General features: G+C 41.2%; 3 protein-coding genes across 14 annotated transcripts; 2 read left to right on the top strand and 1 right to left on the bottom strand.

Moving 5' to 3' along the window:
* The first annotated feature begins 76,938 nt into the window (after nucleotides 1-76,938).
* Nucleotides 76,939-106,420, top strand: ddx52 (DEAD (Asp-Glu-Ala-Asp) box polypeptide 52). Of its 4 annotated transcripts, none has more exons than XM_048557101.2 (15): nucleotides 76,942-77,169; nucleotides 78,970-79,198; nucleotides 80,672-80,823; nucleotides 80,960-81,145; nucleotides 83,476-83,619; nucleotides 84,342-84,453; nucleotides 84,894-84,966; nucleotides 87,474-87,677; nucleotides 88,350-88,440; nucleotides 91,930-92,052; nucleotides 93,827-93,977; nucleotides 98,280-98,355; nucleotides 100,457-100,528; nucleotides 103,506-103,598; nucleotides 104,659-106,419. In XM_048557101.2, exons 1-15 carry the CDS (start codon nucleotides 77,083-77,085, stop codon nucleotides 104,753-104,755), a joined length of 1,890 nt encoding a protein of 629 aa, XP_048413058.2. In that variant the 5' UTR covers nucleotides 76,942-77,082; the 3' UTR covers nucleotides 104,756-106,419. The 4 variants fall into 4 exon arrangements, 3 of the variants coding, with proteins under 3 accessions (XP_048413058.2, XP_048413059.2, XP_048413056.2); XM_048557102.2 differs by having other exon boundaries at nucleotides 76,947-77,169; nucleotides 79,032-79,198; nucleotides 80,669-80,823; nucleotides 104,659-106,420; XM_048557099.2 differs by having other exon boundaries at nucleotides 76,947-77,169; nucleotides 80,669-80,823; nucleotides 104,659-106,418.
* Nucleotides 106,421-123,574: 17,154 nt separating this feature from the next.
* On the top strand, nucleotides 123,575-231,966 carry synrg (synergin, gamma). 7 transcript variants are annotated; one of them, XM_048557104.2, is made up of 23 exons: nucleotides 123,575-123,668; nucleotides 132,075-132,115; nucleotides 139,323-139,456; nucleotides 140,065-140,195; nucleotides 140,854-140,959; nucleotides 143,005-143,116; nucleotides 146,784-147,056; nucleotides 147,389-147,628; nucleotides 151,155-151,226; nucleotides 151,632-151,828; nucleotides 153,053-153,307; nucleotides 155,241-155,380; nucleotides 156,760-156,875; nucleotides 157,568-157,630; nucleotides 160,271-161,257; nucleotides 189,437-190,060; nucleotides 193,555-193,715; nucleotides 194,642-194,695; nucleotides 198,704-198,800; nucleotides 204,531-204,679; nucleotides 209,562-209,672; nucleotides 210,204-210,236; nucleotides 225,348-231,966. In XM_048557104.2, exons 1-23 carry the CDS (start codon nucleotides 123,601-123,603, stop codon nucleotides 225,477-225,479), a joined length of 4,296 nt encoding a protein of 1,431 aa, XP_048413061.2. In that variant the 5' UTR covers nucleotides 123,575-123,600; the 3' UTR covers nucleotides 225,480-231,966. The 7 variants fall into 7 exon arrangements, with proteins under 7 accessions (XP_048413061.2, XP_059511252.1, XP_048413063.2 ...); XM_059655269.1 differs by lacking the exon at nucleotides 147,389-147,628; XM_048557106.2 differs by lacking the exon at nucleotides 210,204-210,236.
* Nucleotides 207,284-285,249, bottom strand: dusp14 (dual specificity phosphatase 14). 3 transcript variants are annotated; one of them, XR_007250047.2, is made up of 3 exons: nucleotides 284,509-285,249; nucleotides 252,885-252,996; nucleotides 207,284-207,726 (listed from the first exon to the last, which is right to left on the bottom strand). XR_007250047.2 is itself a non-coding variant. In XM_048557111.2 (2 exons), the coding sequence occupies exon 2, from the start codon at nucleotides 256,103-256,105 to the stop codon at nucleotides 255,497-255,499; it is 609 nt and encodes a 202-aa protein (XP_048413068.1). In that variant the 5' UTR covers nucleotides 256,106-256,218; nucleotides 284,509-285,247; the 3' UTR covers nucleotides 254,247-255,496. The 3 variants fall into 3 exon arrangements, 2 of the variants coding, with proteins under 2 accessions (XP_048413068.1, XP_048413069.1); XM_048557111.2 differs by lacking the exons at nucleotides 207,284-207,726; nucleotides 252,885-252,996 and adding an exon at nucleotides 254,247-256,218 and having other exon boundaries at nucleotides 284,509-285,247; XM_048557112.2 differs by lacking the exons at nucleotides 207,284-207,726; nucleotides 252,885-252,996; nucleotides 284,509-285,249 and adding exons at nucleotides 254,247-256,218; nucleotides 272,094-272,166.
* Nucleotides 285,250-288,358: the final 3,109 nt, after the last annotated feature.

Genomic DNA, 288,358 nt, shown 5'->3' with positions numbered 1-288,358 from the left:
AATGCATCTTTGTTGGGGGAGCTTTTGTTCTATCACTCCATATTCATTTTAATTCCATGAATATGTCCTGCCTCCAGGATTTGGGATGTCACTGCAATGTCAGGAAGCTCAAAGCTGCTACGCTCCCACCCCCTCAGGCTGATGCGCAGGATGTCTGTGTGGAGCTGGAGGAGCACAGTAGGCCGAGCAGCATCAGAGGAGCAGGAAAGTTGACGTTTCGAGTCGAGACCCTTGGGCATTTCTGAAGAAGGGCCCCGACCAGAAATGTCAGTTTTCCTGCTCCTCTGATACTGCCTGGCTTGCTGTGTTCCTCCAACTCCACACTGTGTTATCTCTGATTCCAGCATCGGCAGTTCTTACTATCTCTACACAGGAATTCTGACTTGTTTACTCTTTGTTTGAAGCATGTTCCTAGCATACCGGGTCATTCGGGTATCCTGAACAAGTGGGCATAATAGACATATAATTCAGGACAATAAAAGCAGTTGAGCTTTTCATCTGGGCAGGACATGGAGGCATCGTGCTTATATTTGATGGTCTTCCAACACTGGTCCCAGGATGTTGATCGGGAGCAGATACGTTGGCTCGCTCTCTCCTTCCTAACCCGACCCACTCAAGCAAATTATAGTCACCACTCCAGCCCCTCAACTGGCATCAGCATTTGTCATAAATGTTTTATTTTCTCCAGCTCTCCCCACACCATGCACATCCTCCTTACAACCATCTCTCAGGAGGTTTTATGTTTTCTGATCAATCATTACAGTGTATCCTCGATTGTGTGACAACCAAACTCCCAGCAGCCCTTTGCCAAGCATTCTAATTGATTCTACTCATCTTCCTCACTCTTTCCTTGAGGAGAAGACATCCTACTTGTGCTCAGCAATTCTCACCAAGCCATAACCAGAATTTGGCAATTGGAGTGGTCACTGGAGATGCGCTGTACTTTGAAAACCACCAATGACTGGTTAATTATTGACACTGAGATCTGGATAAAAAGCATTTTCGTATTTAGAGAGATCCTCATTTGTCCTATGTGACAGAAATGTGGAAAGTTAACTTGCGAAATGGTCTGATGCACATGTACAATGACTAGTAAGCTGGAAGTTACAACTCAAACAGTGAGAATCATATAGTCCCTACAGGGCAAATAGAGGCCTTTCAGTCATCAAGACTGCACCAATCCTCCAAAGACCATCCCACCCACACTTAGCATGCCACACCATCCCTAGATGTGCAGGCTAGGTGGATCGGCGATGCTAAATTGCCCGTAGTGTTCATGGGTGTGTGGGTTATAGGGGAATGGGTCTGGTTGGGATGCTTCAAGGGGCAGTGTGGACTTGTTGGGCTGAAGGTCCTGTTTCCACACTGTAGGGAATCTAATTTAATCTAATCTAATCCCTGTAACTTGGCATTTCCCATAGCTAATCCACCTAACCTACACATCCATTGATACTATGGGACAATTTAGCATGGCCAATGCACCATAACCTGCACACCTTTGGACTGTGGGAGGAAACCAGAGCACCTAGCGCAAACCCACACAGATATGGAGAGAAGATGCAAGCTCCACAAAGACAGTCGCCCAAGGCTTGAATCAAACCCCTGTTAACCACTGAGCCACGAAATCAACTCCAGAGTGCAAGACTGGAGTCACACATAGGCACAGCAGGATTTCTTTGCTGAAGGAAGGATATGAGCAAAATTACCGTCTCAGAGTTTGCTGCATTGGAAAGTGAAGGCGTTGTCCTATCAGAGTGAGTCCTGGACTATAGTATGAGTGACTTTACCTTGACCTTATTTATCACATCAACTGAGAAATTCAGATTTTAGGTTGAAAACTAAAATGAATCATTAAATGAGTCTTCTGCTATGTAGCTCTCCTCTATGTTTCACAGCAATTGAAATAGATTCATACAGATAATCCAGTCTATTGAATTGTCTTTATTTGACGAAAGGAGAACCTTGTCCAGACCCTGGGGACACTGTAGTCCAGGATGGTCATGTTCGCCCTGCAGTTGGTGCAGTTTCACCCAGAACAATACCAGGTTCTACTCAGTTTTAATCCCTTGCGTTTTAAATGCTGAGGTGATCTGATTGAGCTGTTTAAGTTGCTAAAGTAAATGGATAGAGCAGTCGCAAAGAAATGATTTCCTCTGGTGGGAGAGGCATTAAATGAGAGTTGGAGTGAAATGAGGGAACACTTTTTGTGATAATGGCCATAATACAAAGACACAATGCTGGAAATTCTCACCTCTTATATATTCTGAACAATGTTAATCCACAATGATGTACATCACCAGCTACACTCCCATTACCTCCCTTGAGGTATGGACCAATCCATCTTGGCCTGCAGCCTCCATTAAATGGCTTCTAAGTCTAGCAATCAGGTTGATCTGTGACTATTCATTGCCCTCACACTGTGCAGCTACTGACCCCTGACCTCTAATTTCCCCAGCTGCCTGATACACCCAGATGAAGCAGCTAAATCACAATCCAGCCCATTGATCATAATATGTTCTCATCTCTGGTGAATGTGGGAAGATTGTCATAAAATAGTAGAGACAAATGAGTCATTTGAACTCAGAGAAGCTTTGATTTATAGACACATTATAAACATTCCTCATTGGGAAATTAATTTATGAAACATCAAAATATACTGAGCACTCTTGATTCACAATAAAAATCGTAGGAACAGTGTGAATAGGCTGTCTTAATTGTATTGATGGTGCAGCAGAACAGTACACTGCTGTCCATCTGGCTCAGGGAACAAAATCTGCCATCCTTTCCTGGGCTGGCCTACATGTTACTCCAGGCCCAAACCAATGGCATGTGAGCTGCCCTCTGAAATTGTCTATCCTCCACTCAGTTATATCGAGATAATAAAAAAAGAAATGAAACTGTATGGTAGACCTGGCACTGGAAATGACAATAGCAAGAACAGCCCTGTCAACTCTGCAAAGTCTTCCTTACATCCTAGCATCTGGGGGCTAGTGCCAGAATTGGGGGACCTGACTCACAGAGTAGCCATGGATAATGTAGAGCCTGACATCGTCATACTCACGGAATCATGCCTTAACAGGCAATGTCTCTGATCCCACCATCTCTATCTCTCGATGTGTCCTGACCCAATGGCAGGACAGACCCAGCAGAGAGGGCAGAACAGTCAGGAGGGAGTTCCCCTGCCCTCTCAACATCAACCGCGTAACCCATGAAATCTGTTGGTATCAGGGCAACTGGACAAGGAACTATCCGCCCTGTTCCCACCCTGTCCTCAACTGATGAATCAGTGCTTTTCCACATTGAACAGCTCTTGGGGGAAGTACTGAGGGTGGCAAAGATACAGAATGTAAGCTGTGTGGGGGATTTCGATGTCCACTACCAGACTGGCTTAGTGCCATAACTAGTGTTCAAGTCTTAAAGGATGTTGCTGATAGACTGGGTCTGCGGCACGTGGTAAGGGGACTAACAAGAAGGAAAAATATACTTGACCTCATCCTTATCAATCTGCCTGCTGCAGATGCCCATGATAGTATCAGTCAGAAGGATTATTGCACAATGTTTTTGGAGACAAAGTCCCATTTCCACATATCCTTCATTGTTTTGTTATGTGGTACGATCACCCTGCCAAATGGGACAGACTGAACAAATGTAGCAACTCAAGGTGTTGTGGGCCAACATCAGCTGCAGAATTTCACTCTAAGACAATCTGGTCCACCGTATGCCCCACTCTATCACTACCATCAAGCCAGGGGATCAATGATAATGGGAACTGCAGATGCTGGAGAATCCAAGATAATAAAATGTGAGGCTGGATGAACACAGCAGGCCAAGCAGCATCTCAGGAGCACAAAAGCTGATGTTTCGGGCCTAGACCCTTCATCAGAGAGTGGGATGGGGAGAGGGAACTGGAATAAATAGGGAGAGAGGGGGAGGCGGACTGAAGATGGAGAAAAGAAGATAGGTGGAGAGGAGAGTTTAGGTGGGGAGGTAGGGAGGAGATAGGTCAGTCCAGGGAAGACGGACAGGTCAAGGAGGCGGGATGAGGTAGTAGATAGGAAATGGAGGCGCGGCTTGAGGTGGGAGGAAGGGATGGGTGAGAGGAAGAACAGGTTAGGGAAGCGGAGACAGGCTGGGCTGGTTTTCGGATGCAGTGGGGGAGGGGAAGAACTAGGCTGGTTTTGGGATTGCCACAATGATGCCACCCGAAGGTTGCAGGAACAGCAACTCATATTCCGCTTGGGAACCCTGCAGCCCAATGGTATCTATGTGGACTTCACAAGCTTCAAAATCTCCCCTTCCCCCACTGCATCCCAAAACCAGCCCAGTTCTTCCCCCACTGTGTTCATCCAGCTTCACACTTTGTTAGCCAGGGGAATCAAGTCAGATTCAATACAGAGTTTAGGAGGGCATGCCAGGTACAACATGAGGCGTAGCTAAAAATGAAGTTTCAAAAAGGTAAAGCTTCGAAACAAGTCTATTTGCATAGCCACAAGTGATAAATAGAGCCAAGTCATTCCATAATCAATGGACCAGATCTAAGCTCTGAAATCCTATCACATTCAGTTGTGAATAGTGCTGGCCAATTAAACAACTCACTGGAAGTGAGTTGGCTCAGTGTTTACCACTGCTGCATCACATCGCCTGGAACCTTGGGCAATTGTCTGTGTGGAATTTGTATGTTGTCCCCTTGTCTGCATGGGTTTTCTCTGAGCGCTCCAGTTTCCTCCCATAGTCCAAAGATGTGCAGGCTAGGTAGAATGGCCATGCTAAATTGCCCATTATGTCCAGGGGTGTGCAGGCTGGATGGGTTAGCATGGGAAATGCTGGGTAACAGGGGTGGGCTGGTCTGGATGGGACGCTCTTCAGAAGGTCAGCTTGAACCTGATGGGCTGAATGGCCTGCTTCCACACTCTAGGCATTCTACGATTCTAACAGGAGGCTCTGCAAATATCCTCATCCTCAATGATGGGGGAGCCCAGCACATCATTGCAAATTTAAGGCCGAGGCTGAGTTTCTCCAGTACTCTCTGTCTTTATTGGAAACATATGATTGTTCCTTCCAAGTCATTGGGTCACAATCATGGAACTCCTTCCCTAACAACATTCTGGGTGCAACAACAATAAATGGACTGCAGGGGTTGAGGTAGGCAGTTCACCACCACCTTCTCAAGGGCAACTAGGGACGAGCAATAGGCATTTGTCAAGACAACAACATCCACATCCTGTGAAAGGGTGTAAGAAGAATGTACCAGTGAGGAAGCAACTGGCTTTTACAACTTGATTAAAGACAAGATACTGCAGATGCTGGGAATCTGAAACAAGTAGAGAGAATGCTGGAGAAACTCAGCAGATCTGGCAGCATCTGTGGAGAAAGAATAGGGTGAATGTTTCAATTCTGATATGGCTCTTCTTCAGATCTGGATTCTGTTCTGATGATGTGTCATACTGGACTCATCATGTAACTTTGTTTCTCTCTCCACAGCTGCTGACAGATCTGCTGAGTTTCTCCAGCATTCTTTGTATTCATTTTATCTTTAATTACTCGGCGAGGTAGACAAAGCATAACAACTCCCTTTGTGTTTCCTCACATATTCCTTGGCTAGATTGGGCCACTTTTCATTATTAAAAAAAACCTAGCTGATACCAAATGGAACAGAAACACCTCATTGATTTAATTAATTGAATTATACCCTGTTGGTCTGCTTTCCAAAATGGGCTCAGTGCTCTTCCATTTGCAAAGCTTGAATATTTTCTCTTCCTTTCTGATCTAGAAATGGGTTAGAAATTAGACACATGCAGCACAAGAGCATATTTCCAGCCCTGGGAGGCCCCACTATGTTAACACGAAGATCCAGTGGAATCTGGTCATAAGAGCTGTGTGAATATTCATTGCGGGTCCCAAAATACCATTTCACATCACTGAGTAAAACAAGTGGAGCATTGCCTGAAGGACATAGTACACATGCACTGATGCACAAACACTAAAATTCAGCCTTGACATTTTATTTTGCCTCCCACTTAATTTATGCACATTGTTCTCTCCTTAAAGCTGTGTCACTCTCTTCACAAAACCTGGTCCTCAGACACTTAACACTGTGACATTGGAGCACACAGCAATAAGGCCCAGTTATAAGTGCACTCTTTTAAAGTTGGCACAGAGGGTGGGAATTGATGGCACAGCAGGTGAGTAAACCAGCTTTCAACATAGCAACATCTGTCCATGCCCAGACCAGGCTGTTGGAAGAACGACATCTTCACTCTGTGCCTAACACATCTGGCATAAATCCAATCAGATCCACCACAAAATGGCAGCCCCCCCCCCACCCCCAACAATCTCCACCCTATCCCACTTGATTTCAAGTCAATGGACTGAGTTTCATTTATTCATCCGTTCACAGGATGTGGGCATCATTGGCTGGGCCATTCTTTATTGCCCATCCCTCTTTGCCATCAAGAAGTTGGTGGACAGCTGCACAGTTTGCAATGTTCTTAGTCAGTCCACCTACAGTACAGTTAGGAAAGGAATTTCAGGTCTCAGTAATACTGAAGGAATGGCAATATAGCTCCAAGTCAGGATGCCATGCATTTACAGTAGAGATTCTTTACAGTGCAGTATGTTTGAAATAGAGATTGGGAGATTGCTAAATACCAATGGCATAAATGGAGATCTGGATAATGTGGGGAAAAGTATTGAAGTTTATGATCTGTACTGATCTTATTGAATGGTAGAGCAAACTCGAAAGTTGAAGTAAGACAACAAAATGTGAGGCTGGATGAACACAGCAGGCCAAGCAGCATCTCAGGAGCACAAAAGCTGATGTTTCGGGCCTAGACCCTTCATCGAAAGTTGAAGTAGACTGCTCCAATGTTCCCTTACATGGGGCTTATAGAGTAATTTGTAATTGGTAATGCCCCATACATCTGTTGACTTCTAAAATGGTAGCATTCTGGAGGTTGGAAGATTCTGCCTAAGGACTCTTGGTGAGCTGCTGCAGCCCATACTGTAGTTGGGACACACTGCAGCTACCGTGCATGGGCGGTGGGAGGACAGAATGGATTGAAGGTAATGGATGGGATGCCCAGCAAGTGGGTTGCTTTGCCTTGGGTGGTGTCAACTTTCTCAAGTGTTGTTGGTACTCAGTCAGGCGAGTGAGAAGTGTCACATCACATTCCTGACTTGTGCCTTGTTTATGGTTAGCTATGGGGAGTCTGGAGGTGAGTAACTCGCAAAATTCCTTGCCTCTGATCTAGTTTTGTAGTCAAAGCACTCATGTATCGAGCTCAGTTCTGGTCAATCGTAACGTCCAGGACGCTGATAGTGGGGGTTTCTGTGTCGATAACACCATTAATTGTCAAGGAATGATAGGTAAATTTTCTCTTGTCGGAGCTGGTCATTACTTGGTACTTTTGTAATGCAAATATTACTTAGGGTACAAAACCAGTTGTCTCACCTGATCTCATAGCAAAGAAGATTAACATTACTCCCTAAAAATCAAATAAAAGTACTGGTTTGACAGCTGTAGCTGCAATTCATAAATTTATATCATAAAATTTACCCAAACTGCACCTTAATTGGTATCCTTACCCCAGAGTGGACAATGCTAAGTTACACTGCAAAAGTGGGGTTTGCTTTGGTGGTAATCTAAACAGAGTTATGGGAGTTGGTTAGCTCAGTATGTTGAAGTGTGGTACTGAATGATGCCAACAATAGGGGTTCAATCCCCTGTTCTGACTGGACTAGTGCACAGCAGCCTGCCTCTTAATTTGCCCACACTTGATGCAAATTTGTGGTTCTCAAGCCATGTATTGACTTGTGTCTCTGCCTCTCTAATGCAGAGAGACACCAAAGGTCCCTCGTAGACGAGGGCTATTTACAGATCTGATTTGTGATAAGGATTTCAAATCAAATGTGAGTTTTCCTCAGGAACTCCTCAATTTTTTTTGCAATGATGCCATTTGAGCTTTAAGGTCACTGAAGAAGCTAAAGACTCATTTTCATGTTTCATCTGAAAGCTGGCATCTCTGAATAAAACAGCTGAAGAAAAGTACCAATGTACTCAAAAATCTCTGTTCCTCTGTCCACAGATGCTGTCAGACCTGCTGAGTATTCCCAGTGTTCCATTTCATTGTTCCATTCCAGTGTTCATGTGGGCTGGCACATTGGATCAGTGGTTAGCATTGCTACCTCACAGATCCATGGACCCGGTTTGATTCTACTCTTTGGCAACTGTATGACATTGGCATGTTCTCTCCACGTCTGCATGGGCTATGGGTTTCCTCCAGGTGCTCCGGTTTCCTCCCACAGTCCAAAGATGTGCAAGTTATGCAGATTGGCCATGCTAATTGCCCATATTGTTCACGGGATGTGCAGACTTGGTGGATTAGCCATGAGAAATGCAGGGTTACAGGAATATGGTGGGGGAGTGGGATGCTCTTTGGAGGGTCAGGGTGGATGCAAGGGCCAAATAGCCTGCTTCCACAGTGTCGGGACTCTACAATTTTTCAAAAACCAACTCACCCCCGTTGTCTGCCTGTGTCAGACAGTTGAGAGCTCAAGTCCCAATCCAGTGTCTAACTTCAACATTTTTCTAGAATTATGTGAGAAAAATATACAAAATATTGTATCCAATATAAGTAATTGGAACTTTTACATGCATGTTGGAGGACATAAAATACAGGGCAAAGCAATTAAAGAATATTAATTGCCTTGATGGTTTTATGTTTAGGTATTGTCATCTGTCCATTGAAGATGGACTGGATGTTGCATGTTTAACAAATGGAGCCAATTAGAAAAGTAAACTCAACAAATAATGCCATGTGACAGAGATAATGGGAACTGCAGATGCTGGAGAATCCAAGATAATAAAATGTGAGGCTGGATGAACACAGCAGGCCAAGTAGCATCACAGGAGTACAAAAGCTAGCGTTTCGGGCCTAGACCCTTCATCAGCGAGGGGGATTGGGTGAGGGTTCTGGGATAAATAGGGAGAGAGGGGGAGGCGGACCGAAGATGGAGAGAAAAGAAGATAGGTGGAGAGGAGAGAATAGGTGGGGAGGTAGGGAGGGGATAGGTCAGTCCAGGGAAGACGGACAGGTCAAAGAGGTGGGATGAGGTTAGTAGGTAGGAGATGGGGGTGCGGCTTGGGGTGGGAGGAAGGGATGGGTGAGAGGAAGAACAGGTTAGGGAGGCAGAGACAGGTTGGACTGGTTTTGGGATGCAGTGGGTGGGGGGGGAAGAGCTGGGCTGGTTGTGTGGTGCAGTGGGGAGAGGGGACGAACTGGGCTGGTTTTGGGATGCGGTGGGGGAAGGGGAGATTTTGAAGCTGGTGAAGTCCACATTGATGCCATTAGGCTGCAGGGTTCCCAAGCGGAATATGAGTTGCTGTTCCTGCAACCTTCGGGTGGCATCATTGTGGCAATGCAGGAGGCCCATGATGGACATGTCATCTAAAGAATGGGAGGGGGAGTGGAAATGGTTTGCGACTGGGAGGTGTAGTTGTTTGTTGCGAACCGAGCGGAGGTGTTCTGCAAAGCGGTCCCCAAGCCTCCGCTTGGTTTCCCCAATGTAGAGGAAGCCACACCGGGTACAGTGGATGCAGTATACCACATTGGCAGATGTGCAGGTGAACCTCTGCTTAATGTGGAATGCCATCTTGGGGCCTGGGATGGGGGTGAGGGAGGAGGTGTGGGGACAAGTGTAGCATTTCCTGCGGTTGCAGGGGAAGGTGCCGGGTGTGGTGGGGTTGGAGGGCAGTGTGGAGCGAACAAGGGAGTCACGGAGAGAGTGGTCTCTCTGGAAAGCAGACAGGGGTGGGGATGGAAAAATGTCTTGGGTGGTGGGGTCGGATTGTAGATGGCGGAAGTGTCGGAGGATGATGCGTTGTATCCGGAGGTTGGTGGGGTGGTGTGTGAGAACGAGGGGGATCCTCTTTGGCCGGTTGTGGCGGGGGCGGGGTGTGAGGGATGTGCTGCGGGAAATGTGGGAGACGCGGTCAAGGGCGTTCTCGATCACTGTGGGGGGAAAGTTGCGGTCCTTGAAGAACTTGGACATCTGGGATGTGCGGGAGTGGATAGTCTTATCGTGGGAGCAGATGCGGCGGAGGCGGAGGAATTGGGAATAGGTGTCATGTTGCTTTTTAAAATTAATATTATTTATTGATTGATCTTTGCTACACAACAGTGATCAGATGGAGTGCTTGAAATATGACAGACTCTTGAAGTGCCATGCAGACGTTGTTTTGGTATTTCAGAAATAATTGTTCTATTTGTTACGCGATCATGACGAGAAGTAACTTAAATTGATGTGAAACCAAGTTGGTTTTGGGGCCAGAGAGAGACGGCTGACCAGAGCCTATCAGAGCTTTGATCAACCCTGATAATAGACTAAATGTTATTCAATCTTCTCAGGTTATGGGCAAGGAGGGTTCCAAGACAATGTTCATGATTTTCCAACTCTCGTCTGTGGAAAGTACTGACCTGCCTTACCTAATACAAGACAAAGACTTTATCCTCTGTTAAATCTTGTTTTGGAACCTTCCTTGACCTTTAAACCTTCCACACAAAGGCATCAATATGTTTATCATCCTTTCAATTGTGCAACTTTAATTCTTTCAGGCAGAAAAGGGTAGAATTTGACTTGGCACAATTGTGTAAAACAAGGGACATGGAGCTGGCAGCTCATTTTAAAAATCTCCCCAAGTTTTCCATGGTGCATGAAAATCAGCAAAAAATGTAAAATGGGCTGTCTATTTAGTATCTGTCATTTTACACTCATGCATAAAATCTACCCTTTGGAGAAAGAAAGAGAGAAACAAGATTTTTATGTACTTGGGTTTTAACAGACTGAAGTAAATGTATGGTTTGTCAGGCAATAATTGGGCTTACAGGTCATGTCTCCACCATTCTCTGACTTTGTTCCAATTCTTCCCTGTGAGATCTTTCTAAACTATTTGTCTCTAGCAGAGATATAGATTGAGAACTAATTTAAGCCTCCTTAAAATAAACATTACTGTCGTTCTGCCCACCCCAGTCTTTATTACAGATTTTTACTTGGCTAGTCATGGCTTTTATATTGCTTTAGTGCTGGAATTTTGCCATAACAGTTAAAGAGCTTGTCTCTCTCATTAATGCTACACAGCGTTCTCCAATATATTTTAGAAGCAGGGTCAGGGTTTTCTCTTATATTCTCACCAGTCCACTATTTTGCCCCATTCGTTTTAAGGGACAGCAAGTTCCCAAGCCAATTCATGTATGAATTAGAAAATCCAGGCTCAAGCATTACCAGATTCATTACAGTATAAATTTCTCCCAAATGTAAAGCCCGTGCAAGCCATTTGGGTGGGAAAGAAAACGCTTCCATATATCCATTTGGAAATACCACAAAGTGCTTCAGGTCCCCTTTAATAACTGAGCAGAATAGGGCAAGGCAGACTCAGTGATTCAGAAAGCTGACACCTCTGACAATGCAACATTCTGACAGTGCCTCTGCACCAGAGCTTGAATGCTGAAGATTCAAGAAAGGATTGAATCTCCAACCCTTGGTACTCACATGCTCACTGACTGAACCAAGCTGGGGAGTCTTGTGAGGACTGAAAATAAAAGATGAATAGCTGTTTACGTCCTTTGCCACCCACCCACACCCCAACCCCACCCCACTTCCCCATTGCTTGAAAGAGCCCTGAGTTACACTGGTTCCTCTCAACTGACCTGAGGAATAATTGCCAAACCTGTTCCCCTTCAGAAATCCAGGGCAAAATATAATTCATTCACCAACAACCAAGCTGATGCATGCGACAACTTGTTTGCTTCTTACATGTTGCTGCCTTTCCAGCAAAGCTCCCTCTCCTGTTTTGCTTGCTGTGCTTTTTTGCATTGCGCCATACATTCAAGCTTCACAGCAGGTTTGGTTGTGCACAGTCTGCATATGGCACTGTGCGGATTATTCTAGATTGCCTTGTTTCCCAGTTAATTGCACAGCAAGTTCCCATCAAAAGCGATCGGACTCCGACCAGTTAATCTGTTTGCGGGATGGTGACTATGGGATAAATACTGACCCGGATGCTCCTCGTTCTTAATGCCATGGGATCTCCTACATTCAGGGAGGAGGCAGAAGGGGCCTCAGTTTAGTTTAAAAAGCTCCAGCTCAGACAGTGCAGTACCATGTGGGAGCATCAGCCTGAATTGTAAGTTCAAGTTCTGGAGTCGAGCTTGAACACTGAACTCAAACCTTGTGGTTCAGAAATAAAACCATCAACATCATTCTCAAAATGTTCTTTCAGTGAGTCGATTCAGATCAGTCCTGTTCTGTACTACTTGTGTCTCAGGGTTTATTATACAGAAATTTATATAGAATTCTGGGACCGCATGAGCAGTGTGATACATTTTGTTTCACTAACTGAATAGGGCTTTGCAACCTGGACTGCTAGGAGGCAGAGCAAGAGAAATTCTGTACCTTTATCTGTGCCAGCAATATGTACAGAATGTGCAGTACACTCCTCCTTCCTGACTTGCATTTTATGGCATCTTCAATTCCTTGACCTTTACTAGTCACGCATATTGCAAGCAACCATGTTTAGTTTCCTGGGCCTTCTTCAGATGTACTTTCTGTATTTTGCAATGCAATGTCAGTCACAGAAGCAAAAGCTCCTTGTGCTCACCATGTTCTGATACCGTACTCTCCCGAGCAGACAATAAGCTTGAACATTAATTTTGAATCAATGTTATACCGGTTAAATAAGATCCAGGTTAGTTCAATGAGTTACTTTAAAACATCCCAGCTGTTTTATTACTTTGAACCTTCAATGTCACATGTCACTCTCAGCCAACACAGAGAACAGATGGCCTGTTCCACCATGTCTGCCAATTTCTATTTACTAAGTGTTTCTGGCAGATATGCAAGAACTGGGGTAAGCACATTGTCTTCATTTTTTTTCATTTCTCCTTTCCTGGGCTTTTATTTGCTCCTAGACTTGGTAATCCAGTAAAAATTGACATGATTTTTAAAAATTTATTAACAGACATCAGTGGCTAAGCCAGCAATTGCTATCTGTCTGTGAGATAATGGGAACTGCAGATGCTGGAGAATTCCAAGATAATAAAATGTGAGGCTGGATGAACACAGCAGGCCAAGCAGCATCTCAGGAGCACAAAAGCTCCTGAGATGCTGCTTGGCCTGCTGTGTTCATCCAGCCTCACATTTTATTATCTTGCTATCTGTCTGTAATTGCCTTTGAGAAGCTGATGGTGAGCTGTCCTATTGAGCTACTTTACTCCTTGGGATGTAGGTATCTTGTATGCAGCACAACACAGTGTAGAGATGGAGGAACACAGCAAGTAAGGTAGCATCAGAGGAGCAGGAGGGTCAACATTTCAGGTCGGGACACTTCATCAGTCCTGAATGTGTAGGGTCTCAGGTTAGCTCCCTCCTACTCTTTCTCGTGGATTGCATTATCTTTAATAAAACATACATACGCTTATATGATCTTGCTGTGGGTGACATGTCTGAAACTAACTAACTGTAATCAAGTGTTCTCCACAACTGTGTCATGTTGCTGTGCCTTCTGCGCTTCAATTTCAGCAAAATGTCCTCTTCATCTTACTCGAGCTGACTGTACACCTTATTTTGCAAAACAAATTCCTCTGGCTTCATGAAATGTGATGCAGCAAGTTGACATTATTACACTCAAGGGAAGAAAATGGCAATTGTAATACCCAGCCATGAACTGCACATCAAAGACTGATCAAGAATACTAAATGCTGCAGATAACATAAGGTGGTACAAACTGGGAGACCTTCAATTGTATCAAATGTTATACAAGGTGCCTCTGATCCTGCCAAGGAGCCTTGCTAGACAGCAGTGCAAGTCAGAGATAGGAGTCTATCATGATACGGCCAATTCTGCTGAGATTTTCTTCCGTTTGTGACGACATTGCCAACTGATCAAGCCTCAGGTCTTGCGGTTTATGATCTCAAAATAATCTTACGCTGTGTCAGAACCTGCATTACAAAGTATTTTTCATACTCCCTGTACTTCTTTTCTCTTCTCACGCCCAGTTGTTTGTGAGGCAGACAAAGCAAGTGCTCATGAAAAGCAAAAGGACTGCGGATACAGTAAATCAGGAACAAAAACAGAACTTGCTGGAAAAGCTCAGCAAATCTGGCAGTATCTGTGAAGATAAAAAAATCAGAGTTAATGCTTCGGGTTAACTGTTCTGAAGAAGGGTCACCGGACCTGAAAAGTTAATTCTGATTTTCTCTTCAAAGCACATGCTGTTCTGTTTCTGTAACCAGTTTTTCCTGGAGCAGGTCACCAGCCTGTCACCAGAGGCTGTAACTTGAGGGGTGCCACTCCACACTAGGTATGACTGACCAAGGATCTTCCGTCTTCATTGCCTGCCATTGGCTTATTGAAAGAATTTACAGGTTGATAATCAACCTGCTTGGCCGTGTTACAAAGGCATCCTCTCTGAGCAATGAATACTTAATTGGGCAGAAAATAATTAAGAGCAGCTATTGCAAAGAAAGGTCTGATCTGGGTGGCCTTTCTCAAGGGTACAACTCGTAAAGTCATGGAATAAAGAATGTAATAGATAGTCAGAGCCCCCTACATTCTCAAGCATTTGAACTGGGATAAAGAGTGAAGAAAAAAGAATCTATCAACCACAGTTCAGTTGGAAGCACAATTCCCTCCCTATCAGAGCACCATGAGTTCAAATCCAGACACAGAAGCATGTCATCAAGATGGATAGTTTGGTTTGACACTGACAGGACCCCACACCACCTAAGATGGCTTCTTTTAGATTTTTGCCTTTCCGGCTGAAGGTAGTCAGTGCTGTGGAAAAGTTTGAAGAGTAAGCAAGTTTTCTTTGGATTCCTGGCCAATGTTTATCTCTCAACCAACACTAAGGAAACAAATTATTTGCTCATTACTTTGCGATTTAAAATTGTGTTGCACAAATTGGCTGCCATGTTTCCTATGTCATAACAGTCAATCCATCGACTTCATTGGTTAATAATGATGTCCTAAAATGATGGGCGGGGGGATAATGGCAAGATGGTAATGTCATTGGATGGGTCACCCAGAGACACAGGGTTCTAGGAGCATGGGTCAAAGCCCACCATGGCAGATGGAAAAACTTGAGTTCAATAAAAATAAACTGAAATGAGGACCTAGTCTAACAGCGGCCTTGTGAACATTGTAAAGACTGACCTAATTCAACAATATCCTTTACGGGAGGAAAATGGTCATCCTTACCTTGTCTGGTCCCCATGTGAGTCCCACAGCAGTGTTGTTGTGTCTTAACTGCCATAGAATCCCTACAGTGTGGAAACAGGCCATGGGACCCGCACTAACCGATCCAGATCCACCCTTCTAGCCTATCCCTGTAACCCTGCATTTCCCATGGCTAATCCACTTAGTTTGCACATCCCCTGGACACTATGGCAATTTAACACAGCCAATCTACCTAACCTCACATGTTTAGAATGTGGAAGAAACCAGAGCACCCAGAGGAAACCCTTGCAGATAGGGGGAGAATGTGCATAGACGGTCGCCCGAGGGTTGTGTTGAACCTGGGTTCCTGACGCTGTGAGGCAGCAGTGTTAACCACTGAGCCACTGTGCCCTCTGAAATGGCTTAGCAAGCCACCCAGCTGTAACAATCATTCGAAAGTCTCAAGAAAGAAATTATACCAGACTGACCATGTGGCATCGACTAAGGATTGAAAATGACAACAACAAACACAGCCCTGTCAACACTTACAGACAATGTCCCAGACACCACCATCACCATCCCCGGATATGTCCTGTCCTACCCCCAGGACAAACCCAGCCAAGGTGGTAACCTAATGTTATGCTGCTGAAGGTGGTATTACCTTGACAGCCTTCAACATTGATTCTGGTTCGCATGAAGTCTTAAAGCAGCAGGTCAAGCATGGGCAAGGAAAGCTCCTGCTGATTACCATGTACCATCCTCCCTCAGCGGATGAATCAGCTCTCCTCTATGTTCAATAACACTTAGAGAAAGCACTGAGTTCAGCAAGGGCAGGGCAAGTACTCTGGGTGAGGGACTATAATGTCATCAGCAAATGTGGCTCAGTGGTGACTGAGTGCTGAAGGACATTGCTGCTAGACTGGGTCTGTGGTGAGAAACCAACAAGAGGGAAAAACATACTTGACCTCATTCTTACCAATCTGCTTACCATAGATACATCTATCCAGGGCAGTTTCTGTCAGAGTAACCACTGCACAGTGCTTGTGGAGACAAAGTTCTGCCTTCACATTGAGAATACCCTCTCCATTGTGTGGTGTAGCATGATCACTGTGCTAAATGAATGATTTTGAACAGATCTAGGAACTCAATGCCAGGAATCCACGAGACAGAGTGGGTCGTCAGCAGCTACAGAACTGCACTACGATACAATCAGCAACCTCGTGGCCTGGCAATATCCCCCAGTCAGCCATTACCATCCAGCCAGGGGATCAACCAAACCTACTTCAATGGAGAGTGCATGCCAGGAGCAACACCACCCATACCTGAAAACACGTGTCAACCTGGTGAAGCCACCAAACAGGTCTTCTCGCTCACCAAAGAGCACAAGCAGCAAGTGACAAACAGAGCTAAGTGATTCCACAACAGATGGATCAGACTTAAACTCCATAGTCCTGCCATATCCAGCTGTGAATAGAGATGGGCAATTAAACAATTATCTGGGGAGGAGGCTTCACAAATACTCCCATCTTCATTGATAAGGGGAGCGCAACACATCAGTGTAAGAGGTAAGGCTGAAGCATTCACAATAATTGACAGTCAGAAGTGCTGAGTGGATGATCAATCTCAGATTCTGCCAGTGGTCCCCAGCATCACAGATACCAATCTTCAGCCAAATTGATTCACACCATGTGATATCAATAAGCAGCTGGAGGTATTGGGTACTGAAAAGGTTATGGGCCTTGACAGCATTCCAGCAATAGTTCTGAAGACATCTGCTCAGACAGAATTTTTCATATTCCTGTTCCATTACAGCAATAACACTAGTGTCTACTATACAATGTGGTATATTGCCTGGGTATGCCCTGGACACAAAGAGACCCTCACATCCAACACAGTCAATTACTGCTCCGTCAGTCTACTCTCAATAATCAGTAAATTGATGGAGGATGTCATCAACAGAGCAGGCCAGCGGCATATCCCTAACTCTGAGATGGGAGGCCTGTTCCAGAGGTGTGTCATAACATCCCTGAACAGGTTGATTGGAAGACAACTGAACACAAAATGTGGGTTGTTCATAGACATTGTACTTGTACTGGAATGGTTTCAGAATGTGTTGGTTCCAGCTGAAAAAGGTTGGGGACAAACCAGAATTTCTTGAGGATAAGTTCCCGCCAGGTATTCCCCCAAATCCCAGAATGAAATGTAAACCAGTGTCTTTAATTTTTCTGTGATTTTTGTTTCGCGGCATTACCATTTGACATGAATTCTAATTCTAGACACTGAATGGAGGTAAACTGTAAGGCATCTCACTCCTTATTTAGGGAAGGACAGATGCCCCACAATGTGATGTTAAGCAGCTCACTGCTCTGTGGGAAGGCTGAGCAAGCCGCTCAGTTTGAGGACAATTGGGGGCAGTTGGGGGAGAACAATGAATACCGGCTGTACTCATGATGCCCACATCCAAAGAAAGAATAAGGAAAAGATAGGGTTTCCATTGTGACTGTTTCTCCAGTTAGCCCGTAACCCACCCAACCAGCTGATGCATGGGAGAGCAGCACATGCAGTTTTTTTGTTACCACAGGCATGATGCTGGCACTAGCACTCGACAAATGAGGGTAGTCTCATCGTACACCATTCTGTTACGGTGATAGTGGTGTTGCCGATCCTTACAGGAGGGCGGAGAGGAGACAAATTGCTCTGATCAGTCAATGTGAAGAACCGTTGTGTTCTTGACTCATTAGCTCAGTGCATCATTCATTCATTCCCCTGGCAGCTTTCACTCGCTAAGGACATGGTGCTTCTTCACACTGACTGAGCAAGATACACCCGGAAAATGTGCACAACAAGACATTGTATTTTCTGTGCTGTTTTACAGCCTGGAATGTACTTTGTAAACCATATTTAATCAGTGTGTCACAATGCACAAACCTCACATGTTTTATATCATTTATAGTTTGCTCAGTGTTTCTCTTTATTCAAAATACTTTATACAATTTTAAACTTTTGATTATTTCTTAATTTATCGTTCATTCTATCATACCTTTTCCTTAAGGTAGTGGCCCATGCTGGAGTAAAGCAGTCTTGCAGTACCAGTGTTAGTAGGAACTGCCAATGCTGAAGAATCTGCAGTAACAAGGTGGAGAGCTGGATGAAGGGTCGAGGTCCGAAGAATCAGCTTTCCTGCTCCTCTGATGCTGCTTGGCCTGTTGTGTTCATCCAGCTCTACACCTTGTTATCTGCAGTACCAGTACAAGGGTTGAGTTCAGACAGTAACGGGTGTGTGTGTGCGTGTATGTATGGTGTGTGTGTAAAGGTCTGTGGGAACATCTCCACTGCAACAGTCTCTGGTGTTTTGAGAAAGCAGATGACCATCATCTTCTACCGCCCAATTAGTGTTGGACAATAAACAATGGCCCACCCAGCAAAGCTGATATTCCATGAATAAAAATTAAACTCAACATCACCAGAGACTGTGATTTGAATCTGAAACCTACAGTTCTGAACGTATGTTATGCAATTGAGTCACCCACTGGAGCTCCTGACCTAGACTCCACTTTGAGCAACGAATAAAGGTCTGTATTCAGCTCAAAAGGTTCTTCCTGGTCCCTCATCCAGACTCACCTTATGTCAGAATGGAACGTTTAAGAACTCGGAGTTGGCCATTCAGTCCCTTGAGCCTGCTCTGCCATTCACGATGATCACGGCTGATCTCATCTCCACCTCCACTCCACTTTCCAGCTCACTCCCTAAACCCATTACTCAAAAATATCTGTCTATCTCTCCCTTAAATTTACTGAGTGTCTTTCATATACTGCACTCTATGATAGTGAATTCCACAGACCTTTGAGAGAAATAATTCCTCGTCTCTGTTATAAATCCACCATCTCTTATGTTAAAACTATGAGCTATATTGCCTCCCAAGGGGGCGTATCCTTTCTACGCCTACTTTGTCACTCGCCTTCAGCATTTGGTATCCCTCAATCACCCTCTCATTCTTCTAGAATCAAACCAGTACAGGCTAAAGCAACTCAATCTATTTTCGCATAATCTATTTCATCTCTGGAATTAATCAAGTGAACCTTCACAGAACTGAGTCCAGTGCAACTGAATAAGTAAAATACATCAAAACCATGAGTATTCACCTTGATTGTTCGATGATCTTGTCAATTTATTCCATCCCCTAACAATTTTAAACCCTGAGAAAAATACAATATCAAGAAAAGGTGGAAGGAACATCTGGTGAATTTTATGAAAGATTAGGGTAGGTTCATCCACAATATTTTTTATTCATCATCAGCTAGGCCTGTATTTCTTCCCTTTGAGAAGACCTACTTTGTTGAATAGCTGATGTCAATGTGGTGTTGGTTCATACACAATGCTGGTAGGGGGCCAGTTCCAAATTTTTGACTCACTGACAGTGAGGAGACGATGATGAAGTTTCAAGTCAGGATGGTGTTTGGCTTGGAGTGATATTCCAGTCTCCCTCACTGTATTGTCAAAGAGGACTTGTTGAGACACTGCAGCGAATTTTGTAGCTAGTATAGACTGCTACCACTGTGCATCATTAGCGATGAAGAAAGTGAATATTGAAAGTGGATAATGGGATGCCAATTAAGCAGGCTGCTCTCCCTGAATGGTGTCAAATTTCTTGAACGTTATTGGATATGCACTCCTCCAGGCTATTTTCCCTCAAATTCCTGACTTGTGCCACGATGGAAAGGCTTTGGGATGCAGGAAGTAGAGTACTTGCTGTAGAATTCCTGGCCTTTTTGTAGCCAGTGCATGGATACAACTGATCCAGTTCAGTTTCTGATCAATGATAGCCTTCAGGATGCTGGTAGTGAGTTTCTGAGTTTCTAAGGTAGCTGCAGGTTTGATTAATGTGTGGTAAATTGTTCTTATCCATCTCACCAAAAATATCCGTCAATGACACACTATTATAACCCAATGATGAGACAGTGTTATTGTAGCATTTGAATTTACACTGAAACATTGCATTTCCTGTATTAAGTTCTTAATTCATTGTGTATGCAGCAATATCGCTTTAATTGGATCCAAATAATCTTTTACTCTCTCCCCTTGCTTCATTCACCACGCTTATTAATTTCACAGAAATTATTGCTTTGTTTGTGAAATTTGGCAACTCTGCAGGGCAGTCACGGAGAAATCAGCAGATCACTCACCTTCCTGATCTCAGAGCTGAAGGAGGACTCTCAAAGCCAAACGCCTGTAGAGAGAAAAAAAAGAGGGAACATACAAATGAATTTTTCAAAAAAGTAAAACATCTACGCTTGGCCAAGATGAGAGACAGTTATTGGCCTGTTAAATTATTCTACTCTGTATCTACTTTTTACAAGTAGAGTCTTAAACTGGCTGCCATTGAAAATAATGGGGTTACACACAGGTCAATAAATATTTGGAATGAGGGACTTGGAATCTCATTTAACAGCCTCTCACACAGAGAAGCCACTTTGATCTGATCACCACAGTACTGTACAGTGTTACGCACCAATAGTGATGAGCAAAAATTGCTAAAATAACTCTAAAGGAGACAAGCTTAAAAAGAGACACAAAAAACATAACTTGTGGTCAGTCATATAAATGAGACTCATAAACATTTGTTTTAATGGCTACAATCTGACATCAAACGCCCCAGAAGGAACCAACCCATTATGGTCAATGAATATTGCACGGATTCCCAGCACAGTAAAAGGTTAATCAGCTCAAAAGGCCTATGTCAGAGTTAATTCTCTAGGCAAGGCTCCAATCTGCATCACATGTGTTGAAACTCTGGTTCCCTGAATCTTAGAAGGTTCAGAAATGGGTGCTGAAATCATCCCAGTAACATCAGGCAAGTTTATCGAGGGTTTCACTGGAGCTTTACTGTGGTCATTAGGACCAACATTTTCAGCACAGGAACACAGAAATAATTCTGATTGCACCCCGTTCTTTTACCAACCACTCATCCAAGATTGTACCAGTTTGAGCTGCATGTGTGAGCCTTGTGTAGAAAAGTGCCCAAAATCTTTCCCTTTTGGGATGAATTCATATTGTGAGACGGTTACATGACTTATAACAGAACAACATTGTGAATTTAGACCCTACGGGGTGGAAGCAGGCCATTTGGTCCATTGAAACCACATCGACCCTCCAAAGAGTATCTCATCCAGACCCACCTCCCTACCATATCCCTATCATCCTGTATTTCCAAGGCTAACCATCCTAGCCTGCTCATTCTTGGCCACTACGGGAAATTTAAGCATGGCCAATCCACCTGACCCGGACATCTTAGGATTGTAGGTTGAAACCAGAGCACCCAGAGGAACCCCATACTGACACAGGGAGAACATATAAACTCCACACAGACAGTCACCCGAAGGTGGAATCAAACCTGGATCTCTGGCTCTGTGAGGCAGCAGTGCTAATGACTGAGCCACCGCACTAAACCATCAATGGTGGCATCACACTAATTATTTTTGATCCTGTTCCCCCATCAGTAGACCGAGGAGACTTTCACGCTATCAGTCACTCTCCAGTTTGTCATCCTTCATTCTGAATGTGAAAGAATTGTCTTCTAAACACATTACCAAAGATGGTTGAAGAAAATTTGACAATTCATACAAAGGATATGTTATGCTGAAGTAACTTAAGGACTGGGTTAATATTTAACATTGAAAAGATGGAACTATGTAATTATTTTTCATTGAATGTTGATTTTACATATTATCTTCGCAGCTAGTTGCAGAGGAACTTTAAAGGAAGTTATTCTTTTTCTTTTCGAGAATGATTGCTGCCTCCACACAACAGGCCATTTTGAACAGAATGATCAGCTGAAGCTTGATTCATCCTTTTCAAATTGACTGGAGGTAGAGCATGGAGCAGGCAGAGGAATGAAGATACACTGTGTCCAGCCCTTGGTTGGATATGTCATACAACAGCAATTTCACTTACTGGAAGATAACCAGCTAGTACTTAGTTAGCTGTAAAGTGCTTCAGGCTATCCTAAGGCCATAAAAGGTGCTACATAACTGTAAGAGTCTTCGAATACACTGCAAGGAGCAGAGCATTTGCTCTTGGTTCAGCAAAAAAAATGGAGCTGTACTTGCATTATAACTGTGTTGAAGTTAGTCACACAGCAATGTAGAGGAAGACTGGACACAACTGTCTGGACTAGAGTTTCAGCTGTAATAAAACTGTTCACAAAACTCTATAACAATGTACAGATAAGATAGTGGAATGAATGTGCTTGCTAACTCATATGTTATCAACCATTGAAAATTCAAGTCTTTCCCCCACTTGACTTCTGTCCTAACAGAGAAAAATGTCTGCTGAAAGGTGATATGCCGTGATTACAACCTTGAAATCTTTAAGCCTTTGTTCTTCCAAAACAATCTGATTAAACAAATCCACTTGTTTACAGACATCTAAAAACAAGATACCTTATTGAACATGATTTTCACTGATGTTGCTGCACTCCCATTTGGAATGATGACAGTACTATAGATCAAATTATCGTGCATATCATACATCGTGGGATAGTGAAGGTAGACCCTGAGCACTGCTCTAAGCTAGATCAGCGCAGGGCAAGCAGACATGTGTAAAATTAATAAGCGGAAAATTTGGAACTGAGTTTAGAAAACAATTTTTGGAATGGATAAGGACATGGAGGCAAAAATCTTACATTATGAAAGAAACAGTTAGCCAATAGAAACATTGTCAGTTTCTGAGTAAGGATATGCTGGATTGATTAAAATTGCACTTCACAACATCATTGCTTTAAATGCTGAACCACACTGAACATAATCCTAAACTAAACTAGTTCACCTGCCTGCTCCTGGCCCATATTCCTCCAAACCTTTCCTAATTGAATATCCATCCCAATGTCTTTAATGTTGTAATTGCATCTGCATCGACCACTTCAAGAAGTTCATTCCTCATGTGAACCACTCTCCATGTAAAAAAAACTTGCCTCTTATGTGTATTTTATGTCTCTCTCCTCTCGCCGTGACTTGAAACTCCCCATCTTAGAGGAACAACAACGACCATCAAATGTATCTGTCCCTTTCATTATTTTATAAACTTCTATCAGGTCACCTCTCAACCTCATGCTCTCCAGTGGAAAAAGGTCCCAGCCTATCCAGCCTTATAACTGCTCCGTACCTGGCAACATCCTGGTAAATCTCTTCCCAATGGGAAAGACATTTACTGAAAAAAAAATCATACAAATGTAGACATTTGCCAAAACGAAACTGATTACAGCCATGCCAGCTGAACAAGAAGCTTTAGTAGACAATTTCCAGAAGGCATTTGATAAGGAGCTACATCAAAGGTAATAAAATATTGGCATGGAAAAAAGATTGGCTGGTTAACAGGAAGCAAAGATTGAAACTAATTTTTTTCAGGCTGGCAGGATGTCGGTAGCGATGTGCCACAGGAGCAGTGCTAGGGCCTCAATTCTTCACAATTTATATCAATGATTTAGATTTAGATTTAGGTTTTGTTATCACTTGTATTCAAGTGAAGGGCAGTAGAGCGCAGTGCAAAGTGTACAACGTCACCAAACACACCATCTCAGGTACAAAATCTTCATTACGGAAGTAGAAAAATAAAGATGAAAGTTAAAAAGTTCAGCACTGCAGTCTTCTGTGTATAATAGTGGAAAAGTAAAGAAACCAAGTTAAAAAAATCAAACATAACAATCCTTTCTTAAGCCATGGGTCTGCAGGTCCTCCAAGCTGGGTTCTCCCAAAGAGGGCTCACTCTCCCCTGTGCTGGGCACATTTTCACCCGCACTGGGCTAAGACCCACCCGCATTTGCTAGACATCTTTGCCGCTCACCGCTACTGCTGACCTCCATTAGGCATGCCAAGCTTTGCCAAGACTGCCACTGCCGCCATCTTTCACCACTTACCAGTGCCATCTCATCACTGATCGCCGCTGCTGCCGTCCAGGCCCGTGCTGGGCCCCAGCCACTGCCACGTTCCGTTGCCACATTAGCCACCATGCTGCAGTCCTGGTCTGGTATCACTCCGGACATTGATGAAGCCTCAATACCGCAGACCACAACCAGCCAATTCATGGCCAACCATCAAAGTCTCATAGCTGCTGCCATCGCCACCTCCACGACCGAGCTCGAAAGTCTAAGGGACTAAAAGAAGGAAAGAGAAAAATCCAGAGAAGAAGAAAGGAGTGAAAGAAAAGAAAGAGAAGCAGTTGGAGCTGTGAGCTCTGGAAAGGAGCCCTGCCTCCTGGCCAAACAGTTAGTGCTAAATCTGCTGATGACGCAAAGGTGGGTTGGAAAGCTGTTTGTGAAGAGGACACAAGGAGCCTACAAGGGATTACAGGTAGGCCAATGATTGGGCAAAGATCTGTCAAATGGAGGACAATGTGCGAAAGTGTGAACTTGTCCATTTTGGAAGAAAGATTAAAAAACAGTGACAGTGGAGTGAATGATTGCTATAACAGCAAGAGCACTGCTTCCGAAAACAAAAATGGTGTAAGATGACCAGTTGGAGGTAGTCTCCCTCAATCTGCCATCTCCGGACAGAAAATTGGTCCTGAGGTTTATGATAAATGCAGCATTAATCAAGCTAATTGTAATTAATGTGCTCTCTTCTTAAAGAGACAGCAAAAATATTTATCAAATCTATCTCCAACTATTCACAATGAAACATAACCCATGCCAATTGTTCCCAATTTCACCACAAGATGTTGTAGACTTTCACTTAGATCCCATTCAGAAGAAATTGTCAACTATCTGTTTTTAATTAATTAATTTGTCTTTAAAAGTTCTCCCTGACAATTTGAAAGGTTAGAAGAATTGAACAATAAGTAACCGCATATGCTCAAGTTTAAGTTCTGCTAGACTGTTAAGTCTAGCTATAGAAATTGATTTTGATACACCTTAATTTATATTGAAATGTTAAATGCACCTTATTTATGAGAATTATTTAGTTTACATGCACATGTAATTTTAAAGGAAAAAGTTAAAAGCAAGACATAACACATTGTATAATCTCTGGATATCCCAAAACAGTGAAGTATTTGGCACCTATAACTCTCCCTCAGAGGAAGAACCACTGGAGTGGTAGAGGTCCCTCATTTCCCTTTCACTTTGTCACTGATACTCAGCACCCATGACTAGAGTGATGAAGTATACATATATCCAGCAATTGCTGAGTCCCCTGGACTAGATACCCGATGCAGTGCATGCCAGAGCCAGCATGGTACTGATAATATTGATACACACCTCCATCCTTCAATCCAGCTTACCAAATGCCTCTGGCACACCTGCCTGCTGTTTATGTGACTGTCTGTGCATTTTGCCAATGTCCTCAATGGCTGAGACTATGGAAATGTTTACAGCCTGGATTTGACTAGGAACCTGGTCTCCAGCAGTGCCGGAGGCCAGGGCCATTTCTTCCTTCCTTGACCAGCTGTGAAAATGTTTTGTCATGTCACCCGATGGTAGCCCTGAGTCTAATCCAGCTCGCATACTCAGCCAGGTGAAAATCTGTGAGCCGGGGTTGAGGGGGATGCAGATGAAAGCCGTGTCAGTGCATCCTCTGAAGAGACAGAGTTTCCTCCCTGATGGTGGAGCCGGAGCTGAGGGTCTCTATCCCAGGTCTTGCTGGTGTTGCTAAAATCTGCATTAGACAAGAGAAGGAATTATTTGTGTCAGAGGCTTGTGCAATTTAAAATGAGTCAGCATCTGGTGATAATGTTAGAGCAGTTCAGCACAGCGCAATGAAGCTTATTGGGTTGTTTGGCCACCAAAGGTCCATCCATCCCCACATTAAATATTCCGAGAACACTGCCATTGTATCTCTGCTTTCTTATTTTTTAGATTCCCAGCTCACTTTAAATGGTTTTACTTTCATATCATTACTTGGGTTTAAAATGTCCATCTAGAACCTACATTTCTCCCCTTCTAACTGATCATGAAATTCACCCGTGTTATGATCACCATTACCTAGAGACTCGTTTACCATACGGTCATTGATTAACCCAGTCTCGTTGCTCATCAGTCAAGATTTTCTTCCCCACCCCAGTTGGCTGTAGTACATACCCGTGTAAAAACTTGTCCTGAATACACTTTATAATTTCACTTACCAGGCTACCTGATTGGTCCAATTTGCATGTAGTAAAGTCACCTTTATCATTCTTCAGCCATGTTTCTGTTATGGTAATGAACTCATGCATATTTATTTACATTTGTGCTCATTTTGTTATGCATGCTGCACTCATTAATGTACAGTAATAATAGTATTATACAGAGACTTTAACACTGTGGCTGTAACATTTTTACTATCTCTGGCCTTATGTGCTGCTGCACTCCTATATTTGTACTCTCTGTTCCTTCCTCCTCCACTCTGGTTATCTTTATCCAAATTGCTACCACCATCAAGTACCTCCTTGTTTCCCATTAATTTATTACATCTCCTCTCCCATGATCCTGTGTCCCATTATTTAGTAGCCCTCCCTACCACCTTAGCTGTATGACTAGCCAAGGCAGTGGGGACACCACAATTCTATCAGACAGTCTGATTGATCAGAAATAGAAATTTCCTGAAACAGCAATTCACGATAATCAATGAACGAAAATGATGAGACTCAGCACCGTACTGCATATTAAAATAGGTGAGATTCGTCAAAGATGAGAATCCCAGTGAAACACAAAGGTTTGCATTTCACATGAAAGATTCTGCCACCCTCCAAAACCAGTGACATTCCGTCAAGATTGTAAACTTATTGCCTTACCTAAACTAACACTTATAATGAAGTTGCAAAGGAAGTAAAATGTTACCGTATTGGTTACTCTGCCTCATCAGAAAATAGCTTAAGGGTCAGCTCTGAGGTCCCGAGGTCTGCAGTTTATGAAGCATTTGTGGCATTCAATATCCCACTAGCACCAAGATTGTAGCTGAATGAGCCCAGTCCTTTGGGAAGATAAAGCTGTATCCACACCATATTCAAATATTCAAACAGCTAAAGCTCTTTTTATTAGTGTCATTGTGTAGTATGTTGTCAGTCTTTCCAATGGTCTGGTTATAATGTTCAATCTTCTTTAATTTATGACATTATTTGCATTGGGACTGTTGACCTGACACTGTGTCAATAACAATCCCACCTTATTATTCAAAGTTGCTCCAATGTGAAAGACACCTCTGAGCAAATATGAGTCAATTTCGATCAATCCAACATGCTTTCTCATGTGAGCATCCTTTCAAAAGCGAGCACAGGTCTTATTTCCTGGTGTCCTAACCAACATTTATTCCCCCCCAGTCAACATCACTAAATCTGATTTTCTGGTCACTATCATATGGCAGTGTGTGGGAGCTTGCTGTGTAAAAATTAACAGCCATGTTTTCCTACATTACAGCAGTGGCTCAACTTTAACGATACAGGGGTCCACAATTTATGAATGTCCAATTTATGAATGTTCGTACCCTCAAACGTAATCCTATCCAGGGGTTTAATTCTGAAAATCTGTCATTCGAATGCTCATTGGCTGTAAAGTACAGAACGTGTGAAAAGTGCCAGATAAATACAAGCATTTATTTTCAACAGTATTAGCATGCTTCAACTTTTAATGATTATTTTGAACAGCTTGGCCTGGGGTGGGGGCAGCGGGGTGATGGCCTAATGGTATTATCACTGGACTGTTAATCTAGCGACCGGGTAATATTTGGGAGAACCTGGGCTTGAATCCCATCTGGCAGATAGTGGGATTTGAATCTAATTTATAAAAAATCCGGAATTAAGAATCTGATGATGAGCATTGATCCAGTGTCGATTGTCAAGAAAATACTATCTAGTTCACTAATACTGTTTAGGGAAGGAAACCACCATCCTTACCTGGACTGGCCCACATGTGATTCCAGACCCACAGCAATGTGGCTGACTCTTAACTGGCCACTGGGAAATAAATGCTGGCCTAGCCAGTGATTCCCACATCATGTGACTGAACAACAAATGATGAAAACACTGGACTTTTAAGACACTTAGATCTAAGAAAATACATATTCCTGAGCATCTTTCACTGTTTAGTGTGAAGTGTAGTCAACATTGGTGTGCGCAGTAAGATCCAATACTCAGCAACAAAAACAGAAATTGCTGGAAAAGCTCAGCAGGTCAGGCAGCATCTGTGGAGAGAAAGCAGTGCATGGCGTTTGTTTGGATGGGAATGCTGTTTGAGTGAGGAATATTCTCTTGTCTGCTGGTAGAACGCTTTGTAATGATTTGATATATATCAGAAAATCTTTTCTTTTCTGTCTGACCCCTTTACTGAAGTTAGGAAAGAAAGAGCTTGCAGTTGTATAGCATCACAAAGCTTTTCACAGCCAATGAACCCCTTTGAAAGTCACAATTACTGTTGCAATGTACAGAAATGTGGTGGACGACAGCAGTGAAACCAGCTAAGCCTTTGCCAATTCTCTTTTCTTAAATCACTGTCCTTTGGCTAGTGCTTTCTAGTCCCTTCATAATTTTGTTCTTTTACTCAAATGAGGCCAGAATCTTAATACAATGATTAATACTCACTTTAATGTGCCTGGAGTGAATGGAATAGGCATGGGGATTTATGAAGATACCAGGCTTCTTGTGGGATGAGGGGAGATCCACCTGATTTCTGTCACATTACTTCTTTAATAAGCTGAACTCACCTTGCAAACCCAGGTCTGCACTGTTCAGTCTTCCAACTGCTCTTTGGAATGTAAAGGATTTGCGAGAACGAGATCTGTGAAAAAATTGCAGTTCATCCCCCTAGAATCTAAGAATATTTAAAGAAGGCATTTGGCCCATTATACCCATGCCTGGAATTGGCAGGAATAACAAATCAGTCCTGTTTCCTTGCTATTCCTGCAAGCTTGCATTTTTTAAATCTACTGCGTGCATTGATCTGATTCCCTTTTGAAAGTCAATCTGGAATCTGCTGCCACTAATCCTTCAGGCCATTAATTCCCTTTCAGAGCAACTCACTGTGCAAAAATCATTCTCCTAATCTCCTTCCCTAAATTCTCTTCAATGCAAGCCCTCTGTTTACCACACAGTCCTTCAGCGGAAACTGTTGCTCCTTATCTACTCCATCAAAAGCCCTTCCTAATTTTGAATTCTTTTATTAAATCTTTCTAAGCACTTGTGTGTCAGTAGGTGAGCAGACATCCTTTAGCTACATCCTTTGAAACGCAACAATTTTTATATGTGAAGATCTTTTGAAGACATAGGTGAGCCAAGGTTAGTATTCCCCATATAACACCTTGAGGTTAAGTAAAACCACTTATATGTCTGGCATCTCTGCCGATCACTTCGTTGCAATCTAAGTTAAAGAACACGACATGCAAAAGCACTTTAACTGTAACTGTTCCTGGTTGTAAAGTCCTTTTATAGATTTCCTGGAAGATTGACAAAGACTAATGGATTAAGTTTTATAAAAACAAGGGAGAGTACCTGGTTTCCTCTGTAGTTAATGACTTGCCAGGAGGATCACATTCAGAACAGTTACTCATTTCAATCCTTGCTTTTCCCTTGTATTTGAACTGCTGATTGATCATTACAGAGAAAAATGAGAATGCTTTGTTAAAAGAAGAATTTCAGTTCTTGTTGGTAATACCTGTGGTGATATGTTTAATGCAAAGCTTCTCAATATCTTTAAAGTAGTGCACAGTGTTAACTGTGGCAAACTCCTTATCCAAAGGGTATTTTTTTTTGCGGAGGGCCACTTGTTGAAATTTGCAGGAGGTCTTGAATTCAAATGCTGGACAAGGTCTCGTTAAAGGATAATTTACTGCTCAGAGAAGTAGGGGACGAGGTACAGTGAGATAGTAGAGTGCTTGTCTATGCAAGGTTCCCAGGCTCAATCTCTGGCACCTTCACAGCTTTTGAATGGCCTTCTGTGCAGTAACTATTCTAAGATGCTATCAGAAGTGAAAAAAATTGTGAAGCTACAAGGAGTGGGGCCAGATGAGTTGTTACACGGAGCTGTTAAAATTGCGCTCAGAGCAAAACACTCAGTTCCTGCACGCCTCATCCAGGTGCATTTCAATTTACGAAAACAGAAATTGCTGGAAAAGCTCAGCAGGTCTGTTCAGGTGCTGCCAGACTTGCCGAGCTTTTCCAGCAGTTTCTGTTGTTGTTTCTGATTTCCAGCATCCGCAGTTCTTTCAGTTTCTACATTTCAATTTACCCAGCCTAAACAGAAACACATATTAATGCCTGGAGTCAGGACAGTTCCTTCATTCTGCCCGGAGCCTGAAAATGACACCATGTTATATCGTAGTGACTGCGAAAGGTGTCAGCCCTGGCTCAGAAGACTTGAAGCACTCCCATCTTTAAGCAGGAGCTTCCATGTTCTATCCCCACACCAGGATTTGAGCCTGCAAACCTACTGTGACAATTTTATTCCATATTGAAGGAGTTCTGTACTGTTGGAGATGTTTGTATCTTGGATGGGTCATTAAACATATTTAAGGCTGATTTTTAATCAAGAGTTATAAGGAAAAGGCAGGAAAGTGGAGTTGAGGATTGTCAGACCAACTGTGATTCATTGAATGGCACAGCAGACTCAATGGGCTGAATGGCCTATTTCAGCTGCTACATCTTAATGGATGAAATGTGAAACTGCAACCTGACTTACTCCTCGGGTTGTTGTGAATGATCTGTTGGCATATTTCAAAGTACAGCAGGGACGGGTGCTAGCTAATATTTATCCCTCAAATGAAATCATTGAAACAGCTCATTATCCCTTTGCTGTTTGTGGGAGCTTGCCATGCACATTTCCTTTATTACAACAGTCACTTAACTGGCTGTGAAGCATTTTGCGACACCCTGAGGTGGTGAAAGGGAAAAGAGTATTCTTTAACTTTATAAATTTGCATCAAGTTCCTACACCACTTGGGAAATTACTAACAAGGAATGTTGCAAACAGAGTCAGTTCTGAGCTTCGATTGTTGAAGCTGTTGGACTGTACACTTTACTCCACCTGGTGGTGTAGACTGGCATTGCTCTTTCTTTCCTCTTGGTGCGTCTATCTGTTATTTGCAGCCTCCTTAACTTGCACTGTTTGCGACACCGTGTAATAAATGTCATCGTGCATGCCATAGACCTGATTGCTGATCTGCAAAATGTTTGATGATCTGAACAAATTGTTGTTGGTAAACACTTGTCCGAATTAATTAAAGCTTCCATGACCTTGGCCTGCATAATGTTATAATCTCCACCAGCCCCACAATGCTCTGAAAACTCAACATGTTTCTCAATTTATTGGTCTTGTGCGATTCCCATTTCCTTGACCCTACCACCGCGAGCCGTGCCTTCAGCAAGCTAGGTCCTAAATTCAGGAATTCCCTCTCCACATTTTACAATGCGTTTACAACCTGCTTCTTTAACAAAGCATTGAATTGCCTAATGTCACCTTCCTCGGCTCCGCCTGTTTTTGTCTGATTATGCTCCTGCAATGTAGTATGTCAGGACATGTTACTATGTTAAAGATGCTGTATAAATAAGCATGTTGTTGCTTTATACATAAGTCAGTTCAGCCATTTGGAGACATTGTACGGATGGAAGTATTTTGTGTGCACTGGACACAATGTTATCATCATTCACTGCCTGGTTCGATTTATTATTCTTGTAATAAATATGGCCCTTTACAAAGGGGAAGGTCACCTAACTCAGGTAATGCTAGTGCATGAGTTGCTGACACTTCCTCATAACCAGCAGAAAGGGAGAGTTCCTTTATCCATAATCTTGGCATTTTCTTTTGGGCTGAGGAATGACAGCAAAGGATACTCACAGAGTAAGGATATCATGTTAGTCTAACTAATGCTCAAAAGAATAGTTGAGTCAATTAGTAAAATGATACACAAAGTTCTACCTGCCTAATTTATTGATTATGGTTCATCTTAAGTAAACATTATTGTATTTGAACGTTCAGTATCTAATAATCAATTGAATAAATCTAGATTATCTAGGAAGGCAGTAATATCACGTGACACTGTCTGGTTCAGCTGGAGTACAGTCATTAGGTGTTTATGATGACATATGAACGGGAAGGGAATAGATGGATATGGACCATTCGCAGACAGATGGGATTAGTTTAGAATGGCATCTCAGGTCAGCACAGACATGTTGGGCCGAAGGGCCTGCTCCTGTGCTGTACTGTTATTTGTGCTGAATTAACCTGCAGAGTCCGGGGTTCAGTCTGTGCCTAGCCTTGCTTGCATTGGCTTTTTGATTCTTCAAAGTCCCATCGTGATTATTCCAGCCCCAGCAGCAACAAAAGCAATTCCTTCAAACATGACAGTCGCATATTAACAATGGGAATGTGGAGGAATTCAGATACATCTGTCTGCATAGACACCCACCATTGGAGTGACAGCTCTTTAAGGCCAGGAAGGTGGATGCCCCAAAGCTGTTGGTACCATCCTGTCAGGATCCACTTACTGTCCTGACGCGGATCAAATGAATGCCATGTCTCAGGACGTGGTTTGAGAACAGGATGGTGATGGAAGGTCCCACCATTTTTTGTTATTCAATTGTGGAACTTGGGCATTGTTGGCTAGATTTATTGCCCATCCATGTTTTTCCAAGAGAGCTCCCAACAAAGATCCATTTGGTACAGCGGACCGCCGACTGGTCCACTGCTTTTATTTTATATCTTGAAAGGAATGTCAGGTGAAATGTTTGGCCCCAGTGCTACGCCAAGCCTCATGTAGGAAGACCTACCTCAGACAAACGTTCTACTGACAAGGCAAGAGATTTGGGCCAGGTCTGGCTGTTATTGGCTCAGAGTAAGGCCTTTTTGTTTTCCAACTTGTTCCCAAATGACAGCTGTGAGAAGGATGGATACCTCAGTAAAATACCTTGTTTGTTACAGGGAGCATGCATTGGGCTAGCAATGATGTAGTCAGTTGAAATCAATGTGTGGTTCAGCTCTGGGAGATGATCATTAATAAAACTGAACATAAGCTGGTTCTCGAGTGCATGACATTATCCAAAAGGGCTCGAGCGGGAAGAATATTGATATCTAACATTCAGAGTGGTTAAGCTTCCAGAAGTCATGATGTAAAAGAGAGTTCATACTGCCCTAGAAAGAAATTGATTCATTTAAAACCATTAGCTTGCAGTCGTAAGCAAGAGATCATGTCTGGAAATTTCAGAGTTGTTGAGGAAATAATGGGATTATGTAGATCAATAATATTATGACATATTATAATTTCCAAAGAATTTTGAGAAGGTCCCACAGTGCGCAAACATGCAAAAATGAGGTATATGGTAAATTGTAGAGAGAACTGTGTGTTTAGAAACACTTGTCATATATTAATGTGTAAAACTGGGAGGATAAGTTGATAAAATTGTAAGAAGCTAATATATGATCTAAATTTTTAGAAGAACTTCTAGTGTACAAAAGCTGACAGCCACAGGCTGGACTGTATTAGAACTTGCATCCAGATCTGTTTAATGATTCTTCACTAAGCCTTGTGGTACTCCCAATGATCATCAAGGGTGTATTTGCAATCACCCTACCCTTGATACTATCCTCTCCTTGTCACTAGGTCAGTAATATGGGAAAAGTAGTAAGTCGAAAGCAATATTTTAAGGCTCTCCAGGGGTAAATGGGCAGTCTCAGCCATGATCCCCTCATCCACACTCCTCCAACGGCTGATGTCAGATCCACACTAGCCCTAACATTCTGATCTTGTTTACTGGTTGAGAAACCCTCTCAGATTCCTGATTGCTTACTCCAGGAGATGATTGTCCTACCTTGAGACACTCCTCTCCATTCCTCACCAATCCTCTTGCCCAGTCGCTGCATAAAACCTTAAATAACAAGGTGTAGAGCTGGATGGACACAGCCGGCCAAGCAGCATCAGACAAGCAGGAAAGCTGAAGTTTCGGGCCTAGACGCTTTGCATAAAAACTGCCTTCTCTTCTCTTCACGTCTCCTAATCTAGCTCAGTTTCAAATTCTGCTTGACAACAGTGCAGAGATACACTTATTGGAATGTTTCACTACATTAGAGATGTTATATTAAATGACTGCTTGTGCCTTCTGAGTGAGTTGCTTATCAATGTTAATACTTTGTGTCCTCCTATGGAATTGAGGCTGTACACTGAAATTGACTTCGGTTCTTTTCAGTCCCTTGAGAATGTCGAATTCAGATCAGGGACGGTGTGCTCAGCACACTCAAATCGAGTGAATAACATCAATGTTGAATTGGAGGTAAGTAAGCCTAGCGAGTTTTGAAAAGATTTGTAGGTCAGGTTGAGGTTCTGGATGTGAGTTTGCTTGCTGAGCTGGAAGGTTAGTTTTCAGACGTTTCGTCGCCATTCTAGGTAACATCATCAGTCAGCCTACGACGAAGCGCTGGTGTTATGTCCCGCTTTCTATTTATCTGTTTAGATAAATAGAAAGTGGGATATAACACCAGCGCTTCATTGGAGGCTCACTAATGATGTTACCTAGAATGGTGACGAAATGTCTGAAAACTAACCTTCCAGCTCAGCGAGCAAACTCACATCCGTAAGTAAGCCTGTTTCAGCCTTCAGAGTCCACTTAGCAGAAAAGGTGTGTACTTTGTGCAAGGGACTTGTTGAGTGACACTTGGTGTTTGTCTAACATTGCTGTCACTTGTATCTGATGGTCAGGCCCATGAGAGAACAATGAGAAGAGCCTGTGACCTGCCTTTGACTCCTAGATGAAAGTGATGGTAATGTAACAGGTGCTAACTCATTGGCAGCCTGTTGACTGGATGCAGAGCAGGCATGTTTGCTTGGCCAGGGGCAGGACAGCCCTGAAGAGGTGCTGGCTGCGCTTAAATCGGACATAAAGACCTGTAGCTCAATTTACCTTCATGAGTTTCCCCACTGAGTTTCAGTTGCCTATATCAGGCCAGAGCTCGATAGTATTTATTCAGTCCAATCTTGTGACTGCTTTCGCTGTCATGCAACACTTTTGACCGGTTTACAGCAATAACCTGAGGTTGCAGGCACTTTCCTCCAGGAGGGACCCAATGAGAAGTGATCTGGCCGAGATTTAGCCTTGGGCAGGAAGACCTTTACCGTTACTAACATTTCCTTCAGCTGTTTGCTCAGCAAAGTTTCCCATTTTTACCCCATTGATGGGGCGGCAGTCACACCAGCACTTGTAAGCATTTCTAAAAAGATTTGCTCCTGAATCAAGGGTGAAGTTGTCGATTATTATAAAATAAATAATCATCACTCGAGGTTGAGAGCCAAGCCAGACTCCTGTGTCGGCCAGGGGGCGACAGGCTGTTTTTTATCAAGCGTTCTTGGGAACTTGTAGAGTTTCTCCAACCATTTCCATGTTCCTTTTCCCCTCTCTGAACCGATTTATTCAGTGCAGTGTCAGTGCTTGGCATGATGGGAGGTGAACTCAGCCCCTGCCTTTGATTTACTGGATCCCTTGTTGTTTGAATACGTTCCAGCTACAAACACTTCATGACAGTCTGTGAATCCTCTCACGACCAAGAGGTCCAACTGAAGAAAAGTCACACTGAGCTTGAAACATTTACTCTGTTTCTCCCTCCATAGATGCTGCCAGACTTGCTGAGTTTCTCCAGCATTTTCTGTTTTTGCTTTGGGTTTCCAACATCCACAGTATTTTGTTTTTAGCCTGTCTCTTTGTTGGAGAAAACGTCTCATCTATTTAAGGCAATTTGATGAAGTTTTTGTGGATTGTTTACATGATGCGTTTAACATCGGTGCAAGGTGGCCTCATTGTCACTTGTGTAATATAGTTAGCTGTAAATAGCCAAACCAATTCCAAAACGAAGTGATGTTAGACTCCATCCAGAATCTTCCTTTCTCTAAGAGATAATGGGAACTGCAGATGCTGGAGAATCCGAGATAACAAAGTGTGGAGCTGGATGAACGCAGCAGGCCAAGCAGCATCTCAGGAGCACAAAAGCTGACTTTTCGGGCCTAGACCCTTCATCAGAAAAAATCTTCTCTAATGTCAGTTGCCAGTGGTTTCAGGCTTGTTTGTTTGGTGCATGCAGTGTGATGCTGAACTAATTCACACTGTCATTACAATAATGACTTAGATACGCCCTGAAATAGTCCCAAACATCTCCTAATTAATCTCTCATAGAGGTTAACTGCTGCTTAATATGTTAATTAGCAAATAATTCTGATTGTTTATGACGTTTGAAGAGAGACAATTGCTGTCCCTGCTAAGTGCATAAATAGCAATAATTAAGTTTCAGAGATAGTAGGAACTGCAGATGCTGGAGAATCTGAGATGACAAGGTGTAGAGATGGATGAACACAGCAGGCCAAGCAGCATCAGAGGAGCAGGAAGGCTGACATTTCGGGCCTAGACCCTTCTTCAGAAATTGTTAATTAAGTCGTGAGAGGACTCACAGACCGTCATGAAGTATTTGTAGCTGGAACGTATTCAAACAACAAGGGATCCAGTAAATCAAAGGCAGGGGCTGGGTTCACCTCCAACCATGTCAAGCACTGACACTGCACTGAATAAGTGAGCTCAGAGAGGGGAAAAGGAACATGGAAATCATTAGAGAAACTCCACAAGTTTCCAAGAACGCTTGATAAGAAGCAGCCTGTCACCATTATGTACCACCCCCCCCCCCCCCCCCCCGCCGCCCACCAACCTTGGCTGACACAGGACTCTGGCTTGACTCTTAATTAAAAATAATTAAGTTAGCCTGGAATTACTTTGTCAAGCTTTTCACTCTTTATAGAATGTAGCAGAAATCCTGTAGTCACAGCTGAGCAAAAAAAAGTTGAACGTGACATAATTCCCAATGCAAGTTTGAGTCCTGTCTACTGTGCTTTAGAAGGCTGTCCTGGTACAGTAGTAATTCCCCTACATCTAGAGCAGGAGACCTGGGTTTAGGTCCCGCCTGCTTCAGATGCCTGTCTTACCATGTCTATGCAGGTTGATTAAAACGGTAGCTGGCAACATCCTGCTCCCAATTTCTGGGGACCCTGTGCAGAGGGGAGGAAGAAGATTGGAGGACCTCCTTGTGGGCCTGCTTCAGGGCCTGGCCAAAGAGGCCAGCACCAGGTCCAGGCAGCAGGCTATGGAGAGGGTATCAGTACCTGACTGTCTGCCCCTCTGCCCTGGTCAGGTCTGCACTCAGGGGTCCACGGAGAAGGAGAATGCAGAGTCTATCAGCACAACAGAAATCAGTGGTGGAGGCTCTAGGTGGTGGGTATATCATCACCTCGAAAATGATATTTACATTTCATTTTGATAAGTTTCCATTGAGATTTGTTACAGTATCCTACCAGGGGCTGCTTAATCTGGTTAACGTATGTTTGAAAAGAGTAGAATGCAACTGAGGGCTCTTGTGCTGCAGTGTCCATACCTCCGGGCCAGAGGTTCTGGCTTCAACTCCCATTACTGCAGGCATGTGTCGTAATATATCCAAACAGGTTGATACAAAATAAAGTACAATGGCATTTGACTGTGACCAGAGCTGATTCAGGCTGTGATGTGTTGTAACTAGCAAACCCTGATTACTCAATTCACCATGAGCCAAATTTCACCCCTTGACATTGACACTGCTGTTGAATGAACGTCTGTGCCAAATGTGAAAACAAAGGTCTGGAGTGGCCACTTCAATCCAAAAAATACTACAATGTGGATGAGTTTCAATTTCACTCTCTAAGTGACATTTGTATTACATTCCAATGATGGGTGGCACGGTGGCTCAGTGGTTAGCACTGCAGCCTCACTGCACCAGGGCCTGGGTTTGATTCCACCCTTGAGCGACTATCTGTGTGGAGTTTGCAGATTCTCCCTGTGTCTGCATGGGTTTCCTCCAGGTGCTTTGGTTTTCTCCCACAGTCCAAAGATGTGCAGGTTGAGTGGATTGGCCACGGGAAATGTTACAAGGATAAGGTAAGCAGTATGGGTCTGGATGGGCTGCTTTTCAGAGGGATGGTGTGGATTCCATGGGCAGAATGGCCTGCTTTCATGCTGTGGGGATACTGTGTGTTATACAAGTGCTGAAAGGGCTAACACTGAACAATCTCTAAGCTCCACCCACTAAATATAGAACAGCAGAGGATCTTGAAGGAGTGAGACCTAACATCCAGCTTCTACTCAACAGCTATGAAACAGTGTCAGTCACGTCAATGTAACCAATGTAACAGTTTCTTGCTTTCAATGAATAAGCTATATCTTCTAAAGGCAAGATATACTTGTAGGGAATTAGCTATCCCCTAATACACGAGATGAAGGCAATTTCCTGTAATTTCCTACATTTAAAGAGATGATGCATGAGCATAGTTCAGACGGTGTACAGAACCGACGTATCCTTCCACCAACTTGCTGATCATTACTTCATCTTAAGCAGTCTGTCAGGATCGAAGATGACTAGCTTCCCCTCCAGTTTGATGTGACCTGAGATGATTGTTCACACAATGCTTTACCTGCAGATTCTGCCACAAGTGGAGCAGTTGGGAAGTTGGACAGATGAATTGTTGGGAGATTTCTACACTCTGTCCGAAACCTCAGCTTTACCTCTGCATGTACCTGGTGAAGTCTTTTGATGCTTTTGGTGCCTTCTCAAATGAACCATCTCCATTTGTGGGTACAAGCCAGGGTACTCCAACGAATTCATACCTACTAAATTACAGCATCACTGGCTGCGAGAAGTCACAAATCTCTTCTTTGCAAGCATCACAAATGTATCTCATTCTATCTGGGAAGGAATGAGAGGAAGTGTCAGGACCCACATGTTGAATATTGCCAAACTTGACAAAGAAAGAGATGGGCTAAGTTAAGATCTAGTTTTTACATGAACCCCTGCTTGGATGGTAAACGCCTGTGAGGTTGCAAGGGGGTAGGAAGCTTTGGCCTTGAAACTTTTAACTGTGAACATGGTATGTCGCTCTTTTGTTATTTAAATGGATGAGCACCTGCATTAATATAATGGAAAAGGGAATTTGTTAAGCATTGCAAATGCTAATGTTCACACAGTGTGAGTGCAAGACCGGAGGGAGATGGAAGAGCTTCACCACATTATACAAAGGCCCTGTTTAAAGTCTTGCAAGCAAGTCTTTAGTGTCATTGAGGAGATACATCCACAAGGTCCCTAAGACACATCTTATGTTCAGTTCTTTTCAAAGTCAGACTGTAATGAGAATAGTGGAGCTGAAATCCATTCCAAAGGAGCAACAGACTATTATGATAGAAAAATATCCAAAGACACTTCATGGAGGCACGATTGAGAAGATGGGTCCCAGCATGAGGAGTTTCCTGACTGATGAACCTCCACTTATCTGTACATAGCTATTGACTTAAACAGAGGGTGACAAATATACCAGTGAAGGAGCCCCAAGTCAGGAATTCCCAAACTCTCTCTTTTTGAAGGATAACTTTTGGCTGATAGGTATTTTGCATATGAAGGGGAATACTAGTTACTTAAGGGATGGATGCAATCCCTCCAAATTTTCTGCATCACAAGATGTGGAGAAGTAGGGCGGAGTGGTATGGTGGTATATCACCGTTTTTTGGTATGACTTCTGTTTCTATTTGCTGCAGAAAAGAGCTGATTATATATTATATATAAACACCATATTTCCAGACACATAAGTGTCCAAACTAACATTAAGCTGTTAGGTTACAATGGAGGAGCAGGCTTCCTGTAGAGCTTCATGCTTCAAATGATCTGAGGTAAAATGGGAGTATGAGATCTTTCTATCCCCGGGTGCCATGATACGGTGATAATATCATGATCATTAAGGTATATTGACATACTGACCATGAGGTCCAACAGAAATGGTATAGTCCAGATATCAACAATAAAAAGCAGCAAGCTTTCAAGTAAGCTGCATGTAACATGTTAAATCTTTAATGCTGATATGTAAATCACACACGAATTAGATTCAAATGTTGCAAGAGTTATCTGGCTTTTCAGGTGAGACCTGTATCTTTCACATCATTGTTTTAATTCCCAGATTTCTCTGTCATTAAGAAGGTAATACCGAATGTTGAAGAGATGATATATGGAACACATTGTTCCACACAGCTGCTCAGAAACCCACTGGCATTTAATCACTGCTTTGAAACAATTCTGCACTCATACTCTGAGCGAAACAATCCATTGGGAAGGGAAACATTCTCGGCCATCCATCCTCAGCAACAAGCCGAATGATCCTGCAGTGGGGACGATCTGCTGGTTGAAATGAAGAAGTAAAGAATGCAGAAATATTGCAAGTTATGATTGGCCATCCATGATTGTAGACCTTCACTTTGTCCTTTTCCTTCCACAAATTGAACTGTAATCATTGTACACTGTCCAAGAATTCCTGTTTTGATTCATGAGGTGTAATCTACAGTAGAGTCTTAGCTAGTTTGGATGGCTGGTTTGCAATGCAAAGCGACAGCAGCAGCCGCAGGTCCAATTCCTACACTGGCTGAGATCAGCAACGATAGTACCTCCTATTCAACCTCGCTGCTTGCCTGAGGTGTGACCCTTAGGCTAAGCTCACCACCAAATGAGACAACGGGACTATGGCAACTTGACATTTTAATGTAAACAGATCTATTAATGTTCAAATGGGTTTCTAGTGTCAGATGTACACATGAGCAGTCCAAAACACAGCAGCACTGATATCAGCAACACTTATCATTTATAGAGTGAGCAGCAACTGGTTGGTTTTCAAATAGTAATGAACTATAATCTGGTAATTGGGTATGAGGGTGGTGGTGTGGAGACTGAAAATATATAAATGGATGAGCCAATGGGCCAGCACATTGCAGTCAAGTATTTCAAAGCTACTTTTTAATAGCATGGTACGATGACTGAAATAGCAAATTCAATGAAATAAGTAGTTAAAAATTTTGAAAAGTAGGAAGTATTTTCTTCATGTGTTTAATCCATTTGCAAACAATGTCACCCCCTTAGGCTCAGGACTGGTATTGGACCACTTTTACATCAGTCAGGTCAAACACCAAGGGCAGTCTGACAGAAAGTGCATTAGCTGTGTTCATTTATCCATAGCTGTTGGGAAGGTTAGTCTCTGAGTTACCAATCCTGAGGAAATCACCAGCTGCTGCAAATCCTTGCCCTGATGTGTTACTACCCCATGCTGCTGAGCTTTCGATTATTTGTTTTATTGCAAAGCTTAACACTCAGGGAGTCCTTGTGTTCCCAAAGGGTAGTGTCCCTACCCGCTGCTCCGAGTTCAAGTTAGGGGCAGCACAATGGTTCAGTGGTTAGCACTGCTACTTCACAGCACCCAGCCCCTGGATTCGTTTCTAACCTTGGGCGACTGTCCGTGTGGAGTCTGCACATTTTCCCTGGCTTGGGTTTCTTCCAGGTGTCCCAGTTTCCTCCCACAGTCCAAAGATGTGCAGGTTACATGAATTGGCCATGCTAGAATTGCCCACAATGTTCAGGGATGTGCGGGCTAGGGGATTAGCCATGGGAAATGCAAGGCTACAGGGATAGGGGAAGGGTTAGGTCTGGGTGAGATGCCCTTTGGAGGGTCAGTGTGGATTTGATGGGCCAAATAGCCTTCTTCCACTCAGTAGGGATTCTATGATTCTAAGTCCCACTACAGGACGTGATGGCTGTGGAAGATGCATTCATAATGTAGCCAAACATGGAGAGAATCAACCTGCAAATTCACCCAACATATGCCAATCGCAGGCTGTGAGAATAGGAGAGATTCCTGGTCAGCCATGGGATGGAATGAAAGTTGGAATCTCTACTATCACTAAGCATAACTCTGGATTATAACAAACACATAACAGTGTACTTTTTTTTGAAAAATATACATTATTCCAAAAAAACCTGATATAATACATGGTCACAAATGTAGGTCAGTTCTGTACAGTAACATATCAAGGCTACAAACAAACAAATGTTGGCATTTGGCTCTATCCAAACAAATCAAAGACATCCCTTACTTGAACCAGACTACACTTACATGCGTCAAGGCACCAGGGAGGATCCAATAATAGAACGGACCCCCATTGAACTTCAGCAGAAAGTCCTCAGATGGTGGTCTTTCCCCACTGTGCCTTGGCAGCAGCTGCCCCAAGCTTTAGTGTGTCCCTCAGCATGGAGTCCTGGCCCTTGGAATGTGCCAGTACAGTCTGCATGTAAAAATGTACGTTGCCCCACAACTCTGATTTCTTTAGGTTAGTCAGCTGGACTGGACCTGATTGTGCTGACAGTATGGGGTTTGATCACCATTCTGGATGGGGTGGGTTGGGGGTCTGCCCCTTGCTCTACTTGTGCTGGAGTTCATACCATTGGGGGTCTGCCCCTTGCTCTACTTGTGCTGGAGTTCATACCATTGGGGGTCTGCCCCTTGCTCTACTTGAGCTGGAGTTCATACCATTGGGGGTCATAGAGCTGAAGAAGAGAGCTTAATGTAACAAAAAATACAGATGCGTTTAAGAATGATTTCAGTTGTACGTCTAACAAATGCAATGCCTCCATTAAGTAGCTAACAAGTTGCTTATTTAATACAATGAAGGGGAGCTTAAAGGATTAATCAGCTCCCCAGCCCCAGCAATTTTAAAGATGCTCCTTTGCCAGTTACCAAAATACAAATGACAACTGGGCTGAAGATTCCTGAATAGGTGGTGTAGTTGGATTGGTGATGGAGGCTGATAAACACAGCAACATCATTGTTCATTTATGTAGCATCTGAATGCATCAAGACATTCCAAAGCACTTCACAGAAGCATTAACAAGCAACATTTGACACCAAACCACACAGAGCTTTAAAGGCAAGTGTAAAGCTTGGTATGAGAAGTAATCCTTTAAGGAGCATCTTCAAATAGGAGAAAGGATTTAGAGAGAGAATTCCAGAGTGTGGTGTTGGAGAGAGTGATGTAAATGGCTCTTTGAGTGAGTCTGTTGTCCTGTTCTTGCATTTTATATAAAACTGCAGAGATTACCAGGCTGTTGAACACTGTTTGGGAAAACAGTGCAGCCCAGTGAAGCTGTTCCCAGCATTGTGCTCGGGTATTGTATGGTAAACAGCCCAGGTGCCTCTAAGCCTGGGGAGCACGGCTGGGCAAGCTTTCAACAAAAAAAACCTTCTGATGAATTGGCTCAGAAGAGAAAGCATTGTTATCCAGACGGCTTCCAGTAAATATACTCAGGCATTGAAATCCATGTAGAGATTAGACAAAGCTGAAATCCTGACTAGGCTCGTACACAGAGGAGATAACAAAGGGTCTGCAGAAGCTGCTGAGGTTTACCAATTTACATTGTTCAGTGATTCCTTGAAGATAATGGATTCATTTCATGTAAAACCAGCTAAAGAATATGTCTTGAATTTGTTCTCATGAACCATCACTTTAAACAAGACATTCTCTCAAGGTTCAGTGGACCTGATGTGGCCTTCAAGGTCAGCAAACTGCAAGGTTTAAAGCCAAGTCTTCTGATCTGAAGAGGAGATAATAGCTCACCACAGAGCCTGCTGGACCTTTGGAGTTTCTCCAGCACATTCTGTTTTATTATGAGAGTTCTCTCAGTAGCCCACCCCAAGTTTATCAACATCCTAAAAAAGTGAGCTTACTGATTATTGATCTCATTCCCATTATAACATGCAGAGTAATGACTGCATTAACTTCCGTCAGGACAGGGATGACACTTCAGTAGCAATTAACTAACTATGAAGTGCTTTAGGATGTCTTGAGGTCATGGAAGGGATTCTTTGAATGCAATTTCATTCTTTTTGTTCCTCTATTGAAAAGGGTGCACCCCACAAGATTCCAATGTTCTGGTCAATCTCTGAATCTTATGAAGACCTGAATGAGGGGCTTATCTTCAGTAGAAACTACAGGTGAAGTGTATCACCTTTTGCCTGGAGATCTACACACTGGCTGGTCTGCTTGTGGCAGTAAAGGTTACGTCGACACTCAACTACTATGAAATAGACTCATTAACTGCGCAATATCGTGAAAATATTTTCTTGACATGTCTATATCATGCCAGCTAGCATTGCAGGCTGCTGCAGTTGGGAGAACTGCAGGACGTGCGGATGGATGTTCTGGCTGGTTAGATGTGGCATAATTCTGCAACATGTTGTGATGTGAGTGTCATATATATCGTGGAGGTTTGTTGTGGCCCTGTGTTGTGTTGCTGTTCAAAGAAAGGCCTGAACACAGAGATGCCTGGGGAAAGGTGGTCCCAACTGCAGTGACCATAGAGGAGCACGAAAAGGCCCAGGTCTCAGAAGTGTCTACAATAACAGCTATGAGGCATAACAGCACAAATAATTGATGTAATAGTGTACCCTTGCAAGTATACTTCTCACTTTGTCATCATGAAACTCGTCCATTGGCTTCAAGTCAAAATCTTCCCATATCTCAGAAACTCACCTTACCTCAAGTCCTTTCAGCTCCCGACAAAATGCTGCAATTTCAAACATGCTACGTAAATATTGCGCAAGAAACAAGCACATTTCCTTTTCTCCAGAACAAAGCTCGACAGTTGTCATCGTGTTGTTTATTCATGATGTCCTCCTGGGTGTATAAATATTCTTTTATTTTCCCTATCTTACTGCATCTCCTGGATGTGACATAGGATTGGGTAACAAAATTTTATCTGTCTGTTCTTGTCATCCCCTCAAAGGGCTGATGAGGTTGGGTTGTTAAGTACATTCAAAGCTGGGATTGACTGATTTTTAATCAGTGAGGGGATCGAGGGTGATGGGGAAAAGACAGGAAAGGAGATTTGAGGATCAGCAAATCTTCCATGACTAGCAGAGCAGACTCAATGGACAGAATGGCCTCATTTTGTTCCTTTATCTTGTGGTCTTATACTAACAGAGAAAAGACAGATGGTTTTCTGAGAAGGACCTATTGGTGTCTTGGTCTAGGTTGACTGGTCTAACATCCTACATGCTGCTTGTACAGTGATGTGTGGAGAGAGGCCATGTGTTTAGTGTGTGTGCTCAGAACTCTGAGGCCTGAAAGTGAAACTTGTGGCTCAAGACAGATTCAGATATTGGTATTACCCCTTCAGCTCGATTAGTTCAGGGCAAACATGAATTGGTGCAAATTATTCCCTTGTCTCCATTGATAATGACAAGTGCTAGCACCTTTATATTAAAGGCAAAAGTGACGGATCTGAATGGGGCTAGTCAGCTGCGGCCACCTTGGGGCACCACAGCAGCTCAGTGGTTAACACTGCAGCCTCACAGCACCAGGATCCCAGGTTCAAATCCACCCTTGGGTGACTGTCTGTGTGGAGTTTGCACATTCTCCCTGTTTCTGCATGGGTTTCTGCTGGGTGCTTCAGTTTCCTCCCACAGTCTAAAGATGTGCAGGTCAGGTGGATTAGCCATGCTAAATTGCGCATAGCATCTGCAGGTTAGATGGGTTAGCTGTGGGGAATGAAGGGCTCCAGGGATAGGGTAGAGGTCTGGGTGGCATCTCTTTGGAGGGTCAGTGTGGATTTGATGGGTTGAATGGCCTGTTTCCACATGGCAGGGATTCTACATTCCAAATATGTATTTAATCATGCAATTTTTTCGCAGTAATTTACTAGTGACTGATGAATTGCCTCGGCTACCTGTGCTATGTTATAACACTGTTTTGATGTCATGCACAGGCCAATTGCTACTCCTCTCTGGCTGTATTGCAAACCCCCTTGAGCAATCAATCACAGAAAAACCCATATTTCTCCCCACACCCTCATCCCGCCTTCACCTGCAAAGTGGCCCATTCTACCAGCAGGAGCTGGGTTGGGTGGTGACAGGAGGCTTAGAAACGTAGAAAAATGGACAAAAAAAATGGTAGTGCAGAGCTGCAGCAAGACACAGTGAAATAAACTGGCCTGCACCTGGTCTGTTCAGGGTTCACTTTACCGCTGGTTCCCTTTGTGCTCAGAATTGATACATTGATTTCGTTGATGGCCAGAACAATGAAATTACCTCATCCGACATAATCATTTTGTCACAAATCAACATCAACATTGTTCACTGCAGAACATAAACAGGCTAAAATATATCACGTCCCACGTGACATTGTAAGAATGTGGCTGTTTGCCTGTGGTAAAGATGGGATAGGGAAGCCTGCAGGCGCTAATTGTTTTCTATTTGTGATGGATTTAATTGTGTGTTATTGTAACATCTACAAAGCCAGCAATTAATTTTCTCATACTTGTCCTCACTTTCATGCCCCTTGCTGTTCTAGTGATCGTCGATTGGGATTTTACGGGGAAGCTATGGCTCCCTTCACCGACCAGAATTTTAAAGCTAAAATTGCCATGGTCCCGGTGCTCTACTCTCTCATTAGACAGAGATGGCCGGATGGTGAATTTAATCTGAGGGCCACCATACCTCAGGCGATGGGAGAGGTTGAGAGTGTGGGAGCTTGATGGTAACCTCAGCCAGTACAGAAATTTAGCCAGTGCTGTCAGTGTCACGCTGCATCGCAAACAAGCCATCCAGCTAACTGAGCTTACCGACTCTCTTACCTTAAAGGTAACCCTGCCTTATCTGGTCATAAACCCCATGCCCCCACGAGTGTGTTTAACGGGCTCAGTTGCTCAATGATGGGGTTTTGATGAACTCCCCCTCCAAAGTTGCCTGCCAAACAGGAAGCCAACAGCTTCTCAGGTGCAGCAGCGCCCCCAGGAATGGTGGCTGGAGCTAGGACTACAGCATGTCTACTGGAATTAAAATGAGTTTGTGGGGCTGTCAGGCAGGCCCAAGGGGAAAGGGGTAGTGCTCCCCAATGTGTGGCTGACGTTCAAACATACCGCACACAGCACATTGCTGTGCCAATGTGAATCACTGCACTGACTTTCAGTTCCAGCAGTTGATCATAAGGGCAGAGGAAGGCCTTTCTATAGAAATGGCCTTTGTGCTGGTTTTGGAATGTAGTAGTGGGGCCCACAGGGTGATAGATTGAGGGGGCCCTGCTTGCTATTGGAGATGATTTCTCTCTGCATCTTCTCTGTAGCTGTAACACAGCAGTCTGCATTCTGTTCTATTACCCTGCTGTACTTACGGAAGGAAAATACATAATAAAAACCAAAAGAACTGCAGATGCTGTAAATCAGGAACAAAAACAAAGTTGCTGGAAAAGCTCAGCAGATCTGGCAGTATCTGTGGAGGAGAAAACAGAGTTAATGTTTTGGGTCCGGTAACCCTTCCTCAAAAGGTCACCGGAGCCAAAACGTTAACTCTGTTTTTGCCTTCGCAGATGCTGCCAGACCTGCTGAGCTTTTCCAGCAACTTTGTTTTTGTACTTATGGAAGGCGTGATTTGTCTGGATAGTATGCAATATAACACTTTTCACTGTATTGCAGTACAAGTGACAGTAATAGATCAAATCAGACCAAATCACAAGCCAAGAAGGAGGCCACCATGGTAAACCTGTTGGTCTCTGTATGGCTAAGGCGGGAAAGTAGCCAATCAATGAAAAGAGCCCATAATTGGCTCGTAATGGGCTCATTGATGCCCTAAAGCAATCAACCACCAGGGAAGCAGTTCAGCACCTACCAGCACCTGGTATTGTCTTAGCAGTGCCAAGGAGGTGACTGGCACACCCGCTCATTGAACATAGAACATAGAACAGTACAACAACAACTCACCCAATTTTACAGTCTCCTGCATTCCAGCCCCTTTGTCATGGCCCCATAAAGTCCCAGCCGTTGGCTGGTCATGCAGTTGTTTGCATTAGGACACTATAGAGTTGAGAAAGAATCCCTTCAATGATTTGCCCATGAAACAGTGCTTTCTCAGAATCATGTCATTAGGAACTTGCCACCCCATCTTGCGATCTTCTGTCCTTAAACTCCTTGGCTCATGAAGTTCAGAAACAGAAAAAATCGAAAGAAGTCAAAACAAGTAATATTCTGCTGTCAGTAGGTGATACTTTATCCTTCATTGTAGCAATTCCAGATGGGCAAGTGATATCTTCACATGAATTCCACATCTACACCCCACATCCCCAATTACTGCACTATTTGATGTACGTGGTTGCTCACTTTGAAAAACCATGTGATGTTGTTAATGCAATGCCACCCCATCTTGGCACTCTCGGCTCTTAAAGAAGTGGCTGCAGAGATATTCAGTTTGCTTGCACTAGAGCGTCAAAGGCCAAGGAAGCAGCCTGAGGGAAGCACATAAAATTATGAGAGGTATGGCTAGGGTGGATAGTTAGTGACTTTTTCCCAGGGTGGAGATGTCAAATACTAGGGGGACAGGAGAGGGGAAATATTTTAAATAGACAGGTGAGGAACGTTTTTCACACAGAGAGTGGTGTGTGTCTGGAACATGCTGCCAGGGGAGGAGGTCGAAGCGGATACAACAATAACATTTAAGAGGCTTCTAGACAGACACTTGGACAGGCAGAGAACAGAGGGATTTGGCCCAGGTGGAGACAGATGGGATTAGTTTAGAAGGGCACAGACATGGTGGGCTGAAGGGTCTGTTCTTGTGCTTTACTGTTCTGTATTCTACGGCTGTAATGTTCCATAATTCCCTATATTCATTAAAGACCCCAGTAGACTGAAAAATCACAGATATAACACTTCCAATTAAAGAGACAGAAAGCAGGAAACTATAGACTAGTTGGCCTAACATCTATCACAGAGAGAAGTGTTAGAATCTATTCTTAAACAGATAACAGCAGGACATTTAGAAAATCATAGTACAGAATCTTCATGGTTTAGTGAAAGGGAAACCATGGTTGATTAACTTATTAGAGTTTGTTGAGGTGCATTTTTTGATGCCACCTTAGTGCAAGCTCACATTCAATTTGATGATTTCATCTTCCATTTGTAACAGATATAGAAATCATAAAACCCATGGCTTGCAGCTTAATGGTGCTACATACATTTAAAATCTGTTTTGTTGACAATACAGTGAAATTCCTGTTGTTGAACTCTGCCGTTTCCATTTTAAACATTATAACATTAAAAAATTAAAGGGTCTGACAACCTGTGTCCTGTTTGATTGTCAAATTAATGGTGCTCTCCTTCAATTTTCATAAACTGCTTCATTTGTATCACCATGAATTCAGCATTAGGCATGAACTCCACAGAATTCATGACATGATTGAGTGGGACATTTCATACACTGCATTAAAAGGGAAAGGGGGGTGATTAGAGCTGCCATCAGAGCACAGTGATTTACTCTGATTTTTAAGAATTATTAAGCCTTAATTTCTAAAATATAAGGTCCTCACTGAGAGATAGTCATTCTGGATTTGGTGCCCATATAATTAATGTTGCAATGTCCCTGCATCAGTCGACAACCAACAATGAATTGCATTTACATAGTGCCTTTTGTGTAGCAGTGAAAATTTACCAATAAAATTAATTTTGACACCATGTGACATTAGGTGGTGTTAGGATGGGTGAGCAATAGCTAGGTCAAAGATATGCATTTTAAACAGCACCTTAAAGAAGGAGGCGTGGGAGAAAAGGGAGTAATTTCAGAGGTCACTGTTTGGCAGCTAAAGGCTGGTGGAGCAATGCAAAACAGGGCTGAGCAGCAGGAATGGGAATGATCAGGTGAGAAAGTTTTGTTTTCAGTTCTCAGCCTTACCTGGCTTGGCCAGGATCCTATGGTTTGACTTCAGCCAGATGCAGTGTGAAAGAACATTCAACATTTCAAAACCATTCTGGCTACTCACTGAGATAATGGGAACTGCAGATGCTGGAGAATTCCAAGATAATAAAATGTGAGGCTGGATGAACACAGCAGGCCAAGCAGCATCTCAGGAGCACAAAAGCTGACGTTTTGGGCCTAGACCCTTCATTTCTGATGAAGGGTCTAGGCCCAAAACGTCAGCTTTTGTGCTCCTGAGATGCTGCTTGGCCTGCTGTGTTCATCCAGCCTCACATTTTATTATCTTGGCTACTCACTGACTTGGGACACACCCTTCAGAGCTACCATACAGAAAAATCACCCTGTCATTTCTCTTAGTTAGATTTAATGATGCTTTTATTTTCAAGCTTTCTGAAACAGTGCTGAGAGAATTAAGGAAGCTACAGCGAATAGTGAGGACACACTTCGAGTTGAAAGTTTTGTTGACACATCAAAGTTCAAGTAAAGACAATTGAGTACAATACCGCACACAGCCCATATTTTGGATTATTGCCAAGATATACAGAAAACTGTGTGATCTCTCAGTTGTGATATATTTAGCATGAGAGCCAGTCTACTCGAGGCCCAAGCTGTGTGGGATGATTAATAAGGGGGTTTTAAAAAATCTCTCCGCACATCAACACAGATCAAAGTAATCTAGAAAGTGCATATAAAAACATACTAAAGTTCTTATTGGGGAATTTTCAAGTATTCCTGTCACTGGCTATTGTATGAGCCACAGAGTCATAAAGCACAGAAGCAGACCCTTCGCTCCAACTCATCCATGAAACCAGGTTTTCGGAACTAAACTAGTCCCATTTGTCCGTGTTTGGCCCACATCCCCCTAAACCTTTCCTGTTCATGTACCTGTCCAAATGTCCTTTATATGTTGTAACTGTACCTGCATCTACCACTCCTATGACAATTCATTCCATATGCACATCTCCCTCTGAAAGAGGTGAACATTTCTTCCCTTTGCTTCTGTGATATTCATATCCAGTGGGATATAGAACAAGATTTAATTTTGCCAAAAGTCATTCACCCACTCGTCTGAATGCAATTAGCTCTTGATGGGATATCTTCACCCAGCAAGTTACCTTGGCTGTGGTAAATCTTTTTGTTAGTGGGACACAGCAAAGCCCTCATCCCATGAATGAATATAAAAAAAAGTTAGATTAGTGTCATCCCGGCCTGAGCCAGTGCCCCAACACACATATCTCCTGTGCAGTAAAGGGTTAAATCTACTTTTACTGAAACAGTAGCCACTAAACATGTACATAAGCAGCTATGTCATTATGGTGTCTGATGATGTTGACTTGCAATCCAATAACATAGGGAGCCAGAGACATCATCAACCAACTCCAGTAAATGATGTGTATAATTCAGGAGGGTGTTCACTCACATAGCTATACGTCTACGTTCTAAAAGCTACTGAACTAAATGTTTCTGTGCTTTCACTCACCATGATGTTTGTGCCCATCAAGGTGAAGGTTTCAGTGCTGTAAGTGAGTCTCTTCCTAAACATGGCACCCATTGTCAGCCTCAAGTACCCCCTAATCTGGTACCCAAAACCAGAAGGAGAGCAAAGTTTCCTCCATGAAAAATAAATTCCCCAGCTTTGACTTCAGAACATCGTCTCACTGGAGTCATCATGGTGCTTTCTTTCTTTTTCCTTTGTGGGAGGTTTTGGACAGTTTTGTTCTCCTAGGAACTAGAAAGAGTCAGCTCACCTCACATAGGAACCTTGCACCCTCTTAACTTTCAAGCAATCAGCCTGGATCATGTTTGAAACTAGGATTCCTCCATGTCGGGTTGTCTCTTTGTTGCCAAGCTAAAACTATTCGACGGGCTGGTCAAAAAACATTTGCATGAATAAACCATCATCGCAGCTGGAAGACATCCTGATGGCATGTTGACAGCTGAACCACTTCTGAAGTGCAGTTACTGGGGTATTTTTGGGTTGACATCCATTTCAGGGTATCAAGGCAATTGCACAGTGTGTGTCCAAAAAGAAAGACTTGAGGCTAGCCTTAATATGTTTAAAGTTATCAGGTGAGCTACCATTGTCTACCAATTCCCTCCAATTGAGGGAATATCCAGCAGCAGTGAGATCAGAGGAGGGGTTTGCTGCTGGCCAACGGATACAGGGGAGTTGATGGAGAATATTTTTAAGTCATTGGGTTTTACATTCACTCTTTTAATAGGGGATAAGACCTGGGGTAGTACTTGTAATTTCCTGGTCTGCAAAGTGGGGAGAGAACAGTGATGAGACTCAATCAGCAGCAGTTGGAGAATCTGGACTACAATTTAGAAATTTTCAGTTGCAACTGTAAAAACTGTGCCATGCAGTCAGAAAATGGTAATGGTCAGCAGTCCCAGTGATTGAAAGCTGAATATTTTTATCTTTCAATTATCATGATTAATGCCAAGGATGGAGGGTATTAGCGTTTTAGTCACAGTGCAATCTAAATAGTCACAAAATGCTATTAAGTATGTTTTTGAGATTATCATTACAATACAATATTAAAATTACAATACTAAAGGAAAGTTCAGCTTATTGTACAGAGAGTAAAGTTTCTTCATCATTTTTAACTGCATAAAAAGAACACCAGCAGCAGTCCTGGCCATGTGATTAAAGTAATTAACCCCAGTTCACTTGCCAGACCTTCTTTTATATCAATGACAAATGGTTATTGAGAGCTCTGAAGAATGTGAGGGAAACTGTTTAACAATGGACAATAAATCAAATTTACACTGAATATCACAATGGACCTGTCTTTGCTGCTTCTAGTGTATTACAACACATTATATCACTGGTTTGCTGGCATTTCCATGATCTTGCTTACACCAGCAAACAAGAGGCATTCCAATTGATTCGGGATCATTCAGCCATACATTGGGTTTTGAGGGTCTCCTCATCACAATACACCAAGCAAGATCTTGCTCATAGAAGGGATTGGTGCAACAGAACACCAGACTCTCCTTCGCAAAACCTGTGTATAACTTCTGATGCTCACCGTCATTCGAATTGAGCCTAGGTGACCCAACCTGTACTGACTTGTCCAATCAGAATGCTCCGTTTTGAGTAGAGCTGGAACTCAGCTAATTCTATCCTGTCCATCAATCTGGCAGCACCCTTTGAAGAAAAAGCAAAATTGACATTTTGAGTCCCGTGACTCTTCTTCAACTGAAGGGTCACTAGACTACCCAAATTTAATTGTTTCTCTCTCCATTGATACTGCCAGATCCACTGAGTTTCTCCAGCAATTTTTGTTTTTGTTTCAGATTTCCAGCATCTGCAGTTTGTTGGTCATCTATATTGCCCATCTCTTGTTAGTGAGTCAATATGGTGTTGAAAGGTGGAGGGGTCGTTCATAGTGATAGAACTGTTAACTAAAGGAGGCCTAACAGTGGATGACAGAGGTAGATTAAAGGAACAGGAAAAGGAGCATGGTGGAGTGGAAAAGCCCTGAGTTTCCCGTTTTGGAAGGGGAATGGCAGTTTATGCTCTGAAAGCACCAAGAAGGAAGGGGTTGGTACATATTAGTAGTTGCCTATAATGTTACTTCAAAACTGTTACTGCAAGGCCACACAACAGGACATTTGACAAAGAATGGATATGAGGATGAAGACAATGATCTTTTGGGGGAGATAGTAGGAACTGCAGATGCTGGAGAATCCAAGATAATAAGGTGTGGACCTGGATGAACACAGCAGGCCAAGCAGCATCATAGGAGCAGGAAAGCTGATGTTTCGGGAAGGGTCTAGGTCCGTCAGCTTGCCTGCTCCTACGATGCTGCTTGATCTTTTGGGGGAGACAGATCTATTCTGAAATAGTGGAATGCAAAGATACAAAAGCTATACAAAACCCTGGTTTGGCCACATCTAGAGTATTGTGTCCAGTTCTGGTCACCTCATTAGAGGAGAGATGTGGAAGCATTGGAAAAGGTGCAGAGGAGATTTACCAAGATGTTGCCTGGAACAGAGGGAAGGTCTTACAAGGGAAGGTTGAGTGAGCCAGGGCTTTTCTCTTTAGAATGACGAAGGGTGAGAGGTGACTTGATGGAAGTGTACAAAATGATCAGAGGTACAGATAGAGTGGACAGACAGAGATTTTTTCCTAGGGTGGAGGTAGCTTTTAAGAGGGGCCATAGTTTTAAAGTGAGTTGGGTAGATATAGGGGAGACATCAGAGGTAGGTTTTTTACTCAGACAGTGATAGAGGCGTGGAATATATTGCCAGAGAGGGTAGTGGAGTCGGCATCATTAGGGACATTTTATCAGTTATTAGATAGGCATATGGATGATAGTATAAGGTAGCGGTGGAGGTTAGATAGACCTTAGGTTTAGGGTAAGAGTTTGGCATGACATCGTGGGCCAAAGGGCCTGTACCGTATACTACTGTCCAATTCTATGTTCTATTATTATTTGAGCCAACCACAAACCAGTGATCCTTTCTCCAAATCATGGTTTTTATGATCCGTTCCATGTTATTACTTGGAGGCTGTGGCAATGTGAAAATTGGAGTCACAAATAATTGACTACAGTGAAAATTTCAGCAAAGTGTTATACCTGGTTTAAATGTTTGCTGCATTGTTGCAGCTGTTCATGCGCTTAGACAGCAAACTCCTGAAACGACTGCTCAATTCAGAACTCAGTCACACCAGGACTCTCCCAGGAGGACGGCAGAAACACTTTAGGGATATCACCAAAGGAGGCTGAACGTGCCCATCAATTCCCGGGAGTTCCTAGCTTTTGATCAACCAAAATGGAGAAGCCAATTTAGGGAAGCACTAAATACTTGTAGAGGCTTCATCTAGGACTCGCAAAGACAAAGTCGATGGTTGGGAGGGACCATACATCGTCTAAGAGATTGCATGGCCCACCCCTCAAGCACCATCTGCCCATATGTGACAGAGGCTGCAGATTATACATTGGAGACGTCAACCATCTCAGAACCCATTGAGCTGGATTGGCTGCAATCATCCCTGATCCCAAAGGACTGCCTAAAGAAGAAGGTGTTGTGTTTTTTGTTAATCAGGACTTAAATGTGCTTCATATTCATTCAACTAGCAGGCAAGACCTAAATTAGAGTTGCCACATTGAGGTATTTGTGTTTATTAGCGAACGATGAATAGAATCAACAGTGTATATGCATCATTGACCCTGTGAGAAACAAACTGCCTTGCATTATTTCTAACTGTTGCTAACTTCTAAGATTGTTAGGATGCAGGAACAGTTCTTATAGCTTTCTTGTGTGATTAATGCAGAGCAGGCCACAATGAAGTGGTAAAGGATCAAATCCATCAATCACTTGTGCTTCCATAGAAACCTGAGTTCCCTGTTACAGTAGCTCACTGCACCTTGAATGATTTCCATAGTTTTTGTCTGTACCATCCTAGAGATCATCCCAGCTGTTATGACTCACTGCCGATTGTTTGTGATTTGGACAATATTGCATGAACTGCTCATTCTGGCCCTTTCACATTTGCAGAGAAAGCACAAACATTTTCTACAATGAACAATTCAACATCAGCCACACTTCAGCTTAATAAGACTCTGTCTCATGTGAAGATGTTTTTCATGTTTCACATTGCTGGAGTGCAGATTCAGGTTGAATCCACACAGATAGATGAATGGAATCCTTCCATTTATTAAAATATAAAAATGGACTCTGTTTTTGCATAGATGAAGAACAAGCCACATAAAGGTCTAACCCTAACCCTAATCCTATTGCAGTCACCAAACACAAATGAATTGCTTCAAGATGTAAATAATTAAAAAAGGTTAAAATGATTTGTGTGAAATCTGAATCCAGGGCAAGGTTAAAATAACCATCTTTCTTGGACCAGCAGAGTCATGAGATAGAGAAGGGTAATGATTGCAGTGAGTGGGCAGAGCGTAGTGCGAGGTGATTAGTTGTTGGACACTCTGTCCTCTCTCAATCTCTCTCTCTCCCCCCCGCCCCGCCGCCTTTCTCTGTCTCTCTCTCACTCTCTCTCTCTCCAAGCACTCCTTAACCCTTCCTATCAAAATTTACTCACAAGGTATGGATTAGAGAAATTTGTTGACGTAGAATACAACTGAAGAGAGAAATACTTCTATAGGACCAAAACTGAAGTAAATTCAGATACGTACACAATGAGGAGTTTGGATGAGGTCAGAACCTGCACCCGAAAACGAGAAGAGATCAACAGTTTTAGTCAGTAGGAATCGAGTTTGGGAGGCCACAGCCCTCCAGCTAGGCCTCATGCAGTCATTGCATACCAGAGAATTTTCATGCTCAGTGTTTACAATGGAGGGAAAATCATTACCGTCCTTTCGAATTTTCATCCAGTCATCACCAGAGTCATTGCAGAATTTGACTTCTGGAATTTAAAAAGTTATGCTCGTATGCAGTTGATATGAAAAACATGCCTGATAAAGGGCAATGATGTGAAATTTGGATGGGAGCTCTTGTTTTCTGGATGCTATGAGTGAACGTAGAGTGAACATCTAAAATGGGCCCCACATTGCGGCATAGCTTACGCCAGATTCTATCTGAGTGACAATATTGACACTTATGAGAACCACGAAGAAATATGCCAGCTTGGCACATCAGGGAGGTGATGGCCTAGTGGTATTATCGCTGGACTGTAAATCCAGAGACCCACATAATGTTCTGGAGACGTGGGTTCAAATCCCACCATGTCAGATGGTGGAATTTGAATTCAATATAATACCTGGAATTAAGGATGTAACGATGACCACGAATTCATAGTCGATTGTTGGGGGAAAACCCATCTGGTTCACTAATATCCTTTAGGGAAGGAAACTGCCATCCTTACATGGTCTGGTCTACATGTGATTCCAGACCCACAGCACTGTGTGGTTGACTCTGAACTGCTCTCTGGGTAATAAATGCTACATAGCCAGCAATGCCTACAACTCATTAATGAATAAAGGAATTAAACAGTCATGACGTCAGTATACGTTTGATGTTGATTTGACTCCACACTGTCATTTCAGAGCTCAGCACTTCAGCCACCTGCCTCTTCTAACCTTGCACAGCTTCAACAGAAGGAAGAACCTCTCTCACTAACATTATTTTCAGTTTTGTTACTATTTCTTTTTTAAGAAACAAGTCTGCAATCTGAATCGCCGTGCAACCTGCACTTAAAAATTCAAATGTTGACTAAGAAATCAAATTAAAAATGAACAGCAATCATGCAGAAACAAAAGTGGATGTACAAATTCAGCAGGTAACACAGAAGTGGTGGACTGAGTTTGGCAGTTAAATGTCAGTTGTCAAATAACTGGTTTATTTTACATGGCAACACCTCTACGAATCAATGTCCACTTGTCAACCAATCAGCACATCTTTGTCATGCAGTAAGAACATTGTTTTCCCTTCACACTGGCATTTCTTGCTAAGTGGCCTTCTGATGCCAGGTGAAATGTTACAGCAAAATTTACGTTTTTTCAGAGATGCTTAATCTCCATGCTATCAAATAATTGTAAAATTATATTAAAATTATTAATCAATACACTATTCCTACATTACACATACTGCAGAACATACATTTGGTTTCTTGTACTGTTGCTATAATTCTACAAATATTTGGCTATTTCTAGAGTTCACCAATATTGCTAAAATCTGCATGGATTTGAGTGGCAGATACTAAAAGACTTAGACCTGACTTAAGGCCAGTGCTCCCATAGTGAGCTCCCAAATGTGGGTCCATTGTAGATAGTCCCCTTGGAATATAACATGACAGTAAGAATGAATGGCCAAAGATGCTGGAGCAGGACAAGCTATTATAAAGGGAGGAGGTGAGCTCTCGGCAGGAGGTTGTATCTGTCCTACGTGTTCCGGGATCAAATCCTCTACCAGACTTCAGTGACGAACAAAATATTAAATATCTGCACTTTGTTGAGGGCTTCCTCTCTGAAACCTGTTACAGCCACAAATGCAACCTCAGAGCTAAGCAAAGGGAACCCATCAGCAGTGGCTGTGACAGTGACTGTGCAATGGAGCTCGAATACACCAGGGATCACGAATGCTCTTTTCTCAAAGAGAACCAAATACATTTATTTCCATCTCAGCAGAGACTAGCAGGTATAGTGAGCTCATAGTTCTGTGAGGATTATAAATTTCCCCAGTGAGGAGGCTACAAATGACAATCTGCAACCAACTTTGTTTGAAACAGGAATCGTAGTTTTGACTATGAGCTCCTTGATTGGGGGTGGGGGAGTGTTAACCTGGGCCAATCAGGGAGCCCTGGCTGACAGATATAAACAGGAGGTTCACAGAGTCTCCTCATTCTAGGGACTGACTCGAAGCTGACTGGTCAAAGTCCATGTACTGTGCACATGTTAAATAAAGGGTGACCTGGTGATGGGATGCTGGCCTCTGTGCAGTTATTTCAGAGCCTGCAGTTGAATCAATCCGCAGGAAACGGGTTAATGTTTCCTCAAGCTATTGATTGTAAGGACAAGCTATATGAAATGAGTTTCAGTCTTGACATTTGGAGTGAGGCAGAACCGCCCCACAGAATGGTGGTTATGTTCAGAGAAACAACAGTTTGGCTTATTTGACCAAAAGAAATTTCACAAATCTTCATTGTGAAGATGCTCCTTCTGAGGTTTTGTGTAGGTCAAATTGTAGAGGTATGATGGGTGAAAGAGTTCTACCTAACAGATTTGCGATGCTTGGTTCTGGCTCTAGGGGACAAAAGTTGAAAAATCCTTCTATTTCTTCAAGTGCTGTTCCCTTACCAGGAACATGAAGAATTCATCTTGCATTCTGTCAGCAGCATGAAGACTTCACCAATCGGCATATTCCTGCTGAAGGCAAAACCTGACCAAAATCTCACCACAGAATCCAATAAAAATTACATCAATTGTTCAATGACCCAATGCCAGCAGAGAACCCATCTCCGCCAAAAGATAGAAAAACATTATGAAGATCACCAGAAAACAAAATCACCTCAGTGATGAAGAAAATTAGAAATATTTCTTGGCGTTACACGTGGTGTGGAAGTATACCATATGATCCATCCAGTCCTCCCCAATGTTTATATTCCTCCCTTCTTCTCTCACTTAAATCTGCCATCTAACTCTCTATTCCATACGTCTTTGCTGTGTTTGCATCTGCCAGTACCAACTAGAGAGCATTTAAAATCCTTCAGATGGTGAGGAAAGTTTTTAAGTCCACACCACCAGCTTCAAGCTATTTAGAGGGATTTGATAAGCCAATGTTGGCCATGACATTTTTTCCACAGGCCCCATTGATCTCACGGTGGCATGCCTTGCAACTCTGTGAATAGCAATGAATACCTATACAGAATGAGACTGAATCCTTCCAGTTTCATTTCTGCCTCCCAGCATCCCATTCTAGATCACTGTGGAGCAGAAGGGGTTTATACCCACAGTGCATCAGCGATGTCAAAAGACATCAGATCATGTGGAACTGGGATTGGTGGGAAGAAAGTTTTAATGGAGTCCTGTAAAATAGGTCTGTAAAAAAACGTGAACAGATGTTTCTGACTTTGCATAATGCTTCTGCGCCTCATCTGTTGAATGTATCCAGAACTCAGGTGTAATATTTATACACAGGACTCTATATACCTGGCCAAAAGCTTCCAATGAAATTAGGTACAGATGGCTATACTCATCACTCCATTAATGTAAGATCATTTTATTTAAACTTCTCCTGAGGATTCTCAGTTATCACTAGGTTTGAATGGATACGCTCCCTGGCAAGAGGGTTTTATATTATAGTTTTGGCTCCAAGTTACAACTGCAGCAGAAAACTAGGAATGTCTTGAGTCTGTGTGCTAAGATTAAAATGTATTAGCCCCTCTGAACCATCAAAAACCCCAGTACAGCTGTATTTTCCATCCCAGGTTTGACTATGACTTGCTGCCGGCTATGTGGTTAAGAACATTAAACAGAATTCTGTTTTGTTTAATTTGTTAATACCTATAAAATCCATCTCCAGCTGCCTGAAAATCAATTTATTTTTATGAGGTTGTGTAACCTGGAGCTTCGCCTGCCCCAACATGGAATGCCTTGAAAACAGAATCTCTTTGTTGACGTCTCTGTGGGAGTCCAAATCTCTGTTATTGGAGCTGCTGCCCACTTCAACCTTGCCTTTACTCCAACACATTTCAAAATAAAAACATGATTAGGAATGGGTGTTCTCCCATAATAAGCAAGGGGAAACCAAGTTGCTGTGAACTGCTCCTGTGCACCCCCTTTTGATCAGCAATGGAGTAGCAAGTGATAACAACACTCCCGCCCCGCTAGGCTTGGTATGACTCAATCTGTCGGAAAAGACCTGAAGAGGTTAAGATAAAAGGATAGACTTAGCCCACATCCCTGATTGCACAAAACAAAACAACGTTTTCTTGTAGCTGTTAGTTGGTAGGCAAAGGTGTCCATCTACTGGGTCAGAGATTGCAGTTCATTTACAGCATCCACAGCTCTTTCGGTTTTTATTTTGCACGTTCAATTGCTAGCCTGGGGATTTAAGCACAAAATCTAAGCTGAAATGATGCATTACTAAGGGAATGCAGCACTGTCATGTCCGTTGGGTGAGATATTAAACTGAGGCCCTGTATACCCTCCCGGTTGTCTCCAAAAGAACCTGTGAAGATTAATAGCAATTTCCCAGGTGTCCTGTCCTCAACCAATGCCACTAAAACCGATTGACTAGTCATGTCATTAATGTTGTTCACAGGATTTTGCTGTGCTTAAACTGACTGCTACATTGCCTGTATTATTCCAGTCACCTCACTTCAAAAGTCCTTATTTGGCTGTGCACTGCTTTCTGAGGTTGTAAGAGACACAATACAAATGCAAGTTCTTTCTTTCAGAGTTTTTAAATTTATGAGCATCGCCGATTGTATATCCCCCTCTTCTGAGATCTGGCAGCTTATGAAGAATCTCAGTCAAACGTCTGTCTTCGATATCTAGGCCTAAAATGTGAGCATTCTGAGATTATTCCAATGGTGAAAACCATCACAAATGGACCTGGTCCTGTTCTTTGAGTTGGCAGCAATATACTGAGCAGCAGGCATCATCACAGAGAAACTGGCAGTGGGAACCTCCCTCCCACACTTTAACCTTAATCCAGGAATGCTAGAACTGTCATAGCCCATCCCAGGCTGAAATAAGCCAACAGTACAGTCTAGGATTGAATTCAACATCTTCTAGTCTCTATGATTTGTTATACAAATATATTGCATGTAAACTCCCCCAACTGCCCAGTGACGTAGGCAACACACTGATCTTAATTTCTGAAGAAGGGTCCCAACCCAAAACGTCAGCTTTCCTGCTCCTCTGATGCTACCTGGCCTGCTGTGTTCATCCAGCTCCACACTGTGTTATCTCTGACTCCAGCACTGGCAGTTCTTACCATCTCACACTGATATATATATATATAAAACATTCAAGCCATGAAAATGACACTTAATCCACACAGCTAGTAGAAATGAATGAACCTGACACTTTCATGGACCTGGTGTAGTGTTTGGAACAAGCGAGATGGATGTCATGGAATATGAGTTCCCAGATTTGTGCTGTCAACCTGGTCCAATCAGGGAGTCCTGGCTGACAGATATAATGTTAGGGATTCTGTTCAATATAGGAGCCAGCTCTGAGCTACCTGGTCAGTGCCATGTCCTGTACATGTGTAAATAAAGGGTGACTTGCTGGCAGGATCCTGGTGTTTGAGGAGTTATTTCATCCAAAAGTACAGAAGGGGCACGTAATAACTGGTGATAACAAGTCCATAATCACTTTGTCACTATCTGTACAATACTGATTACAAACATACCTCCTTTTTGTGATGATACTTATACCAATTTGATGCCAGAACGTACAGGGTCTATTTGGTCTGATTGTCTTGTAAAATGTAGGGTCTCCAAACTGCATCTTCACCTGGGCCACCCAAAAGACAAGTCTTGTTCCTACCAGATTGATGGAAAAAAATATATTTAAGAAAGGAATACGTCCTTGGGAGAAGATATATATTCATCTCATACCTTGCCAACGCCTTTTTGTTTACTTCTATTACATTTTTTTGCCCATTTATTCCTTTTAACCAAATATGTATTTGCCAATATTTTGCCAAGGTTATTGTCCATAGTCTGGGCCAGAACTTGTAAACTAGTTCAGGAGTTTAGGCAATCCATTCAATATTTAAAACCTGTAAGAAAGTGCACAGCTGAAATGCAAGGCGGAGGTTTCTCCTGGGAATTCCTCCGGTATGGATCATGCTGTTTCCAGCAGGGAGTGCCCATGCCGGGAAGTATGTTTACGATAACCATGCAGGTTATACTGCCCCCTACATGTAGGCACGCACTGCTGTGAAGTGCAAATGTCTGTGAAAATGGAAGATTTCAATTTACATTGTGGTTCATATCTTGTTTCACAAATATCCCAAAAAGTAGTACAGCCTACAATGCCTTATCTTATCAGTGGGTACGGTAGCTTAATGCACATGGTACTAGACAAGTAACCTTGAGGTTGTGAGTTCACTCCCAGCTTAGCAAATTGTGATAATGGAATTCAATAAATTGGGTATCCGTGACCTGGCACCAGGGAAACGACCTACCACATTTTGTGTTCGTAGAAAAATAAATGGCTTACTAATGTACTTCGGGTTGAGCAAACCCACTAGCACCATGGGAACAAGGGGAAACTATTCTAAACAAACAAGATGTCTCAAACACAGAACAAAACAGTCATCTTCAAGGCCCTCTGTTTTTGACAGACCCCAAACTGATCAATAAGTCAGGGCCAGTGTGTGATGGCATACATAGTGGATTTGTTACAGCTTATGAGTACAGGAGATACAAAGCAAACGATACACAATTTCATGACTGATCAACAAGCCACACCCCCATCTACCTACTAACCTCATCCCACCTCCTTGACCTGTCCGTCTTCCCTGGACTGACCTATCCCCTCCCTACCTCCCCACCTATACTCTCTCCACCTATCTTCTTTACTCTCCATCTTCGGTCCGCCTCCCCCTCTCTCCCTATTTATTCCAGTTCCCTCTCCCCATCCCCCTCTCTGATGAAGGGTCCAGGCCCGAAACGTCAGCTTTTGTGGTCCTGAGATGCTGCTTGGCCTGCTGTGTTCATCCAGCCTCACGTTTTATTATCTTGGAATTCTCCAGCATCTGCAGTTCCCATTATCTCAGGTAGATAGAAGCTACTGTGTTTCTGTCTGTATCAAAATGTCATCACCACGGTGGCTCAGTGGTTAGCACTGCAGCCTCACTGCGCCAGGGGCCCAGGTTTGATTCCCACCTCAGGCGACTGTCTGTGTGGAGTTTGCACATTCTCCCTGTGTCTGCGTGGGTGTTCTCCAGGTGCTCCGGTTTCCTCCCAAAGTCCAAAGATGTGCAGGTTAGGTGGATTGGCCATGCTAAGTTGCCCATAGTGTTCAGGGGTGTGTGTGTTGTAGGGGGATGGGTCTGGGCAGGATGCTTCAAGGGGCAGTGTGGACTTGTTGGGCTGAAGTGCCTGTTTCCACACTGTAGGGAATCTAATTAATCTAAACCATTTCCAATGCTTTTCGTGCTTCCTTGAGATAGCTACAATGACAGAGCCAGTGACCAGCAGACAAATTCTGACAGCTGAACATAGGAGACAGATTATGGGGGGAAGGCGCAAATCCCAAAATGGACATCAGCAAATAATGTAGGTAATGTAATAGGCCATAATATATTTGTTGCCTATATATGTTAAAATTGAAACATTTCTCTCCTGTTTGAACAGGAACATTCTTCATGTTATCTTTACGTTTGTAATATTATATAATTCCTTCAAATTTCACATCTGGCAGAAAGATCTTTGAATGCCTGTGAGACAACTTTGGATATACCTGACATTCAGTGAGTGTCAGGCAGGGCTAAAGGCTCTAATTGTCAGATTAATTGTCAGACTCTGCTAAATCATCTGGTTCACCCAGGGATGCCACAATCCCACACCTCCTTTCTAGGTGTTGGTTGAGAGATAAATATTGGCCAGTACACCAGGAGGACCTCTTCAAACTAGTACAAAGGAATCTTTTCTGTCCCAAAGCTGGTACCTCTGCAAAAGCAGTGCTGCCCCTCAATACTATACTAAGAGTCAGCCGAGGTTTTATGTTCAAGTCCCTGGGGTGGTCCTAATAACCCATCCACACACAGGACTGCTTCTGAACTCTCGGCTAGACACAAATCAGGAGGAAAGAAAGGAATTAGCCTCAGAGGTAATAGGAACTGCAGATGCTGGAGAATCTGAGATAACAAGACGTGGAGCTGGATGAACACAGCAGGCCAAGCAGCATCTCAGGTGCAGGAAAGCTGACATTTCGGGCCTAGACCCTTCTTCAGAAATGCCTTCCTGCTTAAAACTTCATGATAGGACACTGTGTGGAAAATTTGCCAGCAATACATGTGTACCTGATTCAGGAGAGACATACACGCACGTATACACACACACACACACACACACACGCACGCACACACATACACATACACACACGCACGCGCGCACACGCACACACACGCACACACGCACGCGCACACACACACGCACGCACGCGCACACACACACACATACACGCACGCGCGCACACACACGCACACACACACGCACGCACGCGCGCGCACACACACACACATACACACGCACGCACACACACACACGCACACGCGCGTGCGCGCGCACACACACACACACACACACACACACACACACAGATTGCACCACTTGAAGCAGTTTTGCTGACTCAACTTTATGGGTAAAGAACAAAAGACACTTTCACTTGCAAAGTGAGCTAACAACACCCTCGGGAGGAGCAGGAGCATGAGGTCAAAAAGTTGTGACCAGGTTAGCAGTGCAGAGAACAGAAATCAGGGACAAAAGAACAGAATGTGGAAATGCAGGAGTGAATAACCGGGCATGTTTCTTTGCTGAAAGATAATAGAACTTACATCAGAGCCACACTGTGATCTGAGAGCAATTGTCCTGTTAAATGGATTTGGTGTCACAGCAGGGAAGAGGTCACAAGTCCACTTGTCAGGCTAATTGGCAATTATGTGCATATTAAGTATGATAGCCTAAGTGAGAATAATACCCTGAGAAGTGGTTGCTCCATTATTTTCCCTTTTACATGGTTCAAAGAGTGGATTGGGTATTAGAAATCTTGTGCTGACGGTGTGCAACATTTCTCCTGGAAAGAGTGAGACGCAGGGGTCAATGGGATTAATAGCCGAGGGGCTGAAGTAGCGCTGCCTTGGGAGCTGCACATAGTACTGTAAATCCCTATTGTAAATCTTACAAACAGGCAAGTGTTAAAAAAGCACAATAAATAGAGCTTTTAATTGTATGATTTGTTAATGCAAAATGGCCCAAGCATGATTCTAATGATGGGTAATTAAAGTACAAAAGACAAGTAAATAAAATTAATTTAAATTATGTGGCTACATATAAATGAGTCCTGGTAATTTACTTCAGCCTATTTTTTTGACAATCCAACAACCTTTATACCACAATCATTAATTCTGTTTGTGAACATCGCCTTAAATCAAATGACCATGAGTCACAGCAACAGAAGGGAGTTCAGGATAGATGAGAATCTCAGTTGTACGTGGAAGGGCATACAAGTCAGGACTGAATCATGACTTTGCATAGGTGGTCACATTAATTCTCAGAATCTGACTTACACAGTAATGTTCTACCACCTGTCTGCATGTCCGAATGGCCAATTCAGTGCCAAGTACACAATTAGAGTCACTTCTCTGGAAGCAAAAAACTGCAAATTTTTGCAGAAATATTAACTCTGTTTCCTCCTCCAGAGATGCTACATGACCTCTTGAGTCATATCAGAGAAATAGAATAACAAATCATACTAGAGTCAGGAACTAAATGAATAGCAGAACCAAAGAAGTAACTATGTTGTGGCAGAGATAATTAAGAACTACCAATGCTAGAGTCAGAGATAACACAGTGTGGAGCAGGAGGAACACAGCAGGCCAGGCAGCATCAGAGGAGCAGAAAACCTGACGTTTCGGGTCAGGAACCTTCTTCAGTTTTTCTGAAGCTTTCCTGCTCCTCTGATGCTGCCTGGCCTGCTGTGTTCATCCAGCTCCACACTATGTTGTGGCATACAGTTTTGTATCACTTGTACATGGAATGTGAGCATCGCTGGGTAGGACAGCGCTAATTACCCATCCCTAATTGCCCTTCAAAAGGTGGTGGCAAGCTGCTTTCCTGAACTGCTGTCTTCCTTTGGGTCAAAAACAGAAATAGCCGGAGAAACTCAGCATGTTTGACACATCTGTGCAGAGAAAGAAAAATCAATATTTTTGGGTCCAGTGACCCTTCAGAACAATTAATAACAAAATTAGCTGAGCTTTTATTTGTAGAAACCATGAATTAAATATACAATTGATACCACAAACAAAATAAGTTGAATTAAACAATTACTGTGACTAGAGTTAATTGAGCTGTATGAATAATACAAGGAATTATGAATTAAATAAAAAACGTGCAATTACTTTTGAGTGGCTGAGGACTGGAAAGGATAGAAGTGCAACAATAGAACCTGTGAAATTTACAGAACAGGAATAAGGCTATTTGGCTTTGGTGTATGTGGTCATAGTGCATAGTTCATAGAATCCCTGCCGTGTGGAAACAGGCCCTTTGGCCCAACAAGTCCACACTGACCCTCAGTGCTTCCTACATTGCCTGTGTTGGGATGGCATGGTGGCTCAATGGTTAGCACTGCTGCTGCACTGTACCAGGGACCTAAGCTTGATTCCACCCTCGGGCGATCGTGTGGAGTCTGCACATTCTCCCTGTGTCTGCGAGGGTTTCCTCCAGGTGCTCTGGTTTCCTCCCAAAGACCAAAGTTTGCAGGTTAGGTGGATTGGCCATGCTAAATTGTCCATAGTCCCTGGGGATGTGAGGGTTAGGCGGGCTCGCTGTGGGAAATGCAGGGTTACAGGGATGCTCTCAGATGTTCGATGGACCGATTGGCCTGCTTCCACACTGTAGGGATTCTATGATATTCCCAACACATTCTGTTTTTACTTCATTATCACACATGGCAGGGAATAGTTTTTCTGGGTGAAAAGTTGGACATTTGCAACATTGTCACAGCTTTTCTAAACAGAAAGCAATTACTTGTCATAGTGGGATTATGAACTCACAATCGCTAGGCGGCTGGCCTAGTACTTTATCCACAATACTATCATCTGCAGGCTAAAACTGACCATTGTGCTTCCGAGCTTTGGAAAGAAATCAACCAGCAGTGCCTCATTTGGGTGTTAGCTGGTGATTGCTGCTAGCCTTATGATGGAAGTTGGCGGGAAAACAGCATATTATACAAAAACATATTTACTTTAGGGTAAGTCAAATAGCAGCAATCAAATTAAAAGCTTCATTTTCACTTTTGAAGAATTTTCAACTGCTACCAATACAATTCCTGTGAAATCAACCACTCTCCATACCGACCTAGCAATTAACAATATGAACTCAGGTTTTTTAGGTTCAGAAGTGTAAAGAAGAATCAAGTTTGTTCATAACTTCTGTGAAACAGCTTAATCTTCAAGGATATAAAATAGATTCTGTGAAAAGATATTCATTGCGGCTGCTGCTAACCTATTCAGTGCATTTGAAATCTCAAAGTATCAACAGCATGCAGATACATTGCATCATTAAAAATTAATGGTGTAACCTGCTGGTCATGTCCACAAGACCATTTACATGGAAGCAGAAGTAGGCCATTTGGCCCATTGTGTCTGCTCTACCATTCATGGCTGATCTGATAATCCTCAACTCCACATAACTCTTGATTCCTTTACTGATTAAGAATCTGTCTATTTCAGCTTTGAATATACCTAACAACGCAGCCTCCAAAGCCCTCTACAGTAAACAATGCTACTGATTCTCTAACCTCTGAGAGAAGAGCTTCCACCTCAATGTTTTCTTAAATGTGCGATTCCTTAATCTGAGGTTATGCTCTCTGGTGCTAGACGCTTCCATAAGAGGAAACAACCTCTTCTCATCTATTCTGTCAGGTTCCCTAACAATTTTACACAGTTCAATAATGTCTCCTCTTATTCTTCTGGTCTCCAATGAGTACAAGTCCAACCAACTCAGTCTCCCTTCATAAAAAAGGTCCCCAGTACTCAGGATCAGCTTAGTGAACCATCTCTGGACTGCTACCAATGCCGGTGCATCTTTCCTTAGATAAGGCGACCAAAATTGTTCACAGCATTCTAGGTATGGTGTGAAGAGTGCCTTGAATAATTTCAGCAAGAATTCCCTATTTTTATATTCCAACTCTTTGAAATAAAGGCCATCTGTGTGTTTGCCTTCCTATTACCCACTGAACTTGTAGGTAGCTTTTCATGATTCATCCATGAGGAGACCTAAATCCCTCTGCGCTGCAGCTTTCTGCAATCTCTTTCTAGTCAAGTAACGTTCAGCTCTTCTACATCTCCTGTTCAACAAAGATGCATGCTCTTAGGTACTTTATACCTCTTGTACGCTGTTTTTAAGCTGAGCTTGGAAAAGACCTGTGGCAGGCATTCATTCCAGACCGTAGCAGTTGCTGTATTGCAGCTTGATGCCAAAAAGCCTTTAGCAATAGAAAGCAAAAAATATGGTCATTTGGTATCCAAGCAAATGAGAGAACACTGGTCAGAAAATTGCTGATTCCTCCTCAGTTTGCAAGTTGTCAATGCTACAGCGAACAGCTAACACAGACCAACCCACAGGAACAGAGTCACACTGCCACCATCAACCCATTTCAACTTGCGTTCACATTGAACATCTATACAGGTCTTTTATATTTTAAAACTAACTCTTGCCTACATAAATGGAGATTGCCATAACATCTTTCTCTCACACTAACAATCCTTATCAAGATGACACTCCTGCTCCTGAACTATAAACTGCATTTTCTTTGTATACTTGCATCACCCCTCCTTTGCTGGTAGATTTTATATCCAACAGAATAGGGTGAGATTGTGGCTGGCTAACCCTTCAAGAGAATTAAATCAGCTTCTGATTCTGAACAAACCTGTCTACACTTCACGCCTTCAAATACTCAGTTACATATACACCCTCACCAAAACGTGGTCAAATTGGTAGGTGTGTTTTTCTTTATTCATTCTCGGGATGAGGGGGTCGCTGGCCAGGCAGCATTTATTGCCCATCCCTAATTTCCCAGAGGGCATTTAAGAGTCAACCACATTGCTGTGGTTCTGGAGTCACATGTAGGCCAGACCAGGTAAGGATGGCAGATTTCCTTCCCTAAAGGACGTTAATGAATCGGATTGTAACTGACAGAAAGAGGCCAGCTTTCACCTTTGTATGCTGAATTACATTAACATTGGTTTTAGTCTGAGGTCTTTCTGTCAAAGTTAAATGGGGCCCCAAAATTGTTTCAGAGATAGGAGGAACTGCAGATGCTGGAGAATCTGAGACAACAAGGTGTAGAGCTGGATGAACACAGCAGGCCAAGCAGCATCAGAGGAGCCGGAAGGCTGACGTTTCAGGCCTAGACCCTTCTTCAGAAATTTCTGAAATGTCAGGTTTCCTACTCCTCTGATGCTGCTTGGCCTGCTGTGTTCATCCAGCTCTACACCTTGTTAGCTTAAATGGGGGCCCGTTCATTTATTGGACCATCCCGGTGCCTCAAATATATATAGATATAATCCTGCACAAGTAAGAAATGCCTTGGATTTGTTTGTTGGATAGAAGCAAACTCTGCTGTTTGGTTATTTTCTTCATGGGCTACAGTAGAGAACCCAACTGCTTTAGTGACTGTATGCATACATTTATAATGAATAAATATGAATTTATAATGAAATTTTAAAAATTAATGTTGGTGTTGCTGAAGGAGAACTGAGAGGGAAGGTGAATCAGTGGGCAGTCAGTGGCAGAAACAAGCACACAGGCAAAGCAAGAAGCAAGGATGAGGCTTTACTGACTGAAGGCCTCAGCCTTTCAACAATACTCTAGAGCCATCGCAGTAGATTTTTACTGCCCTCTTGTGACTAAAAGGTATGTGACCAATGAACGAATGAGTTGCTCACCAGCATTGTCGCTTTCTCTTTAATTTCTCTTCGTCCGTGTTCAGCATAAACTGAGTCAATGATTTCCATTATCTTTTGCAAGTGTTATAGCAAGCTGAGAGCAAGCTCTAAAAAGATGTTCGCTGTCTGTGCTTAGTTAGCTGATACGCCAACAATAGAGATGCTACAATTCACCTTGATCAGTGCCTTTGAGGCACGAAGGTGAAAACTGACAGTGTCCCCTGTTCCTGGTCACTATCCAATGATCACCGTCAGATGCTCATATCGTTAGGCAGTGGGGGACACAACTCTGATTAAAATGCCCTCTGATTCACAATCTCAGCCATAAATAAATGGGCATTTCAGCATTGTATCTAAAAGGCAAATAAGCTCTGAATATTATGTTTTTGCTAGGGGCAAGCCCTTGAGATGAATGGAGGTGGGGAGTGAGCAGAGGTTTCTGGGCAATGATGGTTACTAGGGGGAAGAAAGAGTTGTGATGCAAAAAAAGTTTGCTCATGAAAAAAATAGAGCAATGAGGGAGATGAGAACTTGTAACGGTTTTCTCAATAAGTATACATGCTAAAGTGTTCCCCAATAATGAATGTTTTGAAAAATCTGAACATGTATTGGCTGTGCTCCCAACTGGATTTCCTCATATTTGTTTGTTAAAGTGAACCATCACAGGTGGCTGAGGCTGTGCAGAACGATCATTGCTTCAATGAGCAGGTTGGAACACACTAGGTATGCAGCAAGGAATTTAAATTCATTACAAGTACATTAACAGCCCTACTACTTTGTTGGATCAGTGGATGTGTGGGACAAATTATTTTGAAGAAACAAGGATAGACACTCTTACAGGATCCTTCGAGACCTCTGTCACATTTTTCTTTTAATCATAAACATATCAATAGCTCACAATGATTGGTGAAACAATAATGTGGATTCTTTATTTGAAGTAAGATGATACACAGATAAATTTACTGACAGACCATGTTTAATACATTTTACTCCTGATACTGGAGCTTCAGACCACTGTCCTAACTCATTATATGCAGTTGGAGTGGGGGATGATTGACAATAGTTCAAGATGCATCACATTAAAGGCACATACATATCTCATCACAACAATCACCAGATATCTCAAAGTCCTCGATGGACCACTTTTAAAGTCCCTATACACCTGCATTCCACATACAGATGGCCTCAAGGCCCTCCGCTTCTTCCTGTCCCGCAGGCCCGACCAGTTCCCCTCCACCAACACCCTCATCCGCCTAGCCGAACTCGGCCGCACCCTCAACAACTTCTCTTTTGACTCCTCCCAGTTCCTACAGACTAAGGGGGTGGCCATGGGCACCCGCATGGGCCCCAGCTATGCCTGCCTCTTTGTAGGTTACATGGAACAGTCCCTCTTCCGCACCTACATAGGCCCCAAACCCCACCTCTTCCTCCGGTACATTGATGACTGTATCGGCGCCGCCTCTTGCTCCCCAGAGGAGCTCGAACAGTTCTTCCACTTCACCAACACCTTCCACCCCAACCTTCAGTTCACCTGGGCCATCTCCAGCACATCCCTCACCTTCCTGGATCTCTCAGTCTCCATCTCAGGCAACCAGCTTGTAACTGATGTCCATTTCAAGCCCACCTACTCCCACAGCTACCTAGAATGCACGTCCTCCCACCCACCCACCCTCCTGCAAAAATTCCATCCCCTATTCCCAATTCCTCCGCCTCCGCTGCATCTGCTCCCACGATGAGGCATTCCACTCCCGCACATCCCAGATGTCCAAGTTCTTCAAGGACCGCAACCTTCCCCCCACAGTGGTTGAGAACGCCCTTGACCGCGTCTCCCGCATTTGCTGCAACACATCCCTCACACCCCGCCCCCGCCACAACCGCCCAAAGAGGATCCCCCTCGTTCTCACACACCACCCCACCAACCTCCGGATACAATGCATCATCCTCTGACACTTCCGCCATCTACAATCCGACCCCACCACCCAAGACATTTTTCCATCCCCACCCCTGTCTGCTTTCCGGAGAGATCACTCTCTCCGTGACTCCCTTGTTCGCTCCACACTGCCCTCCAACCCCACCACACCAGGCACCTTCCCCTGCAACCGCAGGAAATGCTACACTTGCCCCCACACCTTCTCCCTCACCCCTATCCCAGGCCCCAAGATGACTTTCCACATTAAGCAGAGGTTCACCTGCACATCTGCCAATGTGGTATACTGCATCCACTGTACCCGGTGTGGCTTCCTCTACATAGGGGAAACCAAGCGGAGGCTTGGGGACTGCTTTGCAGAACACCTCCGCTCGGTTCGCAATAAACAACTGCACCTCCCAGTTGCAAACCATTTCCACTCCCCCTCTCATTCTTTAGATGACATGTCCATCATGGGCCTCCTGCAGCGCCACAATGATGCCACCCAAAGGTTGCAGGAACAGCAACTCATATTCCGCTTGGGAACCCTGCAGCCCAATGGTATCAATGTGGACTTCACCAGCTTCAAAATCTCCCCTTCCCCCACCGCATCCCAAAACCAGCCCAGTTCGTCCCCTCCCCCCACTGCACCACACAACCAGCCCAGCTCTTCCCCTCCACCCACTGCATCCCAAAACCAGTCCAACCTGTCTCTGCCTCCCTAACCTGTTCTTCCTCTCACCCTTCCCTTCCTCCCACCCCAAGCCGCACCTCCATCTCCTACCTACTAACCTCATCCCACCTCCTTGACCTGTCCGTCTTCCCTGGACTGACCTATCCCCTCCCTACCTCCCCACCTACACTCTCCTCTCCACCTATCTTCTTTTCTCTCCATCTTCGGTCCGCCTCCCCCTCTCTCCCTATTTATTGCAGAACCCTCACCCGATCCCCCTCTCTGATGAAGGGTCTAGGCCCGAAACGTCAGCTTTTGTGCTCCCGAGATGCTGCTTGGCCTGCTGTGTTCATCCAGCCTCACATTTTATTATCTTGGATTCTCCAGCATCTGCAGTTCCCATTATCACTTTTAAAGTGTAGTTGCTTTTGTCTGCTCCACCAATTACTTTTCTTTTCTTCTTTTTCTTTTCTCTCTCATTTTGTTTTCTTCTTCTGACTTTTCCTCTTCTGCCAGTGGCCTGGAGCAGGCTGGGAGCACCAGCAGAGCGGTGACAGCAGACAGCAGCATGGAGCAGAGCAGGTATAGGGGCCAATACATGAAGCAGATCGGGGACGGGGACCAACGGCGTGGAGCAGAGCGGGGATAGGGACCAACGGTGTGGAGCAGAGCAGGGACGGGGACCAATGGCGTGGAGCAGAGCAGGGACAGGGAAGAACGGCGTGGAGCAGAGTGAGGATGGGGACCAATGGTGTGGAGCAGAGCGGGGACAGGGAACAACGGCGTGGAGCAGAGCAGGAACGGGGGCCAATGGCATGGAGCAGAGCAGGGACTGGGACCAATGGCGTGGAGCAGAGCAGGGATAGGGGCCAATACATGAAGCAGATCGGGGACGGGGACCAACGGCGTGGAGCAGAGCGGGGATAGGGACCAACGGTGTGGAGCAGAGCAGGGACGGGGACCAATGGCGTGGAGCAGAGCAGGGACAGGGAAGAACGGTGTGGAGCAGAGCAGGGACGGGGACCAATGGTGTGGAGCAGAGCGGGGACAGGGAACAACGGCGTGGAGCAGAGCAGGAACGGGGGCCAATGGCATGGAGCAGAGCAGGGACTGGGACCAATGGCGTGGAGCAGAGCAGGGATAGGGACCAACGGTGTGGAGCAGAGCAGGGACGGGGACCAATGGCGTGGAGCAGAGCAGGGATGGGGACCAATGGCGTGGAGCAGAGCAGGGACGGGGACCAATGGCGTGGAGCAGCGTGGGCACAGGAACCAACAGCACGGAGCTGAGTGGGGACTGGGGCCAATGGTGTGAAGAAGTGCAGGGACAGGGACCGTTGGCACGGAGCAGCGCAGGGCCAGGAACACGGGGGCGGGAGGGGGTCCCAGAGCGAAGGTGGCTACTGGTGGGGAACTGGCAGAGCCAGGTCAGAACACAGGGAATCCCTTATAGAGAGACTGAATTATCTATCATTTTAGCTTTATTTTATATCTTCGTAACTTATACTATGTATATCTGTAATGTAGTGTAACATTCTTCCTTTAATTTTGGTATTTTTATACTTAAGATTTGTACATTGGTACTTTGTACCTAAGATAGTACAGTGTGTTCACAGACATTGTTCACTGTTCACTGTATTCTTTTGTAACTTGAGTACATGTGACAATAACTCTAATTCTAACTCTAATTCTAATTTTAAAAGCACACTGGAGCATCAGGGCAAGTTGTTTATGTTTGTGCCCTGAAGTGGGAGTTAAACCTGAAATCTAATGACTAACAGCATGAGATTGCTACCAGCTGAGCCAGTGATCTTTTATATAATTCCATTTCCCAGGCAGTCCATGCAGCCCTAACAGATGCAATAGCCACAATGATGCTTCAGGCATCCACACTTGCAAGAAGATAGACTGGTTAGAAATCAAGTTCCTGATTATTTTCATGGGAAATAATACACTATAAATGCAGTACAGATTATAGTTGGTTTGCTTCATGAGTTCATAATGAGATAATGTCAGCCGGGGGTATAATTTGTACGGTTTGAGAGCTCAGGAAATGGGAGAAAATACTCCAAAAATCTCAATAAAAACCGAAAGAACTGCAGATGCTGTAAATCAGGAACAAAAACAAAGTTGCTGGAGAAGATCATTAGGTCTGGCAGTATCTGTGAAGGAGAAAACAGAATTAATGTTTCGAATCCGGTGACCCTTCCTCAGAACTGTTCTGGATCTGAAACGTTAACTCTGTTTTTCCCTTCACAGATGCTGCCAGATCTGCTGGGTTTTTCCAGCAACTTTGTTTTTGTCCAAGATTCTCAAAAGCGATCTCTACTTAGTGTCACTTGTTGGGCATTCAATGTATTCAAGTCATACGAGAACAGATCTTGCTGTGATGCTTCCCATGGCGGAATAGCCTGTCAACAAACTGCATAAGCATATTGAGATGGAATGTCATCTTCATGAAACAGCTTTTTGAAGGTGGTCAGTTCCTTGAGATATTTAAAATATCAATTTATGCGGAATAAGGCTTTATATTCTGTTTAGAATTTTTAATACGCACCGTGTTTTGCCTTCAAGCATTAAGATTAATTTTTAAGGCAACAACTATTTTCCATTTTGCAATGATCAGAAAATAGATTATTTATTGTTTTTACGCGACTACCTCAATCTTAGTCGGTGGGAATGAGTTAATTTCATCAGGTGTAATGTTGCTTTAACTCCAGCCCAGGATGGAATGCAGTGTCACTTCAATTCCAGACGCCTGGGAGCACTTCCACGTTAATACCAACTCCCAATTCGAAAGCACACTGCCACTTTAATTCCAGCCTGTGAGGGAGATGCACTTGCTCTTTAATTAAAGGCACTCATGGGGGCTAATGCACTGTCTCTTTAATTCCAGCCCCGGGTGGAGGGTGCTCGGTCTCTTTAATTCCAGTCCCCGGGTGGAGGGCACTCTGTCTCTTTAATTCCAATCCCCAGGAGGAGGGTGCTCTGTCTCTTTAATTCCAGTCCCCGGGTGGCGGGTGCTCTGTATCTTTAATTCCAGTCCCGGGTGGAGGGTGCTCTGTGTCTTTAATTCCAGTCCCAGGTGGAGGGTGCTCTGTCCCTTTAATTCCAATCCCCAGGAGGAGGGTGCTCTGTCTCTTTAATTCCAGCCCCGGGTGGAGGGGGCGCTGTCCCTTTAATTCCAGTCCCGCTTGGAGGGTACTCTGTGTCTTTAATACCAGTCCCAGGTGGAGGGTGCTCTGTCTCTTTAATTCCAGTCCTGGATGGTGGGTGCTCTGTCTCTTTAATTCCAGTCCCGGGTGGAGGATGCTCTGTCTCTTTAATTCCAGTCCCGGGTGGCGGGTGCTCTGTGTCTTTAATTCCAATCCTCAGGAGGAGGGTGCTCTGTCTCTTTAATTCCAGTCCCGGGTGGAGGGGGCACTGTCCCTTTAATTCCAGTGATGCTTGGAGGGTACTCTGTGTCTTTAATTCCAGTCCCGCGTGGAGAGTGCTCTGTGTCTTTAATTCCAGTCCCGGGTGGAGGGTGCGCTGTCTCTTTAATTCCAGTCCCCGGTTGGAGGGTGCACTGTCTCTTTAATTCCAGTCCCGGTTGGAGGGTGCACTGTCCCTTTAATTCCAGTCCCGGTTGGAGGGTGCTCTGTCCCTTTAATTCCAGTTCCAGGTGGAGGGTGCTCTGTCTCTTTAATTCCAGTCCCGGTTGGAGGGTGCACTGTCTCTTTAATTCCAGTTCCAGGTGGAGGGTGCGCTGTCCCTTTAATTCCAGTCCCGGTTGGAGGGTGCTCTGTCTCTTTAATTCTAGTCCCGGTTGGAGGGTGCACTGTCTCTTTAATTCCAGTCCCGGTTGGAGGGTGCACTGTCCCTTTAATTCCAGTCCCGGTTGGAGGGTGCTCTGTCCCTTTAATTCCAGTTCCAGGTGGAGGGTGCTCTGTCTCTTTAATTCCAGTCCCGGTTGGAGGGTGCACTGTCTCTTTAATTCCAGTCCCAGGTGGAGGGTGCTCTGTGTCTTTAATTCCAGGCCCGGGTGGAGGGTGCTCTGTCTCTTTAATTCCAGGCCCCCGGGTGGAGGGTGCTCTGTCTCTTTAATTCCAGTTCCAGGTGGAGGGTGCGCTGTCCCTTTAATTCCAGTCCCGGTTGGAGGGTGCTCTGTCTCTTTAATTCCAGGCCCGGTTGGAGGGTGCTCTGTCTCTTTAATTCCAGGCCCGGGTGGAGGGTGCTCTGTGTCTTTAATTCCAGGCCCGGGTGGAGGGTGCTCTGTCTCTTTAATTCCAGGCCCGGTTGGAGGGTGCTCTGTCTCTTTAATTCCAGGCCCAGGAGGAGGGTGCTCTGTCTCTTTAATTCCAGTTCCAGGTGGAGGGTGCGCTGTCCCTTTAATTCCAGTCCCGGGTGGAGGGTGCTCTGTCTCTTTAATTCCAGGCCCGGTTGGAGGGTGCTCTGTCTCTTTAATTCCAGTTCCAGGTGGAGGGTGCGCTGTCTCTTTAATTCCAGTTCCAGGTGGAGGGTGCGCTGTCCCTTTAATTCCAGTCCCGGTTGAAGGGTGCTCTGTCTCTTTAATTCCAGGCCCGGGTGGAGAGTACCGATCGCTGAGAAGTCGCTCGATGTCTCAGGGCTATTTGCTGTGCCCTGTTGTCTGTGGTGATGGAGGCCGTGGATTTGTTCTGGGCGCTCGGCTCCGGAGCTCGCTTTGACTGGAAACGCTTCGGGAAGGATGCCAAGAGACTGCGGGTGAGGTCCCGCTCTTCCTCCCCCCGCACCCCCGGTACTGGGCCTGTGGGAGAGCCTGGGGCGGTAGGCCGCGGATTGGAGCTGGCGGCCGGTTACTGCCCTCATGTCCGCCTGAGGACATCAGGCGCTTTCCCCTTTCACTGAGACGCTCCGTGGAGGCTGGTTCTTTCTTCTGGATGCAAGTCTATGTGCTCCTGTTGCCCTGACCCCCACAGTGTGGTGTCGGAGTGACTTATTGCTGAGGGTCCTGCTGCCGGTGTGTCCCTCACACAAGTGCAACGCGTGGGTCACCTTCCGCACGGTGTTATATTAGTGTGAATGGGGCCTTGTGGTGCAGTGGTAGTGTTCGTGCTTTGGGGCCAGGAGGCCTGGGGTCAAGTCGCACGTCTTACAGTTGGAGGAGGGTACACTAACACTTCTGAACACCGTCGTTTAGAAAATGTCTAAGATCTTGGTTTTTAAGAAGGCTTGAGGATTTGGGCTCAAAAACTGAACTGTTTTGCCTGTGCTGCCAGGCCAGCCACAAGGTACTGAGGCCTCTGCCATCTGTAGTGTGCTCACAAGCCAGTCAGTTGCCACCACAGAATCTTCAGAGCTCACAGGCAAGGTGTTCAACTGTTGTGCCTAGACTTAGTCAGAGTCGTACAGCGCAGAAACCCTCCCTTTGGTCCCAGCATTCCATGCTGAATGTAAACTGCCTTAGGAGTTATGGGGTCACAGAGTCATACAGCATGAAAACAGACCCTTCAGCACAACTAGTCCACCCCAACCATGTTCCCAAACTGAGCTAGTCTCACCTGCCTGCTGTTGTCCCATATCTCTCCTATTTGTGTATTTATCCACATCCTCCACTTCATCCAGAAGTTCATTCCATGCATGAACCACCCTTCGTATAAAAAAAAATTCTTTTTGTGTCTTTTGTATTAAAAATTTCTTTAAAAGAATTGTCCAATTTAATCCCATGCTTTCACTTTACCTCACCAGCCTTGAAAGTTAGTCCTTGATTAAATTTCCATTTGCTGGTTGGAAGTTAAAATGAAATTTGATTCCATGCTCTTTTTCTGTTACTGTTCCCCAGATTTGCCCTTGCAGTGTGGTGGGGACAAATAGTCTAGCTTTTCTTTTGCCCATTACTTTCGAACTATAACTTCTAATCCAGTTGCCAGAGGCAACAGTTTGTTCTTATTTGCAGTATCAAAACCCCTTATCATTTTGAATATCTCTCTCATGGGTCATTCATTAAACATTTCTGCTCAAAAGAGAATAATTCTGCAATCTCCCTCATTCCAGTGAATTTCTGTAGCATCTCTCAAGGCCCTGCCATCCTTCCTACAGTGTGATGCCAAATTTGCAAACATTATTCCAGCTGTCAGAGATGTGTAAGGATTTTGTGTCGCTTTTTTTTTGTGCTTTCTGTTCATTGTCCCTATTTACACAAAGCCAAGCATCCCAGCATTTTTCTTGGGTTTCATAATAAATCTGACCCACCACATGAAACATTTTGTGACTATTACCCTCTACCCCTGCTCCCCAGCTGTCTCTACTTTGATGTCTGCCTCAAAAATAGTTCATCTCTATTGTTTCTCTCTGATTACAGAATTGCTGTCTGTTCCATCTCTTGCTGAGATGAGAATTCTGCTTAATATTTGCTCTTCTAAACTTTCCTTGAATGTTTTGGCTTGATTAATATTAAACGGATTATGGTTCAAGGTATAATACTATATACCTTTCAGTGATGCACTTCAACCCGCAATGTAAAATTATACGTGGCTTCTTAATACATTGTTCTTGTAATTCCAGGTGATGAATTCAAGTAGCACCATCTTAAGTGAAAACGTTCCTGATCTTGACTTTTTTAACAGTCAGCCTGCAAAAAACTGCAAACCAGTTGTCGGTACATTGAAAAACAAAGGGGAGGAAAAAGATTCTGCAGCAGACTACAAGGATGACACATGTATATTCCAAGGAAAAAGAAAATTGGACATGGGTAGTTCAGAAAAAAAGAAAAGGAACAAAAAGAGGATCAAAGGTAAATTGAGAAAAACACAACATTTTGAAATACTGAACAGATTAGGCAGTGTCTTCAGAGAGAGAAACTAATTCTAATTTACCCTCTCGATCTTTGCCGTTACTTTAAAACTATAATATCTAACCCATACGCCAGTAGAAGGTTTCAAAATTCTGATTTCCAAATATGCAAGGACTGTGTAATTAATGATTTCTTCCCATCAGAAGAGGAGATGGCATTACCATGCAGTGATGAGCATGTCCAACGTACCATTGATTATAATTATTTGCACAAAGAATTAATAGGAAGATGAGATGAATCAAAAGCTTACTCCTCCTCCTCCCTGATCCTACCTGAATTGTTTTCCTGTACCCATGACATAAGAACAAGAACTTAACCTCAGACATTGTTGCTCCACTTTTGAGGCAATACAAGCAAATCCTAACTACTTCATGTTCATGCAGACATCCTTTTTGATGGGTGGTGCTTGGTGATCTGGAATCTTGACCAATGTTTCTTTCACCTCCCCGTTTGAGGGAACTGAGCTGATTTAACTGTCAGCTAGTTCAATGCAGGTAATGACTTGTGCTTAGGACAGTAAGAGTTGCTGTTTCCTGCTGTGTCATGGGTAAACCTACATTATTAAAAACATCCATGCAAATTTAACAGGCAGCAGCTCATAGCTTTCTTTCCCTTTTAAAACCTTCTTCATACATGCATTTAATTCTTAACTTCAGTTTTTTTTAAACCAATTGTGCGTTCGGCTGTCCACTGTTTAAATTGATTTTACTTTTGCATGCCCTTGTTAGACATGAACTGGAGTGAGCAGTGAACCTGCTCCAAGGCTGTTGGTCATGCAGAAGCCTGGATGGTCTGGAGGTGGCATTCCTTCCACACTGTTTGAGGTTTTCCGACCTTCTAGTAATCTTAGTAACATTTAGGAATGCAGTGAAGTCAAAGATTAACCCTGTGTTCCACAACTCAGAGGTACTTGTACATACTTGAGCATAGTCTACATCCTTGGGAAATATTAAAAAAAAATTAGTGTCAAGATACCCACGTATGACTCAGAGGCAGACTGATTGTCAGCGAGCTCCTTTCTGAGCTCTTCGTTGTGTTCGTGTCACCAGATTTTGACACAAGCATTTCATCAGAAAAATCTGTTTCTAATTTTTAGAACCCTCATGTGTATCTCGGCTGATTTTATATTTAAAAATAGGGTTGAGGGTGATTTTTGGATTTTTTTTTCCAATAAACCTTCAACCACAGAAACAGCATAAAAGAATATATTAAATGTACAAGAAAACAGGCAGTGTCCCAATATGCTTGGGTGAGCAAGGGAAAAGTGAGGACTTCGGTTTTTATAACTTGTGAATGCCATTCATCTTTTTTTTTTGAAGCTTGATTTATATCCTGTACTTTGCACCCTCACTTGTATTTGTCAACAAAGGTTGCTAATGTCTGTTCTCTCTCCGCCGCCGCCACCATCAGCAGAAACCAACGCAATGTCTGACGTTTTTGCTGATACCAAGCATGATGATGGAATAATGTTGATGTCCTCACTGGGAACCAAGATCAAGAGTAATATTGACAGGACGGGCACAGAACCTAGTGCTGAGAAACTGGAACATCAACAACGAGAAAAGGTTTGTCTTTGGGCCAAGAACAAATCTTCTTTCTGTATACTCTTCAACGAGAAATCAACTTAAAAGCCTCACTATATAAAGTTTGTGATGGAATTTAAAATTTTCTCCTTTTTGTTTTTTGTCTCTTTTTGTCAAGATAAATAAAATCCGGCGTAAGCATCGGATTCATGTGGATGGAACAGATATTCCTGAACCCATTGTAACCTTTGAACAGCTCCATCAGGAGTATAACTTGCACCCAAAAATTATTCAGAACATTCAGGAAGCTGGTTTCCAAATGCCCACCCCCATACAGATGCAAGCCATTCCTGTCATGCTACATGTAAGTATTTTTCAGTTAAATTGTTAGGATAGATGTTAAATTTTGCTCTGAGGCATGTTAATAGTAAATCATGCAGGCATCTGTCTCTCATGGCTCACTTGCAAGCATGCTTGAGTCACCCGAATCCAGGTTCGATTCCCACTTCAGGAATTGAGCGCAAAAATAAATGTTCACATTGCAGTATGGTACTTGAGCGTTTCTCTGAGGTGCCGTCTTTCAAATGAGAAGTTGAAGTGAAGCCCTGTCTCTCTGCTTGGGTGGATGTAAAATTTCTCCGTACTATTTCAAAAAATCAGAGGAGTTCTGCCAATATTTACCCCTCAATCACCATTGTAAAAGCAGATTTTTATCTGATTTTTACACTGTGGCTGTTCCCTGAGCGCAAATTAGCTGCTATCTTTCAAACCTTAACAGCAGTGACTACAACTTTTAAATGTACTTCATCGGCTGGGAAGCGATTTTGAAATATCTGGTGGTCATGAAATATGTTCTGTAAATGTTAGGAAAGGTCTTTTTATTTACTTGGCTCGTCCCAAGCTTGTGCTAATATAGCTGATCTTGGCTAGGACAGGAAAACACTTGCATTTTCCCTAAGCCCTTACTTCTGACCAATATCAGTGTTCTACAGTGTGGTGAATTCAATTTCCTCATCAATTCAGAGATAGTAGGAACTGCCAATGTTGGAGTCGGAGATAACAAGGTGTGGAGCTGGATGAACATAGCCAGCAGCATTCGAGGAGCAGGAAAGCTGATGTTTCAGGTCTGGAGCCTTCAGAAAATTCTGAAGAAGGCTCCAGACCCGAACCGTCAGCTTTCCTGCTCCTGATCACTTCACCGTGTTAGAAATATACATTTAACAACATTGAGCACAGGAATGGAGCCTGATCATTATGGCTATAACTGTTTCAGTAGCATAAACTAAATAATGGATGCATGGACAAGCATCTCGAGGATTGTTGGCATTACATTTTGTTAAAGTAACTTCCCTTTGATTTATGATGTAGCTTTATACAACAGTAAAATCTTAGCACTGTTTTGCTTTTCTTTGAATGATACCCCATGATGTAGTGTACTGATTTACAATCAGGTTTTCCTGTTTGGGCTTCCATCCTACGTGCAATTTCTCAGCTGAGCTCAATAAAGAAAAGGCTTCATGAACTTGGAATATATTTGCATAAGCAGGGTGGGATGTTGCCACTGCTCTTTCTAAGTTGTGTAATAGCAATCTGGAAGATCCTATGTATAGATGTTAAGTGAAACAAAAGCAATTCAAAGGCATTTAACTGAATGGGCTGCCTCTTTTATACCATAATAAAACAATGGGGGCATTGGATGTTGCTGCCATTGAGTGTCTTTGTGACCAGCTCTAATGATATAGGCCAATGTTACTCTTGGTTTAGAAATCATTGTGCACGCTGATATCTGTATAATAGATAGGTCATAGGGCTGTACAGCATGGAAACAGAACCTGCAGCCCAACTCGTCCATGCCTACCAGAAATCCTAATTTAATCTAGCCCCATTTGCCAGCTTTTGTCCCATTTCCCCCTCAATCCTTCTTATTCAGAGAACCCATCCAGAAGCCTTTTAAATGTTGTAATTGTACCAGCCTCCTCCAATTCCTTTGGCAGCTCATTCCATGCACGCACCACCCTCTATAAAAAGGTTGCCTCTTAGGCCCCTTTTAAGTCTTTCCTGTCTCACCTCAACCTATGCCCTCTTGTTTTGGACAAAAACCGCAAGAACTGCGCATGCTGTAAATTAGGAACAAAAACAGAAATTGCTGGAAAAGCTCAGCAGGTCTGGCAGCATCTGTGAAGAGAAGAAAAATCAGAGTTAATGTTTCAGGTCCTGAACTGGACCTGAAACATTAACTCTGTTTTTTTTTATTTTCTTCACAGATGCAGCCAGACCTGCTGAGCTTTTCCAGCAATTTCCATTTTTTTTGTTCCTTTCTAGTTTTGGACTCCTCTATCCTGGGGAAAAGGACCTTGGCTGTTCGCTCCAACTATATCGCCCTCATGATTTTAAACTCTCTTACGGTCACCACTCGGCCTCCGACACTCTGGGGAAAATGGCCCCAGCCTATTCAGCCTCTCCCTGTAGATCAAACCCTACAACCCTGGCAACATCCTTGTAAATTTTTTCTGAACTCTTTCGCAACATCTTTCCTATATCAGGGATACCGACATCTAAATGCTGTAACTATTTTTTTAAAAAGTGGTCATAGAAGGCTTTTCTTAATGGTTATGATATCTTGATGACTTTTTCTTGAAATGACATAATGGTGTGTCAGAGTTAACTTTGAGCTGCTTTATGTACCTTTCACAGAATCGTGAAATCCTGGCCTGTGCCCCAACTGGATCAGGAAAGACCTTGGCCTTTTGCATTCCACTTTTGACTTGTCTGAAGCAACCAATGAACAAAGGTTTCAGGGTGCTGATACTATCTCCTACTCGTGAGCTGGCCAGCCAGGTATGTTTACGCCAGAGACCTATTTCACTGCAATTCTATTAATTGGCAAATGCTACTGATTTTTTTCTCTTTATAAACTAACCTGTACTTAGTTTTGAGTAGAGCAGCTTGCTTGAGGCAGTTGACAAAAAGGTGACATGAACAACATTGAGCTTATGCCAAGATCAGACTATATCAGTGTTTGAATGAATTGTGCTGTTCTTAAATGTCCTAGTCTTAATGTAGCAGAGCAGGAAAGCATCTGAGACACTGGAATTGATATTTTTTTTTAATGTTACCGCTTGTATTCTTCTGTTGGCATTGTACTGTCTTCACAAGTGCATGAGCTCAACTTTAGAAGTTGAGCATATACCTGTCTGTTTGCGATCCCAGTAACCAGAACAGCATAAGTGTTTTAAAAGATTTTTTTATTTTAGAAATAGTTGCCTCAAATTTAAAATTCTCAAACTGGTGTTCTTGCACCTGCACAGCCGCACTCCTTCCTTACTACTGTGACCTCCTGCAAGCCTCTGAACTCCCTGCATTCCTCAGATTCTGAGCTTGTGTGGTGCCCTGATTTCTAGTGCTGTATTATTGGCGGCTGCACCTTTTCAGTTGCCTCAGTCCTGACTTATTTAATTTCTTCAGAAGTCCCTCAGTTGCAGGAAGAACAGAATAAATGATGCAAACTGTCAAGTATTCTGACTGAGCCCGAGTTAGTCTGGTTGTTCCTGTATTTCCAGACTCATCGGGAGCTAGTAAAGCTCTCTGAAGGTATTGGATTCAGAATTCATATGATCAACAAAGCAGCTGAGGCTGCCAAGAAGTTTGGTCCCAAGACATCAAATAAGTTTGGTGAGTGAATTTCATATTGCTACCTTTTTTTTTCTAAAAACGTTAAATTTTAAATCTGACTCGGAAGAAATTTGGCCTCAAACAAGTACTGAGCTTTAGCCTCGGCCTTGACTGTTGATGGTAAGATTATAACTTAGTTGGGGAAATGCAGAGGACAAAAAAGTGCAGACTTATTCGAACTGTCTTAATCAGGTGGTGTTCGTAACTGTGTGAAGAAGTCTACAGGTTAAAGCAAGCCCTTCTCAACAGATAGAGCAAGAATGGTAGAGAGCAACAATGTGCATACCATAGTGAGCTGCAAGATGTGGATGTATTTTTTTTTAAAAACTGGAGCTGGTCTTGTTTCTAAGTGCCAGTATCAAGCACAAAAGGATTACTTTTCTCAATTATCTGACTTCCAACAACTATAGTCGTTGAAATGTTTTTCCTTTTATCTGCAGATGTTTTGGTGACTACTCCAAACAGATTGATTTATTTGTTAAAACAGGATCCTCCTGGTCTGGACCTCAGCAGGTATCAGTTTGTCCTGTTTTACAGAAAAATACATTCCATGGAAGCCATAGTTAAGGAAGTAATTTGACGACTGTCGGAGCCTTAAATTTGATCATTCAGTGGAATATAATTATATTTTAAAATAGGCTTTTAAATTCTGTGGATTGCACCTTTCTCTACAATAATTCTGTGAAATTGACTTGTGTACAATGCATCTACTAAGGGAAATACTTTAAATTTTAATCCCCAATATTTGTCAACTTGTGAGGACAATGTAATTAAATCATACAGTGCAGAAGAGTCGATTTTAATTGATGTTACTTACAATGTCATCAGTGACTCTTAATGAGAGGAAAGAAACACATTGTAATCTTCTGTGCCTGTGATTATTACCTACTGATACTTTCAGCAAAATGTTTTTGGATGCTGTGTGAAGATGTGATTGGACATGTTGCCTGTTCTGTGAGACTTGCCTTCTACACTAGCTCTTGAGAGACATAGGTGGTTGCTTGATACTGTAGTACCATATCGCAGCAGTCAGTCTTTTTCATGAGAACGTAACAGCAAGATGATTTCCTGAACAAGAGTGAAATGCTCGCACGAGAAAGCAAAATATTGCAGATGTTGGAAATTGGAAATCAAAAACAAAGCAAAATGCAGAAAGTACTCCCAACAGGTTTGACAGAATCTACTGTTCTATCTTCCACTTCAGCTAAATGCTTAGCAACCTCCCTGAAGCTATCCTCACATTCTAAAAATAAGCTTCACCAGAACAAAATTGCTTTATGTCTAGAATCACTTTGCAGTTATAAACTTTTAACAAAAAAATACACTTTTTTGAGCAAGGAAGTTTTTAACTAGAAAGATCCCTGTTTAAATCCAGTGAATTCAGAAATCCCATCAACGATGCTAATTTTTTTTCAGTGTGGAAACAGGCCCTTCGGCCCAACAAGTCCACACCGCCTCTTGGAGCATCCCACCCAGACCCATCCCCTGAGAACCCACACAACCCTCCAGCTGATCCCAGCTGATGTTAATGCTGGGCAGGTCAGATGCCAGACAGGAATTTGGCTTGATGGATCATATTTTTATTTTCTGATATCTCGCTGAAACATAAGCATGCAATGATGCAGATTTGTTTTAACAATAAAACAAGTTTTAGAACAAAAATAGTAAAAATTGCATAAACCAAACCATCTACTCAGTGCAAAATAAAAGATTTTTAAGCACGCATCAAAAATATACTCTCACTAATCCCAAAACACTTTATAAATTGAAAAGAAGCAACATTGCCTTTGCGTAGCACACAAAAAAAGTGGTACAGTACCCAAATTGCCAATTGCACAATATTTTCACCAGAGGTCCTATATCTAACACTTTTTGGTAGGCTTAAATCACGTGTCGCTTCCACTTTCAAACTGGAACTGCAAATAGCTTCTTCTCTGAGCTGTTATACACCTTAAATGTATTCAGCAATAAGCAATGTCTTCAAAGTTTTTTTATCCTAATCCTTCTGGTCTGGGACTAGCACTAACCCTCTGTATTCTGAGGTAGTCTAGTTCCTATATATCCTTCCCTCCCATAGAGCACCAGCCTGTAGGGCACCAAGGACTGCCCTTCTTGGCTATGGTTATTTTCTTTAAACATATTTACCTTGCTGTTTAGCATGATTATGTAAAGTTAACCCAATTTTGGTGCACAAAACCCATTTCTTCTAAAGCCAGGCCTGACAAACTGGTTTAATATGCACTACCTTGGCTATGGAAATGCTTATTAGGTAAATTTCTTTAACTTCAGGAAAACCACTAGTTGCGAACTCAAATCAGAAATCCAAATTTACATTAAATATTAAAGCTATATATGTTTATAAATCATACAGATTTGCATCACAGTCAACCAATCTCATGGGCAGAGGCTTTGTGTCGCTTTTGCACAAGATCTTCTGTCAAGGATTGGCAATTGTAATGCAATGTCTCCTCAATTTTATCAAGTAGTGATTTACAGTCTATCAGCAGAAACTCTATACGCTAGACAAATAAACATTTTGAAGGTTGCATTTTAGCTTTTACAGAATTATTAAATTTTAGCTCTACCGTTTTTTCACTGTTGTTCCTGGTTCTTACAGTTAGTGAGTCACGAAAACAGTTTAACTGAGAAAGTCAGTCATTTGAAATAATACTATTGTTTCAGAAGCAAAGTTGAGCACTGTTCCATAATTGACGTTGCAAGTTTGGTGTTCACGTTTTTAAAAAAGCATTCATTAAATGTAAGTGGCTATTATCGTGTATAGCGTTATGCACTGTGAATAGTCGGGACTGCATTGCAAAGAATCTGGAACACCACACATCCTATCTCTAGATCAGCCAAATGAGTAGACATTTGAGTCTTTCCTATCTTGATTAGAGAAAATCTTTCAAAGGTGCAAGAATATCCAGAAACCACAGCTCAAGTGGATCGAAACAATATTTGGGATGTACTATGACAAACTGATGTATTGATTTTTTTTTTGTTTCAAAATTTAATTTTAGGGTGGAGTGGCTGGTCGTTGATGAATCTGATAAGTTGTTTGAAGATGGTAAATCTGGATTCAGAGATCAGCTTGCCACTATCTTCTTAGCATGTACATCCCACAGTGTGCGGCGAGCTATGTTTAGTGCCACATTTGCATTTGATGTTGAGCAATGGTGTAAATTGAACTTGGACAATGTGGTATCTGTGTCGATTGGCACGAGGTGAGACAGAAGGAACACCATCTATGCTAACCTTGAAAATTAACCTAATTTTACTGTTGTGTGTTGAGATTTTTTGCACTACTTGTACATTACATAAAAGAAGGATTATAGACCGGTTTTCTTCAAATGCTAATTTGTAACTAAAGTTATAGCTTTGGAGCAAATTTTCAAGGCCCTTTATCCATGGATATGTCTAAACACTGACTGGGCTTATGAGTAAAGAAGATGGACATCAATAGATAAATGATTACAGCAGATTTTGTACACGTCCAATGCATTGAATCTGTATGATTCCATCGTATGTACTTTAACTTGAGTAGAATTCATAAATGATGCACAAAAATCGTAGCTCCATATTGAGATTATCAGAAATTACAAATCTGTTGTATAGGGTGAGATCAGGGCTTTGCAAATGATTGACTTGTCCATTTGACTTTTTTTAACAGAAGTACCTCATGTTGCATATACCATTGTATGAATTATGTTTTGATGTTTTAGTTTGCAAGTTAAATTATATGTGGAAATATGATACAAGTTTTATGCTATTAGACTTTTGTCAAGGAATTATGTATTTTGTTTGAGCTGTCTATACTGGTGTTAAATGTCTTCCGTTATTAGCAATGGTTAGATTAATCTGGTTCAAAGTGTATTAATTTTTTATATTCCTTCTAGGAATTCTGCTGTGGAGACAGTGGAGCAAGAGTTACTTTTTGTGGGTACTGAAACTGGGAAACTGGTAGCAATGAGAGATCTAGTTAAAAAGGTACAAAATGAGTTGCGTATTAGATGCATTAGACCAGCACTACTATTTAATTTGACTGTTCAAAAATGGTTTTAAAGTTGAATATATTCCTAATAGTCAAAAAAAACAGCCTGCAGGAGCCCTTATCAAGCTGGACCCACTTGAATGATGTATGCTTGGATGTAAGCTATGGTTTACTTGAACAAAGTTAGCAGCCTTTACATTTAGAAGTTGGACTGTTGTTCGTGGTGAACCTTTTATATGGCTGATGCCAAAATCAGGTTCACGGACTTTGATGATACCATTTTGGACAAGTAGTTCTGATCAAAAATGCTTATTCGCTCCTAATTGGAGGACAACTATTGAGTATTCCAAGAGACTTCCGAGTGTACGTGTGATTTTTATTCCTCTGCATTCCACTATATGGCACCAATCAATAATGTACAACACTACCACCTTTAAAAGACCTGGTAAATAACTAGCTATTTAGCTATGTACATATAATTATTTAGTAAATGAAAATCCCCAGAGTCGAGTAATAGTCATCTCATTGGCTGATTTTTTTTCTTTTTTAAAGTGATTAGCCTGCCACTCAGTCTGTAAAGTGAGCATTCATTGATAATGTGTGGTATTGTTTGTACAAGGTAGCAAAATGTAAAATACTATCTCAGCAGCACCAGTCTCCGTATTGAGCAAAGCTGTGGATTAATGCCAATAGGACATGCTCTGTGGATCTTAAACTTGATGTAGACAGCCTGTTGGCCATGAAGTGAAATCTCATTTGGATTTCCTTCACATAACATTCTATTGACAACATTTTGCTTTGAGACCCATATCAAAAACCAAAGAAGCAAACAGCTTTGACCTACTACGCTACTTCCTTTCTGCTAAAACATAATTATGTCTGATCTGATTTTGCTGATGCAGATGCCCTTTCATCACCCATGTTCTCTGATACAATTCAGGTTGGCAGCTTCCATATTGCAGAATGTGGACATGTCTCAAAATGCCAGGTGGGAGCAGCAAACTCTACCAGTACTGCCTTACCCAGCCAACCACGTAGGAGATTTCAACAGCTACCACCGGGTACTCAGTATCCAACAGTGATGGTGAACAGGTCTTTGAGTGGGACTCCAGAATCAACTTTCCCAGATAGGTAGCCCTAAAGATCTGCAGCACAGAAAAGGGCCCTTTTGGCCCATTGTGTCCATACTAGTCAAAAAGAACCACCTGACTATATTCTAGTCCTGAGCACAGGGAACATTTCTTTTCAGCCAGATGAAGCCAGAAGTGCATACCTGACCGATGCTGGATCAGTTCCCTTGATGGTAAATTACTTGATGTTTAATTTCCACCATTATCTATTTCATCCCAAGTTTCTCTCTATAGCCTTTTTTCTGGCAACTTCCTCATTTTTATGGCCCTGCACAAATTTCTGCTGAAAACACTCTGCAATTTTTGTTAACGTCTCTTCCCCATTCCTTCCATTTCTTCCCTCCTTGCCTCCAGAGTGTTATTTGATGTCAAAAAGTAACTTAACAAATCATAATTCCTGATGTAGCAGGATCAGTGGCCTACTTCGTGCTGCTGTCCTTACTTGGGTTTACTGTCGGCACGGCAAAGTATGTGAGTCTGTATCTTGAGCAGTAAATTTGTTGTGCAAACTGGGTGATGGCGTGCTATGCTTTAGCACAAAGGCCGGGTGGGGGGTGGGTGGGGAAACTGCACAGTGCACTAGTCAGACCACAGCTGGAATATTGTGAACAGTTTTGGCTGATAGTTGGTATGGAGAGACAGTCGTATGATAAAAGGTTGACTCGTTGGAATTTAAAGAATGAGAGGTGACTTTTTCTGAAACAAACAGTATTCTTAGGGTCTTGATCAGATTGATCTTGGGTGATTTCACGCTATAGAAATTTGCTGTATCTGTACAGCAGAAAGTTCATGTTATCCAAAGTGTCCATTATTCATCAATCGCATTACAGTGAATTTGCATTCATGAACTATAGCAGAACTACCTGTATTAGGTATTTGATTCAAAATGACTCTTGGTGCAAACCTGAATTTATAATGGGAAAGCCAGCTGATTGGATTAAATATTCAAAGTCAGTAGGTCTCATGATTTGTATGGACATCAATATGTAGCATTATAGGATGGGGATCATGTGAGCATTCTTTTGATTGCCGGAGCAATTTGAGGTTCTTGTAGTAGCATGACGTGTTTTATTTGCATCTGTATTTCATATGTTTGATAGATGAATATCCATTGATCAAATTAAGTAGCTAAATTCTTTCACGTTCGTGAGAAATTCGTTTTTAATCTATGGTTTAGCGCAAACATCAGTTTCCACCTCTTTTCCCCCCTCTCCATTTTTTTTTCACTGTCAAGAAGCCAACACCCTGCTGGGGAAGAATCTAGCTTTTTTTTTAAAAAGGAAATATTAACCTGCCCAGGCATGGTGCGACTCCTACCTGGGCAGGTGGGATTCGAAGCCAGGCCTTCAGGGCCAGAAGTAGTGACACTACCATTATACCACAAGGAGCCTAAGAAACCAGGTCCTCTTTTCTTTCTTTGTAATTTTAGCAATTTGTCACCAAACCACCTGAATAACTAATTGTTAAGTAGCAAATAACAAATGCTGCCTGCCTGCCAATGCAGTATGGACGAATCAACTCCATTTTATTTTTACATAGATATGCAATATATTCATTTACTGCTGTGAATACTGATCCTTTCCTGTCTTGTAGTTATTTTTAATCAACGTACTCGGGCATCTCCAGGCTGGTGGGGCTTGTACCCAGAGGTAGGGACATTATCACGGCACCACAAGAAACAGCTTTTTTTTTAGAAAGTGAACCCACTACCTAATTGTCAAACACCCTACTAATTAAATAACAAACACTGCCACCAGGAGCAGTGTGACTATAATATTTTAAAAATCCTTGTGTACAACTTTCATGGGTTATGGTATTATTTTAAAGGAGTGAATCTAGTTATTCTGTTCAGAAATGTTAATGTGTCTCTAGGGCAGATGGGACTTGAACACAGGCCTCCTTTCCCAGAGATAGTGACACTACCACTGTCCCATAAGTGCTCTCAAACCAGCTTTTTTGTTTTTCCCTCACACAGCATTTTTCCTCTTCCTGTTCCAAATTTAAAGCAAGAAGGAAGAAAAAGGATTTATTAATACCTGTATTTTTAATCAACTTGTTCAGATGTGTTATGACACAACTCCTGGAGCATATGGGACTTGAAACTGGGCCAGAAGCCCACTACCAAATCACCCATATCGCTGGCTAAAGTAGCAATTTGCAAGCACCGTCACATTGCAGCAATAGCAAAATAGGGGGAAGGTGAGAAGAGAGTGAGGAAACTAAATTAAAATGGATTGGAAAGGGAAATAATATATTCCAGCCCCACAGTGACATCTTGTTCTAAGGATGTTGAGGGAGTTAAAGCAGTTCTTACTCTGACACATCATGCTTTTATACCTTTTCTTCTCCCCTCAGGGGTTTTCACCTCCAGTGCTAGTTTTTGTTCAGTCTATTGAAAGAGCAAAGGAACTCTTTCATGAGTTGATCTACGAGGGCATTAATGTTGAGGTTATCCATGCAGAAAGAACTCAACAACAGGTATAGTCACTTTCCTTTTCTTTGGGGGAAACCACGCAGAACTAACCAAGTTAACATTTGGAATTAGAAAACTGACTGAGCAATTAATGATCGGTTAATTAGCTTTGCGCAACCTCTTTTGAAGAAAGAAGTATTAGAACTGCTCATTTGTATGCTGAAATAGTACTGATAATTATTCTGAAAACAGATTATTTAAAGCATTGGTTGAAAATCTAATTATACATTATTTGTGTAATAGGTTAACGTATTTCCGGTCCAGGTTTGACATGGTTAGCACAGCCAGACAAGTGCTGTCTTGTTTTCTCTAGGATGTTTTGGGAATGGGCCACTGCACAGCTTGACACCAGTGTTATGTGTGTTCTTAATTGTAATAAATGGACTAGCTCTATTTTGAAGAAACTTCTCATTGGTACTGGTTTTCAGATTTCACGTTTCTGATCCAGAGCCAAATAACCAGCAGATCTCTGACTATGGTCTGTTTAAGTTTCCATAGGTACCCATGTTTTTAAAAAAAATCATATTTTTGGCTTAAAAGATTATAATTTTTCATTGTATTCCATGTAAAGTTAACCTTAGTTTCTCATTGTGGCTAGGCGAAAGACAGGCCAGTAGTGAAGGCACCAACAAAATAGACTTTCACTTGTTAGAGGTGTGTTGTTTTTTTTTAATAGGGAGGAACTAAACACTTTTTTAAAAAGAAATTGTCCACCATATTTGCTATTGTTCTTAAGTGCACACTTGTTAGCCAGGTCACTGGGCTCTTCCACAGCCCAGCCAATCAACAATGGGTTTAAACTTGATTCCTGTTTCCTCAGTGAGGGGTTTAGCTTTGTCATTCAACACTAACCCCTAAATCACAAACCTTTTTCTCCTTGCTGGCCTTCCAGACCAAGCGAGCAGAGTCTTGTCAATGGACTGGTTCTTTCTTTTAATACGTTCCCACTGTACAGCCATTCTCAGACTTCCCTTTTGTTCTTGCCAGTTTTGGAAATGGTAGAGGCAGTTAGCCCATAGTTGGGGACAGTCTCTGGTTTGGGGGGGGCGGGGGTCATTGAATTTCAAGTTCATCTGGACTGCCTGCACCTTTTTTTGGATTTGAACCTGACCTCCATTACAACATTAAAATGGTAGTGTACACAGTAGTCTGTTTATACAAAATAACTCACAGCTTCTGTTAAGATTTTGTTTTGCTATTAGCTTCATGGTGAATGGGATCATTCCGTGTTTGTTAACCTGTCATTTAAGAGTCAACCCCTAAGTGTTTCTTAAAATACTTTTTTCAAAAATCTAATTTTTTAATGTAAGTATATATGGTACATGTGACTAGGGTGTCGGCTGAAACACTGGATTTAGCAAAAGTACACTCAGGCTGGGGCAGGGAAGAAAATCAGGCAGGCTTTATATCCCCTCTATTGGTTGGAAACTGATTTTGTGGATTAGACTAAGATTGCACATCCCACTGTGGCAGAATAGCCTCTTAGTACTAGGTATCAAAGCTCAAACACCAAACCTTGTTGATATGCTACATGACTTCCAAGTCTACAGTTGAACTTGATGCCTTATTTTCTAGCTTGACCCTTTTTTTTTGTATAATGTCTTCCTGATAGGTTTTTTATAAAAGAGCTAACAATCATTGCTTTTGCTGATCCAAATTGCAGTTGGGTATCCAATGGACCTAGAAAATGTAGCATTGAATTAAAGCTTGCTTCTCCTTTTGTGAATGTCTCTTTAGGCTTTACAGCAATTTGTTTCTATTTTCTCCCTCCTCACTCAGAGAGATAATGTAGTATGCAGCTTCAGAGCCGGAAAAATTTGGGTCCTCATTTGTACAGCTCTCATGGCTCGTGGTATTGATTTTAAAGGTGTAAATCTAGTCATCAACTACGACTTTCCAACTACTGCAATTGAGTACATTCATAGAATTGGTATGTATATTGTTATATCTCTACATTACATTAAGTGAAAATCAATTCTTTATAGAAAAGGAAATACTTTGGAAAGTGCTTGCTGAGTATTGTGAACATTGTGGAGCTGCATAGTGCTTTCTAGCCATTTGAACAAAATATCCAGGGAACAGCGTCTTTTTAAAACTCCAATTTTAATGCATAGCTTCATCTTAAATCCAACCATATTAGAAATAGATCGTGGAACAGAATAGAACAGAATCCCTACAGTGTGGAAACAGGTCATTCGGCCCAACAAGTCCACACTGCCCCTCTGAAGAGCACCCTGACCTGACTCATTCCCCTACCCCTGCATTTCCCCATGTCTAACCCACCTAAACACTATGGGCAATTTACCATGCCCAATCCATCTACCCTGCACATCTTTGGACTGTGGGAAGAAACCGGAGCACCTGGACAAAACCCATGCAGGGGCGAATGTGCAAATTCCACACACAAAGTCACCTGAGAGTGGAATTGAACCTGGGCCCCTGGCGCTGTGAGGCAGCAGTGCTAATCATTGAGCCACTGTGCAGATCCAGCATCTATCACCAATCTCTTCTCTATTCCCTCCCATCACCCGCTTCTGCCTCACCCAGCACATGCACCTCTTGTTCGTGGATTTAGGTAATGAAGAGCCAAGAGCATAAAAGTTTATTCAAACAATTGACACTGTGGACACTTCTTTTGCATGTTGGATTTATTTTGTCCAGTAATTGTGGTAAATATGGCCACCTTCTAACTGTAGGGGCAGGAGGGAAAAATTGGCTTGTTTTGAAAATTGACCTCCTTGAACCCTCGTTGCCTGAGGGAATAGGAGAGTAATTTAGGTCTTGGTATGCAGGGGCAATCAAGGGGAGCTCCATGTCTCATTGCCATCCCTCATTATCAAAATCTATTTCATGCTTCTACCTTTTGTTTAAATCTCTGCTTATTGGCATAATTGGAATTCCGATAAGCCCAACCCATACTTGGATTATTAGTTATGCAGCAAAGTGATACGTGCTACAGTGTTATTCTGTGTAAATTAGGCTTTATGCTTTTACGAGCACAACAGATCCTCGACCAATGTCGTCTTTAGTTCCATGAAAGCTATGTAAAAGATTAAAAGTAAAACATGAACATAAGCAAAATCATAATATTGACAGAAAATAAGTGACTTGTAAATTTTGCTACTATTAAAAAGTATAATAATTGGCTCCTATTGAGGGTTAGTGGTAGGGATTAGCTAGCAATGGCGGCCATTTAAAGCTGTGCAACTCAAAAGATCCTGGTTTATGTTGTTTCTCACTCCCTCGCACTTTGTGCTGTGTGTACTGCTGTTTGGCTGTGATGGCCTCTTTGACCCTGCCTCGGGAGTGGAAAAATCAACCAAGCTTCCAATTCCTGATTGGTGTCCAGTGACCTGGGTTGGAATTGCACGTGTGGACAGCATTAGCCTGAGCTGCTCGGTCAGCTCTTGTTGTTTAGCATCTAGAAAACTCATGATGCAAGCAAAATAGCAGAGAGCATCTGTGAAACTGTATCTTTGAAGGGAGAATATCAACCTTTAAAATGTGCTTTTTGTGCAACAGTCAGCAAATCCTGCACATCTTTTAGGGTCTGTCATCTTGTACTATGAATACCATCTCTCTTTATAGCAGGACCATTGCATCAGCTACGATAGATTTTTAATAAGCTAGTAACATTCACTGTGCAGGTACAATCTACAGATCTCTGAGAATTCTCCTAATGGACAGACACAAAGGTGATTGGTTTTTTTTAAAAAAGCTTTATTTCTATCGAGGTGAACCTTTTGAAACACTAATATGTGACATTTCTCACAACAGTGCTTGTATTTACATATTGTATTCAAACATTGTAAAAAATGTTTCACTCAGTTAATTACACTCAAAGCGCAGCGATATTTCGACAAATACATCAGCTATCTGCACCAAATAGCTTGCTAACAATGCTGATGAATGGTTTTTAAGCATATTGGCAGTGGGAGAATTGTTAACGAGAGTATCGGGAGAATGTCTTAGTTAATAGTGCGAGATAATTACTCAAGCTTTCTTGGATGCAACCCCTCTCACCAAAAGGCAAGAGCATCAAATGATGCCGCACCCACTAGATACTGAAGTACAACATCAGGTGAAATGATTATTTCTGATTAGGAGGTGAGAATACTGCCAACTAACCTTAAATGGGAGGAAAATGAGCACCTTCTCTGAGACCAGAACAGCAGGTTTATAATTCATTCTGCCTTTACATGCTTCAGTGGTTAGTTTTAAAATAGCATTGTGTAGCCTTTTGGAAGTACATCTCCTGATCAGAGTAGCATGAGTAGCTGAAAGGTGTAATTAAAGTGTTTTTTTTAAACTTGTCCTTTCTCTTTCTTTCCTTCCCCAACCTCATTGTGAATGTTATGAATCAAATCATTTATGAAACAGTGAATTTAGAGTTCCTTGCAAATCAAGTTTTGTAGTGAGATTACTGCAGTGACCTGATATTTGAGCACGGAATTAATGTGGAAAGGGAATGTCTATTGGCCCACTGGAGCAAATCCATTTAAAATAAACCTGTGGTCTCCCTATAGTGGCACTAACTAGTAAATTTATTCCAAGGATTTTTGCCCCCACAAACACTACAACGTAATATGTGACAAACATACTACTTTGGAAGTCAATGTCCTGTAACGGTTGTAGCAGTGTTCTGAATAGACCTTTCATCTGTTATATATTTGCTTTGAGACCACAGTCCGTCCGTCCTTACCTGTCAAGTTTGATACTTGTTACTCTTAACTCAGCCCTTTATACAACATGGCTGCTTTGTAGTCCTTTTGTGTTGTGATTTAGGACTTGATAATCTCCTGTCGTCAGTGACACATTAATTTCTAATTTCCACTCCAAATATATCTGTTAAGCTTTTGTTTATTTTTAAACTCTGCTTCAAATATACCATCACAGCATTTTTGAATTCTGATTTAAAAGTCATGTTGGATTCAACATTGACTCTTTCCTTCACCTTAGATGCCACCAGACCTCAATTTCTGCAGCCTTATGCTTTTATTTGTGAGACTTTTGCTTTTGCTATGACTTTGTTTTTGGTAAGGTCCCATGTAAAAGATTAGCATGTAAAATTAAAGCACACGGGATTGGGATTAGTGTACCAACATAGATAAACAACTGAATGGCACACAGGAAGCAAAGAATAGGACTAACTGGGTCTTTTTCCAAGTAGCAGGGAGTGACAGGTGTGGTACCACAGTGAGCAGTGCTTTGACCCCAGTTATTCATGATTTATGTTAATAGTTTTGAGGGAAATAAACGTAGTGTATCCAAGTTTGTAGACAATTCAAAGCTGGCTGGTAGGATGCCAGGATGTGAGGAAGATGCAGAAATGCATTGGTAAATTGGACAAATTTGAGTGAATGGGCAGCTGCATGGCAGATGAAATATAATGTGGACAAGTGTGAGGTTATCACTTTGGATGGAGAAATGGTGATAGACTGGTGGGGGTGGAGGAGGGCAGGGTCTATAACAAGTCCCCAGACACCAGTTGCAGAAAGTGAGCATACAAGTACAGGAGACAGTGAGGAAGGCAAATGTCATGTTGGTCTTCATAGTGAGAGAGGGTCAGGGATGTCTTCCTGCAGTTGTACCAGGCCTTGGTGAGTTTACACCTGGAGAATTGTGTGTAGTTTTGACCTTCTTTACCTGAGGCAATACGTTCTGGCAATGGAGAGAGTGCACCAAAGGTTTACCAGACTGATACCTGGGAAGACAGGACTGACTTATGAAGACAGACTGGATTTGGTAGGACTATATTCACTAAAGTTCAGAAGAATGATGAACATGTCATAGATACCTATAAAAGTCTAACTGGATTAGACAGGGTGAATGTAGAAAGAATTTTCCCAATAACTATGGAGTCCAGATCTAGGGTCATCGTTTGAGGATACAAGATAGGCCATTTAGGACTGACTTGAGAGGAATTTCTCAACTGAGTGTAGTGAACCTGTGGGATTCTCTGCTGCAGAAAGTGGTTGAGGCCAGAACATCAAAGCAATTAAGGAGAAACCGGGCACTGAGCTGGATGATCAGCCATGATCATACAAAATGGCAGAGTAGGCTTGAAGAGCAGAATGGCTTACTCCATACCCTGTTTTTATGCTACTCTTAGGTATTTTTCTCACTTTGCATAATATTGTGGAATAACTATACAGGGAATGAGAACTAATACACATTTATTATCTTCTATATGAAATAATAAATTATGCTGATGAGTGCACTTTTTATGTAGGACGGACTGGAAGAGCTGGTCATCGAGGAAAGGCTATTACATTTTTCACAGAAGATGATAAGCCACTTTTGCGGAGGTCAGTTTGAAAATGTGTGCAGTAAGCCAGAAGTTCTGTTTACTGGAGTAAAGCTACCCGTTGGGTACTTTTTTTTTATTGTTCATTCATGGGATGTGAATACATGGGCAATGCCAGTTTTCAGTGTCCATAACTGATAGTCTTTTGAGAAGGTGCTGCCACTGATGTAGATACTCCCACAGTGGTGTTAGGGAATATTTTGCGAGATTACACCCTTGCTTTCTTTTAATAGGGGTACATCTGAGGAAAAGGGGGGAGAAAAAGTGCTTATTGGAATCTGTTTTAAATGCATGTGCATTTCTTAAGGCAGAGTAGGAGTATTGTGAGAAGTATAATTGAGCTGTCTCTTACTGTGATTAAAATGTTCTTTTTGTATATTGTTAGTGCTCACTGGCTATTGAAATATTGCTTGCATTGTGTAAATGCTACATGTTCTAACAATCCACTGTATAACGAGAATACCAAGGCTGCTTGCTTTTTCTGGTTTGACATCTTAAAAAGTGACAACCAATATTAGAGAGAGGCAATGTCAGTTTTGCTCCAGTGAACTGTTTACCATTGAGGAAACAATACAGATCAGGCTTTTTGCAATAAATTTCTGTCAAAGCTTGGGCTCTTATCCCAAAAGTGCAGTGTTTTATGGTTTCAGAAGATTCCTTCTAAAACTAATAAGCCTATATAAAATGAAAGTAGTGAAAGAGCGCCACTGACTTTCTAAAGTTATGGCAAAAATCTTAAGAGTTGCCTTTATACTTGTGAGCTGTTTATATGTGCTGCAATCAGAAATACTGATTCATCGCTTAGCTTAGTGACTCAGTGAATCAGCATGAGTTTTAGATAGGTGCTGCAATACTGTAAACAAATTGTTCTATAATTCAACTCTCCTCAGAGTGGTTTAGTCCAAAGCCCTATTTTTTAATATTCAAGCAATTTAGAAAGAAAGTGCTGACCTGTGTATGTTAATTCAAGTTTATGTTCTCATGACTGTGTTTGTTTGTTTTTCTAAATTCCTCTGAGGAAGTATAATTGAATGATTTATTATTTTCACTTGCATTTTAGTGAATAATATAGTAAAATACAGTGAAAAGCCTTAACAGTTGCCGCAATCCAGCGACCTTTTGAATAGTTTAAGAATAAAAGGGATAAAATATGTAACTGAAAGAATACTGAGCCCTCCAGCTCGCCAATGACATCTGTGCCACCACCCCACCTCCATTGCCTCATCTATGCCACACCCACCAACGTAGGAGTTGCCGCTCTTCAGGCACCATCTTTCACTGCTGGGCCCACCTCGCCACCACTGCTGATGTCAGGTCCCCAGCTCTGCGTTCATGAAATTGTTTCATGAGCCTATGATTTTATATAAGTGTTGTGATGTACTGTCTCCTTTTGGACTCTAATTGGAGCATGCACCGTTATTTTACTGTAATATAAACTGTGCCCATGTGCCACTTACTTTTATTGGCTAGAATACAAAGTCAACCAGAACAACGAAGTTCTGCAGTGACAATGATAAATGATCACTGTAGGAATCTGTCAATTTAATTGTGTGCCATAATTAATATTAAAGATATTTTGCTTGCGTAAACTAGCATCTTGGGACGTATACTCACTTTTATGAATTTAGACAGATTATTTATCGCCATTCCAGTATTGAAATTGTTCATGCAACAGTGCTGACTGTCTAGATTTCTGAGCCTTAAGAATAGAACAGTGCAAAACATAAACTGTAGCTGTAATTTTTAATCTGAGTCAAAACTATATCTGGCATCATTGCGAACATCTTGTCACTTGGTTTACCGAGTTTTAATTTACAGAAACATTTGGCAGTCACTGATCAGCCCACATTCCTGTTCATAAAATTCAGAGCGAAAACCTATTAATTGTGTGAAAAACAAGTTCCTGACTTGTCTTATGTTCTTAGTTTAACAATCTTCTACTGTGATGGAATCAAGGAGTTGAATGAGCTCAGCGGTTCTTACTTGATACTTGAGCAAAATGAAACCTGTGCCGAAAATATCATGGCTCTTGGTAGTTGACATTAGACTGACTTAAAGTTTCCAGAAGTGCTCAGTTTTTTTTTTCTTTTCTGTTCAATTAGTGTAGCAAATGTTATCAGACAAGCTGGCTGCCCTGTACCAGACTATATGATGCAAATAAACAAACTGCAGAGGTAAGTGCCTTCAATTTAAAAAATGGTATACTTACAGATATTATTAAATGCTGTGCATGGCTGTTTGAGACTAGGGGATGATTTGGTCTTGGTGAGTGGACTGGGTCGCAATATCTGGCATACTGAGTTCTATCAGTTGGCTTGTAGAGCTGAATTGCTATGCTGAACATAGAACGTTACAGCACAGTACAGGCCCTTCAGCCCTCGATGGTATGGCAGGTCGGCACAACAATCTGAAGCTCATCTAACCTACACTATTCCATGTACATCCATATGCTTGTCCAATGATAACTTAAACGTACTTAAAGTTGGCGAATCTACCACCGTTGCAGGCAAAGCATTCCATACCTTACTACTGTCTGAGTAAAGAAACTACCTTTGACATCTGTCCTATATCTTTCACTCCTCAATTTAAAGCTATGGCCCCTCGTGCTCACCGTCACCATGCTTGTCTCTTCCAAATGAAAATCCAAAAGCTCTGTGGATGCTGGAAATCGGAAGCAAAAACAGAAATTGCTGAAAGACTCAGCAGGGCTGGCAGCATCAATGGAGAGAAATCAAACTTAACATTTCATGTCCTTTGACCCCTTAGAACGAATGATTTGGGGGATTTCAATCTGTACTCACTTAGGAATGTAGAAAGTTTGAACTTCTGGCTGTTTAATGTGCTTTGAGATTAATTATTTGACATGCACCTCCCCCTTATTGGTGTTAGCAATGACTATCTTTATTGCGATGAGTCAGCTGTTGTTCATATTGACTTTTGAGAATTAGCATTTTAAATGGCTGCATTGACAAATTTACCCTATTTTAAAAGGCTGTCCTTTAACACATGCATTAATTATAAAAAGGGGTTTTATCAGCACACTTTTTATTTACATTTTTTTTATCATCCCCCGCCCCCAACCCTGCCTCACTTTCCAATATTGATCAGTCTGCTCTACGCCCCAATCAATGCTGCTTCATCATGTGCCATGGAGAATCGTGGCTGGGAAATCTGAGGTTGAATCTTTCTCTCTGTGAAAATAGCTTGCTTCCCTTTTGAGGCTGAGATTGTAGACGGAAGACTTATCACGCATCTCCATGTTTTCCATTTCTTCCACCAATTTTGTTTTTAGATATAACATACCACTGCATTAGTTCAACATTTCACCCTTTGAAACATTGAAATTGATGCTTTAAACCCAATTATACAGAGGTGCAAGTTGTAAAATTGTAGAATTGACTGATTAATTTAAAATAGATCAGTGTTACTGATCTATTGTCATCAGATGATGTAGTCCAATATGTATTATCTCAAATGTGAAGGATAACAAATCACTGTACACATCAGAATTGATATTTGTCTTGACATCTGTGTTTTCTTGAGCACAGTGTTTGTTTGGCTTTTTATATCATTTGCTGTTGAAAGTACAGTGGGCTTTTAACCTAGTAATTAATGAGTAAAGCAGAGATGGTAAATCAAACCTCCCATAGCAGGTGTGATTTCCAAACTTGGTTGATTAAATCTGAGGCAAATAACTTGTACCAATAATGGTGATCAGAAAACTACAGGATTGTCATGAAAGTCTATTCATTTAACTTCAGGGAATGAAATCTGCTGTACTTCCCTGGTGTGGCCTACATGTGAATTCAGGCCCACAGCTAAGTAGTTGACTTTTAACTGCCTTCCCTGAAGTGGCCCAGCAAACCACTCTGTTGTAATCACAAATGGAGCTTGCCACTAATTACTCATGGACAACTAAGGTTGGGCAATAACTGCTGACTGCCAGTATCACTCCATGTCATGGATTATGAAGTAAAAGATGTAGTAATTTTGTTCTCTGGGTAGGTGTTACTGTTATTTCTTTCGTCTAGAAATATCATACCCTTAAAAGTTCTAAATATTAGCAATTGAAAGACCACAAGATGTTAGAGGAAGTCGGCTGTTGGGCCCCATTGAATCTCCTCTGCCATTCATCCTAAGCTGATAATTCTCAATGCTATTATTCTGCCACTTCCCTATAAACCCTTATTTCCTTACTGTAAAATTCTGTATATCTCAGTCTTGCAGATACGTAATGACCCAGCCTTTACAGCCCTCTGCAGCATCAAATTCCATTCCCCTTTGATAGACAAAGTTCCTCCGAATCCCCGTCCTAACTGGTGACCCTTTACTCAGAGATTGTCCTCTGTTTCTCCATGTGGGACAGTCTAGAACCAGTCTCTCGACAGCTACCATGTCATGCCCCAAGAGCCCTGTACATTTCAGTAAGGTTCTTCTAAATTCCGATTAGTAAAGTCCCAACTTAATCAACTGCTCCTCATACACAAAAAAAATTTCCTTCTGTACCTGAAATCAACCTTAGTGAATCTTCCCTAGACTACCTCCAGTGTCAGTATATCTTTCCTTAGATAGGGGAACCAAGACTTTTCACAGCATTTTTGGTGTCGTCTGTCTAGTGATTCCCACTCTGAATCAAACTCCCAGATATATTCACTTGGCTTTTGCCTTACTTGGGGAAAGTCTCCACACCCATTGATTCTGCTCCTTACTGACCATGATGTTCAGAAATCAAATGTTGTGGATGAGCTTCTGTTGGAAAAATATAGATAATTGATAAAAATATAGATTAAAAATGCCAACTATTACATTATCAAATGTTTCATGAGTATTTTTTCTCCAGCATAATCTATCTAAAATACTAAGACCAAGACTATTCTGTGAAATATGTAAATAGAAGAAAAGTAGCAGCTCAGTGTCTCAAACAGTCTCTGCAAAAACAGCATTGGTGTAGCAATCCCCAGAATGGGTTTGCACTTCATTCCTTCTGATGCTACAATTTTTAAAAATGCTTTGAATCTGAAACCAGATGTCATATAGTTAGCTCATTGTTAGTACAAATGTGCATTTCATAAAAACATTTATTTCACTTACTGCATTGATTGACACTGCCACTGATTTGTATTAATGGCTACCATCTCCACTTCATTACAGTAAACAAAAGAAAAGATTGATCAAAAATCCAATCAAACGAGCAGATATCAAGACCACACCAAACTACTTCATAGAAAGGACTGCCAGGAGGAAGTAAGATTTTATTTCAAGTTTTATATATTTACTTTTGGATCAAGCCATGTGAAATTAGGTAACAGTATTTAGAGTAATGCCTCCTTCCATTTATCTTTGTGTGGCCTATTCATTTCACCATGTACCTCTAAAAGGAACAATTTAAGAGTGCCTTTCAGCTTGCTAGCTATATAATTACATGCATGACTAACAAGTTTGTATTATTTCTGGTAAGTCTGAAATGGAAATAAATTAGTCAGTGTACCATCTCATTTTGAAGTGAGAATTTGCAGTTTGTTCTCCTGAGTGTTGTATCAGGTTGTAGGTTTGGAAGACTTCACAACGGTGAACATAAGTGTTCATGTGTTTTAAAATGCACTGTACACCATTCCTCCCCTGAAAATTCAAGTACAGAATTATGAGGAAGAGGTACTCTTCTACAAGTGGATGGGATGATTGAGAGTTTACAAGCTAGAATGTTGGTCAAAGTTATGTTTAATGTATTACTGAATTATTGCCTCTAGTGTGAAGATAAAATTACTAATATCAAGGATGCTTTTACCACGTTACAAATTTCAGAACGATGATGGGTGAAAGAGTTACATGGCGTACGAAAATGACCCACAGTAGTGGAGACAATGGGTGGCATGTAATCACTTTGATTCAGACGTTATGAGAGACTAACCATATCGACTTCTAAGAGTCTGCTTTAACATTGGAGAATTATGCAGTGGTAATTGTTTGAAATCAAATGGAAGAATTTAGTATGAAGTAGCATTAAAGTTTGCTTGAATGTGACAGCTTAGATTATCCATTGTCCAATTGGGATGCCAGCAATTTGTTAGAGTTGAATGTGTAATGAGGTGCTGAACTGACAGTGAGTTCAAATTATCATGATTACTATGATATAAATGTATCAGAATAGGGAGTATTTGTCTGAAGATAGTTATTGGAAAAATAATTTGAATTTTAATGTCTAAACGGAAATGTAGGAAGAAAATGTTCCTGTACAGGTGATTTGTGCTTTTTCTCAGTACACCAGCTTTGGTGAAATTTGATCTCTATACTGTTCTGTTCTTAGAAAAATGATACAGAAGAGCAAGAAGAAGAAAAAAGAAAATTCCTGTGCAAGTGTGTCAGCTACCAGAACTAAGCAGGTTGCCACTGACAGCCGATGAAGTGCTGCTGGAAGTGTTCAAGACTGCTTTCTACAGTTGAGAAGCAGAGCATCGGATAGCCACTTGTACATCACCACAGGAGCTGATGCTGAACATTACTATTGTTCACCCTCGCATTTTTTTTAAAAAGGCGCTTATCTAATTTTTTTTAAAACTAAGGTCTTTTCGAAGCCGAGTGTTTTGGGATGATACTGCAGCTGTGGTCACTTTTTACATTGTATGTTTGTGCCTTTAGAAATAATCTGGACCTGTTTACCATTGCAGCCTTGAGGGTGTGAGGATATGGTCTTCACACACACTGAAAATGTCATTTCTACCTGGAATACAGAATATTGGAGTTTGGGAGCACTAAATTATCTTTCTCAAACTGCTTTTGTATGGAAGTTACTGTGCAAACAAATAGTTACTGTTATGACAGTGGAAACAAATATCATTGGCATAATTTAAGACCTAGTTAAGTTGTGATTTAATCTTCAGTTTCAAAAAAGTCATGATTTGTTTAATTCTAAGAGTCTGCTGTTAATGTAAGGAGAGAAGTTTTATACCAAAACTGTGACCTTTATCTTTATCTCATTGTCTGAGATGCAGTGTTTCTAAAATTAAAAACGTTTCATTTAACATTTTTCTGGTTTTTCCAATGGATTATGTATTAAAGGGAGACTAGCAGAGTAAGACTAACAACGTGGAGTCAATTTCTGCACCGGCTGAGGTCGCAGTGAAGGTCCCAGCTTTTAAACCTCTTCCTACACCTGAGATACGGTGACCTCCAGTTAAACTCACTACCAGTAATCTCTCATTAGACAGATTATTTTAGAACACTAGACAGAATATTTATTGTCCATCCCTAATTGCCCAGTGGCCATGTTACAATGTTACAAATTTCAGAAGGATGGTGGGTGAAAGAGTTACGTGGTGTACGAAAATGACCCACAGTAGTGGAGACAATGGGTGGCATGTAATTGAGAGTCAAGCACAGTGCTGAGTGTCTGGAATCTCACACAGGCCAGACCAGGTAAGAGTGGCAGTTTCCTTGCCTAAAGGGCATTAGTGAACCAGAAGTTTTTCCAACTCATCGTCATCACTAGACTTTTAATGCCAGATTTTTATTGCATTCAAAATCCACCGTCTGCCCATTCTGGGGACCTGGGTTAGAACATTACCAGGGTCTCTGGAATAACACAAACAAAGTTGCTGGAAAACCTCAGCAGGTCTGGCAGCATCTGTGATGGAGAAAACAGTTAATGTTTCAGGTCAAGTGACCCTTCCTCAGCTGAGCTTTTTCAGCAACAAAAACAAAGTTGCTGGTTTACAGCATCCACAGTTCTTTTGGTTATTCTCTGGATTAACAGTCTGGTGATACTCCAAACTCCAATGGCTACAAGCCTAGCCTGAACAACCTTTCCTCATGGAGCATACACGAGTAAGGACAACTGGTTTAATTTACCACTTTGTTCTTATGTTCACCTTTGTTCCTGGCCTGCTGCAGGCTTCCATTGAGGGTCAATACAAATTTAAAGGACAGTATCTTATCCTAAATTTCAGCATTTTTAAGCTTTCTGGATTCAAAATTGAGATTAACAATTTCAGACACCAACTGTCCCACATCTGGATTCTAGATAATAAAATGTGAGGCTGGATGAACACAGCAGTTCCAGTGGCATCTCAGGAGCACAAAAGCTGACGTTTCGGGCCTAGACCCTTCAGAGAGGGGGAGGGGGTGAGGGTTCTGGAATAAATAGGGAGAGGGGGGAGGCGGACCAAAGATGGAGAGAAAAGAAGTTGGGTGGAGAGGGGAGTATAGGTGGGAAGGGGATAGGTCAGTCCAGGGAAGACGGACACGTCAAGGAGTTGGGATGAGGTTAGTAGGTAGGAGATGGAGGTGCGGCTTGGGGTGGGAGGAAGGGATGGGTGAGAGGAAGAACCGGTTAGGGAGGCAGAGACAGGTTGGACTGGTTTTGGGATGCAGTGGGTGGAGGGGAAGAGCTGGGCTGGTTGTGTGGTGCAGTGGGGGGAGGGGACGAACTGGGCTGGTTTTGGGATGCGGTGGGGGAAGGGGAGATTTTGAAGCTGGTGAAGTCCACATTGATACCATTAGGCTGCAGGGTTCCCAAGCGGAATGAGTTGCTGTTCCTGCAACCTTCAGGTGGCATCATTGTGGCACTGCAGGAGGCCCATGATGGACATGTCATCTAAAGAATGGAAGGGGGAGTGGAAATGGTTTGCGACTGGGAGGTGCAGTTGTTTATTGCGAACCAAGCGGAGGTGTTCTGCAAAGCGGTCCCCAAGCCTCCGCTCGGTTTCCCCAATGTAGAGTAGGCCACACCTGGTACAGTGGACGCAGTATACCACATTGGCAGATGTGCAGGTGAACCTCTGCTTAATGTGGCAAGTCATCTTGGGGCCTGGGATAGGGGTGAGGGAGGAGGTGTGGGGGCAAGTGTAGCATTTCCTGCGGTTGCAGGGGAAGGTGCCGGGTGTGGTGGGATTGGAGGGCAGTGTGGAGCGAACAAGGGAGTCAAGGAGAGAGTGGTCTCTCCAGAAAGCAGTCAAGGGTGGGGATGGAAAAATGTCTTGGGTGGTGGGGTCGGATTGTAGATGGCGGAAGTGTTGGAGGCTGATGCATTGTATCTGGAGGTTGATGGGGTGGTGTGTGAGAACGAGGGGGATCCTCTTTGGGCGGTTGTGGCGGGGGCGGGGTGTGAGGGATGTGTTGCGGGAGATGCGGTCAAAGGCGTTCTCGACCACTGTGAGGGGAAAGTTGCGGTCCTTGAAGAACTTGGACATCTGGGATGTGTGGGAGTGGAATGCCTCATCGTGGGAGCAGATGCGGCAGAGGCGGAGGAATTGGGAATAGGGGATGGAATTTTTTCAGGAGGTTGGGATTCTGGATTCTGCTTGTTTTCCAATGCGCCAGACTGTACATTGCTTTCATGTTCTGCTTTTGGGCAGAGTTGTTCAACCTTCTGTCATTCACCTTCAATCTGAACAATGAGAGATAACATAGCATGGAGCTGGAGGAACACAGCAGGCCAGGCAGTATCAGAGGGGAAGGAAAGTTGATGTTTTGGGTTGGGACTATTCTTCAGAAATGGTGAGGGAAAAGGGAACTGGCAATTAGAGGAGGGGTGGGGCGGAGAAAAGTAGGCGAGTGTAGGTCGGGTGTGGTGGGGTTTGGAGCCGCAGATAAATGGGAGAGAAGATGGACAGGTGGTGTCAGGTCAAGGAGGTGGGGATGAGAGGGAAGCTTGGATGTAAAATGAGGCTGGGGTTTTGGGAGATTTTGATTGGTAAAGTCCATATTGAGATAATCGGGCTATGGACTCCTGAGGTGTTGCTTCCCCCGATTTGTGTTTGGTGTCGATGTGACACTGGAGGCGGTCCAGTATGGACACGTCTCCCAGGGAGTGGGAGCAGGTGTTTAAAATGGATGGCGACTAGAAGCTGTTGTCGCTTGTCATGTTGTCTCTGCATCTCATGTCTCATTCTCTGCCACCTATAATCTGACCCCACAACCCAAGAGATATTTCCCTCCCCATCCCTATCTGCTTTCATAGGGACTGCCCTCTCTGCAATGTCCTTGACCAGTCCCCACTCCCCACTAACCCCACCACTGCTGGCACTTTTCCCTGCAATCACAGGAAGTGCTGTCTTATGGTCTTACACCTGCCCCTACGCCCCCCCCCCACCCCAAAATCCCATTCAAAGCACAAGAACCTTCCATATCAAACAGGGGTTCACCTGGACAGTCATCAACTTGGTCTACTGTTTCTGCTGCTCCCAATGTGGCCTCTTCTACATTGGTGAGACCAAGCATAGATTCTGAGACTGTTTTGTAGACATCTGCGCCACCATGACTAACCTTCCCTCTTATCCACCTCCTTGACCTGACACAACCTGTCCATCTTGCCCACCTATCCGCCCCTCCAATCCCCACCACACTCTACCTGCACTCACCTATCACCATCCCACCTACCTTACCCAGCCCCATCCCTCCTTTCTATCTATTTCTGAACTCCCTTCCACCTCCCCACTTCTGAAGAAGGGTCCTGACCCAAAATGTCAACTTTCCTGATCCTCCGCTGCTTGGTCTGCTGTGTGTTCCTCCAACTCCACACTGTATTGCCTCTGACTCCAGCATCTGCAATGCTTACTATCTCCTTCTGAACAATTGTTTTGTTTCTTTGCTGCAGTCATTATCGTTTCATTTTCCTGTTGCTCCTTGACATCTTTATCATATAATCTATTCCACCTTCCCTTTTGTTCTTCCAAACTGGTATCATTAAACAGAATAAAACTTATCAGGTTTCAAACAACCTTCAATTGTGAAGATGTTCTGTTAGCTTCAGCATGTTCATTCTGTTTGTCCCTTCATCGAAGCTGCCAGATCTGCTGAGTATTGCCAACTCTGTTTTTATTTTAGATTTGCAGCATTGCAGGTTTTCTCATTTTGTTTTTATTTAACAGCACAGTTACTTCCCACAACTGTTTAGATCCTTGCAACAATCCAGTAGCTTTGTGGTCACTTTTACTTGTATGGTTCCCGTATCATCCGTTGCCCATGTTTATCCCAGGCAGTGTCAATGGCCATCAGATTTAATAACAAATGCAGTCTATACTGGCTATTACAAACAATTCGATCACTTTTACACACCTCATTAAGATACTTTTGTTTATTGACTTGAGGAGTCTTTAGACTGAGTATACCTTGGTGTTGCAGTGCCTGTAATGCAAAGGAATGAACTATGTACAATTCCAAACAACAGTCGTATCAGGCTCAAAACATTAAGGGGTAGCACGGTGGCTCAGTGGTTAGCACTGCAGCCTCACAGCACTAGGGACGTGGGTTCAAATTCACCCTTGGGCAACTGTGCAGAGTTTGCACATTCTCCCTGTGTCTGCATGAGTTTCCTCCAGGTGCTCCAGTTTCCTCCCACAGTCCAAAGATGTGTGGGCTAAGTGGATTGGCCATGCTAAATTGCCTGTAGTGTTCAAGGGGTTGGGTCTGAGTGGGATGCTCCAAGGGTCAGTGTGGACTTGTTGGGCTGAAGAGCCTGTTTCCACACTGTAGGGATTCTATGATTAACTCTGTTTCTCTCCCCACAGATGCTGTCAGATCTGCTGAGTTTCTCCAACACTGTCTCTGTACAATTACTGTTTATAGGAAGAGTTTTCCATTGCATTCATTTGTTTTTGATCCCCAAGGACAGCAGGTTGAAGCTGCCCACAGTCTCAATTTTCCAATAGCTTCTCACAGATGTTAGCAGTCTGAACAATTGGTAGAGATTTTGAGTAGCTTCAATTCGCTGTTTGCCAAATGCAGACAATCTGTGTATTTCCAGTTAGATAATTCATGTTCTGAAACAGAACTGGGAATGAATAGATCTTTTTGCTAACAAACATACCAAAACCTTCACAAACCAACGTAATTTGCTCTTTTGTCCAGTAATGTTTTGGGATTAATTCTAACAATTTTTTGTTTTAACTAAAATTGAAGTGAGTCCCTGGTTCTATATGGACTGAATACTCAACAGTGAGATACACCAGCTTGCTAAATTCATACTTAAAAGGCAAAAACTGCATTTTAAGACAGTATGTATCAACATGTACATGTAAACTGGGATGCAACGTTAGGCTATGGGGATTTAGATTTTTGAGTTCCCATTCAAAGTACCAATCAGCCTCTCTTTCTCCACTTCTTCCTTGTGCCCCCATACCCCACCTTCCCCAATCCCTACACTTGGAAACTTCTCTTGTTGGGGGAAAAGCAGATGCCAAAGTCTCAAGTCTTTGGTCAATATTTGACCCACAGGCCTGTAAAGTGACTGGTAAAGATATAAACTTTTGCTCCTTTTGTCTTATCATAACAGTGTAGAAGGTCAAATACACACATCTGAATGGGATAGAGAGTTGAATTGGCTAATAAAAGTAGCTTGGAATCACACATCAACAGAACTGAACTATTTAGCAAAGTGGTCACCTCACCTGTAATTGACTTTTTAAAATACTTGTTATTTATTTGATTTTTATCATCTATCACTAATCACCCTTAAAGTTGGTGGTGAGCTGTCACCTTGAACTGCTACAAAACCTTGCAGTTTAGTGTCCAAATGTGGGGGACAGAAGCCTTTGGATCTCTGGAAGGGAAGGAACTGTTATGGCTCGGTGTTAAAGAAAATCTCAAGCCTCAAGACAGCCAGTTTATTTCCCCTCATGAGCTGCTGTAACCCGTGACTCGTAATCAAAAAGACCAAGTTCTTTTATAAATGTGAACTACTCATGCCTGTGCCCCCTGCAAACAATTAAAAGGACTTGGAAAAGAGAATTTGAGGAGTAATGTCCTGTTGAGCCAAAAAGATTGTCGTCACAAACCCTGTGAAAGAGGTTGATTGGACAGCCTTGCCAGTGTCTCCCTCCAACCATAGCACCCATGATTTTTATGTCCGGCTGTATGTTTATACATGTGTGTTAATGGGAAGAGGTGGGTGTTTTAACTAGTAGCGTTATATGTCAACAGGTCAGAGTTATTTGTCTGTGGTAAGAAGCTATTTACTTATGATAAGCAGTAATTCTTGATAAGAAACCTGGTGTGTGCTTTCTGTCAACCTGTGTATAAAGACTGGTAAATTGGGGAATTTTGTGTACTTTTTAAAATCTTTTAACTTTCATGATAACTCTGAATGTCAAGGCTGGATTTCCAGTGAGGCATGCTGTAAAATATATCTTTCGTGGAAAAAATTAACTTTATACTTTTGCAATAATGTTTCATAGTTTATAACTTGTTGCAGATCAATAAAAAGCAAAAATTTGGTTTGAACTTTTATAATACTGCATTCAATTCTGGTCTCCCTGACTATCGGAAAGATGTTAAACATGAAAGGGTTCAGAAAAGATTTACCAGGATGTTGCCGGGATTGGAGGCTGCAGGGAGAGGTTAAATAGGCTGGGGCTATTTTCCCCGGAGCGTCAGGGACCGTGAGGGGTGACCTTATAGAAGTTTATAAAATCATGAGGGGCATGGATAGTGTAAATAGCTAAGGTAATTTTTTTTCTCTCTGGGTTAGGGCAGTCAAAAACTAGAGGGTTAAAGGTGAGAGGAGAAAAATTTAAATGGGACGTGAGGGGTAACTTTGTCATGTCGCTTGTGGTGTATGTATGGAATGAGCTATGATGGTGAAGGTGGATACAATTACAACACTTAAAAGGTATCTAGATGGGTACATGAATAGGAAGGGTTTAGAGGGACATGGGCAAATGCTGACAAATAGGCCTAGATCAGTTTAGGATATCTGGTCGGTATGGTTAGACTGAAAGGTACATTTCTGTTCCATGTAACCCCATGTCTCTATGATGTTAATGATTTGGTCAGGGTAGGAGGAACTGTACGGTAAAGAATCTTGCCAATCCCACACGTCAACCAGTTCTGTTTTATAATTAGCCCTCAAGCTGTGCATGAACTGGAAGTATTTAAATATAATCCAGTCAGCAACTACTCTGGTGAATGTGCTGAAGCGGTATAGTAATGCTGTTAGACTACCCTGTTTATTCATAATGCATCAAAGGTTTCACTTTCAGTAAGCAATAGTGAATGAATAGCCTTATTTGATCAAATGTTTACTGCATACAGGTATCTAACTTTACCATTTAATTAAAATTCTTTTGTTAATTATTGAAGTTGATCAATGTGTAAAAAGTTGACTTTCACCAAGTGTAACCTTTGAATTCTACTTCCTTATTTGTGTTTTCTTTTTTCTAACTGAGTAAACTTTACTTTGTACGAATATTATGCATATTTTGTAGTTGCTTTTCATCACATTTTATCAAAAAATCTACTTTGTACAGTTCTAGCAGTTTTAGCAACATAAAAAATATGGAGAGTGGAAAGGAATTCACTAAATTTAAGAGCAATGATACAACGAGTACAAATGGAGAGACTAAACTGTCAAAGTGATGATTAAAGATGCCAAGTGCAGGAGTCTGTTTCTAATTTTCATTCACCTGGATATCTCCTTCGTTCGGTGTAATCCAGCCTTCCTGTAAGAGGACCTGATGTCCTTTGTGTGCCAGAGTATATTGTGTTGCCCAATATCAGTTTATATAATACTCTAACTGAGGGTTGTAATGTTTTTGACAGCTGATTTGAACCCGTCCAAAGTCACTTTCGTGTACACCCCACTAACATGTTTTCAAGGGAGACTGAGAGCTACATGCTAAGATAAGACCAGCAACAAAGAGCTAATTTGTTCTACTTCACAATAAAGGGCAATATGCAGTGCAATATCTATAAATATTTAATAGAATCAGTGTGTCTTCTCATAATAAAATAAAAATAATGCAGATAATCGGTCTATAGTTTCCGTGACAGTGAGCTATTTTCTTGAATTAGACAAAATAGCTTATTACTACCCTCCTGCGTTCTCTTGAGCCTGGTAAGTGTAGCCACATAGCTTTGTGTCTGAGGCCTGATTGTCTGCTTCTGCATCTCTGTTTTTTAATCTCCCATGTTTGTAACCGGAGAGGATGATCCACATCCAACAATCTATTTCTAGGATCAAGGATCTTCCAGCACAACTGGCGCAAAGTGTCTGTTTTCATTTGCAATCTGGGCAAATAACACAATGCATAGTCTTTTGGAATAATTTAATATTGTTTCATCTCGATGTCTTCTTAATTTGTGATGCTTACATGTCATACTTGAACATTCTTTCTGTGCACAGTTGGTCTAAAAGGTACTGAAACACCACTGTTTCCAATTAAAATACTCCCAATTTTATTGGTAAATGCTACAAATTAGTCTCTGAGAAGAAAGAAACATATTTAGTTATGAGGGAGGATGTAAAGGAGAGAGAAAATAAAATTGAGTATCCAGCTGGGAGTTGAGAATGATGGCAAATTAGGTACCTGGTCGTGTTGGTCTGGTGTTTGTTTGAGAAGAGTTAGAAACCTATATTCAGCATTTCAGCAGTCCTTCTGGCTCTGCTGGGTGCAGAATGTTTTCCTGTTGGAACTTAGCAATGTTTCATAAAATGAATTTGCTACCTATAATTTTCACGAAGGACAATACCATAATATTGTTAGGAAATCCAGAAAAACAACTGCTGTTTTGAAAATGTCATGAGGGTTTTCATCAGAACTTCAGCAGGGAATTGGAAACCACTGCGGTATGGTTCTTTAGGAGCAAATAAAGAGGCCACAATCTCCTTGGAAAAAGAAGGTATCTAAGTAGGGTAGACAATTGGAGGAATCAGAGGGTACAGATGAATTACTAAAGTGATACAAGTCAATAAGGCCATAAAAAAACCCATCATACCAGCGTACCCTCAAGGTGATCCATAAATTATTCCAAGCCAGGCCCCAACACCTCTAATTTTCAAATGTTTCAGTTTGCAAATAACCAGCAATAGAGCTCTTTGCATTAAACAAACTGTTAGTTTACAGTACACCTATTGCCGAATGTTATGTAAGTAAAAAGTGATAAAGTTGATTTGGTGAAATACAGACAGGTATTAAGTAATAAAATGTGAGGCTGGATGAACACAGCAGCATCTCAGGAGCACAAAAGCTGACGTTTCGGGCCTAGACCCTTCATCAGAGAGGGGGATGGGGAGAGGGAACCGGAATAAATAGGGAGAGAGGGGGAGGCGGACCGAAGATGGAGAGAAAAGAAGATAGGTGGAGAGGAGAGTATAGCCTCCCCCCACGGCACCACACAACCAGCCAGCTCGTCCCCTCCAGCCACTGCATCCCAAAACCAGTCCAACCTGTCTCTGCCTCTCTAACCTGTTCTTCCTCTCACCCATCCCTTCCTCCCACCCCAAGCCGCACCTCCATCTCCTACCTACTAACCGCATCCCACCTCCTTGACCTGTCCGTCTTCCCTGGACTGACCTATCCCCTCCTTACCTCCCCACCTATACTCTCCTCTTCACCTATCTTCTTTTCTCTCCATCTTCGGTCCGCCTCCCCCTCTCTCCCTATTTATTCCAGTTCCCTCCCCCCATCCCCCTCTCTGATAAAGTGTCTAGGCCCGAAATGTCAGCTTTTGTGCTCCTGAGATGCTGCTTGGCCTGCTGTGTTCATCCAGCCTCACACTTTATTATCTTGGATTCTCCAGCATCTGCAGTTCCCATTATCACAGGTATTAAGTAAGAGGTTTTATGCATGTATGTTCTGTATGAAGATGAACATAAAATCAGTCCCTACCATCACAGCAGCCCTGGCTCGCTTGAAGATACTCTGTCTGAAGTAAAGGGTTTGAAAATTTGAAATCAGAATTTGATGGATTCTGTAATCAGATAATGAGGTGGGGTTTTTTGTTCTGCTTTAGGAAGACAGTAGAGGTCTTTAACATAAGGAAAGGATTTGATAAGTTGGGTGGGACGGTGGTTCAGTGGTTAGCGTCACTGCCTCACAGCACCAGGGACCTGGGTTCAATTCCATCCTCGGCCAACTGTCTGTGTGGAGTTTGCACATTCCCCATGTCTGTGTGAGTATCCTCCCACAGTCCAAAGTAGGTAAATTGGCCATGCTAAATTGCCTATAGTGTTCAGGGATGTATTGATCAGATGCGGTCAGGAGGGATGCTCTCAAGGTTGGTGTGGACCTGTTGGGCCGAATGGCCTGTTTCCACACTGTAGGGATTCTGTTCTAAGTTCAGTACAATACAATATAGTACAGGAACAAACCTGTGCCAATTCCTAGTCCTTTTTTAAATCCTCTACATATTGCCCATATACACAGTTTCTATCCCTTTGGCCTCTCATTCATGTGTCTACGCATGATATAGAGGAGATTTTTCTTCTTTGGCAAAAACCAAAACTAGGGCCTACAAATATAAAACATTACCTGTTAAATTCATGGAGAAACATCTTTACCTACACAATAGATAGAATATGAAATTCATCACCACAGGAAGAGATTGAGTCAACTATGATAGAAAGAAATAAAAGGAAATGTTAAAGGGGTTAGATGAAAAACTGTAGCAGAGGCTTGTGGAAAGCATGAACATTGTCAGTAACTTTTTCAGCCAAATGATCTGTTTCTGTGTTGTAAATACTGTGTATGTTCCACCCCTGCATCTTCAGAGACTTATCTGGGTTTATGAAATGAGCATTAAATTTAAAGTAAAAAGCAGGGTAGAAAATATCTGAAACACTTAGAGCTTGAAATATCTGTTGGCTACATTAAAATGAAGTAAAAATCTGGTTCTTACTCGACTTCAGTATAGCTCAGGTCTGACAAAATCCTGAACTGGGGCAAGTTGCTCACTGAAGATTGTTTGGGATACTTGAGGCATTCTCCTTTCATCTCATAATGTGGAAGATTTGCAATCAGTGTTCACTGTGTACTATGCAGGTTTATTTAGATGCAATGATATAGAAAGGTCAACAAGATACTATTTAGTTCAATAATAAAAGTAAATAAACAAAAAAGCACCTTGATAAACCAAGATAGAGATATGAACTGTGACCTTCTAGTGGTTAATGGTGCACTTGTTTTAATACAAATAAGTGGAAGTTACACTTTGGTTCATATTCATTCAGCAACAAAGCACTTTTTTAAAAAACTCCAATTGATTATTTAACAGCCATTGTTTCTTTCTGCAGTCAGTATTCCTCCTTCCTTTTATTTTGAAACTGTATGCTGAAGCAGCCTTCTGTTTAAATTGGAGATTCTGAAATAAAACTTAAAGGCAATAAAACTTATCGCAACTTCTATTACACAGTTAGTTACACTGCAGACAATTTTATGTGACCTGTATTATCTTAGTATAATATATTTATAAAATTTAAATTGTGAAATATTTAGATTCTATATTCATATTTATGTTGTAACATTAATAATCCAAGTTCATCTTGCCTGGTTCTTGTACTACTACATTCAAATTGCATGTTTGACAATTTACAGCATTTGTGATACATAATTAAGAGTAGCTTCTATCATGTAATGAAATGTGAGGCTGGATGAACACAGCAGGCCCAGCAGCATCTCAGGAGCACAAAAGCTGACCTTTCGGGCCTAGACCCTTCATCAGAGAGGGGGATGGGGTGAGGGTTCTGGAATAAATAGGGAGAGAGGGGGAGGCGGACCGAAGATGGAGAGAAAAGAAGATAGGTGGAGAGGAGAGTATAGGTGGGGAGGTAGGGAGGGGATAGGTCAGTCCAGGGAAGACGGACAGGTCAAGGAGGTGGGATGTGGTTAGTAGGTAGGAGATGGAGGTGTGGCTTGGGGTGGGAGGAAGGGATGAGTGAGAGGAAGAACAGGTTAGAGAGGCAGAGACAGGTTGGACTGGTTTTGGGATGCAGTGGCTGGAGGGGAAGAGCTGGGCTGGTTGTGTGGTGCAGTGGGGGAGGGGACAAACTGGACTGGTTTTGGGATGCGGTGGGGGAAGGGAAGATTTTGAAGCTGGTGAAGTCCACATTGATACCATTGGGCTGCAGGGTTCCCAAGCGGAATATGAGTTGCTGTTCCTGCAACCGCAAGCCATTTCCACTCCCCCTCCCATTCTTTAGATGACATGTCCATCATGGGACTCCTGCAGTGCCACAATGATGCCACCCAAAGGTTGCAGGAACAGCAACTCATATTCCGCTTGGGAACCCTGCAGCCCAATGGTATCAATGTGGACTTCACCAGCTTCAAAATCTCCCCTTCCCCCATTGCATCCCAAAACCAGCCCAGTTCGTCCCCTCCACCCACTGCACCACACAACCAGCCCAGCTCTTCCCCTCCACCCACTGCATCCCATAACCAGTCCAACCTGTCTCTGCCTCCCTAACCTGTTCTTCCTCTCACCCATCCCTTCCTCCCACCCCAAGCCGCACCTCCATCTCCTACCTACTAACCGCATCCCACCTCCTTGACCTGTCCGTCTTCCCTGGACTGACCTATCCCCTCCCTACCTCCCCACCTATACTCTCCTCTCCACCTATCTTCTTTTCTCTCCATCTTCGGTCCGCCTCCCCCTCTCTCCCTATTTATTCCAGAACCCTCACCCCATCCCCCTCTCTGATGAAGGGTCTAGGCCCAAAACGTCAGCTTTTGTGTTCCTGAGATGCTGCTGGGCCTGCTGTGTTCATCCAGCCTCACATTTCATTATCTTGGATTCTCCAGCATCTGCAGTTCCCATTATCACAGCTTCTATCATGTATACGTTTTCTGATTTTGTCAAATGATGCATCAAATCTCAAGTGAATTTCCAAAACTAGCATTTGCATTTTAGTCTGAAGATGATTCAGTTTGTGGCATACTTACTTCTGAGTCACAGCTCTGTGGGCTCACATCCCACTCCAGAGATTTAAGCAAACAATCCAGGCTGACAATTCAGTGCTATGCAGTCGGAGTGCTGCACTATTTGAACTAGTGTTTTTTGACTGAGATGTTCATGAAGACCGCTATTATTCTTTGGGGTGGATATGAAAGATTGCACAACACAATTTTGTTGGGGAATTCCCCCTGGTGTTCTTGCCAATATTTATTGCATAACAAATTCCTAAACTGAGGTAATCTATTTATCATCACGTGGCTGGGACCGTGCACATTGGCTGCTGTACTCCCTATGATTCCAAAAATACTTTGATACATCCTGAAGGATAAACGCAATATATAGATGCAACTCTTTCTACTTCCCTCTATTTTGTCATAAGGCTAAGGAAATTTGGCATGTCCACAATGGCTATTGCCAATGTTTGTAGATGCGCTCTAGAAAACCTCCTATCTGGATGCATCACAGCTTGGTATAGCAACTGCTCTGCTCAAGACTGCAAAAAAAATTACAGATTTGTGTAAACAGCCATTGCAATCCATCATGAAAACTAGCCTTCCTTTCATTGACTCCTCCCATACTTCCTTTTGCTTTTGGAAAGCAGCCAACATCATCAAAGGCCCCCCAGTTATGCTGGTTATATTCTCTTCCACTTTCTTCCACCGGGCAGAAGATTCAAAAGTTTGAAAACCTGTACTGATAGATTGACGAACAGCTCTTTCCCCACTGTTATCAGACTAATGATCAGACCTCTTATGCATTAGAGTTGATCTTTCTCTGCACCTTCTCTGTAGCTGTCACATTGTATTCTGCATTGTTATACTTTAAAGAAGGTTTGATTTGTCTGGTTAGTACAGAAAATAAATACTTTTCACTATATCTCAGTACATGTGACAATAATAAATCAAATCAAATTAAATCTTTCTTAATACATTTTATTCATCAATTGTGATTGGTCACCTTCATTTTTCCCACAGAATTGAAATATTTTGTGGGCATAAAAAAAATCCAATCTAAGAAGAAAGACAGGAGATGTTTCGACAATATTTCCATTCTGGCCATGTTTGTCCCTTAGTCAATATCACTCTCCCAGATAATTTGGTTATTATCATATTGCTGTTAGTGGGATCTTGCTGTGTGTGAAATGGCCTCTGCATTTCCAACAACAGTGACTATATTTCAACAGCATTTAACTGGCTTAAACACTTTGAGATGTATAGTATTTGTGAAACCTACTCTATCAATGGGGAGTTGATAAAACCACAAAAGCACCTATGCATATTATTGCATCCTCACTCCCCTCATCATCTGTACCCAGCCACTCCATGGAAGCAACTGATCCCATCAGCAGTCTTAATTCCACGGTAAAATTGAAAGGCCCACTTATGGAATCCCAGTTTTTCTGGAAAGACTATTCTCTGGTGAACAACTCTGGTTTTATGCTCACAGGACAAGTTCACTGAATCTTACAACTTAATGTTGTGGGTCTGTCAGCCAACAAGTCTCATTAGATGTCATTCCACCCAAAACCCCTTTTAACATCATTTGCCTAGAACTGACCCATACTGGAGCTGAGGAAGGAGTTTTTTTTATTACAGCAATGATTTTAACCTACATTACTACTCCCCTTATGCTAAATACAGTTGTACCAGAAGACCATAAGACGTAGAAGCACAATTCGGCTATTGGGTCAATAGAATCTGTTCCACCGTTCGGTTATTCCTGATAGCTTTCTCAAACCTATTGTCCTGTCTTCTCCCTGCTACTCTTGATCCCCTCCCTTTTCAATCAAGAACCAGTCTACTCCCTCTTAAAGACACACAATGATTTGGCTTCCACAGCTGTCTGTGGCCGTGCGTTCCACAGAATAACCACCCTCTGACTGAAGAAGTTCCTCCTCATCTCAATTATAAAGAGTAGTCCCTTCACTCTAAGACTGTCCTACTAGTGGAAACAACTTCTCTACTTTCACTCTATCAGGCCTCTCAGTATTCTGTAAGTTTCAAGATTCCCTCCCCCATCCTCCTAAAAGCTATTCAACATTGCCAATGAAGCCCGTCTTGACATCACCCAAGTTCTGGTATACAATTCAGGTTGGCAGTTTTTATCCTGCAAAAATGTCAAAGTTTGTCTCCAAGTGTAAACATCTCCAAGTGCCAGCTGGGAACAGCAAGTTCTGCTAATACTGCCAGCTTTGTGGGAGATTTCAACAGCCATTGCAGTGTTTAGGATTACTCAGTGTCAGACGGTGATGGTAAGCAGCTCCCACAGTACACCTCCAGAAACAATCTTATCCTGATACATCACCTGAAACAACAGGGAATGTTCTATTCAGCCGGACGCAGTTATAACTACTCACCTGACTGGGTGGTGGCTCTGATCATTTAATGGATTTCCTCACCAGCAGAGTGTCCAGTTCTGGACAACTCCCCACAGAGTCAACACAGGGGACCACTCATACACAATGTTCGCTATCTTCCACTTCTCTACCATTGCATGGAAGATTTGATAGTTCTTCTGTAAAGCAGATTGGTGAATATACAGTGGGGCTTTGGGCAGCACAATGACTCAGCAGCTAGCACCTCTGCCTCACAGCGTCAAGGACCTGGGTCTCATTCCAGCCTGGGGTGACTGTCCTTTTGGAGTTTGTACATTCTCCCTGTGTCTGTGTGGGTTTCCTCCCACAGTCCAAAGATGTGCAGGTTAGGTTGTCTGGCCATGCTAAATTGCTCTGTAGTTTCCAGAGATGTGTAGGCTAGATGCAGCAGCCATAGTAAATATGGAGTTAGAGGGACTGGGTGAGGGACTGGGTCTCGGTGGGATGCTCTTCAGACGGCAGTTGCAGACTCAGTGGACTGAATGACCTCTTCCCGCACTGTGGACATTCTATGATATCATTGTTATCATTTATCATATATGTTATTTAAAACTATGCATAAGATGCCTATGGGAGAATTAAATAAGGAGTTTTGTGGTGCCTTTCACAAAGCTGCTTGTATCAGCCTACCTTTATCCCATGTCTTGATAAGAGAATTCAGTGCCCCTAAAGCAATGTGAATCACTTGGTGACCCTGATAAACAGACCAAGACAGGGTCCCTTGATACTGCGCATCACCCCAGAAAGGAGGGAATGATAGGAGGGTTCACTTTCACTCAGTGCAGTCCCAAGTGCTGGAACCTCATTGGGTACCTTGGAGCAGCCATAAAGTAACCCGCACCAACTTGACTATCAATCACCCTGAACCATGTTGCTAGATACCTACTCCATGTAGCAAGGACTCTGTTGGAAGCTGAACAAGACACTAATCTGCAAAGAATTGGAAAAAAACAATGCCAACAAAATGCAGAGCATGGCTGTCCTGACCCCTTCACGATCACAGAACTTGCAAAGTAAAACAGTGAGATATGACAACTTTGCACCAAAATTTTTAAGACTTATGTCCACTGTGCTAATGCTTGATTTACTTAGCTCTCCACAAGAATCAAACTTATTCAAAAAGGTGCAACAATGAAAAAGTCATTCCAAAATATAGAAAAGATCTCAGCTATTAACTGATTTTGCTACATTTTTGCATGTTTTCGATCAATGAGTATCTTGTCCTCTGATGCATGTCTCCAGAAGGATAGACCATCCTGGATGTCAACCAAGCTGGTTTCCATAAGTGGCACAGCACATGTGATCAGCTTCTGACACCCACCAGATACAACAGTTCCAAAAGACCATGAAGACAGGTACACTGCTACTAGACCTTACAGCTGCCAAAGTCACAGAGTGGACTGCTCCTTAAACCATCCAGAGTTCTTCTAACCTGGTCAGGACCATTGTTAAAACACTCCTTCACAAGAGGCAATTTGGAGTGAGGAGGTAGTAGTGTTTTGGTAATGTCACTGGACTAGTAATTCAGTAATCCAGATTCTAATGCTCTGGGGACCCAGTCAAGGCTAGAATGTAGGAGCAGGGATGTTGAACTGCTGAGGCTGAATAAGGCTCTGGCCAGACCACATTCGGAATGTTGTGAGCAGTTTTGGGCCCCATAACTTAGGAAAATATGATGGTCTTGGAGGGGTTCCAGAGGAGGTTTGCAAGAATGATCCCAGGGATTAACAGCTTGTAAAATGAGGAGCAGTTCAGGAATCTGGTCTGTGCTTAGTGGAGTTTAGAAGGATTGGAGGGTTCTAATTGAAACTTACAGAACACAGGCCTGGATAGAGTATATGTGGAGAAGATGTTTGCACTATTAGGAGAGGCCAGGACATGAGGCACAGCCTCAGGGTGAAGGAATGACCCTTTCAATTCTGTGCAACTCATTACTGTGGAGGCCAAGTCATTGTACCTATGGTATTGAGGAACATATCGGCCATGGCTGAATGGTGGAGCAGATACAATGGGCCAATTGGCCTGATTCTGCTTCCATATTTTACGGTCTTATGTATTTGAATATGAACATGGTGAAATTTAAATTCAGTAAAAAGATTGTGATTAAAAGCTAACCTGATTGTGACATATAAGCACAATTGATTGTTATACAAACCCAGCTGCTTCACTAATGTAAAATAGAAAAAGAAATCTGCCATCATTACCTGGCCTGGCCTACATGCACTCCAAACTAACACAAATAATATGACTCCTAACTAATTTTTAAAGCATCTAGCTAGCTTTTAAGTTCCATGGCAATTAGAACAGAGAATATAGAACACTACAGCGCAATACAGGCCTTTGGCCCTCGATGTTGCGCAGACCTGTGAAACTAAACTGAAGCCCATATAACCTACACTATTCCATTCCATTAGGATTGGGCAATAAATGCTGGCCTAGCTAGCAATGCCCACTTCCTATGAACGAATGAAAAAAAATCACCTTGGACAAGGGAGAAATGCATGGAGACATCTGGCCAATGGATACCGCATGGCTCAGTGTTAATCTAATCCTTTTCATACAACCTATCAACAACCGCATCTTGCAAGTTCAACGATGCTGTAACTTCTGTTGTGCCATCAAAGTCTATCCTCTGCATCCTGGATCAGATTCTTAACAAAGATACCACTCTATCAAAGTCTTTCTCAATTTTAATTTTCTTGCATTTTCATATATTCAATTTTCCTGTCCAGCCCAGACCATGCCACAGCACCAAGAACACACAATTGCAAAGATTATGTTTCGCTTTAGTAAGAATAGGGGCTGTCTTTGGTTGGGATGTTTGAAAACGTAACCATGCATCATTCCGCCTGATTGAGAGAAAATAATGAAGCAGGAAGGGGGAAAGGAGGCAGCTGTTCCCCCTCCCACCCAAAGGAATAAGAAATAATATAAAATAAAACAAAGAACTGCGGATCTTAAGCATAACCTGCTGGAGCCTCTCAGCAGATCTGTGGGGGAGGAAACAGGATTAACATTGCGGGTTCAATGAAAGAGTGAAAGATGACAGTGAGTTGTATTCAGAGAAATTGAAAGTGCCTGGGGAATGTTGCAATGAGCCTAGCCCAGTCAGGTTGATACAGCTGGTGACAGGTGACTGGGCGTTGACCTTTTGTGGGGGAAGGAGACCCGGAAGTAGTTACTGGTTGACAAGGAGCCGAATCAAAGATGGCGCTGCGACCAGGCGGTGGCGGCGGTGGTAGCAGCAGCAATGGCACTGGCGGTAACGGCAGTGGGTAAGTGTAGAAACATCGACTTTCCTCGTTTCTTTATTGGTATAATTATTATAAATGGTGAACGAAATCAGGAGATGATTTATGAATGGCTGGGCGGCCGGCTCGATTCATCGCGGAGCCGGTGGCCGCCTCTCTGCCTTTAAGATGATGCTGAGCAAATGGGGTTAGTCTGGGTCAGTGAGCAAGAGCCCGTTTCCCTCCCTCCCTCTGCCTTCACGCACACACACTTTAATATTTACCATCTGATAGCCTAGATACCACCGGACAACTCTTACTTCTGATTATCTGATCTTTTAAATTATATTTCCATTGAGTCGATTGTTTCCTTTATAAATGGGTAAAGGCTGATCTCCGCACGATTTTATTTTACGTTTTAAACTTTCTTCTCTCTCTTACCCCTCCCCTTCCACTTTAATTTTGTGTTGATCCGTTTTATTTTTCTAAAAGTAAACCTTAGGTGGATTGTTGCCGAATGGAAGTACACGCAGATACCCCTTTCCCCTTATTTTGAGCCTGTGAAGTTCTGCTGTCTGAATTGAACGGGAAGCTGCACACTGAATAATTCATGTTCCCTGAAGGAGATCGTGCTTCATGTATCTTTCATCTCACCCTATCACCTTTCATCTGACCCAGCTAAATTAGGTGGACGTTTCTTGATCGAATTCGATCTTCAAAAAAAAATTGAATTGTAATTCCCTCTTTCTGTATCTCGTGTGTTGTCGGGCAATAAAAGTATTCATAAACTCCCTTAATGTAGCTGCAATGATCTTTGCAGTTTGCAGTATGCCAGTAAAAAGGCAAGGGGGTAAATGAGCTTTGATATTATTTCACTTCCCAGTGAGTGTGTGTATGTGTAGGAAAAGAATAATTATACTACTTGTACTCAGCAGATTTGGGTGTACCTTACTTTTAATTTTAGGCACACCTGGAATGGAAAAAGTTGACTTTGTGGGCCTTTTGGTCTCTGCCATGTATTCTGTTTTGTTGCATTGGTTGGTATTAAAAATTAACATTACAAGAATTTGCAAGTTGTGATACTTTGAAGGCTGTTTAAAGTTGCTGACCTTTTTACATGTGTGCAATAGTGGCAAACTATTTAGCACAGTACTTATGGCTTTGAATAATTACCCCACTCCCCACTATCTCCAGAAAAAAAGACTGCTGAGTAACTGCAGTAGATTCCAAAGTTGACCAAATAATCTTGTGATGATTGAATACTTGATTTTGTCCTTACTCTCCCCTCTGCAGGCATGTTATGATTCGATCTGTAATTTGTGTTACTTGTCAATCAAGTAGATGAATTTTACTATCTTAACTTTGACGCATAACGAAAGTTGACAAGTACTTGATTGAGGGTTGCTAAAAAAATTTTTCACTTCCTCAATATATTTAATGTTTTAAGAATTCCTGTTAAATGTGACTGTTATTTAAAATGCAGGACTGGCAGCTTAATGTTCCAGGGTATAGATGCTATACGAAGGATAGAAAGGTGGGCAAGAGAGAAGGGGGTTAGCGTTGTTCGTTAAAGAACATTGCATTTGACCTAGGGAGGATATTCCTGGGAGAATGTCCAGTGATCTTATATAAGTAGAACTGAGAAATCAAGGGATGATCACCTATTTGGGATTGTACTGTAGGATCCCAAATAGTCAGTGGGAAACTGAGAAGCAAACATGTAAGGGGATCTCAGATATCTGTAAGAATAATAGGCTTGTAATGATAGGGGATTTTAACTTTCCAAACATTGACCGGGGCTGTTGTTAAGGGCTTGAATGGAGAGGAATTTAAGTGTATACAAGAAAACTGTATTACTCGATATGTAGATGTACCTATTACAGAAGGAGCAAAACTTGACCATCTCTTGGGAAATAAGATAGGGCAAGTGACTGAGATATCAGTGACAGATCACCTAGGGGCCATTGATCATAATTTTATTCATTTTAAAATAGTTGTGACAAAAGATAGAACTGATCTAAAAGTTAATGTTCTAAATTGGAGTAAGGCCAATTTTGATAGTATTGAGTAGGACCTTTCAAAAGTTGACTGGGGAAAGCTGTTTATCGGCAAAAGGTATGGTTGGAAAATGGGACACCTTCAAAAATGAGACCACGCGAGCTCAGAGACAGTATGCTCCTGTTAGTGCGAAAGGCAAGGCTGGTAGGTGTAGGTAATGCTGGATGACTGGAGAAATTCAGGGTTTATTCAAGAAAAAGAAGGAGGCATATGTCAGATGTACTTATCTGAGATCAAGTGAATACCTAGATGAGAATAAAGGCTGTAGAACTATATTTAAGCGTGAAATCGAGAAGCCAAAAGGGGGACATGAGATAGCGTTGGCATGCAAGGTTAAGGAGAATCCAAAGATTTTACATATGCATTAAGGAGAAAAAGTGACTAGGAAGACAAAGGTGATCCTTAAAGATCAACAAGGCTGTCTGTGTGGAGCTGAAGGATATGGGTGAAAAGCTAAATGAATATTTCATTTCAGTATTTACTGTGAAGAAGGACATGGAAACTAGAGAACTTAGAAATAAGTAGTGATATCATGAAAAGTGTCCATATTACAGAAGAGGAGATCTGAAAGATCAGCATAAAGATAAATCAATCCCTGGGACCTGATCACGTGTGCCCCAGAACTTCATGGGAAGCGAGGGTAGAGATTGCTGGGCCCGAACTGAGAGACTTATATCATTGACGGCTATGGGTGAGGTGCCAGAAGACTGCAGGCTGGTCAATGTGTCATTATTTAAGAAAGGTGGTAAAGAAAAGCCAGGAAACTATAGACAAGTGAGCTTGATGTCAGTGGTTGGTAAATAAATGGAGTGAATTCTGAGGGACAGAATTTACATGCATTTTGAAAGGCAAAGACTGTTTAGGACTAATCAACGTGGCTTTGTGTGTGGGAAGTTGTGTCTCACTAACTTTGAGGTTTTTTTTGAAGAAGTAACAAAGCAGATTGAAGGGAGAGTGGTAGATGTTGTCTATATGGACTTCAGCAAGGCGCTCAACAAGGTTCTGTGTGGTAGACTGGTTAGCAAGAAAAGATCACATAGAATCCAGGGGGAGTTAGCCAATTGGATACATAATTGGCTTGGAGGTAGGAGACGGAGGATTGCTTTTTGGAATAGAGGTCTGTGACCAGCAGTGTGCTACAAGGATCGGTACTTTGTCCACTGGTTTTCATCATGTATGTAAGTGATTTGGATGTTAATGTAGGATGTATGGTTAGAAAGTTTACAGATGGCACCAAAATTGATAGTGGCAGACAGTGAAGAATGTTACCTCGGTACAATGGGATTTTGTTCAGATGGACCAATGGGCTGAGATGCGGCAGATGGAATTTAATTTAGTTAGATGTCAGGTGTTGCATTTTGGTAAAACAAACCAAGGTAAGGCTAATATATTTAATCGTAGGGCCCTGGGGAGTATTGCCAAACAAAGACTACAGGTGCATGGTTCCTTTTGAAAGTGGAGTCACAGGTTGATAGGATGATGAAGAAGACATTTGACATGCTTGCCTTCATTGGTCAGTTCAATGAGTACAGGAGTTGGAACATCATGTTGTGGCTGTAAATTGGTGAGGCTACTTTTAGAATACTGTGTTGAATTCTGGTCTCCCTGCTATAGGAAAGATGTTAAACTTGAAAAGGTTCAGAAAAGATCCACAATGATGTTGCCAGGATTGAAAGGTTTGAACTATAAGAGGAAGCTTAATAGACTGGGGCTTTTTGCCCTGGAGGATCGGAGGATCAGGGGTTACCTTTATAGAGGTTTATAAAATCATGAAGGGCATGGCAGGATGAATAGTCAAGATCTTTTTCCTAGGGTGGGTCAAGTCCAAAACTTGAGGGCATAGGTCTAAGGTGAGAGGGGAGAGACTTGAAAGGCAACTGAGAGGCATCTTGTGCACGCAGAGGGTACTGTATGTTGGAAACAGCTGCCAGCGAAGGGTACAATTACAACATTTAGAAGTAATCTTGAAAGGTACACGAATAGGAAGGCTTTAGAGCGATATGTGCTAAATACTTGAAATGGCACTAGATCAGTTTAGGACATCTGGTTGGTGTCGACAGGTTGTACCAAAGGGTCTGTTTCCATCCTATATATCTCTTGGGACCCTATATAATTCTAAGCCTTTCAGTACACCCCTCAAAGCATCGTGATCTTTAAATTTAAACTTACTGATTTACACTTGATAATATTGCGATTGTCCTTTTGATACAGTTCCCAAAGGCATATTGAGCACAGGCATATTAAATAAAATTGTACATATGACCTTTTGTTAAAATAGTAACATTTAGACTTTAGCTTATCAGTTTTTTTTATTGGACATTTGATTTTTTTATTTGAAATACACTCCCCTTTCCTACTGGTGAGATTTCCTAAATAAAAGTACTGAGACTAGGTACTTGAATAATTCCGGGAGCACCATTGCTGCTACTAATTTACACAATTTCCCCTATTTTGAACAATACGGGAAGCTTTCTTTATGGTATTGACCTTTTCAGACAGTGAAGCATGGATGTCATGCAGAACTGACAGTATTGTTGAAATGCTGTGAACCATTTTAAAAACATCTTATATTGACCTTCCTTTAAAATTAGAGCCGAACAAGGGAAGCTGCACAGATCTTCAGAGCAGTCTAGGTTTTGTTATTATTCATCTTCAATACTTGTAAAGATATATAGAGGGATAATTGTTACATTGTAAAACAGCTGCATTCAGAGCAGGTTTCCAACAGTAAATTATGTATATGTAACTTGGTCTGTGTAGAGAAGTGCAGTGTTTGTGAGTAAGGATTACTACTTAATTAAGATGTAGATAAGAATTAGCAGAGACCTGCAAAGCATTTGTGATTATTATCCTAATGCTATTAGTAGGAGTAGAGTGCATTCTTAAATTCCAGCCCATTGCATTCTCTGTTCCATATAATCTCTCTTTAACCCATATCCAATCCCATCTTTATCATCTGGTTAATCAACTATATTTATGACGTTTAATCACTCGTTCAAGTTTAATGCAGAGCAGTGCTAATCTATTAAATAAAATATAACCAAAAGCAATTGCTATTTGTATTATTATATTTTATACATACAACCTTAAATTCTGACTTGAGTACTATTTCATTTTTGATATGTTGTGAGATGCCTTTACTGTCATTGAGAATTGAGCCAATTTCTATTCCTATCTTTTTGGCCTGGTTTATGCAATGCATTTTGATCTTTGCTGCTGGGATTTAATGGGCATCAAAATAAACTTGGGCTCCAAAGCTTAGTGTTGTGGTGCTTAAGGAGCATCATGAAGCCTTCTATTTGAATTCCACCACAACCAATTAGTGTCTCACCAATATTGCCTGTCCCAAAACAAATATTCCAAGCAAAAAATAGCTAACATTGTGCAACATGGCAAAATGACTATAGGAGCTCCTTTTATGGATGTAATAATGGGGCGAATATTGAAATTTCTCAACAAAACTGCTCAGTTGAGTTTCTCTTAGTAAGAAAATATACATTCAAGGCAGATAGTGTAATTTAGTCTATAAAATAAAATGAAAAATTGCTGAATAAACTCACAGATCATCGGGCAGCATCTGTGCAGAGAAACTGAGTTAACATTTCAGGTCGAGGTGACCTTTCGTAAATGAAATGTTAATTCTGTTTCTTTCGCCACAGATACTACCTAAACTGTTAAGTCTTTTCAGAATTCCAGCATCAGCAATATTTTGTGTGAGTTATTTTGTGACTTCTGGATTTGGTAGTTGATAAAATACCAGCTGTCCTGAGTATTTCTGGTGAACCAAAGGAAGGAATTGCCACTGTTATTCTGAGCATTTCTGCCTGTGGTGTTGACCTCAGTCGTATCCCTAAGCATTTTGCCAGCTTTTCGCCTCAAAATTTGTCCCTTGAAGAGACAGTTTCATCATTAAGGAAGGTTGACATAGCCTGTCCGTATTATCAGTCTTGTAATTTCGTCCTCGAGTCCTTCAGATGCTTGTCTCTTTCTTTTCTGGTCAGTACTGCCTTCTGGTTCACGGTTGAATATGAGAGTTGACTGCACTTCTTAGTGCATGGGTCAGTGAGATTAGTGCTTCCATTAACCTGTTTCCCATCCTTCTGTTTGGGTAAGACTTACAAATAGTGATGGATCGAGACAGGTCCACATGGTGTTGTTTGGAGATGAGTATCTAACTGAAATTGACCATTTTTGGTGCATATTATGAAGACATTTAATCTAGAAACAACAGAAGTGGGATTTAGAGGAAAATATTGAATGGAAAGAATGAAGTGTTCAAGTAGAAATCTGCTGCTGGCATTTTCACCGTGTTTTAAATACATTTGGTTAATACTCTATCAAGTACAGTCTTTAGTGAGATTGGGATGGGTTAATGTGGCAGATGTTCACAAATCTTTGTGTGACTTAAAAGTAAAGAAACATGGGAATAATAAGACATTCGTTTTAGAAGCAAAAGTCCTTCACCAATCCAAAATGGTTCACAGCCAATGAATTACTTTCAAAGGCTATTAGAGAAAACACTGCAGGCAGCAAACAGTAAGGTCTCTCACTCACAGCAGCAAGGTAATTTACAAAATATGTTAATCATGATGTTTGCCCATGGATAGTTATGGCGTGGATATAGAGACAACTATCATATCTCCTTCAATAGTGGCATGGGATTTTTTGCATATTTATCTGAGAAGACAGAAGGAGCATTTCAAATCTTATCCAAAAGATAACAACTGTAACAGTGCAACAGTCTTCTCAGTACCACACTAATGTGTAAGCCAAAATGATGAGCTGAAATAGGGCTTGAACCCAATTCTCTGTGATTTAGAATTGAACTGCTCCCACCGAGCCAGCAGTAATGCAATTACTCTCTTTCAAAGCTATTATGAGTCACATTGCATGAGTAACCTTGGTGCATTTTTGCAGTTTACATGTCACTTCTGGTATTAAACTCAATGGTTGATTATCCTTAAAAATGTACGTCTTGGATGCCCTGTTGAACTCTCAAGTATGAGTCACAATGTACTCTACTGCAGAATACCTTACAGTCTTAAGTGGAAAAACCTGCTTCACTATGTTTGCTACTGATCTCTTCTTCCCAGAGCTAGTGCTATCACTCTGCAGGTTTGATCCTTCAAATTGTCCTTAACTGATGCGAGTGAACATCTTATCAGCTAGCTTTCTTGTTCCAAATATACTCTCCTAATGCAGTAGTGCCAAGAATCTTCTGTCAGAAATGTGTGTTTGGGTAGCACAAGATGTGGTTATTTATGCGACGTGCAATACTTACATCCTGAAGTAATAAAATCCTTCTGAAGATATGGCAAACTCTTGGGATGATGGGAGCATTTACTTCCAGATTTGATATGAATATGGACATGAATAAATGTATCCTTGAGGTCTCTTTCTGTCTTCCATAACCTCCCAAATAATAAATTGCAATGCAATGCCATACTGAGCAAGAGATGGCCAGCTCATGGTTCGCTGCCAGTGTTGTGTTTTGAATAATTGATACGTGGTACACTTAGTAGCTGAAGAGGTACATATCCTTTGTCAAAACATTTGTTGGTTACTACTGCTGCAACTTTTCTAATGATCTGTTTGAGTTCAGGAACTTATAATGTGGTGATATCCTAGAAAGCTTCCTTTGGCCATAAAACATTGGGGCTTAAAACAAAGCTTCAGCTGATTCACAGTAAAGCTTTATTACAGATTCCAGTGCTGCACAGCCACTCAAGATGTTTAGGCATGACATTAATTTTTAAAAGAATACCATGGAAGATGTGGCATTTTATGGTGGGCGTAATCCTCACTGCTGCCTAAAAAGGAGCAAAACGATTGAGTTTTCCATTGTATTAAAAATACTCGTCTCTGGAACACCGATATAGTAAGTAACTTCTTAAAAAATGATTTCTTCTTTTTTGTTTTGCTGTCATTTGTTTGTGATGTTAACATAATATGTGAAGCAGTGACATCAGAAGTTTTTGTTTGCACTGAAAGGTAAGTGGGCGAGGCTCCAGACTCAATTTTCAAAAGAAGGAATAGAACTATCCGGCTCCCAAATGAGCAGCCTTCTCAGCCTTTTCCACAGAGATGATACCTTTTGTGAAGAGTCATCGCAAATTGCAATATAGTAACAGCCCATTCTGACCGTAATGTCTATTCTGTCACTTCTGTCCTTCCTCTGTATGTGATTTCATCGTCCTGCCCATATATTTTACAATTCTTCCCTTTCAAACACCTGGACAGTATTTCAATGATCATTTATTTGTGACAGAGAATTTCAATCCTGGTATAAAGATTTTTCTCTCATTGGAATATAGGTTTCAGGGACATCAGTTTTAAGCTCTTGTCAGTGAAAATCTGTTTTGCTAATTTTATTTTCTTCTACTTTGGTTACAGCTTCATGTTCCCAGTATCAGGGGGATTAGTTCCTCCCCAAGGTATGTATGGCAATATTGCATTCTACCATGCATATCTTGATTCATTTGTGTTCTAGCCCCATTTGTGACTCATTAATGTTATTACATCGCATTTATTGCCTTGACTTTAGTTTGCATGAGTTTCTTTGAACGCATCATTGTAAGTTCCAAATGAGCTCTGTCGAGTTTAATGTACAGAACATATGAAATGTTTGAAAAGTTAAATGCACGAAAATGTACGAAAGAATACAACACCTGTGCTTCTTTATACCTGTGCTGTCATTCACCCAGAAGATTTAGCGTACAGCTGTAGTTGGTTGTAATTTGGGTGATGAGTGGATGAAGCCATCTCAATCCTTCCACTCCCACCTTTAAAAAGGTAAAAGATCAGACCTCCTTTTGACGTCATTCTTATTTGCCTTCCTTTATTTCTCTTATAAACCCCATCCCCCCACCCTACCCAAAAAATGTCATTCCCACCAGCCTGAAATTTATGGACATTACAAAATTTGGTGTAGGCAGGCACAAAGCCTGATGCACTTCGAGACTTTTCTCATGCTCACAGCTGGCCACAAGTTTCATACGCAGATTAAATCCTCTCTAAACTGATATCATAGAATTCCTACACTGTGGAAACAGGCCCTTTGGACTGTGGAAGGAAACCCATGCAGACAGGGGGGGAATGTACAAACTCCACGCAGACAGTAGCCCGAGGGTGGAATCAAACCCGGGTTCCTGGTGCTGTGAGGCAGCAGAGCTAACCATTGAGCCGCCTCAATATATAATTCTATTCAGTATTGCTGTTGGGTTAGCATAACACAGGCTAATAATTAATTTTAAATTGTAGCAAATCACTTTCTATTAAATACATATTTACCTCAGAACCTGAGTGATATTTGCAGCACTAGACCACAGTGTATAATTAGCTAAAACTGCTTGTTCTAATTTATCCATAGGTAAATAATAAGCCAGAGAATGGAGGTAACCTGGATGCTAAACAGCAGACTGATTAAATCTGAACTTGCAACTAACTGGGTTGGCAGTGTCTTCGAACTCTTCCCAACAAGATCTTGAAATCACAGTTACTTGTACTTTATGTGAAAGATGAAGCATATAGAATCTTAATAGACTGAAAGAGAAGCCCCATAATTGAAAGGATTCTTTTTACATTGAAACTGTCTTTTTGAAGATGACTTAGTCATAGCGCTGTACAGCATGGAAATGGACCCTGTTGTGCATCTTGTCCACGCCGACCAGATATTCTAAACTAACCTAGTCTGATTTTGGCCCATATCCCTCTAAACCCTTCCTATTCATACACCCATCCAGATGCCTTTTAAATATTGCAATTGTACTAGCCTCCACCACTTTCTTTGACAGCTCATTCCATACATGTACCACCCTCTGTGTGGAAAAAGTTGCCCCTTAGGTCCCTTTAAAATCTTATCCCTCTCACCTTAAACCTATGCCCTCTAATTTTAGACTTCCCCATTCTGCAGAAACGACCTTGGCTATTCACCTTTTCCATGCCCCTCATGATTTTATAAACTTCTATAAGGTCGTCCATCGGCCTCCGACGCTCCAGGGAAAATAGCCCCAGCCTATTCAGCCTCTCCCTATAGCTCAAACCCTCCAACCCTGGCAACATCCTTGTAAATCTTTTCAAGTTTCTCAACATCCTTCCTATGGCAGGGAGCCAGAACTGCCTGACCAATGTCCTGTACAGCTGCAACATGACTTCCCAACTTCTATACTCAATGTGCTGACCAATAAAGGCAAGCGTACCAAACGTCGTCTTCACTACCCTGTCTACCTGCAAATTCCACTTTCAAGGAACTGTGAACCTTCACTCCAAGGTCTCTTTGTTCAGCAGTACACCCCAGGACCTTACTATTAAGTATATGCATCGTACCCTAATTTGTCTTTCCAAAATGCAGCACTCACATTCATCTAAATTAAGCTCCATCTGCCATTCCTTGGCCCAATGACCCATCTGATCAAGGTCCCATTGTACTCTGGGGTAACCTTCTTTACTGTCCACTGCACCTCCAATTTTGGTGTAATCTGCAAATTTACATTTGGGTATTTAATTTAAGTTTGAGGCAACCAGATTTTTTTGTTGGAAATAATAACTGTTTTACTTTCTTCCCTGTATTGTAGTGAGAACTAAAAAATACTCTTAAAAAGAATTGCTTCAGTAATTAATTATTAACCAGATCCTTTGCCCTGGCCCCTACAATATATAGTTGTGTTATGATCCAGTCAGTTTGTAATGTTGCATTTTAAAACAAGATGTTTTCCAATCTTTCTTCCTTACTCCACAGTTCTTACTCTGTGTAGGGAGTAGCTCCATTCTGAGGTCAGGCAGTGATTGCCCTGCAAATAGGCTGCATCATCACCATTGAGAACAGTGCCTGTATGCTTTAACTTTCTGCTTGGGCCTGTTGGAAAAGCAGTTGGTGCCATGAATGCTGGGAAGCCACTGAACCAAAGATACTGAAGCTAACTAGAATACCTAGTGATACCAGATAGCTCAGGATAGGGAATGACTTTCAAGACTTTAGAGTGGGTTCTAGTCCATACCCTCCATCCTTCTTTCTGCCAAAATTCCATGGATTCATTAAATTTAATTGTTTCCCTTCCGTGCAGAAAATAATCAAAACATCATCTTTCAACAAAATCACTTTTCATGTTGTGGACTTCTAGTTACCTTTCTGTGCTGTCTTCAACTGAGCTAATTTTTTTTTTCAGTAATATTGAGGGGTGAACCTCATTTAAGTGGCACATCGGGAGATTTTTGTCATTCAGGTGTTTGATACTATGGAAATCTAATGTAGTCAACGCCATGATCTTGGGCACAGGGTATCCATGTGAGTTCTTACTTAGGTGAAAAGGAGCAAGCTTTCACGTTTATTCAAAACGTACAATATCGGCAAAGCTCTGCTTAGTTGCACATCTCTCTTCACCTGTTTTCAATGCGAGATCTAAATTCTGTTTTGCCCTGACTTCTTTCTATGTCATATTCTTCCCCTTTCCCTGAGATGCTGTCTCTTTGAAGAAGTGCTGAAGTGCCTCATTTCTGTGGCCACTCTTCCAGGCTGTGCACAAATGGTGAGGTGACAAGAGTCTGCTTTTCAGTAATTTAAGGCATCAGTACCATTTTGATCCCGCCCTTGGGGAACTTTGCTGTGGCACTTCTTAGATATTGATTGGTTTTCGGAGTCCTGGATAGGTTTCTTATGGATTTTCAAGTTAGTTCTAATAACCTTTCCATAGTCCCAGCCAAAATCAGTTAACTCAGAAGTACACTGACTATTGCATCAGTGGCAATCTGATAGCTCAGCACAAACTGGATCAAACACGGTACATTTCTCAACTATTCTAATTTAATGACTGAATCCGAAGATAGCTTGAATAGCAGAAATTCAATCATTTAGTCAAATTGGTTTGCCATATTTCTGATGCTGTCTAACTCAGATGAGGTCAGTCTTTACTCCTCTCAAGAAAGGTTTTGAAAATTCTCGTGCAGAATTAAATTCTGTGGTGTGCTTATTTGTAAAACGTCTCCTTTTTGTGTGTTTAGTAGAAAATACAAAGTTGTTGTTCTCTCAAAATATGCGTGAACATCTAATGTGATAATGACTCATTTTAAATTGGAGAAGTGAGGAATATAATTGCCAAACTAATTATTGTCCACTATTCAATTGTTCTTTATTTAAATTTTCAATGGATTGTTTAACTGTCAGAGTGACTATTGGTTCACACAGAACAGATGCATCTATCTTTCACTATGCCAATATTTGGAGAACTGGTAGGTCAGAGGAGAGGAGCAAGGATGACTGTCAAGAAATAATAAATAAAATCATCCATTTTGTATTCTGTATATTACTGTGAAGACGGCATCAAAAAACACTTTCAAAACATGGGTCCCAGAAAAAAAGGACAGAAACTAATTGACATTCGAAACTGCACTGTGACAGATGTAAGCTGCTCCATTAAATTCTAGGTAAATGCATATTATAATCTATGGATAGTCTTCAATGTACTCGGTCTTTGTACATCTTAAAAATGCAAGACATATAGGTAAACAGCTGAAGGAAACTGTTTTTGTAGAATGGGTGAGCTTTTTGCCCAGCACCTGTAGTTTCAGAGAAACTATTCCACCTTGGGGTTAAATGTTTGCACACACACATCTCGGGGAACAAATGATTTCTCTACTTCTATGAATTCTGGGCAAAAAACACTCCATTGAACAAAAAACTGGGAACTGCAGCAGGTAATATCACCTGATAACGAGAAGGTATTGGATACACTGTCTGTCCTTAAAAGTTGATAAGGCCAAGACTAGATGAAGTGCATCCAACAATATTGAAGGGAATGAGTGTGGAAAGTACAGAGGCAAGGCTACAGTTTTCAGTCTCCCTTAGCCCTGGGAATGGTGTCAGAGGATTGGAAAATTATTACACCTTTGTTCAAAAATACATGTAAACATAAACCCAGCAACTACAGACCGATCAATTTAACTCCAGTAATGAGCAAACTTCTGGAAGCAATAAACTGGGACAAGATTATTTGTCTCCGAGGAAAATATTGGCTAAATAAGGAAAGGGAAGTTATATTTCACTAATTTGCAAGAGTTTCTTGAAAAGGTAACAATGTTGATGTGTTGACATTGAGTTCCAAAAGTCATTTAATGCAACAGCACACAACAGGCATGTGAACAAAGTTGTAGCTCACAGAGTAAAAGGGATGGTAACAACACGAATATGAAATTTGCTGAGTGGCAGAAAAGTATGTGTAGTGGTTTGTGATGCATTTTGACTTGGAAGAAGGTTTGCAATAGAGTTGCGAAGGGGCAGTGTTGGAACCTTTGTTTTTCCTGATGCTTCATAATGATTTAGACCTGAGTACAGATCATGATTTCAATGTTTGTGGATGATACAAAATTTAGAGGCTTTGTGAACTGAGAATCGGATGGTGTAGAACTTCAAAGATGATATATCCAAGTGGTGGAATGTGCAGATAAGTAGCAGATGAAATTAATTGCAATGAATATAGTGTGTTTCATTTTGGTTAGAAGTACATAGTGGGACAATGTAAGATAAAGAGTGCAACGGTAAAAGAGGGTGCATGAGCAAAGGAACACGTGCATGTGTCATTGAAGCTTGCAGGATATGTTGAAAGAGTGGTTAATAATGCATACAATATACAGGCCTTCATTTTTTATTGCATTGAGGACACAAACAAGAGGTTTATGTTGCAGTTGCACAAGATGCTCGTTCAACATCAGCTGGAGTATTGTGGCCAGTTCTGGTTGGTGAACTTTAGGAAGGACGTGAAAGCATTAGAAAGGGTGCAGAAAACATTCACAACAATGAGGGATGAGGAAATTCAGTTATGAAGTTAGATTGAGACTGTTTTTCTTGAAGAAGGCTGAGTGTATCCGATAGCAGTATTCAAGATCATGAGGGGTCTAGACAGAATAGATATTGAAAACAGGAGAGCAGATTTAAAGTAAATGACAAAAGAAGCTAATTTCTTTTTCACACAGTAAATGATTAAGATCTAAAATGCACTGTCTGATAATGCGGCTGAAGTAACTTCAGTCAAAGCATCCGGGAGCAAATTAGACTGTAATCCAGAAAGGAAGAATGTGCAGAGTTACAGAGATACGGTGGGAGAGTAGCCACTGCAGCCATAACAGGCTGAATGGCCTATTTCTGAGCTCCAGCAATTTTGAGATTTATTCTATCAAATTAGTAAGCTGCTATCAGCATCTACACCTTCTCCCTCCCCTACCTATACGTTAGTTGGGAGCACAAATAGGGAGCAGGTCTCTCTCTGTATCTATCTCTGTCTCTTCCACCTTCTTCTTCCCTCCACTCACCTGTCCCAGATAATCCCATCATAAATACAGTGTACATTCTAAAAAGAAGAACACCTACACAGAAAAAGGCATTTCAGGACCTTTGTTGTCCCTAAATAACAGGTTTCACTGTACAGTATGTAAGCATGTGCTTTGGAGAGAGATTATTTAGTGTTACAGACTAAGTGACGACTTCTCACTGACACAAACAGGAATATGTGTTTTAAGCCAGTGATGGAAAAAAAATCATCATTGGGGATGGGCCTATTTTGAAAAAAAAGCATACAGTGATGCTAGTTTGTCCTAGTCACCAAATGGGAATCAGAACAGCAAATCTTTCTTCTGTGGTATATTTAATGTAAGCAAGAACCATATGGTCAAATCTCAGCACAGCAGATAAAGTAGTTCTCAGTAAAAACTAAGAGGATCTTTGCAGGTAAATCAGAATATTGTTATCAGTGACTGTATCATGGTGCATACCCTATGATTTTTCACTGGTTGCAACTGTACCAACAGGCGATGCGTTCTCACTTACTAAAACACAGAGAATATTGTGGAAGAGGGGCAGACTTCGAGGGCAACCATCACCATGATTGGCAAAAACATTTTCAAGTGTTCCCGTTTTTTGCTTGCTCTTTAGTAATTCTTGCAGGGAAATGTGAATGTTGAATTAGAAAAGAAGTAGGCTCAGTGAGCTACTGTGATCAAAGTAAAGCAATACAATACAATGTCAATTTGCATGTTAACACACATTATCAAGGCTCAACTATGTATGGTCAAATGCTGTGAAGCTTAAACTTAACATGCATTGTCACATTTAGGGGTGGAAGTGAAAGGGTAGAAGGAAAGGAACAGATAATACAGTTTAATTTTGTTCACTCAGGCCATAGTTATTAAGTACAGTGCCTTGTACTCATTACTAGGTCCCTGTATTTGCATATTTCATTGCTGACTATGTTATCTGTCAATAGTTAAATTAATTGTATTGAGGATATTTGTTGGTTGCATACCGAGCCAGTAAATACTATCCATGCTTGGAAAAACATGTTGGTACTTTAAACATTCTGAGAACTAAGTTTTTGTGTGGGGTAAAATTGTAAAAATACTTTGTGACAGGTGATATCTTAATTTGTATGTCATGAATGACTGTGTAGCTTGTGATATGCCACAGTATATTACAGCTTTAAAGAACGTTTTTGTAGCATTTAGCACAATGCAATGTAGTTACACAGCCGTACTAAGCACTGGAGTGTTTCTGATGACATTCTACTAATTGCTGTGTTCTTTAGTTTCTATCTTAAAGCTGATTTTTTTTTTGAGATTTAAATGAAGATTTTTGTTTCACTCTGTGTGTCTGCATAGGAATGATGTCCATGCAACAGCAGCAGCAGCAACCGCAGGGATTCCCCATGGTACCTGTGATGCAGCCCAACATACAGGGCATGATGGGAATGAATTTTGGTTCACAGATGCCTCCAGGAGCAATACCCATGCAGGTAATTCAGTGACTATTTGCCCTATACAAAAAATATGTCCTTTCTTATTCGTATGCTAGGTACAAAGTTATAGAAGAAGAAAATCTATTAAATACTTTTACTGATGCTTGTTTTTCCTTTACTGTGACCACCCACCCACTCAAACTGGGGAAGGTCGCAGTGACATTTTGTGACTGTACGTTTGTTGATGCAACAGATCCACCCCCTGCTGTGTAATACTGTTCAGAGTTAGTCCTAGGATAGAATACTTTATTTATTGACTCACATAATTTAAATGCATTATCAAAATGAATATAGGTCTTGTTAATAGACGTTGCAATTGAATGTTTATTTAAAGGGTACATTTAGATATCAATTGATTTCCCATTTGTTGTACAATGTGTGCTTAATTATTAACAACTTGCTCAAGGAATTATTGAGCTGCCATGGCGATGTTTCTACCACTAGACATATTAGGCAGTCTTATTGAATAAGAAATAGAGGATACAAGAGAGATTAGTAGGTCCTGCACATATATCGAAACAGCAAGGCAAACAAGTTAGATTGAATGCCCTGTTTTCTTTCCGTTCTTGTTCAGAAATACTATTTGAATATTTTGTTCCCTGTAGAGTGGAATGGCAATGGGACCAATGCCACCAGCCGGAATGTCATTTATGCCACAGCATCATTACATGGGGATTCGTCCTTCTCCGCCACAGTACACTCCAGATATGCAAAAACAGTTTGCTGAAGAGCAGCAGTAAGATGGTTTTCTGATTCTGAATTGATTTTCGAGTTGTGATATAACTTACTGTCTTTTCTTTAAAAATGTTCAAAATTAAGCTATAGTTTTAGTCAACTTTACTGGAAGTGATTCATCATTCTTGAAGATATCGAACATCGGGTTAGCTGCTTTCAAACTTGCAAATTCTTACTTTGAGATTTTCTAACTTCTTTCTTAAATCCAGCAAATACAAACATAAAAGGCAGCAGCAGAGCTGTAAAAACGGATTATCAAATCACTTGTTTTATTGCAGCATGTAAATGATTAAATATTTCCCTAACTGCCAGTGAGTATTTGTATCTCTCCTCAATCCTCTGTGTATGCCCAAATATTACTGGTTGTAATATGTATCAGGAGAATTTCTACTTGTGTTCATAGCCGTTTGTACTGTCCAAATGTCGACAGTACTTGAGAATAATAAAATGGTGAGAAATTCTTGATCTATGATTGAAATATTTGTGTTGAAATGAATGACATTTTGATAAGGTATTTCAATGCAGGGTAACCCCAGTTATTGTAATTTAAACAATTTTATCATAAAATGAAGAATAAGAGATAGGTTAGTGAGAGATGTTTGCAATATCACATTGATCATCCACAGATATTGAGAAATTTTTTACTTATGTTTCTTTAGGAAACGATTTGAACAGCAGCAAAAGATGATGGAAGAGGAGCGAAAGCGACGGCAGTTCGAAGAACAGAAACAAAAGTTGCGTCTTCTGAGTAGTGTGAAGCCTAAGGTATTTCACAGCACTATTATACATGTGCTTTTATTCCAGATGGTTCAGTTTATTTTCCAAGAAAATGCTTGAGTCTTATCTCGGCATAAATAAAAGCTGCATATTTCAATCTATTGTAATTTATGATTAAATTATGTTCTGTGTAACTTGATGTACAGTTCTTTCCAAAGAAGGCTTGTTGGATTGGGTTGAGCTGAGACAAGAAGGCTTGGAACGAAGAGAGACTCAGAACTAGGTTTGATTACTGTGAAGAAAAACACATTAGAATCTTCAAACATTTAAAAAGACATACTCTGACGACTTAGCCAGTTTGATCAGTGAGTAGAGCTCAGGAAGGTGCTGGGTTTTATATTCAGATTGTCCTGTATTAACTGAACTTTTAGAGGGTGACAGCAGGGTTGATGCAAGTAGGGTTGATACAATTAGCCAGAAAGTTAGCAAGTGAAACATAGGATAAGGTTCTCAATTCTAATTAACTCCTTTTAGAAATGTATGCGTGAATATACAGTGGACACAGGATGGAGCTTGGCAGTGATGCTAATCATGACTAGTTAGACTGCTGTTACTTTTTGAAATTTACACATAATTTAGTCATTTGGCTCAGTACACCCAAATTTACAACCAACAGCTTCAATGAAATGTAGTCATTCATAATTATAGTCTGGGTTTTACTGTTGGCTGTGAATAAGGAATGGCAGCTGTTTGATACACTCACATTAGCCCATAGACTTTAATTGAACTGGAACTTAAGAGTTATTAGAAAGCCAAACAGCATGGCTTCCTCTATGAAGAATCTAGGACCTGACGAACAGGGTATTAGAGTATTTAAAAAGCATACTTTGTATGAAGTTGTTTCTAATTTTTAAAAAATTCGTTAACATGGGCATTGGCTAGGCCAGCATTTATTGCACATCCCTCATTAGGTTAAGTGCCCCTTTAAAGTATCAGTCAGATTGCTTTGGGTCTGGAGTCACACGTAGGTCAGGCTGGGTAAGGGTAGCAAATGGCTTCCCTGAAGTACACTAGTGAACCAGGTGTGTTTTTTCCATCAATTGACAATGGTTTCATGAACGTGATTTGACTCTTTAATTCCAGATTGATTCCAACTGTCAACTTTTAGAACAAAAACTTTAGATGCTACGATTCAAGAATGGAGTTGATGGTTATAAGGATAGATAGATTATCTAATTGGCACAAAGTGGATTGTGTTTATTGAACCATACACAAGTATAGAATGTAACTTGTCACAGTTAAGTAGTGTATTAGATTAAATGAATAGCGTGAGGTTTTTTTTTCCCTAATCAGAAATGAGAGCTGTTGATGACTGTGATGCACCTTTCCAGTCAAGAAATTGGGTGAATCAGTGAGAATAGAAATTGTACATCATTTTAGAGTGATCAAACTTGACAGGCTAACTTTATTTTCATTTTCTATAATTCAGGGTTTATTTCATTGCCTTTTGACTTTCTCTGTCATGCTGTGCTTTCTAGACTCAGAACATGATGGGCAGTCTGCTTGACAGGCCTCTGCCAGTGCAGCTATAAAATCAACTGCTGAGAGTTGAGAGAGTAGCCATATGTAGTCTTCCTGACTCTGAGGGGATTTCTGCTTATTACTGCTCCATGGCTGAAAGTAGGCAGTTTTTTTTTCAGTTTCAAATAATAGAGAACAATACCAGTAATTCTCCTCCTCATCTCATTATAACTTGGAAAAGATTGATCTGTAATCAGTACTCCACAGTTTCCTTAGGCGTAGACATATATTTCCTCAGATTTTTCGATTGCCTGTTGTTTTGTCCTCTCCCTGAGGAGAAAATAAGTCTTTTGCTTTTTCATTTAGAACATCTGCAAAAAGACACTAGAATGTCAAGGGTATTAGAAAACATACTTTACGTGAAATTCTTCCTAGTTTTCTTTTTACGTTTTAATTAAGATAGACGAAAAAGGTAATTTTCTTTGTTTAGAAATACTATTTCTAGAATTAATGCCATGGCTTCATTATCATTTAAAACAAATCCACCAATTTCTGTTTCATTCTGCTTTCAGCTCGGGGAAAAGAACCGGGATGATGCCTTGGAAGCCATTAAAGGAAACCTTGCTGGATTCACAAGGGATGCAAAGATGCACCCAGGCCCTTCTTCACTTCCTAATAAATCAGGTAACAGTACTTACATGAAGGAATAAAACTTCCTCCAATAGCAAATGACTCACATGGTTACAAGTTTCTAGAATCTGATCTGACAAAACGATGCTCTTTTCCATGAGATAAATTGTGAAAAGAGCTTTACTGACCTTAAATAAAATAATCATTCTTTCCTTCCCTTCCTTTCCCCATTACCCAATGCTCAGGCATATTCATCTGGTACTGAGCAGGAATCATTTTCTGCTGCTCATCAGCCTATGGTAATGAATAGGATGTTGATTTGTCTCTTTGCAGACCACCTCTTACTGAATTCCCTTGATTGGATTTAATGGGAATTTTATGCTTCCCATATTCCGTCAGATGCTCATTATTGAACAGAGAAGGTGTGGTGCTTAAATTTTAGGTAACAAGTAGAAGATATTTATCAGCCAATGACTTAGCAAGGCAATGAGAGTGCACTGAAAGTTCTGTCTAAATTACAGTCTTTTAAGGTCTGAGGAAAAAAATGGTTATTGATTAACTAAAGCCCTTTAAACAATAAATTGGAATTTTAACTATGCCATGGACAAAATAACTTCATTTTGATCTTCTCATTGTAGTTGGAAACTCTTGGAAACAAACATGTTTTAAAAATAGCAATTTGTTCCGTTTTTGTGACCCCCACCCCCAACAACCTTGCACCAGTACCCAACTGCAAAGGTCTTTCTCACTGTGCGACCTACTACTGGTAGTCTGGCTTCCTGACTTAGTTTAGATTAGCTTAGATTTCCTACAGTGTGGAAACAGGCCCTTCGGCCCAACAAGTCCACACTGCCCCTTGAAGCATCCCACCCAGATCCATCCCCCTGTAACCCACACACCCCTGAACACTATGGGCAATTTAGCATGGCCGATCCACCTAATTTGCACATCTTTGGACTGTGGGAGGAAACCGGAGCACCTGGAGGAAACCCACGCAGACACAGGGAGAATGTGCAAACGAACCTGGGTTCCTGGCGCTGTGAGGCTGCAGTGCTAACCACTGAGCCACAGTGCCACCCTTGAGGGTTTACCCCTCTGTTTACCTCTGTTAAGCCTCTGTTTACTCCTCATCCCCAACCATCCCAATCTCTGCTCTCTCCTGACCAAAGAAAGGTTGTTTCAATGGCCTATTTGAAAAATTCAGTGATTGTTGTATTACTCAGCCATTTAGAATATGAAGGTCCAAGCCCTGATCTCTGGTACATGTTCAGTTAACAGCCTTCAAGTGGACAGTGATGGGAGCACAAAAATTGGGCTCAGCAGTTATGACTAGCTGAAGAAGTACCATCTGTTTTCCTTTTGTGGATGTGTGTGAGGCATGAAGTAACCTCCGAAACATTGAATTTGCCACTGCCGAGCTGGATCAAAAATTTTGATTTGAAGTGTAAACCATGGATCTATATTCCAGCATTTTTGATACTGTTTATAATTTTAAACACAGGCTGCCCTATTAATACAGATTTCAAATATTGTAAAACAAGCCTGTTTTGCTCGTTATGAGGTGCGGTATCCTTATGAGTTAGGGCAATTATTTATTTGTTTAACTGTCTTTGCCTAAGGCACCTATCCTCAATGCCAAGATGTTTTGTGCTTTTGAAACGATTATAACGTCCTGTCCTCAATATCGTATATAAACGTACAGTGTTACTACATTGGATGAATTCCTGTGTTTGTTTGTATGTTTTTAACATAAGATTACAGTTATGTGGTTTGTAATAAACATGGAAATCTAACTTGCTATTTCATCATGTTATGGTTGCATCTAATCTGTTCTATCAGCCAGACTGCATCTAACAGCACGGCTCCAAGTTTCTTAATAAGACACTAGGGAATATGATTTGTGCTTTCTCATCTGTTAAGAATACTAACAAGTTAACACAAACCTTTTTGCTTCCCTGCAATCTTGGCTGTGTTTTGTAAGACTCTCTAGGGATGAGGGAATTGCAATTACAATTAAAATCTTTGGAGATCATTTCTGACTTGTTACAGTTATGTTTGGTTGTTCCAACACTTCAATAAAGTGAGAAACAGACTAGCTGGAAAGAAGCCTTAATCAGTTAGTCGAAAGAAAATACTGAAAGAAAAGAAGATAACAGAATAATGTTCTCTTGACGTTGAATTTGTCATTTTTATTCTCAGTTATTGCTAAGATGTTATTTTACATTTGTATTGCAGTAATCTGCATCCAAATCATGCTCAATTTGCAGACCAGCGTTTATTATTTTAAGTGATGTTATGTGCATAATGTGACATTTGTGTAGATTTTTTTCTAGAAATAATTTGGGAGAGCTAGTCAGCATTGTCATGTTGCTAATTTATACCATTCTAATTTTGTTCTCATGGAACCTGTATGTATGCAGTTGTTTAATTGGCTGTTATATGTGCCAGCTGACAGGAGGTAAATTAATCTTTTTAACATTCATTGTAAATATACTTGAGAAATTTACCCAAATTAAAAACTGGGTGCCTGTTCCAGAGACAGTGATGCCCAGATAACTGTTCGGTCTCGTTGCAATGTCTAATGCTTATCTCTCTTCCAAAAGCTTTATTGCTGCTTCTAGCACAATGGAAATAATTTGTTAGTTGCAAACCAAACTTGTTAACCCTTATCCAATTTCCAGAACTTCCACCGTTATTTCAATTATTGGAGACTCTGTTGCTTTTGTGTAATACAACATATTCAAAAACTAGTTAGCATAAATCTAGTAAGTGAAAACTGATTTTGGAAACAATATAACTTCAGAATTTTTTAACAAGGAAACAGTTGATTTTATGGAAAAATTAAATAGACTTATGGGATTGCGGTTGCTGCTACTGTGGTGTTCTCTTCAGCGCCAGGTGTGAATTATCTTTATTTGTTGACCCCCACAATTGCTGAAGCTTTGTTTCCTGTCTCTTGAATAGTTTCTTGTGCAGTATTGCATTTTCATTAAATGGCTGTCTGCATTGGCAATGTTTGTGCTGGCCTTCATGCTTTAACGTACTAACCACCTTATTGGTTTCACACAGTTACTGTATATTCTCAAGTAACAGTCAAACTTGTGTAAAAGTCAACCACCAACTTTTGGCCAAAAGGTCTAAATTTCATTCTACTTATCTGCTCACTGCAAAATTCATACTTGCCCTAATGCAAACCTAATGTTTGGAAGGCTACTGTTCAGATTCTTATGTCTGCACAGAGTAATAAAGATGTTTTCTGATTTCTTTTGCACTTGTTTTAGGTATGAATTTGTCACACTCTAACCTGGCAATTCTACGATTTGCTGATGCAACAATATAAATGTAATAAGATGATGGGAGAGACTGGATTTCAACTTTATGAAGATATTACTCATTTATGTTACCTTTTTGGCTAAACATTTAATCTCAGAATCTTGACTTTTACATGAGTATATGTGATATCGGTTCTTTTACATGTGAACAAAAGTGAGGATTTATTTCTAGGATTTGGAAGAGACTGAGTTTTTTGTATAAGTAAATTCTTAGTCTTCATTTTGGACAAAGCTGTCATTGTTTTCTATTATGCTTTTAGAAGTAGACAATGTTTCTTGTTTAGACCATTTTTTAAATTCTCATTTACCTTTGTGTACCTGTATTTTTTAAATTCTTTTAGTTTGCTTGATTTCTATGTTTCCTTATTTTGATTTATCCATTTTTACAGATGCTCCCCAGTCATCCCTATCAGCTGCCCCTCCTTCCCAATCCCCTGCCTTTCCTGACGATGAAGAATTCAGTGACTTTATTCAAGGGCCTGAATCTGCCGCACCTGCGGCTCCCACCAGTTTCCAGTCTTTCCAACCCTTCCACCCCACATTACAGTCTGGGCTGCAGTCTGAGAACGCTGCAGTTCCAGCACAGCCTGTTGCTTCAGCCCATCCCTCAGCTGCAATTTCATTGTATGCTACAGCAGGTCACTCAGCAAAAAACAGCCAAGGTAACAAGTGCAAAACTTATTTTAAATTATACGAAACTTTGTACTTTTAAAACACTCTGAGATTTGTGATTATGTATTTTAAATCCTTAAAACTAGTTTATTAATTTTCAACACCTGATAAAACATAATTGCAATGAACAGTTTTTAGGCTCTTTGATTCTTTGTGCAAAAGCAAAGCATTTGACTTTTTAAAAAAAATTCTCAATATTTGATACCACTCCTTCAGGGATTTGGGTGCATAATCTTAGATTCTGAGACGTCAATGCAGCATAGTTTTATGTGTTTTGCTTTACTAAGCTAGGAAACACTTCTTCCACCTCCTGTTTATTTAGGCCCTTCATTGGAGGAGAAAATGTTTGCTTCCTGTGATCTCAGCATGCCTAAGCAGGCAAATGTTAAATTTAACCAGTCTCAACCCTTGGCTGACATTGGGTCTAAAGCCTCAGTCTCAACTCAGTTTCAGCCCAGTGCCAAGGCCTGTAACTGGGCAATCCAAACTGAAAACCTCGCTGGTGTATTCACAACAGACAGGCCAAAGGATTCCGAACCAGAGACAGCTGCCAGAGAGAGTGGTGAGCAAACTTGCTTTTTTTTTATAATTTTCTTCAGTCATTTACCAGGATTCTGCAAAATCAGGAAAAATATAATTTTAATTTCAGTTTTTCTAGTTTTGTTAATCCATCAGCATTTCTTCTTGAACTTTTCTTATCATGCAGTTATCTTTGTGATCAATTATGATTTACTTATGTTCAATGACAGGCCTTTGTAACTCAAAGCTGTTCAACTTCCATTAGAATACATCTCCTCCCACCCACCCTCCTGCAAAAATTCCATCCCCGATTCCCAATTCCTCCGCCTCCGTCGCATCTGCTCCCACGATGAGGCATTCCACTCCCGCACATCCCAGATGTCCAAGTTCTTCAAGGACCGCAACTTTCCCCCCACAGTGGCCGAGAACGCCCTTGACCACGTCTTCCGCATTTCCCGCAACACATCCCTCACACCCCGCCCCTGCCACAGCCGCCCAAAGAGGATCCCCCTCGTTCTCACACACCACCCCACCAACCTCCAGATACAACGCATCATCCTCCGATACTTCCGTCATCTACAATCCGACCCCACCACCCAAGACATTTTTCCATCCCCACCCTTGTCTGCTTTCCGGAGAGACCACTCTCTCCATGACTCCCTTGTTTGCTCCACACTGCCCTCCAACCCCACCACACCCGGCACCTTCCCCTGCAACCGCAGGAAATGCTACACTTGCCCCCACACCTCCTCCCTCACCCCTATCCCAGGCCCCAAGATGGCATTCCATATTAAGCAGAGGTTCACCTGCACATCTGCCAATGTGGTATACTGCATCCACTGTACCCGGTGTGGCTTCCTCAACATTGGGGAAACCAAGCGGAGGCTTGGGGACCACTTTGCAGAACACCTCCGCTTGGTTCGCAATAAGCAACTGCACCTCCCAGTCGCAAACCATTTCCACTCCCCCTCCCATTCTTTAGATGACATGTCCTCCTGCAGTGCCACAATGATGCCACCTGAAGGTTGCAGGAACAGCAACTCATATTCCGCTTGGGAACCCTGCAGCCCAATGGCATCAATGTGGACTTCACCAGCTTCAAAATCTCCCCATCCCCCATCGCATCCCAAAAGCAGCCCAGTTCGTCCCCTCCCCCCACTGCACTGCACAACCAGCCCAGCTCTTCCCCTCCACCCTCTGCATCCCAAAACCAGTCCAACCTGTCTCTGCCTCCCTAACCTGTTCTTCCTCTCACCCATCCCTTCCTCCCACCCCAAGCCGCACCTCCATCTCCTACCTACTAACTGCATCCCACCTCCTTGACCTGTCCGTCTTCCCTGGACTGACCTATCCCCTCCCTACCTCCCCACCTATACTCTCCTCTCCACCTATATTCTTTTCTCTCAATCTTCGGTCCGCCTCCCCCTCTCTCCCTATTTATTCCAGAACCCTCACCCCATTCCCCTCTCTGAAGGGTCTAGGCCCGAAACATCAGCTTTTGTGCTCCTGAGATGCTGCTGGGCCTGCTGTGTTCATCCAGCCTCACATTTTATTATCAACTTCCATTGAAGTTGTTCAAGGAATGCTGTTTTACTAATTTGTGTAAAATAGGTTTCCTTGTGATCAAGTTATTGATCAACACATCAATAAAAAAATTGCATACATTGTACGTTTGCATGTAAAGTTTAGTTTTTGCATGTGTTGTAGTCTGTTAGAAAGAGAAATATAAATATCTTTTGCAATAAGTCTCTTTGAGCTATGGGTTTAAAGGTAATACTCGTTAAATCTCTGCATTGAATATCCATGCAATGTGTTCCTGACTGGGTTTGATGAGTTTTGGTACATTGATATAGATGTGCAGCAGTTCAGGGATGAATGTATTTCTTCTTAGTTAAAGTTCTTGAGTTTCATGTTTGATTTAAATTAAATTACTTTGTATTGTTCTTTGTATTTCTGATTGTTAACTCCAAATTATTAGAATTGTAATTCTTAGCAAACATATCTGGAATAATTTTGCAAGTGCTTTGAGATGAGAAGATAGGTGCTTTTTGAAAGTTTTAGCTGCCAGAGAGTTTCAGGCAAAAGCTTCTATGTGTGATTTGTATTTGATTGTACCTGCTCCATCTCCTCTCATTTTCTTTTAAAAAAAAACCCTTGTTAATATTTTTCCTCAAATCATAAAATCCCTACAGTGTGGAAACAGGCCCTTCGGCCCAACCAGTCCACGCTGAACCTCAAAGCATACCACCAATTTACACATCCCTGAACAATATTGGTAATTTAGCGTGGCCAATCCACCTAGCATCCTCATCTTTGGACTGGGAGGAAACTGGAGCATCTGGAGGAAACCCACACAGACGGTCGCCCTAGGGTGAAATCAAACCCAGGTTCCTGGTGCTGAGAGGCAGCAATGCTGACCACTGAGCCACCGTGCTCTCCCAAAGACTTAATGGGATTGTAAGTGATTTAAAGGGTTTGGTAAATAAATGACATGGATAAATTAAAGCTTCTATTCCCATTATAATCTCATTTTTGTTGTATGCAATTCAGTACATGCTCACCAAAATTATTCTGTTCGTTATACCACTACTCATGTTTAATGTAATGAGATTATCAACTTGGCACTCCCTTATTGTGTTTTAAACTCTAAGTTCATGTGACTATTACTCGGGTATTACTTACTTGAAACTTTAGCTAAAGCATGAATTTCCTACTCGTCATTAAGTCTTGTCAGGTTTCATTGATTTTGGTATTTGCAAGTTAATGCGGGGTCCCAGAGTACAGATTTATAAATATATCAATCAGATGACTCTGATAAAGGATCTGATTCGCAATCTAGTGATGCAACTATATTTACAGACTTGTATATTATGGGTCAAAGTATATCTCAAATTTCTTTGAGCAGGCAATTTAGCTATTTTAAAATGGAAGCGGGTTGCAGTGTATTGTTGCCTCTTACCATAATAGGTTGCAGCACCACAATATGAACGGTGTGGTTTTGAATCCATCATCCTCATCAGCAATGCTGTGGAGATGTGATGGACTGAGGTCAGTGAAAGCCAGAAGAGGAAGTTATTATGCTGATTCTTGTGCTAGTTCAAGGTGAAATTGGGGGTAGTTTTGGAGCCTATGGGGCATTGTGTGAATTCAGTGAAGCATAGATCAAGGGCTGGCACCCTCAGAGGAGCACACTGGCTCACATTATGAAAAGTAACTGACTGACTGATTTCCTGTAGAAAGTCATAACAGACTTGCACAATTTAATGAAATATTCCACACTTGATCCTGCAGTTTCAATTTGTCAGCCAATGAGGAAAGAAACTGATAAATGAAAATATAGTACTCTTAAAATGTATTAAAAACAAAGAACTCAAAAATATTAATTCCTTTATTTCATCTAACTAATCTCTCTGGACATTTTTCAGAAATTCTGAACTGGACCCCAGCAGGTTGATTGAACATGCCACAACGTTGCTTTCGTTTTAAAAGTATTTTTTGAGATAAGACTTGCATACATGTCATTATGTGCTCCTGTTTAATTGTTCATTTATTTTATTCCTTTGGTGTAGGAGTGTACCCACCACAGGAAACAATTCAGCCAATGTTACCACCTTGGCTTTTCAATGACAGTCTTGTCCCAGGTATAGTATACTTCATGCTTGTTTAAAATTCGAACTGAAAGTGGTGATTAATGTTGACGTTGGTCAGAATTCATAGTGTATAACAGTCAGATGTGTGATCTGACTTTACAGTTTTCATTCCATGACAATCACATGTTTAAACAATCAGACTGTATGTGGTATATCCCAAGCAAGTTAATTATAATTTAAACCTACGTGTACTTTCTGACTTTGTTCATTTGATTAATTCCTCCTACTCCCCAGTATTCTTCTTTGTATCATATTTACTGTGATATCTTGGTTGTTGGGTTATGGATAGATTTACTGATCTTGCAACTCAGCACGATGCATAAGGTTGGGGTTTGAATGTTAATGTGGCTTCAAATGCATTCCTGATATCCAAATTTACAAAACGTATTTCAACAGAACTCTACAAGAAAGTTCTAGAAGCTACTCTTACCCCAGCGGGCATTGATACAGCAAAGCTTTACCCAATTCTTCTCTCGTCTGGCTTACCAAGGGAGATTCTGGGTCAGATATGGGCTTTTGCCAATCGAGCAACACCAGGCAAACTTACAAAAGAGGAGCTCTACACTGTATTGGCTATGATAGCTATGTCGCAGGTAGTGTGACATTGTTCACTTTGAAATAATGAGTCAATTTTTATGCAATCAGTTGTATTTGCTCTTTTTATAATTTTCAAATTAACTGTTTATATTACAGAATATTTGGATTTACGGTGTACCAGATGATTGCTGAATGCACTCTTTGTTTTTAAATCTAGTGTGAAGAATATTAGACACTTGGGAGTGTCTTAGCAATGTGATTCAGGTGTTCATATGGATGTTGAGGAACTGCTAACTGATGTTTAGCATCTTGCCTCAGATTATTGGGTTGAAATTATACAATTTATTTATAATTTACAATTTTTTTGGATGCAACAACAAAATACTATGGATGGTAGAAATCTGAGAAAAACTAAAATTGCTCTAAATACTCGGGTTATCTATCCACCTCTGGAGAGATGAAGAGAGTTTCACGTTTCAAACCCTCTGTCAATTGGGATTACTGGAGATGTTATCATTCCTCAAGAAGGCAGGAAAATGGTTGGGGACGTTTGAATAAACCAGGAACAAGGGGAAAGCCTGCGATAGTGTGGAAGGCAGGAAAGACTAAATGACGAATCAAATGATGGTGCAGGTTAGAGAGGGATGGTAATAGGGAAAGTAATGAAACAAAGGATTGGTTTGGATCAAGTAAAATGGAAAAGCGACATAACCAATATCTGATGTGGGAAAGTAAAATGTGTGTGTGTTATGTATGTTATGAAATGCAAGAAATTTTCTCTTCTGTCACCTATCCTTTATAGATCTCAGATGTTGATGATGTCTGAATCTTTTTAGTAACATGTGCTCTAATCATATTTTTAAAATAGAGCTGCCAGGTTACTGCTGATGAATAATTGTGATCCAACACTACTTTTTCAAAGGAAGACTATTCGTTTTTTTATGAATAGTCTTCCTTTGAAAAAGTAGCTTTGGATCACAGTTAATCATCAGCAGTAACCTGGCAGATCTTATCTGTGACAGTGAATAATTAACATGGAATTACTGACATAAGATTACCTATCACAATGGCAGTCCTTTCGTAAGTGAAGGGCATTACGTCCATTAACTATATAAAGTATTATGCTTGGTAAGTAATCAAATCTAATTGGAGATTTCAGAAGCCTGATTTGATATAAAGTAGCATTTATACTGGAATATTATGAGGAAAACACCTGTAATTTGTCCAACTTAATTTATAATTCTGTTTTCTAATATTACTTCCCCACCCCCCCACCCCAGAGAGGCGTACCTGCACTGAATCTTGAAAATCTGAACCAGTTTCCATCTGCTCCTATACCTACGTTAAGTGGGACTCCACTGACATTGCCTACTTCAGTGCCACAGCAACCTATGATATCGGTGCCAACTGGCGGAAGTGCATCTATGTCTGTGCGTCCAGGCCAGTCTGTGGTAGGAATGAATCTTCCTGTACCAGTAGGTGGCAGTACGACCCAAGTTTCCAGCAGTTTTGTGACCTCTTTCCCTGGCGGCCAGGTAACTACGAATTGTATTCTTATGCAGCCATTTTTAGTTCAAGAAATACAATAAATTAGTTTCAAAAACTCGTTGTAATTCTGTGATTGCGAACTGATTAAGATAGTATTATAAGTTATTAAGGAAAATAAGGACTAGTGCTGAGGTAGTCACCTGTAACATCAGCCTTAACTGTGAATATACAGCAGGGCCCCTCGCCTACATTCAGTATTTTCCACAGGAGAGCAATCCCTTCTAAATATAATACCCTTGAGGTAATATATAGAAACAAGAATAGAATTTTGAAAAAGTTGAACACAATTGCAACTGACTGTGGAAAAACCTACAGAAATAAAAACTAAAAGGAAAGAAAGCTTTCAATGGATAACAACTGAAAGCAGGAAAGAGAAATGGCCATTTTAAGCCAATGTCTGAGAAAATGAGTCGATTTTTCTCCATTCTGCCTTGCTGCTGATTCCATATTTACTCCGTGAAGTATTTTGAATAGATTCATGCATTGTCTTATAATGCATGTTGCTATGCAATATAAATTACTGACGGAGTTCTGAAAGCTATGTGGTAACTTTTAGTAAATCTTTAGAAATCTATATGTCAGTTTTCAGCTTTTCATATCAACTTGATGGACTGTATCCTATTCTCAAATTGTTGGCTTTGTGTTAGGGTACAGTTCTACAGGTAATGAAAGCCATGGCAATACCTTACCCAAATAACTCTTTTCGTTTCTGAGTCCAGACCTGGCTGTTTGCTCCTGAAGTATCCTTTGTGACTGAACCCAATCCTGTTCTTACTGAGTGTCCCCACACATGTATGATTTCTATTAGTGGGCACTGATCAGAAGCTGAAGATCCTGGTTGACGTTTCCCTCTCCAGCAGTGTATGTTTTGTTTATACAGTTTTTTTTTGTGTTAAACACTTGTGTTTTCCAGGTTTATTTTATTTTTTGAACTGCTGTAACTGTCCTAGGGCTCTCAGTTGTTTGGCAGGCCAGTGAAGCACAACCAGAAGAAATAACAGTTGTATGGTTATCACTGGAAAAAGAATCAAGGCTTTCAAGTCAACAACTTTTGTATTAAAAAACTAGCTGTATAATGAATGCATTTTTCACAACACCAGATGTTTTAATAAGAATGTCTATTGGAGGCTAGATTCCTTAAACTAATGTTTGCAACAGTCAGTTCATGTGAATTGTCGAGATTTCCCATAAAAGTAAACCAAGAATGTTAATTTTTGAGTCATTTACCAGGATTTTTAAAAGAATTATTCAGATTCTTCTGATTGCTTGTTTGATATCTTATAGCCTTTCATTTAAACTAAGTATCTAACTTGCCTGGTCAAAAAGTGAAAGTAAAAGGGTTGATTCCCTGAGATGTCCTTCATGGCATGCTAATTTAGGAAAGTGCAAGCCCAAATGCCAGGGTTTTCTGTCTGATCAGTGAATCAACTCTTTTTAATAAAACAAAACTGGCTAGAAATTTTGAAGGAAAAAAAAACACGAAATGCTAGTTCATTAGCATCTAAGAAGAGGAAAGGCAGAGCAGATCCTGCATTAACCTACTACTTCTCTTTGCTGTCTGTTTCAAACATTTTTTTGATCTTTCTCAAAGCACTGTGGCTTTATGCAATTTTAAGGTGGTCTTCGGTTTTAGGATTACAGCCTGTTCAATCTCTGTAGTCTTGACTTCTGGTGAAATTGTATGAAGATTAAAGTATCTAATTCACTGTTGCATGTTTAAAAAAAACTGCAAGCTGCTCGTGAATTATTTGTGTTTTGACTACTGGTTAAAGCATCTACTTGGGATACTAGTTACATTGTGAGTACACTAGTAAGTTTTGAGATATTCAAAAACAGTGTGCAAATCAATGCAATGGCAGTAACTGAACAATAATTCTGTGGTTTAACATGTGTAAAAACTAAAACTTTCCCTTCATCCAGCCTGCAAAATCCGACGATGACGATTTCCAGGAGTTTCAGGAGGCTCCCAAGCCCAGCACAGTTGATGACTCATTCAAGGGATTCAAGAATGAAACCTCTGGAAGCTTATCAAAAACAGCAACCACACAGAGCACAATCAGGTCTGACCTATTGACATGTGCTAGTTATCTGCATAGTTAGATCTAACCAAGTGATATTCCAGTGGCCAATATAGTAAACCAAAATAGTTAACTGATTTATGCTGAATGGCCTCCTTCTGTGCTTCACAATTCTGTGATTCTGACATTAAGAGCGACTCTACTATTACCTTTTAAATTTGTTGTATGTTCTCTTTCTTTGTCAAACTTTTGCAGTTTGTGTAATTCTTCTGATCCCTTTGTGAGTGTTCTCTCTGCATAGTGTATGATTCATGTCCCTTTTATAAGTTTGTTCTTGTCTGCCTGAAAATTTCTGTTTTTGTGTGGTTACTTATCCATGCACTGCTTTCTTCATTGCATCATTCAGGACCTGGTTTTTTTCCCTGCTTCTCCCTTATGGGAATAATTCATGTTAATGATGAGATTCTAATTGGAACATCTTCCTCAAATATCTTTATTCATATAAAGGTGAAAGGGAAATTGAGTAGCAGCCCCATTTCCATTTATGCTGAAAATTAAAAGTTAAAAAAAAACTGTATGGATCAGTGCTAATACAATGAAAAGCCTTAGTGATGTAGTCGTTGGGCCAGTGATGGTTGGTGATGCAATGTGCTACTGCAGGCTTCTGCCTCAAATATTTCAGGTGAGTTGAAGGATGTGATTCAAAATATTGAACGATACCTCCTAAATTTAGACTTTAACCACGCAGAGTTGTATGAGCTGAGCAAATATAGATGACATATTTCATTACAATCTGAAGATTTGTGAAAAGGATATTAGCGATATTAGGTGGAAGTTATCACAGCTTTTATAACAATGCTGTATAAAAATGTGCGCACACGAAAGGAGAACTCAGTTATTCTCTTTGTTTCTGAGCCATTGTAATTATGGTAAACATTTCTGTCCATCAAAGATAATGGTATAAAATGAAAACAGAAAACCATTTATTATTACTTACTGTACATTTGATTTATGCCATTTTTCATTAATTTTGATATGATATTGGTAATTAGCTGCTCCCCCTCGTTCTGACATAAGCACTTTGAGCCATTGATTTTACTTTTCCCTTTTTGCTGAGAAGTCATGTAGAGACTTGTATTTTCATTTGGGATTTCGCTTCCTGCCCTTCAAAAGGCAGTAAAGTAAATGTGACCCTTTTGGAGTGCTGAGTTATTTTAAGAAGTAGTGGGATACTAGTGACATTTGGTCAATTTTGCAAGTGGGATTAGAGACCATAAGTGAGGAGGGCTTTCTTTGTTTTGTTTGTATCATGTTTGTAATTGTAACTTTGGAAAACAAGTATTTCCTGGAAGTTCTTCCACTACTTAACTCAAATGTTACTGTTTAGTAATCCCCAAAATTATTTCAATTCTCTCTTTCAGCACGCACACATTACTGACCCCAATTTCAGGAACCTCTGCACCTTCTTCAGTGGACAAATATGCTGTCTTTAAGGACTTGACAGAAGATAAACCTGCAGATAGCTCTTCATTTGCAGGTAGAGTGGACTGCTTTCTAACACTTCATTCTAAAGTTGAGTATTTAAAAATTGTACCAAATTGAATCATTCTCCAATTGCAGTGATTGTGCGCTCAAGAAAGGCAATAAACACCCATCCTATTCTTTATAATATGGCTGATTAGATTGGGTTAAAAAATGCGTCAGATTTCTCAAAAAGAAAGTATGTACTGTTATTGCTTAGTACTTCTGATTTCATATTTCGTACTAATTAAATAGAACTATCAGAAAAGAACAATCTTTTCAGTCGTTACAAGTTTGAACAAAAAAATAATTTTTTGTTTTACTCCACCTCTCTGGTAAGGCGATATCTATGGTGCCATAATATGCTTTTTCTTGGTTTACACGTGTAAACCTCAATTGGGAGATGGTGGAGCACTTCACCTTTCAGGCATCTATTATCACTTATAATTATCAATATCAGCTGCTTCGTGATGGAACCACGCAACACAGAAAGGGTTTTCCGAGATATTTTGATGAGACAGTGAAAGTGTGAATTTTTCAGATTAACTCTGCTATAAACTGACAACTCGATTATTGTGGTTTTATAATGTTTTAGCAGGAAAACCTTTTGTACTAAGTTGCTACTTCTGTGCATCAATGTTAATGCTGTAAGTTGACAAGATACAATCTACTTGAATCTTTTATGACTGGGTTTAAATTTTTGTTTAGATTTTGGTGACAAATACAGTGTTTTTCGTGAACTTGGCCAGAGTGCAGAGAATAAATCCTCAGGTGAGTAGGCATATAGCAATGTTTGGAACCAGCCTTGCATACAGTAACTGTGGTCAATAAAGTATTTTGATTCCTTGTATGAGAGGCCTGACACTTACCCAAAGAAGCGCAATCAATCTTGTGTTAACTTGTTTAGACTTGCCAGTTACTCTACAATTAACATCATTAATAATGATTTCCTGAAATTTTACATCTCAAAGTTCATTTTCATGTTAGCCCAGAATTACAACCTCTGTTGACAATTAATGGTGATGACAAGTTGGGATATTCTCTGTACAGCAATTAAACCCTAATCAGTAACTACAATGGGACATTACAGAAAAACCTGATTAAAAGTGTGCATGTGTAAGCACTGCAGCCCTTTTTCAAAGACACCCCTACCTACACCCAGCTGCCTTCTGGCAGTATAGTTTTTGATCAAGGTATGAGATATTATTTTGAGCAAAAACTATTCTCAGGTTCATCATCTTATTTATCCCAACCTTCTACCTTATTGTTTTCTGATGAGTTATTACGATTACCAGCTGACGAAGAATAACGCCAGTGAAAATAAGTTGTAAGAATTGGTACAGTGTGTCAGTAGTGTCCAGAACAAAATTGTTTAAATTTTATATATATATTTTTGCTTGTATGTTTAATTCAGTTGTTACAGTAAAAGTATTGGGATTGCTTACAAAAATTCAATTGTTTAAATATTCATATTGTTTATGTTCTGATTTCTTCCTTTGTCTTATGTGCACTTTTTTTCTAAAATAAGAAGTTGAAGTGGGTTAGAACAGGATATTCGTATTCCAACAAAAGATAGTTTCTGTCCCCACTGCTGTTGGTGATTCATTATAGGGGAGGGAAAGAAAAGCTGCGTTGCAAAGGTTTTCCCATGCAGAAAAAGCAAAAACTCCAAGTGTCAATTTTCCCAAGTTGCTGTCTGTGAGAGTTGCACTGTCACAACGGACAGTGCCTTATGCCTAGCCGTAAAAGGGAGACAAGATGGAGTGTAGTTGGGTAGGAAGTAAGAAATATTCGCCTTGTTGAGCTAGGTCACAAAGCTCTCTGGTCATGCCAGCTACTTGCACTGGAAAGCTATTACTCCACTGAAAAAAGAAAAGCAGACAGCGTTATAATAGTACTCCTATGAAGAGGGAACTGGAAATTAGATGAACTAACATAAATTTGGGTTATGATCACTTTATTAATTTTCTGTTTTATTTCTTCACAAGTGGAAAACTTTGACCATTGCAACTTAAAAATTCAATCACTGAGATATAAGTGCTGCATACCTTAGCAAAAATGAGAGCCTGAAGATTTGCAGCCTTAAAGCAGAATCTCTCTACTGTTTCTGACCCCCAGTTTTATTTAAGATTGTATTTGCATATTTATGGGTGATTGGCCATTGAAAATATATAGCTGTAGCATCCCATATAGCTTGGCAGTGTATCTATTGGAAGGCTGAGGCAAAGAGATCAGACATTATCCTTGCTTTGTGCTGAGCCAAAGTAGTACCACAGGGCTACAACTGGCTTCGGTGTCCCGCAGTTCAGGAGGACAAAATCAGTTTGTGTCCCTATAAATTGATTCCCTACTGGAAAAGTGTGTTTGAATGGTGAATCAATAGTTTGTAGTTCCTTTGGTTATCTGATAGCCTCTTTAAAGATCATAAATGAAACATGGGTATTGAGGTTTGGTACTCATTATCCATTGCATGAAAGCAGTATCTTTAGAAAGTATCGGAGATAATAGGAACTGCAGATGCTGGAGAATCCAAGATAACAAGGTTTTTCTGATAAAGGGTCTAGGCCTGAAATGTCAGCTTTCCTGCTCCTGAGATGCTGCTTGGCCTGCTGTGTTCACTCAGCTCCACACCTTGTTATCCTTTTAGAAAGTAGACGGTGTGAGGGGGAAGAAACAATGCAACATTGATATTTTAATTTTCTTTTCCATTTCTTAATATTGTCTCAAATGCATCATTAAAATTTTAAAAATAAAATTACTATCTCACATGGGTAGTGTGCTTTGGTCCAGAAGCATAAGTAGTGATTGAAAGCCAATTGCCTCGGTCAGGAAAGCTGACAGTTAATTTCAAGTACTGTATTATGAATCAGTAAGCTCCTTTCCCCAACCCCGACCAAAATCCTTTTAGTCCCTGAGGTGATTCCAGGTAACAGAATTTAAATTTTAAACAGAATTAAATAACAGAACATCTTCCTTTCAAAGAAAAAAAGGAAATTCAAATGTTTGCCACTGTACTGTCATATGAGGAGGACTAGACAATGTGTGGGGCTGGATAGATACTTAGCAGAATGCTGCCACGCATGCACATTGGGAAATATCCAGACCATTTGTCCATCAAAGCTGGGTTAAAATTCTCACTTTTTTTTTCCAGATTTACATAATGGCCCTTCTTTGGGCCAGTTGGGTATTTAAATTTGGTTCGTTGACCATCCCTCTTCCCTACAATGAGAAATTAAATGGTGGTACGTTCAATGCAGGGTTTTACTTGGCAGTGCATGCTTGGTATGGGTTGGTGCTTTGGTCGTAGTTACTAACTTGAAAATGCTTGTGTTTGTGTGCTGTGAAAAGTGAAATTTAGAATTCTATTCTTAACTGCTGATATTTTGTCACTGAAAAGATGTATGTTTGCAGGGGAGGGCTTTGCAGAATTCAAGTCACCAGGAAATGATGATGGATTCACAGACTTCAAAACTGCAGACAGCATTTCACCAGTAGACTCATCAGAGCAAGCAAAGGCATTCTCAACAACATTTCCTTCTGTGCCATATCTTCAACCGCAACTGCAACCAGTAACACAGCCTAAAGACTCTTTCAATCTCTCGGACCTTTTTACCTCTGTCAGTAGCACTGGAGAGAGCAGTTCTGTGTCATTTCCACCAGTTTTTGTGACATCATCCATTTCCTCATCTGTATGTGTTACATCTTCATTGTCATCACTATCATCTGGTACTTTTTCCACAGCCGGTAGCAAAACTGCTGGTGGAACTGATGACTTTGGCGATTTCAGTCTTTTTGGTGTAGCAGCCAGCACTACTTCAGGTGGGGGTTGGGGTCAGGATGAATTTGCTGATTTTATAGCTTTTGGCAGCTCCAACACCACTGGATCCTCTGAACAAAAGTCAAATGATAAATATAGTGTTTTCAGGCAGGAGAAGAATGATGGCTTCACAGCATCTTTTGATGCCTCACTTGGCACAGCAGAAGGTGGACAACAACCTTCAACCACTGCTGTAGACAAATATGATGTCTTTAAACAGATACCTGAAGAAGGGTCTGTAATGGGCTTTGAGGAACAAAAAGACAATTCCTCCCTTTCCCAAGAAAAGAATGAGGATGACTTCCCAGTTACCAAGCTGTCCCTTGCATTCGGCACCTCGGACAAGGCTTTTGTAGACAAACTTTCTGCTTTTAAACAGGCAAAGGAAGACTCTGCCTCAGTGAAATCTTTGGACCTTCCTTCAATTGGTGGGAGTAGTATTGGTAAAGAGGACTCAGAAGATGCCTTATCCGGTCAGTTTGACATGAAGTCAGCAGAGGTTGGTGGTGATTTGAAGCATGTGTTGTCTGACAGCTCGCTGGATTTACCACCTGTCATTGGTCAGCCGCCTCCAGTTACAGGTGAGGAAATGGTTCGGTTGATCTGGTAGTTACAGCCAAATCATCTGCATACTGCAGTTTCCTTTCTATAATGCCGCACCAATGATTTACATGTTGTGTCCATTCTGAATGATCATCGCTATTGGGATTTGATCTGTTCTTTAGTGAGTATAATTATGCTCAGTTATTAATCTTAGTGGAGCAATCCAATAAATGACCTTGTTTCAAGGTATCACTGGGCAACTTCATTTGTTAGGGTACCCATGTCCACAACATTTTCATCAGTTAATTGAACCAGCAGAGTTATTGTGAATATTTTTTCCTATTGGAATGTAACGATTGTTTCACTTCAGTACTTTGAATCAATGGAATGATCTAAATGATTTTCACTTTTTCTGAGCAGATACCTAATGTTCATCTCAATCGTAACAGTATAACGAACAATTCCACAGAGAGTGACAGTCATAGTCAACCTGGATGGTACAGGATTGTAGAATTATTTTATCTGCACCCTTTCAGCCATGATTACAAGTTGCTGTTTCTATTTTAATATTTTGAGGACAACCATATCCCACACATGCTGCCAGACTCGCTGGGTTTTTCCAGCATATTCCTTTTTTAAAAATTTTGGACATACAGCATCCACAGTGTATTGTCTTCAGTCATGTCTGCTTATGTTTGGTGCCTTAACATGGTGCCTAGTTTTAACTGTAATATTCCTATAAATTTGCAAACAACTCTTTAATTTTTGTGAAAGGACACTTTCATTGAAGGGCAGTATTGTTATTTATGTTTCTCGAAAGCTGCTTAAAACTACTTTCAAAATGTAGTCTAGATTAAAGAACTTTGGACTTGATTCTGGATGTAAACAAAAACTTGAATTTTCCGTGTGTTAAAATAATTGAGTGTAGCCTGTTTGATTAATGGTAAAATAGATTGGGGTGGAGTGGTAACATATAAGTAACCTTCTGGACAAAAATGTGTGCAAACACAATTTATGACAGGGCTGACTGGGGATTAGGAAGGATTTCCAGGTCTGTTGACTGGTTTAGCAAACGTCAGTTTTGAAAACAGCCCAAGAGGGTGCCCACAAAGTTTCTGTACTTCCACTTAAATATACTTGCTCTTGTTAAATTACAGTGATATGGCATAAATGTGCCAGAAATTAAATATTCAGGTTGTTATTTAAAACAGAGCCTGTATACTGTGCCATCTATAGTGACAAATGAGACTAAAAGTGATTGACAGTAGAGTCAATCCTTTTTAATGATCAGGAAATAGTTATGTAGATTGTTTGTTTAAAAAGTAGGACAGATGATCCAAAATTTGACTAGCATGAGACTAATGATTTATAAATCAAATGCTTACAGTGCAGAGACTCTGATCTGCTGATCTATGATGGTAGTATGGAGGTAATGCTTGCACATAATTCCACTAGCAAGTAATATTTTCTTTGTTATGAAGTGAAGACTTTTGGCTTTGCAATATGTTAGGGAAATACTGAATTGGTACATATAGTTGGGTTTTTTCAATCTGTCTAGTTGACCAGAACACACCAGTTAAAACTGAGAAGTGTGCGATTACGTGCACCTGCAGAGTTAGACTTAACATCTGAAATTGTCCTAATGAGCTTAGAGTAGAAATGGTTGGCAACACTATTCATTTGAGAATAATTTATTTGTATTTAAATTGTCAGACTAGGCTATCTCCTTGCTGTGTAGATGTCCTTAACTAGCATCTGTCAAACAACACAACCTTGGACCATCGTTCTTTCTAAGCTGCGCAACTGTACAGTCACAGGGAAATGAACACTAATTGGCATCCAGTGTATGGCTTCAGCTTTTGGAAGACACTGCCACACCTTGAGGCCTGCACAGTGGCAGGAAAAATTAGAGGGAGCGTTCCTTTGACTTTGTTTTCATCTGTAGAATATGATAAGTATTCCCCTGACTATGTGGTCCTCTCACTTCCAGGTTCCTTCTCACTTCCAATCATCACTGCCACCCCCTCACTTAGTTTTTCTGCAGTATTGTGCTGTTGTCAGTTTTTTTTTCTATCCTGTAAATCTTGCCTTCATTTTTACAAGCAGCAATAAATGTCTTTTTCATTAAATTCAGTTGGGGGGTGGAGCATCCTCCACTGAAGCTTTGCAATGTCTGCTCCTTGGATTCCAGCACAGCAACTCAGAGCTGAAGTTCCTTGCAATGTAGACACTTACTGCAGATGTAGCATCCAAGCTGTCAATGTTGTGTGCAAACTCCCTACTATTTTTGCAACAGTCTACTTGCGCTGTTGTCTAGTTTGTTCTACCTAGGCTAAATGAAATATTTACCTGCAAAATGCCTCACTGCAAGTGTTGGAGGCAAAAACAATACTTCATCCACCCATCGCATCCAATTTCCAATTTCTCCAAATTCTTGAACTTTACTCTCTGCTTATGGTGCACTTTAGTTGATGACCACTCTGACTGTAACAACTGAGGTATTTAACTTCACTGCATCATTTATAATTACATTGAGTAATCTTGCCATTATCATGGATTATGCACCATTGTGCAGTCGATGAGTAGGTCGAAAGAAACTGATGTTAGAAGATGGAGAGTAAGTATATAAAAATAATAGTTCATGGACCTTGCTGTGCGTAAATTGGCTACAAAACAATGATTCACATGCTTTGGCATACCCTGCTGGTGTGAAAGGTTCTATTCAAATGGATGCTTTTTTAAAAAAACAAATTGCAGCATGTATTTAAAAATTTCTTTATTAAATTCACTGCATCCTTTCAATGAAGGAAAAAATGGCCAGAGCTGACTTTCCAGAGCTCCATGTGAGCTTTCAGTAGACTGGTGTCAGTAGATGTGCAAGACCAACAATAGGTGATAGTTTCTTTTTATTGCTTTGAAAATGTTGCTGTCTTGCTAATGAATAGTTTCAGAAAACATTTGAAAAATCAAGCAAGTGTATTCTTTATTCCAGTATTTGAAAACATATCAAAGACCCGCCACAGTAGAATGATTTATCTACTATACCTTGGCAACTCCAAAAGTACCTCAGTCAGATCATTCATTTTTTTTTACATGAATGGTGTAGTGCACATTACAAATTACACCTCAACCTAATAACTTTTTGCAGTAATTATAATTTACTTTCCTAATATTTATCAGCTATTAGATTTAACAAGACCCAATTAGCTTTTGTGGCATAGAAAAATAGTTTTATTTGAAATATATGAACATGGTCATCGCAGTGTTGCTTTAGTAATATCTGATTTTGTTTCGTAAACTTTAACTGCACACCAGCTTCAAAATATTTTTTGTTCAGAGCTATAAGCAAATGTGTGATTAATGATCAAATAAACTTGGAGTCAATGGGCTGTAGTCTAAGCTGCTATAAAAATAGGGATCCCTATCACTTTTCAATGACTGAAATTAGTTTTGTGTAGAAATTAAAACAAATTAAAATGGGATGCTTTTCTTATGAGATTTAAACAGATAACAAATAGATTCTTCAAGTTGAAATTCTTAGAGTTGAAATGGAGCCAATATAAAGATTAGAGTTTAGGAGTTAGATTTTCAAGCTGTTAAACACAAAAGAATAAAATCTCTAATCTGCAATGTAATGGTATCATGGAGTTTAGATTTGTGGCCTTTTGTTGGATGTAGTTGACTTGTGTGTGGAAGGTTCTCATGCTTTGTAACAACTCCAGCACTCCAATGTTTTTTGCAGTTTAGTAATGCTTCTAATTTTATGTTGGAGAAAGAGTGTAAAGGATTATTTAAAAACATCTAAATTTCATGCATTTATATTTTTCATAATATTTATTCTGGCTGGTGCTATAATTTGCTCATTTGTTAATAATTGTTATACTGTATAAATTAGTGGCTTTTAAGCTTTCATTCATTTTGGCACTTTCTCCCCACCCTAATAAGCCTCTGTGTCTTTCGTCATCTCTCCCATTCCGTCTCTTTTCTTCCCATCTCTTTCTCCCCCTCACCCTGCCCCCCCCCCCAATCTTTCCAGCCCTACTCCTTGCTTGCATGTGCGTGCTCTCGCCCTCGCCCTCGCCCTCTCTTTCCCCCCCCCCCCCACCATATTATGTTTAGATCCATGAAACAGAATGAGTGCAGTTATTCCAATCAACAACTCACAACTGTGCAGCTTTTTATTGTTTTAAGATAGCTGAATTCCAGATCAAAGCTCTCAGTAAAGATCATCGCTGCAGCAGACGGTGTTTAGGAAATGCTAACTTCTAAATTTCTAAAGATTGTAGGAGTAGAATGTGAGTTTCCATAGATTTCTCTCCTTGTTATTTACTGTGTTTCCCCTTATCATTCAACAGTATTACCATTGTTAAATTCCCCCTATCAATAGATAGATGGTTATCTTTGAGCGAAAACATAACTGGATCACTCATATAAACACTGACTATAAGAGCAGGACAGAGATTGAAAAATCTGCGTATATTTTAACTGCACACCACTTCCAAACTAATTTGTTGTTTGGAAGTAAATACGTAATTTCATGATGAAATGAGCCTACAGCCAATGTAGCCTGAGGTAGTATTAAAATTCAGAGCCTTATTACTTTTCAATGAGTAGAACTAGTTTCATGCATTAAAATTAAAAACTAGGCACAATGTCTTCTCACAAGGCACATGCCAGGAGTGTGTTGAAATGCTCCCCAGTTACCGAGATGAATGTAGTGGGCAAGAAGCTTACTCCTCAGAGAAAGCAGTCTACTTGTTTAACATCCCATCAATCACCCTACACTTGCATTCTCACCAGCATCTGCACACACCCACACTTCAATGCATTCCAGTTACATGATGCACTGCCACAACACAAAGTAGACAGGGGTGGCAGGTGAATCCATCCCCAACTTTTCAAATTGACTGAGTAAAGTTGTCTTTGTGAATAGAGTGAAAAGAAAGGGTAGGAAGTTGCTGGTTGACTCCCATGCTTGTTGCTGATAGGCTGTCTATGAACTTATCAGCAGCATACGGGAAGAGAAACAACCTGTGAATTGGAGGAGCCATGCATATTTTTGGTAAATACTACCGGTGAATGAGTTGTTGGAGAAGCAGCTGGCTGTGGTACACAAATGGGCTGAAAAAGACTGGAGCTGAAAGTCAGCTGGAAGGGGGCATTGGAACTAGAGGAGCCTTTTTGCTGATATTGTCAAGAGAGTGGGGAGCTGCCTTTTGGCTGAGATGACCAGGTCCGGAGGAGGCGGGGTGGGTGGAGGGGGACATGGTGTGCGGAGCAATGAATTATTTACAAAAAAATGTACATTTATTTAGCTTAAAGCCATATATGTTTAGGAGCTAATCTGTGAGGAAGTTTGTAGTGGGTGCCATTTCAATTAGTGTTCAATTGGTAACTTTAAATCTGAAATTGAGATGCACTAAAAAAGTTAACAGCTACTTGGTTAAAGCATTTGAACTTTGTGAATATGCATCTCTACCTCATCGGAGTGCAGAAGTGCATTAGGTGATGGCTTTTTGTGTGTAAATATATGTCAGTTACATTTTTAAAAGCTTATGGTTTTTGGAACATTTAAATTCTGTGGTATTTAGAAAAGTAATGTTTTCCTTGTGCTGGAGCTTTAAGTTTTAATGGGTTTATAATTACCAAAGATTGTTGATTTCTTCTAATTCTGCTTCAAACTGTCCTATGCGTCAAACAAATACAGAAACTAATGTTACTATACAACTGCAAACCACCTAACAAAAGGAGTGAGAATGAAAAAGTAAACCATGATGCGTTGCTTAACTAGAGAGGCCCATACTTATTGCTATCCCTAATTGCCCCTGAGAAGTTGGTGGCGAGCCACTTTGAATCACTACAGTCCATCTGGTAATACAGCCATAGTGCTGTTATGATGGGAGTTTTTGACCTACCATCTCTTTAGGTGTATTATACCACAGGAACAATAGCAGTTCTAGAAGGTAGCTAAGTGCCACCTTCTGCAGGGAAGTTAGGAATGGGCAATAAATGTAGACAGTTGTCAGCAGCACCTACATCCACAAACAGAAAACAAAAGCTTAAGAAGTTTTAACAGACAAAATAGGACAGCAGATTTTGAAAACTAATAGCAGTAGTTGAAAACTGCTTTTCTCTTAAATTGTCTTCCAAGCCCTGCAGTGTAATTGCTGCTGTCACTTTGAATTATTAGAACAAGGAGAGGCAGTAGTAGACCAAAAAATCTCTTTGAATACTTTGCTGAATTAAAAGACAAATATATTGCAGTGAGGATAGACAGTAGGAAGTCAGAATATTTGGATTAGATTTGCAAAAATGTATCTATTGGGAGAAAAACCTGCAGCTGTACTCACTCTAGCTTGTGTGTGATTCCAGTTTGACATTAGTATGGTTTGACTCTGAAATGTTCTCCAACTTGCTATGGCATTTCAATCAGTCATGTCAATCAGGATAACTAGGAATGCATAATCAAATGCCTGTCTTATCAGGAATGCTCATATTCTGAAAATTAATTCTTAAAATTGAGGCATAAAATGACTATATTAAATGCTAAACTGAAGTTCTTACATATTTGTGTTAAATTTTCAACCTTTGATTACATGTCCTTTTTGATGTGTGGAGTAACATAATAGAGGAGTGGCCGATGGAGTTTGCTCTAAATAAATGTGAGGTGCTACATTTGAGTAGGGCAAATCAAAGGAGGACTTAATCACTTAATGATAAGGTTCTGGGGAGTGTGGCTGAACAAAGAGACTTTGGAGTGCAAGTTCATAGTTCCTTGAAAGTGGAATTGCATGTAGACAGGGTAGTGATGGAAGTGTTTAGTATGCTTGTCTTTATTGATCAGAGCTTTGAGTGTAGGAGTTGGGAGGTCATGTGCCTGTACAGGATATTGGTTAGGCCACCTTTGGAATACTGCATTCAATTCTGTTCCCCCTGCTTTAGAAAAGATATTGTTAAACTTGAAAGGGGTTCAGAAAAGATTTACAAGGATGTTGCCAGGGTTGTACGGTTTGAGCTATAGAGAGAACCTGAACAGGCAGAGGCTGTTTTCCCTGGGAGGCTGTGGGGTGACCTTAGATGTTTATAAAATCATGAGGTACATGGTTAGGGTGATTAGTCAAGGTCTTTTCCCCAGAGTAGGGGAGTCACAAACTGTAGGGCATAGTTTTAAGGTGAGAGGGGAAAGAATTAAGTGGCCTAAGGGGCAACTTTTTCATGCAGAGTGTGCTTTGTGTATGGGGTGAACTGCCAACGTAAGTGATGGAGGCTGGTACAATTACACCATTTAAAAGCCATCTGAATAGGCATATGGATAGGAAGGGTTTAGAGGAATATAGGCCAAATGCTGGCAAATGGGACTAGATTATTTTGTTATATCTGGTCAGCATAGACAAGTTGGATGGAAGGGCCTGTTTCCATGCTGTGCAACTCTGCATCTATAATGATAGATAATTATGAAACCTGCTTTCACTTGGGGTGTTTACAGATTTTATTGTTTCTTTATGGAATTTTGTACCATTGTAACCAATCCCTGTTAGAATGTTAAAAGTTCCTTGGTAACAGCAGACTTTTAGAATCGTAGAATCCTTAGTGTGGAAAGAGGCCGTTTGTCCCATCAAGTATGTGCCAATCCTTTGAAGATCATCCGTCTCAGATCCACCCCACATATCCCTGTAACCCTACACTTCCCATGATTATTCCACCTAGCCAATACATCTTAGGACGTTACGGGCAACTTAGCATGACCGATCCACCAAACCTGCACATCCTTTGACTGTGGGAGGAAATCCACGCAGATGCAGGGAGAGTGTGCAAACTCCACAGTCACCCGAGGCTAGAATTAAACTGGAACCCCGTTGCTGATGCAGCAGTACTAACCACTAATCCACCGTGCAGCCTATTTACAGAATTATAGAATTTCTACAGTGCAGAAATTAGGCCATTCAAATGACCCTCGGAATCTGACTCAGACCCAGCACCCCACCCGATCCTCGTAACCCTGCATATGCCATAGTTAACCCACCTAACCTGCGCAACTCTGGACACTATGTGGCAATTTAGCATAGCCAGTTTCCCTAATCTGCACATCTTTGGACTGTGGGGGGGGGGGGGGGGGGGGAAACCGGAGCATCCAGCAGAAGCCAGTGCACATACTGGGAGAATGAATATTTGGGTTAAATTAATGCAAAAGGTTTTAGAGTGTCACATTTCAGATTTTTGACTCATTAGGATGATGCACCAAAGAACTTGGTATGCAATAGGTTGGGATGGTCACATTCATGTGAATTTAATGAACGGTAGCTGCTGGGAACCCATATATAGAAAGAAGTTAGATCGTTTTAATTGGCTGCTCTTTTGACAGACTTATACACAATAGAATACTGTGAACCATTTTAACTAAGGAAAGATATACTGGCATTGGAGGCAGTGAAGAGAAGGTTCACTAGATTGAATCTAGGAATGGAAGGATTTTTGTATAGACAGGTTGAGTAGGATGAGCATGTGGAAAGGAGACTTTATTCTCTTGTGTGATGTGGGCATCAGTGGCTGGGCCAGCATTTATTGCCCTTGAGAAGGAGGTGGTGAACTGCTTTCTTGAACCGTTGCAGTCCTTGTGCTGTAAGTAGACCCACAATGCCATTAGGGAGGAAATTCTAGGAATTTGATCCAGCAACTGTGAAGGAACATAGATATATTTCCAAGTCAGAACTGTGAGTGGCTTGGAGGGGAGCTTGCAGCTGGTGGTGTTTCCATGTATCTGCTGCCTTTGGCCTTCTAGATGGAAGCGGTCATGGGTTTGGAAAGTGCTGTTGAAGGATTTTTGGTGCATTGCATCTTGAGACGTACGTACTGCTGCTGCTGAGCATCAGTGGTAGATGGAATGGATGTTTGTAGATGTGGTCAAGCGGGTTGCTTTGTACTGGATAGTGTCAAGCTTCTTGAGCGTTGTTGGAGTTGCACCCATCCTGGCAAATAGGGGATATTCCACCACACTTCTGACTTTTGCATCATAGATGACGAACAACTCTGTGAAGTTTGGAGGTGAGTTACTTGCTACAGCATTCCTTGTCTCTGACTTGCTCTAATGGCCATTGTATTTAAATGGCCAATCCAGTTGAGTTTCTCATTGGTAACCCCAGGGATGTTGATAATCTGGGACCCAGTGATGTAATATCAAGGAACAATGGTTAGATTCTCTGTCATTGGTGATGGCCATTGCTGCTTGAAATATATAAGATTCTTGGGGGCTTGACATGTTATATGTGGAGCGGTTGTTCCCTCCTGGAGGAGAGTTTAGAACCAGAGGGCATAGTGTCAGAGTAAGGGGTCACCTGCTTAAGTCAGAGATGGAGATAAATTTCTTCTTTCACTGATATTAAATCTATGGAATTCTTTATGGCGAAGAGCTGTCCCACAGACTAATCAAGTAACAGGCTCACATTGTCTTTAAAGTGTGATTCCTTGGGGATGAATATGTTCCAGATTTATTTTCACCATTCCTCGGTATGCACTATCCTACTAACAGGACAGACTCACCAGACATGGTTGCTCAATGGCGTACAGTCAAGGACTTGTTGTCCTGGGAGTCCTCAACAGTGACTGTGGATCTTGTGACATCTCATGGCATTAGGTCAAATATGGGCACCCAGATCATGCTGATTACCACTTAATGCATTCCCACAACTGATGAACAGTTCTTCTCTATGATGAACTAACTTGGAGATGCAGTGAGAGAGGCAAAGACACATATTGTGCTTTGAGTGGGAGAACTTCACATTCCATCACCAACTCAGTGGCCACCACCACTGATTGATCTGCCCAAATCCTAAAAGGCATATCCACTAGACTAGGAGGCAAAAGAATGAACAAGAAGGGAAAACATACTTGATCTCATTTTCACCAGTCTACCAAAAGGTGATGCATCTGTCCATGGTGGCTTCGGTAGGATTGACCACTGCAGAGTCCCTGTGGAGACAAAGTCCTGCCTTTGTGTTAAGGATACCTTCCATTTAAGTTGTGTTGCATTACCATCATGCTGAATGAGACTGATTTCAGAAATGTCTAGTGACTCGAGACTAGGCATCCACGAGGTGCTTTGGGCCAAGAGCAGCAGCAAAATTGTATTCAGTCAATATTTGTAACCTCATGACCCAGCATATTTCCTCTACTATTATCACCAAACTGGAGGTTTAACCCTGTATCAATGAAGAATGCAGGAGTGCATACCTAGAGCAGCCGCAGGCAAATCCAAAAATGAGGTGTCAACTTGCTGAAACATAATAAAGCAGGACTTCTTGTATCCCTAGCAGAGTAAGCAGCATGCAATAAATCGAGCTAAGTGATCCCACTACCAGCAGATCACATCTAAACTACACAGTCCTGTCACGTTCTGTTGTGAATTATGGTGAACATTTAAATAACAGGAGGAGGAGGCTCCGTATTTGCACCCTCAATAATGGGGGAGTCCAGCACATTACTGTAACAGACAATAGTGAAGCATTATCAAACACTTCAGCTAGAAATTCCCAGTTGCCAATCCATTTTTGCCTCCTTCAGAAGTCCTATTAATGACCAGTGTCAGCCTTTAGCTATTGAATTCACTATACTGGATGTCTAAAGATAACTGAAGGCACTGGATACTCCAAATGCAATGGCCCTGGCAACATTCCAGTAATAGTACTAAAAACTTGTGCTTCAGAACTAGCTGCACCCTTAGTAGTTACAAAATCGGAGCCTACTCAGGCAATATCTCTCATTGCTAAGTGTCCTGTACATGAAAACAGGACAAATCCAACCCAACCAAATGTCACCTATCTGCTCTATCATCAGCAAAGTGGTAGAAGCGTCTTGATAATGCAGCCAAGTCTCACTTTTTCGTAATAACCAGTTCACTGATGCTCATGTTAGGTTCTGCCAGGCTTGGTTCAAATGTGGATGAAAGAACTGAACTTGAAAGGGAAAACCAAGGTGTCTATCCTTGATGTCAAGATAGCATTTGACCTATTGTCCCTTTAAGGCCATTTTGGGGGAGAGAAGAGATACCAGAAAGGAACGGAGTGATAGACTGCTGGTTAAAATCTTACTTATCACAAAGTGAGTTCATTGTGGTTGTTGGAGGTCAGTTAGCTAAGCCTATGATATGGCTGCGGAAGTGTCTCAGCATAGTGTTCTCTGTCCAATGACCTTTAACTGCTTCATCAACAAATGACATTCCTTCTGTCGTAACTTCAGAAGTGATGATGTTTGCTGATGAACGTACAGTATTCAGCATTGTTCATGACTGTTCAGATACTGGAGCAGTCGGAATTAAAAATGCAGTTAAGATGGACTATGCAGTGACACCCTATTCCAATGAATGTATAAAAGAAACCGTAATTTGTCCAAACAACACTGAATCTAAATAAATTATTAATAGTAGGTATGCAAGGCAGCATCTGTGTTTCTGTTCATCCTTTTTCTTGTCTGGCGAGTAAGGGTATTCCTGAACAAGGCAAAATTCAGCAGATGACATTACAGATTTGAAGATAAACACTCTTTTGGTTCCTTGTATGGATCATTTTTCATTTATTATTACCATGTTAATGTGTTGTCTGTTTCCAGTACACCCCGAACACCTCTGGAAAAGTTGAATTTTACAGAAAAAAAAGCTGTCAAAAGATTTTTTTTATTAATGATGGACCATTCCATAGTTTGATTAGCCAAAGCACACCTGTTACAGTGTTTTTAATCTCACTTCTTTGATGGAACATATTGCCACAAAGATTGTATTTCTAATAAAGTAGTTGATAGATGCTAGATATATTCTTTCAGTGTTTGCCTGCATACAGTTATCACATGAAAACACATTATTATAATTGTGATCCTGCTTTTTAAACAAATGTTGCATATTTGTGTTATCTTGCCACTGTGTTTGCACACCTTGTTTTCCATTGCAGAGCTGTCATCAAAACAATGTTTAAAACGTGAAGGCTCATGTCCTTGGTGCATTGAGGGGCAGCCATAGACTAACATGAAGTTCAAGTCATTGATTCATCGCTATTGTGCAAACAAAAGGATGGATTTTTCTATCATCTATTGGGTGTCATTCCATAGAAATTCAGCAGAAATTCATCAGGTTGCCTTCTCTAATTGAATAAAGGGGGTGAACATTTACCTTGGTGTAATCTAAGAAGTTTCTGTAATGTAAAACCAAAGTTTATATTAAGATTTTGGATCATTTCATTAGAGTTGGGAGGTTGGTTGTCAGGAGTTTGGGATAAAGTGTAAGTGGCAGAGCTTCGGATAACATGGAATTTGGATAGCCTGCATAACCTGGAAGACGCACTAAGAAACCAAATCAGGAACTAAAAGTTGCTGGAAAAGCCCAGCAGGTCTGGCAACATTTTGTAAAGGAAAAAACAGAGCTAATGTTTCGGGTCTGGTGACCCTTCATCAGAACTGTTCCGAGTTCCTCAAAGTTCTGAGGAAGGGTCACCGGACCCAAAACGTTAACTCTGTTTTTTCCCTCCACAGATGCTGCCAGACCTGCTGGGCTTTTCCAGCAACTTTGTTTTAGTTCCTGACTTACAAATCTGCAGTTCTTTGTTTTTATTAAGAAACCAAATCAGTTATGCTGAAGACATTCAGTGAAGGGTTTAAAGTCAGTAGGGAGTTAGGTGGATGATGTACTATTTAGGCAGATGGATTATGATAGTGGAAGTAGACATTCTTGTGATGAATAGATGTGATCCTTAAGCTTAGTTCTAGGCCAAAAATGACATACTGGTCTTGCATATCACAAGGCTGAAAATGAGCAAGGAGATGAATTTTGTAAGTAGCTAAACACGATGGCCCCAGTATATTGTTGCTAGGTCTTAGATTGTACTTCCTCATTCTTGATTTCACGCTGTACAGCTAGCATATTTTCAGTCAGTTGTCTGGAATGATAATAGACCAATAAGGTTGACATGTGGAAGCTGTATTTGCAGATAATTCTTCAATAGTAATATGTAACTGGGGAATAGGAGGAAGCATGAATAGAATGCCCAAAAAAATTTACGCAGAAGGAGAAGCCATAAAAGGAGAGGGATCAAACATCCACTCAGTCATCATTCCTATCCTTACGCTGTGTTTGTTCCCTGCTTCCCTAGCATTTTCAGTACAAAATCCTCATTGTCGCCTTCAGATAACCCAACCTGTTTCTTTAAGATCTCTCTGAAAGCTGTCTTTTGTGCATTCCCACTGTCACGGTTTCAGATCCATAACAGCCTTACTCCCTGGAATTCCGCCATTCCGGCATTGTAAAAGCCTGCTCAAAATGCATTTTTCTAACCAAATATTAAAAGATCCTTCCTAATCCCATCCAGAGCTTGGATTCAGATTCTTGGTTATTTTAATTGTGAAGCAAGTTTTTTTAAAAAAAAAATCACATTGTAAACAAATGCAAGTTTTGGGCAGAATCAAGGCTTCGTTGCTTAAACAGAAATGTTGACTGAGCCAAATTGGAAGAAAAAAGGAGCAATACCAATGAACATAGGAGGAAACAAACATAACTGAGTAAGTAGCAGCTGGGATGAAGGGAAGATGTGAGAAGCCTTATGGGAAGAGTAAGATAAGTCCAGGAAAGGCTACATGGGTTATTGGAAAAATTGCTAAGCATTTCAAAGGGATTGAAATCGGGGTGAACTTGGAGGAAGGATATTACATATAAAGTTACAAATAAGGAGCCTTTTGGTCCTTCAAGCCTGCTCTGCCTTTTGATGAGATTATGACTGTGTATGATCCCAGCTGATGTTATTGCTAGACAAGTTTGATCCAAAACAGGAAACTAAACTGATCATATTTTTATTTATTTTGATTTTAACAAAGTGCTCTCTCACTAAAATGTAAGCTTGCAATGCTGTAGATTTTGCTTTAACAATATAACTGAAGTTCATTATAAAAGAAATGAAGATAAAATAGAATGATCCAAACTATGTACTGAAAATGCCAAGATGTTTAATCTCACAGTAAAGTCTAGTTCTGTTCATCCCAAAACACATATTTATAGATTTTCAATATTTATAATGAAGTGAATTGAATTAGCTTCATTGTCACATGTACTTGAATGAGTCCAATGAAAAATGTGCAGTTGCTGAATTACAGCACCATCTTGGGCACAAAGGTACTCAAAATCAAATTCTTAGGAAACAAAAAAATTAGAAAAGTAAAGAAATAGTCCAGCGTTATAGGTCATAGGAACAAATTAGAAAAATAATGAAGTTAAAAAGTTCAGAATATCAGTCTTTCTGACCCCATCCATGAAAAGAAACAAAAAACCTTTTGTATAATACCCAAAACATCACTCAAGATAATCGTAACAGAACCCCTGTATCTAACACTTTTTGGTAGGTTTAACTAACTTGTGACTTCAGATTTTAAACTGGAGCTACAGATAGTTTCTTCCTTGGAGCTTTCATACACTTGAGCTGCAATGTTTAAGTAACCACCTTCAGGTTTATCTGGTCTAGGACTATCACTAACTTTCCACTCTAAGAACCTTAACCCCTTATCTTTCTCTTCTCAGGAACAGAAGCCAATACAGTTCATGCTGTCCCAAGAACTTCCCAGCACTGCCTCACTCAAAATCAAAGGGAAACAAAGTCTCTGTCTTAGTTACGGGCACTTCTGTTATGCTTAAAAAAGTTACTCTGACGAACTTTGAAGCCTTGTTATTCGTAATGTTGGTCAGCAAGCAATCTGAATTTTTTTTAAAAGTCCACAGAAAATTTCTAATGATAGGCCTTAAAATTGTTTCTAAAATAAATCATCACGGCTGCAGAAATGTTTACAACTTAATAGTTAACATCAGACGCAAAAAGTAAAAACCCACCTGTTACTGACTCAAAATCAGAAATCCAAATTTACAGCAACTACTAAAAATGTACATATAAATCCCACAATAATCATCACAGCTGATAATATTTGCAGCTTCGTCTCCATTTCTCTGTTTTCCTGGCTACCCTCAGCTGATAATCTTTGATTTCCTTCTTAGCACGATTCATAGCCTTAAAAATATTGAATGACCTTGCCTCCGCTACTCTGTAGGGAGGACAATACCACAAATTAATGACCTTCTGAGACAAAAAAATTCTCCTCATCACCACCTTGAGACCCCTTACTTTGAAACTGAGAGTCCTAGTTCTAGCCCCTCTATAATGGGAAATGCCGTCTTCAGCATTTACTTTCCCTCAGGATCTTATGTTTCAGTAAGATCACTTCTCGTTCTCCTAAACTCTGTGGTTACAGGTCACATCTGCCCAACTTTTCTTTGTAAGGTGAGTTCTTCATCCAAGGAATCAAACATATGAACCCTGACATTTCATTTGCTTCGTAATCACTTTCTATGCCTACTTACTAGCTTTTTATGATTTATGAACCAGGACACCAAGATTGCTCTGTACCACTGATTTCAGCAATCTACCCTTTTTAAATCCATACCCTTTTGTATTCTCCCTGTCGAAATGGACAAATTTCATGTTTTCCCACATAATTCTCTACCTGCCAATTTTTTCCCCACTCATTAATCCTTTGACGATTACTTTGTTCACAACTTGGACACCAATGTATCTTTGCATCATCAGCAAAGCCAGTTGCTGAATATATACCCTTTTATTCAAGCCATTGCTATTGATTGTGAACTCTTAAAATCCAACACTGCTCTCTGTGGTAGTCCACTTGATACAATTTAATCAACCTGAAATGACCCATCTATTCCTTGTCAACTAGCCCATTCTTTAACCATGTTAATATCTTATACCCTACACCATGAGCTATTCTTTTGGCAAATAACTGCTGTGGCACCTTATCAAATTCTTCTGAAAATCTGAGCATGATTTGGTTTGGTTCTTTAGGACAGGCATGTTTAATTTTTGGATGGAAAGACAATTTTGAGCTGCTTGGGAGATGAAAGTGAGGAGCACAATATAGATTAGCCAAAGCGTGTGGATTTGATTTTGGGGTTATCTTTACTTCCAGCTGCAGAGACAAGTTAACCCCAGAGAAGAGATGTTGATACATGTGATGATCTAATAATGGATGACCAGACTGATTACATGCCCTTAAGTCCTTAACTTTTCATACCATCCTTGAATTTACGATGAAATCTGAAAGAGACAGGGGAATAAATGCAATTGATTAGACCAGTTAAGATGATTGTAATCTTGGAACAAGATTATTCATCGGAGAAGGTTGAGGATGGTTTAGATGGTGGTCAAAGATGATCCAATTAGTTATGTTTGCAGTCAAAACCTTTTGAGGTATTTTGTATTGGATGGCAAATTTGAGGCATTGCTTTAAGTGGGATATGTATGTGCTGAATTGGAGTCCTTAACAGAGATACATTTTAGTAACATAGTATAGGAATAAGAAAGGGAGTAGGGCAGTCAGTCTTTCAAACCTGCCCCACTATTCAATATGGCTAATCAAACATTTCATGCCTTTTACCACCCACTCATCTTAACCGGCTACACTTTTGTTAATTAGAAATCTAGCAGTCTGTAACTTAACATATTCAAATGATAAGCTTCCACAGATCTCTGTTGTAGAGAATTCCAAAGATTCACAGACATCCAAATAAAAATATTTTTCTTCATGTCAGACCTAAGTGGCACTCCTTTATTTTTAAGTTGTGCCACTTGGCTGTAGACTCCAACCAGTGGAATAATCATGCCTACATCCACCCTGTCTATCCCTTTAAGTATGTTGCAAATTTCTTTGAAACTCTGCAGAGTACGGGCCCAGTTTACATGAGAGTTTTGAGATCTCCAGTCTGGTGAACTTTTGTTGCATTCCTTTGATGGAAATAACAGTTTCTTGAGATAAGGAGACCAAAGCACAGAATGCCCTCAGTCTGATATAACCTAGCCACTATAAAATTGAATCCCTTTGCAATAAAGACTAACATTGCATTAACCTTCCTAATAGATTGCTGCGTCTGCAAGTTTGTCTTACGTGACTTATTGATGAGGGTACCTGGGTTGCTTTGTGTATCTACACTTCCAACCTCTCACCATTTAAGAAATACTCTGCACAACTATTGCTCCGACTAAAGTGGATAACCTCACAATTTTCAACATTATATTTTATCTGCAATGTTCTTGCCCATTCACTAATCCTGTCCAAATTCCCCCTGAAGCCACTTCACAGTAGCATCGTCTTCTCAATACATTGGATTTGTATTGTCTGAAAATTTGGAAATATTACACTTGGTTCCTCATCTCAAAATCATTGTCTATTGTGATCAGCTGAGCCCAACTGCTGATCCTTGTGGCATTAACTAGCCACAGCCACAACCAATGTGAGAATGACCGATTTATTTCTACCCTGTTTTCTGTCTGTTATCTAAGTCATTACTGACTGCCAGTACGTTGCCTCCTATTTCATATACTTTAATTTTTCTAGCAGGTCTCTGGCAGGAGACTACCAAAGGCCTTCTAAATGAAACTCCCAATATACCCCATCTTTCAGTTCTCTTTTATTGACTTCGTGAGTAACATCTTCAAAAAATCTCCAAGTTCATCTAATACAATTTCCCATTCACAAATCTATGTGGACTTTTCCCAGACAGATTGCCGTTATCTATGTCTATTTATCATATCCTTTACAACAGATTCCAAATATTACTTTGCTTTGAATCACCTTATCTTAAAAAACTAAAATGGGATCTAATATTGTCCTCGTAATTCAGATTATTATCTGAAGCATCAGATTTATTCACTACTTCTAATCCAGTCTGGTTTGATGCTGTAAGTAAAAGCAACAGTGAAATAGTGTTCTTGCATGATAGAGTGGCATGTGGATGTGCAGAATGCTTGACAAGCATAGGGAATAAATAGTGAATTCAATAGGGCATAGGGCACAAGAGAGCAGAAGTTATTTTGAACAAAATTTTGGAAATATTAAGTTTTTTAATTATTAACAAGTGATGATGACCTGTGCATTCAAAATAGCTAAGTGATGTAATCCTTCATGCCAGTACTTTGTTTTCTTCCCATAACTGATTTTGTCAGTCAACGAATGAAAACCGGTTGCCATGACCAGAGTTTTGTAGAAATGTATGTGAAAATGTTTTTGATACAATTGGTCATTACTTACAGTATAGCATTTCTAGGACTTTATTGGGTGATTGGCAATGCTGACTAGCATTTTTCGACATATGGAATTTCTTACCGTAGAAGGCCGGTCATTGAGTATAATCAAGAAAGAGACTGATAACTTTTTACACATTAAAGGCATCGGAGGATTAGAAAGATGGTGGGAATATAGCATTGAGATAGAGGATCACCTATGATCATATTGAATGACTGAGCAGGCTACAGAATCCAGTGTAACTGCACTTGTAGCTAATTGACATGCACATTTTATACTGTTCCCAGCTGTTATGCTTTCCCATTGGTAGCTGAATTGTCATTAACACCAATATCCCTTTATAGGTGGAGAATTTTAATTTCAGCTTTTGAACAAAAAAGAATTAGGTTGTCAGTCAACTACAGACAAACAGAGATTGCACTTTACATTTTTGGTCATTTTGATTGTATTCAAGGCGTCAATAGGGCTTCCAGAGTCCACCATTTTACTTAGGTTTTGGACCCTCTGGAAGCAACTGTGTTATTCTGTTTACAGCTTTAGAGTTATGTCTTGAAGATAATCCAATGTTAATCATCAGACCTTGATCTATTGGAGCAATGTTCATTTTCACACAAATTAATGTGCATTAACCTTGGCATTATCAGGCACGTGTGCCTCATCAGTAGATTCATGAACCATTTTAGCAGCATTGTTGCCAGAATGAATTGAAATAACCAACATCAATCTGTTAATTAACTTAATCTGTTCCCGAATTTGCAAGTGTGAAATATTTAAATGTCAGTTTTCAGCTAGCTGTGCAGGTAATAAATTTGTTCTTTTCGTACAAGGACACCTAATCAGTTATTCCGAATAAGTTGAACCCTTTTATTGGGATGGGGAATATGTGGGAAAAGGTGGTGTTAATCTTGTTCTGTGTGAATTACCCTTTTTTTGAAAATGCCTGCATATAGATACAGTTAGATATTAGTGGAAAAATTTATAGAATTTGGTCTGGTTGTTTTATATGAAGGAAGATAAGAGCTTCAAAGGAAATTAAGTGAAAACTATGGATGAAAATGAGTTGGAACCTTCTAACTTGCAGAGTTTGCAGATTTTAAAGCCATTATGTATTGATCAGTGGATTCATGCCTGTCAGAATCACACATTTGTTTAGAGCTGTGAATTAAAAGTATAAAATCTTGAATGTACCTGCAAGCATGACAAAAACAGGAGTTAATTCATTAATACAATTTGAAGAATAACTCTACAACATAGGAACAGTGTCTCTCTTAAATGAGATTATGATTATATACTGCATTTAAATTAATGTTTTTATCATCAGCTTTATTGGCATATTTATTTAAATTTCCATTTTGTCTTATTAACTATATTGTTTAATACAGATTACTGAATAATTTAAATTTCTATGACACAAGTGGCTGAATTATAAGCGTTCATGTTGTATCTTCCTTGGTGAAATGATTTTTCAGATACTTGCAACCTTATTTTATTTGATGTTGTGCAAAATCCCATGAGAGAATTGAATTACAGATTCCTTGATGGTGAAGAGGCTATAACTACGTTGCAGAAACCAATGCTTTGTTTTTCAGAATTAAGTCAGTGGGATATAATCAATAATATGTTTATCCATCAAAGATAAGATTATTGCTCATTTCCCAAACCAAAGATCAATTTGCCATGTATGATCACTTTAATTTAAGAATGTGAGCTATATGGTGATTAGTTTAAAGCTGAATTTAATGATCTTCAGCATATTTCATAGTGGAGACCTCTGGAAGCTTAGAGATGCTGTCATCATACTTTAGGCTTTGTGGCAAAATGTTTGTGAATTTCACTATTGTGATTCTTTCAAAAATAAAGTGAAGAAATTTACTCCTTTGTAGAGATGTCAACAGAAAATAGCTTTGATTTGATTTGGTATTATGCTTTTAAAGAAAAGAAATTTAAAGGAAGTCTGGTTGGATTAGTAACTTATCTGTGTATCTTCACTAATTGATCCAGAAGATGCAGAAATTGCCCCTTGTGACCTTAGAGACACTTTAAGACTCATTATGCTTTAGCAGCCGAATGATGCCTTTCCATATAGTATCATGGCATCATTTATGAAAATCAGTACCACCTTTAGCCTACTGTGAACAGCAACATTAAAACTGAGATAATACGCATTGTAAAATATTTAATACGTGAGGATTATCTGGTTCACACAAGTAACATTTTAAAAGTTCAACTGAAGGAAATACTAATAGTGGATAACATTTGAAGTGTCATCAATTGAAGCATGGAACCAATGGTTGGTGCATTAACCATGCTGACATTTGGTAAAATAACTCCAAGCAAAACATTTTTTTTCATACAGTTGTATTAATAATGGAAGAGAAATCAGATGCTGTAATTTGTGAGACTACCAGGCTATACTGAGGGCTTTTATTTAAAGACGTTTTAAATTGGAACAGTGAAAAGTTTATAACCAAAGGACTATTAGACCCAGGAATTGCAGTTTTGTGGAAGTGCTGCTTTTTGAAAACCAGTTCCCATACAAGAATGATCTAATAACTATTATAGTGACTTATGTTGGTTTATGCTTGCTTGAATAAAGGAGTTTGTTTCTTGACACAACACAAAATAATCATGAGCCTTAAAATCAAAACATTTCTGAGAAGAAAGACACCCTGTATAATCCATTGTTTTTGTGTTTGACAGTAATAAAAATAGAACACGCACTACTTGATATATAACATATTTACTTCAGTTCATTAAGAAATATTGTGAAAGTAAATCTCATAATACTCACCACATGTACTGAGTTTACACACCACTTTGACTGTGATTACTAATATGACATTCAATTGTGGATTGGTTAAATGTGAATTTTAAAAATTCTTGTTTACGTAGCCACAATGCCTGAATGACTTGAAACAGCAGCATTTGATTTTGATCTGACTTCAGGTTTCAGTTAAAAGCTACATTTCAGATCCTAAAGATTAACAAAATGTGAATAAGGTGTAAAATTAAAAAGGCCCACCATGTGAAAAACATTTAAAATTCTGTTCCTGGTGGATTAGATTGAGACCAGTCAAGCAGAATCCGTCAGTTATTTCAAAACAAACTGAAGTATGAGTGACAACAGCAGCAAAGTGCAGGAGAGAGAGAATTGCCAGCAGTCATGGGGCTTGGTACCTGCAGTAAGGATGAACACTATATAAGGGGTCTCAAGTTTTCCGGGATAGGAATCTAGGCAAACATTGTTAACAGTAAGCAGGCTAAACCATATTTTCGTCATTTGGAGGGCACAAACTGAAGGTGCTCTCATGGGACTAAAAGTAAATGTTATGATATGAGTAAAATGAGATACCTGCATTTATTTATGGCTCCCTTTATTTTATTTTTAATATTCATTTCAGAGGCATCTCTAATTTGATGAGATGTTGAATGTAACATACCCGTATGATTTTCAGTGTACAGCCTTGTACTTCTAAGCAAACAACTTGGAGACATAGTATAGACCAAGACCTAAGTGAATTAGCTTTAATCTGATTCTTGGACTCCTGTTGGCACGTTGTGCAATTCGGTCTCAACTTGCTTTTAGCATGAAAAATGCCACTTATTTAGCTTGTCTTGTAACATGTTTAGACTGACGCTGTTCATTTTTTTTGCAACGGTTCACTGTGTTCTGCCTGTGTTTTACATTCAAACTCTCTTAAGGTCAAAATTAACAACAAAGGTTTAGATATGTTAGCACCAAAATACATCACGAGACAATCATCCATTGAATCCTGAGCAGTAATTTGTTTTCCTCCAAATAAAAATTCTATTTTAGTGAGACTTTGTTTTAGAAAGAATTCTACTAGTATCTAATAAAATTAAATTTTAAACTGGTCTATTCTAAACAGGTATAAAATTAACTTAACTGTGCTGAAAGTGGGATTTAAATTCATTTTGATCACATTTCTTGGTTTCATGTCCAACTTCTTTGTCTAACCAAAAGTTCTAGAAAACCTCTGTCTTAAATCAGATTTGCAGATGATTTAATCCTATACAGTTGAGCCAAATGAAAGAATACCTGATGCAAACATAAAATTCCACTTTACACTATGTATGTAGAATTTCTGATCAAAGTCTGGTTTATAACAATGTATGCCTGAAGTCAATATTTGGTAATACCTTTAACAAGATTCAGCTGCATTCTAACAAATTTATCTAACTGCTTTTTGTATTGATGTGCACTCTCTTGTATAAAAATGCTTAATTCTTCAAAGGACTTTCTATTTGAATCTGCTTTCTTAAACTTTTCTTCCTGTACTTTGCTCTATTTGCATGTAAATCCTAATCTGTATTTTAAATAGCTGTAACTCTCTGTAATGTATGAGTACTGCATATAGAATTTTCTGACATTTTTTCCTGAAGTGGCATCTTGCTAATAAACGTTGATCTTGGAATATTTGATGGTGTAATGTCATGTTGACTTGCCCGATCTAAAAATGCCCACAGAAAGTAGTGCGTGTCCTATTTATTCAAAATCATGCAGGTGCAAAAGTAATTTAATTCGAGTGGACATGTGATGCACTGGGACATGTAAAACCCACATTTTAAAATAATAATAATTTTGTGATAGGTTCCCAGCGTTGTTTGGTCATTATCAGACTAAAACGCTTTAATTAACAAAATATCTTGCACACCATCTTTGCCGTAAAGAAGATTCTTTCAGCTGGAATTTATATCCCTCACTGATGTTTTATTTCAACAACTGTCCCATTATTGTTAGTTCCCTTTGGTGTGATAATCATAGAGTTGTACAGCACAGGAACGGACCATTTGGCCCAACCAGTGCGTGCTGATCATAATCTCAAACTAAACTAGTCTCACCTGCCTAGTCCTGGCCCCTATCCCTCCAAACCTTTTCTTTTCATGTACTTATCCAAATGTATTTTAAACATTGTAATTTTGGGTTAACCTGTTGATCTGCCATGACAGTGGTTGTTGACAAATCTTCTGTACCTGCATTCGTGATCCATTCTCTAGTGTTTCCTCCTTTTGCTTGACTTGTCATTTTTCTCTCTCTGCCTCTGTATTTCTCTGGTTTTCATTGATTTTTGTCGTTGTCATCAAGAAAGGAACAGAAAGGACATCTTTCATTCCACTTTCTGTCTCCCTGATGTCAACCTCACCCCCACTTCTTTCCACATCTTATACATTGCGTGCCACCCAGCACATTGGTTTAAGTCAGCTTGTGCTTCTAATAATTTTCATTGCTAGTTGTCTCCCTGAAGCTTTCATTTTTGACCATGCATTTGGTTATCTGTCTGATATTCTGTAACATCTTGTAATTGTGCTCTTCTTTGTGAAATTTGGCATTGATTTTTAAAAGTGAAATGATGAGGCAAAAGGGTGATAACACTTTGGAAGTGGTTCGTAGATCCATGTAGATGGAAGCATGGGATCAAAACCAGTCCAGAACTGCAGTATTGCACAAGTGAGTGTGAATGTGCCATTTGGGTTTGAGCAAGGGAACTGGAATCCAAGAAGGAGGAGAGCAATCTGTAGATTACGCCTATCAGTCACCAGAGCTTTTCTATAGTTTAGTTGATTCAAAAGCCATTCTTTGACCAAGCCAAAATGTAGGGGTGATGCAGTATAGGATAAGATGAAGGGCTGGTACCCAGACTCATCAAGAAAAGAGTGTTCGTTTCAGCTGTTCTGGTTCAGAAGGATTGGAGGAATTGGTCATTAGCATGGAACTGGAAGTGAGGGGAAGGCAGTAACCAAACTTCAGGCATTAGAAAGCTGAGTGCTGCTGCTGCAGGGTGTGCTTTCAAACCAAAGAGAGCAATTAGATTTGGGCATTAAGCTAGGCAGAATACAGCAAGCACAGTTTGCAATGGAGAGTAGAGAGAGTACAAGACGAGGCCATAACACTGAGAATGGGCCCCTTGTAAAGCTGTAAGCCTAAATAACCACCACAATGGGGGCAGCAGAAATGGAGTATTTAAGGTGGACAACAGTAGAAGGTAGCAGAGGCAGAGCATGGAGCAGAAAGTGTTTGCCTATCAGGGAACACAGCATAAGCAGTATGAAAACAATCTGAGATTGAGCGGGAACTGTCAAACAGACGAAAAAACAACTGAAAATGCATTTCCAGTGATCTGGTTGATCCATAGTGCCATATGGTTTTGACAGATAAAATAACTACATTAACAACTCACCACAACATTACAGTCAAATAAAATGACAGGCAAGCATCTTGGTCAAATATTTGTTGCCGACAACTCTCAGGCATTTCTTAGTGATTTAGTAGCTATCCCATGTTCTAATGATAATTTCATTAAAATATGATGGGCAGGAAATATATGTGATACTTTACATAATGTATATATTATTAATATGTCTATTTAAAATAAATGGGTTAGAAATTGCATCAGGAAGCTCTGATAGCTAGTTAGATGTTTGTGTCCTGACTTTGGAGTGATCATGCTTTTAACATTCTCATGAGAGAAAGTTTCTTGGCAGAAAATATCATTTCGATGTTGTTATTTATTTTGCCAGCTGGGTGCCTATTAAACTTGAAGCCAAGCATTATTTTACACGTGCTATATAACCATTTGTTAAATGCATATTTTGTATTTTGATTATAATTTATCTTCTAATGTATTTAAGATTTTCCTATATCTTTCCAAATTATCTCAGAGTTTGGCAACATCGAAGACTAGTTATCAACACCTCAGCTTTTTCTTTACCCCACATGGAGTAACATAAAGATAACCTTGGCATCCTAAGATATTCCCAGCAGCCTTCCTAGTTTAGTGCATGCTTTAAAGATGGCTTACTACTTTGCATTGGCATTGACATCTTGATCTCTGCACTATGCTTGAAAGGAAGTGCTGCCAAGTGTCCCACAGAGAAGGACAAATCTGGGTGTTCCTCAGTTTACTTTGAGCACGTTATAGCATTCAGTTCAAATCTGTAATGCTGGGGCCATGAGACTTGATCATCTTACTAATTTTAATATTAAGTACCTGGTCCAAGAGACGTCCCCATAATTTTTTTTTAATGTAGAACAGTAATTATTCAAGTTCTTCTATTATTAAGAGGTATAAATTTGAGTGTGTAATGGAGAAAATATCATTTTTTTGATTGGATTTAGCATGCTGAATGAGTTATAATCAAGTTCGTGATAAAGCAATTCTATCTGCCTGGCTTAAAAGTGATCTCCCTGTTTCTAATTTGAGGTGCAGACAGTGATTGGGTTCTGCAGGTGACTTTCACAATATCAAATACATGCTATTTTACTCAATAAAGACTGTTACACACATCCTTGACAATTAGCAGCTGGGTTGTACTTACTGAACATAGGAGCAGGAATAGGCCATTCATCCCGTGGAGCCTGCTCTGCTATTGTAGGTCATGGCTGATATCTACTTCAGTGCTATTCTTATACACTGTCCCCATATCCCTTGCTGTTGTTAGTTTGTTGAAATCTATTGACCTGCTTCATGGACAAATTCAATGACTGAGCTTTCACAGCTGTCTAAGGTAGAGAGTTCTAAGATTTCCCAGCTGCTGAAGAAAATATTTCACCGCATTTGAGTCCTAAGTGACTTGCCCAATTCTGAGACTGTGTCCTCTCGTTCTAGACCTTGCCCCTGCTCAAGCCAGAGGAAACGCTCTTTCTGCATGTATCCTTTAAGAATTTTGCATATTTCAATGAGGGAGCCTGTCATTTGTCTGAACTGTCGAGAATACAGTCTCCTCCATATCTTCTCACCGTTCAGTCCCCCGTCCCAGTAGTTGTTCAGGTGAGTCTCCACTCTGCACACTCTATAAAAGGTATAAGCTACCTTAGGCAACAAGACCAGAACTGAACACAGTACTCTAAATGCAGTCTCACCAAGATTGTACATCAATCAGGAAGGTTTATTTTGTGTTTCACCAGTGATAATTATTGCTGTCTGATGTTGCAATTGCTCCTACATCCTGAAGAATAAGGAATTTGGAGAGGTTGGTGGAAAGAGGTTATATCTGGCCATCATTGTTTCGTCGCTTTGAGATTCAGTTGGGACTGTTGTTGTGGAAGATTAAACTACCAATTAATATATTCTCTTTCTTTCCCATTGACATACTTCTGTTAATTTCTCATTAAATGTTATGCTACTGAATTGATCAATACAGTTCTCCACCACGTATTGTCAAATCCTAACCAAGAAGGAAACCCTGACATCAGCAAGTTCAATAATTCACCTTCTGCACTGCTGACCAGGTGTCCAACTTGCTTTCTCTAATATCAAATATCAAAATAATGCATCAACTATGTTCAAAGCCTTCAGTCTTGAAACAATATGGACGGTAGCTGATAGCCAGAGGAATTTACTTTGATAAGCCAGCTATTCTGCCAAAACTTGATGTTCCATGCAGAAAGGCATCTGTTTAAAGGCAAGCCATATCACTGGTTTATTCAAAAGTACTTCCAGGTATTTATTTATGGTTACTTGAAATGTTTGTGCAGAGAGAAACATTTTTTTTAAATAATTGATAAAATTGAAGAAATTAAGACACAATAAAGATCCAAAAACAGATTTAAACTAGGGAATAATATTAGTCATATCTGAATCCAGCTTATGCTTACCTTTGAAGACTTGTGTACAGCTTTTTGATACTTGAATTGTTTATATCTCATGATAAATGAATGTGATAATTACTGATGCGTCTTGAGATGAGCACTCATTTTAAATGTTGACAATGAGGGTTCTACAGGTGCAATTGAAACAAGATGTATTTTCAATTAATGTGTTCAAAACTGTGTAATTTTAAGCTGTTAACAGTAATAGTCATTGTTTACCTATGGAGTGGTAATTTTGGTTTCACTGCAGCTGTCAGTGATTTATTTTGACCATCACTGTTGGCAATCATCTTATTTGGGGCAGATTTCAGTTCAGATCTCATCAAGCTGCTCTCCGGCAGCATGTTGCAATTATTTTCAGGCTAATCTCAGTACCATCAAAGACACCATGAAATCACGTCTGACATCTAAGAAATTGAATCATTGGCAGTTTTTTCATAAAAGGTAGATTTTCGATAATTTCCTTTGATATGAGAGTCTGGATATCGCATTGATAATCTTAGAAACAAAACCGCAAAAAAAAATTCATGCAATGAAATTTATCAGATGATCTGCTCAGAGACCTTTCTTATTCACACTCCAGCTGACTGATTGGAGATGGAAAGATGGGCATTTCCTTTCTGAATGGAGCCACTGGTTCTTGCCTTTATCCTCAGCCTGTCAGGATCAGACATTAATTCTGTAAATATTGCTTGCTACTCTATGCTAAAGAATTCATGAGCTCCACTGTTCAGTCACATCTAGCTAATTATGATCTTTGATTAAATGCAATAAAAAGAGTCTAACATTGTCAGAATTTGACCATTTAGAAAAGTAAATTCCTTCTCAACTTGACAAAATGGTATATTTTGTCGATCTTATACTTTGGCTTTTTGTTTCATACTGTCATGGTCCAAGGTATGGGCAGCATTCCTAAAAGTTAACAAGCCATGCTTGTCTTGTTATGAGAACAATGGTTGTGAAAGTAAGGGCAATACATGCTGGCTACAACTAGCGGCATTCTTCAGTTTTACAGAACTAAAGTTGACTGCCAGATCCATTCGAATGTCAGTTTGGAACACCACAATCTTTAACATAGATTGCAGTTTAGGCCTGGAGCAACTTAAAAGAGAAGTGGCATTTATCTGAACAAGACAAATGAGTCTAATGCGAAAGGATTTGCCTGCTAGATTAGCTGAAAAATAAATGTTGGAACTGTGCCTCAGCCATAACACACATCCTAATTGATTTTGACATTTTATTTTAATTTCTCAGTGCAGATATCTGCGATGCTTCCGAAACCAAAAATGACTATGCCGGTGGCTTTACATGCTATTTGAAATGAATTAATCTGTTACAATGCAAATAATCAGTAAGAGAGTGTTGCCGCTGATCAGTTTTAGTCTTTCTAGTTTATTTTGCTGTACAGTTCATTACTTTTAATGTCACTTTTAAATTAAAGCCTTACTTTAAAATTCAAGGTTCAAAGTCAATGATCCTAATTCACTGTTTCTTTCAGATATGGATGACTTTAAATTTGACCCCTTTGGTAACTTCAGTAATGGTTCTGCAGTGAGCAGTCTAACCAGTTATGATTGGTCTGAGAAGGATGATTTTGGCGCCCAGATGAAGAAGCAGCCGCCGTTCTTGCTCAACTCTGAAGGCAGCTCCTTGTCCTCCACCTCAGTGCTTCAGAAGAAAGAGACCTCTTTCGGTAGCTCCGAGAACATCACTATGACAACTGTCTCCACGGTAACAACATTCTCAGCTGATGATGCAAGTTCACAGCACAACTTTGATGCTTTTGGAGACCTCAAAGATTCTGCAGAACAGACTGAAGAGAAAAAAGGAGGCGGCAGTGATTTGGGGGACTTTGCAGTTACTTCATCCAGGGAGGGACAAATAACTAAGCCTAATGAATCAAACCTGGATGAAGCAGAGCAAAGGACTGCAGTCTCAGTCACAAATGGGGTATCTTCTGAGGGGACAAAAGCTGAAGTCTTTGATGAATTTGGAGAATTCCAAAGCGAAAAGCCTAAAATTAGTAAATTTGATTTTCTTGTGGCTAGTTCCCAGGGCAAGGTGAAGTCCAGTGAGGAAATGATCAAGAGTGAGATGGAAACCTTTGACCTTTCAGTGCAAGGTATGTATGGACAGCATGTACTCTGCGTTTATTGTTATATTACCACTCTTGATTGCTTAGCCTCAAGGTTGGCTATTGCAATTAGCCATTGTTACTGAAACAATATTTGGGGGTTACAGTGAAAATGGTTATCTTTATAATAACCAAAAGCAAATTTAAAAACAATAGTTACTTTTCTCACTTTGCTCTTTGTGAATAGAATTAGAATGTAAGTCAGTAAGGACATGGGTGCAATATCAGCCAAACTTGAATATGGTATCCAAAATGAGCAACAGAGTTTTTGATGAACTGAAGTATACAGAGGACAGATTGTTGATGGGAAATATTATGGGAATGGAGATTGTGCTGGAGGGGTTGCAGACGTATGAATAAGGAGCAGAAGTGGGCCTCAGCTCCTCAAACCAGCACTATCTTTCAGTAAGATCATGGCAGATTTGATTACTTCACCTACCACTGTATGGGATTCATTCCCTGTATACAGGTTTGGAAGCTCCATTTGATGCTCCAGTGAGATTGCAAGTATTAATGCTTCAACTGAAGACAGAGGAATCATTGATCTGTCCAGTTCAGTTAAAGTTTTTTGTCTTGTGTTGTAGCTAAAACACTCTATATTCTGGATGTGAGTTTGCTCGCTGAGCTGGAAGGTTAGTTTTCAGACGTTTTGTCACCATTCCAGGTAACATCATCAGTGAGCCTCTGATGAAGCGCTGGTGTTATGTCCCGCTTTCTATTTATCTGTTTAGGTTTCCTTGGGTTGGTGATGTCATTTCCTGCGTTTGTGATGTCATTTCCTGTCCTTCTTCTCAGCGGGTGGCAGATTGGCTCCAAATCAATGTGTTAGTTGATGGAGTTCCGGTTGGAATGCCATGCTTCTAGGAATTCTCGTGCGTGTCTCTGTTTGGCTTGTCCTAGGATGGATGTGTTGTCCCAATCAAAGTGGTGTCCTTCTTCATCTGTATGTAAGGATACGAGCGATAGTGGGTCATGTTGTTTTGTGGCTCGTTGATGTTCATGTATTCTGGTGGCTAGCTTTCTGCCTGTTTGTCCAATGTAGTGTTTGTCACAGTTCTTGCAAGGTATTTTGTAGATGACGTTCGTTTTGCTTGTTGTCCGTATAGGGTCTTTTAAGTTCATTAGCTGCTGTTTTAGTGTGTTGGTGGGTTTGTGGGCTACCCTGATGCCAAGAGGTCCGAGTAGTCTGGCAGTCATTTTGGAAATGTCTTTGATGTAGGGGAGAGTGGTTATGGTTTCTGGGCCCGTTTTGTCTGTTTGTTTGGGTTTATTGCTGAGAAATCGGCGCACTGTGTTCATAGGGTACCCATTCTTTTTGAATATGCTGTATTGGTGATTTTCTTCTGCTCTGCGTAGTTCCTCTGTGCTGCAGTGTGTGGTGGCTCGTTGGAATAATGTTCTAATGCAGCTTCGTTTGTGGGTGTTGGGATGGTTGCTCCTGTAGTTCAGTATTTGGTCCGTATGTGTTGTTTTCCTGTAGACGCTGGTTTGAAGTTCCCCATTGGCTGTTCGCTCTACTGTGACATCTAGGAATGGCAGTTTGTTGTTCTTTTCCTCCTCTTTTGTGAATGTTATGCCAGTAAGGGTATTATTGATGGTCTTGAAGGTTTCCTCTAATTTGTTTTGTTTAGTGATGACAAAGGTGCCATCCCCGTAGCGGACCCAAAGTTTGGGTTGGATGATTGGCAGAGCTGTTTGTTCAACATCAAAGGACAACATCATCAAGCTAGTGGACCTATGCCTCACCACCCACTTCACTTTCAATAACAAAACCTACAGACAAACCAACGGTACACCCGTGGGATCTCCGAGATCAGGGTTCTTAGCAGAGGCAGTAATGCAGAGACTTGAACAAGTCTCGGACCTCTTGGCATCAGGGTAGTCCACAAACCCCCAACACACTAAAACAGCAGCTAATGAACTTAAAAGACCCTATACGGACAACAAGCAAAACGAACGTCATCTACAAAATACCTTGCAAGAACTGTGACAAACACTACATTGGACAAACAGGCAGAAAGCTAGCCACCAGAATACATGAACATCAACGAGCCACAAAACAACATGACCCACTATCGCTCGTATCCTTACATACAGATAAGGAAGGACACCACTTTGATTGGGACAACACATCCATCCTAGGACAAGCCAAACAGAGACATGCACGAGAACTCCTAGAAGCATGGCATTCCAACCGGAACTCCATCAACAAACACATTGATTTGGAGCCAATCTGCCACCCGCTGAGAAGAAGAACAGGAATTGACATCACCAACCCAAGGAAACCTAAACAGATAAATAGAAAGCGGGACATAACACCAGTGCTTCATCGGAGGCTCACTGATGATGTTACCTAGAATGGTGACGAAACGTCTGAAAACTAACCTTCCAACTCAGCAAGCAATCTCACATCCAGAACCTCAACCTGAGCTACAAATCTTCTCAAAACTCGTTAACATTCTATATTCATCGCAAATCTCAACAGTCTATTGAAATCCAACATTTTTTTAATATATTTCCAATGACAGTTTTAAAATTTTCAGTAAAAGCCATTCCTCAAATAAAATGTTTTTGTCTTCTAAATTTCTCTAAAGAGAAGTCTTGCTCTTCAGATTTTTGACACAGCTAAGTGAATAGGTTGGTCTGTGCAAAATATTAGTACCTTCGGAAGAGATAAATAGTCAAATGGTGGCTGAAATCTCAGGAAAATCTTAATCTGCATTGCAGTACAGCTGTTGTGTTGTAATCTCAAATTAACTGGTAGGTTTTTAAATTCCATGTTGCTTAATTGTGATGATATAGACATTAATGCTGAATTATTAAAATGCCATTAAATGCTGAACCTTGTTAAACACCAGTTGTTGAAAGGTTGGTTAGGGTCCAGGCATCCAGTTTTAAAGCTAGTTTTTTTTTTAGTAATTTTCAAATTGGCCTGTTCAGGGATGTTCTGAAACAGGTGGGACTTGAACACAAGCTGCAGGGCTCAGAGATAGGGACGCCACCAGTGCACCACAAAAGCACTCAAAGTTTATTTCAAATTGCAAATGACAAAACTGTAGTGTATGTCTAGATTCAATTCTTACCCTTTTTTTCCCTCCCTCCTGTTTTTATATTTGGCAATCAACCCATCCAGTCTATTATGCAATTCCAGAGCAGGTGGGACTTGAACCTGGGTTTTCTGGCTCAGAGGTTGAGACTTTACCACTGTAACCTCAGACCCCCTTTCCTACCCAGTTGTTTATTGATTAGCAGGTAACCATCACCATTTTGTACCTCACACCAGTCAGACTCTACTGGATGATAACAAACCTTTCCTGCTGAGGAGGGAGGAACTTGTAATAAAATAGTCATTGAACCTTCTATTGTGAGAAGTGGTCTTTTCCATGGTTACAATTTTGTGATATGTTGGTGTAACACACTCTATGTTTTTGTCTGAAATGAAGTGATTTATTTAACACTGGATTTTAACACCACCCTTGCAGGATCTCATAAAAGGAGTCTAAGTCTTGGGGATAAAGAAGTAACCCATGCAGTACCAGCTTCAGAACAGCCTTTCAGGGACAGATCAAATACTCTGAATGAAAAGCCAGCGCCACTACCAGTCATCAGGGACAAGTATAAGGACCTAACTGGAGAAGTGGAGGTAAAAATTGTTCCAAAAACAATTGCACATTGTTACGAGAAGAGCTGAAGATGTAAAGCTGACTGTGCTCAGTTTCTAGCTTCAGAATCTCTGTGCCTGATTTCAGGTTTTGTTCTGCAGGGAAAATTACATAGAGTTAAAGAACAGGAGCAACGTATTTGCAAGGCATGTTCTGAGTTTCATATCAAGAAACAAATGACATTGTGAAATTAACTTACGTGCAAATTAAGAGGGTAGTAGTCACTAGTTTACTCACAAATTATATTCATCTTTCAAAATAAAGATGCATTTACTCAATAACATTTTGTGTAGCACAGTTTCACAGCCTGTGGAAAAGGTTTTGCAAGCTAGATTTCTTGAGAGTTTACCTGGAATGTAAGAAGACTTTGACAGTTTATTTTTTCCCAGATCTAAAGTTTAAACTAAGTACTTTTAAATTAATTTATGGGATGTGGGTGTCACTGGCTAGCCTAGCACTTATCATCCATCCCCGGTTGTCCTAGGGAAGCTGGATCCATTTTGGCCTTTGTGGTGTAGAGATGCCCAAAGCCCAATCAAAAAGGAGTTCTAGGATTTTGATCCAATAACACTGAAGGAATAAAGAGATAGCTCCAAATCATGATTGAATATGTGCTGTGTTGTGGGAATATTTTGTTTCAGAATGTTAATTTTGTTTTTTATGAACTTAACTTGATTATCTTGAGGTGATTATTTCTGTTACCAGCCGTATATATGACCTCGGAACTTGGTAATATATATTTCAAATAAAATATATGTATTTTATTTTAACTTGTACTGTAAAAGATGCTCAAATCATTTGTTGTACTGACCATTATAAGTTACACCTATTTTAGTATGATACTTGCAGAAGGAGTTGAATTCAGTTTAAGATAATACTCAGTAAATCTCTTTTGTCTCTGTTTCAGGAGAATGAACGCTATGCTTTTGAATGGCAAAGATGTTTAGAAAGTGCATTACAGGTGAAGCTTTCAACATTTTATCGAGCATCTGCAATAATATCTCACAACAAAATATATGCCACACTCAGAAGTATATGGGCATTGTCTCGCTAGACCTTAGTCTGAACTTGCTGTTAGTTAGCTAGGGATTCATTTGCATATTCACTTCTTGAATCAATTCATAGTATTGCAAAAGCGAGTTTACAACTCTAAATTAAGTCCACAAGTTAACTTCTGATACTTTTATGAGATCCCCGCACAGAGGACCAGCAGCACAGGTTTAATTCCTTCACTGGCTGAGGTTACCCTGAAGATACCGCTTTCTCAACCTCACCCCTTGCCTGAGTCATGGTGACCCTCTGATTAACCATCGACCAGTCATCTCTGTCTAATGAGATAGCAGTGCTATGCAACGATGGCAACTTTAGTTGAACTCTCTGAAATGTTCAACAAGCATTTGCTATGTGGCTGCAGCTAGTTGTATTGATTATGATAATGATGCACTGCTGAACAATTCTTCATTTGCTCTAAAAGGTGGTTATTTAATTGTATATGATGTTTTGTTTCCACAGTTGAGTCTCGATTACAGTGAATGCAACTTAGTGTGTAAAAAGGGTATCACTTAGTATTTTGTTTTTTAACTCTTGATTTTTGTTTCAAAGTTCTCTTTGGGTTTGAGGTGTCTCCAAAATAACATGGCTGTGCAGACAGAACATGGTAGCAAGCTTGATAATTTGATACCTCTGGGATGGAGATCTATAATACTTCAGGGCACTGTTGAACATCCGGCCCACCCGGCATGCCACATGGAGAAATTGCATGTTGGGATTCTTCCCAGGCTGCTCAAATTAGGCTGCAATTTCATGCCCAGGTGAAGGGTCATGATGGAACACCCAACAAGAAGCTTACTAATACTCATGGCAGATTTAGCTGGCTGAAAACCAGCTGTATCAGATGTACACACCGTGTAAACCTTAATTGTAACCATCACCTCAACTTGGTGAACTTAAAAAAAGGCTTGTTTCCTTTCAGGGAAAGAATATGTACCCCATGACAGGCATGTAGAAATGTAAACTAAAAACAGAAAATGCTTAAATATTCAGCAGATCGGACAACAACTTAGGAGAGAGTGGGTTATTTATTGAGCAGAAACTTGAGGATAATGGGAGGTGAAGGGTGGCGGTAGCTGAAGGAAAAACTAAGAGCTCAGCTACTGGCCTTTAAGAATGGCAGTCCACAACCCAAAATTACAGGTTGGCTGAACAAACTCACTGGGAGAAGGTCTTCCCCTTGGGAGCTGCCTGTCAGTTGGGTTCGCTCCACAGTGGGTGTTGCAGGTCCACATAATCTACCATGGATCACGGATACAGGCATGTCCAAGAGCTTTGGACTGGGAATTTTTGGTAACGCAGGAGGAGGATGAGGAAATACATGTTCTTTAAAGTCTAGGTGAGAAGGAACTAGGGGGCTGATGTGCAAAGGGGAATTCTCTAATGATAATACCACCTCTTCCTTCCCACCATTTTAAGCAGTTAAATAAACACTGAGAGCCATTCCTAACCAGTGTGGTGTAACGTTGAGCTGGGCCCTAAATCTTTATTTACATATGGTGGACGAGCTGCCGTTGTGGACCCCTCCCCATCTTCTGTATCATGGGGATGAGCTCATTCAGCCAGCCACCCTCCGTGTATTACCCCATCCAAAATGCATCCTATGAGGGTGCATAATATCAAATCTTATGTTTGTCAGAACTGAGGAAAGGGTATCAGCCTGAAGCATTAACTCTGTTTCTGTCTCCACAGATGTTTGACTTGCTGAGTATTTGCAGCCTTTTTAGTTTTCATGTCACATCTGAGTATCTGCAGTATTTTTGTTTGTAAATGGAAATTGAAGCTATGTGGGGTTTATTTTGGATAGCTTGGTCTGTGGATTCTTGAGCATCATGCTGACACTCCGCTTACTAAAATAATTAACAGGCAAAAACGAAGTTGCTGGAAAAGCTCAGCAAGTCTAGCAGCATCTGTGAAGAGAAATCCGAATTAACATTCTGTGGCCAGTGACCCACTGTTAGATTTACAACATCCATGGTTCTTCCAGCTTTTATTTACTAAAATAAATATTTCCTTAATTGAATATTTGGTTCTATTGTTTTGAATTGACTTGTATCTTTTTGTGATATTAATGTGAATTGATTTTTTTCTCTATTGGAAAATACCTTGCATTTGTATAGTGTTTTTCCACATCTTTAAAACAACCTAAAATGTTTTACAATCATTGTATCACTTTTTGAAATGTTGCTTCATAAATGAATATAGCAAACCAATTTGCACATAGTCTGAACAAGCTGAATGACCACTTAATCCAAGGCTAAATATGCTCTAATGATGTGGAAGTTAATCAATAGGAAATCAGAATAACTAAGGGAACTGACTTGATTCATTTGTTCACTGTTGAGAGTCATTTTCCTTATCCTCATAGGTTGAATGAAGTCTGTACTTGTATTCCTACTAAGCATTATTCATTATCTCAAACTAATTGGTTTTCTTAATTTTTAAAACCTGGCTCTCATCAGAAAAGATGCATCAGTTTTGAGAGTTGTAGTTTCAAGTCTTGAGTTTGACACCTGTCCATTACATAGAATCCATGGCAGGGGTGGGGTGAGAAGAGGTAGAGGATACTGATTGATTTTGAAGGAACAAGACATGTAAATCATTCAAAATCTGCTTTCTGTTAAGCATGCTGATTGGCTTTTAATGCAAAAAGGAAGTCATGTATATCACGAGAATTTGAAGAAGGGCTGTTGGGGGAAAACAAGTCAAATTGACTAACATAATGTCAGTGACAAATCAGACATAAACAAAAGTGCTTTCAGGCTTGAGGAAAACAAGACCAGGTGTTGAGCTCAGTTCAAGTCACATAAAGCTGCTGCCAGAATAGGCAACATTTCATTAGGCAAGACAACAGTGATAGCTGGTAACAATGAAAAAATCCTTTCTTACTGTTTGAAGAGAGGAAGTTATTAAGGACTGTATAAAAGGTGAAACTGTTATCTTTGACTGTCAGCCAGAAACCACATCTAGTTACTGATTCCTTCGTACCTCTCTCATCACTGTTGAATCAGACTAGTTGCAAAATTGACATCTTATTTGATCTTGATCTTTCAGTTCCATAATCTCTCCATTAAGAATACTACCTATTTATAGCTCCATAATATGGCCCAGTCTCTGTGTCATCCCATCTGAGGCTGAAACCCCTATCCATACTTTTGTTACCACTAGATTTAGCTGTTTCAATATTATACAAGCCTGCCGTCTTTTCTTGATAAACTTGACCTCAAACCTCTGCCTGTATCTCACCCCTCAGCAGGGAACCACTCAGTTGCATGCCCCACGTGTTCATGATCTGCATTAGTTCTTAATTCAGTAAAACCTCAGTTTTAATGTACTCATCCTTGTGATTAAATCCCAGCATGGCCCCACTTCTCCATCTCAGTGACAACCTGTGCCTTCAACTTTCCAAGCACTCTATATTCCTCCAACTTAGATCTCATGTGCATTCCCCACTCCCTGCACCACTCTAAGCATGCTTTCTGCCATCTTGGGCCTAAGTTTAGGAATTCCATCCTAAGCCAATTCATCTTGCCATTCTCTCCTCCTTTTGGATGCTGTTTAAAACCTGCTGATTTTCTAAGCTTTGAATCACTTGCCCGAATAGTTCAATCTCACGGTCAGTATAGATTTTTATCAGTTTATACTTCTGTGAAACACCTTGCAATGTTTTTCTACATTTAAAGATGTTATATAAATGCAAGCTGTTGTTGAAGGTCTCACCAGGGCTGTAAAGTCTTGCAAAGTTTGAAATATGCCACACACATTGCCACAGTTTGTTACAACCACAGATTGTTCCTAAGGTTTAAATATTTGATTTTGTTTAATTGCCTGTTGATGAGTATACTTTGTTAATTACTTTGTTTAGTTTCTCCAGTCTTTGTTTTCATTTACAATATCTTGCACTGTAAATTTTTTTTAGGTCATCAGGAAGGCCAGTGATACCTTGAATGGAATCAGCAGTTCAACTGTGTGTAGTGAAGTCATCCAGTCAACACAAGGCATGGAATATCTCTTGGGTATGGAATAAGTGGCAATAGTTGTTCACTAATATTGTTTTCTTTGACATAGGATTTCTAATATCGCAGCAGGGTTGCATGCACAACTCCTCTGGATCATTCTGTCCTCCGTGAAATATGACATTAGTAATATTTCTGTATTGAAATATTAGTTGCTTACAGATTTAACATTTTCCTTTTTTTACCCCTTTTATTCACTCTCCAAATTTATGCATTTTAGATTACGTTCAGTATTTCACAGTCAAGGGGTGAGCAAATTACTGGCCCCGCAGGCTATTATGAACATTATTGTTAAGCTCTTGAGTTCAGAAAATTTGACTATTCGCTCCTACCTTCCCCAAGTGCAAAGAGCCTAACTCCTCTTGCTGCTTGTGATCTGGACTCTGCTGCATGTCAAGCTGCAAGCAGCATCCAGCAGTTTGAATTTCATCAAATATTAAATGCTTTTTCTTGATGCATTTTCTCAATTTTAGATGATCTGCAGTGGAATTTGCAGAAGATGTTTTATTGTGGGTGTTGTATAAGGGATTTACTTTGTATTTTGAAAATCACAAAGGGTCTTCATTCAATTTAGTAAATTCTACAGGCATTTTTAATGAAAATAATTTTAACAAAGAATATTCATACCAGATTAATGGGTAGCAGTTCTAAACCACATTCAGCATCATTTGGCATATTATCTGTTTGATTAATTTATATAATTAGTGTCTTTCCCTCTATTATCTCCTCTGTTCCCTAGAGGCACTCAGTGTTGGTGGGAGATTATTCCATAACGAGGTTGTTGACATGCTCGCCAAGCTGACTTGTTTTCGTCCAGATGTTTCATCACCATGTTAGGTAACATCATCAGTGAGGCCTCTGATAAAGCAGTGTTGTTCTACTCTGCTTAGAAGTTACACTGTCCGGTCTGTTATGGTGAGTAATGTCAATTCCGGTTTTGTTCTGTCCGAGTTTACGTATATGTATTCTATATACGACCCCATATAGAACAAAACGGGAAATGACACTACTCACCATAACAGACCGGATGGTATAAATTATAAGCAGAGTAGAACAACATTGCTTCATCAAAGGTGTCACTGATGATGTTACCTAGCATGGTGATGAAACATCTGGACAAAAACAAGTCAGCTTGGCGAGCATGTCAACAACCTCACCCACAACCTGAGCTATAAATCTTTGCTAAAACTTTAAATTATTTCATAGCCACTGGAAACCTTTCACTGTCTTGTTCAAGTTGTGATTCCTCATGCAGTAGCCTATTTCAGAAATGCCAGCCAACTATTTGGCTGCAAAGGGCATCACAGCCAAGTCCATCTTGTCTTTACCCGATGCCAATCATATGCACTTCTCACTGAGTGACAGTGATTGGCAAAACCATTGGCTGATAGTTCTTCTCCCGAGTCAAGTAGGCTGTGACCCAGTTGCTTACAATAGGTAAATTTTATAGTGGTTGATATCTGGGAGCATGACCGAGACTGACAATCAAATTGGATTCTCTGCAGTCTGTATTGGCATACTATACGTAGTCACTTTATTAGTGGAGGTATTCACCTAGTCAGATAGAGTCAAAAGTTTTTTGATCTATTTTGAGATGCAGAAAGCAATTATGTGTAAATGCTTCCACTTACTAGCATTATGTGCACACATTCTAATATGAATGTTGGTTGTATAGATATCACTGTATTTAATATCGATGATTATGAATCCGACCATAGTTTCGAAATTTTGATTGTTTGAAAATAAAATTGTCACAGACTGATAATACTGTGACTGTACCAAGAGGGCTGTGCTGTAAGATTGGGAAAATATTATCTTGTGCTATTTGGCTCACCTTCAAATAATTATTCATGACAGCAAATAAGGTTCTGTTTGCCAGCCATCTAAAAGGGGTGGATCTACTCGACAGTTTGTGTTTATATTTTCACTTTGATGCATTGATTCGCTGCATTTTACACATCTGCTTTGAGCATGTGTGTTGGCAAATGAACTGAATCTGAGTTTCCCACCCTGCGATGATACCAACAATGGATCAATGATAAATGCATTCTTGCACTTACTGTAATTAAGATACAATCTTGTTCATAAATGTGGAATTAGAAATAGACTATCAAGAATCTTTGTTCTAACAGACAATGTACAATTTTATCAATCAAATTATTCATTCATAAGGGAAGTGAAAAGCTGTGCTTATGCTTTCTGAAGATAATGGGTTATGATTTTTTAAAAATTGATTTTAATCAGGCAGGTTTGATGCCTCATCCTCAGTGAAAATCTGGTTGTGGAAACCCAGACAACCCAGAGTCGTATTTGCCTTTACATTGTTTTTTTTTTTATTCCCCATTTTAAATTAGTAGATCAATTGCAAATCAAAAAAATCCAGGTATTAATATCAGCAGTTTCAGGAACATGCAAATTACTGAGAACATGATCTTAAACTCTGTACTTGGACATGTGAGGTTCCGTGTTACACATTTAGTCAACCTCTGACATGCAGATTTGGATAGTTTCTCTCAGGTTACCCTACAGTGAGTTCAGGATATTGTATTCACCTGAAGTATTAAATTACTATTGACAGGTGCAAATCATGCATATAATTTCCTTGGTTTGACCAGGACTGAAATGCATTGTATTTCATAGAATGTTTGATCTTCTGCCTCTGTACTTATTTTCAATTCAGCTTCAAACATCAAATCATGAAATATGGACCAACTACTTCTTTTAAAAAACAGGTTTATCAACTAGACTAACTGACCTTTTCAGAGTCTCTTTTGCAAAACATGCATAATGGGGAGAAATAATTATTTTGGACAGTAGTTTTCCTCCAGCTGATTAATTTTTTCCTTGCTTCTGTCAGTTAAGTAACTGCCATGTTAATGCTTTGCTCTATTTTAACGTCTAGAATCACGGACTTTTAAATTATCTTTTGGACAATGAAAACAAACTAATTTCAAAAAGTTATTCCATGTAACACAAGTTTTAAATTGTACAACTCCACTTGACATTCTACAAAGTGCTTCTTTGAAGTTATTTTGCTCAAAATGGTCCAGAGTAGTCTTGACCATTACTAAAAGGAGACGAGAAGTTGAAAGCTTTTCATCTTGCTCCAATCATTACGAGGATGCAAGAAACAGACATAAGGGACACCAATGCTGTATAAATTGGTATCATTTTTTTAAGTCTCTTCCTTGTGACCTAGTCCTGAAGAGTGCAAGATGAAAAGCTTCTGACTTCCTCTGTCCTTTAGTGATGTCCCATTCGGTACTGCCAAGTACCAGTAGCCTGGCCTGCTTACTCATAGTTGAATTAACTTTTTAAGCAAATGTACTGAGACTCCTCTGTGTCCTTCATCAGTCCTTCATCACTTCACTTGAAAACTGCTTCAAAATCCTTTTCCACTTATTCTAATAGCTGTTGTTTCCTTCCATATTCATTCTGTGCATTTTTGTGCTGCGTTGCATTACCTTACATTTCTGTATTAAAATTCATCTGCTGTTCTTTAAACTATCAACTCTATTTGTCCAGGTTTCTTTGAATGTTCTCAATCATGTCATATCAGTAACATACTGATACAAGCAAACAGTAACAAACTTCCTGTGTTTTTTTACTGCTTTGACCATTCAACAGAATGGGTAACTGGCTATTCTATCACCCTAAATCTTAATTTCAAGCCCGACATCAGAACTGTCAAGTGTCATCTGCAAACATTTGTCTGCTGGTTTACTTCCTTCCTGGAACTGCCTGCAGAATGGCAAGGCATTTCTAGGGCAAGTGACTTGTCATTATACCACCTCCTGTCCTCTGATTTTCATCTTCATAGCACGCCATTCCTTGTCAGTTTCTCTTGAACTGTCATTTCTTCCCAGGTACTTCAGATTTAATCTGCAGCATGGTTCAGACTGTTCTGCCTCTTGCTGCCTACTTAAAAATAGGTATTTTCTGTCTAGGTTCTGTAACACCTGTCACCTACTGCGTGATATTAAGTTCAAATCCATTTCAGTGAGCTAACTGTAAAACCAGTTGTTGTAGGAGTCAGCTCATCTTACACACTGTTCCCGCAGCCAACACTTGAGCACCTAAAACTCTTTAAAGCTACCAAGAAATTCCTGAAGACTTTGAGAAGTTAAACTTCCTTGGACCAACACAAGTTAGCAGCATAGAGGCAGGGATAGAAAATGCTTGTATATTAGTTGTTTGCGACTCTGAATCTTTAAAGCTGAAATGTAAATCCTCAACATGTGCACTACTTACTAACACCTAAATTCTGACTTCAGTTTGTGTAGCGCTTGTTCACTCTGACACTAACTGTTCCAGTAATTAGGTTTGATGTTAGGTGGCTGAGAGGTGCAAATTGCCATCACTTGTTGATTAAAATTAAAGTGCTGGTGAGCGAGCAAACTGAAAGGACTAAGCTGTAAACAGGCTGTATCTTGCACTAACCTATAATTGTCAGCAATTTTGCCACAGCAAATCATTAAGATGTGACCTATTTCTAAAGCTGTATTGACTGTTATTCTATTCTTTTGACAGCATTCAGCAGCACTATTATACAAACTGTGTAATTCTGTTTTTTTAATTGCAGGATAATTGCTGAATTCAAGTCCTTGGGTTTGATTCCTGTACTTAGTAGGTTTTTTACATAGGAAGAGGTGATTGGGCCTCCTTTTGCTAGTGTTAAATTTAGGCAGCTCTTGGAGAACTGATTTTCCAGAGTCTCATTTTTACATTTTCTTTCCATACCTTTTGTAGCATTCAAAATTGAAACATCTAATCCAATAAATGTTGATCACCGTTTGTGATAAAACATTCTATATGCCAGTGTAACTGTAAGAATAGTTGCTTCTCTCCATTTCTAAGCGCATAGCTTCAAAGTCTTTTGTTTACTTATCAGTTGAAATCATCTATCTTAATTGAGCATGTCTGTTACTTCAGCTATTTTCTATGTCTGTCAAATCTCTCTTCTTCCTTTATCAATCTATGAGACTTCAGACCTAATTGCTGCTCCTTGTGGAACAAGACAACAGCTGTCCTTAAATAAAAGCAAAATACTGCAGATGCAGAAACAAAAATAGGAAGTGGTGGAGAAACTCAACACGTCTGGCTGCATCTGTAAAGAGAGAAGCAACATTAATATTCTAACTCTGATATGACTTCTTCAAACCCTGAGTGAAACTGGTAGTGGTGTGTGGACAGCTCAGGGTTAGATGAATCTACTGGTTACTGAAATATCTTGTCTTATCAGTGTGAATTGCCCTACTCACTGATGGTTCTCTCAGAAAGCCCCATCATCAGTCGTGCGTGCACGCGCACGCACACTCACAAGCACCCCCACCCGCCCCCGCCACGCACGCACACACACACACATCCCCCGCCACACACACACACACCCCCCGCTACACACACACACACACCCCCCGCTACACACACACACACACACACACACACACACACCCCCGCTATATACACACACACACCAAAAATACTCCTTCCAGTAGTGAGACAGTCTAAAACATTACAATTTCCTGTTTAAAGGAAACATCTTTGGCGACAATCTAGGTTACCGTAGATTTTTTTAGACATTGCTTAAAGTAGAGATCAGGGAACAAGTCATACATTCAACGTCTTAGAAGCTTTAAAAACAAAATGTATTGAAAAAATATTGTGCAGTATCAAATGATAACTTTGAAAGTAAAGCTTATGTACAAGTGAACATATTGTTTACGTTAACAGGGGTGATAGAGGTGTATAGAGTGACCAAACGTGTTGAGCTTGGAATTAAAGCAACAGCAGTATGCAATGAGAAGCTCCAGCAGCTGATGAAGGAAATAGAGAAGATTTGGAGTAGCTTGATGATATTCATGTCTCTCACACCCCTCACGGTAAGGCTGTCACTGAGTTCTAAACACGATTTTGCATCCTCCCTACAGAAGACATTTCTAAACTTCCACTGTATGCCCCTAGTGTTCACATTGAAAAATCTCTGAGAAAAAACAGAAATTTTCCTATTCCTTGTTTAACATTATTTTCAAAACGTGACACACTATCAATGTAGAATCTTAGGATGACCTGATGTACTGGTCCATTCTTTTTGATTAAAATTTTTTATTGCCACATGTACCAAGTATTATTTTATGTGCTATTTCAGGCAAATCATACCTTACGTAATTATATTGGGGTAATAGAATAGAGTGCAGAATACAGCGTTACAGCAGCACAGAGGTGCAGAGAAAGACCAACTCTAGCACATGAGAGGTCATTCAAAAGCGGGGTACATGTTTTCAAACTTTTTGTATCCTCTGCCCAATGGAAGAAGATATAACTGAGTGGGAGTGGTCTTTGATTATGTTGGCTGCTTTCCCGAGGCAGTGGGAAGTATAGATGCAGGATGGAAGGCTGGTTTGAATGGTGGACTGGGACACATTCACAACTCTGTATAACTTGCAGTGGTCTTGGGACAGCAGTTGCCATTGTCAATCTGTAATTCAACTGAATCGGATGCTTTCTACGATGCATCTATAAAAATTGCTAACAGCCATTGTGGACAAGCCAAATTACTTTAGCCTTCTGAGGAAGTAGGGGCATTGGTGTGCTTCTTGACTGTAGCATCGACATAGATGGACGAGGATGGTTTGGTGATATTTACTTCCAGGAACTTGAAACTCTCGATCATTTCCACCTCAGCACCATTGATACAGACAGGGACCTGTCCTTGACTCCACTTCCTGAAGTGAAAGACCAGCTCTTTCATTTTGCTGACTATGGAGGAGAGATTGTTGTGTTTACACCATGCCACCAAGCGCTGTCTTTCCTGTACTCTGTCTCGTCATTGTTTATGGTGTGACCCACTACCGTGATGTCATCAGCAAACTTGTCAATGGAGTTTTAGCAAAATTTGGCCATACTGTTGTGAATGTACAAGGAAAATCGTAAGGGGCTGAGTATGCAGCCTTGCAGGGCATTGGTGTTGAGGATTATCATGGAGGAGATGTTATTGCCTGTTCTTATTATTTGCGGCCTGTCATCAGGAAGTCTAGGATCCAGTTGCATACTGGGGAGCAGAGTCCTACATCTTGGAGTTTGGAGATGAGTTTGGTAGATTATGGTGTTGAGGGTGGAGCTAAAATCAATAAATGGGAGCTTGCCATGGGTGTCCTTGTTATCCACACGCTCCACGATGAGTGTAGGGCCAGATGGATGACGTCTGCCGTCGACCTATTGTACCAGAGGTGAATTATAGTGGATTAGGGCAATCCAGGAGGCTGGAGTCCATGTGTGCCACGACTAACCTGTTGAAGCACTCAATAATGATGGATGTCTGAGCCACTGGGCAGTAGTTATTCAGGTACACTGCCTGATTTTTCGTTGGCACCAGAATGATAGTAGTCTTCTTGAAATAGGTGGGAGCCTCTGATTGTAGTAAGGAGAGCGTAAAGATGTCTGCAAGTACTCTTTCCAGCTGGCCTGCGCAGAATCTAAGTGCAATGGGGATTCCATCCGGGCCTGTCACTTTCCATGGGTTCACTCTCAAGAAGAGACAGGTATTTTTCCAAATCCACTGGATTTTTGAGGTCTACTGGAAAATTCTTGATTAATTCCAAAGTTTTGTTCTATGTCGTTAATTTGAGATGAAATGAGATTCATGAAATCAAGGTAATGTGACTGATGACTTGACTCCAACATCAGTAATAGAAAACACCAGTCTGGAATGAGCATTCGAAGAACAGTTTTAGTCACTACACTGGACAACTCTATTTGAGAACTTACCATACGGGTATAAATAAAGGAGTGTTATAGCATATAAAGAGTTGAAGAGCTTTTCTTGGTGACTAGGAGCAAGGAGCCTCAGGAGCAATTATGTACAGACACCCACAGCCACAGATTTCACGGATTAGTATTTCAGTGTGCGGGTAAAAGCATTAGCTTAAAGTACTAGATAAAACAATTGAAGATCTGTATTCTTCATTAATTTTAAGCTAGCGGTGCTTTCTCATTTGCTTTGTTTAGTTACTGTAAGCTTGGGTTTTTAGCTTTATTGTTGGGGTGAAAACCAGCAAAATGTTTTGAACATTGCAATGAAAAGATAATCGGAGAAATCTTGATTATTTGAAAATACAGTTGAGGATGCATTGTGCAGAATATAAAAATCTTAACATTCACTGAGCTGTCTTTCCATAATTGCTTTCTGTTGGGATGATGCAGAAGGTAAGAAAGCATTTAGTTTTAATTTGTTTTCACAGAAAAGTCGTCAGAGGTAACCTGATACCATCATGTGTGTAGTTCAAGAAAAATTATTTGTAGTGATTAATGCTTTGGGGGTGGGTAGGGATTTGTCTTTTAGCATTGTCACCTACTTTTGAGAATTTCTCAAAATTATCTTGCTGTTCCTTTTTGGAGTGGTCTGTACAGTACTCAAACAAATATTACACTGTGATTCCTGAACTAAATGAAATTTCATTTAATGAATACTATTAAATAGTGCCAGAAATACAAACATTTACAGAAATTCAGTTTGCAACTTCACCTTGCACATCTACATCAAGCATAGGAAATGCAATCAAACTCTGTTGTTTTCTCATTCATTACCAGCGGAATAGATTTTGTTTTAATGATTACTGGTAACAACGTTTAAAAAATACAGTGGTCCGCTTCAAAGTTTTAAGTAGCAAATAGCTTTCATTCAGTAATGTACTGACATTTTGTACTGACAGTAAATAAAAAAACAAATATGCATGATCTCAACATGCCAAAGCAGCTAGTTTCAACAATGGCAACGATGACAATTCTCATCAATTGTTGTTTAAATCCACCAATGTCCTTCAGGAAACGTAATCTGCCTTCCTTACCTGAACTGGCCCACATGTCACTCCAGACCACAGCAATGTGGTTGACTCCTATAGTTAATATGACCTAGCAAACCACTCAACATCTGTTGAAAGAATAAGGAAAATTTTTGAAAATGCAGTTTGCTCATTCATCTTCAAACAATATTATCTTCATTAATTTTGATCTTCTATCCAGAATTGCTTTTTACTTTAAAGTTCATTCGACCATTTTCTACAGGAGCAGTGGTTAGGTTCAATCATTCATGATTGCTGCTTCAAGATCTAAACATTGAAATTGCCTTGGAGAACATAAATGGTGAAACTTATTGTTGTAACTGTCCAACGTTAAGTAATTTTCTTTCAAGCATTGCTGGAACTGTAATTCTGAATTCAAAGCATGTAAATAAATTGGTGCAATTTGTCAAAAAGTTACAGTATCAATCCAACAATTAAACAAGGCACAGCTTTGCTGGTCCTTTGTCTCCTGTTTGTGAGACCTGGCTTTGAACTGTGCAGGGTTCTAGCTTCCCAGTTCAAATAAAGAAAACAGAAGGAGAAGGATCCGTAGCAATCTTGTAAATTTAGAACATGGCCTGGGCAATCTGTTTATTTGTTTTGGTGCGTTCAACATCATTCCTCTGAAATTGGCGTAAATTATGAAAAATATTGCAGAATTTTAAGCAAATACTGTGCTCAATACAATTAAAGTATCTGTGAACTTTTGTGCTAATTTAATCACCTGGTGCTGGAAGTTGGCCCAGAACATGCCAGGATGAATTAATCACCACTGGGGGTTTCTGCTATTTGCACTTGTTCACAGACTTTCAAACACTCCAAAATTATGTTGGTTCTTCTTGGTGCAAGGGCTCTAATAGTTTAAAAAATGATAATTCACTGGAGCCGATTCTTTTAATCCCCCTAAAACTGTATATTTTTTAAAAGCTCTGATTTAAAATGTATTATTGTTGTAAATCCATTTTCAACTGAAATCATTAAACTTTAACAAATAACTACTCTTAAATATCACAAGGAGATTTCTTAAAGAGAGACTACATTGTAAACGTATGTTCCTTTGTGCTGGTCCATGGTAGATCTTGTACTTGGCAATATGTAAATATGTTTGAATGCAAATACATTGAAAAAAGTGACCTTTCAAAATTGGTGCAATTTGTACCCAAAGTGGAACCTTTTTTTTTTGCTTGATAAAGCATCTACCCGTGCCTATCATCTTACTTTTACCCTATCTATCTCATCCTCCTTTCCCCCATCTGGATCTCTGTCTCTTACCTCCATTCCAAACTCGTACCTATGTAACGATCTAGCTAGATCTAAATATGAGTTGTGCAGTTTATATCAGTATTCAGAATGTTAACTGAATTGCAGTATAGATTACTTAATTTGATCAACTAATCAATCTGACCAGATAGACCTTCCACCTGGTTATTTCAGAAATCTGGACTAAAATGTGTGTGGATTACTTTAGTTTTTTTCAATGAAAACCGGTTGTCTGACATGTTTGTAAGTTATTGATACTAGGTGAGCAGTTTAAGATTGAATACTTAATATAAATACGTTTAAAATGCCAGATTAAAGTTCAGCAAGTTATTTGTTGAATATGAATCATTGAAAGCGTCCAAGAGGAGTCAAGTCTCAAGTTGTTAAGTAGAATTGTCAACAGGCACAAAAATAAAAAGCGTTGGAATCCATACATTGACCCTCCTTTTTTAAAAATTTTCCATTGATGTCGCCTTTGCTGATTAGGTCAGCATTTATTGATCAACGATAATTGCCCTTCACCACCTTATGGCGATGTAGGTACACCCACAGTATTGTTACAAACATAATTGCAAAGTGTGACTCAGACAGAGAAGATTGACTTTGAAGCTAACTACATTGTCTGAAATTCAGTACTGTATCTAAATGTTCGTGTTTCTTGCAGCCAGATGAGAATTCGCTGGATTTCTCCTCCTGCATTCTACGTCCCGGGATTAAAAATGCAAAAGAGCTAGCTTGTGGAGTGTGCCTGCTTAATGTTGATTCCAGAAGCAAGGTCAGTACAAGGTCCCTATAACTTGCTTACATTCCAGCGGTTATTTATATAATGAACTAATGCATTGTTGAGTAACTTGTAAGAAACACATCTCGATCAGTGAACAGTTGTCTGTGCCTGTTGACAATCTCTATTCCTTTGTTTAAAACTGATAAATCAGAAGCTGTACATTTTTTACTTACACTGCCGAAGGTGATGAGATGTCCACTCAGCTGGGTATGTTACAAGATGCATAGGGAGCTTAGTTAACATCCACTAATTTTTAGCTACTGCTTTAGCTGGCCAAAAAATAGTGCCAAGTAGTAGCCCCAGGCTTAGGAATTGTTTCAGTCATTTCTTTCTTGCCTTCCATGCGCTTCTTTCTGACTTCTGTCAACCAGGGTCTATAATGCATGTACTGATAATATATGAAATGGTGTTGATGCATAATAATTTGAAGAGAAAAATACTTTTTATCTGACATTTTGAGGATTGTCATTCAGCTGATGTGGTGCTAACCAGGATACTGACTTCACATCTCACTTATTCCAGGAGGAAGAAAACTTGGAGGATCATCCTAGACAAGTATGACCTTCTAAAAGTTATATTCTCAAAACATCTCATCTGCCAAATGGCTGTGGAATTGGGCTAAATTAAAATTAACCCTGGGACTGCCAACAGGGCTAATTTTAATATCTTTCCTTTTCTACACTATCATCATTTTGGGGTATTGAGATTATTTGGTTGGTTTAACATCCACTGTCCCCTTAACAAACATTATGGGTCTCACTTTCTTTGGTGTTAACATTACAATTTTTCACTTGCATGGGGAAATTGGTATTGTGTTCATTACAAATGGATGGTTTCACTATGCATGTTGGTGAAAATTGATACATTTTGATTTTAAAGTAAATTTCTTTTAAAACTATTTAAATGCCTGTTTAACTGCTGTAATTACAATTAAAATGTACAATTCACTGCAATGAGGGATTGCTCCAAAGGGGTGCCATGCACTAAAATTACAATATAGAGGTTTTGGTTGCTGCATGGAGGACTCCAAAATGAAAATATATATTATTGTCCAAGAAGGAAAGTATTTGTCATCATGTGGCCATTTCATACTCTAGACAAGCCTGTTGCAAAACTGGTACACTGTCATGCATCCAATAGTCTGCAATTTATTTGTTTTGACAAAAATACTTAAAATAGAGTTGAAGACTTTCTAGTTCACGAATTTGATGAAGAGGCCACCAGACTGAAAACATTAACTGTGCTTTCTCCCAGAGATACTGCCAGACCAGCTGAGTTTCGACAGCAGTTTCAATTTCTGTTTCTGTTTCAGATCTCCAGCATCCACAGTTCTTTGTTTCATTTTCACAAATTTGATTGTCACTCCAGGCTGATTTTGGTGATTTCAGCAAGAGTGGTGCAGGGCTTTCAATAGCTGGATGCAGTCAACCTGAACTGAATATTGACTGAGAACAGAACTGAACACAGCAGTGAATTCTCACTCAGTTAATAGAATTCTGAAGTGGCACAAATCAAGAATGTCCATTTAGATAGCATGATAGTTTTTTAAAAAATTTTGATGGATTTTTATTTACAAAGTAAGAAAAGCACATTAAAAACAAACAAATAAATTTGAAACATAGTCATGATTATAATGCGGGAAATTTGACAGTCAGTTTGTTCGTGATGAACTCCTAGAATAAAAAGGACTTGATCATCCAGTTTTTGGTGTTAATTAAGAGGACAGAAGGGACATTGGTTTAAGATTTCACCTGAAAGATTAAACCTCCATCGTTGCAGTGCTGAACGATCATTTTTGAAGTGGGTAGTATCCTACCTATCCTACACAAATAATTGCCATTCCACAAGAAAATATTGCAACATAAAGGAACACATATGCAAGATTTAGTCAGTTACAATTATATTGGAGCTCTTAATTCTTTCGTAGTACATAAGGGGTTAATAAGTCTACGGGATATTGTATTCTATTTAAGAACAAAACATAAATAGTAAAAGCTGGAGTAGGCAATTCAGCCCCTTAATCCTGTTCCATCATTGAATACAATAATGCCTGATCTCATCTCAGCCTCAGCTCCACTTTACTGCCCACTTTCCATAATCTTCAGCACATTACTAAATGAGTAAATTTAAGAACAGGATAGATTTTCAATGTCCTGGCATCCACAACACTCTGGGATGGTGAATTCTACACTTTCATGACTCAGAGAAGTAATTCCTCCCCACCTATACTCTCTCCACCTATCTTCTTTTCTCTCCATCTTCGGTCCGCCTCTCCCTATTTATTCCAGAACCCTCACCCCATTCCCCCTCTCTGATGAAGGGTCTAGGCCCGAAACGTCAGCTTTTGTGCTCCTGAGATGCTGCTTGGCCTGCTGTGTTCATCCAGCCTCACATTTTGTTGTCTTAATTTCTCCTCATCCCTGTTTTAAATCTATCACCCCTCAGTCTAAAGCTATGACTGCTTGTTCTAGATTGCCCCCATGAGAAAACAGCCTATCTACATCTAATTTGTCAATGCCCTTCAGCATCTTGTATATCAATTAGATCTCTTCTCATCCTTCTAAACTCCAGATAGTATAGGCCTAAACTGTTCAATCTCTCATCATAAAATAAATATACTGACACTTTCCAGAAAAATGTGAAATGGATATTGCAATTCTTCGACAATATTTTTTCTTCCATTTGGTCTATTATTTAAACATTGGTGTATTTTGCCTACTCCATCTCTGGTATTATATATTGGTGTTTTCCATTTCTTCACTTCTCACAAATCATTTGTGCGTAAAAGACTATATATATCACTTTCAATTTGTAATATTTACGTGAGTGAGAGGGGCAGAATTATTGCCGCAAATAAATGTCATTTCAACAAGAAATGGTAATAATGCAGCTGAATGCCTGTGATATATAATCTCTATATAAAAAACTGATATTGCACTTGATATTTCAAACTGTGTTTGACAGTTTTTGTAGCTGGACCCACATTCCCCAACTCCTTAAAATAAAACAAAGACTGCAGATGCTGGAGACGAGAGGCTGAATAGGCTTGGGGCTATTTTCCCTGGAGCATCGGAGGCTGAGGGGTGACCTGATACAAGTTTATAAAATCGTGAGGGGCACAGACAGAATGAATAGCCAAGGTATTTTCCCCATGTTAGGAAAGTCCAAAACTAGAAGGTATAGATTTAAGGTGAGAGGGGAAAGATATTAAAGGGACTTAAGGGACAACTTTTTTTTTTACACAGAGGGTGGTGCATGTATGGAATGAGCTGCCAGAGGAACTGATGGAGTCTGGTGCAGTTACAACATTTAAAAGGGATCTGAATGGATATCTGAATAGGAAAGGTTCAAGGGAATATGAGCCAAATGATGGCAAATGGGACTGGATTAATTTAGGGTTTCTGTTGGCATGGATGAAGAGGATGATAGGGTCTCTTTCCCTGCTGTACAGCTCTATGACTCTATCTGAAACAAAAACTGAAGTTTCTGGAGAAACTCTGCAGGTCTGACAGCACCTGCCAAGAGAAAGCAGAGTTAACAGTTCAAGTCCAGTGACCCTTCTTCACAACTGAAAGCTGGAAGAGTTAGGGAGGGGGTGTGTCGCAGAGAAGTGAGTCAAATAGTTGGAACCACGGTGACTTGAGAGAGGGGAAAAATGTGAGAAGCAAAGGGATTGCTGATAAACTGGAAAATAAAGTAAATGCTAAACAGGTGTTAACAGTAAGTGTGAATTGTTGAAAATGGGTTGGCTATGCTGGGAACAACCCATGCAGAACAGGACCTGGGGGTGTGGAGTTGGTAATGAACATGGAGGCTGTTCACGTTCAGAAATTGCTAAAATTAAGTGTTGAGCCCTGAAGGTAGTGAGGTACCTAGGCAGAGAAAGTGGTGTTCTTTCAGCATGCATTGACCTTGGAGCATAGCATCAGGCCTAAGAGGGAGATGTTGGCATGGGAACACATTGGTGTGTTGAAGTGACAAGGCAGCGAGAAGCTCAGGGTCATTTTTACAGACGAAGCAGAAGTGTTCCGCAAAGGGGTCCCCCAGTCCCTGTTTTGTCTCCCCAGTGTGAGACTGCATTGTGATCAGTGAATACAGTAGGTGGGGTCAAGTGCAGGTAAATCATGCTTCACCTGGGAGCTGTGTCTGGGGCCTTGGAGAGTGAGGAGGAAGGAAGTAAATGGGCAGGCACTACACCATCTGCAATCGCCTGGGATGGTACTGTGCGGCTGTGGGTAGTGCTGGAGTGGAGGAGGAGGAGTGAACTGAGGTGTCTCAGGTCCCTGCAGAATGCTGACAAGGAAGGTGAGGGGAATATGTGCAGCAGCTGAAGGTTCAGGGTATGCTTCACACACACCAGTTGGTCTGTTGTCACATTGACTTCCAGCCCCAGAAAATACTGACCCACAAAGACCTCAGAATATTGCACAGTAAAACAAAAATTAGGGAGACCATAGAACTTGGTACTCTACTCCCTACCCACCAGCACCTTACCCTCTTGCCATCCAAGCTTCACACATGTATACTAACCTTTTGAAAGTAGCTGTCAAAGTGGCTTTACAGTTTTCATAGCAGTCAGCTGCTACGTTCTGGTCATGGTTTGCTTTCCCCCAGCAGTTTTGCACTAGGAAGGAACTGTCCCAATGGAAGTATGTCTTTGGAATTCTGAAGGATCCGTGACTGGAATGACTGGTCAGAAATATTCTTTCATGGTATGAATGTGGCAGTCTCTCACAAAGATCCAACCTAATGGCATATCCACATCAGAGGGCCACCTAGTGTTGAGTTACGAATATGCATTGGTTCACTTCAGAAACTATATTTAGTGCTTCAGGTTCGGATGAAGCGTATCCATCTCTGTGCCAACCAGACCAGGAAGAGTCTAAGGTTCATAGCCAGTTTGTGCAGTTGAAGGTGGTCTGAGCCAGGGCATCAGAATTTGTTGCACTGCTCCTGAGTTGGGAAAGGATTTATGCTTCTCGTTCATAATCACTTTCTGGTGTCCCCTTTGGAAGCGTGCATTGGAGGACCTTGCTGAAAACTGGATCAGGCTTACCTATGATGACTTCCTTAGTTGAACAACTCATAATTAAATATTGGCCATTTAGAAAGGATGCAGAAAGCAGCAACCATTGATTGGCGAGCATGCTTCATCGAAGGTGCCAGCATCAGCAAGAGAGGAAAAAAGAAAGTAGTCTCTTGATTTATGATATGTGATTCTGTGATCCTTTGAATATGCCAAACAATGTGAAGTTGGAACTACAGGGATCTGGTAGAGTATCTGGGATGGCTTTCTGATGACACGAAATTGGATGGGAATGTTAATTTGTGAGAAGGATACAAAGAGACTTCAAGTGGGTTTGAACAGGTTAAGTGAATGGGTATGAATGTGGCAGATGTGATAGATTGTGAAGGTGTCCACTTTAATCGGGGTGGGGGGAAGAACAGGGGCAGAATATTTCTTAAATGATGAAAAGTTCAAAAGTGTTGGTGTCCGTAGGAACCTGAGTATTCCTGTTCATGAGCAACAGTCGGTAAGGTAGGCAAATGACATGTTGGAGCTCATCGCAAGGGGATTTGAGTGCAGAAGTAAAGATCACTGAAGTCGTATATAGAGCCTTGCTGGAGAACTGTATCCAGTTTTGGCCTCCTTATCTAAAAGATATACTTGCCATGAAAGCAGTTAAATGAAAATTTACGAGATGAATTCGCAGGTTAGCAGGGTTGTTTTGTGACAAAACATTGTGGAAACAGGGTCTGTTCTCCACAACTTCAAAGAGTACGAAATGATCTCATTAAGACTTGCAACATTTTTGCAGGGCATTGCAGGGTGAACGCGGGTAGGATGTTTCCCTAGACTGTTAAGTCCACAACTAGGAAGTGTAACCTCAGAATAAGAGATAAGCAATTGAACACTGAGATGTGGAGGAATTTATTCACCCAGGGTGATGTTGATCTTTGGAATCCTCTAATTAAAGGCCTCTGGAGGCTCGATCACTGAGCAGGTTTAAAGACTGAATTTGATAATTTTCTGGAGGTTATCAGAGATATGGAGTTAGATTGGGAAAGTGCATTTGAGGCAGATGGTCAGCCATGATCTACTGAAATGATGGATGACATTTAACTGGCTGAATTGCCTTTTCCTGAATGTTCCTGAAGTCTAAAGTTGAAGTTTAAAGTTATAGTCTAGTAACCTGTTGATTCACTGGTTTCAAATCATATTGTCACATGAACATAAAAATTAAAGCCTACAGGAAGAATTCAGGTACCAATTTCATTGGTGCTGGAGTATTAGCTTGAGGAATGCTGGAAGTACCTGGCAGGACCAATAGCACCAATGGAGTGAGAAACTTATGTTTCACAGTACCTCGGTAGCTACGGACTCAAGGTATGATTGACTGTACGCGGATGAATAAGCGCAAGCTGATGCGAACGGTGACACTAGATGATAGCAGACAAGCCCAAGTCCCCAGCTAGAGTCGCACCCCAAACTTAGCGACGCAGGAAGAGAGGACACGAGGCATTTAGAAAAAGAGCTTGTACTGTCTCAGTCCGAAGACACACAATGGACACAACTCGTCTGTGTTTATACATTAGGAATGACCTCGACCAATCAAATGCGTAGTAGCGTACTTAAGCGCCCATCAGCCAATGAGAAGCGAGCTTATTGATAGGCGTTCTTTTTGGCCGGGAAAGCAACATGGTGGAAACGGCGTGAAAAACTCGAAACTCAAACCTTAGAAAAAGCAAACCATCGACAGTGAGTAAACGACACAGATCTTGGGGATGGAAACATCCCGAACACCTCCCCTCTTTGAAGACTGTTAGTAACGTACAAGCTTTGGGTTCACCTGGAGGTGCTTGGCCTGACAACGTCTTCAATCTGTCTGTCTTCTCGGTCGGAGTGCCAGATCAACCAGAGTTTCGCTCTCAAAGTTTGTCTCATCTGGTTCCGTTGAAACGTGTCTAGCCAAACACGTCAAGGTGAATTTCCACCGATGCTTCCGCTGACTCTGCAGAGTGCCACTGGCGAGGTTGGTTGCAATGTCTTGACCAGAGGGAATCACCAACTGCTACGTCGTACAGCACCCTCCCTCGTTTTCTTACAATCCGCCCTTCAATCCACGGGTCGTGCTTAGGTCAGTAGTCACGAACATACACGTGGGAGCCAACTGTGAAGGGAGATCTCGCCACCGGTGTTTCGGTCTGTTTTGCATTGCTCGGAATCATGGTGTGGTTGACCGTTCGCAGCTTTCGACCCATCAAGGCTTCCGCTGGGGATTGGTGGTTAGGCAGAGTTTCGTTGGGCGTGGAGCGATACACAAGTAGGAATCTCTGCAGTACCTCGACGGACGTCCCCTCCCCTCGAGCTTTAAGCAGGGCTCGCTTGAAGGTGTCAACAGAGCGTTCTGCTTGGCCATTGGATTTGGGGTAGTAAGCCGGAGAGCGGATGTGCGAGATGGCATGCAAGCGGTAGAACTTGGCAAACTCACTAGACGTGAATTGTGAGCCGTTGTCTGTGACGGTAGACTCTGGTAAGCCACGTTGACTGAAAATTTGGGTCAGGGCTCGTGCCGTCTGCGTAGTCGTTGCGGGCGCCAAGGGGACTATCTCGGGCCAATTGGAAAATGTGTCGACCAGAATCAGATAGGACCAACAGTCGATAGGCCCGCGAAATCCAGATGAAGGCATGACCATGGATGTTCCGGCCGCGACCAAGGCACAATTGGCGTTCTTGGGGGATTCTTGGCTGCTTGTTGGCACCGAGGGCAGCGTTTGACGAAGGACGTGATGTCACCATCCATACCAGGCCAATAAACGAAGCTGCGTGCATTCGATTTCATCCGAGAGGTACCTGGGTGGTGGAATGAAACTGGCGGAGAACACGTAAGCGGAGTGTCTTGGGTACCACAACACAGTCGCCGAACATAAGACAATCATTTACAACACACAGTGACTCACGGTGATGGAACAATTGCTGCAACTCGTCGCTCAGTGGGTGGGCTGGCCATGTATCTCCAACATAACGGATGGCTCATTGTAGCATTGGGTCCGCCTCCGTCGCTTGTTGGATCTCAGTGACAGTTACCGGTAGACCGCGTATGGCGAGGGTCGGGTGGTGGATGGCACAGTCATCCGTCGCCCGTCGAAATGGTGGCGATGACGGCCTCTTCGTCAGAGGTGGGATAGTCGCTGATGAGGTATGAGAGAGCATCAGCTTGGCCAAAATCTTGAGTGCGCCTGTATTGGATGTGAAAGTCGTAACCGAGGAGAATTAGCCAACAGACTCCAACGCTGGGCGCTGAGTGTGCCAGGATACCTGTTTTGGAACCGAAGATGGAGAGTAGTGGTTTGTGATCGGTTAACAGGGTGAACTTACGGCCGTAGACCAACTTGTGGAAATGCCAAAAACCAACGCGAGGGCTTCTTTCTCTATTTGGCCGTAACGTTTTTCTGCAGGAGTTAGAGTCCTGGAGGCGTGCATGATCGCTTTCTTGCTGCCATCAGGGAAGACATGAAGGATTACGGCACCAACGCCATAGGCAGAGGCATCAGCTGCCACTACATTTGGTAACTGCGGATCATAGTGTGTTAAGAGGAGATCAGATGTGAGCATAGACTTTAGCTGACAGAAAGCTGCTTCACACTCACCGAACAGTTCCAAGGCACGTCTTTTCCAAGCAGGTGGTTTAGCGGCGCTCGGACGTTGTGTAGCGATGGAAGGAACGCAGAATAATAACTGATCAACCCCAGCAACAAATGTAGTGAGGGAACGTCCGTCAGGGTTGGCATCTGGTCAATTGCGCGAATGTTTTCCGGATCAGGATGGCGACCAGAGGCATCAAAGATGAAGCCAAGGTACTTCACCGACCGGAGGAAGAATTGGCACTTTTCAGGCCGGAGGCGGAATCCATTATCCTGAATGTGCTGAAGAACGGCCTCGGTGCAACACCGCAACTCTTCGGAGGAACCAGTGACGATCAAGACGTCGTCCAGGTATGCGGCTACACCTGGGATGCCAGATAAGATCGTATCCATTACTTGTTGGAAAATAGCTGGGGCGGATTTGACACCAAAAGGTAAACGCGTGTATTGGAAAAGGCCTTGATGGGTGTTTATAGTCAATAACTCACGGGATTCCAGTGCGACTTCCAACTGGAGCTTTGCGTCAGCAAGATCAAGCTTGGCAAAGAAATGACCTTCGTTCAGGATAGTGAACAGGTCATCTGGAACCAGCAATGGGTAGTGGTGGTCTTTCAGGGCTGCATTAAGACCAGTAGAGAAATCAGCACAGATGCGGAGCGAACCGTTGACCTTTCTGACGACGACAATAGGTGCTGCCCAAGAGGAGTAGGAAATGGGGGTTAAGACTCCCTGGTGTTGGAGGCATTGTAGTTCAGCATCGACCTGCGGCGGAGGCGTATGGTACGGGTCTCTTAGGGCAGAAGACCGGTGTGGCATTAGGTTGGAGTTGTAGCACAGCTTGTGTGGCAGAGCAGAGTCCCAAGCCGGGTTGGAAGACCGATGTGAATTGTTTCACAATCTGATTGGACAGGTCAAGGGGTGCAGCAGGGGACTGCACCTGGTTGCAAATTGCGTTGAGTGGCAGATCGGCCAAGCCCAGAAGGTCAAACCAGTCGAGCCCCAAAAGGTTGAGATCCGACGCAGCGACGTAACATGCGCCGTTGAATGTTTTGCCGCGGAAGGATATGCAGCAGTCGAGTTGCCCCGAGAGGTTGAGGTGCCCACCACAAGCGCTGATGGCAGTTTTGGAGGTATCTCAGACTGGAGGTCTCCCGAGCTTGCGCCACATTCTCTCGGAGAGAACGGTGATGTCCGATGCAGTGTCCAGCTGCAACCAGACCGGGTGGCCATTGACGTTGACCGTGATGTACTTCCTTCGGCCAGGGGCATTGACTTGGAAAGTTGCCAGCAGGCTTCGGGAAAAGGCAGCCTTCTTCGGCGGTTTGGGTGCGTCAGGTTTGTTGGCTTGTCGAGATTTGCAGTGGCTGACCATATTGCACCGGCGACATCGATAGTGCTTGAAGGGGCAGAGCCTGACAAAATGCCAGACCCCGCAGTGCCAACAGGGGGATGGTGGCGGCTTCTTCGAGCCGTTGTGAGAGTTCAGACCAGAATGCGACGAGCCAGAGGACGGACCAGAGGAAGACGGGCCAGAATTGGAAGGACCGGAATGTCTGGTGGCCTGGCGAACTACATGAACTTCGGAACCCCCTTGGCTCCCAGATTGGACCGAAGTGGTGTCATGCTGCAGATTGATCAACTGTTGGTATTCGTCTGTGATGGCGGCGAGAGTCAGCGTAGGGTCCTGTTCCAACCAATTGAGAAGGCGCATGCAGATATCTGCAAATTTAGGGGACTGGAGACTGCATATAAAGATAAGTGCTTTGAAGTGATCACCAGTGAGCGATCTTAACTTGGAACGTTCACATTCATGGTTAACTATCCCAACATGTGTCAGAAAATTACCTGATTCATTCATGACCAACTTTAAGCAACGGAAGCGTATGCTGAACAATGATGACCGATCACCGAAGTGCTTCTTGAGCGATTGAACTGCGGCATCAAACGACCTATCCGCGGGTTTATCTGGCATGATGAGGTTGCAGTACTTGTCCAGCTCTGCTGAGCCAAGTTTACGAAGCAAGAGCCGGACTTTCCATGCATCATCCTGACCAGCGAAGTTGACACGAAATAGCTCCTCGTAGCGACGGAACCAGGTATCAAAAGTAACATTGGCCTCTGGGTCATACCCAAACTCAGTGATACTGTCAGCGATGCCGTCAATGGAAGGCGGAATACTAGTAGACACTGCCGGTGCATCTCCATCAACTTTAACTGCTGTTTGAGTAGAAGCTGCAACTTTTCTGGGTCCATTTTACGAACACCTCGTCGCCAATCTGCTATGTTTCGCGGTACCTCGGTAGCTACGGACTCAAGGTATGATCAACTGTACGCGGACGAATAAGCGCAAGCTGACGCAAACGGTGACACTAGATGATAGCGGACAAGCCCCAGTCCCCAGCTAGAGTCGCACCCCAAACTTACTGACGCAGGAAAAGAGGACACGAGGCCTTTAGAAAAAGAGCTTTTACTGTCTCAGTCTGAAGACACAAAATGGACACAACTCGTCTGTATTTATACATTAGGAATGACCTCGACCAATCAAATGCGGAGTAGCGTACTTAAGTGTCCATCAGCCAATGAGAAGCGAGCTTATTGATAGGCGTTCTTTTCGGCCGGGAAAGCAACATGGCGGAAACGGCGTGAAAAACTCGAAAGTCAAACCTTGGAAAATGCAAACCATCGACAGTGAGTAAACGACACAGATCTTGGGGATGGAAACATCCCCAATAGAAGCAGAATTAACATTTCAGGTCAATAATCTTTCACCAAGACTGAAAGCGTTTGAGATGTAACAGGTTTTAAGCAAGTACAGAGGCATGAAAAAGTGATTGGGAAGGCCAAAACAAGATGATGATCTGTGATTGGGTTCAAGTAGAGGAGATCCAATGACAGAATAATGGGGCAGTGAAAAATGAGTCAATAATGGGGACAGGTTAAAAAAAAACAGAAGATGGATTTAAAAAGGTATAAGTGATCACAGCAAAACTATCACCAGTTGCTGTCCAAAAATATGAGGACTTCGTTTATGATCTAAAAATGTTAAATCTGTAAGGCTGTAACATGCCTGACAGAAGATACTTTGCTGTTCCTGTTGCATATAATGAGTTCCACTGGAATAGTTCAGCATTTCAAAGAGACTGTTTCCTCTGCAACTTCATAGTTCACTTCACCTCCCAAGTTATCCTGTTTCTTTCCCATGACACCTTTCTAAAAGCAGGAGAGGCAGAATGTCCTTTCATGTTACTTTCTCATCTTCTGAGGCTCCAAACACTGAAACAGAGATTTACTTGCCTATCTTTTAACTTGGTGCACCGTGTGTAGTGCTCTCAATGCTGTCTCCTGTATGATGGGAAGACTGTAAAAGCCAATTGAGTGATTCCAGTGCCCACAATTCAATCAACTCTGTGACTCAGAGCTTCCATTGTTTGTTATTTTCTTCTTTACGTGACTGCAATCTCAACTTGCACAGTTCCAGCGAAGCTTGACATAAGCTAAAAACAAAGCACCTTGTCTTTTGATGAGATACTTCAAAGCTTTCAAACTTCAACATGGACTTCAGAAATTTCCAATCATATTATCTGTATCTGTTTTGTTTGGGTACTGGTTGTTGTTGATGATTCTGTTATTCTCATTTACATCTCCTCTAGAACTTTTGTTTCTTATCTCTTTACTGTCTCATTTTGATCTGCACCATCATAATTTTAATCATTAACTCACCTGCCCTCTACCTTTTATAATAGGGTGAGTTAATGATTAAAACTATGATTACGATGCAATTTTCCCCACTCGACTTTTCCCTTTCTTAAATACTACTTGTTTAAAATCTTCTGAATCTAGCAGAATCACAGAATTGTGATGGTGTATAAAGAGGCCATTTGGTCCATGGTTTCTGTGCCAGCTCTCCAAATGAGCATTATTCTAAATTAAGTTATTTAACTTTTTGCCAGAATAAAAGAGTTAACTTGAAAACATTAATTGTTTAGAGGTGCAGCCTGACCAGCATTTAGTTTTCAATATTTGAAAATGCTTTTTGAATGCTTGTTAGTAAACATCTGAAATACCGGCTGTGGTGTTTTCTTTGCATGCAACAGTGAAACCTGAAGAGAATTTTTTTTTGGTGTAAGTTTGAGGGATGCAACGTGTTGAAATTTTAATTTTTCTGGATGCAGCATTGAAGAAATGAGACCTTTTGAGGATGGGATGACATTGTAACTCCATTATTTTGTTTTCTTTAAGAAGGAAACATCTCTGTATATGATACCATTAAGAAATATTTGTTTTTAGTTTTTAACATGAACCCTGAAAATAACTTTGCACATATCATAGAACCCTTTATGTATCTTTTTGAGTTCCCATTTCATTTCTTGTTTTAAAGGCAACACAAATTGCAGTTTGTTTCTGTTATCAGAAGTGTCATTGAATTTGTTTTCTGTGTTGTCTGTCAGTATTTTTCAGCTTTCATTTAAGCAAAGTAAACTATTTTACTGAATATTTTGAACACTGTGAAGTAAAATAAAACTTACTTTTGAAGAGGGATGGGTTTGCACCAAGTAACATTGATGGACAGCTGTGTAGTTAAACTAAATTGGTTGGTAATGTGCTGGAATTTACAGGAAAGGTTAATTTTAACGGTTAGGTTAAATAAAATTATTTTTGGCCATTCAGTAAATATATCATTATTTTTGCTTTGTGTTAGCTGCTGATACAATGATGTTTATTGATTTGGGATCACTGTTTAACACACCACCAATTTTCATGTCATCTGCAAACTTATTGCTCATACCTCCTACGTTCCTGTTTAAAATCATTAATGTACATTATAAACAGCAAGGGACCCAGCACTGAACCGTGTGGTATACCACTGATTATAGACATCCAGTTACAAAACCACCAGTCAACCGTAACCTTCTGCTTCCTGTCATTAAACCAATTTTTGATCCAATTGCCAAATTTCCTTGGGTCACATGGGCTTGCCTTGTCAAAAGCCTAACTGAGGCCCATGCAGACTACATCATCTGCACTACCCTCATGTACACATCTAACCAGCTCCTCAAAAACTCTTGAATAATAGTACCACATTTCCTGTCCTTCAGTACTCTGGGGTCTTTTCTATGGCCAGAGAAGATTTGAAGATTAATTTCAGAGCCCCTGCAATCTCCCCTCTTGCTTTCCACAGCAACCTTGGATATATTTCACCTGGGCTGGCAATTTATCCACTTGTAAACTAGCTGAATTGCTAATTTGTTCAACTATATCATAGTCCCCCTATTTGATTTCTAGACTTATATTGCCTTTCTCTATTGTGAGTAGAGTTCGAAAGTACTCATTTGAAACTTCAGCCATGTCTTCCAGCTCTCCCCACACACTGCCATTTTGGTAACTAATAGATCTTCCTCAATCCCTGGTTATTCTCTTACCCCTAATATACTGAGAAAATCTAATGGCGTCTTCTGTGTTTTGTCAGTGTTTTTATATGTTCCCTCCTCACTGTACTAATTTCTTTCTTAAGCTATTTTCCATGCTGTTCTAAAATATCCACAATTTTCAGCCCTCAGTATCTAGCATAAGCTTCTATGCTTATCTCCGTCCATGGTATCTGTCACACCTGCTGTTCTGTCCTATCATTATTCTGGTTGAGGCATTGACATACAATTGTTCCTCCATTCTGATTAGGAAATATTTGAATGAGGAATATTTTCCTTCTGGAGCATTTCCACAGCTCTCAGCATGAGCTTTGAAAAAGGTCATAGTCTTTTTAAACATTTGCTGTTAATTGAAGAGTTCATTTTTGTAGAATACGACACTCTGCTGTAAGGTCTATAAATTGTTCAATCTGCAAGCTTAGGCCAAAGCTGCAAGAGTAGAGTTTTCCCAAAATCAAGCTTCTAACTATAATTTACCTAACCTTAACAGTCTTCAAGAACTTTGCCCTTTTAAATTGTTCAATGCACTAAACATAAATGAAGCCATGATTTGTGGATGATTTTCAGATTGGTATCATGGCATGCATTTGATAAGCTGGACTTGTTACACTTTCTGCAAATTTCAATTAATACTGCTTTAAATCTGCTCAGTCTTAAGGGGCTTGTCAGTCAAAATATAACTCGATCGTAATAGAGGAAGCAATTAGAGGTGTGAACAGGTCAACATTTATTTCTGAATTGTACAAATCTTAACATCTGGCATGCTGACTCAAACACCTGTGGATCATATCAGCTCTTAGCGAGTGGTAAGCATTCTGTAAGAAATAGAATTCTAGATGACTTTTTTCAGACTAGTGAAAAAACCTTAGTTCAAATAAATCTACTGTGTGTGGTCAGCTTGGTTGACAGTAATTTGTAATTTTCTGTAAAACATTAATCATCCTTCATTGAATTTTTTCATATACATTTACTGTATATATTTGTGCATAATTACAAACCCTCACCAATTGCACCAACCAAAAAAAAATCCTTATATGTTATACAAGATAAGGTTTGATATTGAAAAGCTCTTGTTCACCACAACTGTATTGCACCTCCTCTTGTGTCGATTGTCTGTTGCTTCACTCTTTGAATACTGTGACATCTAAATGGCAGTGACTTGATGACTGGTGGATCCTGACATCAATTTGAAATGTCTCCTCCCTGCATTTACTCTGCTGGTCTGTGCTGTTTGAAATAAATGGTGAGAACTTCAGCAGGAGCCAGGAAAGAAGCAAGGTCATATTCAGATATGTGCAGCATTAGGGGAGCTGAGTAAAGCAACAGCTGATGGACATGGCTTGTTGTGGCGTTGCATGGTCTGCCTTTCGCAAAACTCTTTGACAAGCGTGGAACCTGAGGGAAAATATAGTCCACACATCTGTCTTCTGAAGTTTTACTTTAAATCCAGAGATTTCTATTTGAATATGCAAATGTATACAGTAACCACATCTGATGTCAAATACGTACTGGATCATAAATGTTCATCAGCATAGCCACATAATGCTAGTTGTGTTTAATCTGAAAGTTCTTATTGCCACTTTCTCCTTTCCAGGCCTTCAACTCAGAGAGTGACAATTTTAAATTGTCTTATGGCGGTCACCAGTATCATGCCAGCTGTGCTAATTTCTGGATTAATTGTGTGGAGCCTAAACCACCAGGCCTCATCCTACCAGACCTGCTTTGACCTATCTTCATGGGAATTGAAGGATATCAAACTTAATTTATCCGCTGCTTGCACATCACTGACATTTCACATAAATTGGAGGATGTAACCCATAATGAAAATCAACTTGCAACTTGTTTTAAGTATATTTAATATGCACCAAAGTTGTTTTGAAGTTATTTACACAAGTCACTATCTAAGAAAAATTTAAGTTATATGATTGCTGAAAGATTCTCCTTCCAGAAAATATGCAGCAGTACTTCAGATTCAAACAGACCTAATGCTTATCTGTCTGTTCTTAGGCACTTGAAGTCCAGGGTTGCATTGCAGTTGATAGATACAGTGAGGCGGCATTGGTATAAATGTTACAGGATTTTAAATGGGCAGACTTACTGGGAAGTGTTAGCCTCATTTTGATTTTGTAATTATATGAAAGGATACTAAAGTCTTTATTTTAAATGATCTAAATGTCTGATAGTCAAATGAGTTACGTCTCACTTCACATCATTTAGATGTCCTTAACTTTCAATAGTTCTTAGCGAAAAGTGAATTAACTGGATGATGGTTGTTACGTGCTTCCTAACTTAATGTGGTAAGGGAAAGCACAAAATTTATAATGCACAGGTGGGCACAGAATTGAACTAACATCAAAACCTTGTACAGGTCCATTTCCTCACTTTTCTTGAATTCCAGGTAGAAAATGGCAGAGTGGAGGTGAAGACTTAAAAACATTTACAAAACATATCCAGCGGATATGTATTGTGTTACTTGATGGGACCAATGATCTTTGTAATGTGAAAGCTCTTAGAAATTGACCAATCTAGTTAATCGCTATGTGAATTTTAAAAATCTCCCTAAATGATCACATAGAGTAAGATCTTGCAAACTGCATTTGTTTGTTTTCTAAAATATATGTTTGTCTAGACTGTCAAATGCAACCACAGTTGAGCTCACGTTTGAGCTCAATTTGAAGCAATGGTTATCAAAGTCCATTGATATTCAGTGGGGGTAACTTTGTTATTGGCAATTGCTGTGAAATGGATCACATGCAACCAGCTGCCTTCTATGCATTTCTCTGATGAGAGATGGATAACATGTAGCTAAGTTGATATTGTCTATTTTACACCATCACCCACAGCCAAAGTTTTCCTGATATATCCACTAACTCATATTAATATATCTTCTGATAATCTCAAAGTATGCACAGAATTAGTTTAATTTATGAAAATGTCACCAGTGTAAATTGTCAAAGTACACCACTAAAATTGTATTTGGGAAGGCATTGAGGCAGTGTTGTGCTTTTTGTAGGTTCCTCTTGGTTGCAGTTTAATGTTTATCTAGATCTCATGCAGTTAAGATGTCATTATTAAAACACCCCAGTTTCCCTGGGAAAAGAATTCAGTGTTCTTGTGCAGTGTACAAATTGATATGAATTTTTGTTAGTACAGTTCAGCACTGCTTGGTTAAACATTTATATTTATTTATATGTCTATATGTAAAATATCATTAAAATTATGCTTCTTTCCTTCCCTTTTAATGCAGATCTTACACTGGTCACTGTTATGTTTGCGCAATGATTAGCTAACAAAGAGGATGCTCATTATGGTGCAGTTCATGATGCACCTTATTAAAATGTGGAATGCATCAGCCAAGTATTCCAGTATCTCTGGAATGGCTATATTGGTTTTGATCACTGGTATATGTGTTGGGATAATGGCACTTCATAGAATTTGGTGTGTTTGATTGTGCTTGTTGGGGAGCATTGCATGGCTAGATTCTTTTCCTTGAATAACCATTACAAGCTTAAATTCTTGCGGCAGAAGTTCAGTTTTATAATAATATGTCTACTTCAAGAAACAGTTTAAATTGACTAAATTTGCTGCTAAAATAACAGAAATAGAGTACGTTGAACTTTTAGTCTGAACTGAGCCAGGTGCAGTGAAAATAATATTGATCACTGTACAATAAATTCTGTGAAGGTTGCAAAATTACTCTCCATGATCATGTTATTTTATCTTTCAAGGACTCAGCTCTGACTTTGTCGATTGAAACTTTTGCTAACTTTTGTGAAGAAATAAATATGTGTTGAATATTTTAAGATGAACTTCACTATTAGTTGAGTGGACGGAATGGAAGAAACAACTCCAGGCAGTATTTGCATTATCTGCACGGTCTTTTAAACGATACAACTCCATTTTCTCGTCTGTAGTGTTTAAATGAAGTACAGGAGCAACCTCAATGCTTTCCCTGAGTTGGTTTTAATCCGCCCTGTGTGTGAGGACTAGGGATGGGGGCAATGCATCTTTTAATTTATCTTGTATATAAGATGAGCAATCTTAACTGTAATTGCATTTTAATGTTAATTTTACGTTTGTTAACATTCTGTGGCAATTGTTTTCCACGTGGTGTTTGTAATCATGGTGTGGTCAGGGAAGGGGCTATTTCCAGACTTCCTTTGATTGAACGAGTTTTTTGCTAAATTTGACTGTCTGCATCATTTTGCTGATTACTGGTAATGGGATAAAATGCTTTATGCTCATTCAACATGAGAGATTAACAGCATGATTGAAAGTTTTAAATGCATCATCAATCGCAATATTGTATTGCACCTCAAACCTTGCTGTTCGAGTTTGCAGGTAAAATGTATGTGTCACGTATTGGCTACTTTTTCTTGGCATGCATTTCTAAAAATGGACATTGTTTATTGTTTTGGCATGCTTTTAAATTATAATTTTAATAAAGAATGTAGGATGAAAGTGTGTTTATAATCATGTTAATTGTCAAGATTTTTGATGGATTTTTAAAAAAACTTAGTGAAGGTAATGACTGTAACAGTCTCTCGTTAGCAATTTAGTGTAATTGGATGGCATTTCGCTGCAATGACTCAGCACCAGATTTAACATCAGATTGGGTTCCTCCTCATTGCCAAGAACTCTAGTGTCCTAGGTTACTGTTTCCAAGGTGACGTTCTCGTTGCTGTAGAAACCAAGTGCTTCATTACAGAATGTGCAGCAGTCATTCTTGTGCAGCAGGTTTCATCCACTTGTGGAAACATTAATACTTCCTATGTTTGAAATTATACTTCAGTAAATTCATTGGAAAATCTCAGTTGTCCCCATCAAGGATGGAACTAAACACAAACTGTATATGCTGAAAAATTTCGCAACAGCAATTCAAAAATCGAAAGCCACATTTTTGAAAATTTAGCAGTCTGTTTTTACTACAAGCTTTAGATCCATAAATTAAATCTGAACAAAAACTATTTGCTTAGTTCTTTATGTAGCTTTGTCTGTCACAAAATTTTGATGTTTGCAATTAAGTTGGAGATACACTTGATGCATTGAAATTCTTAAGAATGTGGAATGCACAGGATCGGGTTTAAAAAAAACTATTGTGCCCTGTCCTACTTGGGAATTATCATGTTGCATAACACCTCTCAGGCATCACAATCAAATTTTTCTTCAGGTTATTTATTTGTAAGAATATTAAGGTCAGCTTTACAGTAAATCAAAAGATGTGATATGGAAACTGGCAGCATAGACTTTGTGTTTAAACAGAAAGCTTACCTCAGTTCTTCCCTTCATATCTTACTGTTCTCCAAGCCGTGCTTTGGTGTGCTTGAGTGGGTAGGATTCTAATCTTGGGTCTCTATCAATGTTGCTATTGCTATGAATCAGCAGAGCCAATCTGAATCTTTTTGCATTTTCGTCTGAAAGTGAAAACTGCTGATTTTGGTAATGGGAAGTTGGAGTGTAACATGAGAACAGAATACATAAATTTACATATTGAGTATGGACTTGGATCGAAATAATTTTAAAACTAATTATCTGTTCTGTCCACAGATGCAGTTTGATCTGCAGTGTTTCTGGCATTTCCTGGTTTCTCTTTGTTTCCCAGATTCTCCTACATTTGGCCTAATGGCTCTGAATTAAGGAGAGAAAAATTAGCTTCCATTCCAGATCTCCATGATGAGCACTAAGATTGAGGAGGTGGTCACTGATCAGATCACGCTTGGCTGTGACATTTTCTGCATTCAGAAATCCTTGAGCTTTCTTTTAGAGGCATACACAGAAATAACAACTAGTTATAAAGAGGTCCTGGAAATTTACAGTTTGTTGTGTCTGCACCAGTTCTCCCAATGAGTAATATACTTTGTGCAGCACCCCTGTTTTCTCCCTGTAATCCTGCATGTATTTCCTTTTTAGATATTAATTCAATTCTCTCTTGAAGGCTTCAATTGAATTTGCCTCTACCGTACACTTATGCAGCACATTTCAGATCTGAACCACTTACTGCTTAGAAATGTTTTTCCTCATATCTCCATCGCTGTTTTTACCTCATCCTTTGACCAATGAGAATAGGTTTTCCCTATCAACTGTCTTGACTGCTCATGATTTTGAATACCTCTGTCAAATCTCCTCTCAATCTTCTCTTTTCCAAAGAATGTAATCTGCCAAATAAAAATCTATCTGAAGTTCTGAAACTTACATTTAAACTCCAATCTCAATAAATATAGTTGGGGAAACAGTTCCAGATTTCCAATACTCTGTGTGGAAAAACTGCTTTCCAACATTACCTCTGAATGGTCTGGCTCTAATTTTAAACTCTCAATCTTCTGGGATTCTTCAGAGAAAATAGTATCTTTCATGATACCCCTTTCAAATTCTTTACTCATTGTAAGTGCCTCATATAGATCACCCCATAATCTTCTACAGAAGCCTAGTTTACACAGCCAGTCATCATTAACCCCTTAATCCAAGGTCATAAGTCATAGAGGTTTACAGCATGGAAATGGGACGTTTGGTCCAACTTGTCTGTGTCCAGTTTTCACAATTAAACTATCTGTCTGCAACAAAAACAGAAATTGCTGGAAAAGGTCAGCAGGTCTGGCAGCATCTGGGAAGAGAAGTCAGAGTTAATGTTTCAGATCTGGTGACCCTTCCTCAGAACAGTTCTGAGCTTTTCTAGCAATTTCTTTTTTTGTTTCTAATTTACAGCATCTGCAGTTCTTTTTGGTTCCTGTTTGTCTGCATTTGGTCCACATCCCTCCATACCAATCCCATTCATGTACTTCTCCAAGTGGTAATGCTTTTAATCCTCCCAAGGCCAGTATATCCCCTGAGATGTACTCCAAAAGCAAAGGTTCAGTCTGATCAGCAGGAGGAATGTTGCAATTAACTGCACTACTCGGGTCTGAGGAGGGGAAAATCAGTCAGGAATCTGGCAGTCAGGATATCTAACAGTCCCTGTTTGTTTGAACATTGTAGATGTGGATTGCCCAAGACCTAATAGTCTACTAAAAGTCACTTCTAAACTCAACTGGCAACTCCTTGTGTGTGATGGAGTGGCTGCTGTTACTTTTCTGAAGCAAACTGGCAAAAAGAATTAGTGGAAAAGCCCCTCTCTCCAGTGATGTTGTTGTTAACTCAGTGGAATTTTTTTAAAAATTCATTTACGGAATGAGGGTATCACTGACTAGGCAGCATTTATTGTGCTTCCGTAATTGCCCATAGGGTAGTTAAGAGTCACATGTAGGCCAGGCAAGGATGGCAGTTTCCTTTCCTGAAGGATATTGGTGAAACAGATGGGTTTTTCCCCCAGTAATCAACAATGGATTCACATTCATCATTAGATTCTTAATTCCACCATCTGCTGTGGTGGGATTTGAACCCAGGTCCCCAGCATGTTGTCTGGTTCTCTGGATTAACAGTCCAGTGGTAATACCACTAGGCCATCGCCTCCCCTGTAATCCAGAACATTGGAATTTAAATCCAACTGTGGTGAAGGAGAATTTGAATTCCGTTTAAAAACAAATCTGGAAATCCTAAAGAGTTGATTTCTTTTTTAAAAAAGATCATTATTGGATTGTCATTAAATCTCTGATTTATTAAGACCTATAGAGGAAAAAACCTACTAATCTTACCCTGTTTGACCCGAATGTGACTTCAGTCCAAACTGTTTGACTCTTAACTGTGTTCTGAAATACTTGGCAAATCATTCAGAGCAATTACGTCTAGACAGTGGATATCAGAGGCATCACACCATAAGGCTAAATAATTTAACGAGAATTCAGATACACCCATATACTGTTGAGCTTTGAATGTAACTGTGTTAATTCTGATGAAGAGTCACTGGACTCAAAACATTAACTCTGTTTTCACCCCACAGATACTGACAGATCTGCTGGGTTTCACGAGCAATTTCTGCTCTTGTTTCAGAGATCCAGCATCTGCAGTTCTTTATTTTATTAAGATACACGCTTTTGTACTTGTTACCTCAAAGTGCCTCCTTGCATTTGTTCTGCCTCAGTTGTCCAGAAACTCTTCAAAAGTTAAGTCAATTATATTTAAACAGGGTGAGATCTTGTGCTTTGCAAGAACTTTGGCAAGTGTATCAATTTACTATGTACTTGATTTTTCAGAATTATTCTATTGGTAGTGTAAATCTTGCTTAAATTAGTAAAATTAGATTGCAGGAACTAGGTGTAAACTGCAGAATAACAAAGTGTGGAGCTGGATGAACACAGCAGGCTAAGCAGCATCTCAGGAGCACAAAAGCTGACGTTTCGGGCCTAGACCCTTCATCAGAGAGGGGGATGGGGAGAGGGAACTGGAATAAATAGGGAGAGAGGGGGAGGCGGACCAAAGATGGAGAGAAAACAAGATAGGTGGAGAGGAGAGTATAGGTGGGGAGGTAGGGAGGGGATAGGTCAGTCCAAGGAAGATGGACAGGTCAAGGAGGCAGGATGAGGTGGTAGGTAGGAAATGGAGGTGCGGCTTGAGGTGGGAGGAAGGGATGGGTGAGAGGACGAACAGGTTAGGGAAGCAGAGACAGGCTGGGCTGGTTTTGGGATGCAGTGGGTGGAGGGGACGAGCTGGGCTGGTTTTGGGATGCAGTTGGGGAGGGGGAGATTTTGAAGCTGGTAAAGTCCACATTGATACCATTGTGCTGCAGGGTTTCCAAGCGGAATATGAGTTGCTGTTCCTGCAACCTTCGGGTGGCATCATTGTGGCACTGCAGGAGGCCCATGATGGACATGTCGTCTGAGGAATGGGAGGGGGAGTTAAAATGGTTTTTCCACTTCAAGCCCACTGACTCCCACAGCTACCTAGAATACACCTCCTCCCACCCACCCTCCTGCAAAAATTCCATCCCATATTCCCAATTCCTCCGCCTCCACCGCATCTGCTCCCAGGATGAAGCATTCGACTCCGACACATTCCAGATGTTCACGTTCTTCCAGGACCACAACTTTCCCCCTTTAGCGTGTCTCCCGCATTTCCCGCAACACATCCCTCACACCCCGCCACAACCGCCCCCAGAGGATCCCCCTCATCCTCACATATCACCCCACCAACCTCCGGATGCAACATATCATCTCCAACACTTCCGTCATCTACAATCCGACCCCACCACCCAAGCCATTTTTCCATCCCCACCCTTGTCTGCCTTCCGGAGAGACCACTCTCTCCGTGACTCCCTTGTCCGATCCACACTCCCCTCCAACCCCACCACACCCGGCACCTTCCCCTGCAACCGCAGAAAGTGCTACACTTGCCCCCACACTTCCTCCCTCACCCCCATCCCAGGCCCCAGGATGACCTTCCATATCGAACAGATGTTCACCTGCACATCTGCCGATGTGGTATATTGTATCCATTGCACCCGGTGTGGCTTCCTCTACATTGGGGAAACCAAACGGAGGCTTGGGGACCGCTTTTCAGAACACCTCCGCTCGATTCGCAATGAACAACTGCACCTCCCAGTTGCGAACCATTTCAACTCCCCCCTCCCATTCTTTAGATGACATGTCCATCATGGGCCTCCTGCAGTGCCACAATGATGCCATCCGAAGATTGCAGGAACAGCAACTCGTATTCCGCTTGGGAACCCTGCAGCCCAATGGTATCAACATGGACTTCATAAGCTTCAAAATCTCCCCTTCTCCTACTGCATCCCCAAAACCAGCCCAGCTTGTCCCCTCCCCCCACTGCATCCCAAACCAGCCCAGCCTGTCTCTGCTTCCCTAACCTGTTCTTCCTCTCACCCATCCCTTCCTCCCACCTCAAGCCGCACCTCCATTTCCTTCCTAGCGCCTCATCCCGCCTCCTTGACCTGTCCATCTTCCCTGGACTGACCTATCCCCTCCCTACCTTCCCACCTATACTCTCCTCTCTACCTATCTTGTTTTCTCTCCATCTTCAGTCCGCCTCCCCCTCTGTCCCTATTTATTCCAGTTCCCTCTCCCCATCCCCCTCTCTGATGAAAGTTCTAGGCCCGAAACGTCAGCTTTTGTGCTCCTGAGATGCTGCTTGGCCTGCTGTGTTCATCCAGCTCCACACTTTGTTATCTTGGATTCTCCAGCACCTGCAGTTCCCATTATCACTGTAAACTGCAGAAAATGTTTTTTTTTACTCATCGCAGTTATATAGCTGACTGTTGGTTTACAGTTGTGGTAATATATGCTGGATTCAGATAAAAATTCAGGCACTCGTTTTAGGACACGTCATGGGTGCAGAGTATATTCCCTGTGACTGAATGGTGAGACCCTAGACACTCCTGATGTTGGACCTAAGATCATTTCAATGGAGGTGGTGAACTACCCTTAGACAAGTGATCAGGCTGGAAACCATCATTTCTGGAGAGTGGGTGAAAGGAGAGACAGGCTGTTGCTGGCTGGGGGAGGTGGCAATGGTCAGGAACATGGAGATCAGCCTTTAGGTATGGCTGGAGTAGAACAATCAGATCTCAGGCCAGAGAAATTAGTAACCAATAACTAGGTAATCAGGATTTGAAGATGGGAGGTGGGGTAATTAGTAATAATGGGAACTGCAGATGCTGGAGAATCCAAGATAATGAAATGTGAGGCTGGATGAACACAGCGGGCCCAGCAGCATCTCAGGACAGCTCCTGAGATGCTGCTGGGCCTGCTGTGTTCATCCAGCCTCACATTTCATTATCGGGGGTAATTAGTAGCTGGGTCTAGAAGATAGCTGGGACGGAGAATTAAAGGCAATTCATGGAAGAGGAACACAGAAATAAGGCCTTCAAAGGTCTTGTGGCACAGTGGTCATTGTCTCTACTCTGGGCCTGAAGGTGTGTCATAATGTCTGGGCAGGTTGATTTAAAAATATCTATAATTCAGCCAATAAATGTGGGGTATGAATTCATACCTTATGTTCCTGATTTCATGGTTGGGAACAGCAAATGAAGAGTTTTCCAAGGAGAGAGTGTGTTAATTGGCTGTCCTGATGGAGATCAGCGACTTCAGCATGGCAGAGAGTGAGCTGATCTTTATGGATGAGTTATTTATCAGATTATACATTTGTTGATTGCAGTGTAAGGAAGTAAAAACAATTGATGCTGCTACCAAAACTAAACATGGTAAGGTACAACGTATATTGATTGTTAAACACTGAATAAATGTTCCTGTTTTGCTGGACAAAACTTGAATCTGGTGTGAAAACATATTTGTAATGATGCAAAGTTGTATTTTGTCTGGTATGCTGGAATGTTAATGCAGTGAGCATTCAGGCATTCTACATTAAGTTAACATGGCAAGCTTCTACTTGGCAAATGAATGCTCTTAATCTTTTGATAGATATTTAATCACATGCTCCATTTGTAGTGAGGCTTCAGATCATCTCTGAACCACGTGACAAAATATTGGATACTTGTTTGTAATCTGAGCCCAATGACGTTGGTTGCACTCTTGTAATCCACAATTTAAGTATTTAAAGTAAATATAAACGAGGCAGTGACATTTTTCATTTCCATTATTTGTTTTGATGCAAATATTTGTGCTTGCTTTTTAATACCTCGATGCAGTATCTCAATCTAAATTTGTGCAGTGTTTCAAGGTTACTTTAGTCAGTGCATTGCAGAGAAAATGCACTATACAATGTGTATAATGTTGCTTCAGGGTCGTCTTCAGTGCTATCATGATTCTGTCTGTTTCTGATCACAATGCTTACTGTTGTAAATTATGCATTAACATGAATTAAGTGTAACAGTAGTTCTTGAGTAAAGTTTTTGTGCTGTTAGAACAGACAGGAAAAATGTGCTCTACATAGAACAGCTTGGAGATGCTTTTGATCCTTAATATCTAATCATCGTGTTAATCCTAGAATCATTTTTTCGTTGTAAATGACAAGTTATGTTGAACCCATCTGAAGTGTGCAACAAAATTGATGTTTTGTCTTTTGTGAATGTATAATTTGTGTTCTTTTGTGTCTACAAATTAAATAGCAGTCTTAAAATTCTGCCTTTCCATTACATAATTTCATGTTACACTATGTTAACACATTTCATTGAGTCAGTCTAACTGTGGTGCAGATTAAGTTGGCATTTTCATAGTTTGTTGTATGAATTCTTGCAAACCAACTTTGCATATATATCAAACCATTTTTCTTAAAACTAGCACAAATTTCAACAGCCTAAAGGCATCTATTGTGCTTTTCTGATACAATCAGCTGAAAACAGTACATGTTAAAAATCTGGACATAAACAAATTATGCCAGGCATTATCTCATGCTGACATTCAGACTGCGGTTTTACATTTATGAAAGTTGTTTGTTCTCATAGTTCATTGAAGCCCAGACCAAGGAGGGCTGTAAAACCTGTAAGTAACCAACCACATCACTACCAAAAGCCTTGATGTAAATTCAAATGTGCTATTTATATTTTCATCATTCCACCATAGGCTGCCTAGATCATAAAATCTGCAATTATATCCTTAAACACCACCATTTCTCCTTTTAAAATGATTCCAAAACTCACCTCTTTGATCAAGTTTTCAGTCACATAATTCTTTGTGTGCTTTGGTGTTGCATTGCATTGTGTTCAATAATGTACCCTCGGAATGTTTTAGACCATTAAGTGTGATATATAAATGCAAGTTGTTGTTTGCATAGCTGTTGTTTGAAGACAATTTCTCAGTAGGCTAGAGTGAAAGTGTGTAAACTTTTATGTTCACACTGGAAACCTGCTAACATAAACATCAAACGCTTTACTGGGAGATGATAATTGTATGTAAACTGTAAACATAGGCTCCAAGTAGTACAGCATTCTGATTTTTGAGCAGTAACGGCAGCATTGTTGCTGACAAACATATGTATAACATGATTTAATGTAACACTGTATTGACTGGAACCCTTGGGTGGCTGAATTCTGAATTCTGAACTTCGTCACTGAGCTATTTAAATAAATAGATAAAAATGTCTAAAAATATATTTTTTTAAAAATGCGACAAGTAGCCCAAAGACAACTTATTTATCCATTGTCCTAACAACTATCAACCGTATTTTTGTCACATCTGTGTATTTGTTAACAACAGCAACACTTCATAAAGCTTTTAATTTGTAGTAGAAGTGTCAGTTTTGAAAGGTGCTGTACAAATGCACCATACGAAGGTTTTTTTTTCACAGATCAGCCATTCCAAGATCTAAATGAAAGACCAGAGAATCTGTTGAGTGAACTATACTGATCCAACTCCCCTTGTATGCCTTAAATGGAGCACCTGCAGCAACAGTACATTCGATTCCGAGTATTACTATATTTTTTGTACTGTAGTTTTTAATGTTTACCCTCTATCCGGGATTATATACTCACCAATTTCTCTTGGAGTTTGTTCATTTTATGTTAACTTTCTAGTTCTGAACTCAAACCTCCTTTTATATATCCACTCCTTAATGATAGTCTGATCCAGATTTAGTCTTTTTATTTTGCGAAGGAAGTAAATTAATTGTGATTATGTTCTACTTATGGTTTCAAAATACATTGGCGAAGCTCTCAACATGCTTTTCGCTCTCAACATGCTTTTCACTCGCAGCGTGAAAAGCAGTGTAGAATCAGTCCAGGGTTTACAATGAGTTCTAGCTCTTTGTGGACAATGAGCCCAGAATTAAAGAAATAACATGAATCTGGTTCGCCTTCCTGAGCTGCCATTCAGAGTTCGCACGCTTAAAGCTCCGAGCGGTGAGGGAGGCTGAGAGTGGGAACAAAAATGTCACTGTTGTCATCATCCGCTCTTATGATTACTGTTCTGTGCAGGCGAAGCACGACAACTGCAGCGTGGCATTAGACAGTTTGCCAGGAGCTTTATTCGCCTACAATAGGCTCAGACCTTAATTGCAAATTCGGGCTGCAGGAAAAAAATAGGGGAGGGCTAGTGGAATCTCTCACTGCCCAGGCAAAGTCGGCTTTATTCGCGTTCTAGGAAAGACACCACTTTTAGTGCACGCATCAACAATGTGTAAAAAAATTTTTATGTCGCCCAAGCCACACCTTTACAATTAAAATCAGCAGCGCAAAAACAAAAAGGCTTGGTAAACTGAACCATCGCAACTGCTGGACTCTGACGCATTCTTGTTCGAAATAATTACCAGAAGGGGGTCGCTTTCACCAGCCTGACAGAACTGGATCAATTGTGAACCAATCCTGCTCACTGAATCTGCACATTCTTGACCTGTGATGCAAACTAGTGCATTCGGGGTTCATCAGGAGATTGTGCCTGGTCGAATTAGATGTGCTAATGAATAAAGTGGGCAGTGAGTCCAATCGTTGCTGCTGCCTGAAGCCAGCTCGTTAAACAACCGATCATCTCCAGGCTTGTGATGAGGTTATAGGAATCCTTTCAAAATGGTGATAAGATGCACACATAGACGTACACTGTAATAATTTAAATATCCAACATCACCAATGCTCTGAATTCAATTTCAGAAAATTTGTCAATTTCTATCTTTCTGAAGAACATCCCACCCGGTTTCTCCCACTCCCTTTTGACTCAATGTTAATGATACTCACTACGCTTCACCCTCCTACTCCTCACTTTGTAAAGAGGCTCTGGTTTTCACTGTTCGGTGCACAGCGTACGCCTCAGCTATTCGTTGAAGCAAAGGTTGAGTGGTTTTTTTTTGGCTTTTGCCATGAGTGAAGTATCAAACCTGTTAATCACCCTGAGGAAGGGTCACCGGACCCGAAACGTCAACTCTCTTTTCTCCTTCACAGATGCTGCCAGACCTACTGAGCTTTTTCAGCAATTTTGTTTTTGTTCCTGTTAACCACCCTGTTGGGACATGGTCTGAGTGGAACTTGAGCCCAGATCCCCTGACCCCAGAGGGAGGAACACTACCACTTGCACGATAAGAGGTGGCAAGCACAAGACAGCAGGACATACATTTTCTGAAGAAGTGTCCAGACCTGAAACGTCGGCTTTCCTGCTCCTCTGATGCTGCCTGACCTGCTGTGTTCGTCCGGCTCTACACCTTGTTATCTTAGGACAGAAATATTTATTTTCAGATCTGAACCAGGATTTCTCAAATACTCCGTCAATTAAAGTCCCAAAGCAAGAATCATGCCCCTAGTACAATCAGCCGCAGACGTTTTTATGGGAACATTTTTATTGAGGCCGTTAAGTTTTTTTTATTATCTAGTTATCCATAGACTCACTGAGTAGCTGTCTGTAAAAGAGACTGATGAATGCTTGTAAAATGGCTGACATCTGTATCATACGTTGCAACAATGTTGTGCACTTGGGTTCATACCTACTGGATTTGTTGTGCCAACAAACGGAATTGAGTGTACATATAAACACGGGCAATATTTAATGGAGTGCTGATTCTTAGCTAAGTATCCTAGGGAGGAGTGGGGTTGTTAATAAAGCAGTAAAACTATAACAACTTTGCCCTGTTCAAATTTTATGGACTTATTGCTTTTCACCAATCTAGTTGACAACTGAAGACTGGAGCAGCAGTACATTAGAAGAAAGGGACTGAAATAGTTCAAAGATGTGCAATTATTTCACCTTTTACCGAAGGAGATGGTCATGTGGCGATGTTTTGAATAGCTGTGGCCCTATCCTGGCAGTCTGCTGGTGAATTTTCTGGATCTAAGTGCAACAGTTCATTACTTACTCTCACCTTTCAGTCTTTATTTTTCCTTATTGAATGAATGCATTTCCAGTTCCCTACCTTTCTCTCACTGTTATCAGTGCCTGTGGCCATAATGGGACATTGTGCAGTTTTTCGAATGTTAAACCTTAATCAAATTTCCAATTCAAACATGTATCAAACCCAGTGCCCTTGTTTTGAAAGAAAGGCGCAAATGCGGTCATTTGTGCTCAAACATTTTTTTGCAGAATCCCTTTGAGTAGTGAAGTTTCTACATTGAATTATTTGAATTATGGGGATTCAATGTGAGGGAGACTTAGTCTGAGTGAGATAAAGGTCAGGTGATTATATCTGGGAATTTGATGCACAATGGAAAGGGGCTTTTAAGTAAGGTTTACTGCAAAAAGTAGTGTGCCGAACAACGATCTCAGAAAATGACAACCAGGAGGTGTTTCTCTGCTTTTTTTTCCCAGCCTTCAGCATTTCAATTTCAACTTTGTGTAGCAGAAGGAGTAAGTAAATCAGTAACTGCTTTATTAGAAACTAAGTTTAATCAGTATGGTATTTTTTGTGTTGTTTTATTGGGATTGCAAACTTATTAGGTGAAGTAGGCAAGATGAATTATAAATAATTAATTCTCAATCATTACTTAATACATATTCAAGATGACAGGGCGGGTGATGTGCAGGTTGCAGTATATGAGAGCTCCTGGAGACTGGTGTGACCCAGGGCAAGCATACTTGCAGTTGCAGAAACTTCTCTGTTTGTACCTTCCTGCCAATCTCTGGGGTACTGAACTGCAGACACTGCCCACATCAGGAAGGAGAAAGGTTACCTGGTTACTTTTACCCTTGTGGCAGTCACACTGTTTAGAATGAGGTCTTTAACTTGATCAGCAGGCAGGGACAGGACTATGTGACCGCAATGAGGCAGGTTAGGGGACACAGAAGGTAGCAGAGCCAGATACTCAGCCTTTTAGAACATAGAACATAGAACAGTACAGCACAGAACAGGCCCTTCAGCCCACAATGTTGTGCCGACCAAAATTTTGTAATTGTCCAGCAAGTTTGAAGGTTTCTCAGTTTGTTTGGATGAGAGTGAGGACTGCAAAGTAGGCGCATTAACTGGCCATAGCACCATGGTATGTGAAGCCATTGAAGAAGAGCAAGTAAAAAGGCATGTAGCAGTAGTCGGGGACATTGTCAGGGGGTTAGCACTGTTCTGCAGCAAAGACCGAGAGTCCAGACAGCTGTGTTGTTGCCCAGTACCAGGGTTTGGATACCTGCTGCTGATTGGTGAAGAACTTACAACAGAAGAGGAAGGATCCAGTGGTCACAGTCCACATTGGGTACCAATGACAATGGCAGAACTAGGAAAGAGGTTCTGCTTGTCTCTCTGATGAAGGGTCTAGGCCTGAAACGTCAGCTTTTGTGCTCCTGAGATGCTGCTTGGCCTGCTGTGTTCATCCAGCCTCACACTTTATTATCTAAGAGGTTCTGCTGATGGAAGTTCATGCACTTTGGCATCAATCCTGGGAATGTGCGATCTGTTCTGTTGGGACACTACACCTGACCTGAGATGGGACAGGTGTTCTTGTGAGTCACATAACTTGGGAAGTAAAGCAAGCTTTAAAGTGCTCTTTGGGGTGAGGATAAGGAAACCTGCTTAGATGATGTAGCAAGTTGAGGGGCAGAAGAGGAAAGGACTCATAGGAAGCAAACATCAGGAAATTTAGAGTCCATTTGGATGCAGGATTTTAAAAAAAAAAAAACAGCAAGGGAAAGAAGACATTAGTAGGAGTGGTGTATAGCCTCTCAAACAGTAGCCACTCTGGGACAGCCTATAAATCAACCAGTAATTGGAGAATGCAAAAAGAATAGAGCAATAATTATGGGTGACTTTAATCTTCATGTTGATTGGGTTAATCAAATTGGAAAGGGTATCTACGACAATGAATTCCTAGAATGCGTTAGGGATAGTTTCCTAGAGCAATGTGTCATGGAGCCAACCAGAGTTCAGGCCATAATGGATCTGGTAGTGGGAAAGAGTGTGGATGGGGGGGGGGGGCGGTAATCATAAGGTGTTCAACAAGGTACCTTTCAAAAGGTTAAGTTATATGATAAGAGCTCAGAGTGTTGGACTTAGTATGTTGGCATAGATATATAATTGGCAATGAGCAAGAAACAGTGAGTGGGATGAGGGGATCTTTTTCAGGTTGGTGACCTGTGAAGTGGGGTTCCACAGGAATCAGTGTTGGGATTGCAACAGTCTACAACATATATTAATGACTTGAAGAAAGTGAATGTACTGTAAAGAAATTTGTACACTACGCTAGAATAGGTTGAAAGGCAGGATGTGAGAGGGATACAGAGTTTACAGAGAGGTACAAGTTAAAGGAAGTGGGCAAAAAGGTGGCAAATGAATATATTGTGGGAAAATGTGAAGTTGTTTATTTTGCAAGCGAGAACAAAAGAACGGGACATTATTTAAAGAAAGTAGGAATGCTGATGCCGGAGTCTGACATAACAAGGTGTAGAGCTGGAGGAACACAGCAGGCCACGTGGCATCAGAGGAGAAGGAAAGCTAATGTTTCAGGTCTGGACCCTTCAGAAAAATTCTGAAGAAAGGACATTATTTAAATGGAGAAATACTGCCAAAAACTGTGACACAAAGGAGCATGTTGGTACTCGTGTTCAAAACACAGAAAACTAGCATACAGGTGCAGCAGGTAATCAGGAAACCTAATGGAACATTGGCCCTTATTGCGAGGGGCTGGGAGTGTAAGAGTAGGGGAGTCTTACTGCAACTGCAGTTTTGTTCCCCTTATTTAAGGAAATATTACTTCATTGGAGCCAGTTCACAGAAGTTTCAATAAGATGATCCCTGGGTACGGAGGATTATCTTATGAACAGAGACTAACAGGTTAGAACTCTATCACCAAAGTTTAGAAGAATGAGAGGTGATATCATTGAAACATACAGGATTCTTAAGGATCCTGACAGGATTAATGCTGAGAGGTTCCCCTCACAGCAGAGGGCTTAGTCTCAGAACATAGAGGCATAAACTTAACACTGAGGTAAAGAGGAGTCTCTTCTCTGTGGGTTGAAAGTCCTTGCCCTAAAGAGCAGTGGGGGTAGAGTCCTTGTGTGTATTTATGGCTGAGAGAGATTCTTGCTCAGTTGGGGAATCGAGGGTTATGGGGAAAAAGGCAGGAAAGTGGATTGAGGAGCCAAATGGCCTGTTCCTATATCTTATGTTCTTAAGATATATTTTTCTTCTTTGTACTTACCTAACAACATACCAACTCAATGCTACTAAGATAATCAAAAAAACTAAAGGCTTTGTATCTGAATCAGTTTTGGATTAGTAATAAGGTAAATGAGTTAGTAAGTCACTTCAATATGCACTATAATGATCCAAAAGTCATAGCTTTTGGATAACAAGGACTGGATTCTGAATGTTGAGGATTATGTGACATTCAATAAGAATAGCTGTCTAGTTAAAGGTGGAGGGGTAGCATGTCTAACCAAAGATAAGGAGAGAGTAAACTGTAGAATCAGTTTGGGTAGAGATAAAAACTTACCATGGAAGGAAGTCACTAAGAGGAGTGGTCTACAGGCTCCCAAAAAGTAACCACAATTAGGACAAAGTATACAAGAAGAAACGTTAGAAGCTTGTAATAAAAGGAGAGCAGTAATCATGGGTGTTTTAAACACACCTATAAACAAGAAAAATTAGATTAGTAATTGTAGCCTTGATGAGTTCATAGGATGCTTTTGAGTGAGTTTCTTAGAGCAGCACATTTTGAAACCTTCTAATGAACATGCTAGATGTGGTCTTGTCTAACATGGCAGGATTAACCATCTGAAAGTAAAGACACTTCTTGGTGGCAATGATCCTAATATAGTTAAAAAGTTAGTTACGTACATAAAAAATTTTATACAAACTAGAAGCTCATTGTATAGGTGTAACATGTTAGCATGGATAGAAGATTGGCCAGTAAGCAGAAAACAGGGTGTGTGAGCGAATCGGGGAGACAATGGCCTAGTGGTATTATCACTGGACTGTTAATCCAGAGACACAATGTTCTGAGGACCCAGGTTTGAATTCCACTATGGTAGATGGTACAATTTGAATTCAATAAAAAAAATCTGGAATTAAGAATCTAATAATGACCATCAATCCATTGCTGATGTTTTGGAGTGGAGCTGTAGCTTGGGTTATGGGTGTTGAGGTTGGTTGGCTCGCCAAGCTGTTTTGTTCCACAGATGTTTCGTTAGTTTCATTACCGTGCTGAGTAACATCCTCAGTGCAGCCGCTGATGAAGCGTCGGTGTGTTTTCCTGCCTGGTTTTTTAAACTCTGGGGTCTGTTGCGATGGATTGCCTCACTTCCGGGTTTCCTCCGTAGTGGAATGTATATGGGGTTGAGTTCAATGTGTTTATTAATAGCCTGCTTCATGGACTGCCATGCTTCCAGGAACTCTCATGCCAGGAATTCATGAACACCAACTGGCTACAAAAAGACACGACCAATACGCAGTCATTTCAATCCACATGGACGAGGAGAACCATGACTTCGACTGGGACAACACCAAGATCCTGGGACAGGCCAGGCAGAGACAAGCATGAGAATTCCTGGAAGCATGGCACTCTATGAAGCAGGCTATTAATAAACACATTGAACTCACCCCCCATACACATTCCACTACGGAGGAAACCCGGAAGTGAGGCAATCCATCACAATGGACCCCAGCGTTTAAAAAACCAGGCAGGAAAACACACTGACACTTCATCAGAGACTGCACTGAGGATGTTACCCAGCACGGTCCGTGGAAGGGCGAAAACAGTTCAGCGAGCCAACCAACCTCAACCATTGCTGATTGTTGGAAAAACCCAGCTGACTCACTAATGTCCTTTTAGGGAAGGAAATGGCCATCCTTACCTGGTCTGGCATACATGTGACACCAGTCCCACAGCAATGTGGTTGACTCTCAATTGCCCTCTGGGCAATTAGGGATGTGCAATAAACGCTGCCTAGCCAGCAACACCCTTATCCAGTTAATGAATTTAAAAAATTCAAATTTTCTTTTGTCTGATTGGCAGGATGTGATGAACAGAATCTGTGCTGGGGCCTTAGCTTTTTTTTTACAGTTTATATGACTTGGATGAGGAGATCAAAGGCATGGAGGCTAAATTTGCAGACAACACAAACATAAGTAGCAAAGTACTTTATGAAGATGATAATGTCAAGGATGTGGACAGATAAAGAGAGGTTGAAAATGTGTGCAAAAATCTTAAGTCATTCCCTTTTGCAGGAAGAATATAAAAGCAGAGAATTACTTAAACAGAATGATTACGTAAGTCTGAGGTGCAGAGGGATCTAGTGCATGAGATTTTTTTTTAAAAAGTGAGGATGCAGTTACAGTAATTAAGAAAGAAAGCTAATGGAATGCATTCTTGTAATAAAAGAATGAGCATAAAGTAAGGACCAAAAACATAAATTCTCGAGAAACTCAGCAGGTCTGGCAGCAACTGTAGAGGGAAAGCAGAGTCCTGTTTGAGGATTTTGAGAAAGAGGTAGAAGTAGGCTGTACAGGGTTGGGGTGGGGGTCTCTGAGAGCGGAGGCTCACCAGATCACCAGATGAGTTGAGATTAATGACCGTTGTGGACACAATACAAACTGCTGTTCAAGTTGCGGGGAAATGGTCCAGGGGAAGATAGGAGGGAGCTATCTGAGAGTTGGTGTTCAGCCCCCGCAAAGTAGAGGTCAATATGCCAGAATACAACAGCACCACTCTTGTTAGTAGGCTTGATGACAGTCAGGGTTCGATCTTAGGGCACACAGTGCGGTCAGTTCAGAGGGAGCCAATTCTGAATGGGTAAGGGGGCAGAGAAATTAAGGCAACCAATGTCATGTCACAGTCCTCGATGACCAGCTTTAGTGCAGATAAAAGACCAGAGGGAGGGAAGAGTGCTGAAGTAAAAGTAAAGCTATTATACTTCAATTACACAGGGCATTGCAGAGAACATGTCTCAAAGGCCTTGTTCAGTTTGGTCTCCTTATTTTAACAAAAGCTGTAAACATATTGGAGTTGGTTCAGAGGACCACTGGATTGACACCTGGAATGAATGCCTGGTTTTGCAATGATGAATTAGACAGGTTGGGTTTGTTTCCACTGGTGTTTAGAGGGTCAGGTGTGGTTTGTCTGAAGTTTATAAGACATAAGACATTGAATGGTCTTGACAAGGTGGATGTGGAAAGGACATTTCCCCTTTTGGGTGAATCCAGAACTAGGGGGTGCTGTCTTAAAAAGAGGGGTCACCCTTACAGGACAGGGAAGAGGGAAAAGGTTTTCTCTCAGACTGTTGTGGATTTTTGAACACTCTTCCCTCACAGAGATGGCAACATTGAATATTTATTAGCCAGCAGTGGGTAGCTACTTTTTAAGCAGACAAATCAAAATGTTATTCGAGGTAGACAGGGATGTGGAATTTGGAACACGTGGATCTTACTGAATGGCAGAGTCAACTTGATGGGCTGAATGGCCTGCTTTTGCACCATTGTCTTATGGGGCAGCATGGAGGAATGATGCATGACTCATGAGGTGAGTCTGGGGATTCTGTGCAAGAAAACATGCTAGAGCTCACAGAATCAACCGTCCATCTAACTCATCAACATTGACATTTTGCCATAGTTTGGTAAAATTCAGCCTCGTGTAGCAAACTATTAGAACATAGAACAATACAGCGCAGATTAGGCCCTTTGGCCCTCAATGTTGCGCTGACCTGTGACAAATCTAAGCCCCCCTCCCCCTACACTATCCCATCATCATCCATATGCTTATCCAAGGACTGTTTAAATGCCCCTAATGTGGCTGAGTTAACTACATTGGCAGGCAGGGCATTCCATGCCCTTACCGCGCTCTGAGTAAAGAACCTGCCTCTGACATCTGTCTTAAATCTATCACCCCTCAATTTGTAGCTATGCCCCCTTGTACAAGCTGAAGTCATCATCCTCGGAAAAAGACACTGCCCACCCTATCTAATCCTCTGATCATCTTCTATGTATGTAGCTATTCATGCCCTAACTGCTTACAGTCCAGGGTTTCTAAGGAGAAATTTTAAAAATGATTCTACCATTTCATATCTCAGATCCCTCCAACTGGCACAAATAACATTCAGTACTGTCTGCAGTACCTCACTGTAGGGCTGAGGTGACTTGTTATTTTTCAGACATGATAGATTCTGTAACATTCAACAGAGAGCCCTCCATCAGACATCACAGGAGCTGTGCCTCTGACAATGCAGTACTCCCTCCGTCAGCCCTGCACAGGAACATCAATGTTGCAGTGAGATTTGAACCTGTAAAAGGGTTACTGAACAAACCAAGCTTCGGCAAGAATGCCTCTTCCTGTATCAGTAGGAAGTTCTATTTCTGACAATAGGAACACTTCACTCATTAGCATTTCCACCCAACTGAAACTGAGCTGCAATTGTCTGAAGGCCTTTAATTTTGAATAATCACTGTTGGAGTGCAATAATCCAGGTCGTACCTGATTCTTAATAATCAAGCGTTGATAAGAGAATCTAATCTATTTCCCAAATCCAAAATCTTTACTCTTGCTAATTCATTGCCATTGGGCAGATTTTCAGCTGCTTGTTTGTTAAAAAAAAGTCTAATTATTAGTTGTTGAATATAACCTAATTATTTCCTTTACAATTCCCAGCCTCTCACGCCACTCTCAAATAACTTGCTGACAAAGGATCTGGGTCACACTATGATAGCTTCCTGACACCATCAATTTCAGGCCCAAATTCATCAATTTCCATATTAAAACTTAAAGAAAACAAAAATCAGATTGTCCCATGTCTAGTGCAAACGTCACCTCAATTAATGAGGTTACAGTATTTCATTTTTAGCAGTATCAGTAGCAAATCTCAGAGATCCAAAATGATTTCATCTGTCTCCTGCCTAAATTTTATTCCCCCCATCAGAGCGAGAACAATCCTGCATTACTAACAAAAGCCTACAGGAAAACTGAAGGAGAGAGCTTTTTTTAAATGGACAGTCATTTTCCCTTGATCGACAAATGATTCTTTATGTTTACACTGTCTTTTTGTGGGACTTTGCTGGGTGCAAATTGACTCTGGTGTGGCTTTCCATCATTGCCTTTCAAAATTAGTGTACAGGTCTGTGTATTGGCTGTCCTGAGATGGTGAAAGGATGATATAAACTCAGATGGGACGGTCATAGAAACATCGAAGATAGGAGCAAAAGTAGGCTATTCAACCTCTCAAGCCTGCTCTGGTTTCAATATGTTCATGGCTGATCGTTGAGTTCAAAACCCTAACCCTGCCCTCCCAAATTGGCCTCAAGCACTTTGTGGTAGTGAATTCCAGAGGCTCACCACTCTCTGGGTGAAGACATTTCTCTTCATCTCAGTACTAAAAGTTTTACTCCTTTTGCTTAAACTATAACTGTTGAACATCCTTTCTGTACCTAACCTGTCTAGTCCTATTAGAATTTCATAGATTTCTATGAGATTCCCTCTCCCACCATTCTTTTAAACTCCAGGGAATACAATCCTGATTCGATCTCTCCTCATACATCATTCCTATCATTCTAGAAATCAATTTGGTGAACCTTTTCCACAGTCCCTGTATAGCAAGAACATCCTTTCTCAGATAAAATGATCAAAACTGCACGCAGTATTCCAGCTGTGGCCTCACTAATGCCCTGTATAACTGCAGCAAGGCATCTTGTTTCCTGTAACTCAAATCCTAACGCTATGAAGACCGGCATGCAGATTACCTTTTTTACTGCCAACCGCACCTCCACATTTACTATCAGTGACTGGTGAACAAGGACACCCAGGCCTCATTGAACATTCCCCTCTCAATGTGCATCCATTCCACCCCTTCCTGTGACCATCACCTGCCCCTAGTGTAACAGAGCCTGCAATAGCCCCATTGGTCTGTACAGCCACCTACAGACTGACCCTGAGCAATGATGAATCGGCCTTCCTATCTTTGTTGCAAAATTGGATAACCTCATACTTATCCACATTATACTGCATCTGCCATGCATTTGTCCACTCACTCAGCCTGTCCACATCACACTGCGAAATCTGTGCATCCTCTTCACAGCACACCCTTCCACCCAGCTTTGTGTCATCTACAAATTTTGAGATAACTACATTCAGTTCCCTCATCTACATCATTAACATATATTGTGAATAGTTGGGATCCCCATCTCAATCTCTGCAGTACCCCCACTAGTCACTGGACTTGAAATGTTAACTCTTTCTCTTTATAGATACTGCCAGGCCTGCTGAGTTTCCCCAGCTCTGCCTGTTTTTGTTTCAGATTTTCAGCATCTACAGTTCTTTATTTTTATGATGAAATTTCAAGCTATTTTCTCTTTTAGGTTTCACAGGACAACACCACGATACTTAACACAGCTTTTGTAATAATGAAGAAACTTATTTTTCATATTTCCCATTCATCCCCAAGTGGAGAGTCAGGGCATACTTTGACCCTATTGTTCTTACACTGGTGAAGATTGTAGATGAGAAGTTGGTTCTTCATTTAAATAAACTGTGACAATTGTGCAGATTGCTTTTTATGCCCAAAGATGTTTGCTACCCTCAGGAAAGTCTCCAGCCATACGCATTTGACGCAGGCACCTTCAAGATCAAGGGATGACAATGCATATTAATCCAGGTCAGGGTGAGTTTCACAGTAACAAATAGCAGCAGATATTGGAGTTATACAGTCCTCATTCCTCCCCTTTTTTAATATTCTTCACATTTCCAGAAGTATTAGTAGAGGAACACTTTATTTCTAGTCTTCCATAAACATTATTGATAGGCTAAAGATTTAAATGACCAATTCCCACTAATTTGTCAAAGTTTCCTTTGCATTAATCAGTATAGACGCAGTGCAAGTAAGAACAGACCGTAGTGTTTATTGAGCCATTGAGCAATGCTAAGATGCGGCTGTGAATCTGAGTGAACACATCATGCCGGAACAGACTGAGTGTTATCTTGTTGATTTCTGCAGCAGTAACAGTACATTTTCAAACTTCCTGTTTACATCCAGCAACAATGCAACTTTGCAAAACAACCACAGTTGAAGCATCAAAGCTTTGGAGTTACACGAGTCCGATGAAAGCATTATTGTTTTCTGTAACCTTGGCCTCTGGCCCTCCTTTTTGCTGTTTCAGCATTGCACACTCTCTACCTGTTTGTGCTTGATGTCAATGCATCTCCTCTTCTGGAACATAAGTTATGATCTGCAAATAGCTTGAAGGTATACTTAAAATATTAACAGCACATTCCTCTCTTGCACTGTTTTAATGCAGTCATGATGTCAATTAGAACATTTTACAGTCAAAAGTCAGGAAAGACCATTATATTTCTTATGTAGCTTAATTCACCCAGTCTGGTATTCTATAGCTTTGTGAATGGTAGGTGTATTTAAACTCTGCTTAGCTGATAATTCAAAATCTGTATCTCTTTAAATTAGATAAGTTGAAAATCATTTCTGGCAAAATTATAAATCAGAACAAAAGAAATTGAGACTTTCATAATCAACTCTGAACTAATAGTAAACTCATCATAAATATTTTAAGCGAGCATCACTAGTAATGCTGCATTATGTCCTAAGAATAACCATTCTTCAGTGGTGACTGATAAAACAGAATTGTGCTAACATGTTACTCTATGAATAACAGCATTGTCTACAGTTTTCAGACTGAAACTCTGATGGTGGAAAGTCTCCGTCAGAATGCTATGACTGATGTTGTGATCTTGCAGAAAGTGCAATCTGGCTTGGCTGCTCTGAAGTCCCTGTGAGATTAGCATCAGTGTGGTAGTGTGCCTCTGCACACAATGCTACAAAATGCCCCTGACTCACCTCAAGTTGAATTCCAGAGATTCAGCATTCTTCTGAAGGATCAGCCAATTACCCTGTGCCCCCACACTCAAGCAGGGAAGGAACAGGAAGTGTTTGGCTCACAGGAGGCCTGTTCAAAATGCTGACTTGTCTGAATGGTCTGGAAAGACACAGTGGAGAGGAGGGATTTGGATCATTTTACTCTGATGTATTCTCCAATAGCAACCCAGAGTTATAATAATCTGTTCCTTGCCTGCCGAGACAGTGTCAGATAGTATTGGGACACCTCATGGAGGTGAGAGACTTCAGTAATTAAATTCTAAGCAATAATCTACAGTTACTGTTGGAAACTGCCTTTAATCCATATTATGGGAGTGGTCTCAATTTATCCAATAAAATCTAACAAAGGAGATAACTCTAGGCTACCAGAATGCCACTGCATGTAATGTGCAATCCCATTTCACCAGACACTCAACTCAGAGAACAGAGATTCTGGACAATCTGTCCCTTCAAATGGAACATGTTAGTTTCTCAGTTACCTTAACAGAAGATGACCAGTTACTGATTCTATAATTTCATATTAAATTGGTGTAATCAATACCAACAACTGACCTGTAAACAAATTTTTAAAATTCAGTTGTTTTGTAGATCCATTTTTGAGAGGAATGGCTGTGTTTGTTTAATGCTACGCTGAAGGGACTGAGCTCATAATATAAAGGGGAGTCCAGAATCCTGTATGCCAGCAGAGTTGAAGCATTCCCAGTTGTCTTCCAAGAAACCCTATCCTCTCATAATGGGCTATTTTGATTCTTTTAAAAAAAGGGATGGTACCACCTTGATGATTGTCCCTTAAAATTTATTTCACAAGCCATACATTGTAATTAAGCATTTTACACCTAGCCTGTATACGGTTCCTCAAAGTCCCACAATTGCATGTACAACAATATTGTATCATATTAGCTCGAATGCCATAGTCATTAAACAGCTAATATACAGCACTGGTTATTGCTAAGACACAGCAGTTTAAAACCCTATACAGGTGAATGTCAGTCAGATGGGCAGTTAGTTTGTGATGTAAAGCGATGCCAACAACGTGGGTTCAATTCTCTCTTAGGTCACCATAAAGGATTCTCCTTTGCAACCTCTCCCCTCAGAGGTCTAGTGAAACCACCACCAGCTGTTTCTCTCTAATGACTAGGCAATAAAGGATGATGGCAACTTTACTTTTATATATAAAAAGAAATTCATTCATTGGACTTTCTGACCTTTGGTTGAAAAGGATTTTTAAACTTACTGCCAACCCAAATCAGCAACAACCTTCAGTGGGAAAAAAACTGTCTAGCAGATACTGTCTGACCTGCTGTGCTTTTCCAGCTTGTAGCTTCCAGCAACTGCAGTTCCTTACGGTCTCCAAGTCTCTTCTAAAGGATACCCACCTTGAAGTTTTCCTCCTCTCCTCTGAAAAGCACTCTGAATCTCTCCCACTGCAACCCCCTGGTTATCTCCTCTGCCTTGAAGCTGTTCAACCACGATCTGAAGCAATCTTGCTACCACAGGCACGTCACCTTCCTTAGTGCCCGTCTATGCAGCTTCACCAACTTCAACTCCAAAATCTCTTCACCCCTCCCCCCACCAAACCTGTCCAACTTCCTACTCACCAATCTGCTTCACCCTTCCCTCTGACCAACCACAACAAACCCCCATCTCCATCCACCTCTCCCCTCAGCCCCATCCCCCTCCATTTACTTTGAGGCTCCCCTCCCCAGTCCTGCTGAACAGTTTTGGCCCGTAACGATGGCTTTCCTGCTCCTCGGGTGCTCTCTGACCTGCTGTGCTTTTCCAGCTCCACATTTATTGGTTTCAGGATGTGCCCGTTTGACAATTATCATCAAGTTAAGGCCATAAAAGGTAGAGGTTACTTGAAACAAGTTCCTCTTTAACTGGGTTCCCTTTTATTAAAGGCATAATTATAGATACTTTTGTTATTGTTTAATAGGCTGGTGAGGAATGTGATGTGACATTCATTATTATAAAACAGCATTCTGTCAGATCAGAATGTCTTGTTTAATGTTATAGGGATCCTTATTACATTATGACTTACGAGACTGCCACTTTAAATTGGTTACTGTAAATTTGATTGATCAGCAGTGGAAGAAAATCCACCAGATATTAAAGACACTTAAATCAGCTCCTTTCTCTAAATGATGGGAGTCTTAAATGAAATGGTGTAATAGAGTAGATTCTGCAGTATTTAACTGTCTGTGTTGTTTTGTTTTTACTTTTCATGTATCAGTTATTATCCTTTTGTTCCCCACAGTGGGAATACAAAACCCTGCATCATGTCCACTTACAGTTAACTGGGTGTTCGGCCTGACACCTAGGCAATACGCTACCAGATATTGTATCTGTAAAAGGGTCAAAATAGTACTGAGGTGGATGAAAGGAAAGCAGACATTTCTGGAGACCCCATCCCTCGCCCCGGTCAGGTAATAGCTGTGGGAGAAGGACCTTAAATTTTATTTCTCTGTTCCTTATTATCACCAGGGAGAAAAAGTGTAGAATTTTTTAAAAATAAAATCACATGTCCAATATTGTGCTCAAATTTCTACATAAGATATGGATTTTCCAAACAAAGTTACCTCTAGTTCCTTGGTGTGATCTTGCTGTGCCATCATAATTCACCAGATGACAGTGATCTCCAAAAATCCCAGTTTCTTTGTCAAATGCTTCTCATAGTTCCTGAGGGATGACCTAAAAAGAAAGACTCGCATTTACGTATCTCCTTTCACAGTCTCAAAGATGTCCCAAAGAGCGTTACAGTCAATGAAGTGCTTTAGGCTGTGGGTCACTTTTGTAATGCAGAAAGCTCCCTCAATGTGATAGTGGCCGGGCAATCTGTTTTTGAGATGTTGATTAGGGATAATTCTCCTGTTCTCCTTCAAATTAACACCAAGGGATATTTCACATCCACCCATGGTGAACAGAGAAGGCCACAGTTTAACATCATTCAAAAGACAGGCCTCCAGCACTCCCTAGGTACTGCACTGAAGTGTCAGTACATCCTTGCAATCAGGCACTATACTTTAAATGGTCAGGAATTCTTCCTTCAAAGACCTAACTTCTACCTGAAGGTCCAGGTGCTGCAAGTCTTCAAACCAAAAGTGCAGCAGGGTTTAGACTCCAGGTAGACACTTAAACTTGGATAGTTCGGATAGAATTCTGATGGTACCATCACATAACTAGCCCAACTACAACCATCTCACCCACACCACTGGGCACCTGACATCTCTCTCCACACAACATCCCACTTCCCAGCACAAAAGGTCCAAAAGGTATTTATGTGAAGCAATGTACTTGTGACTTCAAAGTCAATTTTGATGGAGGCAATTCAGCAATCCTGAGTACTAAGTTGGCCCGAATGGATAATATCAGAATGTTTAGATCCAGAGAATAACACATCATAGGGTCACCAGGTGTGGAAACACACCCTTAAATCTAACTAGTCCATGTCAAGCAAACGTCCCAATCTGATCAAGCCCATTTGCCAGCATTTGGCTCATATCCCTCTGAACCTTTTCTTTCATGTATCCATCCAGATGTGTCTGAAATGTTGATCTTTTCTTTCTCTTTAATATACTGCTGTGCTTTCATCGAATTTTCCACCTTATCATAGGGCAGGCTAGCACTGAACCACACAGTTTAAATTGTAGTCAGCCTCCACAAAGACAATTGTTCTTCTGTCACGACATGGATAGAAATGATCACATTATCATAGAATGACCTTGGTGGTGATTAGTTTTTAAATATGCATAGCAATATGTTTTTACTTTCAACAATCAAACATCCATTGTTAGTACACAGAAGGTAAACTCTATTCTAAAAAAGTGTCAGAGCTGGAGAAGATAGGATTGGTTATTTATTGTCGTAGAAATGAGCTACAGCACAAGGTGTAGGATCAACAGATCTAGTGCAGAAAGGCAGATCAAAACAGGCAGACAATACTTTATATAAAAAAAGTTTATTTTTTTAAAGTTGTACATTATTAATAGACGTCTTCCTACATTGCAATTTTCAAAGGAATTACAAGCAGTTCTGCAGATAAATTTAAATTTCATTTAGTGTTCTCACACTGCCTGGATTACCTTTGTTCAGCTTTGCAGACACTCTCAAGCATAGACCATTCAATACATCATTTAGACAATGTGCTTAAAAAGACAAAAGTTTCTACAAATCTCACACCAGTCTGAGTGATCTACAGCTGCCCAGAAATACAATCAAAAGTTGCTCACAGGGTAAAGGGGAGAGAATGTGCACATTACAGTATAGTGAGGTTAACCTCAACAACAGAAACTGTGCTGGCATGTGGAAGAGTGAACACCCGGAATTTGTTTTTAGAAAAAGCCCCCCATGAGAAATGTACACCACTGTGAAATATCTAAGCACTTACTGCATAAGCAAATAATCTCTCTCAACTGCAACAGATCCACAAATTAAACCAATCTTTTGCGAGTCCCTGTTATAGAATGAGGGCTCAATTCTCTTGTAGAATCACAACGCAAAACAGCAGCGCATTTTATGCTTCACTGACTATACTCAGAGCACGCATGATATTTAAACAGGCAAGCGCACTCTGCTGGTTTCAACTCATCTTTCAGGTAGATCTCATAAAAAAGGTAGCACACATGACGCAACAATAACGCAGCAGTGCCAATCAGATCATTACATCTACAGTTTACTTTGTGTTCAAATGAACATTCACTGTGAGCGTCCCAAGTTCATATCAGCAGCTTACGGGTGGGAGGAGGAGAGATTCGGAGACTGTTTGAAGTTTGTACAATAATCCACAAACCAAGCACAACTCTCTCCATTCCAAAGTCCTGTCCACTTCAATATCAGAAATGTTAATATCTGCCTGTGTGTCCCACTGAAAGGACTCTGATAAAAACATTAAAGACAAAATAATTAGAATTAAATTTTAGAAATACATCTATATTTAAAAATAAATACAAAGAAATTAATTCCACTATTAAAGCTGTAGAAAGCCCAGCAACTTTTGATGGATTTACAGTATTCTGAATCACTGGTTTATCTGAGGGCCTTGTGGGATACAGAACAATTGACGTTCAATCCATTTACATTGGGTTTAGCAGTGTCTACATGTTAATATTTTCCATCAGATTTAATGATCCTTTGGGAGACTTTAAATCCTTTTTTTTGAAAGCAGCGGTACAGATTAGTCCCTCAAATTGTGTTAAATGCCCCAAAAAGGAGTGAGGTTCCTGGTTTCCTTTTCATAAATGTCAGGGATTACCCCGATGGGAGACTGCACCATTTTAACACTGTTCTTGCCAAATAATTTCCTTTCGTATTCTATCAGTTGCCTCCAGAAGCCCACGTTGGGCCTGATGATGGGGCGGCGAGATTTGACCCAGTTATGAGCCTCAAGGAGGGAGATCTTATGGAACTTCATCAGGTAGGCAATGCAGAGGGAGGCGGATCTGCTCACGCCCGCAACACAATGGACCAAAGCCGAGCCATGCTTTTTACTGACGCTGTGGATTTTATCGGCAATGCTGTCAAAATACAGAGAGATGGGGGCATGCGGCAGGTCAGCGACAGGCACTTTAACGTACTCCACCTCAGGCCAGTTGGCATTGGGGATCTCCATGGTTGCATTAATGATGCAGGTAATGCCCTTCGACAGGACCAGGTTGCGATTGGTGGCTGCGTTGCCACTGCAGAGGTAGAGGCATGGGGTAATTTGAGCAATCCCACCCAGGACTCCCCCGGTTACCAGCCGGGGCTTGGAAGAGGGACCTGGTGGGGTCCGGTGGAAGAAGCTTTGGCTCCGGGAACTCATCGGAACGTTGCCTCAACAGGTAGGTGCGGTAGAATACTGGAGAGGCCTCTATACTTCTCCAATTGAGTTAAGCTTCTGGCCAGTTGGCTGTCCTTCCACTCATGTTATTGGTCCTGAAAAAGAGTTTTTTTTTAAAATAAATGTTATTACATCAAATCATTTGTGTGGCCAACAACTCAAACCACTAAACATTACATTTCTACAAAACCATCCAGCAGAAAAGGTAAGATAAGATCCTCTCAGTACAATTCTCCCAGCTGCTCCTGGGAAAGTCACTTTACCTACATACACCCACCAAAATCTTTCAATATAATTCTCACATGTGAGCAATGGAACAAACTTTGGGAAGAGTTTATTCGGATCAGGAAAGCAAAACTGCTTTTGGTCGAGCGCATCTGAAATCTGAAGTGCAAAGGGACTTGGGAGCTCCAGTCCAGGATTCTCTCAAGGCAAACTTTCAGGTTGAGTCAGTAGTCAGGAAGGCAAATACAATGTTGGCATTTATTTAGAAAGAGATGTACTTCTGAGGCTTTAAGCGCCACTAGGTCAAACCACACCTAGAGTTTTGTGAGCAATTTTAGGCCTCAGATCTCGGGAAGAATGTATTGACCCTGAAGGAGGTTCATGAGAATGATCTCTGGAATGAAAGGCTTGAGACATGGGAAACGTTTGAGGGCTCTGGGACTATACTTAGAGTTTAGAAGGATAAGGGGGATCTAATTGAAAATTAGAGAATACTGAATTGCCTGGACAGAGTGGACGTTGGAAAGGTGTTTCCATTACCAGGCAAGACTAGGACCTTTAGAGTAAAAGGGAAGACCTTTTATAACTGAGATGAGGAGAAACTTTTTCAGCCAGAGTGATGGATTTGTAGAATTCATTGCCACAGAAGGCAGTGGAGGCCAGGTCATGGAGTATATTTAAGACAGAGATAGATAGGTTCTTGAATGTCAAAGGGATCAAGGGTTACAGCGAGAAAGCAGGAGAGTTTGGTTGAGAAACTTATCAGCCATGGTTGAATGGCGAAGCAGATTCGATGAGATGAACGGCCCAATTTCAGCTTATGGTGTAAGGGGAGAATTAGGACTACATAAACACTGACATTCCTCTAGGTGAGGCAGGACTTGTTAATGGGAAGGCCTTACTGCCTTTCTTCCCATTAAAGGCTTCAATCTACAAAGCATTCACTTCCTTTCAGAAACTATTTACCTTTCCCCCGACACGTTTCTGCAGCCCTCGCAGTTCTTGGCCATGAGAGTTCGGAGGGCCATTGAGAAATCCCCAGAAGGGGCCAGGACCAGTCCCAGTCAAACTCCCTTGACTGCCCTCCTCCTACAGGAATTCCTGCATATGCAGTCAAAAGTCCCAGCTGAAAACCAGCCTCTATATCCTAACCTCCATCCCTTGTACCACTGGAGATGATATTTCTGGGATTTATGAATGAGAATGGGTCTGAGAAAGATCGCAGGAGTTCCTTGCCTTCCCGAGCCTGAACTGTGTCTCGAAAGTTGTGTGGGGCCTTTTTTCCTACCTGTTGTTCACGCGAGAAATCACTGCATTAAAATTCCAAGCAGAAATATCATGTGTGGTTGTTTGGCAAGCTGCTAAAAATCTGTGGACTGAAACAGAAGAGCTTTGTCTACAAAAATAGAAGCAGAGAGAGGAAGGCCAGAGTGGATACATAAAATCTGAAGTTGCAGCAATAGCGAGACAGAGAGACACAAAGACAGCCAAGTGTCAGAAAGTAGCCAAGGAGCTGGGGTGGGGCAGAAGGAAGATCAGAGAAAGAAAAAGGGACCAGAGATTATGTTTTAAAAAACAAGAATTTAAAGAGAAGCCTTGCAGTGTCTGAAATATTTCATCCACATTCTTTACCTAACCCTGCATTTTGTTTTAATTAGTTTGTGAGATGTAGGTGTCACTGGCTAGGTCAGCATTTATTGTCTGTCCCTAATAGTCAGAGAGAAGGTGGAGCTGAGCTGCTTTCTTGAACCACTGCAAACCTGTCATGTAAATACAATCGAGGGAAACAGTTCTCCAATAATCTCTACTTTTAAAACAAAGTACAGAAAGCAATTTGTATTAGTAAACTCTCAAATACAAGAGGAAGTGTAGCTATGATGCTAATAAAAAAAAGGAACGCTTACAAAACACTGGTTGGGTTAGTTACAGATCAGAAAACAGACTAACACATTAGGTGCTTAGCAACAGGCCACACTGGACTCAGGTCCAGTTCATTGTTCAAAAATCAAAATCGGCTTTTAAATTGTGTGTATTCTTGGCCGAAATCATTTTTAAGAACAGAACTGGCTTGAGGGAAAGAAAGAATAGTGTACAAGTAGGTTGAGAGCAAGGGAATGGGCTGGGAATTGGTGTATGTGTCTGCTCTGCAAATAAAATGGTCCCAACGGGACGAATCCCACACCCCGAATCCGAGCAGGTGTTGCTCTCACTATTAAATATACAATCTCGGAACCTAATGCTTGCTGAAGGGCCTTGTGGAGCAATGTAATGCTGTATGTAGTAGGGCCCTCTGGTCTTTTCATATGATACCCTCAATGACCATGAACAGAAAGCAAGTGAACTAAGCACCATTCCTGCATGTGGGAGGCAGGAGATCCACAAGTGCTACACTGACTCGGCAGCAGTCACAAAACAATGTCCCCACCCTCAGCCCCATCCTACATGATCCAAACCCAATCTTTCTCACTGAGGCCATGGGGCAAGTGGAACTACTGCAGGTAGAGTGGTGACGAGGGCCTGATAGCTCACCAATCCTCAGGCCTCTTGGCTCAAACCAAAAAAAAGGGGCCCCCAACCAAAATCTATTCACTGCACTTAGTAAAACAAACTCTTTCCTGCCTCAGCACCAGCGCTTTGGAAAACTACAACAGATTATAAACATTATGAAGTACTTGAGGTGGCTCAGTGGTTAGCATTGCTACCTCAAAGCGCCAGGAACCCGGGTTCGATTCCACCCTTGTACATTCTCCCCGTGTCTGCATGGATTTCCTCCAGGTTCTCTGGTTTCCTCCCACAGTCCAAAGATGTGCAGGCTAGGTGGGTTGGCCATGCTAAATTGCCCATAGCGTTCAGGGGTGTATCAATTAGGTGGGTTATAGGGGGATGGGTCTGGGTGAAACGCTCTGAGGGTCAGTGTGGACTTGTTGGGCCGAAGGGCCTGTTTCCACACTGTAGGAATTCTAGGATCTATGACAACAAGCCTATTGGAGTTCACCCAGTTTTCCACACGGGCCTCTTCTTCATCCAAATTTATTCAGGTTTTATTCCATTGTTTTCTCTCTCACGTTTGTATCTAGCATCTCCTCAAATGGCCATTTGCCGTGGTAGAGGGCTGTATGTTCCCACCAGGCCGAGCTGTTTGGCTCAGCACCATTTGGAACATGCACTGCCATGGACAATGAGGGGCCATCACTGTGGCGATCTATACAGGAATGCTCACCAAGATGGCTGCCGATCGCTTCAGTGAAATGCCGGAGTGTGGGTGTGTGTGGGAGGAAGGATTTTCAAAGATACTGGCTTCCTGCAAAACAGTACAGGAACGGGAAGATTGTACAGAAACAGCTTGTGTGGTTACCATAGTGACAGCACCTTTGCAAAACCATTTTGAGCAATGAGCCTGGACCCACAAGGCCAGCAGAATCACAGCACACTGAACACGTACTGTGGTATGGTCATAATGTCGCTGGATTATGAATCTAGGGATCCTGCTAATGCTCAGATTCAAACTCCACCACTACCACCATAACTGGTGGAATCCAAACTCAAAAAGAATCTGCAAAGGAGAGCTACTTCCACTAAAACGGTGACCACAAATTAAAGAAAAGGTGACCTGTTTAACTGATGTCCTTTAAGGAAGGAAATCTACCAACTTTACAGACTAGAACCTACATGTGACTCCTGACCCATTGTGACTGACATTCAAGTGCCCCCTGAAATGGCTTGGCCAATCACCTCAATTCAAGGGCAGTTAGGGGTAAGCAACAAAATCCTAGCATTACCAGCAACATCCACATGCTACAAGACAACAAAAACCAAAACCAAGCGTACTCCCTTCATAATACAATGTGAGGCTGGATGAACACAGCAGGCCAAGCAGCATCTCAGGAGCACAAAAGCTGACGTTTCGGGCCTGGACCCTTCATCAGAGAGGGGGATGGGGTGAGGGAACTGGAATAAATAGGGAGAGAGGGGGAGGCGGACCGAAGATGGAGAGTGAAGAAGATAGGTGGAGAGAGTGTAGGTGGGGAGGTAGGGAGGGGATAGGTCAGTCCAGGGAAGACGGACAGGTCAAGGAGGTGGGATGAGGTTAGTAGGTAGATGGGGGTGCGGCTTGGGGTGGGAGGAAGGGATGGGTGAGAGGAAGAACTGGTTAGGGAGGCAGAGACAGGTTGGACTGGTTTTGGGATGCAGTGGGTGGGGGGGGGGGGGGGGGAAGAGCTGGGCTGGTTGTGTGGTGCAGTGGGGGGGAGGGGACGAACTGGGCTGGTTTAGGGATGCAATCATCCCGCTATTCTTCAGTCATGCAGCATTTTCTCCTCGACTCCCACTTCCTTGTACTAACATCTTAATTTGTATTGAAAAGGAGACTCCATTAAACACCTCCCTCCCCCCCGAGGACTACGTTGACAGGATCAGACGGAGGACAAGTTGCGAGCAGAATCACCAATGTATCCCAGGTAAGCCAGGACAGATTCATTTACAGTTCTGAACACTCTTTTAGGCTTTTCCATGAAAATAAATTCTGATTGCCCTCTTTACAGTCGAAAGAACTTCCCTCAAATTCCTAATAAAATTGGAAAAAAACACGTAGGCAGAGCACTGTGGATTGGCCAACCTTCTGTCCACAGACTCCATCTATATTTCTCACAGCCTCAGGAAAGCCAAAGACACCCTCCCTTCCCGGTTATTATCTCTTCCAACCTCTTCTGAAGATATAGAGGCTTAAATCACAATAATTGGCCTTGCTCTTTCACTTTAACATTGTATTCCTCAATAAAAGCCAAAAGAACTGCAGATGCTGCAAGGTCAGAGAGAAAAACAGAAATTGCTGGAAAAGCTCAGCAGGTCTGGCAGCACCTGTGGTGGAGAAAACTCCAATTTCTCTCCACAGATGCTGTCAGACCCACTGAGCTTTTCCAGCAATTGTTATTTTTTTTTGTCTCTGACACTGTAAGCCTTGCTCCATTCTATCACCCTTACACGTTTTGTATGCCAGGATCTGCCCTCACTGCACACAAGGCAAAACTTTTCACTCTTCCTCGGTACATGTGACACTAATAAAATCAAACCAAAAATAAAACAAGTTAGAAACTCTCAGCTCCAATAGCAAGGACACAAACTTCCTAACAACGGAAGAAATGCTCTGGCAAATGCTGGGACAAAAAGATCTGATCTGATTGGTGTGTATCCCATGCTTCATTGTTATAGTTCCGGAAGATTAACATTCATGGACATGCCATTAAAAGTAGAAATATTTTTTAAAAACACTAGAAATAATTTAGAAAAAAAAGTGGAGAGATTCAATCATCCACGGAGAGAGGGCCCCAGTGCTTAAGCCAGCATTTATTGTCCATCTCCAATTTCCCCACCAGGCAGTTATGAACCACTTTGCTGTGGGCCTGGAGTTACATGTAGGCCAGGCCAGGTACGTTTTCTTCCCTTAAAAAAAGGGACATTAGTGAACCAGATGGATTCTTCCTGACAATCGGCAATGGTGTTGTGGTCATCATTAGAGTCATAATTCCAGACTGTAAAAAAAATTTTGAATTCAAATTCCATCATCAGCCATGGTGGGATTCAAACTGAGGTCCCCAGGACATTACCTAGGTCTCTGGATTAACCATCCAACGATAATACCACTCGGCCAGCACCTCCCCTTTAATCCAGCAGCATTCAAGCAGAGGAAAGTCTGGCTAAGGTTTGGATGCTGGCCTTTCAATCCAACCCCAAATACCTAATTGACCTCTGATCCCAAATACCTAACTGTTGCTTGCCCTTTGCAGGTGCTGAAATACCTTCCTGTGATCTCAGTAGGTCATCTGGGTCCTCCTGAATCTGCACAGAGTGATTCCTGGCTCATTTTGAAATGTTTAGCCAGTGTAATTGGAGATTAAGTAGTGACGTGCATTTGTACAGCACCTTCCAAAACATTTCGCGGTCTTCAAACGCACTTTCACAGTCAAACTACTTTTGTCTCTCAAGTGTTGTCACCGTTGTAATACAGGGAAGTGTCACATGGATTGGTTTATGTGCACAAATGGGTTATAACCATTTATAATCCACCTCGATATTTAAAGATACAAGGGTCAGTGCAGACCCTCTCACTGTGATTCCTAATTAAAGGATCAACACACAGTGCTTAGAATTAGTTCCGATTCAGGATGAATATTGAAGTTGAGGGTGGCAAAAGCAGACCATGAGCTTTGTTTACCCATGTTTATTACAAATTAATAATGCTTTTCGTGTGTGATCAATTATTCATAAACCAGCTTTGCTTAAAAGGGAATTTTTTTTTGTTTTAAAATGTACAAAATTCAGCACAACTGCTGAATTCACAGTGGGGTGCTCACTCAGGAGGAGATGTGCTCAGTTGATGCTCGGTGCTGGTCAAAATGAAAATGGAACTAACCGGAGGCTGCGAGGATGGTGTCCTGCACAGTTCCAGCTCAAACCAGTCTCAGTCATCCGGATGGCACAGCTGCCATTGTCAAATCGCTGTGCCTTGTGACTGGGAAATACTGACCCACACCAATCATTTCAAACTTCAATTCCATTCGTGGTGCTTTGCGAATTATTTTCGGAAGCTGATTCTGAACCAGCAACCATTGCACACTGTTTATAAGCCAGAATTTAAGATTGTTTTGATCAAGAATCGACGGAAGTGATAAAGGGATGTCTCTTTCTCCATACAAAATTACTGTAAATGTAGAGTCGACATTGAGGGTTCTTGCTCGACGTTAATTAGATCAGGGATTTCTTCCCTTCTTTTTGGGCCCCCGTGGTCAGAGGTAGGGACTCTATCACTGTGCCACATCAGGACCCCTCCATTGGTCTTGTTTGTTTTTCCTCCCATGGCCAAAGAATGCCCTTTATTTTCTCTCTTCACCACAACTCCTGTGCTATTTTATAAAATTGAGAGACAGACATTTATATTTTAAGAAGTGACATGGGAAGAATACAGCATTATGTATTTATTTTGTTATAGATGTTTTCCAACACCAGGGAATGTGGAATGTTACCCACACGTGGACACTATGGCCCTTTAATGCTTTTGCTTGACTAGCTATTTCAACAGTGGCTGTTATACAGGAGGTGGAAAGCTCCTGAGGGGGGGGGAGATGACCATGTTGGTTAACTATCGTCATGCAGACCACAGAGACCGGTTCACCCTGGGTGGTTCTGGCAGAGTTGGCCAACCAGGGCACAGCAGCAGAGTCTGGTGAAGGAGCAGTCATCCCGAGGCAGGACACCATTCCCACGGACTAACATGGTATTACTGGGAGATCAAAACCTCAGTGCTCCAACTGCTCAGCCAGACAGCAGCACCATAAAGCCCATCGTAAGATATGGGAGGTGGTGGTATAGGCCATTCAGTCCCTCGAGCATGCTTCTCCATTCAACAGGGTCATTGCTGATCCGACATCTCGTGTCCATTTTCCTGCCTTTCCCCAATAACACCCCCCCACCCCATTCCCCGACTGATCATGAATCCGAGTTAAACATACACAAGGAGTCTGACCACAAGAGCTCTCTGTGGCAAGGACACTCCACCCTCGGAGAAGTTCTTCCTCACCTCAGTCTTAAATTGGTGACCTTGTTTCCTCTGCCCGAGGTCGCAACCAAGATGGCAGTCAGCTGGCATTTCATCCAAGTTGTCTACACAGATTCTGTCACGGCAGGGTCTTCTAGGAGATGACCACTTGCTCCTCGTGTGACTGCATGGATGGTCCCATGGTAAAACCATGCATACTTCATTTCCAATGTGCAAAGCCCAGAGAAGTTACAAGCTCAGTCTCTAACTTTACATCAAAGCCATCCTAACTCCCTTGCCTATGCTCCTAAACACTTGTGTTAAAGTGTAGTTAGACATGAAGAGCCCATGCCCCCACCCGCTGGTGCCAGTCTCAGAGCTCGTGAATAATGGTTGAATTTGACGGACAGCCTGCACTGTGCAATGCTCCCTCTTTGACATGCCTTCCATTCCAAGGAGTGGTTGGAGCCTCTGGTGGTGTTTAAATGAGACTGAAAGTAATGGGCAAGTGTTAACAGTCAGTGGCTTGCGTTAACATTTAGCAACAGATGGTTGTGCAAGCATCCACAATTTGTCTCACACACTTTCTCCAATTATTCCAAACAGTTTAGATTTCACTTGTGGAACCTTCTGAACATTGTTTCCATTACAATTATTTACTTTTAATCTGTTTGCAAAATGAAAGCTCAGAACTGGGTAAGTGATGCGGGGAACAACAATATATTGTGCAAAGAACGTGAAAACAATGTTGTTTTCACATTCCTCATGTACTCCCACAATCACTGTCATGCCATTTGCTCAAGAAATTTTGCACAGACCTGTAATTCCAGCAAATTATTACTAAAACTTATAGGGTTCAGTAAACGTGGCTCATTATGCTTGCTTCTTTAGCTTTAAAGTTTGAATAAAAATTGTGCTATCTTATCTTTTTTCCCCCCATTTCATAAACCTGATTTTCTAGCTATGGCCTGAATTCTGGTTTTTTTGAACTAGTCAACTATCTAAACAATAATACTGTTGTTGGTTAAATCACTAGTTTAATGAATTGCTAACTGGGTTTGTTGAGTAATTGATCTTCCAATTGCCAAACACTTTCAACCTACTGTTGCTAAAATGGTCAATACCTTAAAAAGAAATACTTTATGCTTCTCAACAAATACATTCCATTGAGACATGAAAATCTCAACAGGAAAAGTGATCCATGCAGGGCTAATTAAAAAAGGATAATATTAGATTAAAATAAAAGGGCTTAAAATATTGCAAAGACAGAGCCCAAAAGAGGTTTACAGCCAGCAAACAATAGGGGGATTGGGAAAAAGAGAGAGCATCTGATAAACGGAGAAAAATTGATAAACAATTTCTTCCCCTCTCCGATCTAAACTGAAAACTGAGCGCTCTGGTCTGGACAGCCGTCCCAAGGGAAACATTTCTCCTTACACACACACACACACACACCCACCCCTGGTCAAGGCCCTCAACAATCTTATTTTCTTGAAAGGATCACCCCTCATTCTCCTGAACATAGGAGGATGTAGGCCTAGCCTTCTCTCACTCTCTTCTGCACCTTCCCCATAGACCTGGTATATCTGTTCGTTTTGAAAAGTATGTCGCTCAGAACATGACAGAACATTCTAAATTGCAAACTAAAGCATATTTTGTACAGGCCAAGCATTAACCTTTTGCTGTCTGGACATCTTCAGCATGAGGTTAGTAATACTCTTTCAAACTTCAGCTGTGATACAGAACATAAAATGGAAATGTGCGCAACATGTGGTTCTCACAGCATACATGTTTTTAGGTACCCTCCTTCCTCCAGAGAACCAGAGATTTGAACAAAATTAACTGTTTGGGATAATTTTATGTGCTTTTTCAAAAGTTTAAACAAATGTCACCGTGTTGAAAGACGAGAACACAATTTCCCAACTAAAGTTTCCCTTTTCCTGACATCACATAGACCCCTGTCCTCTTCGATGCACTCCATTTTTGGGCCTCCATTTAATATTGTATCTGAAAAGCCACACTTCCAACAGCACAATGCTCCTTCAGTGGTGCTCGAGTATCAGCTTGGATTTTTTTATTGCACTCAAGTCCCAGAGTGGGACTTGAACCCAGAACCTTGCTACTTGGAGGCAGTGTTAGCAACTGAGCGACAAGTGACCACTGTATTTCTGTAGCACCATTCACAACTCAGGATGTCCCAAGCACTATGCCATCATGAAATACCGTTCCATGATTGTTGTAGATGTAGAAAACATGGCAATCAATTCGCATGCAAAGCTCTGAACTGCTACAATCTCCGTGGAGACCAAAACGTTTTGCAAGAAATTCAAGTTTACAATTAACAAAGCAAGTGACAACAGAATTGTACATTTGAAGCAATTTACTTTTACAAACAAAGGAGTACTATTGACTAAATATTACTTACGTAGGGAAATTAAACTTTAAAATCACAACTGAAAACAAAAGCTATTTTGTTTTTTGTGCAATTAAAATCACACTTCACTGATATAACTTTACACTGACCTTGAAATAAATATTTCATTTTCTCAGACCTAGTCCAAGGTAATCCGTAGCTCCCAAGGGTTTACTCCGTTCTCATCCTTTCTCAGCATGGGAATTTTTATATCTCAGAACTATTACAATGAGGTGCTCTCCCCCAAAGACTCATCCTCACAAACTAGCTGGGCCAACCTTCTAGCACCACTCACTCAGTGCATCAAACCCTCATCACAGCCTTGGTTCAAACATGGACAAAAGAGCTGAATTCCAGGAGATCAGATGAGGGTGGCAGCCCCTGACATCAAGTCTGCATTTGACCGAGTGCGGCATCACGGAGCCCTAGCAATATGAGAATCGGTGTGTGTGTGTGCGCGTGTGTGTGTGCGCGTGTGTGTGTGCGTGTGTGTTAAACTCTCCGCTGGTTAGAGTCATACCTGGCACATAGGAAGATGCTGACTGACCTCCGATAACCAGAACCAATGTTCCAGAGCATCTCTGCAAGAGTTCCTCAGGGGAGTGTCCTAGGCCCGACCATTTTTCAGCTGCGTCAATGGCCTTCCCTCCATCATAAGTTCAGAAGTGGGGATGTTTGCCGATGATTGCACAATGATTGGTACCATTCACGTCTCCTCAGAGACTGAAACAGTATGTTCAAATGCAACAATATCTGGATAACTTGGTCTGTCAAGTCACATGTGCACCACACAAATGCCAGGCAGTGACCATCCCCAATAAGAGGAGATCTAACCACTAGGAGTTAACATTCAAATGCTGTCTCTACCAGTGAATCCTCCACTGTCAACATCCTTGAGGTTACCATTGACAAGAAACACAACTCAATTTGCCCCATAAACAGTGGACACATGAGCAGTTCACAGGCTTGGAATACTGTGATGAGTAACTCACCTCCTGACTTCCCAAAGCCTGTCCATCATCTACAAGGCACGTCAGGAATGCAATGGAATAGTCCCCACTTGCCTGATGAGTGCATCTCCAACAACATTCAAGAAGCTTGATAGCGTCTAGGACAAAGCAGCCTGCTTATCCACTCTCTCCATCACTGACACTCAGCAGCAGCAGTGCACATTGTCTATAAGACCCTTAGACAGCACCTTCCAAATCCATTACCACTTCCATCCAGAAGGACAAAAGCAGGAGATACACAGGAATATCATCTGCAAGTTCCCCTCTAAGTTACTCATCATCCCGACATGGAAATATATCGCCGCTCCTTCACTGTCAGCGGGTCAGAAATCCCTGCCCAAGGGAATGGGTCCACTGCATGGACTACACAGTGCTTCAAGAAAGGTAGCTCTCCACTACCTTTTGAAGGGCAACTTGGGGCAGGCGACAAATGCTGGCCCAGCTAGTGACACTCATGACCCACAAATGAATAAATGATCCTATCTGCATTTCTGTGTACTGAACCATGGTGTCTTGCTGCTGTCCCTCTCATGGATCCTGGCAGACTAACTTGGACTGAATTTTCAGGAATACCTTAGACCCTTTCTTAAAGCTCGTGTCCTTGGCAATGTTAATCACCTCAGAGCAGGGGAACAGGTTCTTCGGCCCAACATGTCCACATCGATCCTCAGAACATCCCACTGTAACCCTCCTAAATCTACATGCCCCTGGACACTAAGAGGTAATTTAGCCTGGCCAATCCACCTAGCCTGCTCATCTCTGGACTGTGGGAGGAAACCCATGCAGACACAGGGAGAACGTGCAAACTCCACACTGACAGACAGTCACTCAAGAGTGGAATTGAACCTGGGCCCCTGGCGCTGTGAGGCAGCAGTGCTAACCATTGAACCACCGTGCTCCCCTTGTATTCAGTCAGATAGAAATGCTGATTAGATCTCAAGGCCCCAACTTTTTTTTTTGTGGAAGCAAATAGGCAGTTTAAAACCCAACTTTAGAACAGATCGGATGACCCTCCTTCAGGTGACTTTAAAGACAATGCCAAAACTAAGCTATAAACCTCATAACTGCACCAGAGTAATAACCAGATTACTTTTTAAATGTCATTTGTTTAAAGGATAAATATTAGCCAGGGCGTAGAGGATAACTTGCTTACACTCCTAGAAATTTGTGCTATGGGATCTTTTAAGCTCTGACCCGGGGTTGGGGGCGCGGTGGTGGTGATGAGAACCTTGGTTGAATGTCTCAGCCAGTTCCCTACTGACCTGATGGAATGGAGGGGGCTTGATGTTTGTAGTAATGTCTCTGGAGTGAAATGCGAACTCACCACGTTCTGATTCAGAGGAGACAGTGGTACTAACTAAGCAGCAGCTGAAACAATGACTAATGCGTCTTTCACTATCAAAGCTACAGGCAGTTTGCTATGAGCCATGACCATCCGGATTGTGGGTTACCCTGGACCAATTACTAAAACAAAATTAGAATACTCCTCTCCAGAGGGACACGGACACATTTTTAGTTCATTAAAATGACAGCACTCTGCTTTCAAAAATCTAGAGTTGGGCGGAAGGTCATTTTATTTAGCTTCCACTGTAACACTTCTTTCTGTTCAATTTCCTGATCTAATTAAAGCAGGTAATTAATAAGCTCTCTGATGAAGGGTCTAGGCCCGGAACGTCAGCTTTTGTGCTCCCGAGATGGTGCTTGACCTGCTGTGTTCATCCAGCTTCACACTTTGTTATCTCGGATTCTCCAGCATCTGCAGTTCCCATTATCTTGGGTAATTAATAATTATTGGTTGACAGAAGGATTGTGGAAATATGGAACTCCTGCTAACCACTGCTTTCCACATTAAGCTAATTGAGAAGTCTATAATAATAAAATGGGTTCAATAGAACAGTTACAGAGAATCACAAATTTCTTCTCGTGAGGTAATCCGGAATTAGATGGCAACAATTGGGATATTTTACTCATTAACGGGATGTGGGTATCGCTGGTAATGCCAAGATTCAAGATCCATTCAAGTGTCTTTAGGTGGTGGTCAGGCACTTCCATGCTGTAGGTGCACAGTGCGGAGGGGAGGTCCAGCCTTACGACCCAGTGATGGTAAAGGTGGTGCGATCCCACGTCAGATGGTGAGTGAGAGGGAGGAACTTGCAGTTGGTGCTGCTGTTCTTGTCCTTTTGGATGGTCGGGGACCCAGGTTGGAAGGTGCAGTTAGAGGACCCTTGGTGAGCTGTAGTACATCCTGTGTATGGTACACACTGCAGGCATAAAACGTACAGGAGGCAGGTGAATGTTTGAAGGAATTGATGGGCTGCAAATTCAATTGGGCTGCCTCACCTTTGATGATATTCAGTTTCTTGGCTGTTGTTCAAGTTGCGTGCAAAATGTTTGTTCGTGCAACTCCCAAGTGAGGAGAGTCAGGACAGAAATCTGGTTATTAACAGTAAGCTCTCAGTTTTGACAGCATTCATGCAAGAAGACTCCAGAGTTCACATCAATGAGCTGGAGAGAACAATGAAGTTGAACTTTAAGATTTGAAATAGAGGTATTTTCTTCAGAGTTGAGTTTCTGCAAGTGATAGTGCCGGAAAACAGGATGCAACTTTATTTTGCTGTATTTTAAGATCTTTCTAACTGTGTTCTATATTTAGTTTTTCATCATGTGTAATCTTCTGTTGTGTGGCAATGTTTCAAATGAATTGATCAGCACATTGACTTGAAATAAACATATGATCTATCAAGCCACATTTCATGATGGGATCTGACTTGCCCCACAGTACCATCAGCCAAGACGAGACATGCGCCACTTAAAAATCCACATCTGAGCTCGGGGCTGTGGCATGTGGTACGGAGTGCTTTATTATGCAAAGACTTGCAATGGAACTGACTGCTTCACAATCAGCAAGTGTCCCCACTCCCTGACCTTACGGTGGAGGAAAGGTCACTGGTGAAGCGACTGAAGATAGTCTTTATCCCAAGGAATTCCTTTGGTGATGCCTCATGGCTTTGCGCAGACCACAACTTCCTTTGTGTTAAGTATGGCTCCAGGCCTTCTCCTCTGCCTTTGACAATGAGATGAGTCACTCATCTCAGAGTTCTGCTCCTTTATTCATGTTTGGTACAAGGCTGCAGAGCTTTGGGAAGTGGCTTGTTGCTGCTGGATAGAGCCAGTGACAACACCTCCCATAAAATTCATTCATGGCCGAGACGGGGCAGTAACTGGCCTGATTGGGGTTTCGCCCGCTTTTTATGGACAGGACACATGAACAAATTTCCACTTTGTTGGGTAGATGCTGCACTGGAATAGCTTGGCCAGGGACACAGCTAGTTCTGTAGCACAAAACTTCAGCTGTGATGCTGTTGGACCCATAACATTTATAGTATCCAATTCAGTCAGCTGCTTCTTGACATTATTTTCAATTCATCGTTTGCAGTAATGTTGGTCAAGGACATCTGGCTGAAGGTGATTGAAAATTCTCCCTCTTTTTAAAAAAAAGATCTGTGCTTTAGACAACCAATAAAAGGGGATGCTTGATAGAGTAGATCTTAAGGATTTTTTAAAACTTAATTCAAAAATCTATTCTTCCATGGGATGTGCCAGCATTTGTTGGCAATTAAGAATGGCATTGTGTAATGATGAACATGAATCCATTGTTGACTGTTGGAAAAACCCATCTGGTTTACTAATGTCCTTTAGGAAACAAAATCTACCACCTTCACCTGGTCTGAGCTGCATGTGACTCCAGACCCACTGTAATATGGCTGAGTCATGACTGTCCTCCAGGCAATTAGGGGGCGGACATTTACTGTTGGCCTAAAATCAGATGACCACACGCCATGAATGGCATTTTTTAAAAAAAGAGAAGTCCTTGAGTAGGAACATCTGCAGTGCTTTAGGAAGGGGTTCCAGGGTGTTCGACCCAGCAAAAACTAAAACAAACTTGCAACGTGAGGAATAAGCAAACCGGTACCCTACCATTCAAAATGTAATTTGTGTTTACAGAAATCCTGAGCAGACAAGGTCGAAGTCAAGAACTGGTACCAGCACACACGATGGGCCAAATGGTTTCTTTGTATTGTAGGTGCTGCCAGCTTTAAATAACTAAACTGTCCTGCTTTTTTTTTTACTCATTTCAGAGTTTCCAGTTATTAGGAACAAACCAGCAAAGAAACAGGAGACAAAAATAAATAAAATTCATCTCTCCTGACAACTGAAACTTGCCATTAGTAGTTTGTTTTGAGTGATTTTTTAAAAAAAAAATTCCCTTCAGCATAATTTACTTCTGACCAAGAGGTCCGTTTCAAGTCTTTTCCTAAATTAATTTAAGGCCCACTGCTTTCATTTGTAAGTGAAGTTGCCGTGGTCTAGCCTGACCAGAGGGCTGCGCTCTCATTACAGAGAGATGGCTGGTGGCGATTTAACCTGAGGGTCACCATACTCTGGCATGGGGGAAGAGGCTGAGATGGAGAGTACTTCATGGTAACTTCAACCAGTGTGGAGATACAGATCCCCATAATAGAGCTGTTATAAATATCTCCTGTAAAGTCCTAATTCCTTAGAAAATAGAACGTCCTTAATTGTCATGAGTACTTAAGTATAGCAGTGCAGTGACAAGTTTTACAATGTTACCCCTTCCGGCACCATCTTAGATACAAAATACCTAGGTGCAAATCTTAGATACAGAAGGACAAAGACCCAGATAAGTGGAAAGAATCTCTGAATATTGCCATATATTGTTTGTCACCAGTGGTACTTCAGTTCAGATATCCCACACCGGCAGGTACATACCTGATTTCGCACACTAAGTTGAAACCGAAGTGAAGTCAGCTGGCTGTCTCGTGATGACACAACTAAATTGAAAAGATAGATCAGCCAGAATGAGGAGTTCTGTCTGACATTCTAGCATAGATGCATTCTATTTCCATCACACTTAATGCCTTATTTTTACTAGTTACTTGCCTAACTCCTCCATGAAGGTTGAGATTGATTTGGAAAACCCATTTGTCCTATAGCTCTCCTGATAACTCTTTGCATTGTTTTAATCTCTACCCTGTTAGCATTCAGGAATAACTCCAAATTGATTCCCCTTGGCATGCATTTAGGAAACAGTGGAAATCAGATTGACTATGGGGATTATAGTAACTGGGCAGTTTGTTTTTGACTGGTGCAGGTTCGATGGGCCAAAGGACCTCTTCCTGCGCTGTAGACCTCTATAACTCCATTAACCCTTTCCAAGTCACACATTAACAATCTCCACATGTCACTGGCCTCAAGTCGGATTAAATGATCCCAGTGTTAACTAGCTCTGTTGGACAGCTGACGGTGCCAAGTCATTTCTAAAATCCAGTTAAACTGGACAAGAGATCATCGGCACAGAGTATATTGGACTGATGTCAAATCTATAGGAAGTGGAGCTTATGATGTACAAAGAATCATAGAATTTTACAGTACAGAAGGAAGCCATTCAACCTTACACTGGCTGTTCAAACAGCTACCCAACAAGCCCCATTCATCACTTTCAAATACATACAAAGTTTCAAAACCAAGCTGGGTATGTTATCCTCGTCCACCACTCTCCCAGGCAGCTCATTCGAAATCCTAACAACTCTCCGTACAAAGAACTCACTCTCATGCTGAGGATCTTGAAACGATGACCCCCTACTTACTGACACCAACTAATGGACACAGGATAAAAACCAAAAGCGCTGTGGATGCTGCAAATCAAAAACAAAAACTGCTGGAAAAGCTCAGCAGGCCCGGCAGCATCTGCGAAGAGAAATCAGAGTTAACGCTTTGGGTCTGGTGACCCTTTCCTCAGAACTGCTGCGGGAAGGAATGGTCACCAGGCCAGAAAAGTTAACTCTGATTTCTCTGTGCAGATGCTGCCAGGCCTGCTGAGCTTTTCCAGCAGTTTCTGCTTGTGTGTAGTCCTTTGACCCTGTCAAAATTGTTCATAATTTTGGATCCCTTGAAAAGATCACCTCTTAACATTCTCGTGGTCCAAGGAGAACAAGTCTAACCTCCTTAAATCTTTCCTAGTTTCTAAAATCCCCTATTCCTGGTACCATTGTAATAAATCACCTGTGAACTCTCTCTAGGGCTTTACTGTCCTTCCTTAAATAAAGTGCTCAGAACTGAACAGAATACCGAAAACGTGGTCTGACCAATGAATTGCAGAGGTGTAGCATCACTTCCTTGCTTTTGTATTCATGTGTCTCTCTTTATAAACCCAAGGATCCTATCAGCCTTAACTGTTTCAACTTGCCTGGCCACCTTCAGAGAATCACGCACATGAATGCTACAGGCCCTCTGCTCCTGAAATACTTCAGGGACAAAGAGAATTGGCACATTGCATATTCAGAGACAAACTCTCTACCACTGCTTATCTAGTGATGATATTTGGATGCTGCCAACACATACAGTTATCTGCTACTGTAGTCCCTCAGTTGTACTGGTGAGCCTGTATTGTCTCTCCAGGATTCTGCTACCAAAATTCACGTTTCTCCGCATTGAAATTCAGCTGCCAGCCACCTGCCCTTTTCAGCCAACTTGCCAATGACCCTCGGAAGTAAATTCCTGCACAGTTTGTGCAATCGGAGAATTACGGGGGAAGGGACAGGGAAATGCCTCCACATTGGACAGATGGAAAGCAGATAATGGACTTGCCCTATGATGAAAGCTTGACTAGATTGGGACTACACTCTCTGGAATTTAGAAGACCCAGAACTGATCTTACTGAATCATTGAAGATCCTGAAGGGATTGAGCATTTGAATGAGACTAAAACCAAGGGTTATAAACGGTCTCCCTTTTGAAGAATTTTTTTTTAAAAAGTGTTTCTCCTCCCTTTGGAAAGGTTATGAGAGTATGGAATTTTTTCTCCTGAAGACAGTGAAGACCGTATCTTTAAATTTATTCAGGATGGCAGAGTTTGCTGAGGGAGCCAAGCATGATGGGCGCAAACAGGAAGAACTGGAGCAGAGATCACAACCTAATCACCCACGATCATGATGAATAGTGGAGCAGGTTCAAAAAGGCTGAATGGCCTAATCTTGCTCCTACATTCTTAAGTTGATCAACAGATAAATGCAGTCTAAGACCAGGTATAACTCCAATGCCCTTCTTCAAAAATAGTGCAACAGAGACACACAGACGTTATTTAGATTAGATTCCCTACCGTGTGGAAACAGGCCCTTCGGCCCAACAAGTCCATACCGCCCCTTGAAGCATCCCACCCTGACCCCTCCCCCTAAAACCCACACACCCCTAACACTACGGGCAATTTAGCATGGCCAAACCACCTAGCCTGCACATCTTTGGACTGCGGGAGGAAACTGGAGCACCCGGAGAAAACCCACGCAGACATGGAGAGAACGTGCAAACTCCACACAGACAGTCACCCGAGGCTGGGATTGAACCCGGGTCCCTGGTGCTGTGAGGCTGCAGTGCTAGCCACTGAGCCACCCCAAAAATTTAACATCTCTTCGAAGAGATAGCACCTCAAACAGCATGGACCTCCCTCAGGATTGACCTGTGGCATGACCCCAGTACAAAGTAAGGCCTAACCCTACAAACTTAGTGACCCAGAATTAAAGTCAAAGTATGACAAACTGAGCCACATCTGACACAACTTCTATCTTCATTGAAAGAAATCTCTTCTTGTTTTCATCCCCTTGCTCATCTCGACATCAGACTCCTACCACATTCACTTGGCTTTGTCCCAGCACCTTGTTCGAGTGACTAATGGCAGCAGCGGATTCCAGGGCCTGAGCACATAATCTAGGTTTGTATTCACTGAGGGAGTGCTGCAGAAGAACAACAGAAATAGGAAGGGAGGACAAAATTAGATTTCCTCAACAAAAACAAAGTCGCTGGAAAAGCTCAGCGGGTCTGGCAGCGTCTGTGGAGGAGAAAACAGAGTTAACGTTTCGGCTCCGGTGACCCTTCCTCAGGTTGCCAGACCTGAAACGGATGGTGCCAGACCTGCTGAGCTTTTCCAGCGACTTTGTTTTTGTTCCTGATTTGCAGCATCCACAGTTCTTTTGGTTTTTAAATTTAGATCTCCTCAAGCCTGCCCTCTCATTCAATAACATCACACTGCGTTATAAGAGGCCTTTGTTTTGGATGCAGCATTACAGAGGCCCTCGTGTGTCTGCTCCACTAGACATGATCAGTGATGGTATTATTTCTGAAGAGCGGAGAGGTACCTAGTGTCCTGGCCACCATTACATTAAAAATGTTACACAAAAGAACCTCATTCTAACAATCATGCATTGTTTTCTGGTGGTTTACAATCAAATAACTATTTATCTGAATGCTGCTGAGGGACCACCTTGTCGTTGAGTCCACTCCAGTCACCAATCGTGGTGCTCAGAACCTAGTGATTATGGACCCTCCCCCTCTCGTCCATCATCACTCACACAGCCAAAAAAGAACTTGAGCAAAAACTAGGAAGTTCTTCTCTGATCCCCTTAGAATCAGAACCAGAGGGAATTTCTTCCTTCAATCCAAAAGGCATCTAAATTCCTGAGGAAATTTTTTTTTTTACAATTCTGAGAAGAGTGCAGAACCTCAGCTCACCCGTACCTTGACGGGCTGGACTAAATCAGACCAGTGATGTATTTGCCATCTGTCGGGTTGTACTATGGCCAGTATGAGGTTCCTTTGTGCGACATTTTAACATGATCTGTTACCAACACTAAGAAAACAGATGCATTTGGGTCTGCATTAAAAGCACAAATAGTTGACATGCATTATATTAAAATTGAAGCACATTAACCTGCTTTGGGGAACAAATGTTTCCCAGATACTGCTTAGGACAGAATGGAACCCTGATTGGGTCGTTCGTTGCAAAGACAAAAGGATCCTGTTGTATCGATTGTTTTATACAACACGTCCTGGCAAATTTCATTCCTGCTTATGACGACAATTGAGGTCACTGCTACAAATTCAACCCATTCTTTTTATTCAATCTACTTCACACCCTGCCACAAAGTGGCTTCAATCAAAGCCCAGTGGAATGTCTACAATACATACAGGAGTCAAAGATGCAATTGCTGCTTTTAGCATCTGCCTTACCCACTTCTCCATGGTTACATTAATCGCAGTGAAGCTGAAATGTAAGGCAATATATCATTGCAAAACTAAAAGAAAAAGCACAAGTGTCAATCTGAATCCTCCAAAGCATGCAGCTTACTTGGGCCAGTTCTAAATTAATGGAAGATCCAAATGAATCTGCAGTTGCTACCTCCCCCTCTCACACACCAAACTGCTGGAAGCAGGCTGACTGTGCAAACACAGGGCCGCATTGATGCGCCTTCAGCATTGGAGATGGCACATTTCCCTTATACTGCATGCCACCGTTTTCTGCTGACCTACGCCAACCGCTGTTCTTCCGACAATAGAATATCGAGCTGGAAATAGAAACTCGGACTGTGACTCTTCTCAGAAGCAATTCCCAGCAACAGAAATAGTATCAATTAGATCCATTATAATCCTGTGGTCACAAAATGCCCAGGAATTACATGCCCATAACCACAGAACTTTGCATTTGTCCATGACACCGTGTCCCAGTGACATATGGAGGTATATGTGATTGAAGTAAGGGGTCTTTGCTGTCAATGTGATCTTGGTTATATCTCTGCCTGATTCAATTCCACTGGGGAATGGAAAAAAAATCTAACTTCAAATCTCCCTTTATTGGATTAAAAACATGCACTGAAAGGGGGTGGCGGGGCGGGGGGGAAAAGAAGAGAGATTTTGGATGTAACAGTATTTATCACAATCTGGTCTATTACAATAGAAACATCTCTGGGGCTGTGGTGTTGTGTCACTGGACACGAACGAGTGGTATCTAACATATTCTGCTCAATTTGTTCACCGTGCTGAGTTGTTGAAATCGGTTTTCTGCAAATGTAATTAACACTGTCATCCTAGTTCTCACTATAGGGGCAGATGGTGAGGCAAGCGAGATTACACATATCTCTTGAATCAGCTAACACTGGAATTCCTGCTGAAGTTGCAGATAGTCCCTGTTTTCGTTGATTCTGAAACCACAATTTAATCCAGTCAGACCTAAATGATTTAATTTTAAGTGCTCAGTAGTTAACAAAAAGGAAAGCATAAAGAAATCTTGCCTGGGGTAATACAGGGTTGCCTGTTACATTCCATATTCAACTTGTTTAAATATTGGGCAGGTAATAAGAGACATTAGATAGGATACAAGGACAGGAATTTCTGATTCAGCTAAAAAGCCAATCCATAATATCATGGCAGTGATTCAAACTTTCTGACAGATACAACCAACTCGTCAGAAATCATAAAAACAGCACATTAATACTGAGAAATGATTTTCCAAAACTAAACATCTGCCACATTTCCATTCAATGCTTCGATTTTGACCAAAGTGTAGATTTTGTGCCAGGTATAAATGAATGACCAAATGTATTTTAACTTCATCTTAATACTAGCAGTTCCTACTGTATTATACCAGTCCAACATATTAGAAACATGTGAGTGCAGACATACACAGGCAAAATCCCACCCTGGCTCGCTGTGACACAGTACAGTAAAAACTGGAGATCACAACATCAGTTTGGGGAAACTGAAGGTGTTGAAAGACAATGTGACCTTCGGTGGTAATAACATGGAAGGGGAAAATAAAAATTTAACAACAAAACCAGTGGATGTAACACAACACACTTAATGAATAAGACAATGTAATTAATTAAAACTCCCTTTTAAAAGGCATGACTATCGAAACAGTTTTTTTTATTCATTCATGGGTGTTGCTGGCTGGGCCGGCATTTATTATCCATCCCTAGTTACCCTCGAGAGGTGCAGTGAGCTGCCTTCTTGAACCTGCTGTGCAATGCATGTTATAAAATTTGACAAGGTTGCAGAGGAACAACAGGTCAAATAACCTCTTTTGACATCATTCATCTCTTATGGCTAAAATCTGACAGGGTTACAAAATAGCAAACATTTTATACATGAGATCAAAAACAGAATAAGAACCAAATGAACTGCGATGCTGTAAATCAGGAACAAAAACAAAGTTGCTGGAAAAGCTCAGCAGGCCTGGCAGCATCTGTCGAGGAGAAAACAGAGTTAACATTTCGGGTCCGGTGACCCTTCCTCAGAACTGATGGTGACTGGGAAAACATGAGTTTATACGCAGAAAATAGAGAGGTGCATGGGGTAGGGAGTAAACGATAGGATAAGACCCCCGAAGAGAAAGACAGTTGGACAGACAAGCGAGTTGCTAACGATCAGACTGGGAGGGTGAACAGTTGTTAATGGGGACTGTTAGTGACTAACAGAGGGTGTGTTGTGGCAGGCTATGTGGTAACAAGGCCTGGTGTGTGGGGTGGGGGGCTGGGACATGGGGGAGTTTAGGCCCTAAAATTATTGAACTCAATATGGAGTCCGGGGGGCTGTAGGGTCCCCAAGTGGAAAATGAGGTGTTGTTCCTCCAGCTTGCGCTGGGCTTCACTGGAACACTCCAGATCAAAAACAGACGTGGCTTTCATGATAGACTGAACAACAGTTCAAACTAGTGTTGTTTGGCTAATGTTTCCATGCAATCTGCCTCACAAGGTCATTAAATACACTGGTCTGACAAACATTTTGAAGGATGGTTTTTCTTTATACCTGGTATGTGGTAATATGGCTGGGCTAGTGATCCACTGCAAAGCACTGACGACAAGGGCTCAAATTCTTTCATGGCAGTTGAATGCGATTTTTGTTTTTTTTAAAAAGAAGAAATATCTGGAATTAAAAACTAATCAAATGACCATATAAGTGATCATAAAACCCCACCTGGTTTACTGATGTCCTTTAGGGAAGAAATCTGCCATCCTAATCCAGGCTGGTGTGTATGTGTGACTCCTAATACACAGCAATATGGTTGATTCTTAAGTACCCTCTGGAATGGTCTTTAAGTCATAGAGTTAAAGGGCAATAAGGGGTGGGTGGAAATGCTAGTCCACCCCACAGTATCCGTACCATGGGAATAAATAAAATCAAAACTGCAACATATTTTATTGCAAAGGAATACAGACACCCTCGAACAAAGTTGCGACATTCTGAACTGATTCAGAGCAGTGTTCAACTTGGAACCAGCTAAAGTTAATTTCCTTATCCCATTAAAGACTTAACAGTGTTGAATCAGGGAGATGCAGCCTGAGGTAAGACACAGATCAGCACTGATTGAAATGAATGGTTTATGGGACTCAAAAGTGGTGGTGAACAGTCCACTCCTGCTGTCATCTTTTGCACTGGTACAAAATTCCATTCCAAGCATCTAACAGAAATGTCAAATAAAAAACACCAGAGTAGCATTTTTCAAGAGTGAGAATAACGCTAGGTGCAATTAAAGCTCCAGGCATAAGCGCAGTGACTGTGTTGCTGAATTCAAAATCGTGATGACACAAATTCAAAATCAGAGCTGAACATTTAGTATTAAATCTATTGGAAAAGTCTGGAGTTTTTTTTTAAAAAAAGTGTGGCTAATAATGGTGACACCACCAGTTTGTCACAAAATAACAAATATGATCCATTAATGTCCTTTATAGTCAGAAATTTGCCTTTTTTGCACACTGTAGCCGACCCACGGTGTTGTGGCTGACTCTGCGCTGGCCAATGATATAACCCAGAAAGCCACACCGTTTTGTTCAGCCACTGCAGAAAGTGTAATAAAAAGTCAGACCATTCCACACTGACCCTAGGCACAACAAAAGACATACTGAACCCATTCAAACCTACCGACTTGATTGCACCAGCAGCTGGAGACTTGTCAAAATTGAGAGAACTGTCCCACAGAAATAGTGAAGCAATGTACACTACACAGACATATGCACTGTGTCCCAGACCCCTCCTCCACCAATCCTGGGTCTGTCAGGACAAACCCACCAGGGGTGACATACAGTTGAGAGAGCGCATTGCTGGGAGTCCTCAACATTGACTCTATACTCCCAAAACTCTTGTGACATCAGATCAAAAATATGAACAAAGAACCTTCCCCTGATTTAGAATATATTGTGCTTCCTCAGTCGATGAAATCAGTGATTTTCACAGTGAACATCAATTAGAAACAGCACTCAGGGCAGCAAAGGAACTGCTTGTACACTGGGTGAAAGAGCAGAACCTCAGCGGCCATTATGAGGAATGGCTCAGTAACCACACCACCCACAGTGCTTAGAGTTCTTTAGGATACATCTACCAAACTAGCCCTCAGAGGGATGGGGCGGGGGGGGGGGGGGGGGGGGGGGGGGGTGGTGGTAATGCCAGCCCATCAGAAAAAAAAACAACCGGACCTTGTTTCCCAGCAACTCACCTCCTGCAGAGATAACTGAAACAGTCAAGGCTGGATATCAGTGAACGTCCGCAGTCCCTGTGGAGACAGAAGCCCAGTCCCCGGGCGGACAGAATGCTCCAAAGTGCGCGTGGCACTACCACCATTAAACAGGAATGAATATAGAACTGACCTGGCAACACAAAGCAGGCTGTTTACAAGGCTCTGCGAGCCACCAGCAGCAACACAGCTGCCCAGTCCACAATCTCGTGGCCCATGTTACACCTCTCGTGTGACTGTCAAACCAGAGGCCAATCCTAGCACGTCGGAGCTGTGCTAGAAAAAGGTCAAGGCAGCACCAGACGTAAATAAAAAATGTGGGGCAGCCTGGAAAAGGTCAGCTAAACAGTAGAAACTGCAATTTTTAAAATACATTTGTAATTTGTGGGTGTCACAGACTTGGCCAGCATTTTCTGCCTAGTTGCCCAGAGCGCAGCAGTTAAGAGTCACCCATATTGCTGTGGGTCTGGAGTCACATGACGGTCAGACCAGGTAAGGGCAGCCATTTTCTTCCCTACATGACATTAATAAACCGGAGATATTCCACCCCCACCCACAAAAATGCTTTCATGATCATCACTGGACTCAATTTCAGATTTTTATTGAACGCAGACTTTGAACCCACATCGTCATGGTTCCCTGGATTAGCAGTCTAGCAGTAACACCACTAGTCCGTCATTTCCCTCTAACAGAGGGGGCCAAACAATCCCACAGCTAAAAAAAAATCAGAATAAATCTCTGCAGCTGCACTGGTGGTGATTGGAGATGGATAATTAAATAACTAATGTTCTATGACAATGTCCATCCTGAGTGTAAAATTCAAGGCTGAAGTAAGTATTTGCAACCACACTAAGTTGGTGAATCATCTGGGTTCCCTCTTAAGGTTCCCAACATCAGATGCCAGTCTTCAGCTAATTTGATTTGGTCCTCATGATATCAATAAATGTGAGAGTGTGCTGATGCAGCGCAAATGTCACAGCCCCTAACAATGTTCTGGCCAAGTTGTTGAAAATGTCTGCTTCAGAGACATTGAAGTACAACTGCACTTTAACATCTAGCCAACAGAATTCTCTCCAATCATTTACCCACAACTAGTTCTCCTCTCACACAAAATTGAACAACAGTAATTACTTAAGATTCTTATTTGTATGTGGATTTTGACATTGCTATGAAACTGAAATGGAACTCAATTGTATTATGATCACTATTTTCCAGCAGGTCTTGTACAATGAGATTACTAACTAATCTTGTCTTATTACACATGCAAATTCTCTGAAAAATAATTTTATCTTCAGTTGGTTCAACCTATTGCTCCAGGAAGCTTTTAGACCACCTTTTCCAGTTCGGGTGGTTCAGTCAAAAGAAGATTAAAGTTGACCACAACTATTACATTGTTTTTGCTATAAGCTCCATTACGTTCCTATCTAGTGCTCTCACAACATGACGACAGTTAGAAGGTCTAGAAACTACACTCATTAGTGCTTTATGACTTTGGAAAGGGTGCAGAAGAGATTTACTAGGATGTTGCCTGGTATGGAGGGAAGGTCTTACGAGGAAAGGCTGAGGGACTGGAGGCTGTTTTCATTAGAGAGAAGAAGGTTGAGAGGTGACTTAATTGAAACATATAAAATAATCAGAGAGAGTTAGATAGGGTGGATAGGGACAGCCTTTTTCCTAAGATGGTGACGGCGAGCATGAGGGGGCATAACTTTAAATTGAGGGGTGAAAGATATAGGACAGATGTTTTCCCCTCCACAGATGCTGCCAGACCTGCTGAGGTTTTCCAGCAACTTTGTTTTTGTTATAACAAAGTGTGGAGCTGGATGAACACAGCAGGCCAAGCAGCATCTTAGGAGCACAAAAGCTGACGTTTCGGAAGGGTCTAGGCCCAAAACGTCAGCTTTTGTGCTCCTGAGATGCTGCTGGGCCTGCTGTGTTCATCCAGCCCCACACTTTGTTATCTCGGATTCTCCAGCATCTGCAGTTCCCATTATCTCTGATCACTGCTTTGCTTTTATTGCTGATTTACAGCAACTGCAGTTGTTTTGGTTTTTTATTTACTATTGATACCTCATCCATTCCCTTAAACATTTGGCCCCCTCCACCATCAACGCTCTGTAGCAGCAGTGTGTCCATCTACAAGATTCAGCTGCCCAGGGGTTTTGTTTTGACACAGTACCTAGAAGACCGAGAGTGGGGAGATGCACAAACAGCATTCCTTGCATGCTCCACTCCGAGTCATTCACCATCCTGACTTGAAAATACATCTCGATTCTGTCATTCTCACTCACAGAAAACCCAGCACCTCCCTCCCTAACAGCACCGCAGAAGCATCTTTTGCCATGTGGACTTCAGCAGTTCCAGGAAGCAGCTCTCAACCATCATCTCACACACCAGTGATGAGCGATCAGCCCTGGCCTCAGTGACGATACATCATCCCACGATGGATGAGAAGCCACCATCATACCTGACTCTGCTTGGAACATCAAGAACTTTAATTTCGTACATTGTTGTTGAAATAAATCGGTGCAGGCAAATCTCTTTCTCGCACTACTCTGGTACCTTCATCCATAATCACATTCTCAAGACACACCATCCTAATGTACGCAGAAGACGGCATTTCTGTCCTGTTCTGAGGAGGACTGGGGAGGAAGGGGCAGTCCTCTTGTAGCTGAACTTCCCACTCTCCCTCTCTCTCCTCAACCAGAACTAGGGTCAGTGCACATGTGATGCTGCTCACTACTCTATCCAACATTCCAGAAGCTGGGATCCATTCCCCGATTTTCCGAAGACTAGGATGATGCAGAAAGAAAGGGAGAGGGAGAGTGTGTGTCCAAATCAGCCTGGAAGCCCAGCATACCAGCTGATGCATTACAAACAGCTCGAGACCAATTAACCAACTCGAAAAATACCAGGTCAGGGCAAGAAATGTACCCTGCACCAGGCACACCGTCTCGGTTTCAACTTCCCCAATGTCTTTCCTCCACACGGTTTCTTTTTTCGCCTTAATGGCTTTGCAAATGAAACAGATCACAGGCTAATTCACCCTGATGTTAGAACCCGGGAGTGTAAAAAAAAGGAAACGTTGCTGCAATGTAGTCTGTCCAAGCAGGTCACCGTGATAACACTTCCTGTGAATTATCGCACACTGAATGGAGACTGTTAGTTTCAGCAGGTTCCCAGCGTCGCTTTTGCTGATCCACACGCCTCATCGAAATGCTTTAACGTGCAATGTGCGCACAGACAGACACACACACACCATCCCCAGGGCTGTACACTTCAAATGGAATTTGAGAGATCCACATTGTTGGGTTTAAAAAAAATTGCTAGCGACTGTTACGATGTGTTGCAGCGAGAGGTTCCGAAACGCAACGATGCCCCCACGCACACCCCCTTCCCCTGTTCCCCCTCAATGCTATTATGTTCAAAGAGCTGTAAGCATTTACAAGAAGCAACCCTCTGTCCTCTCAACAAACTGTCCCCCACTCGGATTATTGACCGGCTCGGCTCACAATGCAGCGGAGTGTCGCAGTCACCAAAATGTATTAACGTAAAAACAAAACAGGCTGCGTTCTCACAGATTTTTACTTCTTCACATGTTGCCTCCCAACTCGGGGAACACATTAAAAGCTGCTGGAGCCCAGGGGGAATTTCTGTAAGAGACAGCGGGTGACTACAATGACTGTGAGCGCGGGTTTCAGGGCAATTTTCAACCCACTCCCTCCTCCCCCCAATGTGTCACACTGACATGGATTAGTGTTTCTTTAAGAGACTGACGTTTAATACTCGGACTAAACTTCCCCACCGCCCTCTCTCCATTTCTCTCTCCATTTGTTTATAGTTATTTTACCTGGTTTTGGCGAGGTGCCATTCTATACCCTCCTTCAGTCTCGAAGCGGCTCAGCGCTGGTCTAACAGCCGGTTAGCTGTACCCTAGCCTCCGGGATTAGACCGTGTTCACTGTCGATACTCCAAAAGCGACTGGAGAGACGGGAAAATTAGACACAGCACAGCACCGCCTCACTGGCTCCGAAAGCAACGTCATCTGGCCCCAGCCTCACTGAGCTGCCCAACACAGCGAGTTTAAGCTGTTGTTCGATTCCACAATTTAAAGAGGCACGCAGTTCCAAATTCTTGCAGAAGCGGTTCGATTTTCTTTTTTTGTGCCTTTTAAGATCCACGGAGCTTTAAACATCAAGCGCGACTCAGTTGAAAAGCCCCTCAACATCCACAGTATTTCAATTCAATTTCCAACACCTAGATTTTAATCCATACATAGTTTTCAAACATACAAATGCCAATTATAATGGATGCTTATCGAAGGTGCACCTTGGAAACGGGCAACAGACAGCCTGCAATTTGGAAGCCTTCAATGGGGGTTAGAGGATATTAAACCTACTCCTGGTGAGGGCTCTTGAGGTCACGTACCTGGGACAGGAGGGCCTAAGTTCAAGTCCCATGGCTGCAGAGGTGTGTATTAAAATGCCTGAACAGGTTGGTTAAAATATCTAAACCTGCTTCTTCCAGTCCCTGTTATTCTTCACATTCATTAGAACAGGCCCATTGCCCCAGGAAACAATTTCTCCCAGTTGTAGGGAAAATAGTGATCTCAATATGTAGTTATGTGGTTGGATAATATAGTCACGAGCACAAACTTGGAATGTGAACTATGCAAATACGATTGGATGGAGATGGGGTGAGAAAATGTGTAATCAATGATTCGGAGCTTGTTATCTGTAAAAACATTATAAAACCTTTGTTCTTACAATAATATTGGAGATGTACTCCTTTTTGATGATGAGTTCATCTTCCACACATGCATAAACAGCCGTTTAACAGAGGAACATGAGTCTCATCTGGTTTAAGAGGATATAAAGGGGCAAACTCATTCTCTGACACAGTCTTAATAAGAGTTAAGGACCTCGGCAGAATCACATTCTTGCTGCTCCCTTTCGCCCTGTACAGGCTGCAAGTGCAGTCCAAAATTTTCAGTTTTTGTCTTCTGTTTCACATCCCTGATGGAAACAACATTGCAATCGCTTCCCACAGCCCCAGGCCAAGCAGAGCTATCATTAACTCAGAAACGCCCTCAGCAGGGAGTTACTAAAATGAAATCCTTCATGATAGTATGATTTACTATTACGCAGCACAATTTTGACCAACCTAACTCAAAGGCCATGTGATAAAAAGTGCTGGAGAAACTCAGCAGGGTCTGGCAGATCTGAAGAGTCATATCAGACTGGAAACATTAAATCTGTTTCTCTCCCCACAGATGCTGCCAAACCTGCTGAGATTCTCCAGCACTTAGTGTTTTGTTTCAGATTTCAGCATTTGCATTTTGCCTTTACCAGAGATAATGTAGTGGCTGCTGGAAAAATGTTGATGGAAAACAGTATCAAGATAGAATTAAGATAATTTTATGTGGACAGTGAATTAGGCATCGCAGTCCTGTACAAAAGTCCTTCAACCTGTTTGCCTGTGTCAAATAGTGACCATAGAAAGCATACTATCTGGAAGCATAACAGCCTGGAATGGCAACTGCTATGTCCAGGACCGTAAGAAACTACAGAAGGTTGTGTGCACAGCCCAGACCATCATGGAAGCCAATCTTCCATCCGTGGACTCCATTTACACTTCTTTCTGCAGAAAGGCTGCCAACATCATCAAAAAACCCTCCCACCCCTCTAATGCTCTCCTACAACCTTTTCCATCAGGCAGAAAATACAAAAGCTTGAATACGTGCACCACCAGGTTCAACAGCAGCTTTGTCCCTGCCATTCTTAGACGAATGAACAGACTTTCTAACTTTAAATAATGTTGATCTTGTTAATACTGATCTTACTTCAAGCACCTCCTGTGCAGTGTAACCCGTATGCCTTGCTCTGTCCAAGCACGCTTTGATCCGTGTGTCCTCGTGTACTCTAATCTGCCTGTCCTGCTGCATCTGCCTGTACTGCTGCCAAAACAATGCTTTTCACTGCACTTAGGTACATGACAATACGTCAAGCCAAGTCAAGTGATCAAATCATCTAACGTTGCCATTGACACCTCTGGTCTCTGGTATGCACTTTGGTTGATTTTTCAACTTTCTTGAAATCATTGAGGAAGGATACATCATTCATCAATTTTCTGAGCATCTTGAAATCATTGCTGTTAATATGCTATTTAGATGTATCTGCTATCAAGATAGATCAGATGAGGGCCGTTGAAAATTGACAGTCTATCTGATATCCAGACAGCAGATGGACTATCAATGTTCAACAGCCCTCTTCAGATTTTAATATCTGAGATGCTTCATGGACTAAAATAATTTTTTTTAAAAAGAAGAAAACAGTACCAGGGGATTGACTTAGTGACCAACAGACAACATTGAGCCAGCTTTATTAATAGAAGTAAACAAAGACAGTCTCAGCTAGAATCAACGTTTTATCTAAAGGCAGTGAAACTCAGGTGAGTAGAAATACTCATCGCCTACCTTTAGTTTATGCCTTTCTGTAAGTTTTACTTTCTTGGTTGAAATTTTTCTGAATATTATCTAACTTGTAAAAAAAAAATCCTAGACATAGGAATACACAAGTGAACTGTATTTCAGGAAAGCAGCTTTTGGGTGAAACAGAGAAGGAAAATGGATTTGTAGCACAGAACTGGGAAGAGAGGAAGTGCTGGAGGTGGGTACAGTTACATTTAAAAGGCATCTGGATGGGTACACAAACAGGAAGGACTCTCTAACTCTGTGACCCTCCTTTTCATCATACCTGCTTCTATCAGCCTTGTGAGAAACAGAGCATTGTGATAAAGCAAATGGGGAAAAATCTGTTCACCAGGAACTCAAGATATTCCACACTTTGTCCCTACTGTCACGTTAAAATCTAACATCTCAAGGACTCCAAGGACATTTTAAAAAGATGCACATTCTTGCCCTTTCTTTGCACCAGAAACATGCTCCTTTTTAAACTTCATACCTGTGTTTGTGTGTGTGTTTGATGTCATATTTTTATTCTTTCTCTTGGGTTCAGTGAGTAATATAATTCCTTTTCTATCACTCAAGGAAACTTTGGATTTGGCTGTTAAATTTTGGCCATAGAGTCATACAGCACAGAAACAGACCCTTTGGTCCAACTAGTCCATGCTGACCAGATACCCTAAACTAATATAGTCCCATTTGCAACATTTGGCCCATATCCCTCTGAACCCTTTCTATTCATATACCTAACCAGATACCTTTTAAATGTTGTCATTGTACCTCCTTCCACTATTTGCTCTGGCAGCTTGTTCCTGTACACGCAGCACCCCCTGCATAAAAATGTTTCACCTCAGGTTCCTTTTAAATCTTACCCCTCTCATGTTAAGCCTATGCCCCTCTAGGTTTGACTCCCCTACCCTGGGGAAAATACTTTGTCTATTCAACCTATCCATGCCCCTCATGATTTTCTAAATCTCTATAAGGTCACTGCTCAGCCTCTGACGCTCCGGGGAAAATAGCCTCAGCCTATTCAGCCTCTCCCTATAGCTCAAACCTTCCGATCCCAGCAATATCCCAGCAAATCTTTTCTGAATCCTTTCAAATTTAACAACATATTTTCGAGGGAAGGGATTCCAGAGTCGAACGCAGTATTCCAAACGTGGCCTAAACAATGTCCTGAACAGTCATCCCAACTCCTGCACATGACACACTGACCAGTAAAGGCAAGTGTGCCAAA

Source organism: Stegostoma tigrinum, chromosome 27 (genome assembly GCF_030684315.1).
Source record: "Stegostoma tigrinum isolate sSteTig4 chromosome 27, sSteTig4.hap1, whole genome shotgun sequence".
Lineage (NCBI taxonomy): Eukaryota > Metazoa > Chordata > Chondrichthyes > Orectolobiformes > Stegostomatidae > Stegostoma > Stegostoma tigrinum.
The sequence above is the reverse complement of the archived record's forward strand: the minus strand, read 5'-3'. Positions and strand labels throughout refer to the sequence as shown.

Bases quoted from the DNA above. Each gene is read 5' to 3' on its own strand.
- ddx52 (XM_048557099.2), top strand. From the start codon at position 77,083: ATGGAGGCCGTGGATTTGTTCTGGGCGCTCGGCTCCGGAGCTCGCTTT. The intron at 80,824-80,959 runs GTTTGTCTTTGG...CTTTTTGTCAAG, and splicing joins AACATCAACAACGAGAAAAG to ATAAATAAAATCCGGCGTAA. The intron at 100,529-103,505 runs GTAAGTGCCTTC...ACTTCATTACAG, and splicing joins CAAATAAACAAACTGCAGAG to TAAACAAAAGAAAAGATTGA.
- synrg (XM_048557104.2), top strand. From the start codon at position 123,601: ATGGCGCTGCGACCAGGCGGTGGCGGCGGTGGTAGCAGCAGCAATGGC. The intron at 143,117-146,783 runs GTAACAGTACTT...CCATTTTTACAG, and splicing joins TTCACTTCCTAATAAATCAG to ATGCTCCCCAGTCATCCCTA. The intron at 161,258-189,436 runs GTGAGGAAATGG...TGTTTCTTTCAG, and splicing joins TCAGCCGCCTCCAGTTACAG to ATATGGATGACTTTAAATTT.
- dusp14 (XM_048557111.2), bottom strand. From the start codon at position 256,105: ATGAGTTCCCGGAGCCAAAGCTTCTTCCACCGGACCCCACCAGGTCCC.